The sequence below is a fragment of the Eriocheir sinensis genome, chromosome 57 (genome assembly GCF_024679095.1).
Source record: "Eriocheir sinensis breed Jianghai 21 chromosome 57, ASM2467909v1, whole genome shotgun sequence".
NCBI lineage: Eukaryota > Metazoa > Arthropoda > Malacostraca > Decapoda > Varunidae > Eriocheir > Eriocheir sinensis.
The window spans coordinates 7,239,297-7,522,911 of record NC_066565.1 but is presented as its reverse complement, the minus strand read 5'-3'; the positions used below and the strand labels follow the sequence as shown (position 1 = coordinate 7,522,911).

Genomic DNA, 283,615 nt, shown 5'->3' with positions numbered 1-283,615 from the left:
AAAACAAATTTTCAAGATTTTGGCTCCTTAAGATTTTTTTTCCATTTCATGTGTCTTGCCATTTGTATTCATTTGATTGTCATGAAATGTTCACATATGATTGTTTATACCTTGTTCACTTACTGGGCCGCCAGTGTGCTGAGCAGATGTTTCACTTGTTGCATATTGGTACATCTGTGGCCCGAATAGCCCTTTCTATAAACTTTTACAAACATGAGTATATAAACAATTTGTGGGTAAATTTGTATTTATTATGACTGCAGATGTGTTGCAATGGTACCAGGTAATAAGTTCAAAATGATAAGGTGATAAATATATAGCTATGTAAAGGCATCCAAAATACATTTAAAGTTTGGTGACATTTTGCTTCCAAATATAAGCATTTCATTATGTAACAGTAATCAACTGTAGAGGCAAATGCCCCTCATATCAAACAACGTAAAAAAAAAAAAAAAAATCCTAATAAATGAAAATCTTGCTTTCATAACAAAAAATAATGCTCCAGATCACTACTTACTAGTACTTGGAATATTAGATTATCCCAATGGTTGATTTATTATAGTGTATTTTACTGAACTGTAGAGGGAAATACCACTCCGCAAATAACGTAAAAAAAAAAAAAAAAAAATTCTGATAAATTAAAATTTTGCTCATAACAGAGAAGAAAATAATGTTCCTTATCCTGCTCTTCATCTGTTTCTAACTCGTCACTTTCCTCGGAGAGCTCATCATCTGGGTCATCTGAACTGACAAAAAACCTGAATCATCTGAATCACCAGATGAGGTATCCGATCGCCCTCCTTAAAAGACGGTCGGGTTCATTTATGTTGAAAAGGAGGGGAAAAAAACATTATTAATAGTTTTTTTATGTACAGCTCATCAAAATGTAAGATATTGTAGCGACACAAACTCGTATAATAATCATGAAAACTACACCAAATAGCAGAACAAGACTATATCGTCAGTGCGTCGCGAACTGGTACATATATGCGCCAACCCATGCCTGGTACATTGGTGCACCAATACGCGGCAGAGGGAAAAAATATTAGTGGTCCGCGATTTGGTATATATTTGTACCGTGGATTTTTACACTATACTACAGGCTATCCTCTCTTAATGGTACATAACTCCTCTCTCTGCAAAAGTCCAATGGACACTGGCGTGGTGGCCGGTGGGCGCCCTGAAAGTTCCGCGGAGCAGGCAAGAGCGCTGAGTTGCCAAACGCGATTAATGTGTTAACAGGCCTTAAAACTATCAAGCTTGCAGCTTTGGTCGCTGGATATTGTCCATTTACGTGTAGTTCTGTCTGAGTATTGTTACGAATATCGCTTCAGATTTATTTAGGTTAGTTCAAAAGACATATTTATCAATGAATATATTATTGCATTAGCTTATTATCAGTACACGCACTATTTGCCTGACCCGGTGGCCTGTGGCTTGCCTTCGGTGCACCCACCACCACCCTGATCCCTCCCACCAACTTCAGTTTCCCCGTCCTAGGGCTCAACGCATTCAGGCTAAAAATCGGGCAAACAGAGTACTAGGTTTCATCTCAAGGAGCGTGAGCAATAGGAGCGCTGAAGTCATCCTCAAACTTTACTTAGCACTAGTTAGACCTCATCTCGATTATGCAGTTCAGTTCTGGTCCCCCTATTATAGAATGGATATCAAGATGTTAGAATCTGTACAGAGGAGGATGACAAAGATGATTCAGGGGGTGAGAAACTTGCCTTATGAAGACAGGCTGAATCAGTTAAATCTACACTCTCTAGAAAGGCGAAGATTACGAGGAGACTTAATCGAAGTTTATAAATGGATGAAGTGATTTAATAAAGGGGATGTCAATAAAATTTTGAGTGTGAAAGAGCCAGGTAGGACGCGTGGCAATGGTTTTAAGTTAGACAAATTCAGATTCAACAAAGACATAGGCAAGAATTGGTTCACCAATAGAGTGGTGGACGAATGGAACAGGCTTGGGAGCCATGTTGTGGGTGCCAATACCATAGATACATTCAAGAAGAGGTTAGATAAAGCCATGGATGGTGAGGTAAGGTGGGGTTGAGTGTACAGGAGCTGCCTTGTATAGGCCAACCGGCCTCTTGCAGACTCCTTATGTTCTTATGTTCTTTTTTATTTATTTATTTATTTATTTATTTATTTTTTTTTTTCAGCACATGACTTTGTGTCCCAATGTCCACCACTGGTGTTAGTGTTGAAGTGAGGCATCGAGACAGTTGCTGTGGTCAGTACTTGTTCCGTCCCTGCTGCCGCTGACTTCAGGACTCCTTGGTGCATCCCTCGCCTTGCCTGCTCAATTGGTCACTGAGTGTGGCTTTGAAGCAACCTCGCCACCTTCTCCAGCATCTCTGAGGTTCCTCAAGGCCAGCCAACTCCTCACATCCAGAGTAGTGTTGCAGTGGAGGCTGCAAGGCGGGACAGCAGCTGGAGTGGCTGGGATCAGCAGGAGCAGACTGCTACTGGTGTGAGGTTCAGGAGTGATAAAAAACACCACCAACACAACCACCAACAACAACAACAACTGCTGGCCTCTTCATCCACAAAGGGGGAAGTTTGAATTTCAGAAGTGTGAGAAGATCTGAGAATGAGAGCAAGTTTACTGACCAAAGCCAAGAGTGTGAGAAAAGACATGCAGGGAAGGATGACCTCAACAAATACACCCACACACTCTGGTGTAAGACCTCATGAAAGTCGGGAGTGTGGCAAAAGGTTTAGTAATAGGAGTAACCCCAAACATCACACCGTTACACACACTGGTGCAAGAAACCATGAGTGTGAAGTTTGTGGGAAATGTTTCAATCAGAAGGGTCACCTCAACACACACACCCTTACACACACCAGTGCAAGAAATCATGAGTGTGAAGTTTGTGGGAAATGTTTCAATCATAAGGGTACCCTCAACACACACACCCTTACACACACTGGTGCAGGAAACCATGAGTGTGAAGTTTGTGGGAAATGTTTCAATCAGAAGGGTACCCTCAAATTACACACCCTTACACACACTGGTGAAAGAAATCATGAGTGTGAAGTTTGTGGAAAATGTTTCAGTCGGAAGGATACTCTCAAATTACACCTTGTTACACACACTGGTGAAAGAAATCATGAGTGTGAAGTTTGTGGGAAATGTTTCAGTCTGAAGGGTACCCTCAAGAAACACACCCTTACACACACTGGTGAAAGAAAGCATGAGTGTGAAGTCTGTGGGAAATGTTTCAGTCAGAAAGGTACCCTCAAATTACACACTCTTACACACACTGGTGCAAGAAATCATGAGTGTGAAGTTTGTGGGAAATGTTTCAGTCTGAAGGGTACCCTCAAATTACACACTCTTACACACACTGGTGAAAGAAATCATGAGTGTGAAGTTTGTGGGAAATGTTTCAGTCAGAAGGTTACCCTCAAATTACACACTCTTACACACACTGGTGAAAGAAATCATGAGTGTGAAGTTTGTGGGAAATGTTTCAGTCTGAAGGGTAACCTCAAGAAACACACCCTTACACACACTGGTGAAAGAAATCATGAGTGTGAAGTTTGTGGGAAATATTTTAGTCAGAAGAGTAACCTCAAATTACACACTCTTACACACACTGGTGAAAGAAAGCATGAGTGTGAAGTTTGTGGGAAATGTTTCATTCAGAAGAGTAACCTCAAATTACACACTCTTACACACACTGGTGAAAGAAAGCATGAGTGTGAAGTTTGTGGAAAATGTTTCAGTCAGAAGGGTACCCTCAAATTACACACTCTTACACACACTGGTGAAAGAAATCATGAGTGTGAAGTTTGTGGGAAATTTTTCAATCAGAAGGGTACCCTCAAGAAACACACCCTTACACACACTGGTGAAAGAAATCATGAGTGTGAAGTTTGTGGGAAATGTTTCATTCGGAAGGATAACCTCAAATTTCACCTTGTTACACACACTGATGCAAGAAGTCATGAGTGTGAAGTTTGTGGGAAAAGGTTCAAACTGAAGAGTATATTGGACAGGCACGTCTTCAGACACTCTGGTCATAAAGGGTTCAAGTGCGATGTTTGTGGGAAACGTTTCATGACTAAGGGTGAGATTGTCAGGCACATGAAGGTCCACTTCTCCTGAGGTGCTGTGCTGATTCAGTTCTGCTGTGTGTGTGAGTGCAAGTGTTTGTTGTGGTGGTGTTACAGGGCTGTGTGTAGCACAGAGAACAGAAAATATTCATCTATTGGAACAAATGGAGACTGTGACGGCATGATCTGTTATTCACTTTCCACCCCAGGCTTCATGTGGTTGGTGGGTCCTGTGAAAGGTCTGATCTTTTTGGTGACTGTGCTGGGCTGGCTGTTGTGGCCTGGGCTTATTGGTCAAGTGTGTGTGTGTTAATAGTAATAACATAGTGTATTTGGTCTTACCAGCCGCTAAGCTAAAAATGTACACATTATAAACACATTGTAAAGAACAGTAGGTAGGGGTTCAGGGATCTAACACATCAGTGGGAGGTTGGAATGATAGTGGTGGGAGGGTTGAGTGCAGTGTGGTGGTGCCGGGGAGGGGGAGGACATCCTCTTCCAGATGGTGGCAAGGTGTTAGTCCCAAGGTGTGACATTCATGTAGGTGTGAAAGAGGGGTGACGATATGATTGAGCACATGCTACTTGAGTGATGTATGTATATAAGAGAAAAGGGGATTATGGTAACAGTTGTGACTGAATGGAATAGGATGTTGGAGAGGGATGTAAAAAGGTTAAATGCATGCAATATTATTTCAGCTGAGGTCATTTTCAAAGACAATTGTTGTCATTCAGTAGATCATGTCATTCTTAATCATCAGAAATCATTTTCAAGACTCAATTCTGACCTGTCACATTGCGCAGATCTTGTCATTCTTAGTCAGTTGAGGTCATCTTGAAGCCAACAATTCTTGTTTCATAGCTCAATTCTTGTCATTTTCCCTCTTTTTGTTCCTCAGATATATTTTTCAAATTAATATCATATTTATTTCCATTTATTTCATTTTGGGAGCAGGCATTAAGGCCAGGTTATGTTAGGTTACCTTATATTTAGTTTAATTAGGTCAGATGAGGTTAGGTTACATTTAATTTGATTAGGGTAGTTAGTTTTAATTGTGTTCAATGAATGTGTAATATGCTTTAGTTATATAATGTGTACTCACCATTGCCAATGGAGCTTGGGAATAATAACACATGACTTAGTCATTCACTTTTTTTTATTGGATTAACCTGCAGTTTGAGTATTACAGCTTGATGTAGCACGTAACAGCTGATACAGGAAGGTAGTTGGTGTGGAAGAGAAATGGCTACTAACTCTGCCCTGTGCACAGGGGGTGATAAGTGGTGCCACAAAGAGATGCTCAGGGCTGAGAAATGTAAATCAAGTAGTGGTGCGTTACAGGTGCCCAGTTTGTGAAAGACGGGACAGGAAACGGAGGAAATAGGTAACTGGAACTGTGTGGCAAAGCAGAAGGAGGAAAGGACCTGCAGAAGCCACTGCCTCAACAGACTATTGGAAATGGTTTGACTATAGTAAGTCTGCTGGTCAACAGAAAAATATTCGTAATGTCGTGCCTGGCATGGGCATTCCTTAATAATGTTGGTTAATTATACCTCAAAGTAGAATTAATTGTTGATCACTTAAACCAGAGAGTAAAATTAGTAGTTCATTTACCAAGTCTAATAAGGCACCGTTATCGCACACAGGGTTATCATCTGCCAAATAATATGGGTAGCGTGACTTTAACACTATTACTTAAGGTAAATATATTTGTTTAGAGATTCTGATGATGAACTAAGGGTCAAGGGACAGGATTCAGCCATACAAGACTAAATTGTCGCTCATAACACTTAGAACTTAGTCTAATTATAAACTAACATGTAAACACAAGAAACAAGTAGCACCAACACACGAAGAAAACCTATTGTTATGCCGGACGTGTTACTTGGGTTCCGTGTCGCCGTCAGGAGACTCCGTGGGAGGGAGATATGGAAACACCTTGCACAGCTTCTGTAGTTTAATATTCTTCCTTAGTTGTACAATTCACTCTTGACTCTTCACTGACCACTAGCTTACTACTATGACTGGGACTAACTCCTCTCGCCCTCTTCTCCTATATATACCGAACAGTACAGTCTAGAACGTTACAGTATATATTAGATTATACAAGAACATGTAGCAAAAATATGTGCGAGTTGGCAACACTTCCCTCCTGGCGCCTGGCCGCGGGGCGCGGGCGGGGCCTTGCTCCCCGCCCCTCTACTCGCTCCTCCCGGAGCCTTCCGGAGTCCCATAGACCCCGGGGGAAGCTTCCAGCACAACACTATCAAGTGTTCCCACTAATATGTGGTAAAAAACCTGCTCACTCAGTCTAACATCACTCATCAACTTAATTAAGCCTTGACTACAACTACCGAGTGTTTGCGCTCCACCGTGGTTACCCCTGATAATGACACACACACCATTTGTCCTTTACCCTCTTTCCTCCTCCACACAACCCCCAGGGCATGCTGGCTTGGGGCCCGACGGCAGTCAGCCAGCCTACCATCAGACAGACTTAATTACTTCGACATCTCTGTCTGGGGCGATACCTCGTATAGGAGTCCTTAAATATAATATTATAGCCTAGGTATATTGAACACTTCTATGTATGTGAGGCCAGTTATGCTATTCGAAGCAACAAGTTGAAGAGGATGACATGGAGCCAAGAGTGCAGAATGCTGAGATACATGGGCCATGTGAGATGGACAAGTAGGGTATCAAACTAGGTGATAAGAATGTGTGGTGTGGAGGTGGTGCCCCTCTTGAAGATCTGTTAGGCAGCATGTTGGTAACCCTCCGTCACTTGTCAATGGTTGAAAACTCTCAACGTCTTGCAGTGGGAGTCAAGTCCTCTGGATCACCACGTTGTTTTGTTCTTATGCCTCCGACTGTGAGTTGTGCACATTTACATTTGAAAGTAATCTATTACTAACTGCAAGGTCTACATATATGCCTACCTATACTCAGGAAAAGAAGTTTCTAATAATTTCCTGCCTGACAACTTGACCAGGAATCTGTCTGTTGTTTCTCACAGGCTGAACTGGTACTTCTTCTGCAGCGATCCACTCAGTAGTTGTACAGGAGCATACAAGAAGTCGCAATCTTCATAGTCTTCTTGGGGTCATACTGCAAACTTCCTCCTGACTTATGTAGGCACCTGCACCTTGACTTGAGGATCCCAAAGGTCCGTTCGACAACGCATCTTGTCCTGTGAGGACTTGTATCGTTCCTCCCCAGGTGTTGTCGGGCTTTTTTTTTTTTTTTTTTTACAACAGAGGAGGCAGCTCAAGGGCACAAAAAAAGAAAACAATAATAAAAAAGCCCGCTACTCGCTGCTCCCAAAAAATAATTAAAAGACGTGGCCGAAAGAAAGATCAATTTCGGGAGTAGAGATGTCCTGATACCCTCCTCTTGAAAGAGTTCAAGTCGTAGGCAGGAGGAAATACAGATGAAGGAAGGTTGTTCCAGACTTTACCAGCGTGAGGGATGACAGAGTGAAGATGCTGGTTAACTCTTGCATAAGGGGTTTGGACAGTGTAGGGATGAGCATGAACAGAAAGTCGTGTGCAGCGTGGCCGCGGGAGGGGGGGAGGCATGCAGTTAGCAAGTTCAGAAGAGCAGTCAGCGTGGAAATATCGATAGAAGATAGAAAGAGAAGCAACATCGCGGCGGAATTTAAGAGGTAGAAGGCTATCAGTAGGAGGAAGAGAGCTGATGAGACGAAGAGCCTTAGGAACAGAGAGAGGGATAGAATCCGAAAGAGGGCAAAATGGGTACTTCCAAAACTTTATTTGACAACAAAAATAACGTTACTGGAAACGCTGTGCCGAATGGCACACGGGGCACTCATACCAGAGAAGTGAGAAGGAGCAGAGGACTGTGATACCCTCTCCTCAACAGGGCACCCGACGCACTAATACATGCCCGTGAATGAGTTGAAAAATTCGGCCAAGGTTAACCACAGTGAGCGCGAGTTTCAAAAACCCCTTAATTTTTGTGCCAAACGGCAAACGGTTTCCATTCTAGGGTTAAGCAGTATAGGATATACGTTGTCAGGTCCGGGGCTTGTATTTGTTTTAAGGGACTGGAGAGCTTTAAGGACTTCATCGGTAGTTATTACAAAGTTAGGCAATGCCTGCTCAAGAGGAGGAGAATCTTCCTCCAAGAGAGCGACCCGCTGAGGGCCACTCCATGTATTATTCCTCCAAGGATAAAACTAAGCGTAAGGAAAAGAAAATACAAGAAATAAAAGACCATAAATAAAATGCATAAAAAGACAACAACCTAGGGCATAAAAAGTCTCCAATTAGAAAGAAAAGAAGAAAAAATAGGGAAAATAGGCAAATCGGAAAATAGGAAAACCTGAATATAGTGTGAAGAAGAGAAAAAAGAAGCAGATCAGATCAAAAGAAGAAGAAAATACGGAAATAAAAGAAAAATGGGAAAAAATATGTACTAAATCAGAAGAGGAAAACAGGAAAATCTGAATCTAGGTACACAGAAAAAATAAAGAATCAAGAAGGACCTAAGAAGATGTACAAAGAGGAGATTTGATTGATTGATAGTTTATTGTTGCAGATAAACAAGAGGAGAAGGGAAAAGAAGAAAACGGAGAAATAAAAAAAAATGGGAAAATAGGTCAATCGGAAAGGATAAAATAGGAAAGTCTGAATATAGGGAGACAGAAAAGTGAAACAATCAAGAAGGACCCAAGAAGCTATAAAGGAAGGAGAAGAAGAAGAGGAGGAGGAAGCAAACAAGTCCCCTGTGATATCAAGATCAAGGTCGAGGTCCGCCGCGTGCCCTGATTCCCTGAAGTGCCCGGCAGTGTTTCTCGTGGAGGAGGAGGAGCCCCTCGGCGTGCAGGCCCCCAGGGTGAGTGTGCGGGTGGTGGAGGGCCAGGGTGTGGACGGGCTACACTTGGGACCGGACGGAGGGGAGGGCCAGGGTGTGGACGGCTACAGTTGGGACAGGCAGGAGAGGAGGGCCAGGGTGTGGACGGGCTACACTTGGGACAGGAAGGAGCGGAGGGCCAGGGTGTGGACGGGCTACACTTGGGACAGGAAGGAGGGGAGGGCCAGGGTGTGGACGGATACACTTGGGACAGGAAGGAGGGAGGGCCAGGGTGGGGACGGGCTACACTTGGGACAGGAAGGAGGGGAGGGCCAGGGTGTGGACGGGCTACACTTGGGACTGGACGGTGGGGAGGGCCAGGGTGTGGACGGGCTACACTTGGGACAGGAAGGAGGGGAGGGCCAGGGTGTGGACGGGCTACACTTGGGACAGGAAGGAGGGGAGGGCCAGGGTGTGGACGGGTACACTTGGGACAGGAAGGAGGGGAGGGCCAGGGTGTGGACAGGCTACACTTGGGACAGGAAGGAGGGGAGGGCCAGGGTGTGGACGGGCTACACTTGGGACAGGAAGGAGGGGAGGGCCAGGGTGTGGACGGGCTACACTTGGGACAGGAAGGAGGGGAGGGCCAGGGTGTGGACGGGCTACACTTGGGACAGGAAGGAGGGGAGGGCCAGGGTGTGGACAAGCTGAACTTGGGACAGGAAGGCGCGTGGAGGACCAGGGTGTGGACGGGCTGTAATTGGGACAGGAAGGAGGGGAGGGCCAGGGTGTGGACGGGCTGTCATTGGGACAGGAAGGAGCGAGGGCCAGGGTGTGGACGGGTACACCTGGGACAGGAAGGAGGGGAGGGCCAGGGTGTGGATGGGTACACTTGGGACAGGAAGGAGGGGAGGGCCAGGGTGTGTTCGGGCTGTAATTGGGACAGGAAGGGGGGGAGGGCCACGGTGTGGACGGGCTACACTTGGGACAGGAAGGAGGGGAGGGCCAGGGTGTGGACGGGCTACACTTGGGACAGGAAGGAGGGGAGGGCCAGGGTGTGGACGGGCTACACTTGGGACAGGAAGGAGGGGAGGGCCAGCGTGTGGACGGGCTACACTTGGGACAGGAAGGTTCAGGTAGATAGCGGAAGTCCTGCCTTTGGATCGGCACTTCCTGATGTGATCTTGTTACTGTGGTCTTGTGGTCTTTTTTTAGAACATGCATCTTTAAGAGGGGGGGGCCTGGGGGGGGCACAGCCCCCCCTTGGTTAGCAAGGGGGGTCATTAGCAGGTCATAAAGTTCGGTTGGAGTAGTTTAAATATGATCCCCCACAAAAATACCCCGAGTTCACGCAGATCCCCGAAGATCGTTGGGGGAAGGGAATTAATTCGACTTCTTTACTTCTAAGTACAGTAAAACCCCGATTATCCGAAAGCGGATTATCCGAAAAACCGGATTATCCGAAATTGATCTGGATAATGCAATTAAATTTTTTTTTCTATACTAAAACGTTATAAAACATCAAAAATAAATAAAAGTAACTACATATGTACTATATTAACACATTTAAAATTGATAAGAACAGTTAAAATGAATATGCTTTCTAATACGTATTGCCGAAATAGCTTGTAACGAATAGATCAATGTAATAGACAAAAAACATTAAACAAACTCTCAACAACACCACGTCCGCACCTTCGCCCAAGCAAGGACGTAGGTGCGGCGAACGAACAAACTACTGCACGACTACTCTCACACCGTACTCTCAAGACAACGACACAAACACGACTCCCCTCTCCACTCCATGCCACATTCCCCTTCCAACATACGAGTTGCGCGATAATATGAGTCATCATACTGTGTCTCCACCTGCACGATGCATCAAGGTCACACTTGCAAGCTTGCACAACCATTCACAATCGCACTCTGCAACATTCACAATTCAGATCTGCAACGCTCACAAGTATCAACATACACTGGTCCAGACAAGGAGACACACAGACAAACATACAATAAAACATTTACATCACATGTTTTAAGTGTACTACTTTGTTTAGCGTAGCGTGTGTTTGTTTGGTTTCATTGTTTACATCGTCAGTCGGCGGCAGTCGCGTCACACACTTCACACTGGGCAGTCGCATCGCGTTCTACCTGTGCTTCGACCTCACTTCTTTCTACATCACCATGCCGAAAGAAACCGGGAAAAGGAAGAAAGGCGTCCTTACCATACAGCAGAACACAATGCCGACGATCAAACTGGCGGCGATCAAAATGGCGGCCATAAATCCGGATTATCCGAAAAATCGGCTTATCCGAAAGAGGCTTCCCCCCTTCCATTTCGAATAATCGGGGTTTTACTGTACTTTTTTTTTTACTATGATATATGGAGGCGTATTATCGTATTCTGGAGGTGCGGAATCAATATCCACAATCACCTTGTATACGTACTGGGAATACGAGCCCGTGAAGCAGATTCAAAATCCGGTCAGTAAGGATTCACGTGTTCGAACAGCTCGGGCAAGAGGTTCGAGAGCCTGCACTTCCTGCACAAGCCGCAGTAGTGTTAAAGGCGTGGTGTTGGATGGATCCCAGCTAGCCGGTGGTTTTACTTGTGTCAGTGATAAACAATGAAGATACACTGTGTTTGGTGCCACGGACTCTACTTGGAGGACAGAAACCTTGCGATGAGGTGACAACCTACTAATGAGAGGGCATGAGTGTGGTGGAGGCGGTTTATGTGAGCACAGATGGCCGCCGGTGCCACGCCAGATGGTGAGGTGAGCATCGTTTGGTGGGTTCACGACGCTTGTCTCCCAAAGCAAGCTTGGGGATCCACTGAGTGCATGGTTTTCATATGGGAAACACTAAATTCATCGCAAACGCTTATTTTAGTGGTGGTGGGAGGAAAAATTCCCTAAATTTAGGGAATTTCCCTAGATCTAAGGAGTTTTTACCCCCCCCCCACTAAAAAATACGCGAATGAGACGGATTTCGTGTCCCCCACCCGAAACCCCACATTCCCACCAGGTCCCCAGGCTTGTATGGGGGGGAGGGGGGAGTATGGGCAAACACTAGAATTTTACCCAGGAAGGAGGGGAGGGCCAGGGTGTGGATGGGCTACACTTGGGACAGGAAGGAGGGGAGGGCCAGGGTGTGGACGGGCTACACTTGGGACAGGAAGGAGGGGAGGGCCAGGGTGTGGATGGGCTACACTTGGGACAGGAAGGAGGGGCTCGAGGGCCAGGGTGTGGACGGGCTACACTTGGGACAGGAAGGAGGCGAGGGGAGGGCCAGGGTGTGGACAAGCTGAACTTGGGACAGGAAGGCGCGTGGAGGACCAGGGTGTGGACGGGCTGTAATTGGGACAGGAAGGAGGGGAGGGCCAGGGTGTGGACGGGCTGTCATTGGGACAGGAAGGAGCGAGGGCCAGGGTGTGGACGGGTACACCTGGGACAGGAAGGAGGGGAGGGCCAGGGTGTGGATGGGTACACTTGGGACAGGAAGGAGGGGAGGGCCAGGGTGTGTTCGGGCTGTAATTGGGACAGGAAGGGGGGGAGGGCCACGGTGTGGACGGGCTACACTTGGGACAGGAAGGAGCGGAGGTCCAGGGTGTGGACGGGCTGTACTTGGGACAGGAAGGAGGGGAGGGCCAGGGTGCGGACGGGTACACTTGGGACAGGAAGGAGCGGAGGGCCAGGGTGTGGACGGGTCACGTGTGTGTAGGGTTGCCACCCTGACCTCAGGAAAATACCAACATCTTACTCTCCAATACGGAACTAACTGTAATTTAAGTTACGGGTCTTGTCTTGTTGCAGTGTAGGTGATGTTCACTTTGGGCGACTTGGGAGTCCCCCGCCCCAACACTATGCCCTACTCCTAGGGCCGCTTTCACTTTATTTGTTTTGATCGTTACCAATGGTGGTGATCAACGCATAGTTTTCCACGTGAAACTGGCCTATGGGGTAGTGGTAGAGGAGGTGAGAGGTGTTGAGAGTGTGTGGTAAGGTGCGGGGCTGGGCTCACCCCGCACCCGCCACTACCCCATAGGCCAGTTTTACGTGGAAATACTATAGCGGCAATTTGTAACGATAAAAACAAACAAAATGACTGTGAAAGCGGCCCCTAATGTGCCTCAGCTGGTCAGGGAGGGAGCTACTCTGCCCCCTTGGAGTAGTCGCGTGTAGGACAGGGGGCTCATCAGGGATCCCCTGCAGAAACAGGTCAAATTTTCTCCTGAAGGTCTCCATGCTGCAGTTTGAGGTGTCCTTGATATCCCTAGGCAGGCAGTTGAATAGTCTTGGTCCCTCGTTGGTAAAGCTGGCAGCATATATGGACCTAAGACATTGACTGACTGTTTCAATGGATGTCCTGGGGCAGGTGCGGCCAAATTGGGGGGGTGTCTGGCGTGTTATCCTCCTTCAGTTTGTGGTGATGGGTTAGGCACTTGCTTCTTCAGTGTTAATTATGTAGTACTATCTCTTCGTCTTTGGAGGAGTAGAGTTGCCAGGTCTTGAGCCTGTCCCAGTAACTCAGATTTACATTGAGTTCAGCTTCCTTGTGAAGACCCTTTGTGTCTGTTCCAGTCGCTTAATATTGTACATTTTGTGGGGACCACAGATGGCACAGGTATTCCATTTTCGACAACACCAGGGACTTACAGAGCGGGAGGAGGTGTTCGGGTTCCCTCGTCTTGAAGGTGCAGAGTATCCATCCTGTCATCCTGCTGGCCGTCCTTGTGATGTCAATGTGCTCAGTGGGTGAAAAGTCATTACTAACTAGTACCCCCAGGTCATGTACGGAGCTCTTCTCTGCAATTTCTTGACCTTTCACCTGGTACTGTGATCTTGAGGTGGCCATTTTCCCCATATCTTATTAATTCAAATTTATTTTTATTCAAAGACATGTTGTTGTCCTAACCTAACCTAACCCAGCCCTAAAATTTCTGTGGCCTGTCATGACTGACAGCCGCTGCCCACTGCTGGTGGAGGAAGGGGGAGGGACATTGCGTCGCCTTCTTTACACATACGTATTTTAAGACAACCCATAACAAATACATCATTTTTCTGTTGGTATCCAAGGCGGTGGCTGAGTGGTTAGCGTGCCGGTCCAGTATTCACTGCGTCGTGGATGATTTGGGTTCGAATCCGCCGCTACCACCTGGGATTTTTCAGTCACCGCCGAGTGGCCCAAGACCACCCACATGCTGTCCTGAAGACCACCCATCAACGTGGACTCTACAGGAACTGTCAAAGGGAAATCAAGAATGAGCTTCCAGGCGCAGCATGAGCCAAGAATAGACGGCGCCAGTATAAACACTTGCCTGCACCACGTCGGGCTTGGGCCAACCACCACTGTTCCTATGGCTATTTATTACCCACAAAAAATGGAAATGTGTACATTTCAGGATAAATAAAAGTACGATGAAAGAGAAGGTTTTTGCCTTAGGCCAGTATTTATGTTATGACTACAGTACCCTCTCGAGTTTCATGCTCGCTTCATTCCGAAGGTGTAGCGCTAAACTCGAGGGTCGCGAAACTCAAGGTATTGAAAACACTGAAAAAGCGCTTATTTCTTCCGACCCGTGGAGATTTAAAAAAAAATTTTTTATGTGGCTTTTGGCGCCGGTAAACTATCCATCTGAGCCTAATGGTCGGCCCCGAGCCTGTCATGGCGCAGGCAACTGTTTATAGTGGTGCCATTATAATTGGGTCATGCTGCCCCCCGGAGCTCACTTTTTTTCCTCCTGTACTCCCTTGTTATCTCAAAATACGTACCTTGGAAAAAGAAAGAAAACAGAAAGAGAGGACAGGTCATTTTAAAGCCACAGATGAAGCCGTACGATTGGCTGAGCTCTGAAAACATGCTTGTGATTCGCTGGGAGTCTAATGACGTCATCGCCGGCGCTCACCCAATCAGCGGCCTCACTGCCTTATTAACCCGTAGGCTTCGGCTATGGGAAAGCTGAGAAGTGCCCGAGAAACGACAAAATAACTCTGTATTTTGAGACTAAGAAAAGAGCATGGAACGTACATCAGAGTACTCCTCTCATAACCATAAAACCGTTACAAATATTTACTTTTACTCAAACTCCATTCTTTTTGGGTGATGTCTGTTACAAAATAAAGAGTCTCGTGATGCGTGGCAGCTAGCCGAGAGTCGCTTGTTGTGTACTACAGAGAATTTGCCAAGCGATCACTGTATGGATAGCTAATTCTGTATGCCACGACCTTACAGCACCACCTATGACAAAAAAGCCCACCTCAAGATCACCCACCCACCACATTGACCTAGGGCATTCATGGTGGGTTGCACTATGCCATCACCGCCTACAATTAGCTCGAATTAGGCGTTTTATGGCGAGCCCTTTTTAGGGTCCACCGTACCACAGCCACGACTCGTGAAAGCCTAAAAAAGGGTCTGCCCACGTTTTTGGGTTAAGGAGGGCGCCCGGGGGGGTCCCTCCTGGGCACACAGTATGCCCTATGGCTTTGAAATTTTAGTATGTTGTTTGTTGGTATAAGTGTATGACATTCTGTGAATTTTGTGAAATTTTGCAGAATGTGTAGAGGAGACTCAAACAAAGCATAAAATCTTATTTTTGTTTCACAGACTTTAGTTGAAAAAAATATACCATAGAAACTTTGTGTATAGATCTACATTTCTCATTTTGTAATTTTTTTCATTTTTTGTTCTGGCTTAAAAAAATTGAAATTCATTTTCACTAATAATTTCCTCCACTTTCTCTTCCGTTTTCTTTTTACATTTAAAAAAATGTACAAAATGAGAAAAATTGCCGTTTAGTTGTAGATTATATTGATACCTTACAAAAGACTGTCAGACGTTTTGTCGATTTTGTGAAATTTTTTTTGTGTAAAAAACAAATTTAAGATTTTGGCTCCTTAAGATTTTTTTTTCCATTTCATGTGTCTTGCCATTTGTATTCATTTGATTGTCATGAAATGTTCACATATGATTGTTTATACCTTGTTCACTTACTGGGCCGCCAGTGTGCTGAGCAGATGTTTCACTTGTTGCATATTGGTACATCTGTGGCCCGAATAGCCCTTTCTATAAACTTTTACAAACATGAGTATATAAACAATTTGTGGGTAAATTTGTATTTATTATGACTGCAGATGTGTTGCAATGGTACCAGGTAATAAGTTCAAAATGATAAGGTAATAAATATATAGCTATGTAAAGGCATCCAAAATACATTTAAAGTTTGGTGACATTTTGCTTCCAAATATAAGCATTTCATTATGTAACAGTAATCAACTGTAGAGGCAAATGCCCCTCATATCAAACGTAAAAAATAAAAAATAAAATCCTAATACATGAAAATCTTGCTTTCATAACAAAAAAATAATGCTCCAGATCACTACTTACTAGTACTTGGAATATTAGATTATCCCAATGGTTGATTTATTATAGTGTATTTTACTGAACTGTAGAGGGAAATACCACTCCGCAAATAACGTAAAAAAAAAAAAAAAAATCCTGATAAATTAAAATTTTGTTCATAACAGAGAAGAAAATAATGTTCCCCATCCTGCTCTTCATCTGTTTCTAACTCGTCACTTTCCTCGGAGAGCTCATCATCTGGGTCATCTGAATTGACAAAAAACCTGAATCATCTGAATCACCAGATGAGGTATCCGATCGCCCTCCTTAAAAGACGGTCGGGTTCATTTATGTTGAAAAGGAGGGGAAAAAAACATTATTAATAGTTTTTTTATGTACAGCTCATCAAAATGTAAGATATTGTATCGACACAAACTCGTATAATAATCATAAAAACTAAACCAAATAGCAGAACAAGACTATATCGTCAGTGCGTCGCGAACTGGTACATATATGCGCCAACCCATGCCTGGTACATTGGTGCACCAATACGCGGCAGAGGGAAAAAATATTAGTGGTCCACGATTTGGTATATATTTGTACCGTGGATTTTTACACTATACTACAGGCTATCCTCTCTTAATGGTACATAACTCCTCTCTCTGCAAAAGTCCAACGGACACTGGCGTGGTGGGCGCCGTGAAAGTTCCGCGGAGCAGGCAAGAGCGCTGAGTTGCCAAACGCGATTAATGTGTTAACAGGCCTTAAAACTATCAAGCTTGCAACTTTGGTCGCTGGATATTGTCCATTTACGTGTAGTTCTGTCTTAGTATTGTTACGAATATCGCTTCAGATTTATTTAGGTTAGTTCAAAAGACATATTTATCAATGAATATATTATTGCATTAGCTTATTATCAGTACACGCACTATTTGCCTGACCCGGTGGCCTGTGGCTTGCCTTCGGTGCACCCACCACCACCCTGATCCCTCCCACCAACTTCAGTTTCCCCGTCCTAGGGCTCAACGCATTCAGGCTAAAAATCGGGCAAACAGAGTACTAGTTTTCATCTCAAGGAGCGTGAGCAATAGGAGCGCTGAAGTCGTCCTCAAACTTTACTTAGCACTAGTTAGACCTCATCTCGATTATGCAGTTCAGTTCTGGTCCCCCTATTATAGAATGGATATCAAGATGTTAGAATCTGTACGGAGGAGGATGACAAAGATGATTCAGGGGGTGAGAAACTTGCCTTATGGAGACAGGCTGAAGCAGTTAAATCTACACTCTCTAGAAAGGCGAAGGTTGCGGAGACTTGATCGAAGTTTATAAATGGATTAAGGGATTTAATAAAGGGGATGTCAATAAAATTTTGAGTGTGAAAGAGCCAGGTAGGACACGTGGCAATGGTTTTAAGTTATACAAATTCAGATTCAACAAAGACATAGGCAAGAATTGGTTCACCAATAGAGTGGTGGACGAATGGAACAGGCTTGGGAGCCATGTTGTGGGTGCCAATACCATAGATACATTCAAGAAGAGGTTAGATAAAGCCATGGATGGTGAGGTAAGGTGGGGTTGAGTGTACAGGAGCTGCCTTGTATAGGCCAACCGGCCTCTTGCAGACTCCTTATGTTCTTATGTTCTTTTTTATTTATTTATTTATTTATTTTTTTTTTTTTCAGCACATGACTTTGTGTCCCAATGTCCACCACTGGTGTTAGTGTTGAAGTGAGGCATCGAGACAGTTGCTGTGGTCAGTACTTGTTCCGTCCCTGCTGCCGCTGACTTCAGGACTCCTTGGTGCATCCCTCGCCTTGCCTGCTCAATTGGTCACTGAGTGTGGCTTTGAAGCAACCTCGCCACCTTCTCCAGCATCTCTGAGGTTCCTCAAGGCCAGCCAACTCCTCACATCCAGAGTAGTGTTGCAGTGGAGGCTGCAAGGCGGGACAGCAGCTGGAGTGGCTGGGATCAGCAGGAGCAGACTGCTACTGGTGTGAGGTTCAGGAGTGATAAAAAACACCACCAACACAACCACCAACAACAACAACAACTGCTGGCCTCTTCATCCACAAAGGGGGAAGTTTGAATTTCAGAAGTGTGAGAAGATCTGAGAATGAGAGCAAGTTTACTGACCAAAGCCAAGAGTGTGAGAAAAGACATGCAGGGAAGGATGACCTCAACAAATACACCCACACACTCTGGTGTAAGACCTCATGAAAGTCGGGAGTGTGGCAAAAGGTTTAGTAATAGGAGTAACCCCAAACATCACACCGTTACACACACTGGTGCAAGAAACCATGAGTGTGAAGTTTGTGGGAAATGTTTCAATCAGAAGGGTCACCTCAACACACACACCCTTACACACACCAGTGCAAGAAATCATGAGTGTGAAGTTTGTGGGAAATGTTTCAATCATAAGGGTACCCTCAACACACACACCCTTACACACACTGGTGCAGGAAACCATGAGTGTGAAGTTTGTGGGAAATGTTTCAATCAGAAGGGTACCCTCAAATTACACACCCTTACACACACTGGTGAAAGAAATCATGAGTGTGAAGTTTGTGGAAAATGTTTCAGTCGGAAGGATACTCTCAAATTACACCTTGTTACACACACTGGTGAAAGAAATCATGAGTGTGAAGTTTGTGGGAAATGTTTCAGTCTGAAGGGTACCCTCAAGAAACACACCCTTACACACACTGGTGAAAGAAAGCATGAGTGTGAAGTCTGTGGGAAATGTTTCAGTCAGAAAGGTACCCTCAAATTACACACTCTTACACACACTGGTGCAAGAAATCATGAGTGTGAAGTTTGTGGGAAATGTTTCAGTCTGAAGGGTACCCTCAAATTACACACTCTTACACACACTGGTGAAAGAAATCATGAGTGTGAAGTTTGTGGGAAATGTTTCAGTCAGAAGGTTACCCTCAAATTACACACTCTTACACACACTGGTGAAAGAAATCATGAGTGTGAAGTTTGTGGGAAATGTTTCAGTCTGAAGGGTACCCTCAATTTACACACTCTTACACACACTGGTGAAAGAAATCATGAGTGTGAAGTTTGTGGGAAATATTTTAGTCAGAAGAGTAACCTCAAATTACACACTCTTACACACACTGGTGAAAGAAAGCATGAGTGTGAAGTTTGTGGGAAATGTTTCATTCAGAAGAGTAACCTCAAATTACACTCTTACACACACTGGTGAAAGAAAGCATGAGTGTGAAGTTTGTGGAAAATGTTTCAGTCAGAAGGGTACCCTCAAATTACACACTCTTACACACACTGGTGAAAGAAATCATGAGTGTGAAGTTTGTGGAAATTTTTCAATCAGAAGGTACCCTCAAGAAACACACCCTTACACACACTGGTGAAAGAAATCATGAGTGTGAAGTTTGTGGGAAATGTTTCATTCGGAAGGATAACCTCAAATTTCACCTTGTTACACACACTGATGCAAGAAGTCATGAGTGTGAAGTTTGTGGGAAAAGGTTCAAACTGAAGAGTATATTGGACAGGCACGTCTTCAGACACTCTGGTCATAAAGGGTTCAAGTGCGATGTTTGTGGGAAACGTTTCATGACTAAGGGTGAGATTGTCAGGCACATGAAGGTCCACTTCTCCTGAGGTGCTGTGCTGATTCAGTTCTGCTGTGTGTGTGAGTGCAAGTGTTTGTTGTGGTGGTGTTACAGGGCTGTGTGTAGCACAGAGAACAGAAAATATTCATCTATTGGAACAAATGGAGACTGTGACGGCATGATCTGTTATTCACTTTCCACCCCAGGCTTCATGTGGTTGGTGGGTCCTGTGAAAGGTCTGATCTTTTTGGTGACTGTGCTGGGCTGGCTGTTGTGGCCTGGGCTTATTGGTCAAGTGTGTGTGTTAATAGTAATAACATAGTGTATTTGGTCTTACCAGCCGCTAAGCTAAAAATGTACACATTATAAACACATTGTAAAGAACAGTAGGTAGGGGTTCAGGGATCTAACACATCAGTGGGAGGTTGGAATGATAGTGGTGGGAGGGTTGAGTGCAGTGTGGTGGTGCCGGGGAGGGGGAGGACATCCTCTTCCAGATGGTGGCAAGGTGTTAGTCCCAAGGTGTGACATTCATGTAGGTGTGAAAGAGGGGTGACGATATGATTGAGCACATGCTACTTGAGTGATGTATGTATATAAGAGAAAAGGGATTATGGTAACAGTTGTGACTGAATGGAATAGGATGTTGGAGAGGGATGTAAAAGGTTAAATGCATGCAATATTATTTCAGCTGAGGTCATTTTCAAAGACAATTGTTGTCATTCAGTAGATCATGTCATTCTTAATCATCAGAAATCATTTTCAAGACTCAATTCTGACCTGTCACATTGCGCAGATCTTGTCATTCTTAGTCAGTTGAGGTCATCTTGAAGCCAACAATTCTTGTTTCATAGCTCAATTCTTGTCATTTTCCCTCTTTTTGTTCCTCAGATATATTTTTCAAATTAATATCATATTTATTTCCATTTATTTCATTTTGGGAGCAGGCATTAAGGCCAGGTTATGTTAGGTTACCTTATATTTAGTTTAATTAGGTCAGATGAGGTTAGGTTACATTTAATTTGATTAGGGTAGTTAGTTTTAATTGTGTTCAATGAATGTGTAATATGCTTTAGTTATATAATGTGTACTCACCATTGCCAATGGAGCTTGGGAATAATAACACATGACTTAGTCATTCACTTTTTTTTATTGGATTAACCTGCAGTTTGAGTATTACAGCTTGATGTAGCACGTAACAGCTGATACAGGAAGGTAGTTGGTGTGGAAGAGAAATGGCTACTAACTCTGCCCTGTGCACAGGGGGTGATAAGTGGTGCCACAAAGAGATGCTCAGGGCTGAGAAATGTAAATCAAGTAGTGGTGCGTTACAGGTGCCCAGTTTGTGAAAGACGGGACAGGAAACGGAGGAAATAGGTAACTGGAACTGTGTGGCAAAGCAGAAGGGAGGAAAGGACCTGCAGAAGCCACTGCCTCAACAGACTATTGGAAATGGTTTGACTATAGTAAGTCTGCTGGTCAACAGAAAAATATTCGTAATGTCGTGCCTGGCATGGGCATTCCTTAATAATGTTGGTTAATTATACCTCAAAGTAGAATTAATTGTTGATCACTTAAACCAGAGAGTAAAATTAGTAGTTCATTTACCAAGTCTAATAAGGCACCGTTATCGCACACAGGGTTATCATCTGCCAAATAATATGGGTAGCGTGACTTTAACACTATTACTTAAGGTAAATATATTTGTTTAGAGATTCTGATGATGAACTAAGGGTCAAGGGACAGGATTCAGCCATACAAGACTAAATTGTCGCTCATAACACTTAGAACTTAGTCTAATTATAAACTAACATGTAAACACAAGAAACAAGTAGCACCAACACACGAAGAAAACCTATTGTTATGCCGGACGTGTTACTTGGGTTCCGTGTCGCCGTCAGGAGACTCCGTGGGAGGGAGATATGGAAACACCTTGCACAGCTTCTGTAGTTTAATATTCTTCCTTAGTTGTACAATTCACTCTTGACTCTTCACTGACCACTAGCTTACTACTATGACTGGGACTAACTCCTCTCGCCCTCTTCTCCTATATATACCGAACAGTACAGTCTAGAACGTTACAGTATATATTAGATTATACAAGAACATGTAGCAAAAATATGTGCGAGTTGGCAACACTTCCCTCCTGGCGCCTGGCCGCGGGGCGCGGGCGGGGCCTTGCTCCCCGCCCTCTACTGCTCCTCCTGGAGCCTTCCGAGTCCCATAGACCCAGGGAAGCTTCCAGCACAACACTATCAAGTGTTCCCACTAATATGTGGTAAAAACCTGCTCACTCGGTCTTAACACCACTCATGAACTTAATTAAGCCTTGACTACAACTAGTGAGTGTTTGCGCTCCACCGTGGTTACCCCTGAGAATGACACACACCATTTGTCCTTTCCCATCTTTCCTTCTCCACACACAACCCCAGGGCATGCTGGCTTGGGCCCGACTGCAGTCAGCCAGCCTACCATCAGACAGACTTAATTACTTCGACATCTCTGTCTGGGGCGATACCTCGTATAGGAGTCCTTAAATATAATATTATAGCCTAGGTATATTGAACACTTCTATGTATGTGAGGCCAGTTATGCTATTCGAAGCAACAAGTTGAAGAGGATGACATGGAGCCAAGAGTGCAGAATGCTGAGATACATGGGCCATGTGAGATGGACAAGTAGGGTATCAAACTAGGTGATAAGAATGTGTGGTGTGGAGGTGGTGCCCCTCTTGAAGATCTGTTAGGCAGCATGTTGGTAACCCTCCGTCACTTGTCAATGGTTGAAAACTCTCAACGTCTTGCAGTGGGAGTCAAGTCCTCTGGATCACCACGTTGTTTTGTTCTTATGCCTCCGACTGTGAGTTGTGCACATTTACATTTGAAAGTAATCTATTACTAACTGCAAGGTCTACATATATGCCTACCTATACTCAGGAAAAGAAGTTTCTAATAATTTCCTGCCTGACAACTTGACCAGGAATCTGTCTGTTGTTTCTCACAGGCTGAACTGGTACTTCTTCTGCAGCGATCCACTCAGTAGTTGTACAGGAGCATACAAGAAGTCGCAATCTTCATAGTCTTCTTGGGGTCATACTGCAAACTTCCTCCTGACTTATGTAGGCACCTGCACCTTGACTTGAGGATCCCAAAGGTCCGTTCGACAACGCATCTTGTCCTGTGAGGACTTGTATCGTTCCTCCCCAGGTGTTGTCGGGCTTTTTTTTTTTTTTTTTTACAACAGAGGAGGCAGCTCAAGGGCACAAAAAAAGAAAACAATAATAAAAAGCCCGCTACTCGCTGCTCCCAAAAATAATTAAAAGACGTGGCCGAAAGAAAGATCAATTTCGGGAGAGATGTCCTGATACCCTCCTCTTGAAAGAGTTCAAGTCGTAGGCAGGAGGAAATACAGATGAAGGAAGGTTGTTCCAGACTTTACCAGCGTGAGGGATGACAGAGTGAAGATGCTGGTTAACTCTTGCATAAGGGGTTTGGACAGTGTAGGGATGAGCATGAACAGAAAGTCGTGTGCAGCGTGGCCGCGGGAGGGGGGGAGGCATGCAGTTAGCAAGTTCAGAAGAGCAGTCAGCGTGGAAATATCGATAGAAGATAGAAAGAGAAGCAACATCGCGGCGGAATTTAAGAGGTAGAAGGCTATCAGTAGGAGGAAGAGAGCTGATGAGACGAAGAGCCTTAGGAACAGAGAGAGGGATAGAATCGAAAGAGGGCAAAATGGGTACTTCCAAAACTTTATTTGACAACAAAAATAACGTTACTGGAAACGCTGTGCCGAATGGCACACGGGGCACTCATACCAGAGAAGTGAGAAGGAGCAGAGGACTGTGATACCCTCTCCTCAACAGGGCACCCGACGCACTAATACATGCCCGTGAATGAGTTGAAAAATTCGGCCAAGGTTAACCACAGTGAGCGCGAGTTTCAAAAACCCCTTAATTTTTGTGCCAAACGGCAAACGGTTTCCATTCTAGGGTTAAGCAGTATAGGATATACGTTGTCAGGTCCGGGGCTTGTATTTGTTTTAAGGGACTGGAGAGCTTTAAGGACTTCATCGGTAGTTATTACAAAGTTAGGCAATGCCTGCTCAAGAGGAGGAGAATCTTCCTCCAAGAGAGCGACCCGCTGAGGGCCACTCCATGTATTATTCCTCCAAGGATAAAACTAAGCGTAAGGAAAAGAAAATACAAGAAATAAAAGACCATAAATAAAATGCATAAAAAGACAACAACCTAGGGCATAAAAAGTCTCCAATTAGAAAGAAAGAAGAAAAAATAGGAAAATAGGCAAATCGGAAAATAGGAAAACCTGAATATAGTGTGAAGAAGAAAAAGAAGCAGATCAGATCAAAAGAAGAAGAAAATACGGAAATAAAAGAAAAATGGGAAAAAATATGTACTAAATCAGAAGAGGAAAACAGGAAAATCTGAATCTAGGTACACAGAAAAAATAAAGAATCAAGAAGGACCTAAGAAGATGTACAAAGAGGAGATTTGATTGATTGATAGTTTATTGTTGCAGATAAACAAGAGGAGAAGGGAAAAGAAGAAAACGGAGAAATAAAAAAAAATGGGAAAATAGGTCAATCGGAAAGGATAAAATAGGAAAGTCTGAATATAGGGAGACAGAAAAGTGAAACAATCAAGAAGGACCCAAGAAGCTATAAAGGAAGGAGAAGAAGAAGAGGAGGAGGAAGCAAACAAGTCCCCTGTGATATCAAGATCAAGGTCGAGGTCCGCCGCGTGCCCTGATTCCCTGAAGTGCCCGGCAGTGTTTCTCGTGGAGGAGGAGGAGCCCCTCGGCGTGCAGGCCCCCAGGGTGAGTGTGCGGGTGGTGGAGGGCCAGGGTGTGGACGGGCTACACTTGGGACAGGAAGGAGGGGAGGGCCAGGGTGTGGACGGGCTACACTTGGGACAGGAAGGAGGGGAGGGCCAGGGTGTGGACGGGCTACACTTGGGACAGGAAGGAGGGGAGGGCCAGGGTGTGGACGGGCTACACTTGGGACAGGAAGGAGGGGAGGGCCAGGGTGTGGACGGGCTACACTTGGGACAGGAAGGAGGGAGGGCCAGGGTGTGGACGGGCTACACTTGGGACAGGAAGGAGGGAGGGCCAGGGTGTGGACAGGCTACACTTGGGACAGGAAGGAGGGAGGCCAGGGTGTGGACAGGCTACACTTGGGACAGGAAGGAGGGAGGGCCAGGGTGTGGACAGGCTACACTTGGGACAGGAAGGAGGGAGGGCCAGGGTGTGGACAGGCTACACTTGGGACAGGAAGGAGGGAGGGCCAGGGTGTGGACGGGCTACACTTGGGACAGGAAGGAGGGGAGGGCCCGGGTGTGGACGGGCTACACTAGGGACAGTAAGGAGGGAGGGCCAGGGTGTGGACGGGCTACACCTGGGACAGGAAGGAGGGAGGGCCAGGGTGTGGACAGGCTACACTTGGGGCAGGAAGGAGGCGAGGGGAGGGCCAGGGTGTGGACAAGCTGAACTTGGGACAGGAAGGCGCGTGGAGGACCAGGGTGTGGACGGGCTGAAATTGGGACAGGAAGGAGGGGAGGGCCAGGGTGTGGACGGGCTCTCATTGGGACAGGAAGGAGCGAGGGCCAGGGTGTGGACAGGGTACACCTGGGACAGGAAGGAGGGAGGGCCAGGGTGTGGATGGGTACACTTGGGACAGGAAGGAGGGGAGGGCCAGGGTGTGTTCGGGCTGTAATTGGGACAGGAAGGGGGGGAGGGCCACGGTGTGGACGGGCTACACTTGGGACAGGAAGGAGGGGAGGGCCAGGGTGTGGACGGGCTACACTTGGGACAGGAAGGAGGGGAGGGCCAGGGTGTGGACGGGCTACACTTGGGACAGGAAGGAGGGGAGGGCCAGCGTGTGGACGGGCTACACTTGGGACAGGAAGGTTCAGGTAGATAGCGGAAGTCCTGCCTTTGGATCGGCACTTCCTGATGTGATCTTGTTACTGTGGTCTTGTGGTCTTTTTTTAGAACATGCATCTTTAAGAGGGGGGGTCATTAGCAGGTCATAAAGTTCGGTTGGAGTAGTTTAAATATGATCCCCCACAAAAATACCCCGAGTTCACGCAGATCCCCGAAGATCGTTGGGGGAAGGGAATTAATTCGACTTCTTTACTTCTAAGTACAGTAAAACCCCGATTATCCGAAAGCGGATTATCCGAAAAACCGGATTATCCGAAATTGATCTGGATAATGCAATTAAATTTTTTTTTCTATACTAAAACGTTATAAAACATCAAAAATAAATAAAAGTAACTACATATGTACTATATTAACACATTTAAAATTGATAAGAACAGTTAAAATGAATATGCTTTCTAATACGTATTGCCGAAATAGCTTGTAACGAATAGATCAATGTAATAGACAAAAAACATTAAACAAACTCTCAACAACACCACGTCCGCACCTTCGCCCCAGCAAGGACGTAGGTGCGGCGAACGAACAAACTACTGCACGACTACTCACACCGTACTCTCAAGACAACGACACAAACACGACTCCCCTCTCCACTCCATGCCACATTCCCCTTCCAACATACGAGTTGCGCGATAATATGAGTCATCATACTGTGTCTCCACCTGCACGATGCATCAAGGTCACACTTGCAAGCTTGCACAACCATTCACAATCGCACTCTGCAACATTCACAATTCAGATCTGCAACGCTCACAAGTATCAACATACACTGGTCCAGACAAGGAGACACACAGACAAACATACAATAAAACATTTACATCACATGTTTTAAGTGTACTACTTTGTTTAGCGTAGCGTGTTTGTTTGGTTTCATTGTTTACATCGTCAGTCGGCGGCAGTCGCGTCACACACTTCACACTGGGCAGTCGCATCGCGTTCTACCTGTGCTTCGACCTCACTTCTTTCTACATCACCATGCCGAAAGAAACCGGGAAAAGGAAGAAAGTCGTCCTTACCATACAGCAGAACACAATGCCGACGATCAAACTGGCGGCGATCAAAATGGCGGCCATAAATCCGGATTATCCGAAAAATCGGCTTATCCGAAAGAGGCTTCCCCCCTTCCATTTCGAATAATCGGGGTTTTACTGTACTTTTTTTTTTACTATGATATATGGAGGCGTATTATCGTATTCTGGAGGTGCGGAATCAATATCCACAATCACCTTGTATACGTACTGGGAATACGAGCCCGTGAAGCAGATTCAAAATCCGGTCAGTAAGGATTCACGTGTTCGAACAGCTCGGGCAAGAGGTTCGAGAGCCTGCACTTCCTGCACAAGCCGCAGTAGTGTTAAAGGCGTGGTGTTGGATGGATCCCAGCTAGCCGGTGGTTTTACTTGTGTCAGTGATAAACAATGAAGATACACTGTGTTTGGTGCCACGGACTCTACTTGGAGGACAGAAACCTTGCGATGAGGTGACAACCTACTAATGAGAGGGCATGAGTGTGGTGGAGGCGGTTTATGTGAGCACAGATGGCCGCCGGTGCCACGCCAGATGGTGAGGTGAGCATCGTTTGGTGGGTTCACGACGCTTGTCTCCCAAAGCAAGCTTGGGGATCCACTGAGTGCATGGTTTTCATATGGGAAACACTAAATTCATCGCAAACGCTTATTTTAGTGGTGGTGGGAGGAAAAATTCCCTAAATTTAGGGAATTTCCCTAGATCTAGGGATTTTTTATCGCCCCCCCACTAAAAAATACGCGAATGAGACGGATTTCGTGTCCCCACCTGAAACCCCACATTCCCACCAGGTCCCCAGGCTTGTATGGGGGAGGGGGAGTATGGGCAAACACTTGAATTTTCCCCGGGAAGGTGGGGAGGGCCAGGGTGTGGATGGGCTACACTTGGGACAGGAAGGAGGGGAGGGCCAGGGTGTGGACGGGCTACACTTGGGACAGGAAGGAGGGGAGGGCCAGGGTGTGGATGGGCTACACTTGGGACAGCAAGGAGGGCTGAGGCCAGGGTGTGGACGGGCTACACTTGGGACAGGAAGGAGGCGAGGGAGGGCCAGGGTGTGGACAAGCTGAACTTGGGACAGGAAGGCGTGGAGGACCAGGGTGTGGACGGGCTGTACTGGGACAGGAAGGAGGGGAGGGCCAGGGTGTGGACGGGCTGTAATTGGGACAGGAAGGAGCGAGGGCCAGGGTGTGGACGGGTACACCTGGGACAGGAAGGAGGGGAGGGCCAGGGTGTGGATGGGTAAACTTGGGACAGGAAGGAGGGGAGGGCCAGGGTGTGTTCGGGCTGTAATTGGGACAGGAAGGCGGGGAGGGCCAGGGTGTGGACGGGCTACACTTGGGACAGGAAGGAGCGGAGGTCCAGGGTGTGGACGGGCTGTACTTGGGACAGGAAGGAGGGGAGGGCCAGGGTGCGGACGGGTACACTTGGGACAGGAAGGAGCGGAGGGCCAGGTGTGGACGGTCACGTGTGTAGGGTTGCCACCCTGACCTCAGGAAAATACCAACATCTTACTCCAATACGGAACTAACTGTAATTTAAGTTACGGGTCTTGTCTTGTTGCAGTGTAGGTGATGTTCACTTTGGGCGACTTGGGAGTCCCCGCCCCAACACTATGCCTACTCCTAGGGCGCTTTCACTTTATTTGTTTTGATCGTTACCAATGGTGGTGATCAACGCATAGTTTTCCACGTGAAACTGGCCTATGGGGTAGTGGTAGAGGAGGTGAGAGGTGTTGAGAGTGTGGTAAGGAGCGGGGCTGGGCTCACCCCGCACCCGCCACTACCCCATAGGCCAGTTTTACGTGGAAATACTATAGCGGCAATTTGTAACGATAAAAACAAACAAAATGACTGTGAAAGCGGCCCCTAATGTGCCTCAGCTGGTCAGGGAGGGAGCTACTCTGCCCCCTTAGAGTAGTCGTGTAGGACAGGTGGCTCATCAGGGATCCCCTGCAGAAACAGGTCAAATTTTCTCCTGAAGGTCTCCATGCTGCAGTTTGAGGTGTCCTTGATATCCCTAGGCAGGCAGTTGAATAGTCTTGGTCCCTCGTTGGTAAAGCTGGCAGCATATATGGACCTAAGACATTGACTGACTGTTTCAATGGATGTCCTGGGGCAGGTGCGGCCAAATTGGGGGGGTGTCTGGCGTGTTATCCCTCCTTCAGTTTGTGGTGATGGGTTAGGCACTTGCTTCTTCAGTGTTAATTATGTAGTACTATCTCTTCGTCTTTGGAGGGAGTAGAGTTGCCAGGTCTTGAGCCTGTCCCAGTAACTCAGATTTACATTGAGTTCAGCTTCCTTGTGAAGACCCTTTGTGTCTGTTCCAGTCGCTTAATATTGTACATTTTGTGTGGGGACCACAGATGGCACAGGTATTCCATTTTCGACAACACCAGGGACTTACAGAGCGGGAGGAGGTGTTCGGGTTCCCTCGTCTTGAAGGTGCAGAGTATCCATCCTGTCATCCTGCTGGCCGTCCTTGTGATGTCAATGTGCTCAGTGGGTGAAAAGTCATTACTAACTAGTACCCCCAGGTCATGTACGGAGCTCTTCTCTGCAATTTCTTGACCTTTCACCTGGTACTGTGATCTTGAGGTGGCCATTTTCCCATATCTTATTAATTCAAATTTATTTTTATTCAAAGACATGTTGTTGTCCTAACCTAACCTAACCCAGCCCTAAAATTTCTGTGGCCTGTCATGACTGACAGCCGCTGCCCACTGCTGGTGGAGGAAGGGGGAGGGACATTGCGTCGCCTTCTTTACACATACGTATTTTAAGACAACCCATAACAAATACATCATTTTTCTGTTGGTATCCAAGGCGGTGGCTGAGTGGTTAGCGTGCCGGTCCAGTATTCACTGCGTCGTGGATGATTTGGGTTCGAATCCGCTACCACCTGGGATTTTCAGTCACCGCCGAGTGGCCCAAGACCACCCACATGCTGTCCTGAAGACCACCCATCAACGTGGACTCTACAGGAACTGTCAAAGGGAAATCAAGAATGAGCTTCCAGGCGCAGCATGAGCCAAGAATAGACGGCGCCAGTATAAACACTTGCCTGCACCACGTCGGGCTTGGGCCAACCACCACTGTTCCTATGGCTATTTATTACCCACAAAAAATGGAAATGTGTACATTTCAGGATAAATAAAAGTACGATGAAAGAGAAGGTTTTTGCCTTAGGCCAGTATTTATGTTATGACTACAGTACCCTCTCGAGTTTCATGCTCGCTTCATTCCGAAGGTGTAGCGCTAAACTCGAGGGTCGCGAAACTCAAGGTATTGAAAACACTGAAAAAGCGCTTATTTCTTCCGACCCGTGGAGATTTAAAAAAAAATTTTTTATGTGGCTTTTGGCGCCGGTAAACTATCCATCTGAGCCTAATGGTCGGCCCCGAGCCTGTCATGGCGCAGGCAACTGTTTATAGTGGTGCCATTATAATTGGGTCATGCTGCCCCCCGGAGCTCACTTTTTTTCCTCCTGTACTCCCTTGTTATCTCAAAATACGTACCTTGGAAAAAGAAAGAAAACAGAAAGAGAGGACAGGTCATTTTAAAGCCACAGATGAAGCCGTACGATTGGCTGAGCTCTGAAAACATGCTTGTGATTCGCTGGGAGTCTAATGACGTCATCGCCGGCGCTCACCCAATCAGCGGCCTCACTGCCTTATTAACCCGTAGGCTTCGGCTATGGGAAAGCTGAGAAGTGCCCGAGAAACGACAAAATAACTCTGTATTTTGAGACTAAGAAAAGAGCATGGAACGTACATCAGAGTACTCCTCTCATAACCATAAAACCGTTACAAATATTTACTTTTACTCAAACTCCATTCTTTTTGGGTGATGTCTGTTACAAAATAAAGAGTCTCGTGATGCGTGGCAGCTAGCCGAGAGTCGCTTGTTGTGTACTACAGAGAATTTGCCAAGCGATCACTGTATGGATAGCTAATTCTGTATGCCACGACCTTACAGCACCACCTATGACAAAAAAGCCCACCTCAAGATCACCCACCCACCACATTGACCTAGGGCATTCATGGTGGGTTGCACTATGCCATCACCGCCTACAATTAGCTCGAATTAGGCGTTTTATGGCGAGCCCTTTTTAGGGTCCACCGTACCACAGCCACGACTCGTGAAAGCCTAAAAAAGGGTCTGCCCACGTTTTTGGGTTAAGGAGTGCGCCCGGGGTCCCTCCTGGGCACACAGTATGCCCTATGGCTTTGAAATTTTAGTATGTTGTTTGTTGGTATAAGTGTATGACATTCTGTGAATTTTGTGAAATTTTGCAGAATGTGTAGAGGAGACTCAAACAAAGCATAAAATCTTATTTTTGTTTCACAGACTTTAGTTGAAAAAAATATACCATAGAAACTTTGTGTATAGATCTACATTTCTCATTTTGTAATTTTTTTCATTTTTTGTTCTGGCTTAAAAAAATTGAAATTCATTTTCACTAATAATTTTCTCCACTTTTTCCGTTTTCTTTTTACATTTAAAAAAATGTACAAAATGAGAAAAATTGCCGTTTAGTTGTAGATTATATTGATACCTTACAAAAGACTGTCAGACGTTTTGTCGATTTTGTGAAATTTTTTTTGTGTAAAAAACAAATTTAAGATTTTGGCTCCTTAAGATTTTTTTTTCCATTTCATGTGTCTTGCCATTTGTATTCATTTGATTGTCATGAAATGTTCACATATGATTGTTTATACCTTGTTCACTTACTGGGCCGCCAGTGTGCTGAGCAGATGTTTCACTTGTTGCATATTGGTACATCTGTGGCCCGAATAGCCCTTTCTATAAACTTTTACAAACATGAGTATATAAACAATTTGTGGGTAAATTTGTATTTATTATGACTGCAGATGTGTTGCAATGGTACCAGGTAATAAGTTCAAAATGATAAGGTAATAAATATATAGCTATGTAAAGGCATCCAAAATACATTTAAAGTTTGGTGACATTTTGCTTCCAAATATAAGCATTTCATTATGTAACAGTAATCAACTGTAGAGGCAAATGCCCCTCATATCAAACGTAAAAAAAAAAAAATAAATAAATAAAATCCTAATACATGAAAATCTTGCTTTCATAACAAAAAAATAATGCTCCAGATCACTACTTACTAGTACTTGGAATATTAGATTATCCCAATGGTTGATTTATTATAGTGTATTTTACTGAACTGTAGAGGGAAATACCACTCCGCAAATAACGTAAAAAAAAAAAATTCCTGATAAATTAAAATTTTGTTCATAACAGAGAAGAAAATAATGTTCCCCATCCTGCTCTTCATCTGTTTCTAACTCGTCACTTTCCTCGGAGAGCTCATCATCTGGGTCATCTGAATTGACAAAAAACCTGAATCATCTGAATCACCAGATGAGGTATCCGATCGCCCTCCTTAAAAGACGGTCGGGTTCATTTATGTTGAAAAGGAGGGGAAAAAAACATTATTAATAGTTTTTTTATGTACAGCTCATCAAAATGTAAGATATTGTATCGACACAAACTCGTATAATAATCATAAAAACTAAACCAAATAGCAGAACAAGACTATATCGTCAGTGCGTCGCGAACTGGTACATATATGCGCCAACCCATGCCTGGTACATTGGTGCACCAATACGCGGCAGAGGGAAAAAATATTAGTGGTCCACGATTTGGTATATATTTGTACCGTGGATTTTTACACTATACTACAGGCTATCCTCTCTTAATGGTACATAACTCCTCTCTCTGCAAAAGTCCAACGGACACTGGCGTGGTGGGCGCCGTGAAAGTTCCGCGGAGCAGGCAAGAGCGCTGAGTTGCCAAACGCGATTAATGTGTTAACAGGCCTTAAAACTATCAAGCTTGCAACTTTGGTCGCTGGATATTGTCCATTTACGTGTAGTTCTGTCTTAGTATTGTTACGAATATCGCTTCAGATTTATTTAGGTTAGTTCAAAAGACATATTTATCAATGAATATATTATTGCATTAGCTTATTATCAGTACACGCACTATTTGCCTGACCCGGTGGCCTGTGGCTTGCCTTCGGTGCACCCACCACCACCCTGATCCCTCCCACCAACTTCAGTTTCCCCGTCCTAGGGCTCAACGCATTCAGGCTAAAAATCGGGCAAACAGAGTACTAGTTTTCATCTCAAGGAGCGTGAGCAATAGGAGCGCTGAAGTCGTCCTCAAACTTTACTTAGCACTAGTTAGACCTCATCTCGATTATGCAGTTCAGTTCTGGTCCCCCTATTATAGAATGGATATCAAGATGTTAGAATCTGTACGGAGGAGGATGACAAAGATGATTCAGGGGGTGAGAAACTTGCCTTATGGAGACAGGCTGAAGCAGTTAAATCTACACTCTCTAGAAAGGCGAAGGTTGCGAGGAGACTTGATCGAAGTTTATAAATGGATTAAGGGATTTAATAAAGGGGATGTCAATAAAATTTTGAGTGTGAAAGAGCCAGGTAGGACACGTGGCAATGGTTTTAAGTTATACAAATTCAGATTCAACAAAGACATAGGCAAGAATTGGTTCACCAATAGAGTGGTGGACGAATGGAACAGGCTTGGGAGCCATGTTGTGGGTGCCAATACCATAGATACATTCAAGAAGAGGTTAGATAAAGCCATGGATGGTGAGGTAAGGTGGGGTTGAGTGTACAGGAGCTGCCTTGTATAGGCCAACCGGCCTCTTGCAGACTCCTTATGTTCTTATGTTCTTTTTTATTTATTTATTTATTTATTTATTTTTTTTTTTTTTCAGCACATGACTTTGTGTCCCAATGTCCACCACTGGTGTTAGTGTTGAAGTGAGGCATCGAGACAGTTGCTGTGGTCAGTACTTGTTCCGTCCCTGCTGCCGCTGACTTCAGGACTCCTTGGTGCATCCCTCGCCTTGCCTGCTCAATTGGTCACTGAGTGTGGCTTTGAAGCAACCTCGCCACCTTCTCCAGCATCTCTGAGGTTCCTCAAGGCCAGCCAACTCCTCACATCCAGAGTAGTGTTGCAGTGGAGGCTGCAAGGCGGGACAGCAGCTGGAGTGGCTGGGATCAGCAGGAGCAGACTGCTACTGGTGTGAGGTTCAGGAGTGATAAAAAACACCACCAACACAACCACCACCAACAACAACAACTGCTGGCCTCTTCATCCACAAAGGGGGAAGTTTGAATTTCAGAAGTGTGAGAAGATCTGAGAATGAGAGCAAGTTTACTGACCAAAGCCAAGAGTGTGAGAAAAGACATGCAGGGAAGGATGACCTCAACAAATACACCCACACACTCTGGTGTAAGACCTCATGAAAGTCGGGAGTGTGGCAAAAGGTTTAGTAATAGGAGTAACCCCAAACATCACACCGTTACACACACTGGTGCAAGAAACCATGAGTGTGAAGTTTGTGGGAAATGTTTCAATCAGAAGGGTCACTCAACACACACACCTTACACACACACCAGTGCAAGAAATCATGAGTGTGAAGTTTGTGGGAAATGTTTCAATCATAAGGGTGCCCTCAACACACACACCCTTACACACACTGGTGCAGGAAACAATGAGTGTGAAGTTTGTGGGAAATGTTTCAATCAGAAGGGTACCCTCAAATTACACACCCTTACACACACTGGTGAAAGAAATCATGAGTGTGAAGTTTGTGGAAAATGTTTCAGTCGGAAGGATACTCTCAAATTACACCTTGTTACACACACTGGTGAAAGAAATCATGAGTGTGAAGTTTGTGGGAAATGTTTCAGTCTGAAGGGTACCTCAAGAAACACACCCTTACACACACTGGTGAAAGAAAGCATGAGTGTGAAGTCTGTGGGAAATGTTTCAGTCAGAAAGGTACCCTCAAATTACACACTCTTACACACACTGGTGCAAGAAATCATGAGTGTGAAGTTTGTGGGAAATGTTTCAGTCTGAAGGGTAACCTCAAATTACACACTCTTACACACACTGGTGAAAGAAATCATGAGTGTGAAGTTTGTGGGAAATGTTTCAGTCAGAAGGTTACCTCAAATTACACCGTGTTACACACACTGGTGAAAGAAATCATGAGTGTGAAGTTTGTGGGAAATGTTTCAGTCTGAAGGGTAACCTCAAGAAACACACCCTTACACACACTGGTGAAAGAAATCATGAGTGTGAAGTTTGTGGGAAATATTTTAGTCAGAAGAGTAACCTCAAATTACACACTCTTACACACACTGGTGAAAGAAAGCATGAGTGTGAAGTTTGTGGGAAATGTTTCATTCAGAAGAGTAACCTCAAATTACACACTCTTACACACACTGGTGAAAGAAATCATGAGTGTGAAGTTTGTGGAAAATGTTTCAGTCAGAAGGGTACCCTCAAATTACACACTCTTACACACACTGGTGAAAGAAATCATGAGTGTGAAGTTTGTGGGAAATTTTTCAGTCAGAAGGGTACCCTCAAGAAACACACCCTTACACACACTGGTGAAAGAAATCATGAGTGTGAAGTTTGTGGGAAATGTTTCATTCGGAAGGATAACCTCAAATTTCACCTTGTTACACACACTGATGCAAGAAGTCATGAGTGTGAAGTTTGTGGGAAAAGGTTCAAACTGAAGAGTATATTGGACAGGCACGTCTTCAGACACTCTGGTCATAAAGGGTTCAAGTGCGATGTTTGTGGGAAACGTTTCATGACTAAGGGTGAGATTGTCAGGCACATGAAGGTCCACTTCTCCTGAGGTGCTGTGCTGATTCAGTTCTGCTGTGTGTGTGAGTGCAAGTGTTTGTTGTGGTGGTGTTACAGGGCTGTGTGTAGCACAGAGAACAGAAAATATTCATCTATTGGAACAAATGGAGACTGTGACGGCATGATCTGTTATTCACTTTCCACCCCAGGCTTCATGTGGTTGGTGGGTCCTGTGAAAGGTCTGATCTTTTTGGTGACTGTGCTGGGCTGGCTGTTGTGGCCTGGGCTTATTGGTCAAGTGTGTGTGTTAATAGTAATAACATAGTGTATTTGGTCTTACCAGCCGCTAAGCTAAAATGTACACATTATAAACACATTGTAAAGAACAGTAGGTAGGGTTCAGGGATCTAACACATCAGTGGGAGGTTGGAATGATAGTGGTGGGAGGGTTGAGTGCAGTGTGGTGGTGCCGGGGAGGGGGAGGACATCCTCTTCCAGATGGTGGCAAGGTGTTAGTCCCAAGGTGTGACATTCATGTAGGTGTGAAAGAGGGGTGACGATATGATTGAGCACATGCTACTTGAGTGATGTATGTATATAAGAGAGAAAAGGGGATTATGGTAACAGTTGTGACTGAATGGAATAGGATGTTGAGAGGGATGTAAAAAGATTAAATGCATGCAATATTATTTCAGCTGAGGTCATTTTCAAAGACAATTGTTGTCATTCAGTAGATCATGTCATTCTTAATCATCAGAAATCATTTTCAAGACTCAATTCTGACCTGTCACATTGCGTAGATCTTGTCATTCTTAGTCAGTTGAGGTCATCTTGAAGCCAACAATTCTTGTTTCATAGTTTAATTCTTGTCATTTTCCCTCTTTTTGTTCCTCAGATATATTTTTCAAATTAATATCATGTTTATTTCCATTTATTTCATTTTGGGAGCAGGCATTAAGGCCAGGTTATGTTAGGTTACCTTATATTTAGTTTAATTAGGTCAGATGAGGTTAGGTTACATTTAATTTGATTAGGGTAGTTAGTTTTAATTGTGTTCAATGAATGTGTAATATGCTTCAGTTATATAATGTGTACTCGCCATTGCCAATGGAGCTTGGGAATAATAACACATGACTTAGTCATTCACTTTTTTTTATTGGATTAACCTGCAGTTTGAGTATTACAGCTTGATGTAGCACGTAACAGCTGATACAGCACAACAAATAAGTAATTACTGAGAAATCATCTATACAAGAAGGTAGTTGGTGTGGAAGAGAAATGGCTACTAACTCTGCCCTGTGCACAGGGGGTGATAAGTGGTGCCACAAAGAGATGCTCAGGGCTGAGAAATGTAAATCAAGTAGTGGTGCGTTACAGGTGCCCAGTTTGTGAAAGACGGGACAGGAAACGGAGGAAATAGGTAACTGGAACTGTGTGGCAAAGCAGAAGGGAGGAAAGGACCTGCAGAAGCCACTGCCTCAACAGACTATTGGAAATGGTTTGACTATAGTAAGTCTGCTGGTCAACAGAAAAATATTCGTAATGTCGTGCCTGGCATGGGCACTCCTTAATAATGTTGGTTAATTATACCTCAAAGTAGAATTAATTGTTGATCACTTAAACCAGAGAGTAAAATTAGTAGTTCATTTACCAAGTCTAATAAGGCACCGTTATCGCACACAGGATTATCATCTGCCAAATAATATGGGTAGCGTGACTTTAACACTATTACTTAAGGTAAATATATTTGTTTAGAGATTCTGATGATGAACTAAGGGTCAAGGGACAGGATTCAGCCATACAAGACTAAATTGTCGCTCATAACACTTAGAACTTAGTCTAATTATAAACTAACATGTAAACACAAGAAACAAGTAGCACCAACACACGAAGAAAACCTATTGTTATGCCGGACGTGTTACTTGGGTTCCGTGTCGCCGTCAGGAGACTCCGTGGGAGGGAGATATGGAAACACCTTGCACAGCTTCTGTAGTTTAATATTCTTCCTTAGTTGTACAATTCACTCTTGACTCTTCACTGACCACTAGCTTACTATGACTGGGACTAACTCCTCTCGCCCTCTTCTCCTATATATACCGAACAGTACAGTCTAGAACGTTACAGTATATATTAGATTATACAAGAACATGTAGCAAAAATATGTGCGAGTTGGCAACACTTCCCGCCTGGCGCCTGGTCAGGGGCGGGCGGGGCCTTGCTCCCCGCCCCTCTACTCGCTCCTCCCGGAGCCTTCCGGAGTCCCATAGACCCCGGGGGAAGCTTCCAGCACAACACTATCAAGTGTTCCCACTAATATGTGGTAAAAAACCTGCTCACTCAGTCTAACATCACTCATCAACTTAATTAAGCCTTGACTACAACTACCGAGTGTTTGCGCTCCACCGTGGTTACCCCTGATAATGACACACACCCCATTTGTCCTTTACCCTCTTTCCTCCTCCCGCACACAACCCCCAGGGCATGCTGGCTTGGGGCCCGACGGCAGTCAGCCAGCCTACCATCAGACAGACTTAATTACTTCGACATCTCTGTCTGGTACGATACCTCGTATAGGAGTCCTTAAATATAATATTATAGCCTAGGTATATTGAACACTTCTATGTATGTGAGGCCAGTTATGGTATTCGAAGCAACAAGTTGAAGAGGATGACATGGAGCCAAGAGTGCAGAATGCTGAGATACATGGGCCATGTGAGATGGACAAGTAGGGTATCAAACTAGGTGATAAGAATGTGTGGTGTGGAGGTGGTGCCCCTCTTGAAGATCTGTTAGGCAGCATGTTGGTAACCCTCCGTCACTTGTCAATGGTTGAAAACTCTCAGAGTCTTGCAGTGGGAGTCGAGTCCTCTGGATCACCACGTACACACGCTGACCACTCCCACCGGTGCGCCATACGCAATCTGCAGGTGTAAGCTGATATTAATTACATATTAATAATAATCGCCATATAAATTATGATTGTTGAAGTTAGTGGAGAAGTTATTTAAGTTTCCCATGAAAGTACAGTTTCTTTAATTACTCCTCCACATATTTTTATAAATCCAGAAGTTTAAGCTGAAATTACTGAATCCATTATTTTCCTTTATTATAATTAATTTCATTTAGTTTCTGTAAATCAAGTTTTGTATTCTTAGTTGAACTGAGATAGGTATATATTTGCCTTTCTCGGGTTTTGTTTGTACAAGTTCCTGTCGTTGAAAATAAACACGATTCAGCAAGAAGAGCGAGACCAAGCCGCCACCAGCCTGTCTCTACCCTCCGTTCACCTCCAGATCTTAGCCACGGTGTTGATAATTCCAACATTTGGTGCCCAGACCCGGGAAGTGGAGCCTTCAAGACTTTCCTGTGAGTATCGTGGCTAAGATAACCTGTCAGAATGGGGGAAGGGAGGGAAGAGGCAACAAAGAAAAGGGCGGCTGCCCGAGGCAGCCCGTATCCTCGACAACTATTAATACTAAACTTGGTATTAACTTTCGACTTTGGTATTAACTTCACTCTCAAAGTGTATCCTCAACAACTATTAGCCTAATACCTAATCTTAACTTTGGTATTAACTTGAGAGTGCTGGCGTTACAAAGGCAAAACTCCCGACCGACTACTACTACTCCTCGTCCAGCCCGCCTCCGCAATTTAGAGTTTGATAGGGCGCTTTGGAACTGTATAACGATGGTGAACTTGTCAAGACATACATATTAGACCGTGCAGGAATGGAGTATGTGACTGATTTGGTGAGAAGAGAGCTACAAGATCCAGTTCAAAGGGAGCATTCCCTCACCCCGGGGTTGAAAGTGATTTTGACTTAAAGGTACTTGGCTACAGGAAAAATGCTGCAGTGTTCAAGTGATGAGTTAGGGGGTAAGCCAGAGTAGTGTAAGCAGGGTGATTGTGGAAACTCTGGCCGCCCTCAATGACCCGTAGGTAGTCGGGAGGTTTATCCAGTCTCCCCTTGATAGGGTGGAGATCCGTGTAAAGCAAGCAGAATTCTACCAACTTGCCGGTGTTGTGGGAGTGATAGACTGTACCCATGTGAAAATAATGGCACCAAAGGAAAACGATGTAGTTTATGTCAACAGAAAAAAAAAAATAAACATAGCTTGAACATACAATTAGTGTTTGATGCCTTTGTTATTGATTAAAATGTGAAATATTCGAGTTAAGGAAAACAAAACATGGGAAAAAAAACTTTTATTTGCAGCAGAAAGGTACACACATGCAAATGAAAAAGATGACATTAAAATTGCATTAAAATGTCATTTAGAATATGATTTATAATTATTGCTGCTGGTTATTCATATTGAGATAATGGTGGTAAGAAAGCTTGTTACAGACGTCTGCCAGTGTGAGGGAGGAGGAACGAAAGGTCGAGGTGACCACATCGCGAACATCATGACTTATGAGTGAAGTAAAACGAGGTTACTTGGTTTCTGTTTACAAAGTTCCAAGTGGAAAAACAACTTTATTGTGAATTCAGTGTATACTTTTCTGGAGTATTGTGTTTACTGAGTGAATTGGTGACCGATCTGTTGCTATTTGTGTCTTGCTTGAAGATATTCATCATTGGATTCAAAGCTATGGTATTAATGTGCAATAGTCATCATAACAAAATACGTAGTAATTAATTATATATGTCAACCTATTTATTTTCATGAGATCATGGTATGACCACTGAAAAACATAGCTTTTTATCTTGGCTCCATTACAAATTCAGTATATAATTACTCTATTAGTGGAATCTAGTTTTCAGCATCTTTTATTATTATGCCAATATTCCAGAGCTGGGACTACCGATTGACATTTGGGATCGGTACTACCGGCGGTAGATTACTGCTACCGATACCGATCATTCGGTATTTTGAAGAAACTACCGAATACCGCTACCGATCGCATGATTGGCAGTCAATCGGTATCGGTAGATTGATAAGCGAGCGCGGGACTTTTTTGTTAAGACTTAAGAGAAGACGACCCCGGCAAAATGAAACGGACAAGTTTCAACACGTTCGAGCGCATCTATGGGAAGCAGTTAGCAGGAAATTCCAGGTATTACTTTGACGTCATCACGCTTAGCCAATCACCGGCCGTTCTGGGCGTTCTCAGCCAATCAGAGGCAGCCACGACCTAGCAGATTCTCGCTCCCGCCAAAAGTTTTGGCGGAGCCCCTCTGTTTGGCCTGCCGACGCGAGTAGCCTACACCTACGCTCTAGCTCCTACGCTCTCGACAACGTGCTCAGCCTCATCGCCTAGTGTTTTAAGTGGCAGTGTTTTTAAGTCCACCCGCCGCGGCAGCAGCACTTAATCGTTTTGTGCTTTTAACTTTTCAAGTGATTTTCCTTTTTTAAACTTTATTTTACCTCAAGAAGGGCGCCGACACCGACCTGGAGTAGGAGGCTCAAGACTGCTTCAGTTGTAATTTTTTTTTGTGTTGGGAAGAAATTTATTTTGTGAAAGTTAATAAATAATGCTGTATTGTCTAGTTTGTTTAAATTTAACTTTTTTTCAGTTTGATGTTTATTTTTTGAGGGAGAAATTCATTTATTAAATAAGTTATGTATTTTTGAACTTAAAAAAGGTATTAAAAGACTCTAATTTACTTCTATTCTTAAGTTAACCGAAATAAGAGAGAAATAACTTAAAAAGTGTGTTATGGGCCTTTAAAAGCATTTTTTTATTATATAATTATAGAGTTTTTTAATCTACCAATACCGAATCTATACCGATCGGTAGATTTCTGAAAAATCTACCGATCTACCGATACCGATTGGACGCGGCTCGCTACCGACTACCGATACCGGTGGTAGATTTTTTCTACAGAATCCCAGCTCTGCATATTCTAATCACTCAGCTTGCAAACATGCTTAGGTTTATGTTTTCAGCTTGGGTCGGACTTATGTGAACACTTTACCAAGTGACCTAAGATTACTCAATGCTCGCAAAGCTATGGTATTAACGTGCAATGGTCATCATACCAAAATACGTAGTAATTAATTATATATGTCAACCTAATTATTTTCATGAGATCATGGTATGACCGCTGAAAACATAGCTTTTTTTTTATCTTGGCTCCATTACAAATTCAGTATATAATTATTCATATATTCAATAAAGTAGTGGAATCCAGTTTTCAGCATCTTTTATTATTATGCCAATATTCTAAACACTCAGCTTGCAAACACGCTTAGGTTTATGTTGTCAGCTTGGGTCGGACTTAGGTGAACACTTTACCAAGTGACCTAAGATTACTCAATGCTACCATATAGGTATACTACATCTTTGATTGTGAGTTCATCAGAGAGCACTGGAGAGCAGCATGAGTCTAATTAGGTGCTAATGAATATCCTGCCTGCATCAGACTACATAAAATGCAAATATGATCGGTGCCTAAAGGTGTTATAAGCTAATGCTCATCTCTGTGACATTGGCCCTTGAGCCTGTGGTGGGAGGGAGCCCATTACCCCGGAACACAGGGCCAGTTTGACATCCGGGTTACCACAGTTTCCCCAGGTAGTCATTTATCGACCAGCCCGAGAGGGAGGATGATCAGCTGGGTGAGCTGCACGCCGACTGCCCGGGCCGGGATTCGAACCTGGGCCCGTGTAGAAGCCAGGCATGCTGACCACTAGACCACGGAGGTGTATTGGAGCCCAATCTCAAGTGAACCCACTCACAATGGCACAATTTTTTTTCTGGTAAATTTTGTGCTTTGAATGAATTTGCTAACCATTTCTGTCGAAAAACAGCACAGATTATTTTTCACCCCTTCCACCCTAACCTCAGTAATAAAAAAAAAAAGTGAAAATCATAGCCTTGAGGCAGTAATATTCAGCCCCAGCATCAAAAAATTATACTGCTGCCCTATGAAAGGCATCTCTTAACTCCGATGAAGTAGGTGGTGACTGTGGTGGAGCAGCTTCATTGTCATCCCTTGCAGTGGCAGGTGTCATTAGGCCAGCAGATGATGAACCAGTGGCTGGTGTCATAGGGCCAGCAGATGATGAAGCAGTGGCAGGTGTCATTGGCCAGCAGATGATGAGCAGTGGCTGGTGTCATAGGGCCAGCAGATATTGAAGCAGTGGCTGTTGCCGGAGCAGCTAATGGTATCTTTTCCACAAGTAATGAACAATGTGCTGGGATGGTCTCTAGCAATACTAATAAAGTGTGTATCTACAAAGAATATGAATTTAAGGGTGATTAATAAATTGTTTTAATGAGAATATAAAAGTTTTTGCTAAAAACATACAGGCCAGTCAATATTTCACTGCTGCTTGACTGTTGCTGCTGTCCTATCCCTAGCACATCATGTCAATGCTGAGTGGCTCTGGTACCCCTTCAAATACATGAGACGAGCAGCCTATGATGTCATACACCAGTTTATCTACCACAGTTAATGTCATAGTTATATAGGCAGGCGCCTGCGTATCTGTGGTGCCACACGTATGGGGCACTCAGGTGTTGGGGGAATTGTCATTGTTATGAAGGGGCAGGGGTAAACAAGTGTATGCTGTGAGGCCTTGGTGTGGAAGTTCCCTGTCTGAACTGTGCAACTAATCCCCCATACAGTGAGGGCCTTTTTACCTCAGGGGCTGTGCAGCTGAGAGAGTGGTGTACATGAGTGTGAGTGTGTGAGTAAGTGTGCCTGTCTTGGCTAAAACCTTCACTGGGGAAGACAACCAAGGTATTTAGATAGATTGATAGTCATTGACAGTTTAACATTAAATAAAAATTTATATCTAATATGCAGTTCACTGCTATGAACTTATTAACTTTAAGCTGAAATAAAGGCATTGTGGCCAGTATAGCTGCATTCTGTGAGCACATAAAAAACTAACTAATATAAGTTTTACATTTAAAGACATAACAACCAAAAAAATTACCAGTCTGCCGCTGCTCATTCTTGCACTTGGCAATGCAAGGCTTTGATTTTTGTTGTACGTTGTACCAACGCCTCTCACAGTCATCCTGCGTACGGGGTCCACTCCCAGGGAAGGCACTGTCAGGGTATAAATGTGAAGCAAGTTTCTTAATCGTTTCACTATGGCATGCTTTTTATTTCCCATACCTTCTCCAATAACATTTAATACATGCTGTGATGGAAAGCTAAATCAGTACCAGTTTTTTATTTACATGCATCAAAAGACATTAACTTTTTAGTTGTTATGAACATGGCCATATATACTACTTTTCTTTACCTACTTTTCTAAAATGCTTTTCTCTAAGTAGGATGATATTACACAATACAGCTATACAAAAAAAATCAGAGCATTAATCTTAATTCCATTCTTTTGAGTACTTTTAACCTAACATTATATCACCAGAAACTGTTTGACCAATGCTATCAAAATAATATTTTAATCTTACTTTACCATTCTCATCAAATCTACCTATTACGATATAGTCTTAACATAAAATACTTGTAAAAGTGTTGAGAGTCTGGCATGCCCAACCCAACCCCCCCCCCAAAAAAAAAAAATCTCAATAAGGAATAAATAAAATAACAGGTAAATATGACTTGACTCTCTTATACTAACCCCCTTTCCACCCTAACAAACTTGGGGACCTACCATGTTAGGTTAGGACGTGTTAGGTTGGACAGGTTTAGCAGGAGTTGGTTTAGTTATGTTAGATTGTTGAGGGAGTGGGGGTTGCAGCAGAAATGGTCATGATGATGCTATTCACATGGAGCAGTAGGAAAAAGTATGTCCTGTTTGGAAACTCTGTGGTTGTGTTTGTATACAAAAATACCCATTTCACGAGGTTACGTTAGTTTGCAAGTTACTTGAATCATGGATATGTGAATATGTAACAAAAAAAATAAAAGCGTTAACCTTAATTTCATTATCTTGAGTACATTCCAATCTAACATTGTATCACCATAATCTGTTTGACCAATGCTATAAATATACTATTTTAATCTTACTTTACCATTTTCACAAAACCTACCTATTCCCATATAGTCTTGACATAAAGTACTTGTAAAAGTGTCAATAGTCTGGCATGCCTAGCACCCCCCCCCCCCCCCCAATAAAAAAAATAATAAACAAATAAAAATAAATAAAGAATGAAAACAGGGCAAATATGCCTTAACTATCTATACCAACCCCCTCTTCCCCCCCAACAAACTTGGCATGTTAAGTTAGGATGTGTTCGGTAGGACGGGGCAGGTTTGGCATGGTTAGGTTTAGTTATGTTAGGTTGTTGAGGGAGAGGGGGTTGTGGCAGAAATGGTCATAATGAAACTATTCAGATACAGAATGAAAAGGTATGTTCTGTTTGGAAGGTCAGTGGTTGTGTTATTATGCAAAAAATTAGGTTAGGTTAGTTTGTAAGCTGATTGAACCATGAATATGTGATTACCAACCTTGTTACAGCTTCTGCCACTTCAGTCCACGCTCTCTTCTTATCCTCAGGGGTGATACTCTTCCCATAACACCCTCTGATTATACGTATTTTTTCTTGAATTTGATGTAAGAAGACCGTTTCATCTGGCGACCAATTAAACTTACTCCTTTTCTGCGCTGGTTCTCCGGCCCGTAGATCATTGGGGCAGATGACGTGGTTATGGTGCGGTAATTTCAGCAGAGCAAGTCGTGACGCAGGAAGGGAGATAACGGTATTGACGAGTGACGGAGTAAAAGCAGCCTTGGAGGCTGCTTCTATCTGCCACAAAACTCAGTATTTTCTTGTGTTTGCCATTTATTATGTTTCTGTTGTACATTTATACATCTTTTCTTTATTATTCTTTTGAAATATATACTTAATTCATGTCGGATGTTTACGTTTTGCACGGAGGCGTCCTTAGCAACGAGCCCGCCATAAAGAAGAAGAAGAAGAAGATAATAGCCAGGATTTGCTAATACCTACACTCAAAGTTGACGAGGATAGCTTTTACTCTTAATAATTTGAAACTATTAACTTTGATAGTAACTTTAAGAGTAAAAGTTAATAGCTCTCAAGGATACGGGCCCAGATAACAGAAAAGCCACCAAGCAAACCAGTCGGAGGAGGAGGAATGGAAAGCAACAAAGAACATCAACCCCCAGCGATGATTGAAACCCAGCTGGAGGAGAGGCAACGAAAAAAGGAGGACGAGACAACACAGGATGCTGTAACATGGACAGGGGTGGGGACCCAAGCATGGACGAAGGTGAAGCATTGGGAGCAGTTAAAGATGAAGAAATCTGGTAAGCTATTGAAAAAACTTTGGTTGTTTGGAGACAGTGTACTGCAGGGAGTTGGGAGGGAAATACATTTCCTGTCGGACGGTTACTACAAACTTATGGACAGAACCGAAAGAGGAGCCAGCATGGAGGCAATACGCACAACAGTGAGAGACCACCTGGAAGAGATTGGGCAGGAGGACTTAGTGGTGGTGGAAGGAGGGGGAAACAAACTGGAGGAAGTGGGCGAGTGGAGAACTCTAAGAATGATAAGAGAAGTGGTAGAAATGCTAAAAGAGAAAGTTATAAACAAGCCATTGATCATCGGCCTGACAAAGAGGTGGGGAAAGGAGAGAACAAGATACGAAGAACAGAGACAGTGGATAAACAAGAAACTGATAGAGAAACAAGAGGACTGGAGCTGTGATGGCCTACAACTGTGGGAGGGAATGCCTTGGGGAGAAGTGTGGGGAAGGGACGGCATTCACCTCTCCTACCTGGGAAAAAGGTGGATGGGGTGGAACATTGTGGAATGGGCCCAGCAGAGGGAAGGAATAAGAGGAAGAGTGAGATAGGAGAAGGCGCAGAAAGGACAGATGCTATTGGCCTTCATTAATACAAGGGGTTGGAACGAAGGAAAATGGAGAACTGTATTGAAGGAAGGAGAGGAGTATGATGTCGTTGGAGTAGGAGAGACAGGTTGGCACAATAGCATCAAATGGGAAGAAGGAGGATGGACATGCATAGGAAAAGGAAGGAAGGTTGGAGAAAAGAAAGGTGGTGGCGTGGGAGTAATAATGAAGGAGAAAGAAGGCAGGAGTATGTCAGAAGTGCAGTTATGCAAAGAAATGGAAAACAGGCTGACCCATGGAAAAGGAGATATTATCACGGTAAAAATCAAGGATGTGAAAGAAGTGTGGTGGATCACAGTGGTGTATATGGGAGTGGAGGGACCAGAAAACTATGAAGAAAACAAGGAACTATTTGATCTAATGACAGAAATCGGCATGGAAATAGGCAAGGAGAAGTGGGTGATTATGGGAGATCTAAACGGACACATTGCGCTCAATAATGAGAGAACTAACATAAATGGGATGATGATCCTGGATTTTGCAGAAAATAGAAAATTAAGAATTAAAAACTGGGAACTGGAAAACACTATTACATGGAGAGACAGAGGTGCAGAGTCAGCCATAGATTACATTTTAGTGAATGAAGAAGTGATGAAAAAGAAGTGCTTGATCTGCAAAATTAAGAAATTGACATCTCAGACCATGTGCTGATAGGGGTAACCTGTGGTGAAGGGAAGAAAGAAAGGGGAGAAAAAAAGACCCGATGGAGAGAAAAGTGGAATTTATCAGAAGCTGACTGGGAGACATATAGCAGGAGACTGGATGAACAAATGCAGGGATGCAGAGAGAAAGGGGAGGCAACAATAACCCAGTGGGAACAAAGAATAAAAAGAACAATACTAAAAGAAGCAAAGAAAAATGTTGGAAACAAAAGATTCAAAGAAGGGAAGACAAGGCAAAAAGGATGGTGGGACAAAGAGGTGGAAGAAGCATGGAGCACCAGGAAAAAAGAGAACAGGAAGCAGAGAGACCTGAGCAAAATGATGACGAAGCAAGGGGAACAGTTACAGACAAAAATGGCAAGAGGCATGGGACACCTATAAGAAGGAGAAAAAGAAAACACAGATACTGATGAGTAAGAAGATAGCAATATGGGAGGAGGAGCAGGCTCAGAAACTAAACGAGATGCCTCCAAGAGAAAGAAAGAGGGATGGAAAAGACTGCGGAGGAACCTGAGAGGTAGAGAAACGAACCAGGAAGTGAAGCTGAGGATAGAGGGAAAAGAAACCAGCAATGATGAAGAGATAAGAACGGCAATAGAGGGATACTGGAGGGGCATAGTGCAGACCAACACTGAGGAAGACCAAACGGGAGATCCAACAATATACAGTGACAAAAAAGAAATGGGAGGTGTTACAATTGAACTGAAGGATGTGGAAAAAGCACTAAAAGGTATAAAGAATGGAAAAGCAGGCGGAGCGGATGGAGTGCTCAGTGAATTTATAAAATATGGAGGAGAAAGACTCAAACATATCCTGCATGAAATGTTCCAAATAATACTGGAGGAGGGTGTGATCCCACAAGACTGGAAAAGAAGCAGAGTAACACTGATTCACAAAGGAGAAGGGAAACCTAAGGAGGAAATAGAAAATTATAGGCCCATTTCAGTCATGAACATCATGGCAAAGATATTTGGAAAAATCTTGAATGAAAAGCTGAAAATGTGGGCAGAGGAATCCAAGGCGTGGGGAGAAGAACAGAGTGGATTCAGAGAAGGAAGAGGAGGGCTGGAAAATGTGTTGGTTCTTAAAGAAATAATAAACAGAAATAAGAAGCGAGGAAAAGAGCTGTACCTGATGTTTATAGATATTGAAAAGGCATATGACACAGTGGACAGAAGCAAGCTAATGAAATTGTTAAAGCACATTGGAATAGATAGCAAAGTGGCAGAGGTGATAAAGGAGATGTACAATGAAAATATGCTAAAATTCACTTTGGGAGACACCACCACGGACTGGACGGAGAACAATGTTGGAGTGAGACAGGGATGTGTGATGTCACCAACATTGTTTAACTTTTATGTAGAAGAACTCCTGGTGAAAATCAGAAAAAGGAGTAGGAGTAGGAGACAGAAAACTTGGGTGCTTAGCTTATGCAGATGACATTGTACTCATGGTAGAAAACAAGGCAGATATGGAGGAGCTACTGAGGATTACCAACGAGTATGGGAGGGAGTGGAAGATGAAATTCAGTGCCAGGAAATGTAAGGCCATAGAATTTAACAACAATGCCAATAGCCAGTGGGTCCTGGGAAACACCATAATAGAGGGAGTGGAGAAGTACACATACTTGGGATTGGAAGTCAGCAAAGAGGGAGTAGGAGGAGAGAAACAAAGGAAAATAAACGAAGGAAAAGCCAGGAGGATGGTGGGCATGATCATGAACGCAGGCAGCAGGACTATTAATAAATACGAGGTAGGCAGGAGTATGTGGAAAGGGATAGCGGTGCCATACTGCCTGTACGGGTCAGAAATAACAGAGTACAGGGAAGGTGACCTGGCAAGATTAGAAAAGGTGCAGAACACCATGGGCAGATGGGGACGTGATGCTCCTAGATGGACAGCAGTAGAGGCCTTAAGGGAGAAATGGGATGGAGTACATTTAAGGAGAGAATTATAAAGGGCAAGATGGGATTTATGACGAAAATCGAAGGACTAAGTGAAGAAAGATGGGTAAAAAAGGTGATAACAGAGGACAGAACAACATCCTCATGGAAAAAAAGAAATAGCTAGATGGAAGAGGAGAGAAAATCTTGAAAACGAGTGGAACAGAATGAGGGTTAAGGACATCAAGAAATGCATTGCCACCAATGGCCTGGAAAAATGGCAAGCAGGAGCAGCAGAAAAGTCGACTTTAAAATGGTACAAGAGAAAACAAAAGCCTGAAAGAGAAAATTGGTACCGGGGAGACTGGGGGAGTAAGCTGCTGTTCAAGGCAAGGTCTGGAACTCTAGAAGGGGAGAAGCAGAGACGAGCAGGACCCAAAACTGTAGCTTGTGTATAGGGGAGAAGGAAACAATAGAGCACCTGATAGTGGCCTGTGACAGGTATGAAGAGGAGAGGCAAAGGCTATTGGCATCAGTAGTGGAAATTATTGGGGAAGAGGAGTGGCATAGCAGATTGGAGGAGGAAGACGGAGGAGGTACTGTGTTAGGACTATATGGCAGTAAGGAGGAAGCAGTGAAATTAATACCTCACAAAAATTTTCTTGGCATGTGTTTGGAAAAAAAGATCTGAACAGTAAAAGTGGAGTGAAAAGTGTACTAGTGGAAAATAGCAAAGCACATAGGCAAATAAATCTGGAAAAGAAAAGGACAGAAAACCTAAGTTTCAGGATGAAGTGCTTAAGAAAGTGATGTATACTGAAAAGAAAAGTGTGTAGAAGTGAAAAAGAAGAAAAGAGGAACGAAAGAAGGAGGACCTAAGAAGCGATACAAAGTGGCACAGGTCAAAAGAAGAACAACAACAACAACAACACTGTGCACCGCCTTACCTGGAAGGTCCCAGACCCTCACTGCCCCTGCTGCTGCTGCTGCTGCTGCTGCTGCAGGACCGTCGAGGAGACTATTGGGCACCTGCTGCTGCTGCTGCTGCTGCAGGACCGTCGAGGAGACCATTGGGCACCTCCTGCTGCTGCTGCTGCAGGACCGTCGAGGAGACCATTGAGCACCTCCTGCTGCTGCTGCTGGACCGTCGAGGAGACCATTGAGCACCTCCTGCTGCTGCTGCTGCTGCAGGACCATCAAGGAGACCATTGAGCACCTCCTGCAGCTGCTGCTGCTGCAGGACCATCGAGGAGACCATTGAGCACCTCCTGCTGCTGCAGGACCATCGAGGAGACCATTGAGCACCTCCTGCTGCTGCTGCTGCTGCAGGACCATCGAGGAGACCATTGAGCACCTCCTGCTGCTGCTGCTGCTGCTGGACCGTCGAGGAGACCATTGAGCACCTCCTGCTGCTGCTGCTGCTGCAGGACCATCGAGGAGACCATTGAGCACCTCCTGCTGCTGCTGCTGCTGCTGGACCGTCGAGGAGACCATTGAGCACCTCCTGCTGCTGCTGCTGCTGCTGGACCGTCGAGGAGACCATTGGGCACCTCCTGCTGCTGCTGCTGCAGGACACTCGAGGAGACTATTGGGCACCTCCTGCTGCTGCTGCTGCAGGACCGTCGAGGAGACCATTGAGCACCTGCTGCTGCTGCTGCTGCTGCTGGACCGTCGAGGAGACCATTGAGCACCTCCTGCTGCTGCTGCTGCTGCAGGCCCGTCGAGTAGACCATTGAGCACCTCCTGCTGCTGCTGCTGCAGGACTGTCGAGGAGACCATTGAGCACCTCCTGCTGCTGCTGCTGCAGGACCGTCGAGGAGACCATTGAGCACCTCCTGCTGCTGCTGCTGCAGGACCGTCGAGGAGACCGTTGGGCACCTGCTGCTGCTGCTGCTGCAGGACCGTCGAGGAGACCATTGAGCACCTCCTGCTGCTGCTGCTGCAAGACCGTCGAGGAGACCATTGAGCACCTCCTGCTGCTGCTGCTGCAGGACCGTCGAGGAGACCATTGAGCACCTCCTGCTGCTGCTGCTGCAGGACCGTCGAGGAGACCATTGAGCACCTCCTGCTGCTGCTGCTGCTGCAGGACCGTCGAGGAGACCATTGAACACCTCCTGCTGCTGCTGCTGCTGCAGGACCGTCGAGGAGACCATTGAGCACCTCCTGCTGCTGCTGCTGCACTGCCCCGCCTCCACTCCCAGCCACGACACCAACTCCCTCCCTCCCTGGACGTGGCGGCCACCTTGGACCAGGCGGCGGCAGGCGTCCATCCCTCACGGCAGGAAGCAGCAGCCACCCGCCCCTCCTGTGCCTTCCTCAGGAAGACGGGGCAGCCAGTGAGGCCCTCACAGGATGACACCAGGGCTCATGTGAGCGACTACTGGCCGCTGCCCATAACAACAACAACAACAACAACACTGCCTAACAGCCCCCTAGAACACCCCAGAAGAAGAAGAGGCATGAGTACTCCAGACAAGCAGGAGCAGACTGCTGCAAGGGGCAGGAGGGTCAGAGGTAAGCAGATGAAGCAACTTGCTGCTAGCAACTCCAGCAACAAAGGAGAGAGGAAGTTTGTGTGTCTGGAGTGTGGAAAAGAATTCACCTCAAGGGAAGGCCTAAGATATCACACCCTTACACACACACTGGTGTGAAGAACTATGAATGTAAGGAATGTGGGAAAAAATTCATCCAGAAGAGTCACCTTGATACACACACCCTTACACACACTGGTGTGAAGAACTATGAATGTAAGGAATGTGGGAAAAATTCAGCCTGAAGGGTAACCTTGATAGACACACCCTTACACACACTGGTGTGCAGAACTATGAATGTAAGGAATGTGGGAAAAAATTCAGCCTGAAGGGTAACCTTGATAGACACACCCTTACACACACTGGTGTGAAGAACTATGAATGTAAGGAATGTACGAAGAAATTCAGGCATAAGTGTCATCTTGATGAACACACCCTTACACACTCAGGTATGAAGAACTATGAATGTAAGGTATGGGAAAAGTTCAGCCAGAAGGGTACCCTTGATAGACACACCTTACACACACTGGTGTAAAGAGTCATGAGTGTGAAGAGTGCGGGAAGAGGTTCAGCAGGAAGCAGGCACTCAATCAACATGTCTTCAGGCACTATGGCCTTAGAGAGTTCAAGTGTGATGTTTGTGGAAAGCTCTTTAAGACAAAGAGAGACATTGCCAGGCACATGAAGATCCACTTCTGAAGTGTGTCTGCCTACAGTAGTTATAGTGACCGAGGTAAGGAAGGGGATGGGAGGGAGAGGAAGGGAAGAGGGAGGAAGGGGAGGAAGAGGAAGGCAAGGCTGCAGTAGGGAAGGGGAGGCTAGCCCAAGAACGGGAAGGGAAGGGAAGGGAAGGCAGAGCAAGGGAAGGAAATCCCAAGGAAGGGAAGAAAAGGGGAAGGAAAGGGAGGGTAATGTGGTGTGGCTGGGTGTGGTGTGGTGTGGCAGGATTTGACTCGGCGACTATTTTTACCTCGCTGTTGGTGGTGATTGCAGAAGGACAAGCAGGACCCGGACGGTGACATCATTATGAGGCTTGAGTACGGTCTCCTGAACTCCTCGTCCCTGAGCTGATTGGGTGAGTTGAACCCATTTTTCTTTGTTCGCATGTCTCTCTGTCTCTATCTCTGGTTGTGGCTTTTAATTGATGGGTCTGTCTATGTCTGTGTGTCTGAATGTTTTATTTGCTTCTCATTTTCTCTCTCTGTCTGGCTCTCTTTGTCTTTGTCTGTCTCTGCTTTTTCTCTCATTTTCTCTCCCCTGTGTGTCTCTGTCTCTCTGATGTTTTATTTGCTTCTCATTTCTCTGTCTGTCTGTCTGTCTGTCTCTCTGTGTCTTTGTCTGTCTCTCTCTGGATTTCTGTAGCTGTGATGGTTGTTTTTCTGTTTTATTTTCTCTGTGTCTGTCTATGTCTTTGTCTGTCTCTGTTTTTCTGTGTCTGTCTGTGTCTCTGTGTCTGTCTGTGTCTCTGTGTCTGTCTGTGTCTCTGTGTCTGTCTATGTCTTTGTCTGTCTCTGTCTCTCTCTGGATTTCTGTAGCTTTTAGTGCTAATGGTTGTTTTATCTACTTCTCATTTTCTCTGTGTCTGTCTCTTTGGTAGTATTGCTTTCCTTCTCTTTCTCTACTTATCCCTGTTTCATTTTCCTCGTTCTCATTTTTGTTCTTCTGTTCTTATGTCTTATTTTTCACCGTTTTCCTTTCATTCTTCTTTTTCATTTCTCTCTTCCTCTCCTTGTCTTAGTTTTCCTTTTCATTTCTTCTTCTTCCTTTTGCTGTCTCATTTTCTCTGTGTCTGGCTCTCTGGATTTCTGTAGCTTTTATTTATTTATTTATTTTTACAACAAAGGAGACGGCTCAAGGGCAACAAAAAGTGCATAGAAAAAAAGGCCCGCTACTCACCGCTGCCATAATAGACGAAAGTAAAGAGTGGCCAAGAGAGAGGTCAATTTGTGGTGGAGAGGTGTCTTGATAATGGCTGTTTTATGTCTACTTCTCATTTGGTCTGTCTGTCTCTGTCTCTGGGTTTCTGTAGCTTGTAGTGATAGTTCTCTCTCTCTCTCTCTCTCTTCTGGAAAAACAAATTGAATAGGTAACCTGGTGCGCACTTTCTCCGCAGAGCAACCCACGTGTACCTCCCCAGTCTAATGGTGAGCCTGGCGCCGCCCCTCGTGGTCTTCCAGCCTCCTCACCAGTGCATCTTCCACTCCTCCGAGCTTGTGTATAACTTGACCAACCAGTGATGAGGTGAGTGAGGGAAGGGAACAGAAGGGAAGGGAGAGGAAAGGAAGAGAAGGTTGAGAAAGGGAAGGGAAGAGAAGGGAAGGTTAAGGAAGGGAAGAGAAGGGAAGGTCAAGGAAGGGAAGGGAAGGTCGAGGAAGGGAAGGGAAGGTCAAGGAAAGAAGGGAAGAGAAGGGAAGGTCAAGGAAGGGAAGAAATATAAGAACATAAGAACGTAGAGTTCTAAGAGGCCGGTAGGCCTGTACAAGGCAGCCTTTTGAACCTAAGCTCTCGTGTATCTAACCCCACCTAATATCGCTGTCCATGAATTTATCTAATCTATTTTTGATTAGAAGAAGAGAAGAGAAAGAAAGGGAAGGGAAGAGAGGAGAAGGGAATGGAAGGTCAAGGAAGGAAAGGGAAGGGAATGGAATGAAAGGGAAGGGAAGGGAGAGAAAGATAAGGGAAGGGAAGGGAAGGGAATGAGAATCAGAAACTTTATTTCCATTTTATACAATGGTTATTCTTTACAGGCTTAAAACTATTGATCATAGTATATAGAGTGTTCCCCCCCCCATGCGGGGACTCCGAGGCAGGGTGAAGGTGCGCCATTTTGAAATTTGGGAAAAGATGTCTACATAGTTTGTCTATTTTTGATCTGTTGTCTGTCTGGAAAGCTGGATTTTCTTATAGCCTTCTCAAACTAATGCTTCCTCTACATAGTTTGTCTATTTTTGATCTGTTGTCTGTCTGGAAAGCTGGATTACCTCACGTCATTAGAATGCAATTGATACCTTTTCTTGGCCTTTGGAAAGAGTTGATGTGAGGGGAAGTGTTGAGGATGCCCGCCTACAGTCCTTGCTGAGCAGTTTCTGTGTCTTTCAGAGCGTGTGAAGCAGTTTGCCAACCTGGTCCTGGCCCTCATGATGCTGTTCGCCAGGTACAATCACTGGATGGTGGGCGACAAGTTTGAGAGACTCGCCCCCTCACTGGTAATTATGCCCCGTTGTCATTTTTCCTTCTCTCTGTTCAGGGGCAGGACCTAGTGTTTTTTATGCCTTTTTTGTTTTATTGCCCTTGAACCCTAAAAGATAAAACTACATGACCTCCCCTAACTTAACCTATTCTCCCTTACCCTAGCCTACCTTAACCTAACTCCCCTTACCTCCCCTTCCCTCCCCACCCAGGTGTTCTTCATGCCAACCTGCCGGCTCATCGCTGAGTACCAAATCCACCGGAAGAAGATGGACAAGGCGGCGGCAGCGGCCAAGAAGTCACCCGTCGCAGCCGCTGAAGGGAAGGACGGAGGAACAGCCGCCAACTCCATCGCTGGCGGCTCCACGTCTACTCTCGTCTCCTCCTCCTCCTCCTCCTCCTCGCCCTCCTCCTCCTGCTCCTCTCAACATGGACGGTCGAAGGAGGATGTTTAGTGTGGAGGTGTTTGATTGGGGTATGTGGCTCAGTGTTTTTATTTTCATTTGTGTGTGTGTGTGTGTGTGTGTGTGTGTGTGTGTGTGTGTGTGTGTGTGTGTGTGTGTGTGTGTGTGTGTGTGTGCCACCTTCCTCCCTCCTCGCCCCAATGTTTGTCTCTAGGTGTGTGTAGGCGATAAGATGACCTTTCGACACACCTTCTTTCTTTCCTTTATTCTTTCCCTCTTTACAACGTTATTGTAAGTATACGTAACCTTAAACTAATGAAATACAAGTTACGTGAATCCTACCCTCGAGATATGTTATTTTGATCTCTGTACGTATAGGCAAGATTACGTCTCTTAAACTAACGATATATAAGTTATGTCAACCTTAACCTGCGAGATGTTTGTATAAGTAACCTCAATTCACTGGTATGTTTGTATAAGTAACCTCAATTCACTGGTATGTTTGTATAAGTAACCTCAATTCACTGGTATGTTTGTATAACTAACCTCAATTCACTGGTATGTTTGTATAAGTAACCTCAATTCATTTCATATGTCGTATATGTTACTTTGATCTGTATGTATAGGGAAGATTACATCCTTTAAAATAGCAAAATATAAGTTACGCCAACCTTGCCTTTGAGATGTTTGTATAAGTAACTTCAATTCACTCTTATGTCGTATGTTTATTTGATCTCTGTACGTCAAGGCAAGATTACGTCATTTAAACTAATGGAATATAACTTGTCAACCTTACCTACGAAATGCTTGTGGTAACTCTCGATTTACGCGAGTTTGGTTTACGCGTTTTTTTAAATAACCCGGGGTCCAAAATCCAAATAAGTGTTTAATTTACACGTTTTTTCACTTATACGTGATATTTTATGGAGTGGCCACCAGATGTCTCAAGCAACTGGACTCATACGGGGCCGTGGCCACACAGCTGAGCTCAGTTCTTCCTGCGCGCCACTTGAACAACAATACAGTACCCACGCTGCCACGCTACTCAACAATAGGGGTGGGCAGGTACCGGTACTAACGGTACCAGCTATACGGTACGGTACCGGTATCAGACTGCTCGGTACCGGTACCAATACTAGCCAGCCGCTCATGGTGTCCCTCATTTCTTCCTCACACGAGTGAGGCTGAGACTGAGTGCCTGAGTGGATATCTCGGTGATATGGATATTCTCTCTCTCTCTCTCTCTCTCTCTCTCTCTCCACTGAATGAAGTGAATAAGCATATTATTCCCACCATCACTCGTAGGTTATGACAGACAACTAGGCAAGACACAATTCACACGGTTCTGGTGACACGTGGCATGCAGCTGTTTGTTGTATGGGTGTGGTTGTGGTTTGTAAACAATGCAAATGGCGTCCGGGCTGGTATTGCGCGAAATAACTCGTACAAAACTCATGATGTACAGTTTCTGATATCATATTTACCCCATTATTCTCACTAATATCAATAATTAATAATGAACACGGATATTTTTTTCCAATATGATTTTTATGTAGCTTGTAAAACGGGATAACAGCAAGGCGTGGGCGATCCTCCACCGATTTCATTTTTGTATAGAAGTTATTTGATCGCCCTGTATTCTATGGTAACATATTATAAGACAGCTATGGACTATGATGGATTATAAACAATAATATAGGTAAGTTTGCAGTTGTTATTGGATAAGACAAAAAACAGACCCTTAAAAACACCTCAAAGAAGAAAAAAGAGTCATTAAAAATTTGTACATTCGGCGTATAACGCGCAGGGCTAAACTTTCAGGCATTTCTTGTGCGAAAAAGGTGCGCGCTATACGCTGGAAAATACGGTATTTATTTTTCGACAGAAACCTACCTCTTGTTTGATTTACATTGTTTTTTTTTTATGCGACCTCTTCACGGACGCAATATTCACAGAATCGAGAGTTACTTGTATTAGTAACTGCAATTCCTATGTCGTATGTTAATTTGATCTCTGTTCGTCGAGGCAAGATTACGGCAACCCGGCACTCACTGTTATGCTCGTTTCTCCTCTTTGTGTAGATGTAACATTACGATCCATGTTATCTTGAAGTTACTGTGTCATCCCTTTTTTACGTTGCTGCCTATTGCGCCGGTAGGCATCTTCCCGGTGGGGCCTGATGGTCGGCCCAAGGCTTCTTCCAGGTGGGGCCTGATGGTCGGCCCAGCCCGTTCAGGCGCAGGTGAGTGTTTTTATAGTGGTGCCATCTTGCATTGGCTCATGCTGCCCCCCGGAACTCGTTCTTGTTTCACTTGGATGGCTTCCTCTAGAGTCTGGGTTGATGGGTGGTCTTCAGGACAGCATGTGGGTAGTTTTAAGCCACTCGGCGGTGACCGAAAAATCCGAGGTGGTAGCGTGGGGATTCGAGCCCGCGTTGTCCATCACGCGGTGAATGTGGGCCCAGTACGCTACCAGTTCGGCCACCGCCTACCCTAAACCTAACATTACGTATATGTCACTTTGGTTACTAAGTCTTGTTAACATTACCATAGCTAACGATAACAGAAAACCTTATTCCCAATAACCGATAACTGATAATGGAAAACCTTATCGGTGATAACTGATATTCGTTAACTGGAGACACAAATATAGGCGATAACCAATACCCGATATAAATCCACAATTCCGATACTTGCTAGCGATAAGTAGGATAGGCGAAAACGATACTATATTGATATTTCAAATAAAAAACCTAGATGAATTCAAATTTTCATTATCTGTATTTTAGAAAACTTACAAAACCTGAAAACCACACGTTGACACGTACCTAAGGACGGTAATACTAGAAACGCCTGAATCAGTGTTGTGTTATTTGGCGTCCCCACCGTCAAAAGCTGGCACTTTTGTTTACAAACACCGGTCTCTCGTGAACTGCATGCTCAGACCAGCAGCGTTGACCTGTACAGTCTCATAAAGCTTTAACCATAATTAAGAGTTGCTGGAAGGCTGAATCAGACATACAGTACCACTACCACCATCCTCGCTGTTTCTACCTAGAACGACACTCTGTACGAGTTGTATTTTATATGTACAGAGTGTCGTTCTAGAAACAGCCAGGATGGTGGTACTGTATGTCTGATTCAGCCTTCCAGCAACACTTAATGTGTTAAAAAGCTTTGTGAGACTGTACAGGGCTAGGCTTACTGGTCTGAACATGCGCACTTCACGAGAGACCAGTGTTTGTAAACAAAACCGCCAGCTTTTGACGATGGGACATCAAATAACACAACACCGGGTGCCTTTAATAATACCATGGCATGCTCACAAACGAATATGGAACATCAAATTTGAGGCAGTGAATAATCATTTTTGGGGCAAAGTTAAATGATTTTTCTCTCTGATTTTTTAGTCTAACATAAAAAATAACCTAGTGTTTCAATGTTAATGATCTAAGTATGAAATCTCTTCACTGAAGATATTTCATACCCCGAAGTTTTTTCATACAACACCGGGCACCCGGGCCACGCATGCGCAGTAGGGAGGAGACTTTTTTTTTCCTGAGGCGGAAAAAAGTAGCGATTATCGCAAGTTTGGCTACAAAAGTAACGAAGATACTGATATATATTTAAATAATTAAGTAACGGATGGCTGATAACCCGATTTTGTTATCAGCGATAAAGTATCACGATAACTTATCGCGATAACACCCAGCTATGAACATTACTAGCCATTATATTTAAGTTACTGTGTCATCCCTAACATTACGTATATGTCACTTTGGTTACTAAGTCTTGTTAACATTACTAACCATTATATTTAAGTTACTGTGTCATCCCTAACATTATGTATATGTCACTTTGGTTACTAAGTCTTGTTAACATTACTAGCCATTATATTTAAGTTACTGTGTCATCCCTAACATTACGTATATGTCACTTTGGTTACTAAGTCTTGTTAACATTACTAACCATTATATTTAAGTTACTGTGTCATCCCTAACATTATGTATATGTCACTTTGGTTACTAAGTTTTGTTAACATTACGCATTCATTCACTGCGGTTAGTAAGTCTTGTTAACATTACGTATCCATTTTATTTGTTACTATGCCATTTGTAACATTACGTATACATGTCACTTTGGCTACTAAGCTTTTTTAGCGTAATATATCCATTTAATTTAAGTTACTATGTCATTTAACATTACGTATACATATCGGTGTGGGTACCATGTATCTTGTAACATTACGATCCGTGCCGCTTAATATACGTATATATTTTGTAACATTCTGATCCATGCCACTAAAATTAATATGCCATTTGTAACATGATGAATTCTGACACTTAAATTATTGTTAGTTCATCTGCAACATTACGATCCTCATCATACGTAAGTTACCATGTCCTCAGTAACATTACGTATCTATGTCACTGCTGAGTTACTGTATCTTTTTTTATACAATCATTCTACAATCTTTCTACAATCCCTGTCATGCTTAAGTCACTACGCTGTCTGTAACGCTCGGTCCTCGTCACTTACGTCACCATATCTTCCGTAACATTACAATCCCTATCACACTTGGGTTACTGTGTCATCTGTAGCAATGCGTGCTCCTGTCCCTTCGCTTGTTAAATCTTTTGTAATGTTTATTTCTGTCACTATTAACTTGCTCTGCCCTTTGTAACACTGAGACCAGGTTATGTTAGTCATTTGTTTTGTCACTTCTGTCCATCGAGAGAAGGTTATGGAAGCTACTCAAATGAATGTAATGAATGACTGGCTAACATAACCTTGTCTCAAACTAAAGAAAAACATATGTAATGAATGACTGGCTAACATAACCTTGTCTCAAACTAAAGAAAAACACATGTAATGAATGACTGGCTAACATAACCTTGTCTCAAACTAAAGAAAAACACATGTAATGAATGACTGGCTAACATAACCTTGTCTCAAACTAAAGAAAAACACATGTAATGAATGACTGGCTAACATAACCTTGTCTCAAACTAAAGAAAAACACATGTAATGAATGACTGGCTAACATAACCTTGTCTCAAACTAAAGAAAAACATGTGTAATGAATGACTGGCTAACATAACCTTGTCTCAAACTAAAGAAAAACATTTGTAATGAATGACTGGCTAACATAACCTTGTCTCAAACTAAAGAAAAACATTTGTAATGAATGACTGGCTAACATAACCTTGTCTCAAACTAAAGAAAAACATGTGTAATGAATGACTGGCTAACATAACCTTGTGTCAAACTAAAGAAAAACATGTGTAATGAATGACTGGCTAACATAACCTTGTCTCAAACTAAAGAAAAACATGTGTAATGAATGACTGGCTAACCTTGTCTCAAACTAAAGAAAAACACATGTAATGAATGACTGGCTAACATAACCTTGTGTTGATTTAAATGATAAATTTCTAGCCTATTGAAACAAATACTACATCAATCACGTGTTCTCAGGATGCAAACTAATTCTGATCAGTTAGGAATAGGCTACAACTCATTTTGACAATTTATAAGAGCAGAAATTTTTCATTGATATTGAATTTAACCTTTAATTAGGGCAAAGGGAAAGATATATAGATACATAGAATATTACTATGTAGCATATAGCAGTTGTAGCTTTTACACATGCTAATAATTTAACAATCACAGACAAAATAGTAACCTATTACTGCTTCATTAAGAGCCATTTTCAAACTTAACAACCCTACCTCATCCTGTTGAACAGTAAACCTATCTCTAACACAAACACTAGAATAATACATTCATTTAGGTTAGTAATACAGTTCTGTTTTTCAATCTACCTTTTTCAGTGCCTACCCTGCAAGCTTGGGAATGGGGTAACCTGGTTAGTTTAGGTTTGATTCTTTCAAATATTCAATCAAACAGTATGTTAGTTTAGGTTTGATTCTTTCAAATATTCAATCAAACAGTATGTTAGTTTAGGTTTGATTCTTTCAAATATTCAATCAAACAGTATGTTAGTTTAGGTTTGATTCTTTCAAATATTCAATCAAACAGTATGTTAGTTTAGGTTTGATTCTTTCAAATATTCAATCAAACAGTATGTTAGTTTAGGTTTGATTCTTTCAAATATTCAATCAAACAGTATGTTAGTTTAGGTTTGATTCTTTCAAATATTCAATCAAACAGTATGTTAGTTTAGGTTTGATTCTTTCAAATATTCAATCAAACAGTATACTATGTTAGCTATAATTCAATCTGCCCCAAACATATTAATGTGGTACTAAACAACTGTTTGATTGCAGCCTGAAGCAGGAAGACAGAAGCTTAATGAAGAAGACTGGTGAGGGCCCCCGCCATCACTGAAGAACATGGTGCTGTCACCACTGTTATCTGTGGAGAGCTTCACATGGCACCCTCCATCACTGCCCAACATCACTGAAGAACATGGTGCTGTCACCACTGTTATCTGTGGAGAGCTTCACATGGCACCCTCCATCACTGCCCAACATCACTGAAGAACATGGTGCTGTCACCACTGTTATCTGTGAAGAGCTTCACATGGCACCTCCATCACTGCCTGCCATCACTGAAGAACATGGTGCTGTCACCACTGTTATCTCTGGAGAGCTTCACATGGCACCCTCCATCACTGCCTAACATCACTGAAGAACATGGTGCTGTCACCACTGTTATCTCTGGAGAGCTTCACATGGCACCCTCCATCACTGCCCAACATCACTGAAGAACATGGTGCTGTCACCACTGTTATCTGTGGAGAGCTTCACATGGCACCCTCCATCACTGCCCAACATCACTGAAGAACATGGTGCTGTCACCACTGTTATCTCTGGAGAGCTTCACATGGCACCCTCCATCACTGCCTGCCATCACTGAAGAACATGGTGCTGTCACCACTGTTATCTCTGGAGAGCTTCACATGGCACCCTCCATCACTGCCCAACATCACTGAAGAACATGATGCTGTCACCACTGTTATCTCTGGAGAGCTTCACATGGCACCCTCCATCACTGCCCGCCATCACTGAAGAACATGGTGCTGTCACCACTGTTATCTGTGGAGAGCTTCACATGGCACCCTCCATCACTGCCCAACATCACTGAAGAACATGATGCTGTCACCACTGTTATCTGTGGAGAGCTTCACATGGCACCCTCCATCACTGCCTGCCATCACTGAAGAACATGGTGCTGTCACCACTGTTATCTGTGGAGAGCTTCACATGGCACCCTCCATCACTGCCCAACATCACTGAAGAACATGGTGCTGTCACCACTGTTATCTCTGGAGAGCTTCACATGGCACCCTCCATCACTGCCCAACATCACTGAAGAACATGATGCTGTCACCACTGTTATCTGTGGAGAGCTTCACATGGCACCCTCCATCACTGCCCAACATCACTGAAGAACATGGTGCTGTCACCACTGTTATCTCTGGAGTGCTTCACATGGCACCCTCCATCACTTCACATGGGCGAGGGTGTTTTTGACACACTCCTTAGAAGGTGAGCATCCACTTGATGAAGGGTGATCCCAATACTAGTAATCTTTCTTTTAGGAGTATGGAATTACCATTATTATTAGCATTATCTTCCCTATCAATTTTCATTTTCCTTAGATTGGTTTAGATCAATGTATATATATATATAATATATATATATATATATATATATATATATATATATATATATATATATATATATGTAAATTCGTACTAAATGAGACATACTCATTTAAAAAAAGAAGTGCTGAGGGGGCCTGCCTTGGATTAAAGATGATTTATTTAATACTATCTACATTAATATGCAACACTTGCCAATTTCTTTCTGGTGCCTTCATTGCTAGAATAGGATTGTTTTTCAGTCTCGGGAAAACAAGTTAACCCGGTAGCAGCGACAGGCCAAGTTTGTGGCTTTACCGTGTACCAGTGACGGGCCAAATTTTTGCCATGATATAAACCCCCCAAAATAGATGATTCATAAACTGATCACAAATGCGTTGATATATATTATGAAATGGTTTATGTGAGTGATGATATTTTCTCATTTTTCTCGCTTAGAGGGTCCTTTAAGAAACATGATCCCCGCAGCTACCAGGTTAACATTGTGTATGAAAGGAAGATGGATTTCCCGAGTCATGTCATTTATTGTCCTTCATATATAACTGGTAATGCAATGTCTCCTTTCTTCACAGCTGTGCGTAAAAATCTGCCACCTACAGAGATCCCCACAGCTGCTGCAACTTTGCAGCAGTTCACTTCATGTGATCCAGCACCTTCTGCTGCCACTTCATCTTTACAACCCAGTTCCTCTTCCTCTACAACCATGGACTGTGCTTCTTCTTTGGTACCTTCTGCACCATACCAAAACCCATTTGTTGGCGTTGTAGCCTCCCCTTTTTCATGGTGCCCCAAGGCAAAGGAGGAGGTTCGATGATGAATATCGGGGCTGTTGTCAAAAGCAGGAAGTTTATCATGACCTCAAACAGACCAGAAATGATCATTAGGAGCAGATAAAACACATTTCAGAGGGAGATGTTGCAGCAGCAGCAGCAGCTAGGTGCCTTCACAGAGGCTTGCTGTCATATACGTGAGGTTTTAGACGTGTGCAAAGCAAATATTCTCGGGTCTGGAGAATGTGATGCCGCATGATATCGTGGTGACATTTCTATGTAGGCACAGAAGCTCCGTGTCTCAGGGTAATAGGTTCTCACCCACCACAGACTCAAGGGCTAACGGTACTGAGATGAGTACCGGGGCCACCTACAGCTATTGCGTATGCCCCAAACTTTACAGTAGCATGAAAGGCGAGAGCAAAAGCAGAGAAAAACAGACAGATAACAGGTGCTTCAGGGAGAGTTGTGAATGATAAAGTATTGTAAGGGATGAGAATTTTTATTTATTTTTTATTATTTTTTTTAGGTGCTGCCTGTAGTTCTGGAGGGCTCTTTTGAGAAGCATCTTGGACAGTCTCATCCCAATAGTGGCACAGGCGAATTCTATTTATAGTGGCTGCCATGATGTATGACTGCTTGGCCCATGCTGCCCCCCAGTGCTCCACTTGAACGAACTCGCTGAAGTTAGGGTTGACTGCAGATCTGGGCAGCATGTGGGTAATCTTCTGCCACTCGGCGATGGCTTGAAAAATCAGCGTGTTTTTGTGGGACTCGAACCACGGGCTTACCATGCCCACACGCTGACCACTCTCATCATTGCTCACCTCTCATTAGCTTTTGAGCCTGTGATGAGAGAACTCATTACCCTGGGTACACACGGCAAGTGCAGCACCTTGGTTACCAGTTTACCTTCCCCGGGTACCTATTTATTGACCCACCTGAAAGAGATGATGAACAGCTGTGCCCAAACTGTTCAGTCGGGAATCCAGACCCAAGCCTGGATAGTCATGGCTTAAATTCACTCTCAACACTTCACCAGGGAGGAATGTAAAGTGGTGAAGAACAAATGTGATAAAGTGACAATTTACGGTATTACGTAAGATATTCATCAGAAAAAAAAAATTATTTGTTTTTTGTACAACTACGTAGAAGAGAACCCATTAATTAACCCAACACAGGTCCCATGCAACATCCGTGTTACCCACTGTTTACCTGTCCCAAGTCTCCCCAGGTACCCGTTTACCGACCATCCTGAAAGAAAGGATGAACAGCTGGGTGGGTTGCATGCTGACTGCCTGGGCCGGGATTTGGACCAAGACCTGCAGATTTGTAGTCAGGGATGCTAACCTCTGCTTTTCCATCAAACTGGTGTTCAGGTTATTATTAACATAATTTGTGTTAGCATTTAGTGTTATTTATAATATTTCCATTGATATAAGTTAATGTTTACATAATCAGTGTTGGTTTCAAGAAATGGGCACATGAAAAGGCTGTGTAAATTTTAATGAAAAAATATGTAAGTAATATCTTAGTTATTTTGATTTCCTGAATTCTATACAACGTAAGATTTTAATTATATTCTACAATAAAAGCTGTGTTCATTTCTGGGGCTGTGATGCATGAACGCCTCTCCGGAGTACAAAGGGATCCCCACGGGTCTTCAATATACAGTAGGGTGGAGCGTTTTTTCAACTTTTTGAGAGTTGATGTTTGGATAGGTGGCAAAAAACGGGGACATACATAAGAATTACCCATGCAAAATTTTAAAACTCTGGTTCAATATCTTCAGGTTACCCCAAGCGATTGAATTTTGAAAAAAAGTGATAAAAAAGGGGTTCAGTAAATTTTTTTAATGTACAATAAATATCCATTGCTGTGATTTTGGATGACTTTTATTTTAAAGAAAAATGGTTTTTATGCAACTTTTGTTCAATAAAAATTTATGTACAAGGTCATCTTCAGGTTACCCTCTTCAAGTAAAATTTTAGAAAAATAGAAAAAAAAGGAAAAAAATAGCTTTTTTATTTACCTCTTTGGCGATTTATTTTCTACTATTTAGCTTTTGGATAGCCTTAAAATGAAAGAATACAGTATTTTCTAGCTTTTATATTCAATAATTTTTCTCTGAAAAGCCATTTTCAGTTCGCCCCGGTGAGTTGAAATACAGTGAAAATATATTATAATTTTGGCTATATTCAGATTATAACTGTATGGCTCTCAGTTTATTTTTTTTATATAACCACTTGTTATATAAAAGAAAATAATTCAGAACTCACCACGAGGAGGTGGCCATACGTCGAGCTCCGCCCTACCCTTCCCAACCGCCCTTCCATTGAAGTGTAAGACTATTATAGTTACATATTACATATTACTTTTGTAGTTTGAAGTCTTTTTTTGTTTCAAAGGCAGGAAGCCTTTTCCTCCCTTCCATTTTGGCACGAATGAAGCCATGTCTTTCTTCTCCTATCACTGAAGAGGATGCCTCAGTCACAAGCTTTATCGCCCTCTCCACTGCTTGCGTGTGGCAGGGGAATGAGGGGATGCAGGAGGGTTTTTCCTTGTTTGTGATGATGAGGCGTTGCAGCTCCTCGTCTGGGATCTTCTTTGTAGCAGGAGGTTCTGTTACAGGGGTATTCTGCCAATCAACCATTTCGTAGTAATGAGATGCATTTAGGTTGAGAGATGGAAATGAGAACCGCCTAAGTTCTTCAGAGAATGCAGATCTGGCTTTCAGGATTCTTCTGAGGCCAAGTTCACGTATGGTTGGTGAGTCATCATGAATCATGGCCAAGAGAACATTTTCAGGGTGACCAAAGTAGCAGTTATTCTTGATCACGCTATCAATAATTTGTCTGTACTTTGGCTCCATGTACCTGGACAGAATTACAAGTTTATGAAAATGGATGGATCCATAAAAAATGGAGGGTTTGCATTTTATTGAGAACCAAACTGGAATGTAAACTCTTATTATGTAGTTAACTATGGTCATAAGCTCACTTGATGGTTCATTTTCTGACACATAAAGCCAGGATACGATTGGCAGTGGTTAACCAGCGTGCATGGTGTATTTTCCTGGATTGAGACGTGCAACATCATCTGGGCAGTGACCTGAAGTTACAGCCGTGTAGATTTTCAGCAGATACTTTTGATCTGTGCTCAAATCGGAAGTTGTTACAACCAGTTCTTCACCTTGAATTTGCTCAAATTCAACAATTGGTAACTTCTCACAATCATTAAGTTTACTTCCAATCGGACCTTTAAAGGAAGCAGGACCAGTGGTTTTACCATCTATATTATTTATGAGGTGCCTCAGTGGTAATTCATTGCAATGTAGCAGACATACGATCCATTGAAGAGGTTTCTTCATGTTCTCCTCAAGAAGTCTTACTACTCCCCATTTGAATCCGGTATTGACGGCTGTGCAGCAGCCCACTGCAACAACTGCACTCATATCAGTTCCGTTATCTTTGAAAAACTGAGAATGGTTGATGCAATATCTCTTGCAGATCCTGATGGTGGAGTTATATGACCAAGAAAATTAGAGTTTGGTTCTTCAATTAGTGAAATATGCTCTTCTTTGATATATGTGATGTAAGTTTTACCGGAATCCCACTCCTTAACTTTGGTAAGGTCCTTCCTTCCATCAAAGAAAACACTCTGAAGCTTTTCTGTGTCACTGACAGTCGCTCCTTCAGATAACTGTGATCTTTTTCTTTTCCTAGCTCTCCTAATTTTGTGTCTGTCGATAACATAATGATCTTTGTTGGTTTCATCCATGACTCCGGCTTCTTCTAAAGCTGATGAAACCAAAACGGCAGCAGCTCTGTCAGATACACCCATTTTATCACACATGAGGGCAACATTTTCGACTGGCAAACGTGATGGTTGATTATTATGATTAATTATTCTTCTGATAGTGCTTTTGCTGGGCTCATAGTCTGATGCTGCAGAGGATGTAGTACTCTCACTTTCTGAATGAGAACAGGATTCGGTTATAATTTCAGAGCATACTTGTCCACTTGTTGACGGTTCTGATGCAAATGATTCTTCCTTCAACGAGCGAGTTAATCTTTTATTTAATTTTGCTGTAACTGGACGATCCACACTTCCCATTATCATCTTTCTGCTCGTTCTCTGATCTGTCAAAAACTCACGCTCTATTGCTGGAACTTTCTTGTCCATCACACAATGACAGTTGTTAAAATCTCTGCATTTGCAGTAACATATATCTATTATGATGTTTGCTCCAGACTTAAAATGATCAAGTTTGTTTTTAGTGCATTGATTCTTTCTGAAGGATTTTAATATTTTACCATAACTATCATAGAAACTTTTGAATACAGCTTCAATTCGCCTTCGAGAAACTGTTGGAATTGAAGCTTTGTCCCAAGCATAGGTTAGGTTAGGTTAGGTGAGGTTAGGTTAGGTTAGGTTAGGTTAGGTTTTTTTTAGGTTAGGTTAGGTTAGGTTAGGTTAGGTTGGGGTTAGGTTAGGTTAGGTTAGGTTAGGGGTTCATGCATGTACTGTATTGGACTTCGGAAAAACGCCACCGGGGCGACCTGAAAATGGCTTTTCAGGGGAAAAATTATTGAATATAAAAGCTAGAAAATACTGTATTCTTTCATTTTAATGCTATCCAAAAGCTAAATAGTAGAAAATAAATCGCCAAAGAGGTAAATAAAAAAGCAAATTTTTTTCCTTTTTTCTATTTTTTCCAAAAATTCACTTGAAGAGGGTAACCTGAAGATGACCTCATACAGAAATTTTTATTGAACAAAAGTTGCATAAAAACCATTTTTCTTTAAAATAAAAGCCATCCAAAATCACAGCAATGGATATTTATTGTACATTAAAAAATTTACTGAACCCCTTTTTTATCACTTTTTTTCAAAATTCAATCGCTTGGGGTAACCTGAAGATATTGAACCAGAGTTTTAAAATTTTGCATGGGTAATTCTTATGTATGTCCCCGTTTTTTGCCATCTATCCAAACATCAACTCTCAAAAAGTTGAAAAAACGCTCCACCCTAATATACAGGTCTGCCTCCTGGCGGCCACCTCTCTCCTCTCTCCCAGTGAGTCGCTCTGTGAAGGTGCCATCGTTGCACTCTGCAATAAAGATGGTGTTCAAACCTTGTGTCATCCACTCACCGCCATTACTAGTCCACTGCAGGACAAAGGCCTGTCCAGCATTCTCAGCCTCTACACGTCTGATGTTGATGTCTATAGTATTCCATCCTGCATGATCTTTACCTGGTCTTCTGTCTGGCCAAATTCATAATGTGCTGTGGATATAAATAATATTACTAAGTGAAAACACACACACACACACACACAAATATTGAAATCATTTACATATGTATGACTACCTGACATTAGGGGGGAACTGCCCCCATCATCCTACCCTCCAAGATTGCTATTTTATTTTTTTGTGTGCTAAAGTTGGTTAAGATTAATGTAATTAATGTGCTCTGCAAACCAGTTTTCTAAACTGTTTTCACAAGTCTTTTCCTAACTTTCAGTTGTCTTGGAATGGATATAAAGTTTCCAAGTAAAATTTCATCTAGAAGTATGGGAGGACGGCTGCCTGCGGCTCTGCAGACACTGAGCCCATCACATTCTCACTCTTGTTAAACACATCAAACCCTATCAGATAAACAGTAAAACCTAAAATAAAGCAATGCATGTTGATGTAGCAACTCTTACTAGTGAGGGAAGTTATCGGGAAAAAAATAAAATAAAAGGCACACTATTGTTCTTAACAGATACCATAAACTGCCAAGTGTTAGGTGTACACATTATATAAGAGAGAGAGAGAGAGAGAAAGCAAAAATGTTCCTTAAAGCCAAAATTCATTATGTCGCTGTCTCCTAAAAGCGTGGGTTTGCTGTAACAGATAGGAATTTGATCATAAATTCAGCCGTCGTAAAGCACGGGGACACTTGCGCACACACACACACACACACACACACACATATACACACACACACAGACACATACAGTTACCTAACTCAATCTGCACTACCATTTTTTTCTATTCCTATTTTGAGGGAAAAAATATATATCTTTGACACCAGGAAATCCAGCACATATTATAAGGCTTTAAGGAAACTCTATGAGGAACATAACAAGGAGAATCATGACACGGAGGGGCAGTGGCTGAGCGGTTAGCGTGCCAGAGCCGCGTTCAGGAGGTCCCAGGTTCATGCCCCACCCACCACCACAAGATGGGATATTTCAGTCAGCGCCGAGTGGCCACGGACTACCCCCATGCTGCCCTCAAGACCTCCTGCCAACCCAGACTCTGGAGTCTCGCTCTGAATGGGATCACAGGTGAGCTCCGGGGCACAGCAAGCAAGACGGCACCACTATAAACACTTGCCTGCACCGTGATGGGCTGGGACCGACCATCAGGACCCATCAAGAAAGCCTACCGGCATAGCTGGGCGTTATCGCGATAAGTTATCGCGATACTTTATCACTGATAACAAAATCGGATTATCGACCATCCGCTACTTATTTAACCCGGTAGCAGCGGGGATCATGTTTCTTAATGGTCCCTCTAAGTGAGAAAAATGAGAAAAAATCATCACTCATGCAAACCATTTCATTATGTATATCAAAGCATTTGTGATCAGTTTATGTATCATCTATTTTGGGGGGGTTATATCATGGCACAAATTTGGCCCGTCAATGCTACACGGTAAAGCCACAAATTTGGCCCGTCGCTGCTACACGGTTAAATATATATCGGTATCTTCGTTACTTTTGTAACCAAACTAGCGATAATCGCTACTTTTTTTCCCGCCTCTCAGAAAAAAACGTTGTCTCCTCCCTACTGCGCATGCGTGGCCCGGTGTTGTATGAAAAAACTTCAGGGTATGAAATATCTTCAGTGATGAGATTTCATACTTAGATCATGAAAATTAAAACACTTGGGTATTTTTTTATGCTACTCAAAAATCAATATATCATAGAGAAAAATCATTTAACTTTGACCCCAAAATGATTATTCACTGCCTCAAATTTGATATTCCATATTCGTTTGTGACCATGCCATGATACTGAAGGCACCCGGTGTTGTGTTATTTGGTGTCTCATCGTCAAAAGCTGGCGCTTTTGTTTACAAACACTGGTCTCGTGAACTGCGCATGCTCAGACCATTATGTAGATTTGTACAGTCTCACAATGCTTTTTAACACATTAAGAGTTGTTGAAAGCTGAATCAAACATACATCCTCGCTGTTTCTAGAATGACGTACACTCTGTACATATAAATACAACTCGTACAGAGTGTCGTTCTAGAAACAGCGAGGATGGTGGTAGTGGTACTATATGTCTGATTCAGCCTTCCAGCAACTCTTAATTACGGTTTAAAAGCTTTGTGAGACTGTTCAGGTCTACGCTTGCTGGTCTGAGCATGCACCGTTCACGAGAGACCAGTGTTTGTAAATAATTTTTGACGGTGGAGACGCCAAATAACACAACACCGGTTCAGGCATTTCTAGTATTACCGTCCATATGTATGTGTCAACGTGTGGTTTTAAGGCTTTGTAAGTTTCCTAAAATACAGATAATTTGAATTCATCAATGTTGTTCTATCTGAAATATCAATATAGTATCGTTTTCGCCTATCAGACTTATCGCTAGCTAGTATCGGAATTGTGGATTTATATCGGGTATCGGTTATCGCCTATATTTGTGTCTCTAGTTAATGAATATCGGTTATCGCCGTTAAGGTTTTTCATTATCAGTTATCGGTTATCGGGAATAAGGTTTTCTGTTATCGTGCCCAGCTATGCCTACCGGTACCATAGACTAGAAAATAATAATAAAGAAATAAATCGGTCAACACACACACACACTCACCTCAGCAAGTTCCCCTTGCAGCTGGGTTGGGGGAGGCGTGGGTGTGTTCCCAGCACCAGCGGCCGCCCGGTAGGCTGAGGGGAGCTGCATCATCATGAGGATGGCTGCTGCCTGAGACCTTCATGGGACAGCTGGGAACAAAACCTGCCAAGAGAAGATCAGTTAGCAGACAGCCACCATTCATCTGCCTGTTAGTAATGTGGGTAACACACACACACACACACACACACACACACACACACACACACACACACACACACGAGGGGGAAAAAAGGGAGAAGGGAAGAAAGGTTTAACCTATTAAATCTCAAGGGTCTTTTCTTTTAGTATTTTTTGGTAGTTTTCATTAAATTACATTCATCTGGTTAAAGAAAGATGCAACATAATGGTCTTAGCTTTTATTTTCCTTTAATAAGCTTGAAATCAGCTGTCCTCAAAATAGGACACTGGGACAATATCATATCAACTGGGAAAATAAGGAAAGAAAACTATTACTATGTAATATTCTTTTTCATATATATGGAGCATGAAAAATACTCTATTATTCTTTTTGACAACACGCAGTTTACTATTATAATGAAAACTAAAAGTAAAAATGTACCTGTTATAGTAACAGTTCTGCCATGTGTATATCAATAGTAAAATCCAATACAAAACAAAAATACTTGTGCAGTGCTGCAACGCCTTCCTTTGGCACCGTCTTTCCTTCTCCCGCTTTGCAATGACATGGGCCTTTCCATCATAGCGAGCATCAACCATTGTTGTGGACGGGCTAGGGGCACAGCTTTTCCTTCCCAGTCTTCCATTTGCATCACCCAGCTTCAAGTGTGGAACACAAATCTCTCTTCTGAAGGTTATCAAATCAAGCTGATCCTTTCCTTCATGCAGGAATTTATGAATTTTCACCTACAGAAATGCTTTCTTCAAATATACCAAATTGCTGAAATGATCACAGAATTTCCTTTTTTTTCTGGTGGGTTTATCTTTCTATACAGCACATTCCTCAGTGACATCTTTGTCCACATGAACCTCTAGTGTACCTGGTACATCTTGAACAGATATTTCACCAATTACATCACCACTGACATCCTCTTCGTCAGTCAGTTCATCTGCATCTGGTGGTCCAATAATCACATCGCCCTTTTCAAACTCTCCCTCGGCGCCCTTTTCACACAACAAGGCATGTGCTTCATCTATTGTCAGTGCAGAATAGGTAGCTTTCACCATCTGCAATACAGCAGCTCAATGCAGCACTCAAGTGAGCAATACCTAAGTCAACAAGTATACAATATAAAAGAGTAAGCACACACACACACACACACACACACACACATACACAGCCCGGTAGCCCAGGGGTAGAGCGTCTGGCTCACAACCAGAAGGATCAGGGTTCAATTCCCCGGCCGGGTGAAGGTAAGTTGGATTTGTCTTCTTTCACGTGTAGCCCCTGTTCACCTAGCAGTGAGTAGGTACGCGACGTCAGGCAAGGAGTTGTGACCTCGTTGTCGCGGTGTGTTGTGTGTGAGTGGTCTCAGTCCTACCCAAAGATCGGTACTACGAGCTCTGTGCTCTTCCGCAGGGGAACGGCTGGCTGTCTCGAGAGAGACCCGCAGCAGACCAAGAGGTGAATTACACACACACACACACGCACACATATTTTTTTTATATATCATATCATGTGCCTTATTACCAACATCTGCGGCTGATTAGACAAGCATCCTGCGGTGGTCTGCGTAGGAACTGGGATTCAGTCCGCTCTACAGCATGCACCATCCTGAACGTGTTGTGACACGCGCTGCCACGATATCGTCCCAGTGTCCTCTTTTGAGGACAGACATTTTGTAATATCAATAATTATTTTTCTACTTAAGATAATTTATTGGGGTATTATGAGAATAATATTGCATCTTCTTGAGAATAAAACACAGCAAAATAATAGTTCATCTCATGAATGAGAAAGTCAGCACAGCCTAGTCAATGCAGTGCATTTTGAGGCAGAAATGTTCACCAGTTTCAGAGTCAAACTACAGTCAGATAAAGATGTCATTAAACCTTAAGCTTTTCTTTATGTACGTCAGGAAGGAATCATTATTCTGTGCTGTAACTTATATATGTTTTCATAACATGGGAAAATTATGTGTTATCAGGTGTCCTCAAATGAGGACATTGGGATAAAATGGGTTAAGGATTGCATACACAAACATAGATGGTCTTGTATAAAAATAAAAAACTAATGATTATTGAAGGGAGAGTGATCCAGATATGATATGTAGAGTTGAAACAAACCTTGCAAAATAACTGGAACTTGTGCTGGAGGGAAAGAGCAAGTACAACATTGGGAGAAAAGATAGGAAAGAAGGAAAGGGAGGAGTGATGACAATGACAAAACAAAACTTGAAAGCGACTGAAGTGAGACATGGAAATGGTAAGTGCGGAGGTGATGGCTGTGCAGGTAGTGGTACAGGGTGGAGAGAAGAATAACATAATAACAGCCTATGTCCCCCTAAAGCCAAAAGTTGGAATGAAGTAAGATACAACACTATGCTGGAAGAAACAGTACGGGCACTGACAGACCAAATAAAGAATAGTAGAAAGGTAATATTTATATATTTATTATAATAATAAATGAAGTTATGGATGAGAATGGAAAGATGCTGAAAGACGGGGAAGCTGAGAAAGAGAGATGGAGAGAATATTTCAAAAACTTAATGAATTTTGAGGATGGACGTCCAGCAGCTGTAACAGCAGCAGTTTTGAGTAGAGGTAGAGGAGGAGTATATAAAGAAAGAAGTATAACATATGAAGAAGTAAATCAGGCAATAAAATGATTAAAAAACGAAAAGGCAGCAGGAATTGATGGAATCACAGCAGAAATGTTGAAGTGTGGAGGAGATGAAGTCGTGAAATAGATGGTCAAGATATTTGAAGTAGCATGGGAGGGGGGAGGGGGGGTGCCAGCAGACTGGATGAAAGCCATCATTGTCCCAGTTTACAAGGGGAAGGGCAGGAGAGGGGAATGTGGGAGCTATAGAGGTGTAAGTCTCCTGAGTATACCCGGAAAGGTATATGGAAAAGTCATAATAGAGAGGGTGCAAAGACTTACAGAAGAGAAAATCAGTGAAGAGCAAGGGAAGGGAATGTGTGGATCAGATATTTGCCTTCAGGATGGTAGTAGAAAAAATAATAGCAAAAGGAAAGAAACTATACGCTGCCTTCATGGATTTGGAAAAAGCTTATGACAGAGTCGATTGGATTGCATTGTTTTAAAGATTTATGGTGTGGGAGGAAAACTGCTTAGTGCAATAAAGTCTTTCTATGAGGATGCATCTGCATGTGTCAAAATTACTGGAGAAACAAGTGAACATTTTGAGATAAAAGTGGGCTTAAGACAAGGGTGCGTCATGTCACCATGGTTATTCAATATTTATATGGACGGTGTTATTAGAGAAATTAAGGGCAAAGTTGGAGAATTTGGAGTAAGACTGTTCGATGGGGGAAGGAAGTGGGTACTGAATTCGATACTGTTTGCTGATGACACGGTGCTCATTGCAGAAAATGAAAGTGACCTACAAAATTTGGTCAGTGTTTTTGATAGTGTCTGTAATAGGAGAAAGCTGAAAGTAAATGTCAACAAAAGTAAAGTGATGGTTTGTGAGTGAAGTAGAAGTGAGGTTGTAGATTTTTTATGCCCACAGAGAGTGGGAATTGAATGTGAAAAAGAATGCAAAATAATTTTGAATGGTGAAGAAATGGAGGAGGTCAATGAGTTTAAGTACCTTGGATCAGTTATGTGTAAGCATGGTGGTATGGAGGGAGAGATAAGAGAAAGGGCATTGCAAGGAAGAAGGGTGGTAGGGTCTTTGGGACGAATCATGAATGGCAGAAGTGTGAGCATGGAGGTAAAGAGGGATTTGAGAAATACAATAATAGTACCAACCCTCACATATGCAAGTGAAACATGGGCCTGGAATGAAAGTCAGAGGTCTAGAGTGCAGGCAGTGGAAATGAGTTATTTGAGGAGTGCTTGTGGTGTGAGTAGAATGGATGGAATGAGTAATGAAAGTGTGTACGAGCATTTTGGAATGTGTCACAGGGGTGAAGGGAAGAAGTGTGGAGTGATGGAAGAAGTGAAGTGACAGACCTTAAAGTGGTTTGGCCACATGGAGCGAATGGAGGAGAGTAAGATGACCAGAAGGGTGTATGTGAGTGAGATAGAGGGAGGGAATGTTAGAGGACGACCTCCAGTGAAATGGAGGATAGGGTGCAAGAGTACATTAGGAGAGGGGAAAAGATCTTTGAGAAACTTTGAGCAGACAAGGAAGGAGTGTCTGGATAGAGAAAGTTGGAAGCTCTTCTGCCGTGGCCATCCCTGGTGGGAGCCCTAGAGCAGGCGTCGATGAAATGAATGAATGAATGAATGAATAATATTAGCGGGAGATTTCAATTGCAAAGAGGTGAATTGGGAAGACTATGCAAAGGAGGGTGAAGAAAATACCTGGGGAAGTAAACTATTGAAGCTGGCAACAGATAACCTGTTGACGCAGTGGGTCAAAGGAAAAACAAGGCTGAGAGGGGATGACCAACCATCAAGACTAGACCTAATTTTCACAAAAAATGTTGAGCTAGATGAAGAAGTCAGTCATGAGTGCCCCTTGGGAAAGAGCGACCATGAGCTATTAGAGATGAAAACTTTGGAAGGATGTGAACATCGAGATGAGGCATATAAGGAAAAAAGGAAAAACTACGCAAAGGCAGATTACGTTGGACTCAAGACTTTCTTCGCTGGGGTAGACTAGAGTGATATGAAGAGGAGTACTAACATTCAAAAGAAATATGACCTTTTTATGAATATCTACAACAAAGGAGTAGAGATAGATGTTCCATACCATACAGTAAAAGCTAAAGGAGAGAAAACATGGTTTGGGAGGAGGTGTGAAACAGAAAAACAAAACAGAAGTAAGGCATGGAGGAATTTAAAGAAAAGACCAAATAAGAATAACAGAGACATATATAAAAAAGAAAGAAATGAATATGTGAAAATAAGGAGAAGAGGAAGCTAATTTTGAAAAAAGAATACAGTACCCTCTCAAATTTCCCGCTTGCTTCGTTCCGAAGGTATGGCGCTAAACTCGAGGTATTGAAATACATGAAAAAGCGCTTATTGGCTCTGGCCCAGGGAAAAAAATACTTTTTTTTTACTTGACTCCTTTGTTATCACAATCCAGCTTTCCAGACAGACAACAGATCAAAAATAGACAAACTATGTAGAGGAAGCATTAGTTTGAGAAGGCTATAAGAAAATCCAGCTTTCCAGACAGACAACAGATCAAAAATAGGCAAACTATGTAGAGGAAGCATTAGTTTGAGAAGGCTATAAGAAAATCCAGCTTTCCAGACAGACAACAGATCAAAAATAGACAAACTATGTAGACATCTTTTCCCAAAATCAAGACACCTCTCCACCACAAATTGACCTCTCTCTTGGCCACGCTGTACTTTCGTCTATTATGGCAGCGGTGAGTAGCGGGCCTTTTTTTTCTATGCACTTTTTGTTTCCCTTGATCCGTCTCCTTTGTTGTAAAAATAAATAAATAAATAAAAGCTACAGAAATCCAGAGCCAGACACAGAGAAAATGAGACAGCAAAAGGAAGAAGAAGAAATGAAAAGGGAAAACTAAGACAAGGAGAGGAAGAGAGAAATGAAAAAGGAAAAGAATGAAAGGAAAACGGTGAAAAAATAAGACATAAGAACAGAAAGAGAACAAAAAATGAGAACGGAGGAAAATGAAACAGGGATAAGTAGAGAAAGAGAAGGAAAGCAATACTACCAAAGAGACAGACACAGAGAAAATGAGAAGTAGATAAAACAACCATTAGCACTAAAAGCTACAGAAATCCAGAGAGAGACAGAGACAGACAAAGACAGACACAGAGACACAAACAGAGACAGACAAAGACATAGACAGACCCATCAATTAAAAGCCACAACCAGAGATAGAGACAGAGAGACATGCGAACAAAGAAAAAACAGGGTCGCCAACTCACCAATCAGCACCAGGGACGAGGAGTTCAGGAGACCGTACTCAAGCCTCATAATGATGTCACCGTCCGGGTCCTGCTTGTCCTTCTGCAAACACCACCAACAGCGAGGTAAAAAGTCGCCGAGTCAAATCCTGCCACACCACACCACGCCACACCATACCCAGTCACACCACACATCACACCACACCATACCCAGCCACACACACACACACACACCATCCCCAGCCGCACCACACACCACACCCCGGTTGGCAAAAACCAATGTTTTTTTTTTAAAAAAACAAAAAACATGTTTTTTTTGGTATAAACTTTTTTTTTGTTTTGTTTTGTTTAAACCATGTTTTTTTTGTTGTTGTTTTTATTCTTTTCAGTATGTTTATTCCAGTAATTCCATCCGTACATACATATATGAGTTTTAAAATGAATTATAGATAGATTTAGAGATGGATTTAGCAAACTATTCATTTGATCTTCATACAATCTGTAAAAGAGGCAAAATGCAGCTTCTCTAATATGCTTTTTAATTGCAATGTTAAAGAGTAATGAAAGACCTCTTCTAATTTTACAGTTGCATGCTACAAAAACACTTGTAAGAGAGAGAGAGAGAGAGAGAGAGAGAGAGAGAGAGAGAGAGAGAGAGGGTGGGGGGGTGCTTTCCTGTTTTTTTTTTAAACAATTTATCTGCTGTTTAGTGAAGTGGCAAATATATATCTATATCTATATCTATATATATATCTATATATATATATATATATATATATATATATATATATATATATATATATATATATAAATATATATACGTATATATATAGGTAGGTAGGAAGACACCTACCGAACGGGCGCAAGCCACTCCCGGTGAGGTATATATGGGAGGTGAGAAGGGAGCTGAAGCCCTCCAAAGACCCTTCCCATGTCCTCACTAACCGTTTCACTATTGTCTCATCAACACCGGAGAGTAGTTCAGCATGCTCTCTAAAGACAGATCCTCTCTTTATCCACACCACACTACATTCACACAACATATACACCTTCTCCCAAAATTAAAATTTCAAATGGCGCACCTACACCAAGCCTTGGAGTCCCGCCTGGGGACCACAAATTCCCCCAGGGAGGACTCCCATTCTGGCTGCCGACCCGAGAGGTGTCTTGATAACTCCTCGAACCTCTTTCTTCTCAATTTCTGCAACATTCACGGTCTTCGCTCTAATTTTCATTCTGTGGAACATCATCTCTCCTCCTCTAAACCTCACCTTCTCTTCCTTACCGAAACACAGGTTTCTGAGGCTACTGACAGCAATCTCTACTCTGTTCCCTCCTACTATCTCTATCCTAAATTTCAATCCAAAGCTGGATGTTGCGCCTACGTGCGCAACGACATCACGTGTTCTCGTGCCCACAACCTTGACTCTTCTGAATTTTCCACCATCTGGCTAAGACTTCATTGTCATTCTATTACTAAATACATCTGTGCTGTTTATCTCTCACCTAACTCTACCAACTATGTAAAATTCTTTGACTATTTGAATTCTAAAGTGGAGCACATCTTGACCCACTCTCCCTTCGCTGAAATCTCCATCCTAGGAGATTTCAATGTTCACCACCAGCTTTGGCTTTCATCCTCTTTCACTGACCATCCTGGTGAACAAGCCTACAACTTTGCTATCCTCAACGACCTAGAGCAGTTGGTCCAGCACCCTACACGTATTCCCGACTGTCTTGGAGATCGGCCCAACATTCTAGACCTCTTCCTTACCTTAAACCCTTCTGCTTATTCTGTCAAACTGTCCTCTCCGTTGGGCTCCGTTGGGCTCCTCCGATCACAATCTTATTTCTGCATCCTGCCCTATCACTCCTGTACACCCTCTGGACCCACCGAAGAGGCGATGCTTCTGGCATTTTGCTTCAGCTCAGTGGGACGACCTGAGGATGTACTTTTCCGATTTCCCGTGGAATGATTATTGCTTCCAGGATAGAGACCCCTCTGTGTGTGCTCAGCGCATCACAGAGGTGATTGTCTCTGGAATGGAGGCATACATTCCTCGTTCCTTCTCTACTCCTCACGCAAAAAAGTCTTGGTTTAATCACGCTTGTTCTCGTGCTGTCAATGATAGAGAGGTAGCTCACAAAAGGTACCAGAGCCTTCAAACTAATGCTAATTATGAACTTTACATTTCTGCCCGAAATCGTGCCAAATCTATTCTCCGACTAACCAAAAATTCTTTCATTAATAGAAAATGTCAAAACCTTGCTTTCTCTAACTCTTCCCGTGACCTCTGGCATTTAGCAAAAAACATCTCCTCCAACTTCACTTCTTCATCTTTCCCTCCACTCCTCAGTCCTGACGGCAACACTGCCGTCTCATCTATCTCTAAGGCTGAACTCTTCTCTCAAACTTTTTCTCCAAACTCCACTCTGGACGATTCTGGGCATATTCCTCCTACTCATCCCCCCTCTGACTCCTTTATGCCTGTTATAAAGATTCTTCAAAATGATGTTTTCTATGCCCTCTCTGGCCTCAATCCTCAGAAGGCTTATGGACCTGATGGAGTGCCTCCTATTGTCCTTAAAAACTGTGCCTCCGTGCTGTCACCCTGCCTGGTCAAACTCTTTCACCTCTGCCTGTCAACATCTACCTTTCCTTCTTGCTGGAAGTATGCCTTCATACAGCCTGTACCTAAGAAGGGTGACCGCTCCAATCCCTCAAACTACCATCCTATAGCTTTACTTTCTTGTCTATCTAAAGCTTTTGAATCAATCCTTAACCGGAAGATTCAAAAGCACCTTTCCACTTCTGACCTTCTATCTGATCGCCAGTATGGGTTCCGCAAGGGGCGTTCTACTGGTGATCTCCTAGCCTTCTTAACTGACTCTTGGTCATCCTCTCTTAGCCGTTTCAGTGAAACTTTTGCTATTGCGCTGGACATATCAAAAGCTTTTGATAGGGTCTGGCACAAATCTTTGCTTTCTAAACTACCCTCCTACGGTTTCTATCCTTCTCTCTGTACCTTTATCTCCAGTTTCCTTTCTGACCGTTCTATTTCTGCCGTGGTAGACGGTCACTGTTCTTCCCCTAAATCTATTAACAGTGGTGTCCCACAGGGTTCTGTCCTATCTCCCACTCTTTTTCTGTTGTTCATTGATGATCTTCTTTCCAAAACAAACTGTCCTATCCATTCCTACGCCGATGATTCCACTCTGCATTACTCAACTTCTTTTAATAGAAGACCCACCCTTCAGGAACTTAACTACTCAAGGCTGGAGGCTGCAGAACGCTTAGCCTCAGACCTTACTATTATTTCCGATTGGGGCAAGAAGAACCTGGTGTCCTTCAACGCCTCAAAACACAGTTTCTCCACCTATCCACTCGACACAATCTTCCAAACAACTATCCCCTATTCTTTGACAACACCCAGCTATCACCTTCCTCAACACTAAACATCCTCGGTCTATCCTTAACTCAAAATATTAACTGGAAACTTCATATCTCATCTCTTACTAAAACAGCTACCTCGAGGCTGGGCGTTCTGTACCGTCTCCGCCAGTTCTTCTCCCCTGCACAGTTGCTGTCCATATACAGGGGCCTTGTCCACCCTCGTATGGAGTATGCATCTCATGTGTGGGGGGGCTCCACTCACACAGCTCTTCTGGACAGAGTGGAGGCTAAGGCTCTTCGTCTCATCAGCTCTCCTCCTCATACTGATAGTCTTCTACCTCTTAAATTCCGCCGCAACATTGCCTCTCTTTCTATCTTCTATCAATATTTCCACGCTGACTGCTCTTCTGAACTTGCTAACTGCATGCCTCCCACCCTCCCGCGGCCCCGCTGCACTCGACTTTCTACTCATGCTCATCCCTATACTGTCCAAACCCCTTATGCAAGAGTTAACCAGCATCTTCACTCTTTCATCCCTCACGCTGGTAAACTCTGGAACAATCTTCCTTCATCTGTATTTCCTCCTGCCTACGACTTGAACTCTTTCAAGAGGAGGTATCAGGACACCTCTCCTCCCGTATTTGATCCTCCTTTCGGCCACCTCTTTTATTTCTTTTTTAGGAGCAGCGAGTAGCGGGCTTTTTTTTTTTTTTGTGTGTGTGTGTGTGTGTGTGCCCTTGAGCTGCTTCCTTTTTAAAAAAAATATATATATATATATATATATATATATATAATTATATATAGATAAATATATATATATATATATATATATATATATATAGTGTTACGATTGTGCTGTAAGTGAATGATTGTATGTGTAATGTGATGAAAATTGTAGCATGATGCAACATTAGCTCAGCATGGTGCAACTCTACTTGTTGGGACAAGAGAGACAGAGGGGAGCCCGGGGCCACCGGCCACCGGGCAGGAAGTGCTGAGTCGGCTGTTGCGAGCAAGGGTGGCTGAGGGCAGTTGAGAAGACGCTGTCTGGGCTTGAGAGTGTTGAGCTGCTCCGCATGAGCTGTGTGCATCCGGTGTGCATGTCTGCCGTGCCCCTGTACTGTGCCTGATTACCTAACTGTTCTGTGCCCTTGAAAGTTGCTGTACTGTGTGAGGAACCTGTCATTAAACTAGAACTTAGTGTTGAACGTGTATCCTTTGTGCCCTGCCTCGTTCCCTCCCCTCGGGTGTTCTGTGGGCCAGTGAGGATCGGCGCCTGGTGGCTGTTCTGGGATCACGCCTGCCTGCCCGTGGATGGTGTGTGGTATATATATATATATATATATATATATATATATATATATATATATATATATATATATATATATATATATATATATATATATATATATATATATATATATATATATATATATATATATATATATATATATATATATATATATATATATATATAATATACCAAAATTATGTTTTCAGTTACTCTTGAGTTACAGCATTTAACTGGAGATTTGAGTTTACCAACTGACGTTTTCTTCAGGTGTTAGTAAAATGACTGTGCATAATAAAAATAATAAAACCACATATAATTAAAACCACAATTCCTTATGAATCTAAAAAAGAATCACAAAAAAAAACTGGTTTTATTGATGTTTTTTTTGGTTTAAAACAGGGGTGTCAATCTCATGGCCTGTGGATAGTCATAAATGGCTCATGTATCACGGTAGTTTCAATGTATTTTTCTAGCCTTGTTGGCCCCCATGACGGCACTTCAGAGCATGAATTGGCCCTCCAAGGGTTTTGAGTTTGACACCCCTGGTTTAAACCGCCAACCCTGCTGTACATAATTAAAATCTTACATATAGTTAAAACCACAATACTGATCAAACTAACAAAGATACACACAAAAGAAAAAAAAAAGTTTTATTAGTTGGTTTAAACCACTGGTTTTTATTGGTTTAAACCATTTGGTTTAAACTGCCAACCCTGCCCCACACCACACCATACCCAGCCACACCACACACCACACCATACCCAGCTGCACCACACCACACCATACCCAGCCACACCACACACCACACCATACCCAGCTGCACCACACGCCGCACCACACACCACACCACACACCACACCACACCATACCCAGCCGCACCACACACTACACCACACCAAACCCAGCCCAGCCGCACCACACCCAGCCTCACCACACACCACACCATACCCAGCCCCACCACACCACACCACACCCAGCCGCACCACACACCACACCCAGCCTCACCACACACCACACCACACCCAGCCCCACCACACACCACACCATACCCAGCCGCACCACACACCACACCATACCCAGCCTCACCACACACCACACCATACCCAGCCCCACCACACACCACACCATACCCAGCCGCACCACACACCACACCATACCCAGCCTCACCACACACCACACCACACCCAACCCCACCACACACCACACCATACCCAGCCGCACCACACACCACACCATACCCAGCCACACCACACACCACACCCAGTCACACCACACACCATACCCAGCCACACCATACACCATACCTAGCCACACCACACCACACCCAGCCACACCACATTACTCTCCCTTTCCTTCCCTTTTCCTTCCTTGGGATTTCCTTCCCTTGCTCTGCCTTCCCTTCCCTTCCTCTGCCTTTCCTTCCCTTCCCGTTCTTGGGCTATCCTCCCCTTCCCTACTGCAGCCTTGCCTTCCTCTTCCTCCCCTTCCTCTCTTCCCTTCCTCTCCCTCCCATCCCCTTCCTTACCTTGGTCACTATAACTACTGTAGGCAGACACACTTCAGAAGTGGATCTTTATGTGCCTGGCAATGTCATCCCTTGTCTTAAAGAGCTTTCCACAAACATCACACTTGAACTCTCTAAGGCCATAGTGCCTGAAGACATGTCGATTGAGTGCCTGCTTCACACTGAACCTCTTCCCGCACTCTTCACACTCATGACTTTTTACACCAGTGTGTGTAAGGGTGTGTGCATCAAGGTGACACTTCCGGTTGAATTTTTTCCCACATTCCTTACATTCATAGTTCTTCACACCAGTGTGTGTAAGGGTGTGTCTATCAAGGATACCCTTCCGGTTGAATTTTTTCCCACATTCCTTACATTCACAGTTCTTCACACCAGTGTGTGTAAGGGTGTGTGTATCAAGGTTACCCTTCCGTTGAATTGTTTCCCACATTCCTTCCATTCATAGTTCGTCCCACCAGTGGGTGAAAGGGAGTGTCGGTCAAGGGGACTCTTCGGGATGAATGGTGTCCCACAGTCCTGACAGTCCTAGTTCTTCACACCAGTGTGGGTAAGGGTGTGTGTATCAAGGGTACTCTTCTGATGAATTGTTTCACATTCCTTACATCCATAGTTCTTCACACCAGTGTGTGTAAGGGTGTGAGAATCAAGGGTACTCTTCTGGATGAATTGTTTACCACAATCATTACATACAAAGTTCTTCACACAAGTTTGTGTAAGGTGTGTCTATCTAGGTGACTCTTCTGGTTGAATTGTTTCCCACATTCCTTACATTCATAGTTCTTCACACCAGTGTGTGTAAGGGTGTGATATCTGAGGCCATGCCTTGTGGTTAATTCTTTTCCACACTCCAGACACACAAACTTCCTCTCTCCTTTGTTGCTGGAGTTGCCAGCAGTGTTGCTTCATCCAGACCACTGACCCTCCTGCCCCTGCAGCAGTCTGCTCCTGCTTGTCCTGGCCACTCATGCTGCTGTCCAGCCCTGCAGGTGAGGCGGCCCCAACCTTTGCGGAAGCTGGAGTGTGTTGCTGTTGTCCTCGTTCTTTCCTTGTTCTCTTTTCCTCCACACACCGGCGGCCTAGGGTCCGTGGTCGTGGTCGAGGGTGGACGCCCGTGAGAGCTCTGTAAAAGTGAAGGAATTCTCCAATAGTAATATTGCCAGAAGAATGAATCGTTCAAGAATAATCCGTCTAGTAAGCAGGCGGCCACAAAACCAAGGATACTGTTGATCTGGCAAAACAAGCCTTGCGGCTGGGGGCGGGATGATCAGCTGACAGGGCAGACGATAGCGACGCAGATAAACAAACAGACACATGCCCAGTCTGTAAGGTTAAGGTTGGTGAGGAAGACAAGGCTCTAGGCTGTGAACTATGTGAAATGTGGCACCACATAAAGTGTGAGGAGGTCACTGAGGCAGTGTATAATTTCCTGAGCAGCAATCAAGTAAGTAAGATTCACTGGTATTGTACCAAATGCGATATTGTTGCGGGGAAATTGTTCAAACAAGTAACCAACACATCCAAGAGACAGGATAAAGTAGAAAGACGTATGGATGCCCTGGAAACTAAAACCACTGAGGCCTTAGAGGAGATCAAGAGTCAAGAATCTGAAGGAGGAAATTAGAGATGATATCAGGTCTCAAGTGAACAGTGAGTTCAAATCTAGGATTGATGAAGTCAAGCAGAAAGTTGGGGAGGAAGTCAAGAGTGTGATTAATGAAGCAGTGGAAAGCAAAACAGTTGATATAACAGTTGACACGAGGAACAAAGTGAGTGCAGAGGTGAAGGAAGATTTGGCAAAATCCTACAGGGATGTCTTGAAGACAGTGGCATCAAAGGTTTGCAGTGGGTCTAGTACTGAAGGAGCTACTGCTTTTGGGCCTCAATGCTCATAATGGTAAAGAACTGTTGATAAAACTACCAATCAAGTAAAAAATAGATTAGACAGGAAAAACAACATTGTCTTGTATGGTATCCCAGAGAAGGTGAAAGAGGGCATGAACTTGGCAATTAGGTCTGAAAAAATTGAGCATGACAAGCTAATTTTCATAGAATTATGCAGTGAGATGGGCTTGACATGTTTGGACAGTGATATTGAGGAGATAAGACGAATTGGAAGATACAAGGGAGAAACAGAACAGAGTAGCCTACCAAGGCTCATAGTGGTGACTCTGAGAGGATCCTTGAAAGAAAGGATTATGAGAAACTTGTTCAGGCTGAAAGATGCCAAAGGTGAAATATTTAGGAAGGTTGGTGTGTCTCATGATATGACCATTGAGGAAAGGAAAAGAGAGAAGGAACTCAGAGCAAATGCCGGAAAGAAAAACGCCGAGGAGAAAGATTCGGGAAACTACTATGTAGTAAGAGGAAGTCCTGGAACCGGCATATACTGAAGGTAAAAGGTGGAGGAAGGAGATAGAGGAACCACAAGCATAATCCAAAATAAAATATGTACATCTGGGTCAAGTAAAAAGACTTTCATGTGTTACTTTGTAATGTCGATGTATTAACTAATGATAAGATAGTGGAGCTGGGAGCAAAAGTTGAAGAGTTACAGACACCCCTCATGTGATAGCTACAGGAAGTCAAACCAAAAAATCATCGTTTTGATAGAGACATTGCGGAGTATAATAACTTTGAAGGGTATGAGAGCATTGGAAAAAATCTAGCACTTGAGGATAAGGGAAGAGGACTGTTAGTATATATATATAAGGATATAGCCTATGACATTATCCAGATGAAAGAGGAAGCTTGCAAGTATATAGCAGTTAAGATCAAATGTAAAAATGAGGAACTATTGTTCACGTCTATTTATAGGAGCCCAAGCAGTGATAATGAAAATAACGAGAAAATACTGAAGTTACTACAAGAAACCAGCGAATACAGTGCAAGGCACAAAATTATTGTTGGAGATTTCAACTTGCCTAATAAATGCTATTAAGGACACCGAGCAGACCATTGCTCAGAATGTCCAAACAAACCCTAAGATATTCTGGAAGTGCGTACAGTCAAAGACTAAGTCATCAGTGGGCGAATGTGACCTTTATACGAATACTGAAAAAACAGCCAAAACACAAAGCGACGAACAAAAAGTGAGGGTGCTGGCGAACTTATAGTACTGTTTTTACCGAGGAACCTGATGGGATGACACCCAACGTTGATATTAAGAATGTTCCTCCCTTACCAGTCATAGAATTTACATGTGATGCTATAGAAAGAGTGATCGATAAAATGCAACGTCATAAGTCTCCAGGCCCAGAGGGGTTGCACCCACGGGTGATAAAAGAGGTGAAGGGAATAATTTCCGCCACTCAGGAAGATATTCAAGTTGTCGCTGCAGAGCAATGAGTTACCTGAAGACTGGAAAATCGCGAACATCACACCGATCTATCAGAAGGGCGACAGAAATGAACCAGGTAATTACAGACCTGTGAGTTTGACCTGTGTCATATGAAAAATAATGGAAACCATAATGAGAGAAAAAAATTTAGAGCATTTGAAGAATTATCAACTACTCAGCAGAAAACAATACGGATTCGACGGGCAGATCAACGGTGCTGCAGCTTATTACCGTATAGACAAAATGGACGCAGTATCTGGATGAAGGTAGCGCTGTGGATGTTGTGATATTGCCATTTTGCTAAAGCATTTGATAAAGTTCCACATTGAGACACTGAGAAAATAAAAAAGTTATAACATCAGGGGCAACATTTTAAACTGGATAGCAGCATTCTCTGGACAGAGAGAAACACAGAGTTATAGTAAATGGAGAAGAATCAGACTGGCAATGGTTACATTAGTGGAGTGCCCCAAGGCTCAGTGCTTGGACCACTGTTGCCATTATGTACATAAAATGATCTACCAGATGTAGTAAATTAACAGCGTAATTATTTTGTACGCTGACGATTGACAAAGGTCTTCAGACAAACTGGTAAGAGAGAGGACTGTGTTAGACTCCAGGAAGATCTCTACAGGATGCAACATTGGTCGGGAAGTGGTTGTTGAGTTCCACCCTGGAAAAGTGCAGTGCTATGAGGCTAGGAACATCAAATGGCTGTTCGTCGACAACTGGGACCTCTTCTTTGGCAACGACGCCCTACGCCCGTGACGGGATACACTTGACGTTCAAGGGTGTTGAGGCTCTCTAAGACTCCCTTGAGCGGCACTTGGTACCCTGAGGGATTTTTAGTATAGGTGAGGGGGAGGAGTAATAGGAGCAATGGGAGGAGTAATGGAAGAGAACATCTAGCTCATAATATAACCAGGCAGCTTAGAAGTAATTATAGGGGAGTAACAGAGGGCGGGCTAAGAATCTTCTATACTAACAGCAGGAGCCCCAGAAACAAGATAGACTTACTAAGGGGTGAAGCTTGTTCAGAAAATTTTGACATAATAGCGATCACTGAGACATGAATGGACACTGCCAATAGAAATTTTAGATCAGAATTTGAAATAACGGTTATCAGATGTTTCACAAAGACAGAAGGGGCAGAAAGGGGGGCGGAGTTGCGCTATATGTTAAAGACTCACTTAAATGTTTAGTTGACATTCAGTCAAAACTAACATGGATTCATAATCAGTTTGGGTGGACGTTTACAAAGGAAAGAAAACTAACTCTAGAGGCCACCCAGCCTTAACAGGCAGGACACGAGTATATTACTACAGGAGACTGGCAGGGCGAGTAGGAGTAGAAATGTCTGCATAATGGGGGACTTTAATTATAGGAATATAGACTGGGAAGACCTAGTGGGTGAACTGGAAGCCGAGGACTTTCTTGAAGTTATACAAGATAATTTCCTTAAGCAGGTAGTTACTGAGCCTACCAGAGGAGATAACATATTAGACTTAGTCCTAACCAATAATGGGAACTTGCTACGTGAGTTGGAGTTGGGCGGAGTTAGGAAATAGTGACCACAGAACGGTTCGTTTTAGCTTAGACTGGGCGGTAACCCGCGAACCAAACCCAGTGTTAGTGCCAGATTTCAGAAGAGCAAATTACGAGGGGCTTCGAAGACATCTTGAAAGGGTAAACTGGGATAATTTAGGGATTCATGAGGGCCAGAACTGCAGATTGGAGAGCCAGGAGAACCAGGTAGAAATGTCTTACAATAATTTAGTTAGAGTAATAGTAGAGGGGCAAGGACAGCATATACCACAGCGAACACTTAGAAAAGAAAACAATGATCCTAAGTGGATGACTCGTGGACTAAAACACGAGATTGGGTTAAAGAAGGGAATTTATCAGAAAATAAAGAATGGTGAAACACATCTCAGGGGCCGGTACGTCGAACTATCTAGATTGGTTAAGAAAAACACCAGGATAGCAAAAAGGAACTATGAGATCAAAATAGCAAATGAGGCGAAAAGTAATCCTAAGGGCTTCTTTCAGATGAATAGAACAAAAACACGGAAGAAAATTGGACCGCTGAAAACAAACACAGGGAGCTAGTAGAAAATTAAGAAAATATGAGCACATTGTTGAACGACTACTTCCTTTCAGTATTCACACAGGAGGATCGAACGACTATACCGGAAAGGGTTCAGGTGTACGAGGGCGGGGATGGCGATAAGTTGAGGGATATAATCATTACCAGGCAAGTAGTTCAGGATGAAATAGATAAGCTTAAGAAGAACAAGTCGCCAGGTCCTAACGGGATATTTCCGAGGGTATTAAAGGAATTAGGTTATGTACTCAGTGACCCACTAACCGACATCTTTAACCCCTTCGCCGGATGTTCAAAGCCCGCCTGGCTGATATCGGCGTGCTCGACGTGCGCGGAAACCTGAGCCGGCATGTATCTGCTTGTCGCCTCCGTATATTATGCTGCTGAAAGCCCTCATTACATGTATCCTGTATTTGCAAGCGGCATACGACGAGTCAACATATACCTGCTATTCATAATATAAATTGCGTCAACGTGAAATAAAGAAAGGGGAGAAACGGGGAAGGTGGAAAGAAATAGAGAAAGAAGATGATTGTGTAAATGAGGAAGAATGTCGAGAAATTATCAGCGAGAGAGAGAGAGAGGAGGGGGGTGGGCGAGACGTGATGGTGTCGGCGCCACCGTTGCCAGATTATCATACTGTAGCCTCGTATTTACCGGTTTCTGAGCCATAACTGTTGCCAAAACACACCAATAATTAACCATTCTTATGATAACTGTATATGAAGGCAATTATCGGGGTCGAGGAGGCAGATTTTTGGGTCGGAAATTGGCAGACAGGAGGCCGAGTACGACAGTCTGGCAATGTTGGTCGGCGCCTCGGTGTCTGAGAGAGAGAGAGAGAGAGAGAGAATGAGACTTCCTAATTTTAGAAACAAAGGCGGGAAGAAGGCGGTGCATACTGTAGCTCATTTTTGTGATTGGTGGGAACAAGGATGGTGGAGTGAGCAATAGGATTTCAAGGACAGCATACGGCGTCTTTACTTAGTAACCAACACAAAGTACGGGACAACTCAATAGAAGAAGAAACAGAATAGAAATATGACTCCTACGTAGGCGTCATCGTATAAGCTACTGTTGATGGCTTCATATGGCGACGCCTACGCAGGCGTCATCGCATTGAAGGTTAAGATGTTGGTAAATACTGGCTATGTGCCGAGCCTATGGAAAGTAGCTAATGTGACGCCGATTTTCAAAAGGAGGACAGGTCAGTTGCTTCAAACTATCGTAATTAGCTTAGCATCGGTTATAGGCAAGATGCTGGAGTCCATAATAGCCAGGAACATTCGGGAGCATTTAGAGAAACGTAGCTTAATTCACGACTCGCAGCATGGGTTCACAAAAGGTAGGTCATGCCTCACCAATCTCTTGTCCTTCTACAATAAAGTATTTGAGGCGGTTGACAGAGATGAAAATTATGATGTAATCTATCTTGATTTTAGTAAAGCGTTTGACAAAGTTCCTCACCAACGACTGTTGCTTAAATTACAGGCTCACGGAGTAGAGGGTAAAGTTTTGAACTAGGTCAAGGCGTGGCTTAGCAATAGGATGCAAAGAGTGCAAATCAATGGTAAAAGATCTGACTGGGGATGTGTTACGAGTGGGGTCCCACAAGGTTCGGTATTAGGTCCACTTTTGTTTATTATTTATATCAATGACTTAGATACAGGAATTAGTAGTGATGTTAGTAAATTTGCAGATGATACCAAGATTGGTAGAGTAATTGAGTCGGATCAGGACGCTAGTATTCTCCAGGGTGAACTCAACAGATTGTATGACTGGGTGGATAAATGGCAGATGGAGTTCAATGTAGGGAAGTGCAGTATTCTGAGTGTAGGTAGGAACAACCCCTCACATAACTATTGTTTAAATGACACTCTCAAAAGCAGGTCTGGGTGCGAGAGGGATTTAGGGGTCTTAGTGAGCTCTGATCTCTGTCCAAGGGCACAATGCATTCAAGCTAGAAATCGAGCAAATAGGGTACTGGGATTTATTTCAAGGAGCGTAAGCAACAAAAGCCCCGAAGTCTTCCTCAAACTATATTTAGCATTAGTTAGACCTCATCTTGACTATGCGGTTCAGTTCTGGTCACCTTACTATAGAATGGATATCAAAATGTTAGAATTGGTGCAGAGGAGGATGACTAAGATGATTCAGGGGTTGAGAAACTTGCCATACGAGGAAAGACTCAAACAGTTAAACTTGCATTCTCTAGAAAGGCGAAGGGTGCATGGAGACATGATCGAGGTTTATAAATGGATGAAGGGCTTTAATAAAGGAGACATTCATAAGGTTTTGTTGGTAAGAGAACCGGGTAGGACACGAAGTAATGGGTTTAAACTGGATAAATTCAGATTCAACAGGGACACAGGCAAAAATTGGTTTACAAACAGGGTGCTGGATGAGTGGAATAGGCTTAGCAGTCACGTGGTGAGTGCCAATACAATTGTCACATTCAAAAATAGACTAGATAAATTCATGGACAGCGATATTAGGTGGGGTTAGATACACGGGAGCTTAGGGTCAAAGGAGCTGCCTCTACAGAATGGACATCAACTTGCTAGAATCAGTTCAGAGGAGGATGACCAAGATGATTCAGGGGCTGAGGAACCTCCCATATCAAAATAGGCTGAAACATCTAAACTTACATTCACTAGAGAGCCGAAGAGTGCGGGGAGATCTGATAGAAGTATTCAAATGGGTCAAGGGTTACAACAAAGGCGATATAAGTAAAGTACTGAGAATTAGCCAGCAGGATAGAACTCGCAGTAATGGATTTAAATTAGAAAAGTATAGATTTAGGAGATATAGGCAAGCATTGGTTTAGTAATAGGGTGGTGGGGGAATGGAATAGACTCAGCAATCACATAGTTTGTGCAGGGACGATAGCTTGTTTTAAGAGTAGACTGGATAGCTACATGGACGAGGACGACAGATGGCAGTGAGGTGTGGGTGCAGTCGGGTGACGGGGTACTGGATGCGTGCCTAGTACTGCCGGTGTTGTGCGAAATAACTTGACCGACAAATAATTAGTAACATCGGTATCTGCTCATGCGCGGCTAGAACTCGTGAGTATTTCGCACGTAGACGTGCGAAATACTTATCAACCTGCGAAATTATTATAAATAGCTCAGTTCGTGCTCACACTGTTCTCTTTAGGTTTATAAAGCAACAACAAGTGTGTAGGGTAATAATAAAGTTTGTGAGATATAAATAAAAGCCTCCTCAAGCAAGATACATCATAATGAGCCTCTAAATTATGATCGTCAATGCACTGATAGGTATTTTTTCTTATGTGGCTTCCTGACCTGCCATTGCAGGCCACACATTCATCACAAGATAGCTTTAGGTGATCATGGAATCAGAAAGTTTGTTCATACAATCTTCAGTATTATAATAATTAATCAACTCGTGCGTATTTCGCACGTATAGGACCTGCGAAATTATTATAGCTCAGCTCGTGCTCACAGTCATGCAGTGATAGATATCCTTCTTCTTGTGGCTTCCTGACCTGCCATTACAGGCCACATGCATCACAAGATAGCTGTGATGTACCTGAGTTTGTTCCTACAGTCTTCAGTAATTTAATAACATAATTTTACTATAGGACTTGCGAAATTATTATAGCTCAGCTCGTGCTCGCAGTCATGCACTGGAAGATATTCTTCCTCTTGTGGCTTCATGACCTGCCATTACAGGCCACATGCATCACAAGATAGCTTTATGTGATCATGGAATCTGAGTTTGTTCATACAATCTTCAGTAAAGCAATTAATTGAGCATTTTCACACCATCCCTTGCGACTTTATTTCTAGTTTCCCCCTTTAGCAATGACGTGATACTCTTCCAATCACCTGCTGAAGGACATTGTCAGCATACCAATTCTTTTTATGATTTACCTTTTGCCATAATTTTTTCAATCCTGTCACCACCACCATTAACCCTGTCTTTACATAGTATGTGTTATGGATCACTGTTCATTCTCTCCATACCTCCCATTTTCTTTGCATCCTTGCCATAACTTCTGACTCATTTCGTGTCTGTATTTTCACTTGACTGAATCAGCTTAGTTTTAACCCTTACTTTTTATTAATTGTTCATACAGATTAGTTGGTTTCTTCATGATGCAGCTTGCTTTTCCTGTTTAGCTTAGCTTTATTTCCTGTTAACTGTCTACTGTAAGAATTGTTAATGTTCATCATTATGAGGTAATTAAGAGAAGCAAGGGTGGGATAAACTATCCTAGTATGTAAAGGAAAATGAGACAAAAAAGTGAAGGTGAAAGTGACATTATGTTTATTGAGGGTGTTTAACAAGGGTATAGGAAATTCCTGATTAAAAGAAAAAAAATCTGAGAAGCAAAGTTAAGAGGAACAGGTTGAGTTGAGGACATATGCTAAGTGCATATTGTGTCATTACTGCAACCCTAGAGACAATGGAGGAGACACAGGGCAAGTGTGCCAGAACTTACCTTCCTCAGGTATCAACCACTCCACAAAGAAAAGTTGGAAAGCTGGGAAGGCTGGTGATGACTGCCTCAGGGCTGGGACCAAGCCTAAAGGCTGGATTCTTAGCTACAAGTTTTTTTCTATGCACAAAGAAGGTTCCAATGGGGAATGTGAGTACATTCATATATTTGAATATGACAGCTGAAAAATACAAGCAAATGAGGAAAGAGTGTGTGGCATTTATGGGCCTGGAAGATCAGGAGGTCCTAGATGTAGGAAACTGCATATAATCTAACATAAATAAATGAAAAAAAGCATCAGATCAGAAAATTAGCATATTGATGTTTTTTTTTTTTTTTAATATAACATCTGTATCATTATATGCAATGTACAACAATGTCCTGAGTTCCAGGCCAATAAATGACACACACACACACACACACACTTTCCTCATTAACTTGTATTTTGCAGGTGGTATCCTTAAATTTCTGAATGTAAACATATTCCAGCAGCACTTATGTGGTGTAAGGATGAACCATATAGCCAAGGATCTATGCCTTGAGTTCATTTTCTAGAACACAGTAAAGAAAAAAAAACAAGATCAGGTAAAAAAGTTGTTCCAATGTAGGTCATGATTATTATGCCTCTATGCTAGAGACGACCTGTAAAGTGCTGGGCACACATATAGGGCTTAACTCGGTAGCTGCAGGGACCATGTTTCTTAAAGGCGCCTTTAAGCAAAAAAAAGAAAAATTGAGAAATAATCATCACTCGCGCAAACCATTTCATAATATGTATCAACGCATTTGTGATCAGTTTATGCAGCATCTATTTTGGGGGGTTTATATCATGGAAAAAATTTGTCCCATCACTGGTATACAGTAAAACCACAAATTTGGCCCATCACTGCTACAGTTTTTTTATCTTTTTTTTTACAGCATAAAAAAATAAAAATAATGAAAAAAAAAAAGCCCACTACTCACTGCTCCTAAAAAGAGTACAGTGGAGTGGCCAAAAGAGAGGTCAATTTCGGGATAAGAGGGGTCCTGATATCCTCCTCTTGAAAGAGTTCTAGTCGTAGGCAGGAGGGAATACAGATGAAGGACGATTGTTCCAGAGTTTACCAGCGTGAGGGATGAAAGAGTGAAGATGCTGATTTAACTCTTGCATAAGGAGTTTGGACAGTATAGGAATGAGCTTGAGTAGAAAGTCGTGTGTGGCGAGGCCACAGGAGGGGGGGAGGCATGCAGTTTGCAAGTTCAGGAAAGCAGTCAGCATGAAAATATCGATAGAAGATAGAGAGACAGCATGGTTATGGAATTTAAGAGGTAGAAGATTATCAGTAAGAGGAGGAGAGCAGATGAGATGAAGAGCCTTAGACTCCACTCTGTCCAGAAGAGCTGTATGAGTGAGATGCAAGTGAGATGCATACTCCATACGAGGGCAGACAAGGCCCCTGTATACGAAAGCAACTGTGCGGGGAAGAAGAACTGGCGGAGACGATACAGAACGCCCAACCTCGAGGAGGCTGATTTAGTGAGAGAGGAGATGTGAAGTTTCCAGTTAAGATTTTGAGTTAAGGATAGACCGAGGATATTTAGTGTTGAAGAAGGTGACAGCTGAGTGTTGTCGAAGAACAGGGGATAAGTGTTTGGAAGATTGTGTCGAGTTGATAGGTGGAGAAATTGAGTTTTTGAGGCATTGAAGGACACAAGGTTCCTCTTACTCCAATATGGAATTGATAGCAAGGTCATCAGTGTATGAGTGGATAGGACAGCTTGTTATGAAAAGATCATTGATGAATAACAGGAAGATAGTGGGTGATAGGACAGAGCCCTGTGGAACACCACTGTTGATAGGTTTAGGGGAAGAACAGTGACTGTCTACCACTGCAGAGAAAGAACGGCCGTAAATGAAACTGGAGATAAAGGAACAGAGAGAAGGACAGCATCCAAGAGAGGGCAGTTTAGAAAGCAAAGACTTGTGGGGGGCATGCTGAATGCTGATTGGTCATTAATCTAGGTAAAATATAAGGTTTGGAGCATATGCTATGAATGTAGAATGTATTATTGCTCATATTTGTCAAGCCAGCCAGTGAGTGTGCTGGGTACAACACTGCTGCCCCAAGACACAGGCTCACAGAGACATCAGAACTACCACACTTGTCTTAGGATGCTGTATTTTTTTATTGATTTTACTTCAGCTAAATACAGAAAGATCTGAACTATTTTCAGCTAACAAAAACCCAGTTAACTAACAGATAGTAACTTTCTGAAAGAGTAAACTATCACCACAAAATATCCATTTATTGTTACTACACTGCTACCAGCATAACCTAAAACTCATAATGTCCGTCGGTATTATATTGGCTTTGGTTTGTAAGGTGATAGATACATTCAGTTGATAAAAGCCTGTCATGATGTGCCTCTAAAGTTTGCTTGTCCAGGCATAGATAAGTACTAGTAACAACCTCTTATACATAATAGTTTCTCCTTATTTTTATCACTATTCTGTATACCTCTCTTCTAGCATATGCTACAAAAAAGGAAAATCATTTCAGTAGCAGGCACAAAAAAACACAAGCTAACAAAGTAATATACAAATAATGTACTGTAGTGCGGCAACTATGCCTGATGAATGAGCCTCCCATAACCCACTTATCCAGTGGGGTACCACTTTTGCCAACTCGGTAGGGAGTGGCTCTCTTGTCACGCTGGTTGCGGGTTCAATCCCAGCCCAGGCAGCCTGCGAATACCCTCTCCTGGTCTTGATTAATTTCTCGTGTGTTGTTTGATACAAGCAGAGGTTGTGCAGGAAAATAGAGGAAATATAAAATATGCTCTCGGGGTATGACAGTACAAACCTGTGTATGCACTCACAGCCCTTCACAGGGATCACTTATTACTCTTATTTGTTGAGGTCTTCAGCTTCAGTACTGACCAACAAATGCCTTGTAAACATGATAAGATACAGTGACTAATAATTCAGTCACCCAACAATGTAAGCTCCATATCAGACCCAATGTGGAGGGCCATCCAAGAACCTTGGCTTTCACTTTTCCTTTATTTTTCCAAATACCAAGAGGCATAATTGCTATTATGACATTTACTATATATAGAGGCAACAATTGAGAGGCCTTCTACTATCAATATACACCTTAAAGTAATAGTAAAAACTTGTAACTAGTGCAATATAGTGAGAAATAACACATCTGTATGATCGAGAATAGTTGTGAAATTGCTTTTTTCTCTTATCTCACTCAATTTCCTTGTTCATGAATACTGGCGTTCCTTTCCTTTATTCACCCTAATTTTCAGCCTTTCTTTTATCATAGAAACAGCCTATAACACCTCAAAAGCCTGTGAAATAGGCCAGTGAAACGAACTTGTGACCGAGCCTCTTCTTTATCTCTTTCTCTTAATATCCAGCATCAGAGTAATCCCATAACACATTAACAATAACTTGATACTCTCTGTTGATATGAAAACCTACAGATGATAATATTCTAGCTAAAATCCATTAACTAAAGCTGTGAAACAAATTACTTACCTTCTGGTTTCGACTTATTTCGCAGATCTGTTGTTGTCAGGCCGCGCATGCGCAGATACCGATGTTACTAATTATTTGTCGGTCAACTTATTTCGCACAACACCGGTATAACGAGGATCAAGCCTCTACCTGTAACCCCTGTAACTACACCTCACCCATCGTGAGTAGTGGGGGGGATTCTGGAGCTGCCCTGTGTAGGCCACCCGGCCTCTTGCAGTTTCCCTATGTTCTTATGTTCTTATGAGTGGAGGGCGGCCTGTCTTGTGCAGGACAGCTTACCTACTTCTGCTGCATGAGAAGGTTAAGACTTCCCGGCGGCGGTGGTGGAGGTGTTGTCCTGGCAGTGTTGGGGCTGAGGGTGTCGCTGGCCAGCAGGTCCCCAGCGCTGGCCCGTGGGTGTGGAGCCTTCGTCGTCTTCTTCTTCTGGGGTGTTTTAGGGGGCTGGTTGGGCAGGGCCAGAAGGGATGCTGCTCGGGCCTCGGCGCGTGCTGTTGTTGTCACCTGGCAGTGTTGCCAACTGGAACTTTCCGCTACACGCACGAGCCTCAAACACGCTACATTGGACCACAAACGATACAAATTGTAAATATATTTCCACATCAGACGAAATAATGTTATCTGCTGGTTACTGTATAGCCAGGTACCCAAGGCATCTTTTCTCGTGAATAATAACTTATTAGATTCTAATCAGTTTGGCTTCCGTACGTAAGGCTCACTCAGTTGATGATCAGCTCCTAACATATGATGACGCCACCTGCTGGCTTGATCAGGGGCATATGGTCGACCTTATACTATTTGACTTTAGTAAATCATAACATTATGATCAGTAAGCTCTCCCACATCGGTATAGGGAATCCCTTACTCTCTTGGATACACGGATTTCTGAACGGTAGAGTATTGAGGTTGTGGTTGGGGGTTCTGAGAGTGATTCTACGCATGTAACTAGTGGAGTTCCCCAAGGGTCTGTCCTTGGACCAACCCTTTTTCTCATTTATATTAACTTTGTGGCTCACGGTCTGACCTGTAAATACAAAATTTTCGCTGATGATCTGAAAATATACCAAAGATAAATAAGACTAACCTTCTCTTACATTGTTAGATCTTGCTTCTGTGCAGAGAGATGTAGACCTACTGGTGTCACGTGCGGAATCGTGGGGCTCAGGCTCAACTCGGACAAGACCCGTGTTCTTAGGTTCTGCCGAGGATCTGCTCCAAATCTTGGCCCGTACTCCGGCTACTATATTAGAGGAAATCCTTTACAGTTTGTGCAGTCTGCATCAGATTTAGGGGTTCAAGTTGATACTTCATTGAAGTTTCATCTCCACATACGCTCTCTTGCAAATAAAGCTGCAGGAATTTCGTCGAATTTACTTAAGAGCACAGTTAACCGTGAGCCTGAGTTTATGAAATCTCTTCTCACCTCTCATATCGATCCGTCCTGTGCAGGAATTTTGTTCAGTTGTATGGCACAGGGTATGTAGGTGATACTGACATGCTTGAGAGGGTCCAGCGACGATGGACCAAGGAGATTGTTGGACTTTCGCATCTTGACTATGCCTCCCGACTGGATGCCTTGGGTCTCTTCTCTGTGCATGGCAGAATGCTTAGAGCTGACATAGTCAAGGTCTGGAAGATTCTCAATGGCCTCTCTCCTGTGCAATCCTCTGAGTTATTTTCCCTCCAGACATCATCTAGGACCCGTGGAAATTCACACAGATTATTTCTACCCCACAGCAACACAGAAATACGTAGGCGATACTTCTCAGTCCGAGTGATTGCTTTGTGGAATAGCCTGCCAGACACAGTTATCCTGTCAACATCCTTAACTGTATTTAAGAGAAAACTAGCAGAGTACCTTGGTCAAAGGCTATACGAATTTTAACCCCTACGTACTGTTGTGCTGGAAGCTTCCCCCGGCGTCCATGGGCCTCTAGAAGGCTCCGGGAGGAGCGAGCAGGGGGGCGGGGAGCAAGGCGAGCCGTCCGCGCCCTGCGGGGCGCGGCCAGACGCCAGGCGGGAAGTGTTGCCAACTCGCATATATTTTTGCTACATGTTCTTGTATGATCTAAAATATACTGTAACATTCTAGACTTTACTGTTCTGGATATATATAGGAGAAGAGGGCGAGAGAGTCCCAGTCCGAGTCATAGTAAGCTAGTGGCCAGTGAAGAGTCAAGAGTGAAGTGTACTACTAAGGAAGAATATTAAACTACAGAAGTTGTGCAGTGTTTACATATCTCCCTTCCACGGAGTCTTGCGACGGCGACACGGAACCCAAGTAATACGTCCGGCTTAACAATAGTTTCAGTGTTAAGAGTAATTACACAAATATGTATTCTGCTGGTGTGTAGGCACTTGTGGGGTTCCCTTCTCGTGGAACCCGTCTAGGTAAGATGTCTAGCTAGGTAAGGCAACACGAATCTGGCAGTGCAGTGTATAAGGGTAAGGCTGGGGGGTTGTCATCTCCTACGTACAATACACACACTTGTTTTGGCAGCACAATGCATTACACTCTCTGGACACATGCACTCTACCATCCATATGGAAGAGGTCCTTGATTGTGCCAATCTTTAAGAAGGGGATTAGACATGATCCTTTAAATTATAGACCAGTATCGCTGTCATCAGTCTGTGTGAAATCTCTTGAGCGTATATTATGTAAATTTATTTTTGATTATGCCACAAGTAATAACATTTTGTGTAATGAGCAGTTTGGTTTTCGTCCAGGCAGATCCACAGAGGACCAGCTGCTGCGGACATACAATGATGTTACTTGTGCCATGGACCAGGGTAAAAATGTTGATCTCATTCTTTTTGGCTTTTCTAAGGCCTTCGACACTGTATGTCATGACATTTTGTTGGATAAGCTTAGGAAATTGGCTATTACAGGCAAGCTTTTGGGCTGGATAAGGGAGTTTTTAAAATCTCGGGTTATGAATGTTGTAGTCGATCGTCAGTTGAGTCGTCCTTACGATGTGGTCAGTGGAGTGCCCCAGGGTTCAGTTCTTGGTCCACTTCTATTTCTTCTATATATTAACTTTCTTACTCATGACATAAGTTCCCATACAAAAATTGTGCTGATGACCTTAAATTGTATATTTCAATTGAGACTAACTGTGTGCATACTGCTCACCAAAACATGGCTTCTTGTCAAAGAGATATTGATAATCTTTACAAAGTTGCATTGTCTTGGGGTTTATCCATGAACATTAATAAATGTGTAGTTGTCAAATTCCAGAGGCGGACCGTGGACTTGTCGGGTTTACCGGACTCTGGTATGTATTATCTAAATGGCATTCCTATTCCAGTTAAAGATTCTGCAATGGACCTTGGGGTTAATGTCGATTTTCCTTGAAATTTCACCAGCACGTACGTCGTCCAGAAAGCAGGTGGCATGGCTCAAAATCTACTTCAATCTACAGTTAACCGCGATGCTACCTTTCTTGTCCCTGTTTATGTGACGCACATTCGGCCTTTACTTGAATATTGTTCAGCTGTGTGGAATCTGGGATATATTACTGATCTCAACTCACTTGAGTCAGTGCAGAGACGTTGGACCAGGAACATTAGAGGTATGAAGCATCTAAGTTATTCCCAGAGACTGAAGGCTTTGGACTTGTACTCTGTCCATGGTCGGCTGCTACGACATGACATGGTGAAGTATTGGCAAATATTTCACGGTTTCTGTGCTATTGCCCCCGAGGATATGTTTGTCAGTCCACCTCTAGGCACCACAAGAGTCCATCAATATAAGGTTGCACACATAAGAACTGAATTAGAGATCCGCAAGAGGTTCTTCAACGTCAGAGGTATTTCGCTGTGGAACTCTCTTCCCCAGCATGTTGTTGTTGTTGTTGTTGTTGTTTTTGGGCCGCGGCGATCTAGTCGCTCACATGAGCCCTGGTGTCGTCCTGTGAGGGCTTCACAGGCGCGTCAGCTGCCCCGTCTTCCTAAAGAAGGCGCAGGCGAGGCGGATGACAGCTTCCTGCCGTGATGGGTGGACGCCTGCCGCCGCCAGCAGCGTGGGCAGGTCAAAGGTGGGCACGTCCAGGGCGCGGAGTTGGTGTCGGAGCAACACTCACTGGGAGTGGTGGCGCGGGCAGTGCAGCAGGAGGTGCCCAATGGTGTCCTCGACGGTCCTGCACCAGGGGCAGTGAGGGTCGGGGACGAGGCGCAGGCGGTGGAGGTGAGCGCCGAGGCGTGTGTGGCCCAGGCGGAGGCGCGTCAAGGCCACGTCTAGAACGCGGGACGTTTTCCTCACCCACGGGCCGGCTGTGGGGAGGAGTTGGTGCAGTATTGGCCCATGGAGGTGATGCGGAGGGTGTTGGCGAGCTTGTCGTCCCAGGAGGCGCGGCAGGTGCGGGAGATAAGGCGTTTGGCCGTGGAGAGCGGGAGGGGGACCAGCATGTTGTTTCAGCTAATTCACTATCGGCATTCAAAGCATCCCTTGCTGCTCATCTCGGTGACAGACTTTTTACATGTTAGTTTGTTCATTTACATATTATTAATTGATTATTTACTTTGCTGCACATGATGCACAATTCCTGCTCTGTCTATAGCACATGTATTTGTATGTACGGAGGTTACTGAACTAGTCGGGCTGGCGCATCAGCAGAGTGCGGCTTCCTTTTGGGCCCTGTGTCTACCGGGTTCTGGGAAGCCCACCAGGTGAGAGAACACGGGTGTGTGTCATAGGTAAGATTGGGGTTGAATTATGGGCAAGACAGACGGCCCCTGACCACTGGAAGGCCCCCATGACGGCAACACACCTGCCCTGACGGCCCCATGCACACGACTGCCCTGGCAGCCCCACACCTGCCCTGACGGCCCCAATCCTGCCCTGATGGCCCCACACCTGCCCTGACGGCCCCAATCCTGCCCTGATGGCCCCACACCTGCCCTGATGGTCCCACACCTGCCCTGACGATCGCACACCTGCCCTGATGGCCCCATACTTGCCCTGATGGCCCCACACCTGCCCTGACGATCACACACCTGCCCTGATGGCCCCACACTTGCTCTGATGCCCCACACCTGCCCTGATGGCCCCACACCTGCCCTAACGGCCCCACACCTGCCCTGACGATCGCACACCTGCCCTGACGATTGCACACCTGCCCTGACGATCGTATATTTGCCCTGATGGCCCCACACCTGCCCTGATGGCCCCACACCTGCCCTGATGGCCCCACACCTGCTCTGATGGCCCCACACCTGCCCTGACGATCGCACACCTACCCTAACGATCGCACACTTACCCTGACGATCGTATACTTGCCCTGATGGCCCCACACCTGCCCTGACGATCGCACACCTGCCCTAACGATCGCACACTTACCCTGACGATCGTATACTTGCCCTGACGGCCCAACACCTGCCCTGACAGTCGGCCCACACCTGCCATGACGGCCCCACACTTGCCCTGATGCCCCCACACTTGCCCTGACGGTCGCACACCTGCCCTGATGGCCCCACACCTGCCATGACAGTCCCACACCTGCCATAACGGCTCAACACCTGCCCTGACAGTCCCACACCTGCCATGACCGCCCCGCACCTGCCCGGACAGTCCCACACCTGCCATGACGGCCCTACGGGCAACACCTGCCCTGACAGTCCCACGCCTGCCGTGACGGCCCAACACCTGCCCTGACAGTCCCACACCTGGCGTGACGGCCCCACACCTGACCTGACAGTCCCACACCTGCCGTGACGGCCCAACACCTGCCCTGACAGTCCCACACCTGCCGTGATGGCCCCACACCTGACCTGACAGTCCCACACCTGCCGTGACGGCCCAACACCTGCCCTGACAGTCCCACACCTGCCGTGACGGCCTAACACCTGCCCTGACAGTCCCACACCTGCCATGACAGCCCCACACCTGCCCTGACAGTCCCACACCTACCATGATGGCCCAACACCTGCCTTGACAGTCCCACACCTGTTATGACAGCCCCACACCTGCCATGACAGTCCTACACCTGCCATGATGGCCCAACACCTGCTCTGACAGTCCCACACCCGCCATGACAATAGCGTACCTGCCCTGAGAGCCCCACACCTGTCCTGACAATAATCCTTGATGGTCCCATACCTGCCCTGCCAACCCTACACCTGCTCTGATGACCCCACACCTGTACTGATGACCCCACATATCATTGCCCTATTTCGTGACAATCTATCGTCTGGTGCAGTGGTTCCCAATCTGGGGGGCATGCCTCCTTGGGGGGCGTGAGCTAGGTAAAGAGAGGGCGTGATTCCATCTGCCAAAAATTGCAGTTTTGCAAGAAATAAACACACACACACACACACACACACACATGAAGGAGTAACAAATGATGTGGGGCGTGAGGATTTCTTATAAATCAATAGGGGGCATCATGTGAAAAGTTTGGGAGCCACTGGTCTAGTGTCTTTATTTCCTTGGCATTGGCTTATGTGTCTCTATTCAGGGGAAGGGACAGTTAGTTCACGTATTATTTCCCCATTTCGTAACATAATCTATCACCTTGCGTCCATTTCTTTCCCAGTAGTTCTTTGTATTTTTCCAGCAGTTTGTCATTTTCTTTTCAGTTCCTGTCCAAGAGATTTTGCCATAATTCAGAGGAAGGAGGAAGCACGCTGGTCTGTTGTGTTTCATCTCGTAATGTCCTTTTCGTAATTTCCAGCAGCAGCTTCCAATTATGTTTTCACTTTGTGTCACTTTGTATCTTCCAGAGGTTTGCGATTATGCTGTTACTTACTGTCTGGAAATGCTGCCTTCGTTGTGAGGATGGAAGAAGTAGCTACATATTATCCTCTGTATTAGTATAGCTACACACTATTATTCCATGATGTAATCTATTGCAATGTATCTTTGTGTACTTTCCAGCAGCCTGCAATCATGCCTTTCCTTCCTGTATTAATTGTGAGGATGGAAGAAGTAGCTACATATCATCCTCTGTATATACTATTAGAAGTAGCTACACTATTATCCCATATTGTAATCTATTGCAATGTATCTTTTTGTACTTTCCAGCAGCCTGCAATCATGCCCTTCCTTCCTGTATTAATTGTGAGGATGGAAGAAGTAGCTACATATCATCCTCAGTATGTACTATTAGAGGCAGGTACATACTTTCCATACTGTAATCTATCGTAATGTATTGTATTGTATTTTCCAGCAGCCTGCAATCATGCCCTTCCTTCCTGTCTTGATCTTCCAACACTCAGTTCTAAGCACACAAGCACATGTTATCTTATTCCACCCCTTTGTTCTTCCTCCCTTCCTCAGTATCTAACCTTTCCTTGTTGGTTTCCATGAATAAATTTTTCCTTATTGTGTATGTCTTCCTAATGTAACTATTGGTCTATGTTTTTGTTTGTTTGTTCTAGTCCACACACACACACACACACACACACACACACACATGCATACAGACACACCAGAATTGGTTTGGGAATTCTATTTTCTCATCAGCTTCCTGTCTACCCCTGTCTGCCTGTAGCACCAGTAGGCCCTCTTGGACGGCCCCAGCCCATTGGCGGAACAGGCGAATTTTATTTATAGTGGCTGCCGTGATGTGACTCCTGCTTCATTTACTGCCCTCAGCTGTTTATTTTACCATAAAAAAAAATGTAGGCATACATTCAGGGGAGGCAGTGGCTGAGTGGTTAGCGTGCCAGCCTCGCATTCGGTGCGTTGTCCATGATGGTTCGAATCCGCCGCTAACCACCTGGGATTTTTCAGTCACCGCCAAGTGGCCTAAGACTACCCACATGCTGTCCTGAAGACCACCTATCAACCCAGACTCTAGAAGAAGCTCTGCAGCACAAGTGGAATCAAGAATGAGCTCCGGGGGGCAGCATGAGCCAATAATAATAATGGCACCACTATAAACAATTGCCTGCGCCATGACGGGCTAGGGCCGACCATCAGGCTCATATGGATTAGCCTACCGGCGCTGTAGGCCACATGTAAGAAAAAAACAAAAAAAACTTCAAAATGTCGTATGTATATATTTCTTAACCCGTCCGCTGCAATTGGCACGGCTTTTGCCTTCACTGGTAACCTGGTAACATAATTATACTCCCAGGCCTTTCTCTGCCTCTGTGGTTGATAGTGGAGTGTTTCCCATGTGGTACTGGTGTGGTGGATATCCCTTCACTGGTAGCCTGGTAACATACACTCCCAGGCCTTTCTCTGCCTCTGTGGTGGATAGTGGAGTGTTTCCCATGTGGTATTGGTGTGCTGGATATCCCTTCACTGGTAGCCTGGTAACATACACTCCCAGGCCTTTCTCTGCCTCTATGGTGGATAGTGGAGTGTTTCCTATGTGGTATTGGTGTGCTGGATATCCCTTCACTGGTAGCCTGGTAACATACACTCCAAGGTCTTTCTCTGCCTCTGTGGTGGATAGTGGAGTGTTTCCCATGTGGTATTGGTGTGCTGGATATCCCTTCACTGGTAGCCTGGTAACATACACTCCCAGGCCTTTCTCTGCCTCTGTGGTGGATAGTGGAGTGTTTCCCATGTGGTATTGGTGTGCTGGATATCCCTTCACTGGTAGCCTGGTACCATAATTATACTCCCAGGCCTTTCTCTGCCTCTGTGGTGGATAGTGGAGTGTTACCCATGTGGTATTGGTGTGCTGGATATCCCTTCACTGGTAGCCTGGTAACATATAATCCCAGGTCTTTCTCTGCCTCTGTGGTGGATAGTGGAGTGTTTCCCATGTGGTATTGGTGTGCTGGATATCCCTTCACTGGTAGCCTGGTAACATACACTCCCAGGTCTTTCTCTGCCTCTGTGGTGGATAGTGGAGTGTTTCCCATGTGGTATTGGTGTGCTGGATATCCCTTCACTGGTAGCCTGGTAACATACACTCCCAGGTCTTTCTCTGCCTCTGTGGTGGATAGTGGAGTGTTACCCATGTGGTATTGGTGTGCTGGATATCCCTTCACTGGTAGCCTGGTAACATACACTCCCAGGTCTTTCTCTGCCTCTGTGGTGGATATTGGAGTGTTTCCCATGTGGTATTGGTGTGCTGGATATCCCTTCACTGGTAGCCTGGTAACATACACTCCCAGGTCTTTCTCTGCCTCTGTGGTGGATAGTGGAGTGTTACCCATGTGGTATTGGTGTGCTGGATATCCAGTCACTGGTAGCCTGGTATCATACACTCCCAGGTCTTTCTCTGCCTCTGTGGTGGATAGTGGAGTGTTACCCATGTGGTATTGGTGTGCTGGATATCCATTCACTGGTAGCCTGGTAACATACACTCCCAGGTCTTTCTCTGCCTCTGTGGTGGATAGTGGAGTGTTTCTCATGTGGTATTGGTGTGCTGGATATCCCTTCACTGGTAGCCTGGTAACATACACTCCCAGGTCTTTCTCTGCCTCTGTGGTGGATAGTGGAGTGTTTCCCATGTGGTATTGGTGTGCTGGATATTCCTTTAGTGGTAGCTTGGTAACATACACTCCCAGGTCTTTCTCTGCCTCTGTGGTGGATATTGGAGTGTTTCCCATGTGGTATTGGTGTGCTGGATATCCCTTCACTGGTAGTCTGGTAGCATACACTCCCAGGTCTTTCTCTGCCTCTGTGGTGGATAGTGGAGTGTTACCCATGTGGTATTGGTGTGCTGGATATCCATTCACTGGTAGCCTGGTAACATACACTCCCAGGTCTTTCTCTGCCTCTGTGGTGGATATTGGCGTGTTTCCCATGTGGTATTGGTGTGCTGGATATTCTTTCAGTGGTAGCCTGGTAACATACACTCCCAGGTCTTTCTCTGCCTCTGTGGTGGATAGTGGAATGTTTCCCATGTGGATTTGGTGTGCTGGATATCCCTTCACTGGTAGCCTGGTAACATACACTCCAAGGTCTTTCTCTGCCTCTGTGGTGGATAGTGGAGTGTTTCCCATGTGGTATTGGTGTGCTGGATATCCCTTCACTGGTAGCCTGGTAACATACACTCCACGGTCTTTTTCTGCCTCTGTGGTGGATAGTGAAGTGTGTCCCATGTGGTATTGGTGAGCTGGATATCCCTTCACTGGTAGCCTGGTAACATACACTCCCAGGTCTTTCTCTACTTCTGTGGTGGATATTGGAGTGTTTCCCATGTGGTATTGGTGTGCTGGATATCCCTTCACTGGTAGCCTGGTAACATACACTCCCAGGTCTTTCTCTGCCTCTGTGGTGGATAGTGGAGTGTTTCCCATGTAGTATTGGTGAGCTGGATATCCCTTCACAGGTAGCCTGGTAACATATAATCCCAGGTCTTTCTCTGCCTCTGTGGTGGATAGTGGAGTGTTTCCCATGTGGTATTGGTATGTTGGATATCCCTTCACTGGTAGCCTGGTAACATACACTCCCAGGTCTTTCTCTGCCTCTGTGGTGGATATTGGAGTGTTTCCCATGTGGTATTGGTGTGCTGGATATCCCTTCAGTGGCAGCCTGGTAACATACACTCCCAGGTCTTTCTCTGCCTCTGTGGTGGATAGTGGAGCGTTTCCCATGTGGTATTGGTGTGCTGGATATCCCTTCACTGGTAGCCTGGCAACATACACTCCCAGGTCTTTCTCTGCCTCTGTGGTGGATATTGGTGTGTTTCCCATGTGGTATTGGTGTGTTGGATATCCCTTCAGTGGTAGCCTGGTAACATACACTCCCAGGTCTTTCTCTGCCTCTGTGGTGGATAGTGGAGTGTTTCTCATGTGGTATTGGTGTGCTGGATATCCCTTCAGTGGTAGCCTGGTAACATACACTCCCAGGTCTTTCTCTGCCTCTGTGGTGGATAGTGGAGTGTTTCCCATGCGGTATTGGTGTGCTGGATATCCCTTCACTGGTAGCCTGGTAACATACACTCCCAGGTCTTTCTCTGCCTCTGTGGTGGATAGTGGAGTGTTTCCCATGTGGTATTGGTGTGCTGGATATCCCTTCACTGGTAGCCTGGTAACATACACTCCCAGGTCTTTCTCTGCCTCTGTGGTGGATAGTGGAGTGTTTCCCATGTGGTATTGGTGTGCTGGATATCCCCTCCCAAGGTTCAGAACTTTACATTTTTCCTCATTGCATTGTAGCAGCCACTTTTTGTTCCACTCCTATATCTTTTTGATGTCTTCTTGTAGGAAATCCACAGTCAAGGGGTTAAAAATAGGCCTTTCTGACAAACTGTTGCAATTTTTATAACACTCTTACTTCCCTTATAAGATTATATTACGTTGTTTGTCTGTCCACAACACAAGTCCTATAGCAATACTTCCTCTCCACAACACAAGTCCTACAGCAATACTTCCTCTCCACAACACAAGTCCTACAGCAATACTTCCTCTCCACAACACAAGTCCTACAGCAATACTTCCTCTCCACAACACAAGTCCTACAGCAATACTTCCTCTCCACAACACAAGTCCTACAGCAATACTTCCTCTCCACAACACAAGTCCTACAGCAATACTTCCTCTCCACAACACAAGTCCTACAGCAATACTTCCTCTATACAACACAAGTCCTACAGCAATACTTCCTCCCCACAACACAAGTCCTATAGCAATATTCCTCTCCACAACACAAGTCCTACAGCAATACTTCTTCTCCACAACACAAGTCCTACAACAATACAAGGATCGTAATGTTACGTCTACGTAAAGACGAGAAATAAGCAAACAGTGAGTGCTGGGCTGACGTAACCTTGCCTCGACGTACAGAGATCAAAGTGTGAATTGAAGTTACTTATACAAACATCTCGTAAGTAAGGTTGACAAATTATATTCCATCAGTTTAAATGACATAATCTTCCCTATACATACAGATCAAGGTAACATATGAAATGAAATGAGGTTACTTATACAAACATCTCGTAGGTAAGGTTGGCGTAACTTATATTTTGCTAGTTTAAATGACATAATCTTCTCTATACGTACAGGTCAAAGTAACATACGACATACGAGTTAATTGAGGTTACTCATACAAACATCTCAAAGGTAAGGTTGGTGTACCTTATATTTTGCTAGTTTAAAGGATGTAATCTTCACTATACATAGAGATCACAGTAACATACAACATATGAAATGAATTGAGGTTACTTATACAAACATACCATATATGTGAATTGAGGTTACTTATACAAACATCTCAAAGGTAAGGTTGGTGAACCTTATATTTTGCTAGTTTAAAGGATGTAATCTTCACTATACATAGAGATCACAGTAACATACAACATATGAAATGAATTGAGGTTACTTATACAAACATACCAGTGAATTGAGGTTACTTATACAAACATACCAGTGAATTGAGGTTACTTATACAAACATACCAGTGAATTGAGGTTACTTATACAAACATACCAGTGAATTGAGGTTACTTATACAAACATACCAGTGAATTGAGGTTACTTATACAAACATACCAGTGAATTGAGGTTACTTATACAAACATGCCAGTGAATTGAGGTTACTTATACAAACACCTCGCAGGTTAAGGTTGACATAACTTATATATCGTTAGTTTAAGAGACGTAATCTTGCCTATACGTACAGAGATCAAAATAACATATCTCGAGGGTAGGGTTCACGTAACTTGTATTTCATTAGTTTAAGGTTACGTATACTTACAATAACGTTGTAAAGAGGGAAAGAATAAAGGAAAGAAAGAAGGTGTGTTGAAAGGTCATCTTATCGCCTACAAACACCTAGAGACAAACATTGGGGTGAGGGAGGGAGGGAAGGGTAGCACACACACACACACACACACACACACACACACACACACACACACAAATGAAATTATAAACACCAACCCACATACCCCAATCAAACACCTCCACACTAAACATCCTTTTTTGACCGTCCATGTTGAGAGAGGAGGAGGAGGCGGAGGAGGAGGAGACGAGAGTAGACGTGGAGCCGCCAGCGATGGAGTTGGCAGCTGTTCCTCCGTCCTTCCCTTCGGCGGCTGCGGCGGGTGACCTCTTGGCTAGGGTAAGGGAGGATAGGTTAAGTTAGGAGACATTAGGTAAGGCTAGGTGAGGTTAAGTTAGGGGAGGTTATGTAGTTTTATCTTTTAGGGTTCAAGGGCAATAAAACAAAAAAGGCATAAAAAACACTAGGTCCTGCCCCTGACCAGAGAGAAGGAAAAATGACAACGGGGCATAATTACCAGTGAGGGGGCGAGTCTCTCAAACTTGTCGCCCACCATCCAGTGATTGTACCTGGCGAACAGCATCATGAGGGCCAGGACCAGGTTGGCAAACTGCTTCACACGCTCTGAAAGACACAGAAACTGCTCAGCAAGGACTGTAGGCGGGCATCCTCAACACTTCCCCTCACATCAACTCTTTCCAAAGGCCAAGAAAAGGTATCAATTGCATTCTAATGACATGAGGTAATCCAGCTTTCCAGACAGACAACAGATTGAAAATAGACAAACTATGTAGAGGAAGCATTAGTTTGAGAAGGCTATAAGAAAATCCAGCTTTCCAGACAGAGCAACAGATCAAAAATAGACAAACTATGTAGAGGAAGCATTAGTTTGAGAAGGCTATAAGAAAATCCAGCTTTCCAGACAGACAACAGATCAAAAATAGACAAACTATGTAGAGGAAGCATTAGTTTGAGAAGGCTATAAGAAAATCCAGCTTTCCAGACAGACAACAGATCAAAAATAGACAAACTATGTAGACATCTTTTCCAAAATTTCAAAATGGCGCACCTTCACCCTGCCTCGGAGTCCCCGCCTGGGGGGGGGACCACTCTATATACTATGATCAATAGTTTTAAGCCTGTAAAGAATAACCATTGTATAAAATGGAAATAAAGTTTCTGATTCTGATTCCTCTCCCTTCCCTTCCCTATCCTTTCCTTTCCCTTTCCATCCCTTCCGTTCCCTTCCTTGACCTTCCGTTCCCTTCTCCTCTCTTCAATTTCCTTTCCTCTCTCTTCCCTTTCTTTCCCTTCCCTTTCCTTCCTTGACCTTCCCTTCTGTTCCTTGACCTTCCCTTCTCTTCCCTTCCCTTCCTTGACCTTCCCTTCTCTTCCCTTCCCTTTCTCAGCCTTCCCTTCCTTTCCTCTCCCTTCCCTTCCGTTCCCTTCCCTCACTCACCTCAGCACTGCTCTTCAGAGGGTTGGTCAAGTTATACACAAGCTCGGAGGAGTGGAAGATGCACTGGTGAGGAGGCTGGAAGACCACGAGGGGCGGCGCCAGGCTCACCATTAGGCTGGGGAGGTACACGTGTTCCCCCTTGTTGCTTGCTGTCACCTCAAGCCGGTTGATCTTGCCTATGATGACCGAACTGTTATTGCTGGAAAGTGAGGTTAAGACAAGATTACAAGTGAAGTTTGAGGATGGAAGACTTGAACAGAGCTTGAGAACTTTGACACAGCTGAACCAATCGCATCTTAACGCACATTCTCCTCCCATCCCCCTCGGACTCACCCATCCAGGAACGCCACCTCGGTCTGCATGTCCACTTTGCACACCTCCTCCTCGCACCCCTTGGCTATGCTCACCACCGTCTCCGCGCTGTTGAGAGAGAGAGAGAGAGAGAGAGAGAGAGAGAGAGAGAGAGAACTATCACTACAAGCTACAGAAACCCAGAGACAGAGACAGACAGAGACCAAATGAGAAGTAGACATAAAACAGCCATTATCAAGACACCTCTCCACCACAAATTGACCTCTCTCTTGGCCACTCTTTACTTTCGTCTATTATGGCAGCGGTGAGTAGCGGGCCTTTTTTTTCTATGCACTTTTTGTTGCCCTTGAGCCGTCTCCTTTGTTGTAAAAATAAATAAATAAAAAGCTACAGAAATCCAGAGAGAGACAGAGACAGACAAAGACACATAGAGACAGACACACAGACAGAGAGAGAAAATGAGAAGCAAATAAAACATCAAGAGAGACAGACACACAGGGAGAGAAAATGAGAGAAAAACAGAGACAAAGACATAGAGAGACCCAGACAGAGAGAGAGAAAATGAGAAGCAAATAAAACATCCAGAGACACAGACATAGACAGACCCATCAATTAAAAGCCACAACCAGAGATAGAGACAGAGAGACATGCGAACAAAGAAAAAACAGGGTCGCCAACTCACCAATCAGCTCCAGGGACGAGGAGTTCAGGAGACCGTACTCAAGCCTCATAATGATGTCACCGTCCGGGTCCTGCTTGTCCTTCTGCAAACACCACCAACAGCGAGGTAAAAAAAGTCGCCGAGTCAAATCCTACCACACCACACCACACCACACCCAGCCACACCACACACCACACCACACCATACCCAGCCACACCACACACCACACCACACCATACCCAGCCACACCACACACCACACCAAACCCAGCTGCACCACACACCACACCCAGCCGCACGACACACCACACCACACCATACCCAGCCGCACCACACACCACACCACACCATACCCAGCCGCACCACACACCACACCACACCAAACCCAGCCGCACCACACACCACACCACACCATACCCAGCCACACCACACACCACACCACACCATACCCAGCCGCACCACACACCACACCACACCACACCATACCCAGCCCACACACACACCACCACACCGCACCACACCACACCACACCACACCATACCCAGCCCCACCACACACCACACCAAACCCCGCCCCACACCACACCACACCCAGACCCACCACACACCACACCAGACCAAACCCCGCCCCACCACACCACACCCAGCCCCACCACACACCACACCATACCCAGCCACACCACACACCACACCCAGTCACACCACACACCATACCCAGCCACACCACACCACACCCAGCCACACCACATTACTCTCCCTTTTCCTTCCTTGGGATTTCCTTCCCTTGCTCTGCCTTCCCTTTCCTTCCCTTCCCGTTCTTGGGCTAGCCTTCCCTTCCCTACTGCAGCCTTGCCTTCCTCTCTCTTCCCTTCCTCTCCCTCCCATCCCCTTCCCTACCTTGGTCACTATAACTACTGTAGGCAGACACACTTCAGAAGTGGATCTTCATGTGCCTGGCAATGTCTCTCTTTGTCTTAAAGAGCTTTCCACAAACATCACACTTGAACTCTCTAAGGCCATAGTGCCTGAAGACATGTCGATTGAGTGCCTGCTTCACACTGAACCTCTTCCCGCACTCTTCACACTCATGACTTTTTACACCAGTGTGTGTAAGGGTGTGTGTATCAAGGTGACTCTTCAGGATGAATAGTTTCCCACATTCCTTACATTCATAGTTCTTCACACCAGTGTGTGTAAGGGTGTGTCTATCAAGGGTACTCTTCTGGATGAATAGTTTCCCACATTCCTTACATTCATAGTTCTTCACACCAGTGTGTGTAAGGGTGTGTCTATCAAGGGTACTCTTCCGGATGAATTTTTTCCCACATTCCTTACATTCATAGTTCTTCACACCAGTGTGTGTAAGGGTGTGTGTATCAAGGTGACCCTTCAGGGTGAATAGTTTCCCACATTCCTTACATTCATAGTTCTTCACACCAGTGTGTGTAAGGGTGTGTCTATCAAGGTGACCCTTCAGGGTGAATAGTTTCCCACATTCCTTACATTCATAGTTCTTCACACCAGTGTGTGTAAGGGTGTGTCTATCAAGGGTACTCTTCTGGATGAATAGTTTCCCACATTCCTTACATTCATACTTCTTCACACCAGTGTGTGTAAAGGTGTGATATCTGAGGCCTCCCCTTGTGATTAATTCTTTTCCACACTCCAGACACACAAACTTCCTCTCTCCTTTGTTGCTGGAGTTGCCAGCAGCAAGTTGCTTCATCTGGTGACCACTGACCCTCCTGCCCCCTGCAGCAGTCTGCTCCTGCTTGTCCTGGCCACTCATGCTGCTGTCCAGCCCTGCAGATGAGGCGGCCCCAACCTTTGCGGCGGCTGAGTGTGTTGTTGTTGTCCTCATTCTTTCCTTGTTCTCTTTTCCTCCACACACCGGAGGCCTAGGGTCCGTGGTCGTGGTCGAGGGTGGACGTGCCCGTGAGAGCTCTGTAAAAGTGAAGGAATTCTCCAATAGTAATATTGCCAGAAGAATGAATCATTCCAAGAATAATCCATCTAGTAAGCAGGCGGGCACAAAAACCAAGGATATTGTTGGATCTGGCAAAACAAGCCTTGCGGCTGGGGGCGGGGATGATCAGCTGACAGGGGCAGACGATAGCGACGCAGATAAACAAACACACATGCCCAGTCTGTAAGGTTAAGGTTGGTGAGGAAGACAAGGCTCTAGGCTGTGAACTATGTGAAATGTGGCACCACATAAAGTGTGAGGAGGTCACTGAGGCAGTGTATAATTTCCTGAGCAGCAATCAAGTAAGTAAGATTCACTGGTATTGTACCAAATGCGATATTGTTGCGGGGAAATTGTTCAAACAAGTAACCAACACATCCAAGAGACAGGATAAAGTAGAAAGACGTATGGATGCCCTGGAAACTAAAACCACTGAGGCCTTAGAGGAGATCAAGAGTGATGTCAAGAGTCTGAAGGAGGAAATTAGAGATGATATCAGGTCTGAAGTGAACACTGAGTTCAAATCTAGGATTGATGAAGTCAAGCAGAAAGTTGGGGAGGAAGTCAAGAGTGTGATTAATGAAGCAGTGGAAAGCAAAACAGTTGATATAACAGTCGACACGAGGAACAAAGCAGGGCGGATCCAGAAAATCAATTTTGGGGAGCCCGCTGGTAAAATTTCATAAGTTAGCGACAGCCTCAAACAGTGAAGACCAATGGATAGTGATGGCGGTTCTTTGCTTAAAATCCGCAGCTCCCGAGCAATCAATGTATATGTGACAAATGAATTTTTCTTGTATCTATATATGAAGTGCAATCAATATTAAGCTGGCAAGCAATAACAAGAAACAATTCAAATTGCACATCCGACCCGTAAAAAGGCAGATCTGAACAGGTAGAAATCATCACCATACGATCACTCGAAGAAAACTAAATGTTTATTTCGCTATGTAAGCAGCAAGGGTGATCATAATACAGGTCATATATAAATTACAAACCTGACCTTTACAAAAAAGAGCTAATATGTGAAATTAGACGCAGGTGAAGATAAAAAGGAATTCTTATAGGGCTTCTTTTACATGGGATTGAGGTAACACATTTGCAAAGATTGGCTGATCTAAAGAAATATATTTACAAATTCCCAAGTATTCAACAAGTGCCTCACCAAGCAAAGAGTAGTCGGCGGTTTTTTTCGCCGAATTTGCTTATCAATCTCTCGACTGAAATGGGGATATCATGGTGGACACAGAGGAGGGCAAGCCTGTTCAGGCGCTCTTGGCCGACGGTACTCCTCAGATGCTGGTGCTGGCGTGTGCCTGGGCTTCTTTGATCGTTTGGAAGACCGGAACAGATAATCCCCAGCTCTGCTTCTGCTTTCACGAGTGTCAGGGATTCAATGTCGAGCTCGTGAGCTTCGCCACTTGAAGCACAACCGCACGCAACATCCGTTTCTGGGCCTTTGAGGAGTTGCTTGAGCTGAAGTGCGACAGGCACTGTGTCGTCACCGAACCGACTCTTCAACTCAGCCAAGATGTGGTCCACGAACGGAATGTACACCGCCCGGCGGTAGTACTCCTCAGTATTCTCGCACGGAACATTTGATCGCTGGGTCTGTCGTCCACAGAGTCGTGGCACAGGGATGGTGTCATGCGATGACCCCACCTCGACCAAAAGTTCTTCCACTTTCGTGAACACGTCGTGAAAATGATTCTCCGCATCTGCTCTGAACTTGGCAAAAATGGTCTTGATGCCACGGCATCGGCTGACACCAGGTCGCCATCTTTCCTCTGAAGTTTGGCTCTCGAGTATGTGCCAATATACACTCCACTACAACCAGTCCAACGAGAAAGCAGGAAACACGTATGGCGATGAGAAGGAGCCCAGCGGTGGCGTCAAGTTCCTCCTCGAGAAAAACAGCGATGACAGGCAGAAATTCAACGAAAACCATCATTCTGTCATGCCTCTCAATCCACCTGGTGGGGCACAGGGGAACAAGCGTTTCGCGCTTGGCCGAGGTAACCTTGACAACCTCTGTGAACCGGAGAGAGCGCATATTTGAAGGATGAACGAAGTTGTACACCTGGGTCAGTGTTGTACACCTGGGTCAGTGTTGTACACCTGGGTCAGGTTGTACACCTGGCTCAGTGTTGTACACCTGGGTCAGTGTTGTACACCTGGGTCAGTGTTGTACACCTGGGTCAGGTTGTACACCTGGGTCAGTGTTGTACACCTGGGTCAGGTTGTACACCTGGGTCAGTATTGTACACCTGGGTCAGGTTGTACACCTGGGTCAGTGTTATACACCTGGGTCAGGTTGTACACCTGGGTCAGGTTGTACACCTGGGTCAGTGTTGTACACCTGGGTCAGTGTTGTACACCTGGGTCAGTGTTGTACACCTGGGTCAGGTTGTACACCTGGGTCAGTGTTGTACACCTGGGTCAGGTTGTACACCTGGGTCAGTGTTGAACACCTGGGTCAGTGTTGTACACCTGGGTCAGTGTTGTACACCTGGGTCAGTGTTGTACACCTGGGTCAGTGTTGTACACCTGGGTCAGGTTGTACACCTGGGTCAGTGTTGTACACCTGGGTCAGTGTTGTACACCTGGGTCAGTGTTGTACACCTGGGTCAGGTTGTACACCTGGGTCAGTGTTTGAAGAGCGATCTTCACTTCCTTGACGTCACACGCCTTCGTCAGTACAAGATTCTGCCGGTGGCTAAAGCAGTGGATTGGCTTGGCCAGGGTGTACTTCTTCATGAGTACTGCGGCACACCCTTTGAATGTTCCCACCATGGCACTTGCTCCATCGAAACAAAGTCCCCTGCACTTGGCCATGTTCAATCCGAGGTCTTCAACGGTGCACAAAAGGAGCCAGGCTAAACCTTTACCGGTGAGGTCATGGGCACGCACAAAGGCAAGGAAGTCTTCCCTTATTTCCTCTTCCAAGTGCCGAATGATGATAGTGGCCTGCACTAAAATTCACTTTCTGCTTGCATGTGAGGAATGAGGTCACAAAGATTTTTCCTAGGCTTTTAAATCTTACTCTATAATATTCAATATATGATTCCGGAACTTAAATACTGAAAATAAATAAAGAAAATCCTGAGTTCTCCAGAAATGCAACAGAAAGGTACCAGTTTTCGTTTTGACTCTCTCAGAAAGTGGACATTTTAGCAGATGGGGGGTCGTCCAACACGCCCCGCCCCTCCCCCCCCCCCCTAGGTACGGCGTACTACGGCCCTGTACGAGTATATAGATTGTTAGATGAGTGCGGGGCCATAAGAGCGCGGTGCCCATTGTGCCCAGGCCCTGCAGGAGTGAAAAATTACATCAGACACCGAAAAAATTTAAATCTTGCCTGAGCATCCCGTCCACCTCCGCATAGTAAAGCCCAAGGAACCACAGAGGAGGAATTTTTTTTAAAGTTTGGAGGACAGCGTCCAGAGCTATCTAGCGGCGGCCGGCTTCGCTCCCCAGCTCTCTAGCTTCTTAGGGGTATCTTAAATATATTTTATGTTTTCTCAATTCATGGGTATTTCAAATATTTTAGTTATCCTAATATTTTTTTTGGGGGGGCCCGGGTCATCTGGCTCCCCACCCCCATATCCGTGCCTGCATATGCCTACAGCCGACGACACATTCTGTATTATACAGTAGAGCCCCATTTAGCGAGAGAATTAGGTGGATGAACGCGGTCGCGCTAACTGAATTCGCTAATTGAATAAAGTAACCAATATGAAAAAAGTTATTTGGTGCAGACGTGGGTCTGACTTTTGGGTTTGATAATTACTCAAAATACGCAGTCATCAGTTATCGAGACAAACTGGTAAGAGAGAGGACTGTGTTAGACTGCAGGAAGATCTCTACAGGATGCAACATTGGTCGGGGAAGTGGTTGTTGGAGTTCCACCCTGAAAAGTGCAGTGCTTTGAGGCTAGGAACATCAAATGAAGAAAAGGTCACATGCAACATGAGGGAGGAGCTAAGGGACTACTTAGATCATCAAAATTAAAACACTAGGTTATTTTTTATGTTACTCAAAAAGGAATATATTAAATAGAAAATTCATTTAACTATGCCCCTAGAATGATTATTCACTGCCTCAAATTTGATATTCCATATTCGTTTGTGAGCATGCCATGGTATTGAAGGCACCCGGTGTTGTGTTATTTGGTGTCCCATCGTCAAAAGCTGGCGCTTTTGTTTACAAACACTGGTCTCTCGTGAACTGCGCATGCTCCGACCAGTAAGTGTAGACCTGTACAGTCTCACAAAGCTTTTTAACACATTAAGAGTTGCTGGAAAGCTAAATTAAACATAGATCACCACCATCTCGCTGTTTCAAGAACGACACTCTGTACATATAAATACAACTAGTACAGATCGAGTGTCGTTCTAGAAACAGCGAGGATGGTGGTAGTGGTACTGTATATCTGATTCAGCCTTCCAGCAACTCTTAATTACGGTTTAAAGCTTTGTGAGACTGTACAAATTCACGCTGCTGGTCTGAGCATGCAGTTCACGGCGACCAGTGTTTGTAAACAAAGCGCCAGCTTTAACGGTGACGCCAAATAACACAACACCGTTTCAACGTTCTAGTATTACCGTCCATATGTACGTGTCAACGTGTGGTTTTCAGGTTTTGTAAGTTTTCTAAAATACGGATAACGAAAATTTGAATTCACCTATGTTTTTTATTTGAAATATCAATATAGTATCGTTTTCGCCTATCGGACTTATCACAAGCTAGTATCGGAATTGTGGATTTATATCGGGTATCGGTTATCGACTATATTTGTGTCTCCATTTAACGAATATCGGTTATCACCGTTAAGGTTTTTCATTATCAGTTATCGGTTATAAGGTTTTCTGTTATCGTGCCCAGCTATGGTAGTGATGTTAGTAAATTTGCAGATGATACCAAGATTGGTAGAGTAATTGAGTCGGATCAGGACGCTAGTATTCTCCAGGGTGAACTCAACAGATTGTATGACTGGGTGGATAAATGGCAGATGGAGTTCAATGTAGGGAAGTGCAGTATTCTGACGGTCGGTAGGAACAACCCCTCACATAACTATTGCTTAAATGACACTCTCAAAAGCAGGTCTGGGTGCGAGAGGGATTTAGGGGTCTTAGTGAGCTCTGATCTCCGTCCAAGGGCACAATGCATTCAAGCTAGATATCGAGCAAATAGGGTACTGGGATTTATTTCAAGGAGCGTAAGCAACAAAAGCCCCGAAGTCTTCCTCAAACTATATTTAGCATTAGTTAGACCTCATCTTGACTATGCGGTTCAGTTCTGGTCACCTTACTATAGAATGGATATCAAAATGTTAGAATCGGTGCAGAGGAGGATGGCTAAGATGATTCAGGGGTTGAGAAACTTGCCATACAAGGGAAGACTCAAACAGTTAAACTTGCATTCTCTAGAAAGGCGAAGGGTGCATGGAGACATGATCGAGGTTTATAAATGGATGAAGGGCTTTAATAAAGGAGACATTCATAAGGTTTTGTTGGTAAGAGAACCGGGTAGGACACGAAGTAATGGGTTTAAACTGGATAAATTCAGATTCAACAGGGACACAGGCAAAAATTGGTTTACAAACAGGGTGCTGGATGAGTGGAATAGGCTAAGCAGTCACGTGGTGAGTGCCAATACAATTGTCACATTCAAAAATAGACTAGATAAATTCATGGACAGCGATATTAGGTGGGGTTAGATACACGGGACCTTAGGGTCAAAGGAGCTGCCTCTACAGAATGGACATCAACTTGCTAGACTCAGTTCAGAGGAGGATGACCAAGATGATTCAGGGGCTGAGGAACCTCCCATATCAAAATAGGCTGAAACATCTAAACTTACATTCACTAGAGAGCCGAAGAGTGCGGGAAGATCTGATAGAAGTATTCAAATGGGTCAAGGGTTACAACAAAGGCGATATAAGTAAAGTACTGAGAATTAGCCAGCAGGATAGAACTCGCAGCAATGGATTTAAATTAGAAAAGTATAGATTTAGGAGATATAGGCAAGCATTGGTTTAGTAATAGGGTGGTGGGGGAATAGAATAGACTCAGCAATCACATAGTTAGTGCAGGGACGATAGCTTGTTTTAAGAGTAGACTGGATAGGGTAAAGATTCGTATTAGGTCCGTGCCAGTATCTCATAATCTACTTTAAGAAACCTCAGTATCTCTTCATATATCTTTTCTACAAACCTTCAACAGTCATGGAAACGCTTTGAAAATCCAATTTAAGGACTTTTTTTTTACTCTTGAAAATAGGGGATAATGTTTACGGAAGCGCGTCGCCTCCTGGTGCTGGCATGGCGACGCTCCAGCCGCCGCAGCCGTAAAATAGCTCGCAGAGGGTTTAGGGCCGGGGAGGATATTTAAACTACTCCAACCAAACGGTAAATCTTAAGAATCACCACTCCACCCCCTCCACCACCCCAGCCCCCCCAATCCCCCAAGACAAGCCTGGGGAACTGTGGGGAACCGGGGTATTGGGGGGGGGGAGCCCATATCACTGAAAAATGGCCTTCCAAAATTTCCCTAGAAAAATCCCTAAATCAGGAAAAATTCCCATGTCTCGAAAGTAAGGAGATTCCCTACCGTATAGTCACATGCGTGGGGTAATCGCTAACCTAGCATACCATCGGTAACCACCACAAAACAGCCCTGAGCCATGACTCAAGGTCATCCGGGACTAGGGCTGAACAGGCCCGGGCTATACCCGGCCCTCAGCACGGCAGCCGTTGGGCTGCGTGTTCTAAAAAAAAAAATAACCACGCGTGGTGGACCTGGTCTCACATGCGTGGGCTAGTCGCTAACCAAGCATACCATCGCTAACCAAGCGTACCATCGCTAACCAAGCGTACCATCGCTAACCAAGCGTACCATCGCTAACCAAGCATACCAACGCTAACCAAGCGCACCGTTGCTAACCAAGCGTACCGTCGCTAACCAAACGTTTGTAGAAAAAAAATATATGAAGACCTAGTGATGCTTCATACGGCAGGTAATGAATGCGAGCTATTTTGCGGCGGCGGCGTTAGCTCGATTAATCCCTTTAGGGAGCTGTGGTTTTGGTGGTCGTTAGCTCGATTAATCCCTGTAGGGAACAGTGGTTTTGGTGGACGGCCAAATCACTGAAAAATGGGCTTTCAAAATGTCCCTACAAAAATCCCCAAAATCGGGAAAAATCCCTAATCTCTAAAGAAAGGAAATTCCCTAACGTATACTCTTTTAATCTATTCCTATAGGCTATATAACGTAGCAGCCGCCGCAGCGGGTCTGTTGACGAGTGTAGGGTGTGCAATTGGATGGTCAGCGTAGTTGAACCCCCACCCCACCACCCCAATCGTAGTCGAGCAACTCTTGGGAAATGTCATGTTTCATAATTACATATGGTACAATACTGATGGTTAACCCGTCCACTTCTTGTAAGTTGATGCTAGATAATTTTTACCGAGTAGTTTAAGGTACAAAATAAAACAGATTTGTGACAGCTGTCATCCAGATCGAACTGACGCTCCTGCTGTTAATTGACGCGGGAGTGACTTACCGACTGCTACGTATGACCCTGGCCTCCATTTTACTCAAACTCCACTAAAAGTATCTCGCATTGAACAATATCCGTTTGTTTTCTGACACGTGCTTGTCACACCATGTGACACATGACACGCCCGTGTCTTTGTTGGACCCGGTACTGGGATAGTAATCGGTCCTTTTGTCAACCTACATGCACACCAATAAAGAGGTTAAATACTCAGTTAACACTTACCGAAAGGTAAAGTAGACTGATATTTTGAGGGAGTGAGTGTCGGGCCTTCCATCCATTATGGCGGCTTGAAAACAACTGACTTCAGGAACCCACCGTTAGGTGCTGCCGCTGATACCCTCGGTAGTAATATTTTACGAATGTATTAGAAAATACAAATAGCTGCGGCATTAGTTGCTTTAATATAGAGAAAAAATAACGTAAAACTCTTAAAAGACCGTTTTTGTCCGAAATTGTTATAATCCATGCGCATTTTGGATATTACTGACTTAGGAACTAGTTTGTAGGGTGCACTGCAAGGCAGGTATGAGGCTCAGTCTGTGTATAGAGGCGGTTGTGAAACAATAACAATGGACTTAGAAAATCCAAGCCACCTAACTCTATAATTAAAGAGGCTTGCCCCCCTGGCCCCTCCCCAAGGTAAAACGTATACGAAAATGCATTATAATGATAATTCTTTCACGTGCTAAATTACTACGAATATTGGTTTGTAGTGGTTATTCTTAAGTTTTGCCGAAAAGATATATGAAGAGATACTGATGTTTCATAAGGTAGGTAATGAGATACTGGCACGGACCTAAAACGAATCTTAACCCTGGATAGCTACATGGACGAGGACGACAGGTGGCAGTGAGGTGTGGGTGCAGTAGGGTGACGGGGTACTGGATGCGTGCCTAGTACCGCCGGTATAACGAGGATCAAGCCTCTACCTGTAACCCCTGTAACTACACCTCACCCATCGTGAGTAGTGGGGGGGATTCTGGAGCTGCCCTGTGTAGGCCACCCGGCCTCTTGCAGTTTCCCTATGTTCTTATGTTCTTATGAGTGGAGGGCGGCCTGTCTTGTGCAGGACAGCTTACCTACTTCTGCTGCATGAGAAGGTTAAGACTTCCCGGCGGCGGTGGTGGAGGTGTTGTCCTGGCAGTGTTGGGGCTGAGGGTGTCGCTGGCCAGCAGGTCCCCAGCGCTGGCCCGTGGGTGTGGAGCCTTCGTCGTCTTCTTCTTCTGGGGTGTTTTAGGGGGCTGGTTGGGCAGGGCCAGAAGGGATGCTGCTCGGGCCTCGGCGCGTGTTGTTGTTGTCACCTGGCAGTGTTGCCAACTGGAACTTTCCGCTACACGCACGAGCCTCAAACACGCTACATTGGACCACAAACGATACAAATTGTAAATATATTTCCACATCAGACGTAATAATGTTATCTGCTGGTTACTGTATAGCCAGGTACCCAAGGCAACACGAATCTGGCAGTGCAGTGCATTATACGGGTATAAGGGTACGTAAGGTTGGGGGGTTCGTCATTTCCTGCGTACAATACACACACATGTTTTGGCAGCACAATGCCTTACACGGGTGTGTGTCATAGGTAAGGTTGGGGCGCAATTATGGGCAAGACAGACGGCCCCTGACCACAGGAAGGCACCATGACGGCAACACACCTGCCCTGACGGCCCCATGCACACGCCTGCCCTGGCAGCCCCACACCTGCCCTGACAGTCCCACACCTGCCATGACGGCCCCACACCTGCCCTGATGCCCCCACACCTGCGCTGACGATCGCACACCTGCCCCGATGGCCCCACACCTGCCCTGACAGTCGCACACCTGCCATGACCGCCCAACACGTACCTGCCCTGACAGTCACACACCTGCCATGACGGCCCCACACCTGCCTGGACAGTCCCACACCTGCCATGACGGCCCTACACGGCCACACCTGCCCTCACGATCGCACACTTGCCCTGACGGCCCAACACCTGCCCTGACAGTTCCACACCTGCCGTGACGGCCCAACACCTGCCCTGACAGTCCCACACCTGCCATGACGGCCCCACACCTGCCCTGACTGTCCCACACCTGCCATGACGGCCCAACACCTGCCCTGACAGTCCCACACCTGCCATGATGCCCCCACACCCGCCCTGACTGTCCCACACCTGCCATGACGGCCAAATACCTGCCCTGACAGTCCCACACCTGCCGTGATGTACGGCCCCACACCTGCCTTGACAACCCACACCTGCATTGACGTATGGCCCCACATATCTGCCCTCACAGAGCAAGTATTGAAGCTGGCCAGCGCGTCCGGCACCCAGACCAGGATATAGTAAGTTTGGAACTGGAGTCACAGGCCTGAAGGGGCCTCTTCCAGAAGTCATCTGTGAGTATCTGTGAGTATGACGGCCCCACACCTGCCGTGACGATCCAACACCTCCCATGATGGGCCCACACCTACCGTGACGACCCCAAACCTGCACTGATGACACAACACCAGCCCTGACACACCCACACTTGCCTTGACGAGACCACACCTGCCCTGACAGCCCCAAACCTGCTCTGACAATCCCACACCTGCCCTGAAATCCTCACACCTGCTTTGAAAGCCCCACACCTGCCCTGACGATCCAACACCTTCCATGATGGCCCCACACCTACCCTGACGACCCCAAACCTGCACTGATGACACCACACCTGCCCTGACAGCCCCACACCTGGCCTGACAATCCCACACCTGCCCTGACATCCTCACACCTGCCCTGAAAATCCCACACCTGCCATGACAGCCCCACACCTGTCCTGACAATAATCCTTGATGGGCCCACACCTGCCCTGCCAACCCTACACCTGCTCTGATGACCCCACACCTGTACTGATGACCCCACATATCATTGCCCTATTTCGTGACAATCTATCGTCTGGTGCAGTGGTTCCCAATCTGGGGGGCGTGAGCTAAGTAAAGAGAGGGCGTGATTCCATCTACCAAAAATTCCAGTTTTGCAAGAAATAAACACACACACACACACACACACACACGAAGGAGTAACAAATGATGTGGGGCGTGAGGATTTCTTATAAATCAATAGGGGGCATCATGTGAAAAGTTTGGGAGCCACTGGTCTAGTGTCTTTATTTTTTTGGCATTACCTTATGTGTCTCTATTCAGGGGAAGGGACAGTTAGCTCATGTATTATTTTCCCATTTCATAACATAATCTATCACCTTGCATCCATTTCTTTCCCAGTAGTTCTTTGTATTTTTCCAACAGTTTGTCATTTTCTTTTCAGTTCCTGTCCAAGAGATTTTGCCATAATTCAGAGGAAGGAGGAAGCACGCTGGTCTGTTGTGTTTCATCTCGTAATGTCCTTTTCGTAATTTCCAGCAGCAGCTTCCAATTATGTTTTCACTTTGTGCCACTTTGTATCTTCCAGAGGTTTGCGATTATGCTGTTACTTACTGTCTGGAAATGCTGCCTTCGTTGTGAGGATGGAAGAAGTAGCTACATATTATCCTCTGTATTAGTATAGCTACACACTATTATTCCATGATGTAATCTATTGCAATGTATCTTTTTGTACTTTCCAGCAGCCTGCAATCATGCCTTTCCTTCCTATATTAATTGTGAGGATGGAAGAAGTAGCTACATATCATCCTCTGTATATACTATTAGAGGCAGGTACATACTTTCCATACTGTAATCTATCATAATGTATTGTATTGTATTTTCCAGCAGCCTGCAATCATGCCCTTCCTTCCTGTATTAATTGTGAGGATGGAAGAAGTAGCTACATATCATCCTCAGTATGTACTATTAGAGGCAGGTACATACTTTCCATACTGTAATCTATCGTAATGTATTGTATTGTATTTTCCAGCAGCCTGCAATCATGCCCTTCCTTCCTGTCTTGATCTTCCAACACTCAGTTCTAAGCACACAAGCACATGTTATCTTATTCCACCCCTTTGTTCTTCCTCCCTTCCTCAGTATCTAACCTTTCCTTGTTGGTTTCCATGAATAAGTTTTTTTCCTTTTTGAGTATGTCTTCCTAATGTAACTATTGGTCTATGTTTTTTGTTTGTTTGTTCTAGTCCACACACACACACACACACACACACACACACACACACACACACACACACACACACATGCATAAAGACACACACCAGAATTGGTTTGGGAATTCTATTTTCTCATCAGCTTCCTGTCTATCCCGTCTGCCTGTAGAACCAGTAGGCCCTCTTGGACGGCCCCAGCCCATTAGCGGAACGGGCGAACTTTATTTATAGTGGCTGCCGTGATGTGACTCCTGCTTCATTTACTGCCCTCAGCTGTTTCCTTTACCATAAAAAAAAATGTAGGCATACATTCAGGGGAGGCAGTGGCTGAGTGGTTAGCGTGCCAGCCTCGCATTCGGTGCGTTGTCCATGATGGTTCGAATCCGCCGCTAACCACATGGGATTTTTCAGTCACCGCCAAGTGGCCTAAGACTACCCACATGCTGTCCTGAAGACCACCTATCAACCCGGACGGTAGAAGAAACTCTGCAGCACAAGTGGAATCAAGAATGAGCTCCGGGGGGCAGCATGAGCCAATAATAATAATGGCACCACTATAAACAATTGCCTGCGCCATGACGGGCTAGGGCCGACCATCAGGCTCATATGGATTAGCCTACCGGCGCTGTAGGCCACATGTAAAAAAAAAAAAAAAAAAAAAAAAAAAAAATTTTGATTTTGCCTTCACTGGTAGCCTGGTAACATAATTATACTCCCAGGCCTTTCTCTGCCTCTGTTGTGGATAGTGGAGTGTTTCCCATATGGTACTGGTGTGCTGGATATCCCTTCACTGGTAGCCTGGTAACATACACTCCCAGGCCTTTCTCTGCCTCTGTGGTGGATAGTGGAGTGTTTCCCATGTGGTACTGGTGTGCTGGATATCCCTTCACTGGTAGCCTGGTAACATACACTCCTAGGACTTTCTCTGCCTCTATGGTGGATAGTGGAGTGTTTCCCATGTGGTATTGGTGTGCTGGATATCCCTTCACCAGTAGCCTGGTAACATACACTCCAAGGCCTTTCTCTGCCTGTATGGTGGATAGTGGAGTGTTTCCCATGTGGTATTGGTGTGCTGTATATCCCTTCACTGGTAGCCTGGTAACATAATTATACTCCCAGGCCTTTCTCTGCCTCTGTGGTAGATAGTGGAGTGTTTCCCATGTGGTATTGGTGTGCTGGATATCCCTTCACTGGTAGCCTGGTGACATATAATCCCAGGTCTTTCTCTGCCTCTGTGGTGGATAGTGGAGTGTTTCCCATGTAGTATTGGTATGTTGGGTATCCCTTCACTGGTAGCCTGGTAACATACACTCCAAGGTCTTTCTCTGCCTCTGTGGTGGATTGTCGAGTGTTACCCATGTGGTATTGGTGTGCTGGATATCCCTTCACTGGTAGCCTGGTAACATACACTCCCAGGTCTTTCTCTGCCTCTGTGGTGGATTGTCGAGTGTTACCCATGTGGTATTGGTGTGCTGGATATCCCTTCACTGGTAGCCTGGTAACATACACTCCCAGGTCTTTCTCTGCCTCTGTGGTGGATAGTGGAGTGTTTCCTATGTGGTATTTGTGTGCTGGAGATCCCTTCACTGGTAGCCTGGTAACATACACTCCCAGGTCTTTATCTGCCTCTGTGGTGGATATTGGCGTGTTTCCCATGTGGTATTGGTGTGCTAGATATTCCTTTAGTGGTAGCTCGGTAACATACTCTCCCAGGTCTTTCTCTGCCTCTGTGGTGGATATTGGAGTGTTTCCCATGTGGTATTGGTGTGCTGGATATCCCTTCACTGGTAGCCTGGTAACATACACTCCAAGGTCTTTCTCTGCCTCTGTGGTGGATAGTGAAGTGTGTCCCATGTGGTATCAGTGTGCTGGATATCCCTTCACTGGTAGCCTGGTAACATACACTCCCAGGTCTTTCTCTACTTCTGTGGTGGATATTGGAGTGTTTCCCATGTGGTATTGGTGTGCTGGATATCCCTTCACTGGTAGCCTGGTAAAATATAATCCCAGGTCTTTCTCTGCCTCTGTGGTGGATAGTGGAGTGTTTCCTATGTGGTGTTGGTATGTTGGATATCCCTTCACTGGTAGCCTGGTAACATACACTCCCAGGTCTTTCTCTGCCTCTGTTGTGGATATTGGAGTGTTTCCCATGTGGTATTGGTGTGCTGGATATCCCTTCACTGGTAGCCTCATAACACACACTCCCAGGTCTTTCTCTGCCTCTGTGGTGGATATTGGCGTGTTTCCCATGTGGTATTGGTGTGCTGGATATCCCTTCACTGGTAGCCTGGTAACATACACTCCAAGGTCTTTCTTTGCCTCTGTGGTGGATAGTGAAGTGTTTCCCATGTGGTATCGGTGTGCTGGATATCCCTTCACTGGTAGCCTGGTAACATACACTCCCAGGTCTTTCTCTGCCTCTGTGGTGGAAAGTGGAGTGTTTCCCATGTGGTACTGGTGTGCTGGATATCCCTTCACTGGTAGCCTGGTAACATAATTATACTCCCAGGCCTTTCTCTGCCTCTGTGGTGGATTGTGGAGTGTTTCCCATGTGGTATTGGTGTGCTGGATATCCCTTCACTGGTAGCCTGGTAACATATAATCCCAGGTCTTTCTCTGCCTCTGTGGTGGATAGTGGAGTGTTACCCATGTGGTATTGGTGTGCTGGATATCCATTCACTGGTAGCCTGGTAACATACACTCCCAGGTCTTTCTCTACCTCTGTGGTGGATAGTGGCGTGTTTCCCATGTGGTATTGGTGTGCTGGATATTCCTTCAGTGGTAGCCTGGTAACATACACTCCCATGTCTTTCTCTGCCTCTGTGGTGGATAGTAGAGTGTTTCCCATGTGGTATTGGTGTGCTGGATATTCCTTCACTGGTAGCCTGGTAACATACACTCCAAGGTCTTTCTCTGCCTCTGTGGTGGATAGTGAAGTGTGTCCCATGTGGTATCAGTGTGCTGGATATCCCTTCACTGGTAGCCTGGTAACATACACTCCCAGGTCTTTCTCTACTTCTGTGGTGGATATTGGAGTGTTTCCCATGTGGTATTGGTGTGCTGGATATCCCTTCACTGGTAGCCTGGTTACATATAATCCCAGGTCTTTCTCTGCCTCTGTGGTGGATAGTGGAGTGTTTCCCATGTGGTATTGGTATGTTGGATATCCCTTCACTGGTAGCCTGGTAACTTACACTCCCAGGTCTTTCTCTGCCTCTGTGGTGGATAGTGGAGTGTTTCCCATGTGGTATTGGTGTGCTGGATATCCCTTCAGTGGTAGCCTGGTAACATACACTCCCAGGTCTTTCTCTGCCTCTGTGGTGGATAGTGGTGCGTTTCCCATGTGGTATTGGTATGCTGGATATCCCTTCACTGGTAGCCTGGCAACATACACTCCCAGGTCTTTCTCTGCCTCTGTGGTGGATATTGGTGTGTTTCCCATGTGGTATTGGTGTGCTGGATATCCCTTCAGTGGTAGCCTGGTAACATACACTCCCAGGTCTTTCTCTGCCTCTGTGGTGGATAGTGGAGTGGTTCCCATGTGGTATTGGTGTGCTGGATATCCCTTCAGTGGTAGCCTGGTAACATACACTCCCAGGTCTTTCTCTGCCTCTGTGGTGGATAGTGGAGTGTTTCCCATGTGGTATTGGTGTGCTGAATATCCCTTCACTGGTAGCCTGGTAACATACACTCCCAGGTCTTTCTCTCCCTCTGTGGTGGATAGTGGAGTGGTTCCCATGTGGTATTGGTGTGCTGGATATCCCTTCAGTGGTAGCCTGGTAACATACACTCCCAGGTCTTTCTCTGCCTCTGTGGTGGATAGTGGAGTGTTTCCCATGTGGTATTGGTGTGCTGGATATCCCTTCACTGGTAGCCTGGTAACATACACTCCCAGGTCTTTCTCTCCCTCTGTGGTGGATAGTGGAGTGTTTCCCATGCGGTATTGGTGTGCTGGATATCCCCTCCCAAGGTTCAGGACTTTACATTTTTCATCTTTGCATTGTAGCAGCCACTTTTTGTTCCACTCCTAAAGCTTGGTGATGTCTTCTTGTAGGAAATCCACAGTCAAGGGGTTAAAAATAGGCCTTTCTGACAAACTGTTGCAATTTTTATAACACTCTTACTTCCCTTATCAGATTATATTATGTTGTTTGTCTGTCCACAACACAAGTCCTATAGCAATACTTCCTCTCCACAACACAAGTCCTACAGTAATACTTCCTCTCCACAACACAAGTCCTACAGCAATACTTCCTCTCCGCAACACAAGTCCTACAGCAATACTTCCTCTCCACAACACAAGTCCTACAGCAATACTTCCTCTCCACAACACAAGTCCTACAGCAATACTTCCTCTCCACAACACAAGTCCTACAGCAATACTTCCTCTCCACAACACAAGTCCTACAGCAATACTTCCTCTCCACAACACAAGTCCTACAACAATACTTCCTCTCCACAACACAAGTCCTATAGCAATACTTCCTCTCCACAACACAAGTCCTACAGCAATACTTCCTCTCTGCAACACTAGTCCTACTGCAATACTTCCTCTCCACAACACAAGTCCTACAGCTATACTTCCTCTCCACAACACAAGTCCTACAGCAATACTTCCTCTCCACAACACAAGTCCTACAGCAATACTTCCTCTCTGCAACACAAGTCCTACAGCAATACTTCCTCTCCACAACACAAGTCCTATAGCAATACTTCCTCTCCACAACATAAGTCCTACAGCAATACTTCCTCTCCACAACACAAGTCCTATAGCAATACTTCCTCTCCACAACACAAGTCCTACAGCAATACTTCCTCTCCACAACACAAGTCCTATAGCAATACTCCCTCTCCGCAACACAAGTCCTACAGCAATACTTCCTCTCCACAACACAAGTCCTATAGCAATACTTCCTCTCCACAACACAAGTCCTACAACAATATAAGGATCGTAATGTTACGTCTACGTAAAGACGAGAAATAAGCAAACAGTGAGTGCTGGGCTGACGTAACCTTGCCTCGACGTACAGAGATCAAAGTGTGAATTGAAGTTACTTATAGAAACATCTCGTAAGTAAGGTTGACAAATTATATTCCATCAGTTTAAATGACATAATCTTCCCTATACATACAGATCAAGGTAACATATGAAATGAAATGAGGTTACTTATAATATACCAGTGAATTGAGGTTACTTATACAAATATACCAGTGAATTGTGGTTACTTAGACAAACATACCAGTGAACTGAGGTTACTTATACAAACATACCAGTGTATTGAGGTTACTTATACAAACATACCAGTGAATTGAGGTTACTTATACAAACATACCAGTGAATTGAGGTTACTTATACAAACATACCAGTGAATTGAGGTTACTTATACAAACATACCAGTGAAATGAGATTACTTATACAAACACCTCGCAGGTTAAGGTTGACATAACTTATATATCGTTAGTTTAAGAGACGTAATCTTGCCTATACGTACAGAGATCAAAATAACATATCTCGAGGGTAGGGTTCACGTAACTTGTATTTCATTAGTTTAAGGTTACGTATACTTACAATAACGTTGTAAAGAGGGAAAGAATAAAGGAAAGAAAGAAGGTGTGTTGAAAGGTCATCTTATCGCCTACAAACACCTAGAGACAAACATTGGGGTGAGGGAGGGAGGGAAGGGTAGCACACACACACACACACACACACACACACACACACACACACACACACACACACACACACACACAAATGAAATTATAAACACCAACCCACATACCCCAATCAAACACCTCCACACTAAACATCCTTTTTCGACCGTCCATGTTGAGAGAGGAGGAGGAGGAGGAGGAGACGAGAGTAGACGTGGAGCCGCCAGCGATGGAGTTGGCGGCTGTTCCTCCGTCCTTCCCTTCGGCGGCTGCGGCGGGTGACTTCTTGGCTAGGGTAAGGGAGGATAGGTTAAGTTAGGAGATGTTAGGTAAGGCTTTCCAGACAGACAACAGATCAAAAATAGACAAACTATGTAGACATCTTTTCCCAAATTTCAAAATGGCGCACCTTCATCCTGCCTCAGAGTCCCCGCCTTGGGGGGGGGGGGGTCCACTCTATATACTATGATCAATAGTTTTAAGCCTGTAAAGAATAACCATTGTATAAAATGGAAATAAAGTTTCTGATTCTGATTCCTCTCCCTTCCCTTATCTTTCTCTCCCTTCCCTTCCCTTTCATTCCACTCCCTTCCCTTTCCTTCCTTGACCTTCCATTCCCTTCTCCTCTCTTCCCTTTCCTTTCCTCTCTCTTCCCTTCCCTTTCTTTCTCTTCTCTTCTTCTAATCAAAAATAGATTAGATAAATTCATGGACAGCGATATTAGGTGGGGTTAGATACACGAGAGCTTAGGTTCAAAGGAGCTGCCTTGTACAGGCCTACCGGCCTCTTGGAGACTCCTACGTTCTTATGTTCTTATGTTCTTCCATTCCTTGACCTTCCCTTCTCTTCCCTTCCCTTCCTTGACCTTCCCTTCCCTTCCTTGACCTTCCCTTCTCTTCCCTTCCTTAACCTTCCCTTCCCTTTCTTAACCTTCTCTTCCTTTTCTCTCCCTTCCCTTCTGTTCCCTTCCCTCACTCACCTCATCACTGGTTGGTCAAGTTATACACAAGCTCGGAGGAGCGGAAGATGCACTGGTGAGGAGGCTGGAAGACCACGAGGGGCGGCGCCAGGCTCACCATTGGACTGGGGAGGTACACGTGGGTTGCTCTGCGGAGAAAGTGCGCACCAGGTTACCTATTCAATTTGTTTTTCCAGAAGAGAGAGAGAGAGAGAGAGAGAGAGAGAGAGAGAGAGAGAGAGAGAGTGTCACCTGTCCTCAGAGGCTGACCTCATACTCTCATCAGAAGAAATTTTGGGGCCGTTAAGATGGTTGAAGAAAGAGAACTATCACAACAAGCTACAGAAACCCAGAGATAGAGACAGACAGAGACCAAATGAGAAGTAGACATAAAACAGCCATTATCAAGACACCTCTCCACCACAAATTGACCTCTCTCTTGGCCACTCTTTACTTTCGTCTATTATGGCAGCGGTGAGTAGCGGGCCTTTTTTTTCTATGCACTTTTTGTTGCCCTTGAGCCGTCTCCTTTGTTGTAAAAATAAATAAATAAATAAAAGCTACAGAAATCCAGAGAGCCAGACACAGAGAAAATGAGACAGCAAAAGGAAGAAGAAGAAATGAAAAGGGAAAACTAAGACAAGGAGAGGAAGAGAGAAATGAAAAACGAAAAGAATGAAAGGAAAACGGTGAAAAAATAAGACATAAGAACAGAAAGAGAACAAAAAATGAGAACGGAGGAAAATGAAACAGGGATAAGTAGAGAAAGAGAAGGAAAGCAATACTACCAAAGAGACAGACACAGAGAAAATGAGAAGTAGATAAAACAACCATTAGCACTAAAAGCTACAGAAATCCAGAGAGATAGAGACAGACAAAGAAAGACACAGAGACGCAAACAGAGACAGACACAGAGAAAATAAAAACAGAAAAAAACAACCATCACGAAAAGCTACAGAAATCCAGAGAGAGACAGAGACAGACAAAGACACAGAGAGACAGACAGACAGACAGACAGAGAAAATGAGAAGCAAATAAAACATCCAGAGAGACAGAGACACACAGGGAGAGAAAATGAGAGAAAAACAGAGACAGACAAAGACAAAGAGAGACCCAGACAGAGAGAGAGAAAATGAGAAGCAAATAAAACATCCAGAGACACAGACATAGACAGACCCATCAATTAAAAGCCACAACCAGAGATAGAGACAGAGAGACATGCGAACAAAGAAAAAACAGGGTCGCCAACTCACCAATCAGCTCCAGGGACGAGGAGTTCAGGAGACCGTACTCAAGCCTCATAATGATGTCACCGTCCGGGTCCTGCTTGTCCTTCTGCAAACACCACCAACAGCGAGGTAAAAAAAAGTCGCCGAGTCAAATCCTCCCACACCACACCACACCCAGCCGCACCACACACCACACCACACCATACCCAGCCACACCACACACCACACCACACCATACCCAATCACACCACACACCACACCATACCCAATCACACCACATACCACACCAAACCGAGCTGCACCACACACCACACCCAGCCGCACGACACACCACACCACACCATACCCAGCCGCACCACACACCACACCACACCATACCCAGCCGCACCACACACCACACCATACCCAGCCCCAACACACACCACACCCAGTCACACCACACACCATACCCAGCCACACCATACACCATACCCAGCCACACCACACCACACCCTGCCACACCACATTACTCTCCCTTTTCCTTCCTTGGGATTTCCTTCCCTTCCTCTTCCTCCCCTTCCTCTCCCTCCCATCCCCTTCCCTACCTTGGTCACTATAACTACTGTAGACTGACACACTTCAGAAGTGGATCTTCATGTGCCTGGCAATGTCTCTCTTTGTCTTAAAGAGCTTTCCACAAACATCACACTTGAACTCTCTAAGGCCATAGTGCCTGAAGACATGTCGATTGAGTGCCTGCTTCACACTGAACCTCTTCCCGCACTCTTCACACTCATGGCTTTTTACACCAGTGTGTGTAAGGGTGTGTGTATCAAGGTGACTCTTCCGGATGAATTTTTTCCCACATTCCTTACATTCATAGTTCTTCACACCAGTGTGTGTAAGGGTGTGTCTATCAAGGGTACTCTTCAGGATGAATTTTTTCCCACATTCCTTACATTCATAGTTCTTCACACCAGTGTGTGTAAGGGTGTGTGTATCAAGGTTACCCTTCAGGATGAATTTTTTCCCACATTCCTTACATTCATAGTTCTTCACACCAGTGTGTGTAAGGGTGTGTCTATCAAGGTTACCCTTCAGGATGAATTTTTTCCCACATTCCTTACATTCAAAATTCTTCACACCAGTGTGTGTAAGGGTGTGTCTATCAAGGTTACCCTTCAGGGTGAATTTTTTCCCACATTCCTTACATTCATAGTTCTTCACACCAGTGTGTGTAAGGGTGTGTGTATCAAGGGTACTCTTCTGGATGAATTTTTTCCCACATTCCTTACATTCATAGTTTTTCACACCAGTGTGTGTAAGGGTGTGTCTATCAAGGTGACTCTTCAGGATGAATTTTTTCCCACATTTCTTACATTCATAGTTCTTCACACCAGTGTGTGTAAGGGTGTGTGTATCAAGGCTACCCTTCCGGTTGAATTTTTTTCCACATTCCTTACATTCATAGTTCTTCACACCAGTGTGTGTAAGGGTGTGTCTATCAAGGTGACTCTTCTGGATGAATTGTTTCCCACATCCCTTACATTCATAGTTCTTCACACCAGTGTGTGTAAGGGTGTGATATCTGAGGCCATGCCTTGTGGTTAATTCTTTTCCACACTCCAGACACACAAACTTCCTCTCTCCTTTGTTGCTGGAGTTGCCAGCAGCAAGTTGCTTCATCTGGTGACCACTGACCCTCCTGCCCCCTGCAGCAGTCTGCTCCTGCTTGTCCTGGCCACTCATGCTGCTGTCCAGCCCTGCAGGTGAGGCGGCCCCAACCTTTGCGGAAGCTGAGTGTGTTGCTGTTGTCCTCGTTCTTTCCTTGTTGTCTTTTCCTCCACACACCGGCGGCCTAGGGTCCATGGTCGTGGTCGAGGGTGGACGTGCCCGTGAGAGCTCTGTAAAAGTGAAGGAATTCTCCAATAGTAATATTGCCATAAGAATGAATCGTTCGAAGAATAATCCGTCTAGTAAGCAGGCGGCCACAAAAACCAAGGATACTGTTGGATCTGGCAAAACAAGCCTTGCGGCTGGGGGCGGGGATGATCAGCTGACAGGGGCAGACGATAGCGACGCAGATAAACAAACAGACACATGCCCAGTCTGTAAGGTTAAGGTTGGTGAGGAAGACAAGGCTCTAGGCTGTGAACTATGTGAAATGTGGCACCACATAAAGTGTGAGGAGGTCACTGAGGCAGTGTATAATTTCCTGAGCAGCAATCAAGTAAGTAAGATTCACTGGTATTGTACCAAATGCGATATTGTTGCGGGGAAATTGTTCAAACAAGTAACCAACACATCCAAGAGACAGGATAAAGTAGAAAGACGTATGGATGCCCTGGAAACTAAAACCACCGAGGCCTTAGAGGAGATCAACAGTGATGTCAAGAATCTGAAGGAGGAAATTAGAGATGATATCAGGTCTCAAGTGAAGGAATGAAGGAAGATTGTTCCAGAGTTTACCAGCGTGAGGGATGAAAGAGTGAAGATGCTGGTTAACTCTTGAATAATGGGTTTGGACAGTATAGGGATGAGCATGAGTAGAAAGTCTTGTGCAGCGGGGCCGCGGGAGGAGGGGAGGCATGCAGTTAGCAAGTTCAGAAGAGCAGTCAGCATGAAAATATCGATAGAAGATAGAGAGCCAACATGGCGGCGGAATTTGAGAGGTAGAAGACTATCAGTATGAGGAGGAGAGCTGATGAGACGAAGAGCCTTTGATTCCACTCTGTCAAGGAGAAGCTTACCTACTTCTGCTGCATGAGAAGGTTAAGACTTCCCGGCGGCGGTGGTGGAGGTGTTGTCCTGGCAGTGTTGGGGCTGAGGGTGTCGCTGGCCAGCAGGTCCCCAGCGCTGGCCCGTGGGTGTGGAGCCTTCGTCGTCTTCTTCTTCTGGGGTGTTTTAGGGGGCTGGTTGGGCAGGGCCAGAAGGGATGCTGCTCGGGCCTCGGCGTGTGCTGTTGCTTTCACCTGGCAGACAGTTTAGGGGTGGGCAGGTACCGGTACTAACGGTACCAGCTAAACGGTACGGTACCGGTACCAGATTGTTCGGATTTATTTATTGGATTTATAGATAATTCTTCATGTCCGATTTTTTTTAGGTTGCAACTAAATATTGTTATTGTTATTAGACTATGATCGAGTACATCCATAATAACTATACATGCTATTTTTTTATCGAAAAAATAAATATTCACTTCATTCAGAGAGAGAGAGAGAGAGAGAGAGAGAGAGAGAGAGAGAGAGAGAGAGAGAGATCACTACTCAGTGAGTGGATATCTCGGTGATGTGGGTACTTGATCATAGTCTAATAACAATAACAATATTTATTAGCAACCTAAAAAAGAAAACGAATCTGATATGAAGAATTATCCAGTAACTCCAATAAATAAATCAAATGATAAAATAATGGAAACGGGAGCTGTGATGGAAACGGAAAGCATGACAAAATGGTGGGAACTTGGGGGGACGGTCAGCGAGGCAGTGACTCAGCGTTCAGAAGCTGTGCAAAGTGTTTACATATCTCCCTCCCACGGAGTCTCCTGACGGCGACACGGAACCCAAGTAACACGTCCGGCATAACAATATATTTCGTCCGATGCGGAAATGTACTTTACAAAAAAACTATTGCAACGGTTTTGGGTCCAATTTAGCGCGTTTGAGGAGCAGTTGGCAACACTGCCGGGACAACAACAACACCGTGCACCGCCTTGCCTGGAAGGTCCCCGACCCTCACTGCCCCTGCTGCTGCTGCTGCTGCTGCTGCAGGACCGTCGAGGAGACTATTGGGCACCTCCTGCTGCTGCTGCTGCAGGACCGTCGAGGAGACTATTGGGCACCTCCTGCTGCTGCTGCTGCAGGACCGTCGAGGAGACCATTGAGCACCTCCTGCTGCTGCTGCTGCAGGACCGTCGAGGAGACTATTGGGCACCTCCTGCTGCTGCTGCTGCAGGACCGTCGAGGAGACCATTGAGCACCTCCTGCTGCTGCTGCTGCAGGACCGTCGAGGAGACTATTGGGCACCTCCTGCTGCTGCTGCTGCAGGACCGTCGAGGAGACCATTGGGCACCTCCTGCTGCTGCTGCTGCAGGACCGTCGAGGAGACCATTGGGCACCTCCTGCTGCTGCTGCTGCAGGACCGTCGAGGAGACTATTGGGCACCTCCTGCTGCTGCTGCTGCAGGACCGTCGAGGAGACCATTGGGCACCTCCTGCTGCTGCTGCAGGACCGTCGAGGAGACCATTGGGCACCTCCTGCTGCTGGTGCTGCAGGACCGTTGAGGAGACTATTGGGCACCTGCTGCTGCTGCTGCAGGACCGTCGAGGAGACCATTGGGCACCTCCTGCTGCTGCTGCTGCAGGACCGTCGAGGAGACCATTGAGCACCTCCTGCTGCTGCTGCTGCAGGACCGTCGAGGAGACCATTCGGCACCTGCTGCTGCTGCTGCTGCAGGACCGTCGAGGAGACCATTGAGCACCTCCTGCTGCTGCTGCTGCAGGACCGTCGAGGAGACCATTGAGCACCTGCTGCTGCTGCTGCAGGACCGTCGAGGAAACCATTGAGCACCTCCTGCTGCTGCTGCTGCAGGACTGTCGAGGAGACCATTGAGCACCTCCTGCTGCTGCTGCTGCAGGACCATCGAGGTGACCACTGAGCACCTCTTGCTGCTGCTGCTGCAGGACCGTTGAGGAGACCATTGAGCACCTCCTGCTGCTGCTGCTGCTGCAGGACCGTCGAGGAGACCATTGAACACCTGCTGCTGCTGATGCAGGACCGTCGAGGAGACCATTGAGCACCTCCTGCTGCTGCTGCTGCACTGCCCCGCCTCCACTCCCAGCCACGACACCAACTCCCTCCCTCCCTGGACATGGCGGCCACCTTGGACCAGGCGGCGGTAGGCGTCCACCCCTCACGGCAGGAAGCAGCAGCCACTCGCCCCAGTGAGGCCCTCACAGGATGACACCAGGGCTCATGTGAGCGACTACTGGCCGCTGCCCATAACAACAACAACAACACTGCCTAACAGCCCCCTAGAACACCCCAGAAGAAGAAGAAGAGGCATGAGTACTCCAGACAAGCAGGAGCAGACTGCTGCAGGGGCCAGGAGGGTCAGAGGTAAGCAGATGAAGCAACTTGCTGCTAGCAACTCCAGCAACAAAGGAGAGAGGAAGTTTGTGTGTCTGGAGTGTGGAAAAGAATTCACCTCAAGGGAAGGCCTAAGATATCACACCCTTACACACACTGGTGTGAAGAACTATGAATGTAAGGAATGTGGGAAAAAATTCATCCAGAAGAGTCACCTTGATACACACACCCTTACACACACTGGTGTGAAGAACTATGAATGTATGGAATGTGGGAAAAAATTCATCCAGAAGAGTACCCTTGATACACACACCCTTACACACACTGGTGTGAAGAACTATGAATGTAAGGAATGTGGGAAAAAATTCAGCCTGAAGGGTAACCTTGATAGACACACCCTTACACACACTGGTGTGCAGAACTATGAATGTAAGGAATGTGGGAAAAAATTCAGCCTGAAGGGTAACCTTGATAGACACACCCTTACACACACTGGTGTGAAGAACTATGAATGTAAGGAATGTATGAAGAAATTCAGGCATAAGTGTCATCTTGATGAATACACCCTTACACACTCAGGTATGAAGAACTATGAATGTAAGGTATGTGGGAAAAAGTTCAGCCAGAAGGGTACCCTTAATACACACACCCTTACACACACTGGTGTTAAGAACTATGAATATAAGGAATGTGGGAAAAAAATCATCCGGAAGGGTTACCTTGATGAACACACACACTGGTGTAAAGAGTCATGAGTGTGAAGAGTGCGGGAAGAGGTTCAGCAGGAAGCAGGCACTCAATCAACATGTCTTCAGGCACTATGGCCTTAGAGAGTTCAAGTGTGATGTTTGTGGAAAGTTCTTTAAGACAAAGGCAGACATTGCCAAGCACATGAAGATCCTATTCTGAAGTGTGTCTGCCTACAGTAGTTATAGTGACCAGGGTGTTAGCAGCAGCTGAGCCTGATAGGGCAAGGGAAGTGAAGGAGAGGTAAAAGTGATCTTGTAAGACAAGGAAGAAAGAAGGCTTGCCTGTGAAGTGATAAAAGGAGAGGAGCCACAGCAAGAAGAGGAAGGGAAATACTGATGGCTGACTTTCCACAGCTGTGGCAGCTGCACCTGGGCCTGGAGCCTGGTTGAGTCTCACAGCTACAGTGAATTACTTACTCCTCTGTGAGGTGAGGGGCAAGAGAATGTCACCTAACACTAAAATAGCTGGAACATGTATTTATAAACCATTGCTGCAGCAAAAGAATCAATGCCTTTCAGTGGTGTGCTTCACCCAAGAGTACCACTGATGCAAGTGCTAATTATGACCATGTTCTCACGTTTACTCAATGTAATCCAAAGGCTTGGATTATGTCACTGTCATGTCATGTCTGGGTAAAGGTTTCATTAATCTCCTCCTCATCTCATTCCTCCACTACTCATCTCATTCTTCCACCTCTCATCTCATTCTTTCACTATTCATCTCATTCTCCACTTCTGAGGCTCATCTCATTCTTCCACTACTCATTTTATTCTTCCACTACTCATCTCATTCTTCCACTCGTCTCATTCTTCCACTACTCATTTAATTCTTCCACTACTTGTCTCATTCTTCCACTTCTCATCTCATTCTTTCACTTCTCATCTCATTCTTCCACTACTCATTTCACTCTTCCACTACTCGTCTCATTCTTCCACTTCTCATCTCATTCTTTCACTACTCATCTCATTCTTCCAATACTCATCTCATTCTTCCAATACTCATTCTTCCACTATTCATTTTATTCTTTCACTATTCATTTCATTCTTCCACTATTCATCTCATTCTTCCACTAGTCATCTCATTCTTCCACTGTTCATCTCATTCTTCCACTACTCATTTCATTCTTCCACTACTCATCTCATTCTTCTACTTCTCATCTCATTCTTCCACTACTCATTTAATTCTTCCACTATTTATTCTTCCACTGTTAATTTCATTCTTCCACTACTTATTTTATTCTTCCACTATTCATCTCATTCTTCCACTACTCATCTCATTTTTCCTTTACTCATCTCATTCTTCCATTTTTCATCTCATTCTGTATCTCATTCTCATCTCGTTCTGTATCGTCTCCATCAGTTCTTCTCCCCCGCACAGTTGCTAGCCATATACAGGGGCCTTGTCCACCCTCGTATGGAGTATGCATTTCATGTGTGGGGGGCTCCACTCTAACAGCTCTTCTGGACAGAGTGGAGTCTACCAGCCGTACCATTAACCCTTTCAATATGATGACGCCTACGTAGGCGTCATGAAGCCCCAGTAGCATATACGATGACGCCTACGTAGGCGTCATATTTCTATTGTTTCTTCTTCTATTGAGTTGTCCCGTACTTTGTGTTGGGGATGGGGAGTGACGTCAGCACCCCTTGGTTTCCTCCTCTCTCCACGCACACAGCCAGGGGGTCCACATCCACCCGACATTATCGCTTCTCTGCCCCTTGCTACCATCCCGTCAAGCAAGGGGCCGTTAGAAAAGTGCTCGAGCCCCATCGGAGCTATAGGAAATGACTACCTAGCTCCTTGAGTTGATCAAGGAGGCGTGTTGACACGGCAACACGGCAAGGGTTAAAAATCATGATACAATCCTAAAGTCTTAAACAAAACTTTAAATCATTTATTTAAAAAAAACTTTTGCAGATTCATATTAGATCAAATACATTTTATTATAATTCCTGGATCATTTATCACTATATTAATGAGAGAAATGCAGAATTGACGCATAAAATATGTGAAGGGGCTCACGAGGATGTACCTATCTCGACCCCTTGCCAGATTCCAACAATTTCGCCCGTCAACACCTTTCCTTCGCTTACGGTGAGGGCCCCTCGAAGATTATGGTATGAGAAATTGGCTGAAGAGCTTCTATAGTCGAGGAGGCTGCCTTCTGGTACGGCCGTAAGGCTCTTTCTCTCATCAGCTCTCCTCCTCTTACTGATAGTCTTCTGCCTCTTAAATTCCATCGCCATGTTGCCTCTCTTTTTATCTTCTATCGATATTTTCACACTGACTGCTCTTCTGAACTTGCTAACTGCATGCCTCCCCCCCTCCCGCGGCCTCGCCTCACACGACTATCTGATCAGTCTCATCCCTATACTGTCCAAACCCCTTATGCAAGAGTTAACCAGCATCTTCACTCTTTCATCCCTCACGCTGGTAAACGCTGGAACAATCTTCCTTCATCTGTATTTCCTCCTGCCTTCGACTTGAACTCTTTCAAGAGGAAGGTATCTGGACACCTCTCCTCCCAAAATTGATTTCTCTATTTGGCTAATCCTATGTACTTTATTCAGGAGCAGTGAGAAGCGGGTTTTTTTTTTTTTTTTTTTTTTTTTTTTTTTTTCCTCATTGTTTTTTTTTTTATGCCCTGAACGGTCTCCTCTGCTGTAAAAAAAAAAAAAAAAACGTTCTTCCACTACTTTTTTTCATTCTTCCACTGCTCATCTCATTCTTCCACTACTTACCTATTTCATTCATCCACCTATGATCTCATTCTTCCATTACTCATCTCATTTTTCCACTACTCATCTCATTCTTCCACATCTCATCTCATTCTTCCACTACTAAACTCATTATTCCACTTCTCATCTGATTCTTCCACTTCTCATCTCATTCTTCCACTGCTCATCTCATTCTTCCACTTCTCATCTCATTCTTCCACTACTCATCTCATTCTTCCACTTCTCATCTCATTCTTCCACTTCTCATCTCATTCTTCCACTTCTCATCTCATTCTTCCACTACTCATCTCATTCTTCCACTACTCATCTCATTCTTCCACTTCTCATCTCATTCTTCCACTTCTCATCTCATTCTTCCACTACTCATCTCATTCTTCCACTTATCATCTCATTCTTCCACTTGTCATCTCATTCTTCCACTTCATCTCATTCTTCCACTTCTCATCTCATTCTTCCACTACTCATCTCATTCTTCCACTTCTCATCTCATTCTTCCACTTCTCATCTCATTCTTCTACTACTCATCTCATTCTTCCACTTCTCATCTCATTCTTCCACTTCTCATCTCATTCTTCCACTACTCATCTCATTCTTCCACTTCTCATCTCATTCTTCCACTACTCATCTCATTCTTCCACTTCTCATCTCATTCTTCCACTTCTCATCTCATTTTTCTACTACTCATCTCATTCTTCCACTTCTCATCTTATTCTTCCACTTCTCATCTCATTTTTTCACTACTCATCTCATTCTTCCACTACTCATCTCATTCTTCCACTATTCATCTCATTCTTCCACTACTCATCATTTATTCCTTTTCTTCCTTCCTTCCTTTCCTTCTTCAGCTCCCTCGCCTCCTTCCCTCCCTGTCCTCCTTCCATAGGATCTGCACGGTCTGAAGATCTATGTAAGTCTGCTAATGATGATGATGATAATAATATCACGTTAATATGGCAGGTGGTTTTTGTTTCCTTGACGTCACTTTGGGTCATTGGGGACGCATATGCCTTGTTGCTAGTCACTAATAATGGCTCAAGGACACACTACTACCCTCCATGTAATATATAATAGTAAGCCGAGGCCAAGTCCCTGTGTCCGAGTCCCCTCCTTTGTGAACAATCCTGCTTGTTAATTATACCTTCCTGTGAGTTACCTGTGTGCTTGTTAACCTGTATTTGTTACCTGTTGCCTTTCTTTTCACTGGTTAATGGTTACTTTGTTTTCCCTGTCCCTCCCTCATTAGTAATTCCCTATAGTTAAGTTGTATTCCTGTCCCTTGCTAATGATATCTTGCAGTTTTAAGTCTTACCTAATTTTGTCTTTGCATCATTAACCCGGTAGCAGCGACGGGCCAAATTTGTGGCTTTACCGTGTAGCAGCGACTGGCCAAATTTGTGCCCTAAAATAAATGATACATAATCTGATCACGAATGCTTTGATATATGTTATTAAATGGTTTGTGTGAGGGGTGATTTTTTCTCATTTTCTTGCTTGGAGGGACCATTAAGAAACATGATCCCTGCTGCTTCCAGGTTAAGTCATACTCAGTGTTCCATCTTTTGAAACTTTTCAGATTTTTTCTTTAAAGCAGAGTGTTTTTGGCATACAGGTCTTGTAGCATATTCCATAGATCTGTTGTCTGTCTGGAAAGATGGATTTTCTTATAGCCTTCTCAAACTAATGCTTCCTCTACATAGTTTGTCTATTTTTGATCTGTTGTCTGTCTGGAAAGATGGATTTTCTTATAGCCTTCTCAAACTAATGCTTCCTCTACATAGTTTGTCTATTTTCAATCTGTTGCTCTGTCTGGAAAGCTGGATTATCTCACGTCATTAGAATGCAATTGATACCTTTTCTTGGCCTTTGGAAAGAGTTGATGTGAGGGGAAGTGTTGAGGATGCCCGCCTACAGTCCTTGCTGAGCAGTTTCTTCCAATTTCCTTAACTTCATCTTCCAATTTCATCTCATCTTCCAATTACCCATCCCATTCCTTCCACTCTCATCCTATCTTCCACTTCATCCCATTCTTCTCTACTACTCCATCCCATTCTTCCACTTCCCCATCCTTACTTCCTTCCATCTCCTTAATCCTTACTTCCTTTTCTTACCACCATCCCATCTTCCACCACTCCATCCCATTCTTCCACTTTATCTCATTCTTCCACCACCATCCCATTCCTTCCACTTCTCATCCTCATTCTCCACTACTCATCTCATTCTTCCACCACCATCCTATCTCTTCCACTTCCCATCCTCATTCTTCCACTCTCATCTCATTCCTCCACTAATTCCATTCTCCAATTTTCATCCTATCTCTTCCACTTTTCATCTCATCTCTTCACTACTTCCTTCTCATTCTCCACTTCTCATCCTTATCTCCACTTCTCATCTCACCTTCCACCATCATCCCCATTCTTCCACTTCATCCTCATTCTTCCACTTCTCATCTCATTTTTTCTACTACTCATCTCATTCTTTCCACTTCTCATCTTATTCTTCCACTTCTCATCTCATTTTTCACTACCATTCCATTCTTCCACTACTCATCTCATTCTTCCACTATTCATCTCATTCTTCCACTACTCATCATTTATTCCTTTCTTCCTTCCTTCCTTCCTTCCTTCTTCAGCTCCCTTGCCTCCTTCCCTCCTGTCCTCCTTCCAGATCTAAAGGTCCGAAGACCATGTGTAAGTCTGCTAATGATGATGATGATAATAATATCACGTTATTATGGCAGGTGGTTTCACTCTTTTGACGTCACTTCTTTGGGTCATTGGGGACGATACGTCGGTTGCTAGTCACTAATAATTTATTTTAAGGACACACTATCACCTCCATGTAATATATAATAGTAAAGTCGGTGCTGTCCCTGTGTCCCAGTCCCTCCTTGGTGAAAACAATCCTGCTTGTTAACTATAATTCTTCCTGTGAGTTACCCAGTGCTTGTTAACCTGTATTTGTTACCTGTTGCCTTTCTTTTCACTCGGTTACTTTGTTTTCCCTGTCCCCCTCATTAGTAATTCCTATAGTTGTTGTATTCCTGTCCTCACAATGATATCTTTGCAGTTTTAAGTCTTACCTAATTTTTGCCTTTGCATCATTAACTCCTTAGTAGCGTTACGGGCCAAATTTGTGGCTTTTACCGCGGTAGCAGCGACTGGCCAAATTTGAAAATTTAAAATAAATGATACATAATCTGATCACGAATGCTTTGATATATGTTATTAAATGGTTTTGTGGAGATTTTTTCTCATTTTCTTGCTTGAGGGGACCATTAAGAAACATGATCCTGGGTTGCTTCCAGGTTAGCTCATACTTTGTGTTCCATCTTTTGAAACTTTTCAGATTTTTTTTTCTTTAGCAGAGTGTTTTGGTATTACAGGTCTTGTAGCATATTCCATAGATCTGTTGTCTGTCTGAAAGATGGATTTCCTCTATAGCCTTCCTCAAACTAATGCTTCCTCATATATTGGTCTATTTTTGATCTGTTGTCTGTCTGGAAAGCTGGATTTTCTTATAGCCTTCTCTAAAACTAATGCTTCCTGTGTTAGTTTGTCTATTTTGATCTGTTGTCTGGTCTGAAAGATGGATTTTCTATAGCCTTCTCAAACTAATGCTTCCTCATAGTTTGTCTATTTTCAATCTGTTGCTCTGTCTGGTGTTGATTATCTCACGTCATTAGAATGCAATTGATACCTTTCTTGGCCTTTTGGAAGAGCTGATGAGGGGAAGGTTGAGGATGCCCACAGTCCTGCTTGAGCAGTTTCTGTGTCTTCAGAGTGTGTGAAGTAGTTTCACAACCTGGTCCTGGGTCTCTTCAAGGGATGCTGTTCGCCAGGTGCACAATCACTTTCGGATGGTGGGCGACAAGTTTGAGAGACCTGCCCTCACTGGTAATTATGCCCCTGGGTTACTTTTCCTTCCTCTCTGTCTTAGCAGGACCCAGTGTTTTTGTGCCTTGGTTTTGGTCATGTCTTGAAACCCCTAAAAAGATAAACTCATAACCTCCTAATCCAACTTAATCTCCCTAACCTAACCTTGCCTAACCTCCCTAACCTCACCACCTAATCCAACCTAACCTCCCTTAACCTAACCTAACTTCCCCAACTCATCTTAAGTTCCCTAACCAAACCTTTTACCTAACCTCCCTAACCTAACCTTTAAACAACCCTGTCTAACCCAACCTCCCAAACTTAACCTTACCTAACCCAACCACCCCTAACTTAACCTTACCTAACCTCCCAATCTCAACCTTAACTGACCTAACCTCCCCTAATTTAACCTTTACCTAACCTACCTTAACTTAACTCACTTCCACCTAACCTCCTAACTTAACCTAATCTCTCACCTCCCCATCCTCCCTCCCCTCCCCCAGGTGTTCTTCTTCATGCTAACCTGCCGGCTCATCGCTGAGTACCAAATCCACGTGGAAGGAGAAGATGGATAAGGCGGTGGCAGTAGTGGCCAAGAGTCACCTGCCACAGCCGCTGAAGGGAAGGATCGGAGTGAACAGCCGAACCCATCGCTGGCGGCTCCACGCCTTCTCTCGGCCTCCTCTCCTCAGCTGCCTCCGCCTCCTCCTTCTCCTCCCTCGCCCTCCTCCTGCTCCTCTCAACATGATCGGGTCAAGAAGGATGTTTAGTGAGGTACTTGTGATTTGGGTATGTGTTCAGTGTTTTTATTTAATTATTATTTATTTATTTATTATTTTTTGTGTAAAAAGTGTGGCTTGTTACCTGCCTCCCTCCCTCGCCCCAATATTTGTCTCTCTTTTGGTGTTTGTAGGCAATAAGATGACCTTTCCAATAATAATTTTTATTCTTCCCTCTTACTTGTTTTTTATTGTAAGTATATGTAACTTAAACTAACGAAATATAAGTTACTTGAACCCTACTCTCGAGATAAAGTTACTTCGATCTCTGCACGATTGTAAAGTAACTATCAAGTTACAACCTTAATACGTGTATAAGTAACCTCAATTTCACTGGTATGTTTGTATAAGTAACCTCAATTTCACTGGTATGTTATAAGTAACTATTCATTTCACTGTATGAACACTAAAGATTACATCATAAACTGGTATGCACCAACCCTATTTGAGATGTTTGTATAAGTAACCAATTCTCGTATGTCGTATGTTACGATCTGTTATGTCAAAGGAAGATTACATCTATTTAAACTAATGCAACATATATTTATCCCAACCTGTTTGTATAAGTAACTCAATTTTACAGAGATGTCTAATATTGAACAAGTAGACAGGAATACTCATATTAGTCTTTATAGAGTAAACTTACGATCGAATATAAGTTCGTGTGATTAACAACGTAAGATAAAGTTGTTAAGTTTAAACCATTATATTTAAGTATACTGTGTCAATTAATGTTCATAAGGAAGATTATAAGTACATTAGCATTTGTACATGTATATGTTAAGTTAATGTGAATATAACATGTACGTATATGTCACTTAAGAACAATCAAACAGTATGTTAGTTTAGTTTGATTCTTCAAATATTCAATCAAACAACAGTATAAGTTAGTTTAGGTTTGATTCCTTTTTCAACATTCAATCAAACAGTATAAGTTAGTTTAGGTTTGATTCTTTCTAAATATTCAATCAAACAGTATAAAGTTAGTTTAGGTTTGATTCCTTTCTCAAATATTCACAATCAAACAAAGTATGTTAGTTTAGGTTTCGATTCTTTCCAAATATTCAATCAAAATAGCATGTTATTAGGTTTGATTTCTTTCTCAAATATTCAATCGCCAGTATGTTATTGAAGTTTTAATTTCAAATATTCAATCAAACAGTATGTTAGTTAGGGTTTGATTCTTTCAAATATTCAATCAAACAGTATGTTAAAGAAGTTTAGGTTTGATTCTTTTCTAAATATTCAATCAAAACAGTATGTTAGTTTAGGCTTGATTCTTTCAAATATTCAATCAAACAGTATGTTAGTTTAGGCTTGATTTTCTCAAATATTCAATCAAACAGTATAAGTTAGTTTAGGTTGGATTCTTTCAAATATTCAATCAAACAAAGTTTAGGTTTGGATTCTTTCAAATATTCAATCAAACAGTATGTTGAAGTTAGGTTTGATTCTTTCTCAAATATTCAATCTAAAACAGTATTGTTAGTTTGGATTCTTTCAAATTATTCAATCAAACAGGTATGTTAGTTTAGGTTTAATTCTTTCAAATATTCAATCAAATAGTATGTTAGTTTAGGGCTTGATTCTTCTAAATATTAACGAACAGTATGTTAGTTTAGGTTTGATTTTTCTCAAGGTCTAATCAAACAGTATGTTAGCTTAGTTGATTTTCAAATATTCAATCAAACAGTATACTTTAGGTTTGGATTCTTTCAAATATTCAATCAAACAGTATAAAAAGTTAGTTTAGGTTTGATTCTTTTCAAATATTCAAATCAAACAGTATGTTAGTTTAGGTTTGATTCTTTCAAATATTCAATCAAATAGTATGTTAGTTTAGGTTTGATTCTTTCAAATATTCAATCAAACAGTATGTTAGTTTAGGTTTGATTCTTTCAATATTCAATCAAACAGTATACTTATGTTAATAGTATAATTCAATCTGTCCAAAACATATTAATGTGGTATTAACAAATGGTTGATTGAAGCTTGAAGCAGGAAGACAGAAGCTTAATGAAGAAGACTGGTGAGAGGCCCGCCATCACTGAAGAACATGGTGCTGTCACCACTGTTATCTGTGGAGAGCTTCACATGGCACCTCCATCACTGCCCGCCATCACTGGGAAGAACATGATGCTGTCAACAACACTGTTAGTTAATCTGTGGAGAGCTCTACACGCACCTCCATCACTGCCCGGGGCCATCACTGAAGAACATGGTGCTGTCACCACTGTTATCTGTGGAGAGCTCACATATAACCTCCATCACTGCCCGCCATCACTGAAGAACATGATGCTGTCACCACTCGTTATCTGTGGAGAGCCTGGTTCACATGGCACCTCCATCACTGCCTGCAACAACACTGAAGAACATGGAAAAGCTGTCACCACTGTTATCTGTGGAGAGCTTACATGGCACCCTCCATCACTGCCTGCCATCACTGGAAGAAGTCATGGTGCTGTCACCACTGTTATCTGTGGAGAGCTTCACATGGCAACTCTCTCCATCACTGCTCGCCTGCCATCACTGAAGAACATGATGCTGTCACCACTGTTATCTGTGGAGAGCTCACATGGCACCTCCCATCACTGCCTGCCATCACTGAAGAACATGATGCTGTCACCACTGTTATCCTCTGAGAGCTTCACATGGCACCCTCCATCACTGCCCAACATCACTGAAGAACATGGTGCTGTCACCACTGTTATCTCTGGAGAGCTTCACATGGCACCCTCCATCACTGCCCAACATCACTGAAGAACATGATGCTGTCACCACTGTTATCTGTGGAGAGCTTCACATGGCACCCTCCATCACTGCCCGCCATCACTGAAGAACATGATGCTGTCACCACTGTTATCTGTGGAGAGCTTCACATGGCACCCTCCATCACTGCCCAACATCACTGAAGAACATGGTGCTGTCACCACTGTTATCTCTGGAGAGCTTCACATGGCACCCTCCATCACTGCCCAACATCATTGAAGAACATGATGCTGTCACCACTGTTATCTGTTGAGAGATTAACATGTCACACTCCATCACTTCACATGTTAGAGTGTTTTTTTTAAACACTCCTTAGAAGGTGAGCATCCACTTGATGAAGGGTGATCCCAATACTAGTAATCTTTCTTTTAGCAGTATGGAATTACCATTATTATTACCATTATCCTCCCTAGCAATTTTCATTTTCCTTAGATTGGTCTAGATCAATATATATATATATATATATATATATATATATATATATATATATATATATATATATATATATATATATATATATATATATATATATATATATATATATATATTTCAATTGTACTAAATGAGACATACTCATTTAAAAGAAGCGCTGAGGGGCCCACTGATTAAAGATGATTTATTTAATATTATCTACATTAATATGCAACACTTGCCAATTTATTTATGGTGCCTTCATAGCTAGATTAGGATTATTTTTCAGTCTCGGAAAACAAGTTAACCCGGTAGCAGCGACAGGCCAAATTTGTGGCTTTACCGTGTACCAGTGACGGGCCAAATTTTGCCATGATATAAACCCCCAAAATAGATGATTCATAAACTGATCACAAATGCGTTGATATATATTATGAAATGGTTTATGGGAGGATGATATTTTCTATTTTTTCGCATTAGGAGGGTCTAAGAAACATGATCCCAAGAGCTACCAGGTTAACATTGTGTATGAAAGGAAGATGGATTTCCGAGTCATGTCATTTATTGTCCTTCATATATAACTGGTAATGCAATGTCTCCTTCTTCACAGCTGTAGAAAAACTGCCACCTACAGAGATCTCCTACAGCTGCTGCACTTGCAGCAGTTCACTTCATGTGATCCAGCACCTTCTGCTGCCACTTCATCTTTACAACCCAGTTCCTCTTCCTCACAACCATGGACTGTGCTTCTTCTTTGGTACCTTCTGCACCATACCAAAACCCATTTGTTACGTTGTAGCCCCCTTTTTCATGGTGCCCCAAGGCAAGGAGGAGGTTCGATGATGAATATCGGGCTGTTGTCAAAAGCAGGAAGTTTATCATGACTCAACAGACCAGAAATGATCATTAGGAGCAGATAAAACACATTTCAGAGGGAGATGTTGCAGCAGCAGCAGCAGCTAGGGTGCCTTCACAGAGGCTTGCTGTCATATACGTGAGGTTTTAGACGCAAAGCAAATATTCTCGGTCTGGAGAATGTGATGCCGATGATATCGTGGGTGACATTTCTATGTAGGCACAGAAGCTCCGTGTCTCAGGGTAATAGGTTCTCACCCACCACAGACTCAAGGGCTAACGGTACTGAGATGAGTACCGGGCCACCTACAGCTATTAGCAGTATGCCCCAAACTTTACAGTAGCACAGTGAAGAGCAAAAAGCAGAGAAAACAGACAGATAACAGGTGCTTCAGGAGAGTTGTGAATGATAAAGTATTGTAAGGGATGAGAATTTTATTTATTTTTATTTATTTATTTATTGTTTTTTTTAGGTGCTGCTCTCAGTTTGAGGAGCATCTTGGACAGTCTCATCGCAATAGTGGCACAGGCGAATTCTATTTATAGTGGCTGCCATGATGTATGACTGCTTGGCCCATGCTGCCCCCAGTGCTCCACTTGAACGAACTCGCTGGAAGTTAGGGATCACTGCGGATCTGGGCAGCATGTGGGTAATCTTCTGCCACTCGGGCGATGGCTTGAAAAATCAGCGTGTTTTGTGGGACTCGAACCACGGCTTACCATGCCCACACGCTGACCACTGCATCATTGCTCACCTCTCATTAGCTTTTGAGCCTGTGATGAGAGAACTCATTACCCTGGGTACACACGTGCAAGTGCAGCACCTGGTTACCAGTTTACCTCCCGGTACCTATTTATTGACCCACCTGAAAGAGATGATGAACAGCTGCCCAAACTGTTCAGTCGGGAATCCAGACCCAAGCCTGGATAGTCATGGCTTAAATTCACTCTCAACACTTCACCAGGAGGCATGCAGTGGTCAAGAACAAAATTGATAAAGAGACAATTTATGGTATTACTTAAGATGTGCATCAGAAAGAATAATATATTTGTTTTTACAACTAGAAGAGAACCCATTAATTAACCCAACACAGGTCCCATGCAACATCCGTGTTACCCACTGTTTACCTGTCCCAAGTCTCCCCAGGTACCTGCCACCGACCATCCTGAAAGAAAGGATGAACAGCTGGGTTGCATGCTGACTGCCTGGGCCGGATTTGGACCAAGGCCTGCAGATTTGTAGTCAGGATGCTAACCTCTGCTTTTCCATCAAACTGGTGTTCAGGTTATTATTAACATAATGTGTATTAGCATTTAGTGTTATTTATAATATTTCCATTGATATAAGTTAATGTTTACATAATCAGTGTTGGTTTCAAGAAATGGGTACATGAAAAGGCTGTGTAAATTTTAATGAAAAATATATAAGTAATATCTAGTTATTTTGATTTCCTGAATTCTATACAACATAAGATTTTTAATTATATTCTACAATAAAAGCTGTGTTCATTTCTGGGGCTGTGATGGCGAACGCCTCCGAGTACAAAGAGATCCCCACGGTCTTCAATATACAGGTCTGCCTCCTGGCTGCCACCTCTCTCTCTCTCCCAGTGAGTCGCTCTGTGAAGGTGTCTATAGGCTGCCATCGTTGCACTCTGCAATAAAGATGGTGTTCAAACCTTGTGTCATCCACTCACCGCCATTACTAGTCCACTGCAGGACAAAGGCCTGTCCAGCATTCTCAGCCTCTACACGCCTGATGTTGATGTTCATAGTATTCCATCCTGTATGATCTTTACCTGGTCTTATGTCTGGCTAAATTCGTAATGTGCTGTGGATATAAATAATATTACTAAGTGAAAATACACACACACACACACACACACATTCAAATCATGTACATATGTATAACTACCTGACGCTATGGGGGAACTGCCCCCATCATCCTACCCTCCAAGTATTGCTATTTCTTTTTTTGTGTGTGTGCTAAAGTTGGTTAAGATTAATGTAATTAATGTGCTCTGCAAACTGGTTTTCTAAACCATTTTCACAAGTCTTTTCCTAACTTTCAGTTGTCTTGGAATGGATATAAAGTTTCCAAGTAAAAATTTCATCTAGAAGTATGGGAGGACTGCTGCTCAAGTGCTCTGCAGACACTGAGCCTATCAAATTCTCACTCTTGTTAATCACATCAAACCCTATCAGATACACAGTAAAACCTAAAATAAAGCAATGCATGTTGATGTAGCAACTCTTAGTGAGGAAGTTATCGGAAAAAATAAAATAAAAGGCACACTATTGTTCTTAACAGATACCATAAACTGCCAAGTGTTAGGTGTACACATTATATAAGAGAGAGAGAGAGAAAGCAAAAATGTTCCTTAAAGCCAAAATTCATTATGTCGCTGTCTCCTAAAAGCATGGGTTTGCTGTAGCAGATAGGAATTTGATCATAAATTCAGCCATCGAAGCAATGGGACACACAGACACACACACACACACACACACATATATATGCACACACACACACACACACACATATACACACACACACATACAGTTACCTATCTCAATATGCACTGCCATTTTTCTATTCCTATTTTGAGGGAAAAATATATATCTTTGACACCAGGAACCAGCACATATTATAAGGCTTTAAGGAAACTCTATGAGAACATAACAAGGAGAATCATGACATGGAGGGGCAGTGGCTGAGCGGTTAGCATACCAGCCAGCATTCAGGAGGTCCCAGGTTCGCGCCCACCCACCACCACAAGATGGGATATTTCAGTTAGCGCCGAGTGGCCACGGACTACCCCCCATGCTGCCCTCAAGACCTCCTGCCAATCCAGACTCTGAGTCTCGCCTGAATGGGATCACAGGTGAGCCCGGGGCACAGCAAGCAAGACAGCGCCACTATAAACAATTGTCTGCACCGTGATGGGCTGGGACCGACCATCAGGACTCATCACGAAAGCCACCGCATAGCTGGTGTTATCGTGATAAGTTATCGCGATATTTTATCGCTGATAACAAAATCGGATTATCGACCATCCGCTATTTATTTAAATATATATCGATATCACATTTTTGTAACCAAACTAGCGATAATCGCTACTTTTTTTTACGCCTCAGAAAAAAAACGTCTCCCTACTGCGCATGCGCGGCCCGTGTTGTATGAAAATCTGGGTATGAAATCTTTTCGTGATGAGATTTCATACTTAGATCATGAAAATTAAAACACTAGGTTATTTTTTTATGCTACTAAAAATCAATATATCAGAGAAAAATCATTTAACTTTGCCCCAAAATGATTATTCACTGCCTCAAATTTGATATTCCATATTCGTTTGTGACCATGCCATGATACTGAAGGCACCAAAAGTTGTGTTATTTGGTGTCCCATCATCAAAGTTGGTGGTGTTGTGTTATTTGGTGTCCCATCGTCAAAGTTGGCGCTTTTATAAATGATTGGTCTCTCAGGAAGGCATGCTCAGACCACGTAGACCTGTACAGTCTCACAATGCTTTTTAATTAGTTGTTGAAAGCTGAATCAACATATAGTAATACTTTATCCTCACTGTTTCTAGAATGACGCACACTCTGTACATATAAATACAACTCATACAGAGTGTCGTTTCAGAAACAGCGAGGATGCGGTAGTGGTACTATATGTCTGATTCAGCCTTCCAGCAACTCTTAATTGCAGCTTATGCTTTGTGAGACTATACAGGTTCACGCTTGCTGGTCTGAGCATGCACCGCTCACGAGACCAGTGTTTGTAAACAATTTTGACGGTGGAAACGCAATAACACAACACTAGTTCGGCATTTCTAGTATTACCGTCCATATGTACGTGTCAACGTGGTTTTAAGGTTTTGTAAGTTTCCTAAAATACAGATAATGAAAATTTGAATTCATCAATGTTGTTCTATCTGAAATATCAATATAGTATCGTTTTCGCTTATCGGACTTATCGCTAGCTAGTACAGGAATTGTGGATTTATATCGGGTATCAGTTATCACCTATATTTGTGTCTCTAGTTAACGAATATCGGTTATCGCCATGACGTTTTCATTATCAGTTATCGAATAAGGTTTTCGTTATCGCGTCCAGCTATGCCTACCGGTACAATAGACTAGAAAATAATAATAAAGAAATAAATCGGTCAACACACACACACACTCACATCAGCAAGATCCCCTTGCAGCTGGGTTGGGGGAGGCGGGGGTTTGTTCCCTGCACCAGCGGCCGCCCGGTAGGCTGAGGGGAGCTGCGTCAGCATGAGGATGGCTGCTGCCTGAGACCTTCATGGGACAGCTGGGAACAAAACCTGCCAAGAGAAGATCAGTTAGCAGACAGCCACCATTCATCTGCCTGTTAGTAATGTGGGTACACACAAACACACACACACACACACACACACACACACACACACACACACACACACGAGGGGAAAAAGGAGAAGGAAGAAAGGTTTAACCTATTAAATCTCAAGGGTCTTTTCTTTAGTATTTTTGGTAGTTTTATTAAATTACATTCATCTGGTTAAAGAAAGATGCAACATAATGGTCTTAGCGTTTATTTTCCTTTAATAAGCTTGAAATCAGCTGTCCTCAAAAGAGGACACTGGGACAATATCATATCAACTGGGAAAATAAGGAAAGAAACTATTACTATGTAATATTCTTTTTCATATATATGGAGCATGAAAATACTCTATTATTCTTTTGACAACACGCAGTTTACTATTATAATGAAAACTAAAAGTAAAATGTACCTGTTATAGTAACAGTTCTGCCATGTGTATATCAATAGTAAAATCCAATACAAAACAAAAATACTTGTGCAGTGCTGCAACGCCTTCCTTTGGCACCTGCCTTTTCCTTCTCCCGCTTGGTAATGACATGGGCCTTTCCATCATAGCGAGCATCAACCATTGTTGTGGACGGGCTAGGGCACAGCTTTTCCTTCCCAGTCTTCCATTTGCATCACCCAGCTTCAAGTGTGGAACACAAATCTCTCTTCTGAAGGTTATCAAATCAAGCTGATCCTTTCCTTCATGCAGGAATTTATGAATTTTCACCTACAGAAATGCTTTCTTCAAATATACCAAATTGCTGAAATGATCACAGAATTTCCTTTTTTTTCTGGTGGGTTTATCTTTCTATACAGCACATTCCTCAGTGACATCTTTGTCCACATGAACCTCTAGTGTACCTGGTACATCTTGAACAGATATTTCACCAATTACATCACCACTGACATCCTCTTCATCAGTCAGTTCATCTGCATCTGGTGGTCCAATAATCACATCGCCCTTTTCAAACTCTCCCTCGGCGCCCTTTTCACACAACAAGGCATGTGCTTCATCTATTGTCAGTGCAGAATAGGTAGCTTTCACCATCTGCAATACAGCAGCTCAATGCAGCACTCAAGTGAGCAATACCTAAGTCAACAAGTATACGATATAAAAGAGTAAACACACACACACACACACACACACACGCACGGCCCGGTAGCTCAGGGGTAGAGCGTCTGGCTCACAACCAGAAGGACCAGGGTTCAAGTCCCCGGCCGGGTGAAGGTAAGTTGTGTTTATCTTCTTTCACGTGTAGCCTCTGTTCACCTGGCAGTGAGTAGGTCCGCGCCGTCAGGCAAGGAGTTGTGACCTCGTTGTCGCGGTGTGTTGTGTGTGATTGGTCTCAGTCCTACCCAAAGATCGGTACTACGAGCTCTGTGCTCTTCCGTAGGGGAACGGCTGGCTCCCGAGAGAGAGACCCGCAGGATACCAAGAGGTGAATGACACACACACACACACATATTTTTTATATATCATATCATGTGCCTTATTACCAACATCTGCGGCTGATTAGACAAGCATCCTGGTGGTCTGCGAGGAACTGGGATTCAGTCCGCTCTACAGCATGCACCATCCTGAACGTGTTGTGACACGCGCTGCCACGATATCGTCCCAGTGTCCTCTTTTGAGGACAGACATTTTGTAATATCAATAATTATTTTCTACTTAAGATAATTTATTGGGGTATTATGAGAATAATATTGCATCTTCTTGAGAATAAAACACAGCAAAATAATAGTTCATCTCAGGAATGAGAAAGTCAGCACAGCCTAGTCAATGCAGTGCATTTTGAGGCAGAAATGTTCACCAGTTTCAGAGTCAAACTACAGTCAGATAAAGATGTCATTAAACCTTAAGCTTTTCTTTATGTACGTCAGGAAGGAATCATTATTCTGTGCTGTAACTTATATATGTTTTCATAACATGGGAAAATTATGTTATCAGGTGTCCTCAAATGAGGACATTGGGATAAAATGGGTTAAGGATTGCATACACAAACATAGATGGTCTTGTATAAAAATAAAAAACTAATGATTATTGAAGGGAGAGTGATCCAGATATGATATGTAGAGTTGAAACAAACCTTGCAAAATAACTGGAACTTGTGCTGGAGGGAAAGAGCAAGTACATTGGGAGAAAAGATAGGAAAGAAGGAAAGGGAGGAGGAGTGATGACAATGACAAAACAAAACTTGAAAGCGACTGAAGTGAGACATGGAAATGGTACGTGTGGAGGTGATGGCTGTGCAGGTAGTGGTACAGGGTGGAGAGAAGAATAACATAATAACAGCCTATGTCCCCCTAAAGCCAAAAGTTGGAATGAAGTAAGATACAACACTATGCTGGAAGAAACAGTAATGGGCACTGACAGACAAAATAAAGAATAGTAGAAAGCTAATATTTATATATTTATTATAATAATAAATGAAGTTATGGATGAGAATGGAAAGATGCTGAAAGACGGGGAAGCTGAGAAAGAGAGATGGAGAGAATATTTCAAAAACTTAATGAATTTTGAGGATGGACGTCCAGCAGCTGTAACAGCAGCAGTTTTGAGTAGAGGTAGAGGAGGAGTATATAAAGAAAGAAGTATAACATATGAAGAAGTAAATCAGGCAATAAAATGATTAAAAAACGAAAAGGCAGCAGGAATTGATGGAATCACAGCAGAAATGTTGAAGTGTGGAGGAGATGAAGTTGTGAAATAGATGGTCAAGATATTTGAAGTAGCATGGGAAGGGGAGGGGGGTGCCACCAGACATGAAAAAAGCCATCATAGTCCCAGTTTACAAGGGGAAGGGCAGGAGAGGGGAATGTGGGAGCTATAGAGGTGTAAGTCTCCTGAGTATACCCGGAAAGGTATATGGAAAAGTCATAATAGAGAGGGTGCAAGGACTTGCAGAAGAGAAAATCAGTGAAGAGCAAGGAGGCTTCAGGAAGGGAAGGGGATGTGTGGATCAGATATTTGCCTTCAGGATGGTAGTAGAAAAAATAATAGCAAAAGGAAAGAAACTATACGCTGCCTTCATGGATTTGGAAAAAGCTTATGACAGAGTCGATTGGATTGCATTGTTTTAAAGATTTATGGTGTGGGAGGAAAACTGCTTAGTGCAATAAAGTCTTTCTATGAGGATGCATCTGCATGTGTCAAAATTACTGGAGAAACAAGTGAACATTTTGAGATAAAAGTGGGCTTAAGACAAGGGTGTCACCATGGTTATTCAATATTTATATGGACGGTGTTATTAGAGAAATGATGGGCAAAGTTGGAGAATTTGGAGTATGACTGTTCGATGGGGGAAGGAAGTGGGTACTGAATTCGATACTGTTTGCTGATGACACGGTGCTCATTGCTGAAAATGAAAGTGACCTACAAAATTTGGTCAGTGTTTTTGATAGTGTCTGTAATAGGAGAAAGCTGAAAGTAAATGTCAACAAAAGTAAAGTGATGGTTTGTGAGCGAAGCAGAAGTGAGGTTGTAGATTTTGTATGCCCATAGAGAGTGGGAATTGAATGTGAATAAGAATGCAAAATAATTTTAAATGGTGAAGAAATGGAGGAGGTCAATGAGTTTAAGTACCTTGGATCAGTTGTGTAAGCATGGTGGTACACAGGGAGGGATAAGAGAAGGGGCATTGCAAGGAAGAAGGGTGGTAGGGTCTTTGGGATGAATCATGAATGGCAGAAGTGTGAGCATGGAGGTAAAGAGGGATATGAGAAATACAATAATAGTACCAACCCTCACATATGCAAGTGAAACATGGGCCTGGAATGAAAGTCAGAGGTCTAGAGTGCAGGCAGTGGAAATGAGTTATTTGAGGAGTGCTTGTGGTGTGAGTAGAATGGATGGAATGAGTAATGAAAGTGTGTACGAGCATTTTGGAATGTATCACAGGGGTGAAGGGAAGAAGTGTGGAGTGGTGGAAGAAGTGAAGCGACAGACCTTAAAGTGGTTTGGCCACATGGAGTGAATGGAGGAGAGTAAGATGACCAGAAGGGTGTATGTGAGTGAGATAGAGGGAGGGAATGCTAGAGGACGACCTCCAGTGAAATGGAGGGATAGGGTGCAAGAGTACGTTAGGGAGAGGGGTGAAAGATCTTTGAGAAACTTTGAGCAGGCAAGGAAGGAGTGTCTGGATAGAGAAAGTTGGAAGCTCTTCTGCCGTGGCCATCCCCTGGTGGGAGCTCCTAGGAGCAGGCGTCGATGAAATGAATGAATGAATGAATAATAGAAGGGAGATTTCAATTGCAAAGAGGTGAATTGGGAAGACTATGCAAAGGAGGGTGAAGAAAATACCTGGGGAAGTAAACTATTGAAGCTGGCAACAGATAACCTGTTGACGCAGGGTCAAAGGAAAACAAGGCTGAGAGGGATGACCAACCATCAAGACTAGACCTAATTTTCACAAAAAATGTTGAGCTAGATGAAGAAGTCAGTCATGAGTGCCCCTTGGGAAAGAGCGACCATGAGCTATTAGAGATGAAAACTTTGGAAGGATGTGAACACCGAGATGAGGCATATAAGGAAAAAAGGAAAAACTACGCAAAGGCAGATTACGTTGGACTCAAGACTTTCTTCCCTGGGGTAGACTAGAGTGATATGAAGAGGAGTACTAACATTCAAAAGAAATATGACCTTTTTATGAATATCTACAACAAAGGAGTAGAGATAGATGTTCCATACTATACAGTAAAAGCTAAAGGAGAGAAAACATGGTTTGGGAGGAGGTGTGAAACAGAAAAACAAAACAGAAGTAAGGCATGGAGGAATTTAAAGAAAAGACCAAATAAGGATAACAGAGACATATATAAAAAAGAAAGAAATGAATATGTGAAAATAAGGAGAAGAGGAAGCTAATTTTGAAAAAAGAATACAGTACCCTCTCAAATTTCCCGCTTGCTTCGTTCCGAAGGTATGGCGCTAAACTCGAGGTATTGAAATACATGAAAAAGCGCTTATTGGCTCTGGCCCATGGAAAAAAAATACTTTTTTTTTACTTGACTCCCTTGTTATCACAATCCAGCTTTCCAGACAGACAACAGATCAAAAATAGACAAACTATGTAGAGGAAGCATTAGTTTGAGAAGGCTATAAGAAAATCCAGCTTCCAGACAGACAACATATCAAAATTAGACAACCTATGTAGAGGAAGCATTACTTTGAGAAGGCTATAAGAAAATCCAGCTTTCCAGACAGACAACAGATCAAAAATAGACAAACTATGTAGACATCTTTTCCCAAAATCAAGACACCTCTCCACCACAAATTGACCTCTCTCTTGGCCACTCTTTACTTTCGTCTATTATGGCAGCGGTGAGTAGCGGGCCTTTTTTTTCTATGCACTTTTTGTTGCCCTTGAGCCGTCTCCTTTGTTGTAAAAATAAATAAATAAATAAAAGCTACAGAAATCCAGAGCCAGACACAGAGAAAATGAGACAGCAAAAGGAAGAAGAAGAAATGAAAAGGGAAAACTAAGACAAGGAGAGGAAGAGAGAAATGAAAAAGGAAAAGAATGAAAGGAAAACGGTGAAAAAATAAGACATAAGAACAGAAAGAGAACAAAAAATGAGAACGGAGGAAAATGAAACAGGGATAAGTAGAGAAAGAGAAGGAAAGCAATACTACCAAAGAGACAGACACAGAGAAAATGAGAAGTAGATAAAACAACCATTAGCACTAAAGCTACAGAAATCCAGAGAGAGACAGAGACAGACATAGACAGACACAGAGACACAAACAGAGACAGACAAAGACATAGACACAGAGACACAAACAGAGACAGACAAAGACATAGACAGACACAGAGAAAATAAAAACAGAAATAAACAACCATCACAAAAAGCTACAGAAATCCAGAGAGAGACAGAGACAGACAAAGACACAGAGAGACAGACAGACAGACAGACAGAGAAAATGAGAAGCAAATAAAACATCCAGAGAGACGGAGACACAGGGAGAGAAAATGAGAAAAACAGAGACAGACAAAGACACAGAGAGACCCAGACAGAGAGAGAAAATGAGAAGCAAATAAAACAACCAGAGACACAGACATAGACAGACCCATCAATTAAAAGCCACAACCAGAGATAGAGACAGAGAGACATGCGAACAAAGAAAAAACAGGGTCGCCAACTCACCAATCAGCTCCAGGGACGAGGAGTTCAGGAGACCGTACTCAAGCCTCATAATGATGTCACCGTCCGGGTCCTGCTTGTCCTTCTGCAAACACCACCAACAGCGAGGTAAAAAAAGTCGCCGAGTCAAATCCTGCCACACCACACCACACCATACCCAGCCACACCACACCACACCACACCCAGCCGCACCACACACCACACCACACCACACCACACCACACACCACACCAAACCCAGCTGCACCACACACCACACCCAGCCGCACGACACACCACACCACACCATACCCAGCCACACCACACACCACACCACACCATACCCAGCCGCACCACACACCACACCACACCAAACCCAGCTGCACCACACACCACACCAACACACACCACACCCAGCCTCACCACACCACCACACCACACCACACACCACACCACACCATACCCAGCCCCACCACACCACACCACACCCAGCCGCACCACACACCACACCACACCACACCATACCCAGCCCCACCACACCACACCACACCCAGCCACACCACACACCACACCCAGCCTCACCACACACCACACCACACCATACCACACCCAGCCCCACCACACACCATACCATACCCAGCCGCACCACACACCACACCATACCCAGCCACACCACAAACCACACCCAGTCACACCACACACCATACACCATACCCAGCCACACCACACCACACCCAGCCACACCACATTACTCTCCCTTTTCCTTCCTTGGGATTTCCTTCCCTTGCTCTGCCTTCCCTTTCCTTCCCTTCCCGTTCTTGGGCTAGCCTTCCCTTCCCTACTGCAGCCTTCCCTTCCTCTTCCTCCCCTTCCTCTCCCTCCCATCCCCTTCCCTACCTTGGTCACTATAACTACTGTAGACTGACACACTTCAGAAGTGGATCTTCATGTGCTTGGCAATGTCTCTCTTTGTCTTAAAGAGCTTTCCACAAACATCACACTTGAACTCTCTAAGGCCATAGTGCCTGAAGACATGTCGATTGAGTGCCTGCTTCACACTGAACCTCTTCCCGCACTCTTCACACTCATGACTTTTTACACCAGTGTGTGTAAGGGTGTGTGTATCAAGGTGACTCTTCCGGATGAATTTTTTCCCACATTCCTTACATTCATAGTTCTTCACACCAGTGTGTGTAAGGGTGTGTGTATCAAGGTGACTCTTCCGGATGAATTTTTTCCCACATTCCTTACATTCATAGTTCTTCACACCAGTGTGTGTAAGGGTGTGTCTATCAAGGGTACTCTTCTGGATGAATTTTTTCCCACATTCCTTACATTCATAGTTCTTCACACCAGTGTGTGTAAGGGTGTGTCTATCAAGGTTACCCTTCCGGTTGAATTTTTTCCCACATTCCTTACATTCATAGTTCTTCACACCAGTGTGTGTAAGGGTGTGTGTATCAAGGCTACCCTTCCGGTTGAATTTTTTCCCACATTCCTTACATTCATAGTTCTTCACACCAGTGTGTGAAAGGGTGTGTGTATCAAGGTGACTCTTCTGGATGAATTGTTTCCCACATTCCTTACATTCATAGTTCTTCACACCAGTGTGTGTAAGGGTGTGATATCTGAGGCCTTGCCTTGTGGTTAATTCTTTTCCACACTCCAGACACACAAACTTCCTCTCTCCTTTGTTGCTGTAGTTGCCAGCAGCCAGTTGCTTCATCTGGTGACCACTGACCCTCCTGCCCCCTGCAGCAGTCTGCTCCTGCTTGTCCTGGCCACTCATGCTGCTGTCCAGCCCTGCAGATGAGGCGGCCCCAACCTTTGCGGAAGCTGAGTGTGTTGTTGTTGTCCTCGTTCTTTCCTTGTTCTCTTTTCCTCCACACACCGGCAGCCTAGGGTCCATGGTCGTGGTCGAGGGTGGACGTGCCCGTGAGAGCTCTGTAAAAGTGAAGGAATTCTCCAATAGTAATATTGCCAGAAGAATGAATCGTTCGAAGAATAATCCGTCTAGTAAGCAGGCGGCCACAAAAACCAAGGATACTGTTGGATCTGGCAAAACAAGCCTTGCGGCTGGGGGCAGGGATGATCAGCTGACAGGGGCAGACGATAGCGACGCAGATAAACAAACAGACACATGCCCAGTCTGTAAGGTTAAGGTTGGTGAGGAAGACAAGGCTCTAGGCTGTGAACTATGTGAAATGTGGCACCACATAAAGTGTGAGGAGGTCACTGAGGCAGTGTATAATTTCCTGAGCAGCAATCAAGTAAGTAAGATTCACTGGTATTGTACCAAATGCGATATTGTTATGGGAAATTGTTCAAACAAGTAACCAACACATCCAAGAGACAGGATAAAGTAGAAAGACGTATGGATGCCCTGGAAACTAAAACCACTGAGGCCTTAGAGGAGATCAAGAGTGATGTCAAGAATCTGAAGGAGGAAATTAGAGATGATATCAGGTCTCAAGTGAACAGTGAGTTCAAATCTAGGATTGATGAAGTCAAGCAGAAAGTTGGGGAGGAAGTCAAGAGTGTGATTAATGAAGCAGTGGAAAGCAAAACAGTTGATATAACAGTTGACACGAGGAACAAAGCAGGCGGATCCAGAAAATCAATTTGGGGGGGCCCGCTGGTAAAATTTCATAAGTTAGCTACAGCCTCAAACAGTGAAGACCAATGGTTAGTGATGGCGGTTCTTTGCTTAAAATCCGCAGCTCCCGAGCAATCAACGTATATGTGACAAATGAATTTTTCTTGTATCTATATATGAAGTGCAATCAATATTAAGCTGGCAAGCAATAACAAGAAACAATTCAAATTGCACATCCGACCCGTAAAAAGGCAGATCTGAACAGGTAGAAATCATCACCATACGATCACTCGAAGAAAACTAAATGTTTATTTCGCTATGTAAGCAGCAAGGGTGATCATAATACAGGTCATATATAAATTACAAACCTGACCTTTACAAAAAAGAGCTAATATGTGAAATTAGACGCAGCTGAAGATAAAAAGGAATTCTTATAGGGCTTCTTTTACACGGGATTGAGGTAACACATTTGCAAAGATTGGCTGATCTAAAGAAATATATTTACAAATTCCCAAGTATTCAACAAGTGCCTCACCAAGCAAAGAGTAGTCGGCGGTTTTTTTCGCCGAATTTGCTTATCAATCTCTCGACTGAAATGGGGATATCATGGTGGACACAGAGGAGGGAAGCCTGTTCAGGCGCTCTTGGCCGACAGTACTCCTCAGATAGGTTTTCAGCCTTTTCAATGCTGAGAAAGACCTCTCGGCCTCCGCGTTGGAGACTGGAAGCGTCAACAGAGTTTTCAAGAGAATGGCGAGATTGGGGAACATGCTGATGCTGGCGTGTGCCTGGGCTTCTTTGATAGTTTGGAAGACCGGAACAGATAATGCCCAGCGCTCCGCTTCCACCTTCACGAGTGTCAGGGATTCAATGTCGAGCTCGTAGAGCTTTGCCACTTGAAGCACAACCGCATGCAACATCCGTTTCAGGGCCTTTGAGGAGTTGCTTGAGCTGAAGTGCGACAGGAACTGTGTCGTCACCGAACTTGGCTGAGGCCAAGACGTGGTCCACGAACGGAACGTACACCGCCCGGTGGTAGTACTCCTCAGCATTCTCGCACGGAACATTTGATCACTGGGTTTGTCGTCCACAGAGTCGTGGCACAGGGATGGTGATCATGGTTTCATGCAATGACCCCACCTCGACCAAAAGCTCTTCCGCTTTCATGTACATCGTGAAAATGATTCTCCGCATCTGCTCTGAACTTGGCAAAAATGGTCTCGATGCCACGGCATCGGCTGACACCAGGTCGCCATCTTTTCTCTGAAGTTTGGCTCGGCTCGAGAGTATGTGCCAATATACACTCCACTACAACCAGTCCAACGAGAAAGCAGGAAACACGTATGGCGATGAGAAGGAGCCCAGCGGTGGCGTCAAGTTCCTCCTCGAGAAAAACAGCGATGACAGGCAGAAATTCAACGAAAACCATCATTCTGTCATGCCTCTCAATCCACCTGGTGGGGCACAGGGGAACAAGCTTTTCGCGCTTGGCCGAGGTAACCTTGACAACCTCTGTGAAGCGGAGAGAGCGCTTATTTGAAGAATGAACGAAGTTGTATACCTCGGTCAGTGTTGTACACCTGGGTCAGTGTTGTACACCTGGGTCAGTGTTGTACACCTGGGTCAGTGTTGTACACCTGGGTCAGTGTTGTACACCTGGGTCAGGTTGTACACCTGGGTCAGTGTTGTACACCTGGGTCAGTGTTGTACACCTGGGTCAGGTTGTACACCTGGGTCAGTGTTGTACACCTGGGTCAGTGTTGTACACCTGGGTCAGTGTAGTACACCTGGGTCAGTGTTGTACACCTGGGTCAGTGTTGTACACCTGGGTCAGGTTGTACACCTGGGTCAGTGTTGTACACCTGGGTCAGTGTTGTACACCTGGGTCAGGTTGTACACCTGGGTCAGTGTTGTACACCTGGGTCAGTGTTGTACACCTGGGTCAGTGTAGTACACCTGGGTCAGTGTTGTACACCTGGGTCAGTGTTGTACACCTGGGTCAGTGTTGTACACCTGGGTCAGTGTTGTACACCTGGGTCAGTGTAGTACACCTGGGTCAGTGTTGTACACCTGGGTCAGTGTTGTACACCTGGGTCAGGTTGTACACCTGGGTCAGTGTTGTACACCTGGGTCAGGTTGTACACCTGGGTCAGTGTTGTACACCTGGGTCAGGTTGTACACCTGGATCAGGTTGTACACCTGGGTCAGTGTTGTACACCTGGGTCAGTGTTGTACACCTGGGTCAGGTTGTACACCTGGGTCAGGTTGTACACCTGGGTCAGTGTTGTACACCTGGGTCAGTGTTGTACACCTGGGTCAGTGTTGTACACCTGGGTCAGGTTGTACACCTGGGTCAGTGTTGTACACCTGGGTCAGTGTTGTACACCTGGGTCAGTGTTGTACACCTGGGTCAGGTTGTACACCTGGGTCAGTGTTTGAAGAGCGATCTTCACTTCCTTGACGTCACACGCCTTCGTCAGTACAAGATTCTGCCGGTGGCTAAAGCAGTGGATTGGCTTGGCCAGGGTGTACTTCTTCATGAGTACTGCGGCACACCCTTTGAATGTTCCCACCATGGCACTTACTCCATCGAAACCAAGTCCCCTGCACTTGGCCATGTTCAATCCGAGGTCTTCAACGGTGCACAAAAGGAGCCAGGCTAAACCTTTACCAGTGAGGTCATGAGCACGCACAAAGGCAAGGAAGTCTTCCCTTATTTCCTCTTCCAAGTGCCGAATGATGATAGTGGCCTGCACTAAAATTCACTTTCTGCTTGCATGTGAGGAATGAGGTCACAAAGATTTTTTCCTAGGCCTTTAAATCTTGCTCTATAATATTCAATATATGATTCCAGAACTTAAATACTGAAAATAAATAAAGAAAATCCTGAGTTCTCCAGAAATGCAACAGAAAGGTACCAGTTTTCGTTTTGACTCTCTCAGAAAGTGGACATTTTAGCAGATGGGGGGGGGTCGTCCAACACCCCCAGCCCCTCCCCCCCCTAGGAACGGCGTACTACGGCCCTGTACGAGTATATAGATTGTTAGATGAGTGCGGGGCCATAAAAGCACATTGCCCATTGTGCCCTGGCCCTGCAGGAGTGAAAAATTACATCAGACACCGAAAAAATTTAAATCTTGCCTGAGCATCCCGTCCACCTCCGCATAGTAAAGCCCAAGGAACCATAGAGGAGGAATTTTTTAAAGTTTGGGGGACAGCCAGAGCTATCTAGCGGCGGCGGCTTCGGCTCCCCAGCTCTCTAGCTTTTAGGGGTATCTTATAAATATTTTATGTTTTCTCAATTCATGGGTATTAAAAATATTTTAGTTATACTAATATTTTTGGGGGACCTGGGTCATCTGGCTCCCCACCCCATATCCGTGCCTGCATATGCCTACAGCCGACGACACATTCTGTATTATACAGTAGAGCCCCATTTAGCGCGAGAATTAGGTGGATGAACGCGGTCGCGCTAACTGAATTCGCGCTAATTGAATAAAGTAACCAATATGAAAAAAGTTATTTGGTGCAGACGTGGGTCTGACTTTTGGGTTTGATAATTACTCAAAATACGCAGTCATCAGTTATCGAGACAAACTGGTAAAAGAGAGGACTGTGTTAGACTGCAGGAAGATCTCTACAGGATGCAACATTGGTCGGGGAAGTGGTTGTTGGAGTTCCACCCTGAAAAGTGCAGTGCTATGAGGCTAGGAACATCAAATGAAGAAAAGGTCACATGCAACATGAGGGAGGAGCTAAGGGACATCACAGTGGAAGAGGACCTGGGAGTTTGGACTGATTGCGAGCTGAAGTTTAAAGAACACCGTGCAAGGAAAATCAATAAGGATAACGGATTGGTCGGACTGATCCGACGTACATTTGTGACACTGGATGAGTCAGAACTCAAGTTATTGTTTATTGCCTTAGTTCGACCACACCTAGAGTATGCAAACCAAGCCTGGTCCCCGAGCAAGAAGATGGACATTGAGGCAGTGGAGGCAGTTCAAAGAAGAGCCACCAAATTGGTACCAACCTTGAAGAACTTGTCATATCCAGAACCACTACAGAAATTAGGCCTCCCAACCCTGTCATACAGACGATCAAGAGGTGATATGATAGAATTGTTCAAGATCATGAATGGAGTGTACGACAGTGACATATGCAGCGGCCTCTTCATGGATCAAAATTATCAAGCTACACGGGACATAGTAAGAAGATATATAAACAACGTGCCAGGTTAGATATAAGAAAATATTCATTCTGTAATAGACTGGTGGATATCTGGAACGGCCTCCCTGAAGCAGTAGTGAGTGCACCATCAGTTAAAACCTTTGAAAATAGGTTGGATAAGGCATGGAGATCACAGAGACAAAAACTTGAGCACATGGTAGCCATTGATATTGGGCACGGGTCCAGACAACTCGACCACGGAGACCACCCGAACGGAGACACAGAGACCGGAGACACAGGCTTTTTTAGCCTATTCCGAATTCTCCTGTGAGTTTCTGTGACCGTCGGGTTCTTGTTGTTGGTGATAGTCAGGTTCGTTATGTTGACAGGTATTTTGCTCCAAGGATAAGAACAGGACGAGGGTGTTTCCCAGGGCAGGGGTGGGCCATATATCAGACAGGATTGAGGCGTGTATGGCAAGCGAGGATCGAACCCCATTGTCTTTCTCAGCTGTGGCAGAAACGGTTTCTCGTGGTGCTGCGAGGACCTTCTCAGGTGTTTTAGAGAATTGTTAGGCAGGATACGTGACGCTGGTGGGTCGCCAGTAGTGTGTGGCGTCCTGCCATGGCGATGGATGGCTGTCCAGGGCGATAGCAGTGAACAGCAGACTTGCTGAGCACTGCGAGCGCAATGGGTGGCTGTTCGTCGACAATTGGGACCTCTTCTTTGGCAACGACGCCTCACGCCCGTGACAGGATACACTTGACGTTCAAGGGTGTTGAGGCTCTCAGACTCCCTTGAGCGAGCACTTGGAACCCTGAGGGATTTTTTAGTATAGGCGAGGGGGGAAGGAGTAATGGGAGCAATGGGAGGAGTAATGGAAGAGGACATCTAGCTCATAATATAACCAGGCAGCTTAGAAGTAATTATAGGGGAGTAACAGAGGGCGGGCTAAGAATCTTCTATACTAACAGCAGGAGCCTCAGAAACAAGATAGACTTACTAAGGGGTGAAGCTTGTTCAGAAAATTTTGACATAATAGCGATCACTGAGACATGGATAGACACTGCCAATAGAAATTTTAGATCAGAATTTGAAATAACAGGTTATCAGATGTTTCACAAAGACAGAAGTGGCAGAAAGGCGGAGTTGCTATATGTTAAAGACTCACTTAAATGTTTAGTTGACAATTCAGTCAAAGCTAACATGGATTCAGAATCAGTTTGGGTGGACGTTTACAAAGGGAAAGAAAAACTAACTCTAGGAGTTATGTACAGGCCACTCAGCCTTAACAGGCAGGACACGAGTATATTTCTACAGGAGATTGGCAGGGCGAGTAGGAGTAGAAATGTTCATGTAATGGGGGACTTTATTTATAGGAATATAGACGGGAAGACCTAGTGGGTGACCTGGAAGCCGAGGACTTTCTTGAAGTTATACAAGATAATTTCCTTAACCCGTAAGCTGCGGACTGAGATTCTGAGTGCGTCGCCTAGTGCGGCTATATCAGCGAGAGATTGACCTTCAATAAATGATATCTAAGTTACATAAACGTGTCATAAATATTACAATAGCTCGAAATGTGTTGTATCCTGCATATTTCTTAGATTTTTCTATCACAAAAATGTTTTTCTGGCAGTATCTGAAGCACAAGGAAACTTTTGGCGCCTGTTTGAAAAGCCCGCCCAGAAGGCTTACAGCAGCTATCGCTCAGCCGCCCATAAGGCGTACAGCAGTTTGCGGGTTAAGCAGGTAGTTACTGAGCCTACCAGAGGAGATAACATATTAGACTTAGTCCTAAGCAATAATGGGAACTTGCTACGTGAGTTGGAGGTGGGCGGAGAGTTAGGAAATAGTGACCACAGAACGGTTCGCTTTTAGCTTAGACTGGGCGGTAACCATAGCTGGGCGTTATCGCGATACTTTATCGCAGATAACAAAATCGGATTATCGACCATCCGCTACTTATTTAAATATATATCGGTATCTTCGTTACTTTTGTAACCAAACTAGCTATAATCGCTACTTTTTTTCAGCCTCTCAGAAAAAACGTTGTCTCCTCCCTACTGCGCATGCGGCCGGTGTTGTATGAAAAAACTTCGTGGTATGAAATATCTTCGGTGATGAGAGTTCATACTTAGATCATGAAAATTAAAACACTAGGTTATTTTTTTATGCTACTCAAAAATCAATATATCATAGAGAAAAATCATTTAACTTTGCCCCAAAAATGATTATTCACTGCCTCAAATTTGATATTCCAAATTCGTTTGTGACCATGCCATGGTATTGAAGGCACCCGGTGTTGTGTTATTTGGTGTCCCATCGTCAAAAGCTGGCGCTTTTGTTTACAAACACTGGTCGAGATCTGACTGCGCATGCTCAGACCATTGTTTAGACCTGTACAGTCTCACAATGTTTTTAACCATTAAGAGTTGTTGAAAGCTGAATCAACCATAAAGTACCACCATCCTCGCTGTTTCTAGAACGACGTACACTCTGTACATATAAATACAACTCGTACAGAGTGCCGTTCTAGTAACAGCGAGGACGGTGGTAGTGGTACTGTATGTCTGATTCAGCCTTCCAGCAACTCCTTACTACGGTTTAAAAGCTTTGTGAGACTGTACAGGTCTACGCTTGCTGGTCTGAGCATGCACCGTTCATGAGAGACCAGTGTTTGTAAACAATTTTTGACGGTGGGGACGCCAAATAACACAACACCGGTTCAGGCATTTCTAGTATTACCGTCCATATGTACGTGTCAACGTGTGGTTTTAAGGTTCTGTAAGTTTCCTAAAATACAGATAACGAAAATTTGAATTCATCAATGTTCTATCTGAAATATCAATATAGTATCGTTTTTGCCTATCGGACTTATCGCTAGCTAGTATCGGAATTGTGGATTTATATCGGGTATCGGTTATCGCCTATATTTGTGTCTCTAGTTAACGAATATCGGTTATCGCCGTTAAGGTTTTTCATTATCAGTTATCGGGAATAAGGTTTTCTGTTATCGTGCCCAGCTATGGCGGTAACCAGCGAACCAAACCCAGTGTTAGTGCCAGATTTCAGAAGAGCAAATTACAAGGGGCTTCGAAGACATCTTTAAAGGGTAAAGTGGGATAATTTAGGAATTCATGAGGGCCAGAACTGCAGATTGGAGAGCCAGGAGAACCAGGTAGAAATGTCTTACAATAATTTAGTTAGAGTAATAGTAGAGGGGCAATGACAGCATATACCACAGTGAACACTTAGAAAAGAAAACAATGATCCTAAGTGGATGACTCGTGGACTAAAACACGAGATCCATTTATCGAATATCGGTTATCACCGTTAAGGTTTTTCATTATCAGTTATCGGTTATCAGGAATAAGGTTTTCTGTTATCGTGCCCAGCTATGGTAGTGATGTTAGTAAATTTGCAGATGATACCAAGATTGGTAGAGTAATTGAGTCGGATCAGGACGCTAGTATTCTCCAGGGTGAACTCAACAGATTGTATGACTGGGTGGATAAATGGCAGATGGAGTTCAATGTAGGGAAGTGCAGTATTCTGAGTGTAGGTAGGAACAACCCCTCACATAACTATTGCTTAAATGACACTCTCAAAAGCAGGTCTGGAGTGCGAGAGGGATTTAGGGTCTTAGTGAGCTCTTATCTCCGTCCAAGGGCACAATGCATTCAAGCTAGAAATATAGAAAATAGGGTACTGGGATTTATTTCAAGGATAGTAAGCAACAGAAGCCCAAGTCTTCCTCAAACTATATTTAGAATTAGTTAGACCTCATCTTGACTATGCGGTTCAGTTCTGGTCACCTTACTATAGAATGGATATCAAATTGTTAGAATCGGTGCAGAGGAGGATGACTAAGATGATTCAGGGGTTGAGAAACTTGCCACATGAGGGAAGACTCAAACAGTTAAACTTGCATTCTCTAGAAAGGCGAAGGGTGCATGGAGACATGATCGAGGTTTATAAATGGATGAAGGGCTTTAATAAAGGAGACATTCATAAGGTTTTGTTGGTAAGAGAACCGGTAGGACACGAAGTAATGGGTTTAAACTGGATAAATTCAGATTCAACAGGGACACAGGCAAAATTGGTTTACAAACAGGGTGGTGGATGAGTGGAATAGGCTTACCAGTCACGTGGTGAGTGCCAATACAATTGTCACATTCAAAAATAGACTAGATAAATTCATGGACAGCAATATTAGGTGGGGTTAGATACACGGGAGCTTAGGGTCAAAGGAGCTGCCTCTACAGAATGGACATCAACTTGCTAGAATCAGTTCAGAGGAGGATGACCAAGATGATTCAGGGGCTGAGGAACCTCCCATATCAAAATAGGCTGAAACATCTAAACTTACATTCACTAGAGAGCCAAAGAGTGCGGGGAGATCTGATAGAAGTATTCAAATGGGTCAAGGGTTACAACAAAGGCGATATAAGTAAAGTACTGAGAATTAGCCAGCAGGATAGAACTCGCAGTAATGGATTTAAATTAGAAAAGTATAGATTTAGGAGATATAGGCAAGCATTGGTTTAGTAATAGGGTGGTGGGGGAATGGAATAGACTCAGCAATCACATAGTTAGTGCAGGGACGATAGCTTGTTTTAAGAGTAGACTGGATAGGGTAAAGATTCAGATAGGTCCGTGCCAGTATCTCATAATCTACTTTAAGAAACCTCAGTATCTGTTCATATATCTTTTCTACAAACATTCAACAGTCATGGAAACGCTTTGAAAATCCAATTCAAGGACTTTTTTTTTTACTCTTGAAAATAGGGGATAATGTTTACAGGCGCGTCGCCTCCTGGTGCTGGCAGCGTGTCGCCCAGCCGCCGCAGCCGTAAAATAGCTCGTAGAGGGTTTAGGGTCGGGGAGCATATTTAAACTAGGTAAATCTTAAGAATCACCACTCCTGTTGAAGGTTTGTAGAAAAGATATATGAAGAGATACTGAGGTTTCTTAAAGTAGATTATGAGATACTGGCACGGACCTGATACGAATCGGTAAATCTTAAGAATCACCACTCCACCCCCTCCACCATTTCAGCCCCCCAATCCCCAAGACAAGCCTGGGGAACTGTGGGGAACCGGGGTATTGGGGGAGCCCATATCACTGAAAAATGGCCTTCCAAAATTTCCCTAGAAAAATCCCTATATCAGGAAAAATTCCCTAGTCTCGAAAGTAAGGAAAATCCCTACCGTATACTGTATACTCACATGCGTGGGCTAATCGCTAACCAATCATACCATCGCTAACCACCCCAAAACAGCCCTGAACCATGACTCAAGGTCATCCGGGACTCGGGCTGAACAGGCCCAGGATATACCCGGCCCTCAGCACGGCAGCCGTTGGGCTGCGTGTTCTAAAAAAAATTAAAAAAAACACGCGTGGTGGACCTGGTCTCACATGCGTGGGCTAGTCGCTAACCAAGCATACCATCGCTAACCAAGCGTACCATCGCTAACCAAGCGTACCATCGCTAACCAAGCGTACCATCGCTAACCAAGCGTACCATCGCTAACCAAGCATACCAACGCTAACCAAGCGTACCGTTGCTAACCAAGCACACCGTTGCTAACCAAGCGTACCGTCGCTAACCAAACGTTTGTAGAAAAAAAATATATGAAGACCTAGTGATGCTTCATACGGCAGGTAATGAATGCAAGCTATTTTGCGGCGGCAGCATTAGCTCGATTAATCCCTTTAGGGAGCTGTGGTTTTGGTGGTCGTTAGCTCGATTAATCCCTGTAGGGAACAGTGGTTTTGGTGGTGGACGGCCAAATCACTGAAAAATGGGCTTTCAAAATGTCCCTACAAAAATCCCCAAAATCGGGAAAAACCCCTAGTCTCTAAAGAAAGGAAATTCCCTAACGTATACTTTTTTAATCTATTCCTATATAACGTAGCAGCCGCCGCAGCGGGTCTGTTGACGAGTGTAGGGCGTGCAATTGGATGGTCAGCGTAGTTGAACCCCCACCCCACCACCCCAATCGTAGTCGAGCAACTCTTGGGAAATGTCATGTTTCATAATTACATATGGTACAATACTGATGGTTAACCCGTCCACTTCTTGTAAGTTGATGCTAGATAATTTTTACCGAGTAGTTTAAGGTACAAAATAAAACAGATTTGTGACAGCTGTCATCCAGATCGAACTGACGCTCCTGCTGTTAATTGACGCGGGAGTGACTTACCGACTGCTACGTATGACCCTGGCCTCCATTTTACTCAAACTCCACTAAAAGTATCTCGCATTGAACAATATCCGTTTGTTTTCTGACACGTGCTTGTCACACCATATGTGACACATGACACGCCCGTGTCTTTGTTGGACCCGTACTGGGATAGTAATCGGTCCTTTGTCAACCTACATGCACACCAATAAAGAGGTTAAATACTCAGTTAACACTTACCGAAAGGTAAAGTAGACGGATATTTTGAGGGAGTGAGTGTCGGGCCTTCCATCCATTATGGCGGCTTGAAAACAACTGACTTCAGGAACCCACCGTTAGGTGCCGCCGCTGATACCCTCGCTTAGTAATATTTTACGAATGTATTAGAAAATACAAATAGCTGCGGCATTAGTTGCTTTAATATAGAGAAAAAAATAACGTAAAACTCTTAAAAGACCATTTTTTGTCCGAAATTGTTATAATCCATGCATTTTGGATATTACTGACTTAGGAACTAGTTTGTAGGGTGCACTGCAAGGCAGGTATGAGGCTCAGTCTGTGTATAGAGGCGGTTGTGAAACAATAACAATGGACTTAGAAAATCCAAGCCACCTAACTCTATAATTAAAGAGGCTTGTCCCCCTGGCCCCTCCCCAAGGTAAAACGTATACGAAAATGCATTATAATGATAATTCTTTCACGTGCTAAATTACTACGAATATTGGTTTGTAGTGGTTATTCTTAAGTTTTGCCGAAAGGATATATGAAGAGATACTGATGTTTCATAAGGTAGGTAATGAGATACTGGCACGGACCTAAAACGAATCTTAACCCTGGATAGCTACATGGACGAGGACGACAGCTTGCAGTGAGTGGTGGGTGCAGAAGGGTGACGGGGTCCAGGATGCGTGCCTAGTAACGCCGGAATAACGAGGATCAAGCCTCTACCTGTAACCCCTGTAACTACACCTCGCCCATCGTGAGTAGTGGGGGATTCTGGAGCTGCCCTGTAGGCCACCCGGCCTCTTGCAGTTGCCATATGTTCTTATGTTCTTATGAGTGGAGGGCGGCCTGTCTTGTGCAGGACAGCTTACCTACTTCTGCTGCATGAGAAGGTTAAGACTTCCCGGCGGCGGTGGTGGAGGTGTTGTCCTGGCAGTGTTGGGGCTGAGGGTGTCGCTGGCCAGCAGGTCCCCAGCGCTGGCCCGTGGGTGTGGAGCCTTCGTCGTCTTCTTCTTCTGGGGTGTTTTAGGGGGCTGGTTGGGCAGGGCCAGAAGGGATGCTGCTCGGGCCTCGGCGCGTGCTGTTGTTGTCACCTGGCAGTGTTGCCAACTGGAACTTTCCGCTACACGCACGAGCCTCAAACACGCTACATTGGACCACAAACGATACAACTTGTAAATATATTTCCACATCAGACGAAATAATGTTATCTGCTGGTTACTGTATAGCCAGGTACCCAAGGCAACACGAATCTGGAAGTGCAGTGCATTATACGGGTATAAGGGTACGTAAGGTTGGGGGGGTCGTCATTTCCTGCGTACAATACACACACATGTTTTGGCAGCACAATGCCTTACACGGGTGTGTGTCATAGGTAAGGTTGGGGCGGAATTATGGGCAAGACAGACGGCCCCTGACCACAGGAAGGCCCCATGACGGCAACACACCTGCCCTGACGGCCCCATGCACACGCCTGCCCTGGCAGCCCCACACCTGCCCTGACAGTCCCACACCTGCCATGACGGCCCAATACCTGCCCTGACAGTCCCACACCTGCCATGACGGCCCCACACCTGCCATGGCAGTCCCACACCTGCCGTGACGGCCCAACACCTGCCCTGACAGTCCCACACCTGCCGTGACGGCCCAACACCTGCCCTGACAGTCCCACGCCTGCCCTGACAGTCCCATACCTGCCATGATGGCCCAACACCTGCCCTGACAGTCCCACACCTGCCATGATGGCCCCACACCTGCCATGACAGTCCCACACCTGCCATGACAGTCCCACACCTGCCATGATCGCTCACCACCTGCCATGATGGCCCAACACCTGCTCTAACAGTCCCACACCAGCAATGATGGCCCCACACCTGCTCTAACAGTCCCACACCAGCAATGATGGCCCCACACCTGCCATGACAATCGCGCGCACCTGCCCTGACAACCTCGATCACACCTGCCCTGACAGTCCCACACCTGCCATGACGGCCCCACACCTGCCCTGACGATCCCACACTTGCCCTGATCGACAGCCCCACACCTGCCTTGACAGTCCCACACCTGCCCTGACAGTCCCACACCTGCCTTGACAGCCCCACACCTGCCGTGATGTACGGCCCCACACCTGCCTTGACAACCCCACACCTGCATTGACGTATGGCCCCACATATCTGCCCTCACAGTCCCACACCTGCCATGACGGCCCCACACCTGCCGTGACGATCCAACACCTCCCATGATGGGCCCACACCTACCGTGACGACCCCAAACCTGCACTGATGACACAACACCAGCCCTGACACACCCACACTTGCCTTGACGAGACCACACCTGCCCTGACAGCCCCAAACCTGCTCTGACAATCCCACACCTGCCCTGAAATCCTCACACCTGCTTTGAAAGCCCCACACCTGCCCTGACGATCCAACACCTTCCATGATGGCCCCACACCTACCCTGACGACCCCAAACCTGCACTGATGACACCACACCTGCCCTGACAGCCCCACACCTGGCCTGACAATCCCACACCTGCCCTGACATCCTCACACCTGCCCTGAAAATCCCACACCTGCCATGACAGCCCCACACCTGTCCTGACAATAATCCTTGATGGGCCCACACCTGCCCTGCCAACCCTACACCTGCTCTGATGACCCCACACCTGTACTGATGACCCCACATATCATTGCCCTATTTCGTGACAATCTATCGTCTGGTGCAGTGGTTCCCAATCTGGGGGGCATGCCTCCTTGGGGGGCGTGAGCTAGGTAAAGAGAGGGCGTGATTCCATCTGCCAAAAATTGCAGTTTTGCAAGAAATAAACACACACACACACACACACACACACGAAGGAGTAACAAATGATGTGGGGCGTGAGGATTTCTTATAAATCAATAGGGGGCATCATGTGAAAAGTTTGGGAGCCACTGGTCTAGTGTCTTTATTTTTTTGGCATTAGCTTATGTGTCTCTATTCAGGGGAAGGGACAGTTAGTTCATGTATTATTTTCCCATTTCATAACATAATCTATCACCTTGCATCCATTTCTTTCCCAGTAGTTCTTTGTATTTTTCCAACAGTTTGTCATTTTCTTTTCAGTTCCTGTCCAAGAGATTTTGCCATAATTCAGAGGAAGGAGGAAGCACGCTGGTCTGTTGTGTTTCATCTCGTAATGTCCTTTTCGTAATTTCCAGCAGCAGCTTCCAATTATGTTTTCACTTTGTGTCACTTTGTATCTTCCAGAGGTTTGCGATTATGCTGTTACTTACTGTCTGGAAATGCTGCCTTCGTTGTGAGGATGAAAGAAGTAGCTACATATTATCCTCTGTATTAGTATAGCTACACACTATTATTCCATGATGTAATCTATTGCAATGTATCTTTTTGTACTTTCCAGCAGCCTGCAATCATGCCCTTCCTTCCTGTATTAATTGTGAGGATGGAAGAAGTAGCTACATATCATCCTCTGTATATACTATTAGAAGTAGCTACACTATTATCCCATATTGTAATCTATTGCAATGTATCTTTTTGTACTTTCCAGCAGTCTGCAATCATGCCTTTCCTTCCTGTATTAATTGTGAGGATGGAAGAAGTAGCTACATATCATCCTCAGTATGTACTATTAGAGGCAGGTACATACTTTCCATACTGTAATCTGTCGTAATGTATTGTATTGTATTTTCCAGCAGCCTGCAATCATGCCCTTCCTTCCTGTATTAATTGTGAGGATGGAAGAAGTAGCTACATATCATCCTCAGTATGTACTATTAGAGGCAGGTACATACTTTCCATACTGTAATCTATCGTAATGTATTGTATTGTATTTTCCAGCAGCCTGCAATCATGCCCTTCCTTCCTGTCTTGATCTTCCAACACTCAGTTCTAAGCACACAAGCACATGTTATCTTATTCCACCCCTTTGTTCTTCCTCCCTTCCTCAGTATCTAACCTTTCCTTGTTGGTTTCCATGAATAAGTTTTTTCCTTATTGAGTATATCTTCCTAATGTAACTATTGGTCTATGTTTTTTGTTTGTTTGTTCTACTCCACACACACACACACACACACACATGCATACAGACACACACCAGAATTGGTTTGGGAATTCTATTTTCTCATCAGCTTCCTGTCTATCCCCTGTCTGCCTGTAGCACCAGTAGGCCCTCTTGGACGGCCCCAGCCCATTAGCGGAACAGGCGAATTTTATTTATAGTGGCTGCCGTGATGTGACTCCTGCTTCATTTACTGCCCTCAGCAGTTTCCTTTACCATAAAAAAAAATGTAGGCATGCATTCAGGGGAGGCAGTGCCTGAGTGGTTAGCGTGCCGGCCTCGAATTCGGTGCGTTGTTCATGATGTGGGTTCGAATCCGCCGCTAACCACCTTGGATTTTTCAATCACCGCCGAGTGGCCTAAGACTACCCACATGCTGTCCTGAAGACCACCTATCAACCCGGACTCTAGAAGAAGCTCTGCAGCACAAGTGGATTCAAGAATGAGCTCCGGGGGGCAGCATGAGCCAATAATAATAATGGCGCCACCATAAACAATTGCCTTCGCCATGACGGGCTTGGCCAACCAATCAGCCACATATGGTTTAGCCTACCGGCGCTGTAGGCCACATGTAAAAAAAAAAAAAAAAAAAAAAAAAAATCTAACTCTTCAAAATGCTATTTGTATATATATTTCTTAACTCGTCCGCTGCAATTGGCACGTATTTTGCCCTCACTGGTAGCCTGGTAACATAATTATACTCCCAGGCCTTTCTCTGCCTCTGTGGTGGATAGTGGAGTGTTTCCCATGTGGTATTGGTGTGCTGGATATCCTTTCACTGGTAGCCTGGTAACATACACTCCCAGGCCTTTCTCTGCCTCTGTGGTGGATAGTGGAGTGTTTCCCATGTGGTACTGGTGTGCTGGATATCCCTTCACTGGTAGCCTGGTAACATACACTCCCAGGTCTTTCTCTGCCTCTGTGGTGGATAGTGGAGTGTTTCCCATGTGGTATTGGTGTGCTGGATATCCCTTCACTGGTATCCTGGTAACATAAACTCCCAGGTCTTTCTCTGCCTCTGTGGTGGATAGTGGAGTGTTTCCCATGTGGTATTGGTGTGCTGGATATCCCTTCACTGGTAGCCTGGTAATATACACTCCTAGGTCTTTCTCTGCCTCTGTGATGGATAGTGGAGTGTTTCCCATTTGGTATTGGTGTGCTGGATATCCCTTCACTGGGAGCCTGGTAACATAAACTCCCAGGTCTTTCTCTGCCTCTGTGGTGGATAGTGGAATGTTTCGCATGTGGTATTGGTGTGCTGGATATCCCTTCACTGATAGCCTGGTAACATCCCAGGCCTTTCTCTGCCTCTGTGGTGGATAGTGGAGTGTTTCGCATGTGGTATTGGTGTGCTGGATATCCCTTCACTGGTAGCCTGGTAACATACACTCCCAGGTCTTTCTCTGCCTCTGTGGTGGATAGTGGAGTGTTCCCATGTGGTATTGGTGTGCTGGATATCCCTTCACTGGTAGCCTGGTAACATACACTCCCAGGACTTTCTCTGCCTCTGTGGTGGATAGTGGAGTGTTTCCCATGTTGTATTGGTGTGCTGGATATCCTTTCACTGGTAGCCTGGTAACATACACTCTCAGGTCTTTCTCTGCCTCTGTGGCGGATATTGGCGTGTTTCCCATGTGGTATTGGTGTGCTGGATATCCTTCACTGGTAACCTGGTAACATACACTCCCAGGTCTTTCTCTGCCTCTGTGGTGGATAGTGGAGTGTTTCCCATGTGGTATTGGTGTGCTGGATATCCCTTCACTGGTAACCTGGTAACATACACTCCCAGGTCTTTCCCTGCCTCTGTGGTGGATAGTGGAGTGTTTCCCATGTGGTATTGGTGTGCTGGATATCCCTTCCCAAGGTGCAGAACTTTACATTTTTCATCATTGCATTGTAGCAGCCACTATTTATTCCACTCCTACAGCTTGGTGATGTCTTCTTGTAGGAAATCCACGGTCAAGGGGTTAAAATAGGCCTTTCTGACAAACTGTTGCAATTTTATAACACTCTTACTTCCGTTATAAGATTATATTATGTTGTTTGTCTGTCCACAACACAAGTCCTACAGCAATACTTCCTCTCCACAACACAAGTCCTATAGCAATACTTCCTCTCCACAACACAAGTCCTACAGCAATACTTCCTCTCCACAACACAAGTCCTATAGCAATACTTCCTCTCCACAACACAAGTCCTACAGCAATACTTCCTCTCCACAACACAAGGCCTACAGCAATACTTCCTCTCCACAACACAAGTCCTACAGCAATACTTCCTCTCCACAACACAAGTCCTATAGCAATACTTCCTCTCCACAACACAAGTCCTACAGCAATACTTCCTCTCCACAACACAAATCCTACAGCAATACAAGGATCGTAATGTTACGTCTACGTAAAGACGAGAAATAAGCAAACAGTGAGTGCTGGGCTGACGTAACCTTGCCTCGACGTACAGAGATCAAAGTGTGAATTGAAGTTACTTATACAATCATCTCATAGGTAAGGTTGACAAATTATATTCCATCAGTTTAAATGACGTAATCTTCCCTATACATACAGATCAAGGTAACATATGAAATGAGGTTACTTATACAAACATCTCGTAGGTAAGGTTGGCGTAACTTATATTTTGCTAGTTTAAATGACATAATCTTCTCTATACGTACAGGTCAAAGTAACATACGACATACGAGTTAATTGAGGTTACTCATAAAAACATCTCAAAGGTAAGGTTGGTGTACCTTATATTTTGCTAGTTTAAAGGATTTAATCTTCGCTATACATAGAGATCACCAGGGACGTGCACAGGTAGGTTGCCCAGGTTGTCTGAGCAACTGCCGTTTTGCCCTTCTCGGCTGATGTTGCCCTTCTGAAAAATAGTGTTACGAATGTGTGTATTTTTTCCTAATATTATTTCCTCCAGGGACGTTATTATAGTCCCCGTTTTCTATTTTTACCCTCCCTCCCCTAGTGCTGTTGCAAAAGTAACCAATGATATTTCCACTTCCAACAAAACATTATTACACTGAAATTACCTATTTAAATATAAGTATTCATCAATCTAAAATTATTTTAACTATTTTCTCACATTTGAAAACTTACAATATTAGCTATCTAGCTAGTTAATTCATTCCCGAAAAAACGTACTTGAAGCGTCCCTCGCGGCGTCACAGTCACTTCCCCCGCGACCGTCGCGACGCCTTCACACACGTCCCCTCGCAGGTAAAACTCCCCCATATTCACTGTATTTTGTATAGTTAATAACCTTCGATAACATGTGCTGCTATAACAACTAGTGAGTTAAGGATCCCTAGAAGGCTGTGATAACTATGAATCCCATATTATACAGTTGACCGGGTGAAGTGAGCCTCACTTCACCTCTAAATCTGCTACATTAGATGATGAAGCTCAGACCTTGGAGGAGTACTACAGGGGAAGACTGTACTACACGTTTTTGGACAGACTGAGACAAGAACTTGAAAAACGATTCTATGGAGAAGGGAAGACTCGAGAAATAGTGATGTCATTGCAGAGACTCACTGATCCAGAAAAGTGGGTGGATGTCAGTGGCAGCCAAGGCGAAGACACAGCACGCACACTTTGTGCCTTCTATGGGCTTCAGGGTGAAGAGGCCAATCTGCAAACTGAACTCAGGGTCTTTCATGCAGCTTACAAGTGTCAGAAGACAGTGACAGCCATGCTGGAAGTGTTCAAGGAAAACAACGCAGACATCATTTTCCCCACCCTATTCAAGCTGACCAAAATCTATGCCACTCTGCCAGTCTCCACAGCAACAGTGGAAAGGTCCTTCTCGAAGCTTAAGCTAGTTAAAACCAGGCTCAGAAATCAGTGTGGTCAAGAGCGGCTGTCTGACCTCCTCCTCCTGGCCATAGAGAAGGACATAGAAATAAACAAACACGAGGTCCTGAAGATTTTTGTTGACATGACTCCCAATAGACGCCTCCTCTTTTGAACGTTTGCACTGTCAGCATATCCCTTATGTAAATATGTATATGGAAGTAAGCAAGTTTATTTTTTTCAATTTACCTAGAAATAGTGAGCTCAAGTGCTGAATTTTTGTTTTTGCTTATTTGTAATATTCTAATAAAGACAGTGTGCATAAAGTGCAAAGCCTGTTAGGGTGTTTTGTTGTTGTTGTTGTTGCAGTTTGTGTGTGTGGGGGGGGGGTTGCCCTTTTTTCAGGTTTGAGCAACTGCCCTCTAAAATTCCTGTGCACGTCCCTGATCACAGTAACATACGACATATGAAATGAATTGAGGTTACTTATACAAACATACCAGTGAATTGAGGTTACTTATACAAATATCTCAAAGGTAAGGTTGGCGTAACTTATATTTTGCTAGTTTAAAGGATATAATCTTCCCTATACATACAGAGATCACTGTAACATACAACATATGAAATGAATTGAGGTTACTTAAACAAACATACCAGTGAATTGAGGTTACTTATACAAATATCTCAAAGGTAAGGTTGGCGTAACTTATATTTTGCTAGTTTAAAGGATGTAATCTTCCCCATACATACAGAGATCACTGTAACATACAACATATGAAATGAATTGAGGTTACTTAAACAAACATACCAGTGAATTGAGGTTACTTATACAAACATACCAGTGAATTGAGGTTACTTATACAAACATCTCGCAGGTTAAGGTTGACATACCTTATATATCGTTAGTTTAAGAGACGTAATCTTGCCTATACGTACAGAGATCAAAATAACATATCTCGAGGGTAGGGTTCACGTAACTTGTATTTCATTAGTTTAAGGTTACGTATACTTACAATAACGTTGTAAAGAGGGAAAGAATAAAGGAAAGAAAGGTGTGTTGAAAGGTCATCTTATCGCCTACAAACACCTAGAGAGACAAACATTGGGGTGAGGGAGGGAGGGAAGGGTAGCACACACACACACACACACACACACACACACACACACACAAATGAAATTATAAACACCAACCCACATACCCCAATCAAACACCTCCACACTAAACATCCTTTTTCGACCGTCCATGTTGAGAGAGGAGGAGGAGGAGGAGGAGGAGACGAGAGTAGACGTGGAGCCGCCAGCGATGGAGTTGGCGGCTGTTCCTCCGTCCTTCCCTTCGGCGGCTGCGGCGGGTGACTTCTTGGCTAGGGTAAGGGAGGATAGGTTAAGTTAGGAGACATTAGGTAAGGCTAGGTGAGGTTAAGTTAGGGGAGGTTATGTAGTTTTATCTTTTAGGGTTCAAGGGCAATAAAACAAAAAAGACATAAAAAACACTAGGTCCTGCCCCTGAACAGAGAGAAGGAAAAATGACAACGGGGCATAATTACCAGTGAGGGGGCGAGTCTCTCAAACTTGTCGCCCACCATCCAGTGATTGTACCTGGTGAACAGCATCATGAGGGCCAGGACCAGGTTGGCAAACTGCTTCACACGCTCTGAAAGACACAGAAAGTGCTCAGCAAGGACTGTAGGCGGGCATCCTCAACACTTCCCCTCACATCAACTCTTTCCAAAGGCCAAGAAAAGGTATCAATTGCATTCTAATGATGTGAGGTAATCCAGCTTTCCAGACAGAGCAACAGATCAAAAATAGACAAACTATGTAGAGGAAGCATTAGTTTGAGAAGGCTATAAGAAAATCCAGCTTTCCAGACAGAGCAACAGATCAAAAATAGACAAACTATGTAGAGGAAGCATTAGTTTGAGAAGGCTATAAGAAAATCCAGCTTTCCAGACAGACAACAGATCAAAAATAGACAAACTATGTAGAGGAAGCATTAGTTTGAGAAGGCTATAAGAAAATCCAGCTTTCCAGACAGACAACAGATCAAAAATAGACAAACTATGTAGAGGAAGCATTAGTTTGAGAAGGCTATAAGAAAATCCAGCTTTCCAGACAGACAACAGATCAAAAATAGACAAACTATGTAGACATCTTTTCCCAAATTTCAAAATGGCGCACCTTCACCCTGCCTCGGAGTCCCCGCCTGGGGGGGGGGGAACCACTCTATATACTATGATCAATAGTTTTAAGCCTGTAAAGAATAACCATTGTATAAAATGGAAATAAAGTTTCTGATTCTGATTCCTCTCCCTTCCCTATCCTTTCCCCTTTCCATTCCCTTTCCTTCCTTGACCTTTCCTTCCCTTTCCTTTCCTATCTCTTCCCTTCCCTTCCTTGACCTTTCCTTCCCTTCCCTTCCCTTCCTTGACCTTCCCTTCCCTTCTCTTCCCCTCCCTTTCTCAGCCTTCCCTTCCTTTCCTCTCCCTTCCCTTCCCTCACTCACCTCAGCACTGCTCTTCAGAGGGTTGGTCAAGTTATACACAAGCTCGGAGGAGTGGAAGATGCACTGGTGAGGAGGCTGGAAGACCACGAGGGGCGGCGCCAGGCTCACCATTAGGCTGGGGAGGTACACGTGTTCCCCCTTGTTGCTTGCTGTCACCTCAAGCCGGTTGATCTTGCCTATGATGACCGAACTGTTATTGTTGGAAAGTGAGGTTAAGATAAGATTACAAGTGAAGTTTGAGGACTTGAAAAGAACTTGAAAACTTTGACGCAGCTTAACTAATCGCATCTTAACACACATTCGCATCCCATCCCCCTCAGAGCGAACTGTTATTGCTGGAAAGTGAGGTTAAGACAAGAGTTACAAGTGAAGTTTGAGGACTTGAACAGAGCTTGAGAACTTTGACGCAGCTTAACTGATCACACATTAGCATTCCATCCCCCTCAGAGCAAACTGTTATTGCTGGAAAGTGAGGTTAAGACAAGATTACAAGTGAAGTTTGAGGACTTGAACAGAGCTTGAGAACTTTGACGCAGCTTAACTGATCACACATTCGCATCCCATCCCCCTCAGAGCGAACTGTTATTGCTGGAAAGTGAGGTTAAGACAAGATTACAAGTGAAGTTTGAGGACTTGAACAGAGCTTGAGAACTTTGACGCAGCTGAACCAATCGCATCTTAACGCACATTCTCCTCCCATCCCCCTCGGACTCACCCATCCAGGAACGCCACCTCGGTCTGCATGTCCACTTTGCACACCTCCTCCTCGCACCCCTTGGCTATGCTCACCACCGTCTCCGCGCTGTTGAGAGCGTACGGGTTGAGAGAGAGAGAGAGAGAGAGAGAGAGAGAGAGAGAGAGAGAGAGAGAGAGAGAGAGAGAGAGAGAGAGAGAGAGAGAGAGAGAGAGAGAGAGAGAGAGAGAGAGAACTATCACTACAAGCTACAGAAACCCAGAGACAGAGACAGACAGAGACCAAATGAGAAGTAGACATAAAACAGCCATTATCAAGACACCTCTCCACCACAAATTGACCTCTCTCTTGGCCACTCTTTACTTTCGTCTATTATGGCAGCGGTGAGTAGCGGGCCTTTTTTTTTCTATGCACTTTTTGTTGCCCTTGAGCCGTCTCCTTTGTTGTAAAAATAAATAAATAAATAAAAGCTACAGAAATCCAGAGAGCCAGACACACAGAGAAAATGAGACAGCAGAAGGAAGAAGAAGAAATGAAAAGGGAAAACTAAGACAAGGAGAGGAAGAGAGAAATGAAAAAGGAAAAGAATGAAAGGAAAACGGTGAAAAAATAAGACATAAGAACAGAAAGAGAACAAAAAATGAGAACGGAGGAAAATGAAACAGGGATAAGTAGAGAAAGAGAAGGAAAGCAATACTACCAAAGAGACAGACACAGAGAAAATGAGAAGTAGATAAAACAACCATTAGCACTAAAAGCTACAGAAATCCAGAGAGACAGAGACAAACAGAGACAGACAAAGACATAGACAGACACAGAGACACAGACAGACACAGAAAATAAGAGAAGCAGAAAAAAACATTACAATAAGCTACAGAAATCCAGAGACAGAGAAAAACAGAGACAGACAAAGACATAGAGAGACCCAGACAGACAGACAGAGAGACAGAGAGAAAAACAGAGAGAGACAAAGACATAGAGAGACCCAGACAGACTGAGAGAAAATGAGAAGCGAATAAAACATGAGAGAAAAACAGAGACAGACAAAGACATAGAGAGACCCAGACAGACAGACAGAGAAAATGAGAAGCAAATAAAACAACCAGAGAGACAGAGAGAGAAAATGAGAGACAGACATAGACAGACCCATCAATTAAAAGCCACAACCAGAGATAGAGACAGAGAGACATGCGAACAAAGAAAAATGGGTCGCCAACTCACCAATCAGCTCCAGGGACGAGGAGTTCAGGAGACCGTACTCAAGCCTCATAATGATGTCACCGTCCGGGTCCTGCTTGTCCTTCTGCAAACACCACCAACAGCGAGGTAAAAAGTCGCCGAGTCAAATCCTGCCACACCACACCACACCATACCCAGCCACACCACACCACACCACACCATACCCAACCACACCACACACCACACCACACCATACCCAGCCACACCACATCCAGCCACACCACACCCAGCCACATCACACACCATACCCAGCCACACCACACCACACCGTACCCAGCTGCACCACACACCATACCCAGCCACACCATACCATACCCAGCTGCACCACACACCACACCATACCCAGCCGTACCACACACCACACCATACCCAGCCGCACCACACACCACACCACACCATACCATACCCATCTGCACCACACACCACACTATACCATACCCATCCGCATAACACCACACCATACCCAGCCACACCACATTACCCTCCCTCTCCTTCCCTTCCCTTTTCCTTCCTTGCTCTGCCTTCCCTTCCCTTTTCCTTCCTTGCTCTGCCTTCCCTTCCCTTTTCCTTCGATTCCCTTCCTTGCCTTTTCTTCCCTTCCCTACTGCAGCCTTGCCTTCCTCTCTCTTCCCTTCCTCTCCCTCCCATCCCCTTCCCTACCCTGGTCACTATAACTACTGTAGGCAGACACACTTCAGAAGTGGATCTTCATGTGCCTGGCAATGTCTCTCTTTGTCTTAAAGAGCTTTCCACAAACATCACACTTGAACTCTCTAAGGCCATAGTGCCTGAAGACGTGTTCATTGAGTGCCTGCTTCACACTGAACCTCTTCCCGCACTCTTCACACTCATGACTTTTTACACCAGTGTGTGTAAGGGTGTGTGTATCAAGGGTACTCTTCAGGCTGAATTTTTTCCCACATTCCTTACATTCATAGTTCTTCACACCAGTGTGTGTAAGGGTGTGTCTATCAAGGGTACTCTTCCGGATGAATTTTTCCCCACATTCCTTACATTCATAGTTCTTCACACCAGTGTGTGTAAGGGTGTGTGTATCAAGGTGACTCTTCTGGATGAATAGTTTCCCACATTCCTTACATTCATAGTTCTTCACACCAGTGTGTGTAAGGGTGTGTGTATCAAGGTGACCCTTCAGGGTGAATAGTTTCCCACATTCCTTACATTCATAGTTCTTCACACCAGTGTGTTTAAGGGTGTGTCTATCAAGGGTACTCTTCTGGATGAATAGTTTCCCACATTCCTTACATTCATAGTTCTTCACACCAGTGTGTGTAAAGGTGTGATATCTGAGGCCTCCCCTTGTGGTGAATTCTTTTCCACACTCCAGACACACAAACTTCCTCTCTCCTTTGTTGATGGAGTTGCCAGCAGCAAGTTGCTTCATCTGGTGACCACTGACCCTCCTGCCCCCTGCAGCAGTCTGCTCCTGCTTGTCCTGGCCACTCATGCTGCTGTCCAGCCCTGCAGGTGAGGCGGCCCCAACCTTTGCGGAAGCTGAGTGTGTTGTTGTTGTCCTCGTTCTTTCCTTGTTCTCTTTTCCTCCACACACCGGCGGCCTAGGGTCCGTGGTCGTGGTCGAGGGTGGACGTGCCCGTGAGAGCTCTGTAAAAGTGAAGGAATTCTCCAATAGTAATATTGCCAGAAGAATGAATCGTTCGAAGAATAATCCGTCTAGTAAGCAGGCAGGTACAAAAACCAAGGATACTGTTGGATCTGGCAAAACAAGCCTTGCGGCTGGGGGCGAGGATGATCAGCTGACAGGGGCAGACGATAGCGACGCAGATAAACAAACAGACACATGCCCAGTCTGTAAGGTTAAGGTTGGTGAGGAAGACAAGGCTCTAGGCTGTGAACTATGTGAAATGTGGCACCACATAAAGTGTGAGGAGGTCACTGAGGCAGTGTATAATTTCCTGAGCAGCAATCAAGTAAGTAAGATTCACTGGTATTGTACCAAATGCGATATTGTTGCGGGGAAATTGTTCAAACAAGTAACCAACACATCCAAGAGACAGGATAAAGTAGAAAGACGTATGGATGCCCTGGAAACTAAAACCACTGAGGCCTTAGAGGAGATCAAGAGTGATGTCAAGAGTCTGAAGGAGGAAATTAGAGATGATATCAGGTCTCAAGTGAACAGTGAGTTCAAATCTAGGATTGATGAAGTCAAGCAGAAAGTTGGGGAGGAAGTCAAGAGTGTGATTAATGAAGCAGTGGAAAGCAAAACAGTTGATATAACAGTCGACACGAGGAACAAAGCAGGGCGGATCCAGAAAATCAATTTTGGGGAGCCCGCTGGTAAAATTTCATAAGTTAGCGACAGCCTCAAACAGTGAAGACCAATGGATAGTGATGGCGGTTCTTTGCTTAAAATCCGCAGCTCCCGAGCAATCAACGTATATGTGACAAATGAATTTTTCTTGTATCTATATATGAAGTGCAATCAATATTAAGCTGGCAAGCAATAACAAGAAACAATTCAAATTGCACATCCGACCCGTAAAAAGGCAGATCTGAACAGGTAGAAATCATCACCATACGATCACTCGAAGAAAACTAAATGTTTATTTCGATATGTAAGCAGCAAGGGTGATCATAATACAGGTCATATATAAATTACAAACCTGACCTTTACAAAAAAGAGCTAATATGTGAAATTAGACGCAGCTGAAGATAAAAAGGAATTCTTATAGGGCTTCTTTTACATGGGATTGAGGTAACACATTTGCAAAGATTGGCTGATCTAAAGAAATATATTTACAAATTCCCAAGTATTCAACAAGTGCCTCACCAAGCAAAGAGTAGTCGGGGGCTTTTTTCGCCGAATTTGCTTCTCACTCTCTCGACTGAAATGGGGATATCATGGTGGACACAGAGGAGGGCAAGCCCGTTCAGGCGCTCTTGGCTGACAGTACTCCTCAGATAGGTTTTCAGCCTTTTCAATGCTGAGAAAGACCTCTCGGCCTCCACGTTGGAGACTGGAAGCGTCAACAGAGTTTTCAAGAGAATGGCGAGATTGGGGAACATGCTGATGCTGGCGTGTGCCTGGGCTTCTTTGATAGTTTGGAAGACGGGAACAGATAATCCCCAGCGCTCCGCTTCCACCTTCACGAGTGTCAGGGATTCAATGTCGAGCTCGTAGAGCTTTGCCACTTGAAGCACAACCGCATGCAACATCCGTTTCAAGGCCTTTGAGGAGTTGCTTGAGCTGAAGTGCGACAGGAACTGTGTCATCACCGAACTTGGCTGAGGCCAAGACGTGGTCCACGAACGGAACGTACACCGCCCGGTGGTAGTACTCCTCAGCATTCTCCCACGGAACATTTGATCACTGGGTTTGTCGTCCACAGAGTCGTGGCACAGGGATGGTGTCATGCGATGACCCCACCTCGACCAAAAGCTCTTCCGCTTTCATGAACACGTCGTGAAAATGATTCTCCGCATCTGCTCTGAACTTGGCAAAAATGGTCTCGATGCCACGGCATCGGCTGACACTAGGTCGCCATCTTTTCTCTGAAGTTTGGCTCGGCTCGAGAGTATGTGCCAATATACACTCCACTACAACCAGTCCAACAAGAAAGCAGGAAACATGTATGGCGATGAGAAGGAGCCCAGCGGTGGCGTCAAGTTCCTCCTCAAGAAAAACAGCGATGACAGGCAGAAATTCAACGAAAACCATCATTCTGTCATGCCTCTCAATCCACCTGGTGGGGCACAGGGGAACAAGCTTTTCGCGCTTGGCCGAGGTAAGCTTGACAACCTCTGTGAAGCGGAGAGAGCGCACACTCAAAGAATGAACGAATTTGTACATCTGGGTCAGTGTTGTACACCTGGGTCAGGTTGTACACCTGGGTCAGTGTTGTACACCTGGGTCAGGTTGTACACTTGGGTCAGTGTTGTACACCTGGGTCAGTGTTGTACACCTGGGTCAGGTTGTACACCTGGGTCAGTGTTGTACACCTGGGTCAGTGTTGTACACCTGGGTCAGGTTGTACACCTGGGTCAGTGTTGTACACCTGGGTCAGTGTTGTACACCTGGGTCAGTGTTGTACACCTGGGTCAGTGTTGTACACCTGGGTCAGTGTTGTACACCTGGGTCAGGTTGTACACCTGGGTCAGTGTTGTACACCTGGGTCAGTGTTGTACACCTGGATCAGGTTGTACACCTGGGTCAGTGTTGTACACCTGGGTCAGGTTGTACACCTGGGTCAGGTTGTATACCTGGGTCAGGTTGTACACCTGGGTCAGGTTGTACACCTGGGTCAGTGTTGTACACCTGGGTCAGGTTGTACACCTGGGTCAGGTTGTACACCTGGGTCAGTGTTTGAAGAGCGATCTTCACTTCCTTGACGTCACACGCCTTCGTCAGTACAAGATTCTGCCGGTGGCTAAAGCAGTGGATTGGCTTGGCCAGGGTGTACTTCTTCATGAGTACTGCGGCACACCCTTTGAATGTTCCCACCATGGCACTTGCTCCATCGAAACCAAGTCCCCTGCACTTGGCCATGTTCAATCCGAGGTCTTCAACGGTGCACAAAAGGAGCCAGGCTAAACCTTTACCGGTGAGGTCATGAGCACGCACAAAGGCAAGGAAGTCTTCCCTTATTTCCTCTTCCAAGTGCTGAATGATGATAGTGGCCTGCACTAAAATTCACTTTCTGCTTGCATGTGAGGAATGAGGTCACAAAGATTTTTTCCTAGGCCTTTAAATCTTACTCTATAATATTCAATATATGATTCCGGAACTTAAATACTGAAAATAAATAAAGAAAATCCTGAGTTCTCCAGAAATGCAACAGAAAGGTACCAGTTTTCGTTTTGACTCTCTCAGAAAGTGGACATTTTAGCAGATGGGGTCGTCCAACACCCCCAGCCCCTCCCCCCCCTTGGAACGGCGTACTACGGCCCTGTACGAGTATGTAGATTGTTAGATGAGTGCGGGGCCATAAAAGCACATTGCCCATTGTGCCCTGGCCCTGCAGGAGTGAAAAATTACATCAGACACCGAAAAAATGTAAATCTTGCCTGAGCATCCTGTCCACCTCCGCATAGTAAAGCCCAAGGAACCATAGAGGAGGAATTTTTTTAAGTTTGGAGGACAGCGTCCAGAGCTATCTAGCGGCGGCCGGCTTCGCTCCCCAGCTCTCTAGCTTTTTAGGGGTATCTTAGATATATTTTATGTTTTCTCAATTCATGGGTATTTCAAATATTTTAGTTATCCTAATATTTTTTTGGGGGGGCCCGGGTCATCTGGCTCCCCACCCCCATATCCGTGCCTGCATATGCCTACAGCCGACGACACATTCTGTATTATACAGTAGAGCCCCATTTAGCGCGAGAATTAGGTGGATGAACGCGGTCGCGCTAACTGAATTTGCGCTAATTGAATAAAGTAACCAATATGAAAAAAGTTATTTGGTGCAGACGTGGGTCTGACTTTTGGGTTTGATAATTACTCAAAATACGCAGTCATCAGTTATCGAGACAAACTGGTAAAAGAGAGGACTGTGTTAGACTGCAGGAAGATCTCTACAGGATGCAACATTGGTCGGGGATGTGGTTGTTGGAGTTCCACCCTGAAAAGTGCAGTGCTATGAGGCTAGGAACATCAAATGAAGAAAAGGTCACATGCAACATGAGGGAGGAGCTAAGGGACATCACAGTGGAAGAGGACCTGGGAGTTTGGACTGATTGCGAGCTGAAGTTTAAAGAACACCGTGCAAGGAAAATCAATAAGGCTAAAGGATTGGTCGGACTGATCCGACGTACATTTGTGACACTGGATGAGTCAGAACTCAAGTTATTGTTTATTGCCTTAGTTCGACCACACCTAGAGTATGCAAACCAAGCCTGGTCCCCGAGCAAGAAGATGGACATTGAGGCAGTGGAGGCAGTTCAAAGAAGAGCCACCAAATTCGTACCAACCTTGAAGAACTTGTCATATCCAGAACAACTACAGAAATTAGGCCTCCCAACCCTGTCATACAGACGATCAAGAGGTGATATGATAGAATTGTTCAAGATCATGAATGGAGTGTACGACAGTGACATATGCAGCGGCCTCTTCATGGATCAAAATTATCAAGCTACACGGGGACATAGTAAGAAGATATATAAACAACGTGCCAGGTTAGATATAAGAAAATATTCATTCTGTAATAGAGTGGTGGATATCTGGAACGGCCTCCCTGAAGCAGTAGTGAGTGCACCATCAGTTAAAACCTTTGAAAATAGGTTGGATAAGGCATGGAGATCACAGAGACAAAAACTTGACCACATGGTAGCCATTGATATTGGGCACGGGTCCAGACAACTCGACCACGGAGACCACCCGAACGGAGACGCAGAGACCGGAGACACAGGCTTTGTTAGCCTCTTCCGGAATTCTCCTGTGAGTTTCTGTGACCGTCGGGTTCTTGTTGTTGGTGATAGTCAGGTTCGTTATGTTGACAGGTATTTTTGCTCCAAGGATAAGAACAGGACGAGGGTGTGTTTCCCAGGGGCAGGGGTGGGCCATATATCAGACAGGACTGAGGCGTGTATGGCAAGCGAGGGATCGAACCCCATTGTCTTTCTCAGCTGTGGCAGAAACGGTTTCTCGTGTGCCAAGCGAGGACCTTCTCAGGTGTTTTAGAGAATTGTTAGGCAGGATACGTGACGCTGGTGGGTCGCCAGTAGTGTGTGGCGTCCTGCCAAGGAGGGGCGTTGGCGATGGATGGCTGTCCAGGGCGATAGCAGTGAACAGCAGACTTGCTGAGCACTGCGAGCGCAATGGGTGGCTGTTCGTCGACAATTGGGACCTCTTTTTTGGCAACGACGCCCTCTACGCCCGTGACAGGATACACTTGACGTTCAAGGGTGTTGAGGCTCTCTCAGACTCCCTTGAGCGAGCACTTGGAACCCTGAGGGATTTTTTAGTATAGGCGAGGGGGGAAGGAGTAATGGGAGCAATGGGAGGAGTAATGGAAGAGGACATCTAGCTCATAATATAACCAGGCAGCTTAGAAGTAATTATAGGGGAGTAACAGAGGGCGGGCTAAGAATCTTCTATACTAACAGCAGGAGCCTCAGAAACAAGATAGACTTACTAAGGGGTGAAGCTTGTTCAGAAAATTTTGACATAATAGCGATCACTGAGACATGGATAGACACTGCCAATAGAAATTTTAGATCAGAATTTGAAATAACAGGTTATCAGATGTTTCACAAAGACAGAAGGGGCAGAAAGGGAGCGGAGTTGCGCTATATGTTAAAGACTCACTTAAATGTTTAGTTGACAATTTAGTCAAAGCTAACATGGATTCAGAATCAGTTTGGGTGGACGTTTACAAAGGGAAAGAAAAACTAACTCTAGGAGTTATGTACAGGCCACTCAGCCTTAACAGGCAGGACACGAGTATATTTCTACAGGAGATTGGCAGGGCGAGTAGGAGTAGAAATGTCTGCGTAATGGGGGACTTTATTTATAGGAGTATAGACTGGGAAGACCTAGTGGGTGACCTGGAAGCCGAGGACTTTCTTGAAGTTATACAAGATAATTTCCTTAAGCAGGTAGTTACTGAGCCTACCAGAGGAGATAACATATTAGACTTAGTCCTAACTAATAATGGGAACTTGCTACGTGAGTTGGAGGTGGGCGGAGAGTTAGGAAATAGTGACCACAGAACGGTTCGTTTTAGCTTAGACTGGGCGGTAACCATAGCTGGGCGTTATCGCGATACTTTATCGCAGATAACAAAATCGGATTATCGACCATCCGCTACTTATTTAAATATATATCGGTATCTTCGTTACTTTTGTAACCAAACTAGCTATAATCGCTACTTTTTTTCAGCCTCTCAGAAAAAAACGTTGTCTCCTCCCTACTGCGCATGCGTGGCCCGGTGTTGTATGAAAAAACTTCGGGGTATGAAATATCTTCGGTGATGAGAGTTCATACTTAGATCATGAAAATTAAAACACTAGGTTATTTTTTTATGCTACTCAAAAATCAATATATCATAGAGAAAAATCATTTAACTTTGCCCCAAAAATGATTATTCACTGCCTCAAATTTGATATTCCAAATTCGTTTGTGACCATGCCATGGTATTGAAGGCACCCGGTGTTGTGTTATTTGGTGTCCCATCGTCAAAAGCTGGCGCTTTTGTTTACAAACACTGGTGGAGATCTCGTGAACTGCGCATGCTCAGACCATTAAGTTTAGACCTGTACAATCTCACAATGTTTTTTTAACCCATTAAGAGTTGTTGGAAAGCTGAATCAAACATACAGTACCACCATCCTCGCTGTTTCTAGAACGACGTACACTCTGTACATATAAATACAACTCGTACAGAGTGCCGTTCTAGTAACAGCGAGGACGGTGGTAGTGGTACTATATGTCTGATTCAGCCTTCCAGCAACTCTTTATTACGGTTTAAAAGCTTTGTGAGACTGTACAGGTCTACGCTTGGTCTGAGCATGGACCGTTCATGAGAGACCAGTGTTTGTAAACAATTTTTGACGGTGGGGACGCCAAATAACACAACACCGGTTCAGGCATTTCTAGTATATTACCGTCCATATGTACGTGTCAACGTGTGGTTTTAAGGTTCTGTAAGTTTCCTAAAATACAGATAACGAAAATTTGAATTCATCAATGTTCTATCTGAAATATCAATATAGTATCGTTTTTGCCTATCGGACTTATCGCTAGCTAGTATCGGAATTGTGGATTTATATCGGTTATCGGTTATCGCCTATATTTGTGTCTCTAGTTAACAAATATCGGTTATCGCCGTTAAGGTTTTTCATTATCAGTTATCGGGAATAAGGTTTTCTGTTATCGTGCCCAGCTATGGCGGTAACCAGCGAACCAAACCCAGTGTTAGTGCCAGATTTCAGAAGAGCAAATTACAAGGGGCTTCGAAGACATCTTGAAAGGGTAAACTGGGATAATTTAGGAATTCATGAGGCCAGAACTGCAGATTGGAGAGCCAGGAGAACCAGGTAGAAATGTCTTACAATAATTTAGTTAGAGTAATAGTAGAGGGGCAATGACAGCATATACCACAGTGAACACTTAGAAAAGAAAACAATGATCTTAAGTGGATGACTCGTGGACTAAAACACGAGATCCATTTATCGAATATCGGTTATCACCGTTAAGGTTTTTCATTATCAGTTATCGGTTATCGGGAATAAGGTTTTCTGTTATCGTGCCCAGCTATGGTAGTGATGTTAGTAAATTTGCAGATGATACCAAGATTGGTAGAGTAATTGAGTCGGATCAGGACGCTAGTATTCTCCAGGGTGAACTCAACAGATTGTATGACTGGGTGGATAAATGGCATATGGAGTTCAATGTAGGGAAGTGCAGTATTCTGAGTGTAGGTTGGAGCAACCCCTCACATAACTATTGCTTAAATGACACTCTCAAAAGCAGGTCTGGGTGCGAGAGGGATTTAGGGGTCTTAGTGAGCTCTGATCTCCGTCCAAGGGCACAATGCATTCAAGCTAGAAATCGAGCAAATAGGGTACTGGGATTTATTTCAAGGAGCGAAGGCAACAAAAGCCCCGAAGTCTTCCTCAAACTATATTTAGCATTAGTTAGACCTCATCTTGACTATGCGGTTCAGTTCTGGCCACCTTACTATAGAATGGATATCAAAATGTTAGAATCGGTGCAGAGGAGGATGACTAAGATGATTCAGGGGTTGAGAAACTTGCCATTCGCTATTTCTTGCATACCACACCTTTTCCAGAAAACTCTTCATGGCTTCTATAATTCTATCATTTGCTTCATCACTCAGTCCCAGCAGCAGCAGCATCCATTCCCTCTCTGTTCCTGCAATCCTCCCATTCACATCCCAGCCCATCTCACTCAGTGCCTCACTCAGACCGTCACCTTTCACTGCACTGTCTATCTCTCTCTTCCACTTTCTCGCATCCCATTCTAGATCCTCACTGTTGCTGTCAGTCATTTTCCATTCAAAGAAACGCCTCCCTTCCTCTCTGCTCACCCACCTGACTCGCATACCACTGTCACCAACCATTCTCATGCAGTTCTTAATCCATTTGCTCTCATGCACACTCCACAAGTAAACCTTCCGTGCCAGCCTCGCGTCATCCATTCGTTCCAGTCTGACTTTGTATCTAAGGGTAGCCTTCCTAAATCTTTCCCTAAGGTGCTCCACCCCATATATCACCCCTCAAAGCTTCCACCGCCGCATACCTTGGTGCATTCAAAGCTAACGTGTCACCTGGCAGCGTTGCCAACTGGAACTTTATAATTCCGCTACACACACGAACCTCAAACACGCTACATTGGACCACAAACGAATCGTTTGTGGTCCAATGTATCGTTTGAAACGATACAACTTGTAAATATATTTCCACATCAGACGAAATAATGTTATCTGCTGGTTACTGTATAGCCAGGTACCCAAGGCAACACGAATCTGGCAGTGCAGTGCATTATACGGGTATAAGGGTACGTAAGGTTGGGGGGGTCGTCATTTCCTGCGTACAATACACACACATGTTTTGGCAGCACAATGCCTTACACGGGTGTGTGTCATAGGTAAGGTTGGGGCGGAATTATGGGCAAGACAGACGGCCCCTGACCACAGGAAGGTACCATGACGGCAACACACCTGCCCTGACGGCCCCATGCACACGCCTGCCCTGGCAGCCCCACACCTGCCCTGATGGCCCCACACCTGCCCTGATGGCCCCACACCTGCCCTGATGGCCCCACACCTGCCCTGACGATCACACACCTGCCCTGATGGCCCCACACTTGCCCTGATGGCCCCACACCTGCCCTGATGGCCCCACACTTCCCCTGATGGCCCCACACCTGCCCTGACAGTCACACACCTGCCATGACCGCCCAACACCTGCCCTGACAGTCACACACCTGCCCTGACGATCACACCTGCCCTGATGGCCTAACACTTGCCCTGATGGCCCCACACCTGCCCTGACGATCACACACCTGCCCTGATGGCCCCACACTTCCCCTGATGGCCCCACACCTGCCCTGACGGCCCCACACCTGCCCTGACGATTGCACACTTGCCCTGACGATCGTATACTTGCCCTGACGATTGTATACTTGCCCTGATGGCCCCACACCTAGCTGCCCTGACGATCGCACACTTGCCCTGACGGCCCAACACCTGCCCTGACAGTCCCACACCTGCCATGACGGCCCCACACTTGCCCTGATGCCCCCACACCTGCCCTGACGATCACACACCTGCCCTGATGGCCCCACACTTCCCCTGATGGCCCCACACCTGCCCTGACGGCCCCACACCTGCCCTGACGATTGCACACTTGCCCTGACGATCGTATACTTGCCCTGACGATTGTATACTTGCCCTGATGGCCCCACACCTGCCCTGACGATCTCACACCTGCCGTGATGTCCCCACACCTAGCTGCCCTGACGATCGCACACCTGCCCCGATGGCCCCACACCTGCCCTGACAGTCACACACCTGCCATGACCGCCCAACACGTACCTGCCCTGACAGTCACACACCTGCCATGACGGCCCCACACCTGCCTGGACAGTCCCACACCTGCCATGACGGCCCTACACGGCCACACCTGCCCTCACGATCGCACACTTGCCCTGACGGCCCAACACCTGCCCTGACAGTCCCACACCTGCCGTGACGGCCCAACACCTGCCCTGACAGTCCCACACCTGCCATGACGGCCCCACACCTGCCCTGACTGTCCCACACCTGCCATGATGGCCCAACACCTGCCATGATGGCCCCACACCTGCCCTGACTGTCCCACACCTGCCATGACGGCCCAATACCTGCCCTGACAGTCCCACACCTGCCATGACGGCCCCACACCTGCCATGACAGTCCCACACCTGCCGTGACGGCCCAACACCTGCCCTGACAGTCCCACACCTGCCGTGATGGCCCAACACCTGGCCTGACAGTCCCACGCCTGCCCTGACAGTCCCACACCTGCCATGATGTCCCAACACCTGCACTGACAGTCCCACACCTGCCATGATGGCCCCACACCTGCCATGACAGTCCCACACCTGCCATGATCGCTCACCACCTGCCATGATGGCCCAACACCTGCTCTAACAGTCCCACACCAGCAATGATGGCCCCACACCTGCCATGACAATCGAGCGCACCTCCACTGACAACCTCGATCACACATGCCCAGACAGTCCCACACCTGCCATGACGGCCCATACCTGCCCTGACGATCCCACACTTGCCCTGACCGACAGCCCCACACCTGCCTTGACAGTCCCACACCTGCCCTGACAGTCCCACACCTGCCTTGACAGCCCCACACCTGCCGTGATGTACGGCCCCACACCTGCATTGACGTATGGCCCCACATCTGCCCTCACAGTCCCACACCTGCCATGACGGCCCCACACCTGCCGTGACGATCCAACACCTCCCATGATGGGCCCACACCTACCGTGACAACCCCAAACCTGCACTGACGACACAACACCAGCCCTGACACACCCACACTTGCCTTGACGAGACCACACCTGCCCTGACAGCCCCAAACCTGCTCTGACAATCCCACACCTGCCCTGACATTGTCACACCTGCTTTGAAAGCCCCACACCTGCCCTGACGATCCAACACCTTCCATGATGGCCCCACACCTACCCTGACGACCCTAAACCTGCACTGATGACACCACACCTGCCCTGACAGCCCCACACCTGGCCTGACAAGCCCACACCAGCCCTGACATCCTCACACCTGCCCTGAAAGCCCCACACCTGCCATGACAGCCCCACACCTGTCCTGACAATAATCCTTGATGGGCCCACGCCTGCCCTGCCAACCCTATACCTGCTCTGATGACCCCACACCTGTACTGATGACCCCACATATCATTGCCCTATTTCGTGACAATCTATCGTCTGGTGCAGTGGTTCCCAATCTGGGGGGCATGCCTCCTTGGGGGGCGTGAGCTAGGTAAAGAGAGGGCGTGATTCCATCTGCCAAAAATTGCAGTTTTGCAAGAAATAAACACACACACACACATGAAGGAGTAACAAATGATGTGGGGTGTGAGGATTTCTTATAAATCAATAGGGGGCATCATGTGAAAAGTTTGGGAGCCACTGGTCTAGTGTCTTTATTTCCTTGGCATTGGCTTATGTGTGTCTATTCAGGGGAAGGGACAGTTAGTTCACGTATTATTTCCCCATTTCGTAACATAATCTATCACCTTGCCATTTCTTTCCCAGTAGTTCTTTGTATTTTCCAGCAGTTTGTCATTTTCTTTTCTGTTCCTGTCCAAGAGATTTTGCCATAATTCAGAGGAAGGAGGAAGCACGCTGGTCTGTTGTGTTTCATCTCGTAATGTCCTTTTCGTAATTTCCAGCAGCAGCTTCCAATTATGTTTTCACTTTGTGTCACTTTGTATCTTTCAGAGGTTTGCGATTATGCTGTTACTTACTGTCTGGAAATGCTGCCTTCGTTGTGAGGATGGAAGAAGTAGCTACATATTATCCTCTGTATTAGTATAGCTACACACTATTATTCCATGATGTAATCTATTGCAATGTATCTTTTTGTACTTTCCAGCAGCCTGCAATCATGCCTTTCCTTCCTGTATTAATTGTGAGGATGGAAGAAGTAGCTACATATCATCCTCTGTATATACTATTAGAAGTAGCTACACTATTATCCCATATTGTAATCTATTGCAATGTATCTTTTTGTACTTTCCAGCAGCCTGCAATCATGCCTTTCCTTCCTGTATTAATTGTGAGGATGGAAGAAGTAGCTACATATCATCCTCTGTATATACTATTAGAAGTAACTACACTATTATTCCATATTGTAATCTATTGCAATGTATCTTTTTGTACTTTCCAGCAGCCTGCAATCATGCCCTTCCTTCCTGTATTAATTGTGAGGATGGAAGAAGTAGCTACATAATACTCTGTATGTACTATTAGAGGTAGGTACATACTTTCCATACTGTAATCTATCGTAATGTATTGTATTGTATTTTCCAGCAGCCTGCAATCATGCCCTTCCTTCCTGTCTTGATCTTCCAACACTCAGTTCTAAGCACACAAGCACAGTTATCTTATTCCACCCCTTTGTTCTTCCTCCCTTCCTCAGTATCTAACCTTTCCTTGTTGGTTTCCATGAATAAGTTTTTTCCTTATTGAGTATGTCTTCCTAATGTAACTATTGGTCTATGTTTTTTGTTTGTTTGTTCTAGTCCACACACACACACACACACACACACACACACACATGCATACAGACACACACCAGAATTGGTTTGGGAATTCTATTTTCTCATCAGCTTCCTGTCTACCCCTGTCTGCCTGTAGAACCAGAAGGCCCTCTTGGACGGCCCCAGCCCATTAGCGGAACGGGCGAATTTTATTTATAGTGGCTGCCGTGATGTGACTCCTGCTTCATTTACTGCCCTCAGCTGTTTATTTTACCATAGAAAAAAATGTAGGCATACATTCAGGGGAGGCAGTGGCTGAGTGGTTAGCGTGCCAGCCTCGCATTCGGTGCGTTGTCCATGATGGTTCGAATCCGCCGCTAACCACCTGGGATTTTTCAGTCACCGCCAAGTGGCCTAAGACTACCCACATGCTGTCCTGAAGACCACCTATCAACCCAGACTCTAGAAGAAGCTCTGCAGCACAAGTGGAATCAAGAATGAGCTCCGGGGGGCAGCATGAGCCAATAATAATAATGGCACCACTATAAACAATTGCCTGCGCCATGACGGGCTAGGGCCGACCATCAGGCTCACATGGATTAGCCTACCGGCGCTGTAGGCCACATGTAAGAAAAAAAAAAAAAAAAACTTCAAAATGTCGTATGTATATATTTCTTAACCCGTCCGCTGCAATTGGCACGGCTTTTGCCTTCACTGGTAACCTGGTAACATAATTATACTCCCAGGCCTTTCTCTGCCTCTGTGGTTGATAGTGGAGTGTTTCCCATGTGGTACTGGCATGGTGGATATCCCTTCACTGGTAGCCTTATAACATACACTCCCAGGCCTTTCTCTGCCTCTGTGGTGGATAGTGGAGTGTTTCCCATGTGGTATTGGTGTGCTGGATATCCCTTCGCTGGTAGCCTGGTAACATACACTCCTAGGCCTTTCTCTGCCTCTATGGTGGATAGTGGAGTGTTTCCCATGTGGTATTGGTGTGCTGGATATCCCTTCACTGGTAGCCTGGTAACATACACTCCCAGGCCATTCTCTGCCTCTGTGGTGGATAGTGGAGTGTTTCCCATGTGGTATTGGTGTGCTGGATATCCCTTCACTGGTAGCCTGGTACCATAATTATACTCCCAGGCCTTTCTCTGCCTCTGTGGTGGATAGTGGAGTGTTACCCATGTGGTATTGGTGTGCTGGATATCCCTTCACTGGTAGCCTGGTAACATATAATCCCAGGTCTTTCTCTGCCTCTGTGGTGGATAGTGGAGTGTTTCCCATGTGGTATTGGTATGTTGGATATCCATTCACTGGTAGCCTGGTAACATACACTTCCAGGTCTTTCTCTGCCTCTGTGGTGGATAGTCGAGTGTTACCCATGTGGTATTGGTGTGCTGGATATCCATTCACTGGTAGCCTGGTAACATACACTCCCAGGTCTTTCTCTGCCTCTGTGGTGGATAGTGGAGTGTTTCCTATGTGGTATTTGTGTGCTGGATATCCCCTCACTGGTAGCCTGGTAACATACACTCCCAGGTCTTTATCTGCCTCTGTGGTGGATATTGGCGTGTTTCCCATGTGGTATTGGTGTGCTGGATATCCCTTCACTGGTAGCCTGGTAACATACACTCCCAGGTCTTTCTCTGCCTCTGTGGTGGATATTGGCGTGTTTCCCATGTGGTATTGGTGTGCTGGATATCCCTTCACTGGTAGCCTGGTAACATACACTCCCAGGTCTTTCTCTGCCTCTGTGGTGGATAGTGGAGTGTTACCAATGTGGTATTGGTGTGCTGGATATCCATTCACTGGTAGCCTGGTAACATACACTCCCAGGTCTTTCTCTGCCTCTGTGGTGGATAGTGGAGTGTTTCTCATGTGGTATTGGTGTGCTGGATATCCCTTCACTGGTAGCCTGGTAACATACACTCCCAGGCCTTTCTCTGCCTCTGTGGTGGATAGTGGAGTGTTTCCCATGTGGTATTGGTGTGCTGGATATTCCTTTAGTGGTAGCTTGGTAACATACACTCCCAGGTCTTTCTCTGCCTCTGTGGTGGATATTGGAGTGTTTCCCATGTGGTATTGGTGTGCTAGATATCCCTTCACTGGTAGTCTGGTAGCATACACTCCCAGGTCTTTCTCTGCCTCTGTGGTGGATAGTGGAGTGTTACCCATGTGGTATTGGTGTGCTGGATATCCATTCACTGGTAGCCTGGTAACATACACTCCCAGGTCTTTCTCTGCCTCTGTGGTGGATATTGGCGTGTTTCCCATGTGGTATTGGTGTGCTGGATATTCTTTCAGTGGTAGCCTGGTAACATACACTCCCAGGTCTTTCTCTGCCTCTGTGGTGGATAGTGGAGTGTTTCCCATGTGGATTTGGTGTGCTGGATATCCCTTCACTGGTAGCCTGGTAACATACACTCCAAGGTCTTTCTCTGCCTCTGTGGTGGATAGTGGAGTGTTTCCCATGTGGATTTGGTGTGCTGGATATCCCTTCACTGGTAGCCTGGTAACATACACTCCACGGTCTTTTCTGCCTCTGTGGTGGATAGTGAAGTGTTTCCCATGTGGTATTGGTGAGCTGGATATCCCTTCACTGGTAGCCTGGTAACATACACTCCCAGGTCTTTCTCTACTTCTGTGGTGGATATTGGAGTGTTTCCCATGTGGTATTGGTGTGCTGGATATCCCTTCACTGGTAGCCTGGTAACATACACTCCCAGGTCTTTCTCTGCCTCTGTGGTGGATAGTGGAGTGTTTCCCATGTAGTATTGGTGAGCTGGATATCCCTTCACAGGTAGCCTGGTAACATATAATCCCAGGTCTTTCTCTGCCTCTGTGGTGGATAGTGGAGTGTTTCCCATGTGGTATTGGTATGTTGGATATCCCTTCACTGGTAGCCTGGTAACATACACTCCCAGGTCTTTCTCTGCCTCTGTGGTGGATATTGGAGTGTTTCCCATGTGGTATTGGTGTGCTGGATATCCCTTCAGTGGCAGCCTGGTAACATACACTCCCAGGTCTTTCTCTGCCTCTGTGGTGGATAGTAGAGCGTTTCCCATGTGGTATTGGTGTGCTGGATATCCCTTCACTGGTAGCCTCGCAACATACACTCCCAGGTCTTTCTCTGCCTCTGTGGTGGATATTGGTGTGTTTCCCATGTGGTATTGGTGTGTTGGATATCCCTTCAGTGGTAGCCTGGTAACATACACTCCCAGGTCTTTCTCTGCCTCTGTGGTGGATAGTGGAGTGTTTCTCATGTGGTATTGGTGTGCTGGATATCCCTTCAGTGTTAGCCTGGTAACATACACTCCCAGGTCTTTCTCTGCCTCTGTGGTGGATAGTGGAGTGTTTCCCATGCGGTATTGGTGTGCTGGATATCCCTTCACTGGTAGCCTGGTAACATACACTCCCAGGTCTTTCTCTGCCTCTGTGGTGGATAGTGGAGTGTTTCCCATGTGGTATTGGTGTGCTGGATATCCCTTCACTGGTAGCCTGGTAACATACACTCCCAGGTCTTTCTCTCCCTCTGTGGTGGATAGTGGAGTGTTTCCCATGTGGTATTGGTGTGCTGGATATCCCCTCCCAAGGTTCAGAACTTTACATTTTTCCTCATTGCATTGTAGCAGCCACTTTTTGTTCCACTCCTATATCTTTTTGATGTCTTCTTGTAGGAAATCCATAGTGAAGGGGTTAAAAATAGGCCTTTCTGACAAACTGTTGCAATTTTTATAACACTCTTACTTCCCTTATAAGATTATATTACGTTGTTTGTCTGTCCACAACACAAGTCCTATAGCAATACTTCCTCTCCACAACACAAGTCCTACAGCAATACTTCCTCTCCACAACACAAGTCCTACAATACTTCCTCTCCACAACACAAGTCCTACAGCAATACTTCCTCTCCACAACACAAGTCCTACAGCAATACTTCCTCTCCACAACACAAGTCCTACAGCAATACTTCCTCTCCACAACACAAGTCCTACAGCAATACTTCCTCTCCACAACACAAGTCCTACAGCAATACTTCCTCTATACAACACAAGTCCTACAGCAATACTTCCTCCCCACAACACAAGTCCTATAGCAATATTCCTCTCCACAACACAAGTCCTACAGCAATACTTCTTCTCCACAACACAAGTCCTACAACAATACAAGGATCGTAATGTTACGTCTACGTAAAGACGAGAAATAAGCAAACAGTGAGTGCTGGGCTGACGTAACCTTGCCTCGACGTACAGAGATCAAAGTGTGAATTGAAGTTACTTATACAAACATCTCGTAAGTAAGGTTGACAAATTATATTCCATCAGTTTAAATGACATAATCTTCCCTATACATACAGATCAAGGTAACATATGAAATGAAATGAGGTTACTTATACAAACATCTCGTAGGTAAGGTTGGCGTAACTTATATTGTGGTAGTTTAAATGACATAATCTTCTGTATACGTACAGGTCAAAGTAACATACGACATACGAGTTAATTGAGGTTACTTATACAAACATACCAGTGAATTGAGGTTACTTATACAAACATACCAGTGAATTGAGGTTACTTATACAAACATACCAGTGAATTGAGGTTACTTAAACAAACATACCAGTGAATTGAGGTTACTTATACAAACATACCAGTGAATTGAGGTTACTTATACAAACATGCCAGTGAATTGAGGTTACTTATACAAACACCTCGCAGGTTAAGGTTGACATAACTTATATATCGTTAGTTTAAGAGACGTAATCTTGCCTATACGTACAGAGATCAAAATAACATATCTCGAGGGTAGGGTTCACGTAACTTGTATTTCATTAGTTTAAGGTTACGTATACTTACAATAACATCGTAAAGAGGGAAAGAATAAAGGAAAGAAAGAAGGTGTGTTGAAAGGTCATCTTATCGCCTACAAACACCTAGAGACAAACATTGGGGTGAGGGAGGGAGGGAAGGGTAGCACACACACACACACACACACACACACACACACACACACACACACACACACAAATGAAATTATAAACACCAACCCACATACCCCAATCAAACACCTCCACACTAAACATCCTTTTTCGACCGTCCATGTTGAGAGAGGAGGAGGAGGCGGAGGAGGAGGAGACGAGAGTAGACGTGGAGCCGCCAGCGATGGAGTTGGCGGCTGTTCCTCCGTCCTTCCCTTCGGCGGCTGCGGCGGGTGACTTCTTGGCTAGGGTAAGGGAGGATAGGTTAAGTTAGGAGACATTAGGTAAGGCTAGGTGAGGTTAAGTTAGGGGAGGTCATGTAGTTTTATCTTTTAGGGTTCAAGGGCAATAAAACAAAAAAGGCATAAAAAACACTAGGTCCTGCCCCTGACCAGAGAGAAGGAAAAATGACAACGGGGCATAATTACCAGTGAGGGGGCGAGTCTCTCAAACTTGTCGCCCACCATCCAGTGATTGTACCTGGCGAACAGCATCATGAGAGCCAGGACCAGGTTGGCAAACTGCTTCACACACTCTGAAAGACACAGAAACTGCTCAGCAAGGACTGTAGGCGGGCATCCTCAACACTTCCCCTCACATCAACTCTTTCCAAAGGCCAAGAAAAGGTATCAATTGCATTCTAATGACGTGAGGTAATCCAGCTTTCCAGACAGACAACAGATCAAAAATAGACAAACTATGTAGAGGAAGCATTAGTTTGAGAAGGCTATAAGAAAATCCAGCTTTCCAGACAGACAACAGATCAAAAATAGACAAACTATGTAGAGGAAGCATTAGTTTGAGAAGGCTATAAGAAAATCCAGCTTTCCAGACAGACAACAGATCAAAAATAGACAAACTATGTAGAGGAAGCATTAGTTTGAGAAGGCTATAAGAAAATCCAGCTTTCCAGACAGACAACAGATCAAAAATAGACAAACTATGTAGACATCTTTTCCAAAATTTCAAAATGGCGCACCTTCACCCTGCCTCGGAGTCCCCGCCTGGGGGGGGGGGGACCACTCTATATACTATGATCAATAGTTTTAAGCCTGTAAAGAATAACCATTGTATAAAATGGAAATAAAGTTTCTGATTCTGATTCCTCTCCCTTCCCTTCCCTATCCTTTCCTTTCCCTTTCCATCCCTTCCGTTCCCTTCCTTGACCTTCCGTTCCCTTCTCCTCTCTTCAATTTCCTCTCTCTTCCCTTTCTTTCCCTTCCCTTTCCTTCCTTGACCTTCCCTTCTGTTCCTTGACCTTCCCTTCTCTTCCCTTCCCTTCCTTGACCTTCCCTTCTCTTCCCTTCCCTTCCTTGACCTTCCCTTCTCTTCCCTTCCCTTTCTCAGCCTTCCCTTCCTTTCCTCTCCCTTCCCTTCCGTTCCCTTCCCTCACTCACCTCAGCACTGCTCTTCAGAGGGTTGGTCAAGTTATACACAAGCTCGGAGGAGTGGAAGATGCACTGGTGAGGAGGCTGGAAGACCACGAGGGGCGGCGCCAGGCTCACCATTAGGCTGGGGAGGTACACGTGTTCCCCCTTGTTGCTTGCTGTCACCTCAAGCCGGTTGATCTTGCCTATGATGACCGAACTGTTATTGCTGGAAAGTGAGGTTAAGATAAGATTACAAGTGAAGTTTGAGGACTTGAACAGAGCTTGAGAACTTTGACACAGCTTAACTGATCGCATCTTAACACACATTCGCATCCCATCCCCCTCGGACCAAACTGTTATTCCTGGAAAGTGAGGTTAAGACAAGAGAAAGTTTGAGGATGGAAGACTTGAACAGAGCTTCAGAACTTTGACGCAGCTTAACTGATGGCATCTTAACACACATTAGCATTCCATCCCCCTCAGACTGAACTGTTATTGCTGGAAAGTGAGGTTAAGACAAGATTACAAGTGAAGTTTGAGGATGGAAGACTTGAACAGAGCTTGAGAACTTTGACACAGCTGAACCAATCGCATCTTAACACACATTCTCCTCCCATCCCCCTCGGACTCACCCATCCAGGAACGCCACCTCGGTCTGCATGTCCACTTTGCACACCTCCTCCTTGCACCCCTTGGCTATGCTCACCACCATCTCCGCGCTGTTGAGAGCGTACGGGTTGAGAGAGAGAGAGAGAGAGAGAGAGAGAGAGAGAGAGAGAGAGAGAGAGAGAGAGAACTATCACTACAAGCTACAGAAACCCAGAGACAGAGACAGACAGAGACCAAATGAGAAGTAGACATAAAACAGCCATTATCAAGACACCTCTCCACCACAAATTGACCTCTCTCTTGGCCACTCTTTACTTTCGTCTATTATGGCAGCGGTGAGTAGCGGGCCTTTTTTCTATGCACTTTTGTTGCCCTTGAGCCGTCTCCTTTGTAGTAAAAATAAATAAAAGCTACAGAAATCCAGAGAGAGACAGAGACAGACAAAGACACAGAGACAGACACACAGACAGAGAGAGAAAATGAGAAGCAAATAAAACATCCAGAGAGACAGAGACACACAGGGAGGAAAATGAGAGAAAACAGAGACAAAGACATAGAGACACAGACAGAGAGAGAGAAAATGAGAAGCAAATTAATAAAACAACCAGACACACAGACATAGACAGACCCATCAATTAAAAGCCACAACCAGAGATAGAGACAGAGAGACATGCGAACAAAGAAAAAACAGGGTCGCCAACTCACCAATCAGCTCCAGGGACGAGGAGTTCAGGAGACCGTACTCAAGCCTCATAATGATGTCACCGTCCGGGTCCTGCTTGTCCTTCTGCAAACACCACCAACAGCGAGGTAAAAAGTCCCAGTCAAATCCTACCACACCACCACACCACACCACACCACACCCAGCCACACCACACCATACCCAGCTGCACCACACACCACACCACACCATACCCAGCCACACCACACACCACACCAAACCCAGCTGCACCACACACCACACCCAGCCGCACGACACACCACACCACACCATACCCAGCCGCACCACACACCACACCACCCCACACCACCCCCCACCACACACCACACCCCACCACACCACACCATACCCAGCCACACCACACACCACCCCACACCACACCCAGCCACACCACACACCACACCACACACCACACCCAGCCATACCACACACCACACCCAGCCACACCACACACCACACCACACCCAGCCACACCACACACCACACCCAGCCACACCACACACCACACCACACCAAACCACACTCAGCCCCACCACACACCACACCATACCCAGCCACACCACACACCACACCATACCCAGCCACACCACACACCATACCCAGCCACACCACACCACACCCAGCCACACCACATTACTCTCCCTTTTCCTTCCTTGGGATTTCCTTCCCTTGCTCTGCCTTCCCTTTCCTTCCCTTCCCATTCTTGGGTTAGCCTTCCCTTCCTCTTCCTCCCCTTCCTCTCCCTCCCATCCCCTTCCCTACCTTGGTCACTATAACTACTGTAGGCAGACACACTTCAGAAGTGGATCTTCATGTGCCTGGCAATGTCTCTCTTTGTCTTAAAGAGCTTTCCACAAACATCACACTTGAACTCTCTAAGGCCATAGTGCCTGAAGACATGTCGATTGAGTGCCTGCTTCACACTGAACCTCTTCCCGCACTCTTCACACTCATGACTTTTTACACCAGTGTGTGTAAGGGTGTGTGTATCAAGGTGACTCTTCAGGATGAATTTTTTCCCACATTCCTTACATTCATAGTTCTTCACACCAGTGTGTGTAAGGGTGTGTCTATCAAGGTGACTCTTCCGGATGAATTTTTTCCCACATTCCTTACATTCATAGTTCTTCACACCAGTGTGTGTAAGGGTGTGTCTATCAAGGTCACTCTTCTGGATGAATTTTTTCCCACATTCCTTACATTCATAGTTCTTCACACCAGTGTGTGTAAGGGTGTGTGTATCAAGGTGACTCTTCAGGATGAATTTTTTCCCACATTCCTTACATTCATAGTTCTTCACACCAGTGTGTGTAAGGGTGTGTCTATCAAGGCTACCCTTCCGGTTGAATTTTTTTCCACATTCCTTACATTCATAGTTCTTCACACCAGTGTGTGTAAGGGTGTGATATCTGAGGCCATGCCATGTGGTTAATTCTTTTCCACACTCCAGACACACAAACTTCCTCTCTCCTTTGTTGCTGGAGTTGCCAGCAGCCAGTTGCTTCATCTGGTGACCACTGACCCTCCTGCCCCCTGCTGCAGTCTGCTCCTGCTTGTCCTGGCCACTCATGCTGCTGTCCAGCCCTGCAGGTGAGGCGGCCCCAACCTTTGCGGAAGCTGAGTGTGTTGCTGTTGTCCTCGTTCTTTCCTTGTTCTCTTTTCCTCCACACACCGGCAGCCTAGGGTCCGTGGTCGTGGTCAAGGGTGGACGTGCCCGTGAGAGCTCTGTAAAAGTGAAGGAATTCTCCAATAGTAATATTGCCAGAAGAATGAATCGTTCGAAGAATAATCCGTCTAGTAAGAAGGCGGGCACAAAAAGCAAGGATACTGTTGGATCTGGCAAAACAAGCCTTGCGGCTGGGGGCGGGGATGATCAGCTGACAGGGGCAGACGATAGCGACGCAGATAAACAAACAGACACATGCCCAGTCTGTAAGGTTAAGGTTGGTGAGGAAGACAAGGCTCTAGACTGTGAACTATGTGAAATGTGGCACCACATAAAGTGTGAGGAGGTCACTGAGGCAGTGTATAATTTCCTGAGCAGCAATCAAGTAAGTAAGATTCACTGGTATTGTACCAAATGCGATATTGTTGCGGGGAAATTGTTCAAACAAGTAACCAACACATCCAAGAGACAGGATAAAGTAGAAAGACGTATGGATGCCCTGGAAACTAAAACCACTGAGGCCTTAGAGGAGATCAAGAGTGATGTCAAGAATCTGAAGGAGGAAATTAGAGATGATATCAGGTCTCAAGTGAACAGTGAGTTCAAATCTAGGATTGATGAAGTCAAGCAGAAAGTTGGGGAGGAAGTCAAGAGTGTGATTAATGAAGCAGTGGAAAGCAAAACAGTTGATATAACAGTCGACACGAGGAACAAAGCAGGGCGGATCCAGAAAATCAATTTTGGGGAGCCCGCTGGTAAAATTTCATAAGTTAGCGACAGCCTCAAACAGTGAAGACCAATGGATAGTGATGGCGGTTCTTTGCTTAAAATCCGCAGCTCCCGAGCAATCAACGTATATGTGACAAATGAATTTTTCTTGTATCTATATATGAAGTGCAATCAATATTAAGCTGGCAAGCAATAACAAGAAACAATTCAAATTGCACATCCGACCCGTAAAAAGGCAGATCTGAACAGGTAGAAATCATCACCATACGATCACTCGAAGAAAACTAAATGTTTATTTCGCTATGTAAGCAGCAAGGGTGATCATAATACAGGTCATATATAAATTACAAACCTTACCTTTACAAAAAAGAGCTATTATGTGAAATTAGACGCAGCTGAAGATAAAAAGGAATTCTTATAGGGCTTCTTTTACATGGGATTGAGGTAACACATTTGCAAAGATTTGCTGATCTAAAGAAATATATTTACAAATTCCCAAGTATTCAACAAGTGCCTCACTAAGCAAAGAGTATTCGGAGGTTTTTTTCGCCGAATTTGCTTCTCAATCTCTCGATTGAAATGGGGATATCATAGTGGACACAGATGAGGGCAAGTCCGTTCAGGCGCTCTTGGCCGACGGTACTCCTCAGATGCTGGTGCTGGCGTGTGCCTGGGCTTCTTTGATCGTTTGGAAGACCGGAACAGATAATCCCCAGCGCTCCGCTTCTGCCTTCACGAGTGTCAGGGATTCAATGTCGAGCTCGTAGAGCTTCGCCACTTGAAGCACAACCGCACGCAACATCCGTTTCTGGGCCTTTGAGGAGTTGCTTGAGCTGAAGTGCGACAGGCACTGTGTCGTCACCGAACTGACTCTTCAACTCAGCCAAGATGTGGTCCACGAACGGAATGTACACCGCCCGGCGGTAGTACTCCTCAGCATTCTCGCACGGAACATTTGATCGCTGGGTCTGTCGTCCACAGAGTCGTGGCACAGGGATGGTGTCATGCGATGACCCCACCTCGACCAAAAGTTCTTCCGCTTTCGTGAACACGTCGTGAAAATGATTCTCCGCATCTGCTCTGAACTTGGCAAAAATGGTCTTGATGCCACGGCATCGGCTGACACCAGGTCGCCATCTTTCCTCTGATGTTTGGCTCGGCTCGAGAGTATGTGCCAATATACACTCCACTACAACCAGTCCAACGAGAAAGCAGGAAACACGTATGGCGATGAGAAGGAGCCCAGCGGTGGCGTCAAGTTCCTCCTCGAGAAAAACAGCGATGACAGGCAGAAATTCAACGAAAACCATCATTCTGTCATGCCTCTCAATCCACCTGGTGGGGCACAGGGGAACAAGCTTTTCGCGCTTGGCCGAGGTAACCTTGACAACCTCTGTGAAGCGGAGAGAGCGCATATTTGAAGGATGAACGAAGTTGTACACCTGGGTCAGTGTTGTACACCTGGGTCAGTGTTGTACACCTGGGTCAGTGTTGTACACCTGGGTCAGGTTGTACACCTGGGTCAGTGTTGTACACCTGGGTCAGGTTGTACACCTGGGTCAGTGTTGTACACCTGGGTCAGTGTTGTACACCTGGGTCAGTATTGTACACCTGGGTCAGTGTTGTACACCTGGGTCAGGTTGTACACCTGGGTCAGTGTTGTACACCTGGGTCAGTGTTGTACACCTGGGTCAGTGTTGTACACCTGGGTCAGGTTGTACACCTGGGTCAGTGTTGTACACCTGGGTCAGTGTTGTAACCCTGGGCCAGTGTTGTACACCTGGGTCAGTGTTGTACACCTGGGTCAGGTTGTACACCTGGGTCAGGTTGTACACCTGGGTCAGTGTTGTACACCTGGGTCAGTGTTGTACACCTGGGTCAGTGTTGTACACCTGGGTCAGTGTTGTACACCTGGGTCAGTGTTGTACACCTGGGTCAGTGTTGTACACCTGGGTCAGTGTTGTACACCTGGGTCAGTGTTGTACACCTGGGTCAGGTTGTACACCTGGGTCAGTGTTGTACACCTGGGTCAGGTTGTACACCTGGGTCAGTGTTGTACACCTGGGTCAGTGTTGTACACCTGGGTCAGGTTGTACACCTGGGTCAGTGTTTGAAGAGCGATCTTCACTTCCTTGACGTCACACGCCTTCGTCAGTACAAGATTCTGTCGGTGGCTAAAGCAGTGGATTGGCTTGGCCAGGGTGTACTTCTTCATGAGTACTGCGGCACACCCTTTGAATGTTCCCACCATGGCACTTGCTCCATCGAAACCAAGTCCCCTGCACTTGGCCATGTTCAATCCGAGGTCTTCAACGGTGCGCAAAAGGAGCCAGGCTAAACCTTTACCGGTGAGGTCATGAGCACGCACAAAGGCAAGGAAGTCTTCCCTTATTTCCTCTTCCAAGTGCCGAATGATGATAGTGGCCTGCACTAAAATTCACTTTCTGCTTGCATGTGAGGAATGAGGTCACAAAGATTTTTTCCTAGGCCTTTAAATCTTACTCTATAATATTCAATATATGATTCCGGAACTTAAATACTGAAAATAAATAAAGAAAATCCTGAGTTCTCCAGAAATGCAACAGAAAGGTACCAGTTTTCGTTTTGACTCTCTCAGAAAGTGTACATTTTAGCAGATGGGGGGGTCGTCCAACACTCCCAGCCCCTCCCCCCCCCCTAGGTACGGCGTACTACGGCCCTGTACGAGTATATAGATTGTTAGATGAGTGCGGGGCCATAAGAGCGCGGTGCCCATTGTGCCCTGGCCCTGCAGGAGTGAAAAATTACATCAGACACCGAAAAAATTTAAATCTTGCCTGAGCATCCCGTCCACCTCCGCATAGTAAAGCCCAAGGAACCACAGAGGAGGAATTTTTTAAAGTTTGGAGGACAGCGTCCAGAGCTATCTAGCGGCGGCCGGCTTCGCTCCCCAGCTCTCTAGCTTCTTAGGGGTATCTTAAATATATTTTATGTTTTCTCAATTCATGGGTATTTCAAATATTTTAGTTATCCTAATATTTTTTGGGGGGGGGCCCGGGTCATCTGGCTCCCCACCCCCATATCCGTGCCTGCATATGCCTACAGCCGACGACACATTCTGTATTATACAGTAGAGCCCCATTTAGCGCGAGAATTAGGTGGATGAACGCGGTCGCGCTAACTGAATTCGCGCTAATTGAATAAAGTAACCAATATGAAAAAAGTTATTTGGTGCAGACGTGGGTCTGACTTTTGGGTTTGATAATTACTCAAAATACGCAGTCATCAGTTATCGAGACAAACTGGTAAGAGAGAGGACTGTGTTAGACTGCAGGAAGATCTCTACAGGATGCAACATTGGTCGGGGAAGTGGTTGTTGGAGTTCCACCCTGAAAAGTGCAGTGCTTTGAGGCTAGGAACATCAAATGAAGAAAAGGTCACATGCAACATGAGGGAGGAGCTAAGGGACTACTTAGATCATCAAAATTAAAACACTAGGTTATTTTTTATGTTACTCAAAAAAGGAATTTATTAAAGAGAAAAATCATTTAACTTTGCCCCCAGAATGATTATTCACTGCCTCAAATTTGATATTCCATATTCGTTTGTGAGCATGCCATGGTATTGAAGGCACCCGGTGTTGTGTTATTTGGTGTCCCATCGTCAAAAGCTGGCGCTTTTGTTTACAAACACTGGTCTCTCGTGAACTGCGCATGCTCCGACCAGTAAGTGTAGACCTGTACAGTCTCACAAAGCTTTTTAACACATTAAGAGTTGCTGGAAAGCTGAATTAAACATAGATCACCACCATCCTCGCTGTTTCTAGAGCGACACTCTGTACATATAAATACAACTCGTACAGATCGAGTGTCGTTCTAGAAACAGCGAGGATGGTGGTAGCGGTACTGTATGTCTGATTCAGCCTTCCAGCAACTCTTAATTACGGTTTAAAGCTTTGTGAGACTGTACAGGTCTACGCTTGCTGGTCTGAGCATGCGCAGTTCACGAGCGACCAGTGTTTGTAAACAAAAGCGCCAGCTTTTGACGGTGGGGACGCCAAATAACACAACACCGGTTCAACGTTCTAGTATTACCGTCCATATGTACGTGTCAACGTGTGGTTTTCAGGTTTTGTAAGTTTTCTAAAATACGGATAATGAAAATTTGAATTCATCTATGTTTTTTATTTGAAATATCAATATAGTATCGTTTTCGCCTATCGGACTTATCACAAGCTAGTATCGGAATTGTGGATTTATATCGGGTATCGGTTATCGACTATATTTGTGTCTCCATTTAACGAATATCGGTTATCACCGTTAAGGTTTTTCATTATCAGTTATCGGTTATCGGGAATAAGGTTTTCTGTTATCGTGCCCAGCTATGGTAGTGATGTTAGTAAATTTGCAGATGATACCAAGATTGGTAGAGTAATTGAGTCGGATCAGGACGCTAGTATTCTCCAGGGTGAACTCAACAGATTGTATGACTGGGTGGATAAATGGCAGATGGAGTTCAATGTAGGGAAGTGCAGTATTCTGACTGTAGGGTAGAACAACCCCTCACATAACTATTGCTTAAATGACACTCTCAAAAAGCAGGCAGGTTTTTGGGTGAGAGTGCGAGGGATTTAGGGAGCTGAGCTCTGATCTCCGTCCGGGCACAATGGGCATTCAAGCTAGATATCGAGCTAATAGGGTACTGGGATTTATTTCATTTCAAGCGTAAGCAACAAAGCCCAGTCTTCCTCAAACTATATTTAGCATTAGTTAGACCTCATCTTGACTATGCGGTTCAGTTATAGAATGGATATCAAAATGTTATGCAGAGGAGGATGACTAAGATGATTCAGGGTTGAAAGACTCAAACAGTTAAACTTGCATTCTCTAGAAAGGCGAAGGGTGCGTGGAGACATGATCGAGGTTTATAAATGGATGAAGGGCTTTAATAAGGGAGACATTCATAAGGTTTTGTTGGTAAGAGAACCGAGTAGGACACGAAGTAATGGGTTTAAACTGGATAAATTCAGATTCAACAGGGACACAGGCAAAAATTGGTTTACAAACAGGGTGCTGGATGAGTGGAATAGGCTTAGCAGTCACGTGGTGAGTGCCAATACAATTGTCACATTCAGAAATAGACTAGATAAATTCATGGACAGCGATATTAGGTGGGGTTAGATACACGGGACCTTAGGGTCAAAGGAGCTGCCTCTACAGAATGGACATCAACTTGCTAGAATCAGTTCAGAGGAGGATGACCAAGATGATTCAGGGGCTGAGGAACCTCCCATATCAAAATAGGCTGAAACATCTAAACTTACATTCACTAGAGAGCCGAAGAGTGCGGGGAGATCTGATAGAAGTATTCAAATGGGTCAAGGGTTACAACAAAGGCGATATAAGTAAAGTACTGAGAATTAGCCAGCAGGATAGAACTCGCAGTAATGGATTTAAATTAGAAAAGTATAGATTTAGGAAATATAGGCAAGCATTGGTTTAGTAATAGGGTGGTGGGGGAATAGAATAGACTCAGCAATCACATAGTTAGTGCAGGGACGATAGCTTGTTTTAAGAGTAGACTGGATAGGGTAAAGATTCGTATTAGGTCCGTGCCAGTATCTCATAATCTACTTTAAGAAACCTCAGTATCTCTTCATATATCTTTTCTACAAACCTTCAACAGTCATGGAAACGCTTTGAAAATCCAATTTAAGGACTTTTTTTTTACTCTTGAAAATAGGGGATAATGTTTACGGAAGCGCGTCGCCTCCTGGTGCTGGCCGCGGCGACGCTCCAGCCGCCGCAGCCGTAAAATAGCTCGCAGAGGGTTTAGGGTCGGGGAGCATATTTAAACTACTCCAACCAAACGGTAAATCTTAAGAATCACCACTCCACCCCCTCCACCACCCCAGCCCCCCCAATCCCCCAAGACAAGCCTGGGGAACTGTGGGATTGGGGGGGGGGAAGCCCATATCACTGAAAAATGGCCTTCCAAAATTTCCCTAGAAAAATCCCTAAATCAGGAAAAATTCCCAAGTCTCGAAAGTAAGGAAAATCCCTACCGTATACTGTATACTCACATGCGTGGGCTAATCGCTAACCAATCATACCATCGCTAACCACCCCAAAACAGCCTTGAGCCATGACTCAAGGTCATCCAGGACTCGGGCTGAACAGGCCCAGGCTATACCCGGCCCTCAGCACGGCAGCCGTTGGGCTGCGTGTTCTAAAAAAAATAAAATAACCACGCGTGGTGGACCTGGTCTCACATGCGTGGGCTAGTTGCTAACCAAGCATACCATCGCTAACCAAGCGTACCATCGCTAACCAAGCGTACCATCGCTAACCAAGCGTACCATCGCTAACCAAGCGTACCATCGCTAACCAAGCATACCAACGCTAACCAAGCGCACCGTTGCTAACCAAGCGTACCGTCGCTAACCAAACGTTTGTAGAAAAAAAATATATGAAGACCTAGTGATGCTTCATACGGCAGGTAATGAATGCGAGCTATTTTGCGGCGGCGGCATTAGCTCGATTAATCCCTTTAGGGAGCTGTGGTTTTGGTGGTCGTTAGCTCGATTAATCCCTGTAGGGAACAGTGGTTTTGGTGGTGGACGGCCAAATCACTGAAAAATGGGCTTTCAAAATGTCCCTACAAAAATCCCCAAAATCGGGAAAAATCCCTAGTCTCTAAAGAAAGGAAATTCCCTAACGTATACTCTTTTAATCTATTCCTATATAACGTAGCAGCCGCCGCAGCGGGTCTGTTGACGAGTGTAGGGCGTGCAATTGGATGGTCAGCGTAGTTGAACCCCCACCCCACCACCCCAATCGTAGTCGAGCAACTCTTGGGAAATGTCATGTTTCATAATTACATATGGTACAATACTGATGGTTAACCCGTCCACTTCTTGTAAGTTGATGCTAGATAATTTTTACCGAGTAGTTTAAGGTACAAAATAAAACAGATTTGTGACAGCTGTCATCCAGATCGAACTGACGCTCCTGCTGTTAATTGACGCGGGAGTGACCTACCGACTGCTACGTATGACCCTGGCCTCCATTTTACTCAAACTCCACTAAAAGTATCTCGCATTGAACAATATCCGTTTGTTTTCTGACACGTGCTTGTCACACCATGTGACACATGACACGCCCGTCACCCGTGTCTTTGTTGGACCCGGTACTGGGATAGTAATCGGTCCTTTTGTCAACCTACATGCACACCAATAAAGAGGTTAAATACTCAGTTAACACTTACCGAAAGGTAAAGTAGACTGATATTTTGAGGGAGTGAGTGTCGGGCCTTCCATCCATTATGGCGGCTTGAAAACAACTGACTTCAGGAACCCACCGTTAGGTGCCGCCGCTGATACCCTCGCTTAGTAATATTTTACGAATGTATTAGAAAATACAAATAGCTGCGGCATTAGTTGCTTTAATATAGAGAAAAAAATAACGTAAAACTCTTAAAAGACCGTTTTTTTGTCCGAAATTGTTATAATCCATGCGCATTTTGGATATTACTGACTTAGGAACTAGTTTGTAGGGTGCACTGCAAGGCAGGTATGAGGCTCAGTCTGTGTATAGAGGCGGTTGTGAAACAATAACAATGGACTTAGAAAATCCAAGCCACCTAACTCTATAATTAAAGAGGCTTGCCCCCCTGGCCCCTCCCCAAGGTAAAACGTATACGAAAATGCATTATAATGATAATTCTTTCACGTGCTAAATTACAACGAATATTGGTTTGTAGTGGTTATTCTTAAGTTTTGCCGAAAAGATATATGAAGAGATACTGATGTTTCATAAGGTAGGTAATGAGATACTGGCACGGACCTAAAACGAATCTTAACCCTGGATAGCTACATGGACGAGGACGACAGGTGGCAGTGAGGTGTGGGTGCAGTAGGGTGACGGGGTACTGGATGCGTGCCTAGTACCGCCGGTATAACGAGGATCAAGCCTCTACCTGTAACCCCTGTAACTACACCTCACCCATCGTGAGTAGTGGGGGGGAGTCTGGAGCTGCCCTGTGTAGGCCACCCGGCCTCTTGCAGTTTCCCTATGTTCTTATGTTCTTATGAGTGGAGGGCGGCCTGTCTTGTGCAGGACAGCTTACCTACTTCTGCTGCATGAGAAGGTTAAGACTTCCCGGCGGCGGTGGTGGAGGTGTTGTCCTGGCAGTGTTGGGGCTGAGGGTGTCGCTGGCCAGCAGGTCCCCAGCGCTGGCCCGTGGGTGTGGAGCCTTCGTCGTCTTCTTCTTCTGGGGTGTTTTAGGGGGCTGGTTGGGCAGGGCCAGAAGGGATGCTGCTCGGGCCTCGGCGCGTGCTGTTGTTGTCACCTGGCAGTGTTGCCAACTGGAACTTTCCGCTACACGCACGAGCCTCAAACACGCTACATTGGACCACAAACGATACAAATTGTAAATATATTTCCACATCAGACGAAATAATGTTATCTGCTGGTTACTGTATAGCCAGGTACCCAAGGCATCTTTTCTCGTGAATAATAACTTATTAGATTCTAATCAGTTTGGCTTCCGAGCAGGGGGGCGGGGAGCAAGGCGAGCCGTCCGCGCCCCGCGGGGCGCGGACGGCTCGCCAGGCGGGAAGTGTTGCCAACTCGCATATATTTTTGCTACATATTCTTGTATGATCTAAAATATACTGTAACATTCTAGACTGTACTGTTCCGGATATATATAGGAGAAGAGGGCGAGAGAGTCCCAGTCCGAGTCATAGTAAGCTAGTGGCCAGTGAAGAGTCAAGAGTGAAGTGTACTACTAAGGAAGAATATTAAACTACAGAAGTTGTGCAAAGTGTTTACATATCTCCCTCCCACGGAGTCTTGCGACGGCGACACGGAACCCAAGTAATACGTCCGGCATAACAATAGTTTCAGTGTTAAGAGTAATTACACAAATATGTATTCTGCTGGCGTGTAGGCACTTGTGGGGTTCCCTTCTCGTGGAACCCGTCTAGGTAAGATGTCTAGGTAGGTAAGGCAACACGAATCTGGCAGTGCAGTGTATAAGGGTAAGGCTGGGGGGTTGTCATCTCCTACGTACAATACACACACTTGTTTTGGCAGCACAATGCATTACACTCTCTGGACACATGCACTCTACCATCCATATGGAAGAGGTCCTTGATTGTGCCAATCTTTAAGAAGGGGATTAGACATGATCCTTTAAATTATAGACCAGTATCGCTGTCATCAGTCTGTGTGAAATCTCTTGAGCGTATATTATGTAAATTTATTTTTGATTATGCCACAAGTAATAACATTTTGTGTAATGAGCAGTTTGGTTTTCGTCCAGGCAGATCCACAGAGGACCAGCTGCTGCGGACATACAATGATGTTACTTGTGCCATGGACCAGGGTAAAAATGTTGATCTCATTCTTTTTGGCTTTTCTAAGGCCTTCGACACTGTATGTCATGACATTTTGTTGGATAAGCTTAGGAAATTGGCTATTACATGCAATCTTTTTTTCTGGATAAGTGAGTTTTTAAAATCTCGGGTTATGAATGTTGTAGTCGATCGTCAGTTGAGTCGTCCTTACGATGTGGTCAGTGGAGTGCCCCAGGGTTCAGTTCTTGGTCCACTTCTATTTCTTCTATATATTAACTTTCTTACTCATGACATTAGTTCCCATACAAAAATTTTTGCTGATGACCTTAAATTGTATATTTCAATTGAGACTAACTGTGTGCATACTGCTCACCAAAACATGGCTTCTTGTCAAAGAGATATTGATAATCTTTACAAAGCTGCATTGTCTTGGGGTTTATCCATGAACATTAATAAATGTGTAGTTGTCAAATTCCAGAGGCGGACCGTGGACTTGTCGGGTTTACCGGCCTCTGGTATGTATTATCTAAATGGCATTCCTATTCCAGTTAAAGATTCTGCAATGGACCTTGGGGTTAATGTCGATTCTTCCTTGAAATTTCACCAGCACGTACGTCGTCCAGAAAGCAGGTGGCATGGCTCAAAATCTACTTCAATCTACAGTTAACCGCGATGCTACCTTTCTTGTCCCTATTTATGTGACGCACATTCGGCCTTTACTTGAATATTGTTCAGCTGTGTGGAATCTGGGATATATTACTGATCTCAACTCACTTGAGTCAGTGCAGAGACGTTGGACCAGGAACATTAGAGGTATGAAGCATCTAAGTTATTCCCAGAGACTGAAGGCTTTGGACATGTATTCTGTCCATGGTCGGCTGCTACGACATGACATGGTGAAGTATTGGCAAATATTTCACGGTTTCTGTGCTATTGCCCCCGAGGATATGTTGTCAGTCCACCTCTAGGCACCACAAGAGGCCATCAATATAAGGTTGCACACATAAGAACTGAATTAGAGATCCGCAAGAGGTTCTTCAACGTCAGAGGTATTTCGCTGTGGAACTCTCTTCCCCAGCATGTTGTTGTTGTTTTAGGGCCGCGGCGATCTAGTCGCTCACATGAGCCCTGGTGTCGTCCTGTGAGGGCTTCACAGGCGCGTCAGCTGCCCCGTCTTCCTAAAGAAGGCGCAGGTGAGGCGGATGACAGCTTCCTGCCGTGATGGGTGGACGCCTGCCGCCGCCAGCAGCGTGGGCAGGTCAAAGGTGGGCACGTCCAGGGCGCGGAGTTGGTGTCGGAGCAACACTCGCTGGGAGTGGTGGCGCGGGCAGTGCAGCAGGAGGTGCCCAATGGTGTCCTCGACGGTCCTGCACCAGGGGCAGTGAGGGTCGGGGACGAGGCGCAGGCGGTGGGGGTGAGCGCCGAGGCGTGTGTGGCCCAGGCGGAGGCGCGTCAAGGCCACGTCTAGAACGCGGGACGTTTTCCTCACCCACGGGCCGGCTGTGGGGAGGAGTTGGTGCGGTATTGGCCCATGGAGGTGATGCGGAGGGTGTTGGCGAGCTTGTCGTCCCAGGAGGCGCGGCAGGTGCGGGAGATAAGGCGTTTGGCCGTGGAGAGCGGGAGGGGGACCAGCATGTTGTTTCAGCTAATTCACTATCGGCATTCAAAGCATCCCTTGCTGCTCATCTCGGTGACAGACTTTTTACATGTTAGTTTGTTCATTTACATATTATTAATTGATTATTTACTTTGCTGCACATGATGCACAATTCCTGCTCTGTCTATAGCACATGTATTTGTATGTACGGAGGTTACTGAACTAGTCGGGCTGGCGCATCAGCAGAGTGCGGCTTCCTTTTGGGCCCTGTGTCTACCGGGTTCTGGGAAGCCCACCAGGTGAGAGAACCAGGTGAGAGAACACGGGTGTGTGTCATAGGTAAGATTGGGGTTGAATTATGGGCAAGACAGACGGCCCCTGACCACAGGAAGGCCCCCATGACGGCAACACACCTGCCCTGACGGCCCCATGCACACGACTGCCATGGCAGCCCCACACCTGCCCTGATGGCCCCACACCTGCCCTGACGATCGCACACCTGCCCTGATGGCCCCATACTTGCCCTGATGGCCCCATACTTGCCCTGATGGCCCCACACCTGCTCTGACGATCACACACCTGCCCTGATGCCCCCACACTTGCTCTGATGCCCCACACCTGCCCTGACGATCACACCTGCCCTGACGATCGCACACCTGCCCTGACGATCGTATATTTGCCCTGATGGCCCCACACCTGCCCTGATGGCCCCACACCTGCTCTGATGGCCCCATACCTGCCCTGACGGCCCCATACCTGCCCTGACGGCCCCACACCTGCCCTGACGATCGCACACCTGCCCTAACGATCGCACACTTACCCTGACGATCGTATACTTGCCTTGACGGCCCAACACCTGCCCTGACAGTCGGCCCACACCTGCCATGACGGCCTCACACTTGCCCTGATGCCCCCACACTTCCCCTGACGGTCGCACACCTGCCCTGATGGCCCCACACCTGCCATGACAGTCCCACACCTGCCATAACGGCTCAACACCTGCCCTGACATTCCCACACCTGCCATGTCCGCCCCGCACCTGCCCGGACAGTCCCACACCTGCCATGACGGCCCTACGGGCAACACCTGCCCTGACAGTCCCACGCCCGCCGTGACGGCCCAACACCTGCCCTGACAGTCCCACACCTGCCGTGACGGCCCCACACCTGACCTGACAGTCCCACACCTGGCGTGACGGCCCCACACCTGACCTGACAGTCCCACACCTGCCGTGACGGCCCCACACCTGACCTGACAGTCCCACACCTGCCGTGACGGCCCAACACCTGCCCTGACAGTCCCACACCTGGCGTGACGGCCCCACACCTGACATGACAGGCCCACACCTGCCGTGACGGCCCAACACCTGCCCTGACAGTCCCACACCTGGCGTGACGGCCCCACACCTGACCTGACAGTCCCACACCTGGCGTGACGGCCCCACACCTGACCTGACAGTCCCACACCTGCCGTGACGGCCCAACACCTGCCCTGACAGTCCCACACCTGGCGTGACGGCCCAACACCTGCCCTGACAGTCCCACACCTGCCGTGACGGCCCCACACCTGACCTGACAGTCCCACACCTGCCGTGACGGCCCAACACCTGCCCTGACAGTCACACACCTGCCGTGACGGCCTAACACCTGCCCTGACAGTCCCACACCTGCTGTGACAGCCCAACACCTGCCCTGACAGTCCCACACCTGCCATGATGGCCTAACACCTACCCTGACAGTCCCACACCTGCCATGACAGCCCCACACCTGCCCTGACAGTCCCACACCTACCATGATGGCCCAGCACCTGCCTTGACAGTCCCACACCTGCCATGACAGCCCCACACCTGCCATGACAGTCCCACACCTGCCATGATGGCCCAACACCTGCTCTGACAGTCCCACACCCGCCATGACAATAGCGTACCTGCCCTGACATCCTCACACCTGCCCTGAGAGCCCCACACCTGTCCTGACAATAATCCTTGATGGTCCCATACCTGCCCTGCCAACCCTACACCTGCTCTGATGACCCCACACCTGCACTGATGACCCCACATATCATTGCCCTATTTCGTGACAATCTATCATCTGGTGCAGTGGTTCCCAATCTGGGGGGCATGCCTCCTTGGGGGGCGTGAGCTAGGTAAAGAGAGGGCGTGATTCCATCTGCCAAAAATTGCAGTTTTGCAATAAATAAACACACACACACACACACACACACACGAAGGAGTAACAAATGATGGGGGGCGTGAGGATTTCTTATAAATCAATAGGGGGCATCATGTAAAAAGTTTGGGAGCCACTGGTCTAGTGTCTTTATTTCCTTGGCATTGGCTTATGTGTGTCTATTCAGGGGAAGGGACAGTTAGTTCACGCATTATTTCCCCATTTCGTAACATAATCTATCACCTTGCGTCCATTTCTTTCCCAGTAGTGTTTTGTATTTTTCCAGCAGTTTGTCATTTTCTTTTCTGTTCCTGTCCAAGAGATTTTGCCATAATTCAGAGGAAGGAGGAAGCACGCTGGTCTGTTGTGTTTCATCTCGTAATGTCCTTTTCGTAATTTCCAGCAGCAGCTTCCAATTATGTTTTCACTTTGTGTCACTTTGTATCTTTCAGAGGTTTGCGATTATGCTGTTACTTACTGTCTGGAAATGCTGCCTTCGTTGTGAGGATGGAAGAAGTAGCTACATATTATCCTCTGTATTAGTATAGCTACACACTATTATTCCATGATGTAATCTATTGCAATGTATCTTTTTGTACTTTCCAGCAGCCTGCAATCATGCCTTTCCTTCCTGTATTAATTGTGAGGATGGAAGAAGTAGCTACATATCATCCTCTGTATATACTATTAGAAGTAGCTACACTATTATCCCATATTGTAATCTATTGCAATGTATCTTTTTGTACTTTCCAGCAGCCTGCAATCATGCCCTTCCTTCCTGTATTAATTGTGAGGATGGAAGAAGTAGCTACATATCATCCTCAGTATGTACTATTAGAGGTAGGTACATACTTTCCATACTGTAATCTATCGTAATGTATTGTATTGTATTTTCCAGCAGCCTGCAATCATGCCCTTCCTTCCTGTCTTGATCTTCCAACACTCAGTTCTAAGCACACAAGCATATGTTATCTTATTCCACCCCTTTGTTCTTCCTCCCTTCCTCAGTATCTAACCTTTCCTTGTTGGTTTCCATGAATAAGTTTTTTCCTTTTTGAGTATGTCTTCCTAATGTAACTATTGGTCTATGTTTTTGTTTGTTTGTTCTAGTCCACACACACACACACACACACACACACACACACACATGCATACAGACACACACCAGAATTGGTTTGGGAATTCTATTTTCTCATCAGCTTCCTGTCTATCCCCTGTCTGCCTGTAGCACCAGTAGGCCCTCTTGGACGGCCCCAGCCCATTAGCGGAACAGGCGAATTTTATTTATAGTGGCTGCCGTGATGTGACTCCTGCTTCATTTACTGCCCTCAGCTGTTTCCTTTACCATAAAAAAAATGTAGGCATGCATTCAGGGGAGGCGGTGGCTGAGTTGTTAGCGTGCCAGCCTCGCATTCTTTGCGTTGTCCATGATGTGGGTTCGAATCCGCCGCTAACCACCTGGGATTTTTCAGTCACCGCCGAGTGGCCTAAGACTACCCACATGCTGTCCTGAAGACCACCTATCAACCCGGACTCTAGAAGAAGCTCTGCAGCACAAGTGGAATCAAGAATGAGCTCCGGGGGGCAGCATGAGCCAATAATAATAATGGCACCACTATAAACAATTGCCTGTGCCATGACGGGCTAGGGCCGACCATCAGGCTCATATGGATTAGCCTACCGGCGCTGTAGGCCACATGTAAAAAAAAAAAAAAAAAAAAAAAAAAAAATCTAACTCTTCAAAATGCTATATGTATATATATTTCTTAACTCGTCCGCTGCAATTGGCACGGATTTTGCCTTCACTGGTAACCTGGCAACATAATTATACTCCCAGGTCTTTCTCTGCCTCTGTGGTGGATAGTGGAGTGTTTCCCATTTGGTATTGGTGAGCTGGATATCCCTTCACTGGTAGCCTGGTAACATACACTCCCAGGCCTTTCTCTGCCTCTCTGGTGGATAGTGGAGTGTTTCGCATGTGGTATTGGTGTGCTGGATATCCCTTCACTGGTAGCCTGGTCACTGGTAGCCTGGTAACATACACTCCCAGGTCTTTCTCTGCCTCTGTGGTGGATAGTGGAGTGTTCCTATGTGGTATTGGTGTGCTGGATATCCCTTCACTGGTAGCCTGGTAACATACACTCCCAGGACTTTCTCTGCCTCTGTGGTGGAGAGTGGAGTGTTTCCCATGTGGTATTGGTGTGCTGGATATCCTTTCACTGGTAGCCTGGTAACATACACTCTCAGGTCTTTCTCTGCCTCTGTGGCGGATATTGGCGTGTTTCCCATGTGGTATTGGTGTGCTGCATATCCCTTCACTGGTAACCTGGTAACATACACTCCCAGGTCTTTCTCTGCCTCTGTGGTGGATAGTGGAGTGTTTCCCATGTGGTATTGGTGTGCTGTATATCCCTTCACTGGTAGCCTGGTAACATACACTCCCAGGTCTTTCTCTGCCTCTGTGGTGGATAGTGGAGTGTTCCCATGTGCTATTGGTGTGCTGGATATCCCTTCACTGGTAGCCTGGTAACATACACTCCCAGGTCTTTCCCTGCCTCTGTGGTGGATAGTGGAGTGTTCCCATGTGGTATTGGTGTGCTGGATATCCCTTCCCAAGGTGCAGAACTTTACATTTTTCATCATTGCATTGTAGCAGCCACTATTTATTCCACTCCTACAGCTTGGTGATGTCTTCTTGTAGGAAATCCACAGTCAAGGGGTTAAAAATAGGCCTTTCTGACAAACTGTTGCAATTTTTATAACACTCTTACTTCCCTTATAAGATTATATTACGTTGTTTGTCTGTCCACAACACAAGTCCTACAGCAATACTTCCTCTCCACAACACAAGTCCTACAGCAATACTTCCTCTCCACAACACAAGTCCTACAGCAATACTTCCTCTCCACAACACAAGTCCTACAACAATACTTCCTCTCCACAACACAAGTCCTATAGCAATACTTCCTCTTTGCAACACAAGTCCTACAGCAATACTTCCTCTTTGCAACACAAGTCCTACAGCAATACTTCCTCTCCACAGCACAAGTCCTATAGCAATACTTCCCCTCCACAACACAAGTCCTACAGCAATACTTCCTCTCCACAACACAAGTCCTATAGCAATACTTCCTCTCCACAACACAAGTCCTACAGCAATACTTCCTCTCCACAACACAAGTCCTATAGCAATACTTCCTCTCCGCAACACAAGTCCTACAGCAATACTTCCTCTCCACAACACAAGTCCTATAGCAATACTTCCTCTCCACAACACAAGTCCTACAGCAATACTTCCTCTCCACAACACAAGTCCTACAGCAATACTTCCTCTCCACAACACAAGTCCTACAACAATATAAGGATCGTAATGTTACGTCTACGTAAAGACGAGAAATAAGCAAACAGTGAGTGCTGGGCTGACGTAACCTTGCCTCGACGTACAGAGATCAAAGTGTGAATTGAAGTTACTTATACAAACATCTCGTAAGTAAGGTTGACAAATTATATTCCATCAGTTTAAATGACATAATCTTCCCTATACATACAGATCAAGGTAACATATGAAATGAAATGAGGTTACTTATACAAACATCTCGTAGGTAAGGTTGGCGTAACTTATATTTTGCTAGTTTAAATGACATAATCTTCTCTATACATACAGGTCAAAGTAACATACGACATACGAGTTAATTGAGGTTACTCATACAAACATCTCAAAGGTAAGGTTGGTGTACCTTATATTTTGCTAGTTTAAAGGATGTAATCTTCACTATACATAGAGATCACAGTAACATACAACATATGAAATGAATTGAGGTTACTTATACAAACATACCAGTGAATTGAGGTTACTTATACAAACATACCAGTGAATTGAGGTTACTTATACAAACATACCAGTGAATTGAGGTTACTTATACAAACATACCAGTGAATTGAGGTTACTTATACAAACATACCAGTGAATTGAGGTTACTTATACAAACATACCAGTGAATTGAGGTTACTTATACAAACATACCAGTGAATTGAGGTTACTTATACAAACATGCCAGTGAATTGAGGTTACTTATACAAACACCTCGCAGGTTAAGGTTGACATAACTTATATATCGTTAGTTTAAGAGACGTAATCTTGCCTATACGTACAGAGATCAAAATAACATATCTCGAGGGTAGGGTTCACGTAACTTGTATTTCATTAGTTTAAGGTTACGTATACTTACAATAACGTTGTAAAGAGGGAAAGAATAAAGAAAGGAAAGAAAGAAGGTGTGTTGAAAGGTCATCTTATCGCCTACAAACACCTAGAGACAAACATTGGGGTGAGGGAGGGAGGGAAGGGTAACACACACACACACACACACACACACACACACACACACACACACAAATGAAATTATAAACACCAACCCACATACCCCAATCAAACACCTCCACACTAAACATCCTTTTTCGACCGTCCATGTTGAGAGAGGAGGCGGAGGCGGAGACGAGTAGACGTGGAGCCGCCAGCGATGGAGTTGGCGGCTGTTCCTCCGTCCTTCCCTTCGGCGGCTGCGGCGGGTGACTTCTTGGCTAGGGTAAGGGAGGATAGGTTAAGTTAGGAGACATTAGGTAAGGCTAGGTGAGGTTAAGTTAGGGGAGGTCATGTAGTTTTATCTTTTAGGGTTCAAGGGCAATAAAACAAAAAAGGCATAAAAAACACTAGGTCCTGCCCCTGACCAGAGAAGGAAAAATGACAACGGGGCATAATTACCAGTGAGGGGGCGAGTCTCTCAAACTTGTCGCCCACCATCCAGTGATTGTACCTGGCGAACAGCATCATGAGGGCCAGGACCAGGTTGGCAAACTGCTTCACACACTCTGAAAGACACAGAAACTGCTCAGCAAGGACTGTAGGCGGGCATCCTCAACACTTCCCCTCACATCAACTCTTTCCAAAGGCCAAGAAAAGGTATCAATTGCATTCTAATGACATGAGGTAATCCAGCTTTCCAGACAGACAACAGATTGAAAATAGACAAACTATGTAGAGGAAGCATTAGTTTGAGAAGGCTATAAGAAAATCCAGCTTTCCAGACAGAGCAACAGATCAAAAATAGACAAACTATGTAGACATCTTTTCCAAAATTTCAAAATGGCGCACCTTCACCCTGCCTCGGAGTCCCCGCCTGGGGGGGGGGACCACTCTATATACTATGATCAATAGTTTTAAGCCTGTAAAGAATAACCATTGTATAAAATGGAAATAAAGTTTCTGATTCTGATTCCTCTCCCTTCCCTTCCCTATCCTTTCCTTTCCCTTTCCATCCCTTCCGTTCCCTTCCTTGACCTTCCGTTCCCTTCTCTCTTCAATTTCCTTTCCTCTCTCTTCCCTTTCCTTCCTTGACCTTCCCTTCTGTTCCTTGACCTTCCCTTCTCTTCCCTTCCTTGACCTTCCCTAATCTTCCCTTCCCTTTCTCAGCCTTCCCTTCCTTTCCTCTCCCTTCCCTTCTGTTCCCTTCCCTCACTCACCTCAGCACTGCTCTTCAGAGGGTTGGTCAAGTTATACACAAGCTCGGAGGAGTGGAAGATGCACTGGTGAGGAGGCTGGAAGACCACGAGGGGCGGCGCCAGGCTCACCATTAGGCTGGGGAGGTACACGTGTTCCCCCTTGTTGCTTGCTGTCACCTCAAGCCGGTTGATCTTGCCTATGATGACCGAACTGTTATTGCTGGAAAGTGAGGTTAAGACAAGATTACAAATGAAGTTTAAGGACTTGAACAGAGCTTCAGAACTTTGACGCAGCTGAACTGATCGCATCTTAACACACATTCACATCCCATCCCCCTCAGAGCGAACTGTTATTGCTGGAAAGTGAGGTTAAGATAAGATTACAAGTGAAGTTTGAGGACTTGAACAGAGCTTGAGAACTTTGACACAGCTTAACTGATCGCATCTTAACACACATTCGCATCCCATCCCCCTCGGACCAAACTGTTATTCCTGGAAAGTGAGGTTAAGACAAGAGAAAGTTTGAGGATGGAAGACTTGAACAGAGCTTCAGAACTTTGACGCAGCTTAACTGATGGCATCTTAACACACATTAGCATTCCATCCCCCTCAGACTGAACTGTTATTGCTGGAAAGTGAGGTTAAGACAAGATTACAAGTGAAGTTTGAGGATGGAAGACTTGAACAGAGCTTGAGAACTTTGACACAGCTGAACCAATCGCATCTTAACACACATTCTCCTCCCATCCCCCTCGGACTCACCCATCCAGGAACGCCACCTCGGTCTGCATGTCCACTTTGCACACCTCCTCCTCGCACCCCTTGGCTATGCTCACCACCATCTCCGCGCTGTTGAGAGAGAGAGAGAGAGAGAGAGAGAGAGAGAGAGAGAGAGAGAGAGAGAGAGAGAGAGAGAGAGAACTATCACTACAAGCTACAGAAACCCAGAGACAGAGAGAGACAGAGACCAAATGAGAAGTAGACATAAAACAGCCATTATCAAGACACCTCTCCACCACAAATTGACCTCTCTCTTGGCCACTCTTTACTTTCGTCTATTATGGCAGCGGTGAGTAGCGGGCCTTTTTTTTCTATGCACTTTTTGTTGCCCTTGAGCCGTCTCCTTTGTTGTAAAAATAAATAAATAAATAAAAGCTACAGAAATCCAGAGAGCCAGACACAGAGAAAATGAGACAGCAAAAGGAAGAAGAAGAAATGAAAAGGGAAAACTAAGACAAGGAGAGGAAGAGAGAAATGAAAAAGGAAAAGAATGAAAGGAAAACGGTGAAAAAATAAGACATAAGAACAGAAAGAGAACAAAAAATGAGAACGGAGGAAAATGAAACAGGGATAAGTAGAGAAAGAGAAGGAAAGCAATACTACCAAAGAGACAGACACAGAGAAAATGAGAAGTAGATAAAACAACCATTAGCACTAAAGCTACAGAAATCCAGAGAGAGACAGAGACAGACAAAGACAGACACAGAGACACAAACAGAGACAGACAAAGACATAGACAGACACAGAGAAAATAAAAACAGAAATAAACAACCATCACAAAAAGCTACAGAAATCCAGAGAGAGACAGAGACAGACAAAGACACAGAGAGACAGACAGACAGACAGACAGAGAAAATGAGAAGCAAATAAAACATCCAGAGAGACAGAGACACACAGGGAGAGAAAATGAGAGAAAAACAGAGACAGACAAAGACACAGAGAGACCCAGACAGAGAGAGAAAATGAGAAGCAAATAAAACAACCAGAGACACAGACATAGACAGACCCATCAATTAAAAGCCACAACCAGAGATAGAGACAGAGAGACATGCGAACAAAGAAAAAACAGGGTCGCCAACTCACCAATCAGCTCCAGGGACGAGGAGTTCAGGAGACCGTACTCAAGCCTCATAATGATGTCACCGTCCGGGTCCTGCTTGTCCTTCTGCAAACACCACCAACAGCGAGGTAAAAAAAGTCGCCGAGTCAAATCCTGCCACACCACACCACACCCAGCCACACCACACACCACACCACACCATACCCAGCTGCACCACACACCACACCACACCATACCCAGCTGCACCACACACCACACCACACCATACCCAGCCACACCACACCATACCCAGCCGCACCACACACCACACCACACCATACCCAGCTGCACCACACACCACACCACACCATACCCAGCCACACCACACCATACCCAGCCGCACCACACACCACACCACACCATACCCAGCCACACCACACACCACACCAAACCCAGCTGCACCACACACCACACCCAGCCGCACGACACACCACACCACACCACACACCACACCAAACCCAACTGCACCACACACCAAACCCAGCCGCACCACACACCACACCACACCAAACCCAGCCGCACCACACACCACACCACACCATACCCAGCCACACCACACACCACACCACACCATACCCAGCCGCACCACACACCACACCACACCACACCACACCATACCCAGCCCCACCACACCACACCACACCCAGCCGCACCACACACCACACCACACCATACCACACCCAGCCACACCACACCATACCCAGCCGCACCACACACCACACCATACCCAGCCACACCACAAACCACACCCAGTCACACCACACACCATACACCATACCCAGCCACACCACACCACACCCAGCCACACCACATTACTCTCCCTTTTCCTTCCTTGGGATTTCCTTCCCTTGCTCTGCCTTCCCTTTCCTTCCCTTCCCGTTCTTGGGCTAGCCTTCCCTTCCCTACTGCAGCCTTCCCTTCCTCTTCCTCCCCTTCCTCTCTCTTCCCTTCCTCTCCCTCCCATCCCCTTCCCTACCTTGGTCACTATAACTACTGTAGGCAGACACACTTCAGAAGTGGATCTTCATGTGCTTGGCAATGTCATCCCTTGTCTTAAAGAGCTTTCCACAAACATCACACTTGAACTCTCTAAGGCCATAGTGCCTGAAGACATGTCGATTGAGTGCCTGCTTCACACTGAACCTCTTCCCGCACTCTTCACACTCATGACTTTTTACACCAGTGTGTGTAAGGGTGTGTCTGTCAAGTTGACTCTTCAGGATGAATTTTTTCCCACATTCCTTACATTCATAGTTCTTCACACCAGTGTGTGTAAGGGTGTGTCTATCAAGGTCACTCTTCTGGATGAATTTTTTCCCACATTCCTTACATTCATAGTTCTTCACACCAGTGTGTGTAAGGGTGTGTGTATCAAGGTTACCCTTCCGGTTGAATTTTTTCCCACATTCCTTACATTCATAGTTCTTCACACCAGTGTGTGAAAGGGTGTGTGTATCAAGGTGACTCTTCTGGATGAATTGTTTCCCACATTCCTTACATTCATAGTTCTTCACACCAGTGTGTGTAAGGGTGTGATATCTGAGGCCTTGCCTTGTGGTTAATTCTTTTCCACACTCCAGACACACAAACTTCCTCTCTCCTTTGTTGCTGGAGTTGCCAGCAGCCAGTTGCTTCATCTGGTGACCACTGACCCTCCTGCCCCCTGCAGCAGTCTGCTCCTGCTTGTCCTGGCCACTCATGCTGCTGTCCAGCCCTGCAGATGAGGCGGCCCCAACCTTTGCGGAAGCTGAGTGTGTTGCTATTGTCCTCGTTCTTTCCTTGTTCTCTTTTCCTCTACACACCGGCAGCCTAGGGTCCGTGGTCGTGGTCGAGGGTAGACGTGCCCGTGAGAGCTCTGTAAAAGTGAAGGAATTCTCCAATAGTAATATTGCCAGAAGAATGAATCGTTCGAAGAATAATCCGTCTAGTAAGCAGGCGGGCACAAAAACCAAGGATACTGTTGGATCTGGCAAAACAAGCCTTGCGGCTGGGGGCGGGATGATCAGCTGACAGGGGCAGACGATAGCGACGCAGATAAACAAACAGACACATGCCCAGTCTGTAAGGTTAAGGTTGGTGAGGAAGACAAGGCTCTAGGCTGTGAACTATGTGAAATGTGGCACCACATAAAGTGTGAGGAGGTCACTGAGGCAGTGTATAATTTCCTGAGCAGCAATCAAGTAAGTAAGATTCACTGGTATTGTACCAAATGTTATATTGTTGCGGTGAAATTGTTCAAACAAGTAACCAACACATCCAAGAGACAGGATAAAGTAGAAAGACGTATGGATGCCCTGGAAACTAAAACCACTGAGGCCTTAGAGGAGATCAAGAGTGATGTCAAGAATCTGAAGGAGGAAATTAGAGATGATATCAGGTCTCAAGTGAACAGTGAGTTCAAATCTAGGATTGATGAAGTCAAGCAGAAAGTTGGGGAGGAAGTCAAGAGTGTGATTAATGAAGCAGTGGAAAGCAAAACAGTTGATATAACAGTTGACACGAGGAACAAAGCAGGGCGGATCCAGAAAATCAATTTTGGGGAGCCCGCTGGTAAAATTTCATAAGTTAGCGACAGCCTCAAACAGTGAAGACCAATGGATAGTGATGGCGGTTCTTTGCTTAAAATCCGCAGCTCCCGAGCAATCAACGTATATGTGACAAATGAATTTTTCTTGTATCTATATATGAAGTGCAATCAATATTAAGCTGGCAAGCAATAACAAGAAACAATTCAAATTGCACATCCGACCCGTAAAAAGGCAGATCTGAACAGGTAGAAATCATCACCATACGATCACTCGAAGAAAACTAAATGTTTATTTCGATATGTAAGCAGCAAGGGTGATCATAATACAGGTCATATATAAATTACAAACCTGACCTTTACAAAAAAGAGCTATTATGTGAAATTAGACGCAGCTGAAGATAAAAAGGAATTCTTATAGGGCTTCTTTTACATGGGATTGAGGTAACACATTTGCAAAGATTGGCTGATCTAAAGAAATATATTTACAAATTCCCAAGTATTCAACAAGTGCCTCACCAAGCAAAGAGTAGTCGGCGGTTTTTTTCGCCGAATTTGCTTATCAATCTCTCGACTGAAATGGGGATATCATGGTGGACACAGAGGAGGGCAAGCCTGTTCAGGCGCTCTTGGCCGACGGTACTCCTCAGATGCTGGTGCTGGCGTGTGCCTGGGCTTCTTTGATCGTTTGGAAGACCGGAACAGATAATCCCCAGCGCTCCGCTTCTACCTTCACGAGTGTCAGGGATTCAATGTTGAGTTCGTAGAGCTTCGCCACTTGAAGCACAACCGCACGCAACATCCGTTTCTGGGCCTTTGAGGAGTTGCTTGAGCTGAAGTGCGACAGGCACTGTGTCGTCACCGAACCGACTCTTCAACTCAGCCAAGATGTGGTCCATGAATGGAATGTACACCGCCCGGCGGTAGTACTCCTCAGCATTCTCGCACGGAACATTTGATCGCTGGGTCTGTCGTCCACAGAGTCGTGGCACAGGGATGGTGTCATGCGATGACCCCACCTCGACCAAAAGCTCTTCCGCTTTCGTGAACACGTCGTGAAAATGATTCTCCGCATCTGCTCTGAACTTGGCAAAAATGGTCTCGATGCCACGGCATCGGCTGACACCAGGTCGCCATCTTTCCTCTGAAGTTTGGCTCGGCTCGAGAGTATGTGCCAATATACACTCCACTACAACCAGTCCAACGAGAAAGCAGGAAACACGTATGGCGATGAGAAGGAGCCCAGCGGTGGCGTCAAGTTCCTCCTCGAGAAAAACAGCGATGACAGGCAGAAATTCAACGAAAACCATCATTCTGTCATGCCTCTCAATCCACCTGGTGGGGCACAGGGGAACAAGCGTTTCGCACTTGGCCGAGGTAACCTTGACAACCTCTGTGAAGCGGAGAGAGCGCACATTCAAAGAATGAACGAAGCTGTACACCTGGGTCAGGTTGTACACCTGGGTCAGTGTTGTACACCTGGGTCAGGTTGTACACCTGGGTCAGTGTTGTACACCTGGGTCAGGTTGTACACCTGGGTCAGTGTTGTACACCTGGGTCAGTGTTGTACACCTGGGTCAGTGTTGTACACCTGGGTCAGTGTTGTACACCTGGGTCAGTGTTGTACACCTGGGTCAGTGTTGTACACCTGGGTCAGTGTTGTACACCTGGGTCAGTGTTGTACACCTGGGTCAGGTTGTACACCTGGGTCAGTGTTGTACACCTGGGTCAGGTTGTACACCTGGATCAGTGTTGTACATCTGGGTCAGGTTGTACACCTGGGTCAGGTTGTACACCTGGGTCAGGTTGTACACCTGGGTCAGTGTTGTACACCTGGGTCAGGTTGTACACCTGGGTCAGGTTGTACACCTGGGTCAGTGTTGTACACCTGGGTCAGGTTGTACACCTGGGTCAGTGTTGTACACCTGGGTCAGGTTGTACACCTGGGTCAGTGTTGTACACCTGGGTCAGGTTGTACACCTGGGTCAGTGTTGTACACCTGGGTCAGTGTTGTACACCTGGGTCAGGTTGTACACCTGGGTCAGTGTTGTACACCTGGGTCAGGTTGTACACCTGGGTCAGGTTGTACACCTGGGTCAGGTTGTACACCTGGGTCAGGTTGTACACCTGGGTCAGTGTTGTACACCTGGGTCAGGTTGTACACCTGGGTCAGTGTTGTACACCTGGGTCAGTGTTGTACACCTGGGTCAGGTTGTACACCTGGGTCAGGTTGTACACCTGGGTCAGGTTGTACACCTGGGTCAGTGTTGTACACCTGGGTCAGGTTGTACACCTGGGTCAGGTTGTACACCTGGGTCAGTGTTGTACACCTGGGTCAGGTTGTACACCTGGGTCAGTGTTGTACACCTGGGTCAGTGTTGTACACCTGGGTCAGTGTTTGAAGAGCGATCTTCACTTCCTGGACGTCACACGCCTTCGTCAGTACAAGATTCTGTCGGTGGCTAAAGCAGTGGATTGGCTTGGCCAGGGTGTACTTCTTCATGAGTACTGCGGCACACCCTTTGAATGTTCCCACCATGGCACTTGCTCCATCGAAACCAAGTCCCTGCACTTGGCCATGTTCAATCCGAGGTCTTCAACAGTGCACAAAAGGAGCCAGGCTAAACCTTTACCGGTGAGGTCATGAGCACGCACAAAGGCAAGGAAGTCTTCCCTTATTTCCTCTTCCAAGTGCCGAATGATGATAGTGGCCTGCACTAAAATTCACTTTCTGCTTGCATGTGAGGAATGAGGTCACAAAGATTTTTTCCTAGGCCTTTAAATCTTGCTCTATAATATTCAATATATGATTCCGGAACTTAAATACTGAAAATAAATAAAGAAAATCCTGAGTTCTCCAGAAATGCAACAGAAAGGTACCAGTTTTCGTTTTGACTCTCTCAGAAAGTGGACATTTTAGCAGATGGGGGGGGGGGGGGTTCGTCCACCAACCCAGCCCCTCCCCCTAGGAACGGCGTACTACGGCCCTGTACGAGAGTATATAGATTGTTAGATGAGTGGGGCCATAAGAGCGCGGTGCCCATTGTGCCCTGGCCCTGCAGGAGTGAAAAATTACATCAGACACCGAAAAAATTTAAATCTTGCCTGAGCATCCCGTCCACCTCCGCATAGTAAAGCCCAAGGAACCATAGAGGAGGAATTTTTTTAAGTTTGGAGGACAGCGTCCAGAGCTATCTAGCGGCGGCCGGCTTCGCCCCAGCTCTCTAGCTTTTTAGGGGTATCTTAGATATATTTTATGTTTTCTCAATTCATGGGTATTTCAAATATTTTAGTTATCCTAATATTTTTTTGGGGGGGGCCCGGGTCATCTGGCTCCCCACCCCCATATCCGTGCCTGCATATGCCTACAGCCGACGACACATTCTGTATTATACAGTAGAGCCCCATTTAGCGCGAGAATTAGGTGGATGAACGCGGTCGCGCTAATTGAATAAAGTAACCAATATGAAAAAAGTTATTTGGTGCAGACGTGGGTCTGACTTTTGGGTTTGATAATTACTCAAAATACGCAGTCATCAGTTATCGAGACAAACTGGTAAGAGAGAGGACTGTGTTAGACTGCAGGAAGATCTCTACAGGATGCAACATTGGTCGGGGAAGTGGTTGTTGGAGTTCCACCCTGAAAAGTGCAGTGCTATGAGGCTAGGAACATCAAATGAAGAAAAGGTCACATGCAACATGAGGGAGGAGCTAAGGGACATCACAGTGGAAGAGGACCTGGGAGTTTGGACTGATTGCGAGCTGAAGTTTAAAGAACACCGTGCAAGGAAAATCAATAAGGCTAACGGATTGGTCGGACTGATCCGACGTACATTTGTGACACTGGATGAGTCAGAACTCAAGTTATTGTTTATTGCCTTAGTTCGACCACACCTAGAGTATGCAAACCAAGCCTGGTCCCCGAGCAAGAAGATGGACATTGAGGCAGTGGAGGCAGTTCAAAGAAGAGCCACCAAATTGGTACCAACCTTGAAGAACTTGTCATATCCAGAACCACTACAGAAATTAGGCCTCCCAACCCTGTCATACAGACGATCAAGAGGTGATATGATAGAATTGTTCAAGATCATGAATGGAGTGTACGACAGTGACATATGCAGCGGCCTCTTCATGGATCAAAATTATCAAGCTACACGGGGACATAGTAAGAAGATATATAAACAACGTGCCAGGTTAGATATAAGAAAATATTCATTCTGTAATAGAGTGGTGGATATCTGGAACGGCCTCCCTGAAGCAGTAGTGAGTGCACCATCAGTTAAAACCTTTGAAAATAGGTTGGATAAGGCATGGAGATCACAGAGACAAAAACTTGAGCACATGGTAGCCATTGATATTGGGCACGGGTCCAGACAACTCGACCACGGAGACCACCCGAACGGAGACACAGAGACCGGAGACACAGGCTTTGTTAGCCTCTTCTGGATTTCTTCTGTGAGTTTCTGTGACCGTCGGGTTCTTGTTGTTGGTGATAGTCAGGTTCGTTATGTTGACAGGTATTTTTGCTCCAAGGATAAGAACAGGACGAGGGTGTGTTTCCCAGGGGCAGGGGTGGGCCATATATCAGACAGGACTGAGGCGTGTATGGCAAGCGAGGGATCGAACCCCATTGTCTTTCTCAGCTGTGGCGGAAACGGTTTCTCGTGTGCCAAGCGAGGACCTTCTCAGGCGTTTTAGAGAATTGTTAGGCAGGATACGTGACGCTGGTCACATGCACATGCCAGTAGTGTGTGGCGTCCTGCCAAGGAGGGGCGTTGGCGATGGATGGCTGTCCAGGGCGATAGCAGTGAACAGAAGACTTGCTGAGCACTGCGAGCACAATGGGTGGCTGTTCGTCGACAATTGGGACCTCTTTTTTGGCAACGACGCCCTCTACGCCCGTGACAGGATACACTTGACGTTCAAGGGTGTTGAGGCTCTCTCAGACTCCCTTGAGCGAGCACTTGGTACCCTGAGGGATTTTTCAGTATAGGCGAGGGGGGAAGGAGTAATGGGAGCAATGGGAGGAGTAATGGAAGAGGACATCTAGCTCATAATATAACCAGGCAGCTTAGAAGTAATTATAGGGGAGTAACAGAGGGCGGGCTAAGAATCTTCTATACTAACAGCAGGAGCCTCAGAAACAAGATAGACTTACTAAGGGGTGAAGCTTGTTCAGAAAATTTTGACATAATAGCGATCACTGAGACATGGATAGACACTGCCAATAGAAATTTTAGATCAGAATTTGAAATAACGGGTTATCAGATATTTCACAAAGACAGAAGTGGCAGAAAGGAGGCGGAGTTGCGCTATATGTTAAAGACTCACTTAAATGTTTAGTTGACATTCAGTCAAAACTAACATGGATTCAGAATCAGTTTGGGTGGACGTTTACAAAGGGAAAGAAAAACTAACTCTAGGAGTTATGCACAGGCCACCCAGCCTTAACAGGCAGGACACGAGTATATTTCTACAGGAGATTGGCAGGGCGAGTAGGAGTAGAAATGTCTGCGTAATGGGGGACTTTATTTATAGGAATATAGACTGGGAAGACCTAGTGGGTGACCTGGAAGCCGAGGACTTTCTTGAAGTTATACAAGATAATTTCCTTAAGCAGGTAGTTACTGAGCCTACCAGAGGAGATAACATATTAGACTTAGTCCTAACCAATAATGGGAACTTGCTACGTGAGTTGGAGGTGGGCGGAGAGTTAGGAAATAGTGACCACAGAACGGTTCGTTTTAGCTGGGCGTTATCGCGATACTTTATCGCTGATAACAAAATCGGATTATCGACCATCCGCTACTTATTTAAATATATATCGGTATCTTCGTTACTTTTGTAACCAAACTAGCTATAATCGTTACTTTTTTTCCGCCTCTCAGAAAAAAACGTTGTCTCCTCCCTACTGCGCATGCGTGGCCCGGTGTTGTATGAAAAAACTTCGGGGTATGAAATATCTTCGGTGATGAGAGTTCATACTTAGATCATGAAAATTAAAACACTAAGTTATTTTTTTATGCTACTGAAAAATCAATATATCATAGAGAAAAATCATTTAACTTTGCCCCAAAAATGATTATTCACTGCCTCAAATTTGATATTCCATATTCGTTTGTGACCATGCCATGGTATTGAAGGCACCTGGTGTTGTGTTATTTGGTGTCCCATCGTCAAAAGCTGGCGCTTTTGTTTACAAACACTGGTCGAGATCGTGAACTGCGCATGCTCAGACCATTAAGTTTAGACCTGTACAGTCTCACAATGTTTTTTTTAACCCATTAAGAGTTGTTGGAAAGCTGAATCAAACATACAGTACCACCATCCTCGCTGTTTCTAGAACGACGTACACTCTGTACATATAAATACAACTCGTACAGAGTGCCGTTCTAGTAACAGCGAGGACGGTGGTAGTGGTACTATATGTCTGATTCAGCCTTCCAGCAACTCTTTATTACGGTTTAAAAGCTTTGTGAGACTGTACAGGTCTACGCTTGCTGGTCTGAGCATGCACCGTTCATGAGAGACCAGTGTTTGTAAACAATTTTTGACGGTGGAGACGCCAAATAACACAACACCGGTTCAGGCATTTCTAGTATTACCGTCCATATGTACGTGTCAACGTGTGGTTTTAAGGTTCTGTAAGTTTCCTAAAATACAGATAACGAAAATTTGAATTCATCAATGTTCTATCTGAAATATCAATATAGTATCGTTTTTGCCTATCGGACTTATCGCTAGCTAGTATCGGAATTGTGGATTTATATCGGGTATCGGTTATCGGTTATCGCCTATATTTGTGTCTCTAGTTAACAAATATCGGTTATCGCCGTTAAGGTTTTTCATTATCAGTTATCGGGAATAAGGTTTTCTGTTATCGTGCCCAGCTATGGCGGTAACCAGCAAACCAAACCCAGTGTTTGTGCCAGATTTCAGAAGAGCAAATTACAAGGGGCTTCGAAGACATCTTGAAAGGGTAAACTGGGATAATTTAGGAATTCATGAGGGCCAGAACTGCAGATTGGAGAGCCAGGAGAACCAGGTAGAAATGTCTTACAATAATTTAGTTAGAGTAATAGTAGAGGGGCAAGGACAGCATATACCACAGTGAACACTTAGAAAAGAAAACAATGATCTTAAGTGGATGACTCGTGGACTAAAACACGAGATTGGGTTAAAGAAGGGAATTTATCAGAAAATAAAGAATGGTGAAACACATCTCAGGGGCCGGTACGTCGAACTATCTAGATTAGTTAAGAAAAACACCAGGATGGCAAAAAGGAACTATGAGATCAAAGTACCAAATGAGGCGGAAAGTAATCCTAAGGGCTTCTTTCAGATGTATAGAACAAAAAAACGGGAGAAAATTGGACCGCTGAAAACAAACAGGGGAGCTAGTAGAAAATTACGAAAATATGAGCACATTGTTGAACGACTACTTCCTTTCAGTATTCACACAGGAGGATCGAACGACTATACCGGAAAGGGTTCAGGTGTACGAGGGCGGGGATGGCGATAAGTTGAGGGATATAATCATTACCAGGCAAGTAGTTCAGGATGAGATAGATAAGCTTAAGAAGAACAAGTCGCCAGGTCCTAACGGGATATTTCCGAGGGTATTAAAGGAATTAGGTGATGTACTCAGTGACCCACTAACCGACATCTTTAAGATGTCGGTAAATACTGGCTATGTGCCGAGCCTATGGAACGTAGCTAATGTGACGCCGATTTTTAAAAAGGGGGACAAGTCAGTTGCTTCAAACTATCGCCCAATTAGCTTAACATCAGTTATAGGCGGTTGCCGGTCAACTGAACCAGTGCCACTTGCACCAGTACCACATGCACCAGTACCACATGCACCAGTGCCAACTGAACCAGTGGTCAACTGAACCAGTGGTCAACTGAACCAGTTGTCAAGTGAACCAGTGGTCATTTGAACCAGTGGTCATTTGAACCAGTAACCATCTGAACCAGTGTAAACTGAACCAGTACTACTTGAACCAGTACTATTTCAACCAGTGACCATCTGAACCAGTGGTCATCTGAACCAGTGCTACTTGAACCAGTGCAAACTGAACCAGTACTACTACTTGAACCAGTACTATTTCAACCAGTGACCATCTGAACCAGTGGTCATCTGAACCAGTGCAACTTGAACCAGTGCAAACTGAACCAGTAGTACTTGAACCAGTACTAATTCAACCAGTGACCATCTGAACCAGTGGTCATCTGAACCAGTGCAACTTGAACCAGTGCAAACTGAACCAGTAGTACTTGAACCAGTACTATTTCAGCCAGTGACCGTGTAATACAATTTAACCCTTTTTCGAAGGCCGATGGTACTGTACTCCGTTGTGTAACCCTTTCATTACAGGTGTAACTCGTTTATGTTAGCATCCTCCCTGGGCTTAAACCACGCATACTGAATTAAAACAACAAATTATCCTAGGCTTTGCATTGAATTAAAACAAGAAATAAGCCTAGGCTTTGTACTGAATTAAAGCAAAAAATAATCCTAGGCTTTGTACTGAATTAAAGCAAAAAATAATCCTAGGCTTTGTATTGAATTAAAACAAGAAATAACCCTAGGCTTTGTACTGAATTAAAACAAGAAATAACCCTAGGCTTTGTACTTAATTAAAGCAAGAAATAATCCTAGGCTTTGTACTGAATTAAAGCAAAAAATAATCCTAGGCTTTGTACTGAATTAAAACAAGAAATAACCCTAGGCTTTGTACTGAATTAAAACAAGAAATAATCCTAGGCTTTGTACTGAATTAAAGCAAAAAATAATCCTAGGCTTTGTACTGAATTAAAACAAGAAATAACCCTAGGCTTTGTACTGAATTAAAACAAGAAATAATCCTAGGCTTTGTACTGAATTAAAGCAAAAAATAATCCTAGGCTTTGTACTGAATTAAAACAAGAAATAACCCTAGGCTTTGTACTGAATTAAAGCAAAAAATAATCCTAGGCTTTGTATTGAATTAAAGCAAAAAATAATCCTAGGCTTTGTACTGAATTAAAGCAAAAAATAATCCTAGGCTTTGTATTGAATTAAAGCAAAAAATAATCCTAGGCTTTGTACTGAATTAAAACAAGAAATAATCCTAGGCTTTGTATTGAATTAAAGCAAAAAATAATCCTAGGCTTTGTACTGAATTAAAACAAGAAATAATCCTAGGCTTTGTACTGAATTAAAGCAAAAAATAATCCTAGGCTTTGTACTGAATTAAAACAAGAAATAATCCTAGGCTTTGTACTGAATTAAAACAAGAAATAATCCTAGGCTTTGTACTGAATTAAAACAAGAAATAATCCTAGGCTTTGTACTGAATTAAAACAAGAAATAATCCTAGGCTTTGTACTGAATTAAAACAAGAAATAATCCTAGGCTTTGTACTGAATTAAAACAAGAAATAATCCTAGGCTTTGTACTGAATTAAAACAAGAAATAATCCTAGGCTTTGTACTGAATTAAAGCAAAAAATAATCCTAGGCTTTGTATTGAATTAAAACAAAAAATAACCCTAGGCTTTGTACTGAATTAAAGCAAAAAATAATCCTAGGCTTTGTACTGAATTAAAGCAAAAAATAAGCCTAGGCTTTGTACTGAATTAAAACAAGAAATAATCCTAGGCTTTGTACTTAATTAAAGCAGGAAATAATCCTAGGCTTTGTACTGAATTAAAACAAGAAATAATCCTAGGCTTTGTACTGAATTAAAGCAAAAAATAATCCTAGGCTTTGCATTGAATTAAAACAAGAAATAACCCTAGGCTTTGTACTGAATTAAAGCAAAAAATAACCCTAGGCTTTGTATTGAATTAAAACAAGAAATAAGCCTAGGCTTTGTACTGAATTAAAACAAGAAATAACCCTAGGTTAGTACTTATTTAAAGTAACTTGTCGGCTTCTTCACCATAAGATCTAACTTTAACTGCTAGTCTGTTTGCTAAAAGTACATATGTATTTCTTGGCCTCTCAAGATTGACAGCTTGGGCATTTTGCATTGTTAGCCTATGAACTGCAATGTCTTTTCTGATACCATTCATGAAAGACCACATTGTTGGATGAGAGCACATAAAAAGTGACTTGAGCGAATTATGAAACCCTTCCGTGCAATCATACATGACAATGTCTGCATAATCATTAGGTATCTCAAAGTTTCGAGACTGAGGAGGTGGTTGGATGTTCTCTTTTTGGCGTGTTCGTCTAATACGTCGTTCAATGGCAGATTTAACTGGCATTCTTGCCAAGACATCATCGTGTACGGGCCCATCTGAACCTTTTTTTTCGGGAAGTGTGCCAATTTTTTAACACACGTCCTGGCAATCCTGCCTGCGGCCCCAGGGCGCCGCCAGTGGCCATGCCGCCCACCAGGCCCAGTAGGGGTTAGACTTCACTGAGAGTGGGTGCTTTCACGTTGCACCTACTCAGTTAACCGTACTTTTTTTTGTAGTTATAATACTGTATATCTTCAAATAATTTTATGTGAAATGGCTCTAGATATTTCACAGTCCTTGAGAGGTGGAGAATTGCTAGTGCATCATGGTTTTGAGTATATTCTTCGGACAAAAGAGCCTTGGATGGATGCTGAAAAAAGTATTGGAGGTGCAGGAAATATAAGACTTTCAAATGTAAATCATCAATAATAACGAATGGCTCAAATATTATAAAAGAACCCTCTGACCACACCCATTCTGGAGACTCTATTCAAACTGACGTTCATGTTGCCCTTGCAAAAATGAAACAAGATGCAAAAAACACTCGTGCCACCACAAGGACAATTCTCGCCGACCATCTCGTTCCCTTAAACGATGATGTCTTGGCAAGAATGCCAGTTAAATCTGCCATTGAACGACGTATTAGACGAACACGCCAAAAAGAGGAGAACATCCAACCACCTCCTCAGTCTCGAAACTTTGAGATACCTAATGATTATGCAGACATTGTCATGTATGATTCTGGAGTCGATGATCCTCAAAGAATGTTAGCCTTTGGGAGACATGATTTGGTAAATTGCCTTCAGAGTGAGTTATGGATTGGGGATGGAACATTTGAGACTACCCCATTGATTTTCTTTCAGTTGTATACTATTCACGCCAAGATAGGAAACTCCTATCCCCCTTGTATATATTTTCTCTTGCCAAACAAAACAGCTGAAACATACACACGTATGATTGAAATTTTAAAAATGTTGCATCCAGGTCTCAACCCTTCTACTATCTTACTTGATTTTGAGTTGGCGGCAATAAATGCTTTCAAAATTGAGTTTCCTCTAGCAAGAGTATCTGGATGTTTCTTTCATTTAAATCAGTCTGTGATAAGAAAGGTAAATGAATTGGGATTGAAGGTCAGGTATGAAACAGACCGTGATTTTGCAATGACTGTCAAGTCCCTTCCAGCACTTGCTTTTGTACCAATTGATGAAGTACCTGAGGTCTTTGAAGAGTTGGGAGCTGCTTTTCCAGATGAGGCTGAATGCAATGACCTAATTGCATATTTTGAATCTACATACGTACGTGGACCTCGAGTAGGAGGAAGGGCAAGAAACCCAAGATTTGAACCACAGCTATGGAATCATTACGAGGATGCCCAAATATGTGCACCAAAACCACTAATTGCACGGAAGGGTTTCATAATTCGCTCAAGTCACTTTTTATGTGCTCTCATCCAACAATGTGGTCTTTCATGAATGGTATCAGAAAAGACATTGCAGTTCATAGGCTAACAATGCAAAATGCCCAAGCTGTCAATCTTGAGAGGCCAAGAAATAGATATGTACTTTTAGCAAACAGACTAGCAGTTAAAGTTAGATCTTATGGTGAAGAAGCCGACAAGTTACGATATTTGAGAGCAATTGCCCACATGCAAGTTGTTGGGTAGAAAATAAGATTTAGTGCTGTGCAACTATATACAGTACTTACCTTGTTAACATAGAGTAACCAAACGTTATACTGCATTTTATTTATATTTCTTCAACTTTATTTTTCTTCAAGATCTGAATATAATTAGTTTACTCACAATTCAGAGTATTTTTTATTCCATAAAATATGTGCGAGTTCAGCAGAATTTGTTGTGACTCAACTGTATTTTTATTTCCTTCGGAAACCTACATTAAAATGGTCACACTTCATTTACAAACACAAAGTGAAAAATATTTCACAAAAAGTAATAAATAAAAATAAATAAAACAAGAAAAGGAAATATAAAAACTGTTATAAGCTAGGAAAAGAAAAAAAAAACTAAAAGAAAAAAGTAAAAAAAAAATAAATAAAAATATAATATAAAACTAAAAAAAAAAAAAAGGTCCGCGACAGCATCCCGACTCCACGTGTCGCAGGACTGGGACCAGCTCAAAATAAAAATGGCTTTGCATAAGCGCGTGGTTTAAGCTGGTGCAGGGAGGATGCTAACATAAACGAGTTACACCTGTAATGAAAGGGTTACACAACGGAGCACAGTACCATCGGCCTTCGAAAAAGGGTTAAATTGTATTACACGGTCACTGGCTGAAATAGTACAAATTCAGTACAAATCCTAGGATTATTTCCTGCTTTAATTAAGTACAAAGCCTAGGGTTATTTCTTGTTTTAATTCAGTACAAAGCCTAGGATTATTTTTTGCTTTAATTCAGTACAAAGCCTAGGATTATTTTTTGCTTTAATTCAGTACAAAGCCTAGGATTATTTCTTGTTTTAATTCAATACAAAGCCTAGGGTTATTTTTTGCTTTAATTCAGTACAAAGCCTAGGGTTATTTCTTGTTTTAATTCAGTACAAAGCCTAGGATTATTTCTTGTTTTAATTCAGTACAAAGCCTAGGATTATTTTTTGCTTTAATTCAGTACAAAGCCTAGGATTATTTCTTGTTTTAATTCAGTACAAAGCCTAGGATTATTTCTTGTTTTAATTCAGTACAAAGCCTAGGATTATTTTTTGCTTTAATTCAGTACAAAGCCTAGGATTATTTCTTGCTTTAATTCAGTACAAAGCCTAGGGTTATTTCTTGTTTTAATTCAGTACAAAGCCTAGGGTTATTTCTTGTTTTAATTCAGTACAAAGCCTAGGATTATTTTTTGCTTTAATTCAGTACAAAGCCTAGGCTTATTTTTTGCTTTAATTAAGTACAAAGCCTAGGGTTATTTCTTGTTTTAATTCAATGCAAAGCCTAGGATAATTTGTTGTTTTAATTCAGTATGCGTGGTTTAAGCCCAGGGAGGATGCTAACATAAACGAGTTACACCTGTAATGAAAGGGTTACACAACGGAGTACAGTACCATCGGCCTTCGAAAAAGGGTTAAATTGTATTACACGGTCACTGGCTGAAATAGTACTGGTTCAAGTACTACTGGTTCAGTTTGCACTGGTTCAAGTTGCACTGGTTCAGATGACCACTGGTTCAGATGGTCACTGGTTGAATTAGTACTGGTTCAAGTAGTAGTACTGGTTCAGTTTGCACTGGTTCAAGTAGCACTGGTTCAGATGACCACTGGTTCAGATGGTCACTGGTTGAAATAGTACTGGTTCAAGTAGTACTGGTTCAGTTTACACTGGTTCAGATGGTTACTGGTTCAAATGACCACTGGTTCAAATGACCACTGGTTCACTTGACTACTGGTTCAGTTGACCACTGGTTCAGTTGACCACTGGTTCAGATGACCACTGGTTCAGATGGTCACTGGTTGAAATAGTACTGGTTCAAGTAGTACTGGTTCAGTTTGCACTGGTTCAAGTTGCACTGGTTCGGATGGTCGCTGGTTCAAATGGTTACTGGTTCAGTTGACCACTGGTTCAGTAGACCACTGGTTCAGTTGTCTACTGGTTCAGTTGTCTACTGGTTCAGTTGGCACTGGTGCATGTGGTACTGGTGCAAGTAGCACTGGTTCAGTTGACATGGAACCGTTATAGGCAAGAAGCTGGAGTCCATAATAGCCAGGAACATTCGGGAGCATTTAGAGAAACGTAGCTTAATTCACAACTTGCAGCATGGGTTCACAAAAGGTAGGTCATGCCTCACCAATCTCTTGTCCTTCTACAATAAAGTATTTGAGGCAGTTGACAGAGATGAAAATTATGATGTAATCTATCTTGATTTTAGTAAAGTGTTTGACAAAGTTCCTCACCAACGACTGTTGCTTAACTTACAGGCTCACGGAGTAGAGGGTAAAGTTTTGAACTGGGTCAAGGCGTGGCTTAGCAATAGGAAGCAAAGAGTGCAAATCAATGGTAAAAGATCTGACTGGGGATGTGTTACGAGTGGGGTCCCACAAGGTTTGGTATTAGGTCCACTTTTGTTTATTATTTATATCAATGACTTAGATACAGGAATTAGTAGTGATCATAGGTGGGCGTTATCGCGATAAGTTATCTCGATACTTTATCACTGATAACAAAGTCGGGTTATCGGCCATCCGCTACTTATTTAAATATATATCGGTATCTTCGTTACTTTTGTAAGCAAACTAGCAATAATCGCTACTTTTTTCCGCCTCAGAAAAAAAAAACGTTGTCTCCCTACTGTGCATGCGTGGCCCGGTGTTGTATGAAAAAACTTCGGAACATGAAATATCTTCGGTGAAGAGATTTCATACTTAGATCATCAAAATTAAAACACTAGGTTATTTTTTATGTTACTCAAAAAAGGAATATATTAAAGAGAAAAATCATTTAACTTTGCCCCCAGAATGATTATTCACTGCCTCAAATTTGATATTCCATATTCGTTTGTGAGCATGCCATGGTATTGAAGGCACCCGGTGTTGTGTTATTTGGTGTCCCATCGTCAAAATCTGGCGCTTTTGTTTACAAACACTGGTCTCTCGTGAACTGCGCATGCTCCGACCAGTAAGTGTAGACCTGTACAGTCTCACAAAGCTTTTTAACACATTAAGAGTTGCTGGAAAGCTGAATTAAACATAGATCACCACCATCCTCGCTGTTTCTAGAACGACACTCTGTACATATAAATACAACTCGTACAGATCGAGTGTCGTTCTAGAAACAGCGAGGATGGTGGTAGTGGTACTGTATGTCTGATTCAGCCTTCCAGCAACTCTTAATTACGGTTTAAAGCTTTGTGAGACTGTACAGGTCTACGCTTGCTGGTCTGAGCATGCGCAGTTCACTTTAACCAGTGTTTGTAAACAAAAGCGCCTTTTTTGACGGTGGGGACGCCAAATAACACAACACCAGTTCGCGTTCTAGTATTACCGTCCATATGTACGTGTCAACGTGTGGTTTTCAGGTTTTGTAAGTTTTCTAAAATACGGATAATGAAAATTTGAATTCATCTATGTTTTTTATTTGAAATATCAATATAGTATCGTTTTCGCCTATCGGACTTATCACAAGCTAGTATCGGAATTGTGGATTTATATCGGGTATCGGTTATCGCCTATATTTGTGTCTCCATTTATCGAATATCGGTTATCACCGTTAAGGTTTTTCATTATCAGTTATCGGTTATCGGGAATAAGGTTTTCTGTTATCGTGCCCAGCTATGGTAGTGATGTTAGTAAATTTGCAGATGATACCAAGATTGGTAGAGTAATTGAGTCGGATCAGGACGCTAGTATTCTCCAGGGTGAACTCAACAGATTGTATGACTGGGTGGATAAATGGCAGATGGAGTTCAATGTAGGGAAGTGCAGTATTCTGAGTGTAGGTAGGAACAACCCCTCACATAACTATTGTTTAAATGACACTCTCAAAAGCAGGTCTGGGTGCGAGAGGGATTTAGGGGTCTTAGTGAGCTCTGATCTCTGTCCAAGGGCACAATGCATTCAAGCTAGAAATCGAGCAAATAGGGTACTGGGATTTATTTCAAGGAGCGTAAGCAACAAAAGCCCCAAGTCTTCCTCAAACTATATTTAGCATTAGTTAGACCTCATCTTGACTATGCGGTTCAGTTCTGGTCACCTTACTATAGAATGGATATCAAAATGTTAGAATTGGTGCAGAGGAGGATGACTAAGATGATTCAGGGGTTGAGAAACTTGCCATACGAGGGAAGACTCAAACAGTTAAACTTGCATTCTCTAGAAAGGCGAAGGGTGCATGGAGACATGATCGAGGTTTATAAATGGATGAAGGGCTTTAATAAAGGAGACATTCATAAGGTTTTGTTGGTAAGAGAACCGGGTAGGACACGAAGTAATGGGTTTAAACTGGATAAATTCAGATTCAACAGGGACACAGGCAAAAATTGGTTTACAAACAGGGTGCTGGATGAGTGGAATAGGCTTAGCAGTCACGTGGTGAGTGCCAATACAATTGTCACATTCAAAAATAGACTAGGTAAATTCATGGACAGCGATATTAGGTGGGGTTAGATACACGGGAGCTTAGGGTCAAAGGAGCTGCCTCTACAGAATGGACATCAACTTGCTAGAATCAGTTCAGAGGAGGATGACCAAGATGATTCAGGGGCTGAGGAACCTCCCATATCAAAATAGGCTGAAACATCTAAACTTACATTCACTAGAGAGCCGAAGAGTGCGGGGAGATCTGATAGAAGTATTCAAATGGGTCAAGGGTTACAACAAAGGCGATATAAGTAAAGTACTGAGAATTACCCAGCAGGATAGAACTCGCAGTAATGGATTTAAATTAGAAAAGTATAGATTTAGGAAATATAGGCAAGCATTGGTTTAGTAATAGGGTGGTGGGGGAATAGAATAGACTCAGCAATCACATAGTTAGTGCAGGGACGATAGCTTGTTTTAAGAGTAGACTGGATAGGGTAAAGATTCGTATTAGGTCCGTGCCAGTATCTCATAATCTACTTTAAGAAACCTCAGTATCTCTTCATATATCTTTTCTACAAACCTTCAACAGTCATGGAAACGCTTTGAAAATCCAATTTAAGGACTTTTTTTTACTCTTGAAAATAGGGGATAATGTTTACGGAAGCGCGTCGCCTCCTGGTGCTGGCCTTGGCGACGCTCCAGCCGCCAGCCGTAAAATAGCTCGCAGAGGGTTTAGGGTCAGGGAGCATATTTAAACTACTCCAACCAAACGGTAAATCTTAAGAATCACCACTCCACCCCCTCCACCACCCCAGCCCCCCCAATCCCCCAAGACAAGCCTGGGGAACTGTGGGGAACCGGGGCCTTCCAAAATTTCCCTAGAAAAATCCCTAAATCAGGAAAAATTCCCTAGTCTCGAAAGTAAGGAAAATCCCTACCGTATACTGTATACTCACATGCGTGGGCTAATCGCTAACCAATCATACCATCGCTAACCACCCCAAAACAGCCCTGAGCCATGACTCAAGGTCATCCAGGACTCGGGCTGATCAGGCCCAGGCTATACCTGGCCCTCAGCACAGCAGCCGTTGGGCTGCGTGTTCTAAAAAAAAAAAAATAACCACGCGTGGTGGACCTGGTCTCACATGCGTGGGCTAGTCGCTAACCAAGCATACCATCGCTAACCAAGCGTACCATCGCTAACCAAGCGTACCATCGCTAACCAAGCGTACCATCGCTAACCAAGCGTACCATCGCTAACCAAGCGTACCATCGCTAACCAAGCATACCAACGCTAACCAAGCGTACCGTTGCTAACCAAGCGTATCGCTAACCAAACGTTTGTAGAAAAAAAATATATGAAGACCTAGTGATGCTTCATACGGCAGGTAATGAATGCGAGCTATTTTGCGGCGGCGGCGTTAGCTCGATTAATCCCTTTAGGGAGCTGTGGTTTTGGTGGTCGTTAGCTCGATTAATCCCTGTAGGGAACAGTGGTTTTGGTGGTGGACGGCCAAATCACTGAAAAATGGGCTTTCAAAATGTCCCTACAAAATCCCCAAAATCGGGAAAAATCCTAGTCTCTAAAGAAAGGAAATTCCTAACGTATACTCTTTTAATCTATTCCTATATAGCGTAGCAGCCGCGCAGCGGTCTGTTGACGAGTGTAGGGCGTGCAATTGGATGGTCAGCGTAGTTGAACCCCACCACCCCAATCGTAGTCGAGCAACTCTTGGGAAATGTCATGTTTCATAATTACATATGGTACAATACTGACGGTTAACCCGTCCACTTCTTGTAAGTTGATGCTAGATAATTTTTACCGAGTAGTTTAAGGTACAAAATAAAACAGATTTGTGACAGCTGTCATCCAGATCGAACTGACGCTCCTGCTGTTAACTGACGCGGGAGTGACCTACCGACTGCTACGTATGACCCTGGCCTCCATTTTACTCAAATTCCACTATAAGTATCTCGCACTGAACAATATTCGTTTGTTTTCTGACACGTGCTTGTCACACCATATGTGACACATGACACGCCCGTGTCTTTGTTGGACCCGGTACTGGGATAGTAATCGATCCTTTTGTCATCCTACATGCACACCAATAAAGAGGTTAAATACTCAGTTAACACTTACCGAAAGGTAAAGTAGACGGATATTTTGAGGGAGTGAGTGTCGGGCCTTCCATCCATTATGGCGGCTTGAAAACAACTGACTTCAGGAACCCACCGTTAGGTGCCGCCGCTGATACCCTCGCTTAGTAATATTTTACGAATGTATTAGAAAATACAAATAGCTGCGGCATTAGTTGCTTTAATATAGAGAAAAAAATAACGTAAAACTCTTAAAAGACCGTTTTTTTGTCCGAAATTGTTATAATCCATGCGCATTTTGGATATTACTGACTTAGGAACTAGTTTGTAGGGTGCACTGCAAGGCAGGTATGAGGCTCAGTCTGTGTATAGAGGCGGTTGTGAAACAATAACAATGGACTTAGAAAATCCAAGCCACCTAACTCTATAATTAAAGAGGCTTGCCCCCCTGGCCCCTCCCAAGGTAAAACGATACGAAAATGCATTATAATGATAATTCTTTCACGTGCTAAATTACTACGAATATTGGTTTGTAGTGGTTATTCTTAAGTTTTGCCGAAAAGATATATGAAGAGATACTGATGTTTCATAAGGTAGGTAATGAGATACTGGCACGGACCTAAAACGAATCTTAACCCTGGATAGCTACATGGACGAGGACGACAGGTGGCAGTGAGGTGTGGGTGCAGTAGGGTGACGGGGTACTGGATGCGTGCCTAGTACCGCCGGTATAACGAGGATCAAGCCTCTACCTGTAACCCCTGTAACTACACCTCACCCATCGTGAGTAGTGGGGGGGATTCTGGAGCTGCCCTGTGTAGGCCACCCGGCCTCTTGCAGTTTCCCTATGTTCTTATGTTCTTATGAGTGGAGGGCGGCCTGTCTTGTGCAGGACAGCTTACCTACTTCTGCTGCATGAGAAGGTTAAGACTTCCCGGCGGCGGTGGTGGAGGTGTTGTCCTGGCAGTGTTGGGGCTGAGGGTGTCGCTGGCCAGCAGGTCCCCAGCGCTGGCCCGTGGGTGTGGAGCCTTCGTCGTCTTCTTCTTCTGGGGTGTTTTAGGGGGCTGGTTGGGCAGGGCCAGAAGGGATGCGGCGTGTGCTCTCTTGCTCTTGCTCTTGCTGTACAGGTGACCCATTGGAGAGTCAGGCCTTCGCTTCTTCTTCTTCTTCGTGGGTGTTTTATGTATTTCCCGAAACAAGTCTTTCATCTTCTCATTATCCGCTTTATAAAAGTTAAGTTTCCATGTACAGTCCTCTTGCTCCCTTGGTCTTGAACCTGCGGTGATGTTGAAACACAGAAAGGCATGCTTAATCCTAGCTAGTGGTGCAAGGTATTTTACTTCACTGATTTCGTTTGCTGTCTTGGTAAACACAAGGTCAAGTCTGGATGGATGGTCTGTGTCCCTTAAATGTGTCCATTCCTCTGTGTTCTGCGTCCAAAAGTTATCGTTCACTGCTTCCAAGAAGTTCGTCGCTTGTCCCGCACCCTGAGTACCCTCGATCCATAACTCTGTTCTCCTCCCAGTTAATATTTCCATAGTTAAAGTCTCCACATACTAATATTTGACTATTTACAGAATAAACTTCACTTAACCTTATGAGATCACATATGAGATCATTGTTTTCCGCTGTTGAAGAAGGAGATCTATAAATAGTTCCCAGTACTGGGATATATTTCAAGGAGCGTAAGCAAGAAGCCCCGTAGTCTTCCTCAAACTATATTTAGCATTAGTTAGACCTCATCTTGACTATGCGGTTCAGTTCTGGTCACCTTACTATAGAATGGATATCAAAATGTTAGAATCGGTGCAGAGGAGGATGACTAAGATGATTCAGGGGTTGAGAAACTTGCCATACGAGGAAAGACTCAAATAGTTAAACTTGCATTCTCTAGAAAGGCGAAGGGTGCATGGAGACATGATCGAGGTTTATAAATGGATGAAGGGCTTTAATAAGGGAGATATTCATAAGGTTTTGTTGGTAAGAGAACCGGGTAGGACACGAAGTAATGGGTTTAAACTGGATAAATTCAGATTCAACAGGGACAGGCAAAAATTGGTTTACAAACAGGGTGCTGGATTAATGGAATAGGCTTAGCAGTCATGTGGTGAGTGCCAATACAATTGTCACATTCAAAAATAGACTAGATAAATTCATGGACAGCGATATTAGGTGGGGTTAGATACACGGGAGCTTAGGGTCAAAGGAGCTGCCTCGTACAGGCCTACCGGCCTCTTGTAGACTCCTGCGTTCTTATGTTCTTATGTACTAAGTTTTTGCCCTCCTTGCTTTTTAATTTAACTCACACCAAACTGATTCTTGAGCATTGTGGTCAACAAGACTGGTTACTGAACTTAAATCTATGGGCAGGTAATTTTTCACTAGTATTGCCACTCCTCCTCCCGGGGCATTCTGTACAGCTCTGTCCTTCCTTACGACCGTGTACTGCTGATCTGTGTATTGAAAATCTACGTAGACCCTCACTGTTCCTGTCAGTCACCTTCCATTCAAAGAAACGCCTCCCTTCCTCTCTGCTCACCCACTTGACTCGCATACCACTGTCACCAACCATTCTCATGCAGTTCTTAATCCACTTGCTCTCATGCACACTCCACAAGTAAACCTTCCGTGCCAGTCTTGCGTCATGATCTTGATCTTGATCTTGATGTCACAGGTGGCTCGGGATTTCTCCCCAGCCAGGCCTGTGAAAAGAAAACAAAAAACATGCGGAAAGTCTATGTTCTCGGGGCAAGATATCATTCCCTATATCTTTCACGCCACATGCCCTCCAAGAACTCTTTCACTGCCTCAATCACTCGTCCACTCGTCTCTCCACTGAGCCCCAGCAGCATGCAGCACCATCCACTCCCTTGCCGTCCTCGCGTTCACTCCACGTCCCATCTCGCTCAAAAACACATGCATCATCTTCGTTCTCTCCCTGTCATACTTCTTGCATTCCAGCACTACATGCTGCACAGTCTCGTCCACACCCCAGTCACACATCTGGCACACTTTGCTGCGGGACTCAGACCATCTATAGTTCCTTGCATTCACATCCAGACACTGCGCTCTAGCACGGAAAAGAAGATCACCTCCCAGGCTTCCCTCATACCACACCTCACACTTTGGGGCCTCTTTCTCCCTATACCAGTCGAGAGTTTCCTTTCTTTCCATCTCATTCTTCCACTTGCTCAATCCCTCATCTTTAACTGCCATATCTATCACATTCTTCCACTTTCTTACATCCCACTCAAACCCCTCTCCATTTCTGTTTGTTACTCTCCATTCAAACACATTTTGCCTATCCTCAAAGGGTCGGTACACCCACCTACTTAGCATAACATTCCTGTCTATCATTCGCCCACATTTATTCGCCCATTTGCCATCTCTTATACTCCACAAGTATACTTTTCTTGCTAATCTTGCATCCTCCATTTGTTCCAGTCTCACTTTATATCTCAAGGTTGCCTTTACTAGTCTTTCCCTAAACGTGCTCCATCCCATGTCACCCCTAAGAGCCTCTACTGCTGCAAACCTTGGTGCATTCAGTGCCATTCTTGCTACCCTATTCTGCCCCACCTCCAATTTTTGTATCTCACTGTCATTCTATGTCATCACATCCATTCCATACATAATGCTCGGGACAGCCACACTCTTCCAAACCTCACGGATGACATCATACTTGCTCGCTCTCATCCTCGCTGCACTCCCTAAACGGCCTACCCACTGGTTTGTCAAACTTATCTTTACATTCTTGGCCCTGCCGCATCCATTTACCTCCATCCACACCCCTAGGTACTTGTATTCTTCGGTCTGTTCCAACTCATTCCCTTCCAGTCTCCAAGTTGTTTCTCTCTCATCCTCTGACCTATTGACTATCATAATCTTGCTCTTCTCACTACTAAATCTAACACCAAAATCTCTTCCATAGCCCCCTACCACATCTAACATTCTTTGTAAGTCTCCCGCAGAGTCACTCAAAATCACAACATCGTCCGCATACAACAACACACACAACTTGTCCTCTCCAACTTTCACTCCCGCATTCATTCTTCTCATCCTAACTGCCAGCTCCTCTGTATACAGGCTAAATAATGTTGGTGACAGAATGCAACCCTGCCTCACTCCTCTCTCGCTCTTCACCCAGTCTGTCTCTAGGCTCCCTAACCTGTATTTAGCTCTTGTGCCTGCATACATACTCCTAATTATGTTCACAAACTTATCACTCAATCCAATCTGCTCCAGCACCCTACACAACATACTCCTATTAACCCTGTCGTAGCTTTCTCTATGTCTAGAAAACCTAAGTACAACTTTTCTCCTGCTCTCTTTTTCCTTTCAATCAGTTCATTCACCACAAACATATTATCTTCAGCTCTCCTGTCAACCCGGAAACCATTCTGTTCCTCACCTAATACCCTATTCCTCTCAATCCATTTACACAACCTTTCATTCAGCACTGCACAAAAAACTTTCCCTACTGTGTTTACAAGGGAGATTGGTCTGTAATTCTTAAGCTCCTGTCTACTCTTGTGTCCACCCTTATGTATCAAAGTCACCTTACATTCATTCCACTTGCTCGGCACTCTCTCTTCCTCCCACACCTGGTTAAATAAGTCAGTCATTCTGTCAATAACACTCTCACCACCATTCTTATAAAGCTCGTACGGGATATCATCTGGTCCTGCTGCTTTTCCATCCTTCTGTCTCTTAATACACCTCTCAACTTCCTCCCTACTGATCCTTTCATTCAGCTCAGTTGCATCTTTCCTCTCCATGGTCACACCCGCTTCTCTCACGTTCATTTCTTCACCCACTCCTCCTATATTCTCCCAAAACTCCTTGACTGCCTCCCTCATTTTCTCTTCATCTGTAATTGTTACACCATCCACCTTCAGTCTTTCTACATTTCCACTGTCACTCATCCATTCACCTGTACAGCAAGAGCAAGAGCAGGAGCTGCTGCTGGGACTGAGTGATGAAGCAAATGATAGAATTATAGAAGCCATGAAGAGTTTTCTGGAAAAGATGTGGTGTGCAAGAAATAGGGAATTGGAAGATTTGTAATGGATACTGCTTGTGTTGTTTTATTTTTACAGGGTGTGCCGATACGAAGGCCTGACTCTCCAACTTGCTCTTGCTCTTGCTGTACAGGTGACCCGTTGGAGAGTCTGGCCTTCGACGTAATAATAAAAAATAAAAAACACAACACAAGTATCCATTATCAATTCCTTTCTATATTTTCTGCACACCACATTCTTCCAGAAAACTCTTCATGTCTTCTATAATTCTCTCATTTGCTTCAGCATTCAGTCCCAGCAGCAGCAGCATCCATTCCCTCTATGTTCTTGCAATCCTCCTATTCACATCCCAGCCCACCTCACTCAGTGCCACCCTCATCATCTCCATCCTTTCTCTCAGGTACCTCCTACACACCAGTATCAAATGCACGACAGTTTCATCCACACCCCTGTCACACATCTGACACACTTTGCTGCGGGACTCAGACCACCTGTAGTTTCTTGCATTCACATTCATACACTGCGTGAGCTTGGAAGAAGATCACCACCCAGGCTTCCATCATACCAGCTGACACACTGCGGGGCTTCCTTTTCCCTGTACCACTCCAAAGTAGTCTTTCGCTCCATCACATGCTTCCACCTCCTCAGACCGTCACCTTTCACTGCACTGTCTATCTCTTTCTTCCACTTTCTCACATTCCATTCTAGACCCTCACTATTTCTGTCAGTCACCTTCCATTCAAAGAAACGCCTCCCTTCCTCTCTGCTCACCCACCTGACTCGCATACCACTGTCACCAATTCATTCTCATGCAGTTTTTAATCCATTTGCTCTCATGCACACTCCACAAGTAGACCTTCCGTGCCAATCTCGCGTCATCCATTCGTTCCAGTCTGACTTTGTATCTAAGGGTAGCCTTCCTAAATCTTTCCCTAAAGGTACTCCACCCCATATCACCCCTCAATGCTTCCACCGCTGCATACCTTGGTGCATTCAAAGCTAACCTACCGATCCTATTTTGCCCTACTTCCAGTTTATCCATTTCCAACTCACTCCATGTAATCACCTCCATCCCATACATCACACTCGGCACTGCTACACTCTTCCACACCTCTCTCAGCACATCATACTTACATGCTCTCATTCTTGCCGCACTTCTCAGACGGCCCACCCATTGATTAACTAGGCTAATCTTCTCATTCTTTGTCCTTTCACATCCTCTCGGACTCATCCATACACCCAGGTACTTGTATGCATCTGTTTGCCCTAGCTCTGTGTCTCCTAGCCTCCAGGTCCTATTTCTCTCATCTTCTGCCCCATTCACAACCATTATCTGACTTTTCTCACTACTATATTTCACTCCAAAATCTCTCCCATACTCATTCACCACATCTAATAGTTCCTGCAGTTCCTCCGCTGACTCACTCATGACTACCACATCATCTGCATATAGAAGCACACTTACCCTGTCTTCTCCCACTTTTACTCCTGCATTCTTTCTCCTCATCCTGGCTGCCAGCTCCTCAGTGTACAGACTGAAGAGAGTTGGAGACAGGATGCAGCCCTGCCTAACACCTCTTTCACTCCTCACCCACTCTGTCTCTAATGCTCCTAACCTATACCTGGCTCTCGTATCCACATACATGCTCCTAATGATTCGCACTATCTTATCACTCAAACCTACTTTCTCCAGTACCTTGCACATCACCTCCCTGTTCACTCTATCATACGCTTTCTCAATATCAAGAAACCCAAGATACAACGGACTTCCATTCTTCCTTTTCCTCTCTATCATCTCATTTACCACATACATACTGTCCTCTGCCCTCCTGTCTGTGCGAAAACCATTCTGCTCCTCACCCAGCACTCTCTTTCAATCCACTTACACAGCCTTTCATTCAACACAGCACAGAAAATCTTTCCCACCGTATTCGCCAGGGATATCGGCCTATAATTCCTCAGCTCTTTCTTACTCTTATGTCCTCCCTTGTCACCTGTACAGCAAGAGCAAGAGCAAGGCCCTGCGCGACTCCCACCAATCCAGCGTCACCAGATTGTCGTACTCAGAACAATACTGCATATTCCAGTTTCTGGCCCAACATTACCGCAAGGAAGCCTCAGTAATCGACGATTTCAACAAGTAGTATAAATAAATATCGTTAGCTGTGTGGATGCGACTGTTTTGGGGTCTGAAACCAGGAAATGCAGTGTGCTAAGTACGATAGTATGATGAGGACGTTGGCGCCAAATCCCAATGTTTACAAACAAACCCTTGAGTGGCGGGGCGGCGAGGAGGATAATAGTTACGGCCTGAACAGACCCCTAAAGCACCCCAGAGGAAGAACAGGAAGATAATTAAAGGTCGTAAAGGAAGGAAGATCAAGGAGTGACGACCTTAGAAGCGATACGTAGCGCCAGGGGCCTCAAAAAGGACCTTGACTGACTCGTAAGGCCTAAACAGCCCCTAAAACACCGCAGAGGAAGAAAAGATAATTAAAGGTCGTAAAGGAAGGAGATCAAGAAGTGACGGCCTCAGAAGCGCTACAAAGCTCCAGGGGTCTCCAGAAGAAGAATAAATGACCTTGACTAACTCGTAAGAATTAATTATGGCCTGACCAGCCCCCTAAAACATCCCAGAAGAACAAGATAATTAAAGGCTATAAAGGAAGGAGTGACGCCCTCAGAAGCGATATATAACCCCAAGACCCCGATCTCCCCCCACCATGGCCGAGAACAGGACTTTGGCGCAGAAGAGTGAGATGATGCGGTTCTTTAAGCTGTACGGACTGAACTTGCGGAGGTAAAGGTTATTAGTTTTGTTCTTCTTTTTCTTCATCAACAGTTCCCTTTTTCTTCTTCTCCACTTCCTCCTTCTTCTCATTCTTCTCTGCCTCCTCCTTTTTCTTCTCCTTTTTATTATTCCTCTTCTGCTTCTTATCCTTTTTCTTAATCTTCACTTCTTTTCCTCTTTTTTTTCTTCTTCTTGTTCTTCTCCTCTTTCTCCTTATTAATGTTCCCCTTTGCTTCTTCTTAATCTTCTTCTTCTTCATTTTGTCTTTTTCTCCTTCTTTTTCTTTGTATTCTTCTCTTTCTTCTTTTCTTGTCCTTCTTATTCCTCCTCCTCCTTCTTCCTCTTCTTCTCTTCCTTCCTTATTATTATTTTTTTATTGTTATCTTCTCCATCTCCTTCTTATTCCTCCTCTTCCTCCTTTTTCTCCTTCTTCTTCCTCTTCTCTTTCTTCTTTATTACTATTTCATTTTATTGTTATCATATGAGACAAAGTCGGCATAGAGGGAGGAGTGCAGACATTAGGTTAGAGTTAGTTTGGTTAGATTCGCCAAGTTTATTTTTGCCCAGCGCACGTCGTCTTAACCTAACCTAACATCACATTAACAAGGAGAGGAACATTAAGACACTTCACCGGACACTGACCTCTCTGGTGGCCACTCCTCTATACTTCTTTATACAGGAGCAGTGATCAGCAGGATTTTTTGTTCCTCTTTATTTTCTGCCCTTGGTCTGCTGCCGTCACTGCAACGAAAACTGAGAAAGAGCACTCGGAACTGACCTCTCTTTCCGCCACTCTTTACCCTGTGTGGGAACATAGACTAGCGTTTTTTTTTTTTTTTTTTTTTTTTTGTAAAACTAGGGAACAACTACTCCCCCTCCACCACCCCAGCCCCCCTACCCCCCAACACAAGCCTGGGGACCTGTGGAGAACTGGGGTTGTTGGGGGGGAAGGCAAAATCACTGAAAAATGGGTTTCCAAAATATCCCTAGAATAATCCCTAAATTAGGGAAAATTCCCTCTTCTCGAAAGTAAGGAAAATCCCTAATGTATACTCTCACATGCGTGGGCTAATCGCTAACCAAGCGTACCGTCACTAACCCCCACATGTATGATGCACTTGAAATCGGTTCTTTAGGGTGGGTGAGCATATTTAAACTACTTTAACCGAACTTTACATAACCTAACTTCAAACCCCCTGCTGACCAAGGGGGGCTGCACCCCCCCTGGACCCTCCCCCTCTTAAAGTACCCCAACCGAACTTTGCGACCTGGCAACTAACTGGGGTGCTTCGCCCCCTCGACCCCACTCACATGTATGATGCGCTCGATTAATCCCTGTAGGGAACCGTGGTTTTGGTGGTGGAAGGCTAAATCACTGAAAAATGGGCTTCCAAAATGTCCCTACAAAAATCCCTAAAATAGGGAAAATTCTCTAGTCTCTAAAGTAAGGAAAGTCCCTAACGTACACTCTTGTAATCAATTCCAATATAACCTAGCAGCCGCCGCAGCGGGTCTGTTGACGAGTGTTGGGCGTGTAATTGGATGGTCAGCGTAGTAGATCCCCCACCCGCCCACCGCCGCTGCCCCAATCCATAGTCGAGTAATTTGGTAAATGTCATGTTTTATAATTACAAGTGGTACAGTACTGACGGTTAACCCATCCACTTCTTGTAAGATGATGCTAGATCATTGTTACCAAGTACTTTGGGGTACAAAATAAAACATTTGTGACAGCTGTCATCCAGCACTGACGCTCCTGCTGTTAACTGAGCCGGGAGTGACCTACCGACTGCTACATATCAACTATATATGCTATATATCATATGATATATGCTATATATCAACTATAAGTATCGCACGTTGAACAATATCCGTTTGTTTTCTGACACGTGCTTGTCATAGCTTCATGCGACCGTGAATCACAAAGCGCACGTGACACGCCCGTGTCACTGTTGGACCCGGTAATGGGATAGTAGTCGGTCCTTTTGTCAACCTACATGCATACCAATAAAGAGGTTAAATACTCAGTTAACACTTACCGAGAGGTGAAGTAGACTGATGTTTTGAGGGAGTGAGTGTCGGGCCTTCCATCCATTATGGCGGCTTGAAAACAACTGACTTCAGGAACCTGCCTATAGGTGCCACCACTGATACACCCTCGCGTAGTAAAATTTCACGAATGTGTTCCTTTAAAATTAGAAAATACAAATACTTGCGCCATTATTTACTTTAATATAGAAAAGAAAATAACGTAGAACTCTTAAAGATCGTTTCTTGTCCGAAATCGTTAGGATCTATGGGCGTTCTGGAAATCACTGACTTAGGAACTAGTTTCTGTGGTGTAGTGTAAGGCAGCTATGAGGCTCAGTCTGCCCAGGAAGCTGTCGAGTCAAACAACAACACTGGACTTTGAAATGTTCAAGGCACCCCCACATAATCAAGCCGTTTACGCAGTAAATTGGTACGACCAGTAACTAAAACCTTCACAGATGTGAAGCAAAAGAAGTATCCTATGCAGTACCCATGCTATTTTTTCACTATATTAGAAGCAGTTGTTGGCTAGATTAACCTTTTTTTCTACTCTTCCTTTGTAAAAAAAAACTTCCTTGACCTCACTTTGCACTTTCCTTTTCAAAATTGCTCTCTCTTCTGGCCTCCTGCTTTTTCTTTTGTTGGAGGAGCGTCGGGCGGGCTATTTTTTTTGTTCTTTAATGATTTTTTACCCTTAAGTTGCCTCCCTGTTAAAAACAACAACAAAGAAAAAGGATTCCTGTAACTCACTCCGCTCTTTCCTTTCCAAAATTGGCCATCTTCTGGCCTCTTGTTTCCTTACTTTTGTCAGAGGAGTGTCTGGTAAGCTATTTTTATGTTCTTTTATGTTTTTTTGCCCTTAACCCTTATACCCCGTCAGGCATGATCATGGCTTTTATGTTAGTCTCCGTCACGCCACGATCGATCATTTTATGACACACTGTTTATGCTTGAGGCTATGCGTCATACATCAAGCCCTGTCATTGGCCCTTTTTTCCAACATGCTGGATGCCTGGCCAATCACGTCCCAGCTTTTACAAGGATTTGTTATGTTGTATTCGGGCTCCAGATTTTCCCGCAGTGAGTACAAGGTCGCGATGTGTGGTGTATTTTATCATTTTTTTTACCCATTTCTAGGCAAGATAGCAGATATATATGTATTTCCATGAGTAAATAAGTATTTCAGGCACATGATATGATACATGACAATACGTGAGAATTGTTTTTTTGTCTTCTTATTGACCTAGATAAGGGTGATGTCAGATGACGAGTGTGAGGTGATACTGGAGGTTTACCATTTAGAGGATTACATAAGCTCCATTTGTTCATTTATCATTATACCAAAGCAAAGACCAACCTCTAAGCCTTCAGATGATATATAATTGTCCCAGCATTTGTTACAATAATTTGAATGAACACTAAGGTAAGCAAGGGAACACCTACTAACATTACTCACCCGTTTTTATGTACGTACGTAACTTAAAACCGTCCACTCATTTTATCACGGGGTATAAGGGTTAAGTTGCCTCCCTTCTTGTAAAAAAACAAAAACAAAAAATGGACTTCTGGTAACTCACTCCGCTCTTTCCTTTCCGAAATTAATCTTTTTCCTGACCTCTCGTTCATTTTTCTCTTGTTGGGGCAGCGTCTAGCAAGCTTTATTTTCTTATTTATTATTGCCCTTGACCTGCTTCCTTTACCGTAGCTAAACAAAACAACAAAAGGACTCCCGTAACTCCGCTCTTTCCTGCCTCTCCCAAACAGCGACGTGGCAAGCTACCTGTGTCAGCTGCTGGAGCCTCTGCCGCAGGAGGAGCACACGCAGTGGGTGGAGGCGGTCATCGAGGCACTGCAGAAGCTCCCCATCACCTCCGACCAGATCACCAAGGAGGCAATCTACAGGGCAGCCGAGGCAGGTTTTGTTGAGCTGGTCAGGGCAGGGCAGAGGGAATGCCACCCACTCACTCACTCACTCATTCTACCACTTGCTCACTCACTCACTCTACTGGTACCACTTATTTACTTACTCACCCACTCACTCACTCACTCACTCATTCTACCACTTGCTCACTCACTCACTCACTCTACTGGTACCACTTATTTACTCACTCACCCACTCACTCACTCACTCATTCTACCACTTGCTCACTCACTCACTCTACTGGTACCACTTATTTACTCACCCACTCACTCACTCACTCACTCATTCTACCACTTGCTCACTCACTCACTCTACTGGTACCACTTATTTACTCACTCACTCACTCACTCACTCACTCTATCACTTACTCATTCACTCACTCACTCATTCATTCACTCTATCACTTACTCACTCACTCACTCCACCTCCTCCACTCACTCTACCACTTATTCACCCACTCACTCACCTACTCATTGATTCACTATCACTTATTCATTCATTCACTCACTCACTCATTCACTCTATCACTTACTCATTCACTCATTCATTCACTCTATCACTTACTCACTCACTCACTCATTCATTCACTCTATCACTTACTCATTCATTCACTCACTCACTCATTCACTCTATCACTCACTCACTCACTCACTCACTCACTCACTCATTCATTCACTCCATCACTTACTCATTCATTCACTCACTCACTCATTCACTCTATCACTCACTCACTCACTCACTCACTCACTCATTCATTCACTCTATCACTTATTCATTCACTCACTCACTCATTCATTCACTCACTCAGTCATTCACTCTATCACTTACTCATTTACTCACTCACTTCCTCATTCATTCACTCTATCACTTACTCATTCACTCACTCACTCATTCATTCACTCTATCACTTACTCATTCACTCATCCACTCACTCATTCATTCACTCTATCACTTACTCATTCACTCTATCACTTACTCATTCACTCACTCACTCATTCATTCACTCTATCACTCACTCATTCACTCACTCACTCATTCATTCACTCTATCACCTACTCATTCACTCACTCACTCATTCACTCACTCATTTATTCACTCTATCACTTACTCATTCACTCCACTCATCATCACTCACTCATTCATTCACTCTATCACTCATTCATTCACTCTAATCACTCATTCATTCACTCTATCACTCATTCACTCACTTACTCATTCATTCACTCTATCACTCACTCATTCACTCACTCATTCATTCACTCTATCACTAACTCATTCACTCACTCACTCATTCATCCTCCTCCATTCACTCACTCACTCATTCACTCATTCCTCACTCATTCATTCCACTCCTCATTCATTCACTCATCACCTCACTCTCACCTCATTCATTCACTCTATCACTCATTCACTCACTCATTCGCTCATTCACTCTATCACTCACTCATTCCACTCACTCCACTCATTCACTCATTCACTCACTCCACTCACTCCTCACTCCACCACTCACTCATTCACTCCTCATTCACTCACTCATTCCATCACTCTCATTCACTCACTCACTCATTCATTCACTCTCACTCACTCATTCACTCACTCATTCATTCACTCTATCACTCACTCATTCGCTCACTCACTCATTCATTCACTATCACTCACTCACTCACTCATTCATTCACTCTATCACTCACTCATTCGCTCACTCACTCACTCATTCATTCACTCTATCACTCACTCACTCACTCATTCATTCACTCTATCACTCACTCATTCACTCACTCACCCACTCATTCATTCACTCTATCACTTACTCATTCACTCAAATGCTCACTCACTCACTCACTGGAAAACATGTTGTCAGTGTTCTCAGGGTCTTCTGCCCCTCACATCAGGTGTTTCCGAAGGCCAAAAAGGAGCTCAGCCGTGTTCTCATGAGTGTTCTTTCAGGTTTACGGTACAGAAGAAGGGACTTTTTTTATTTATTATTTATTATTTATGTCTACGCCTATAGCGCCGATAGGCTTGTTTGAGGGGCCTGGATGGTAGTCGGCCCCAGCCCGTATTGGTGCAGGCAGGTGTTTATAGTGGCGCCATCTTAACCCTTGACTCAGTTCTACAAGAAGACATCACCAAGCTACAGGAGTGGAACAAAAAGTGGCTGCTACAATTCAGTTAAGAAAAATGTAAAGTCCTGCACCTTGGGAGGGGATATCCAGCATACCAATACCACATGGGAAACACTCCACTATCCACCACCAGGGTTGGTGATTTTTTTGATTTTTTTAAAAAAATCAAAAAAATCAAAAAATCATTGATTTTTTTTATTTATTTGATTTTTTTGATTTTTTTATTAAAAATAAAAATATATATATATATATATATATATATATATATATATATATATATATATATATCTATATATATATATATATATATATTTATATATCTATATATATATATATCCTGAGTGATTTGAAAATCTCCATAGGTTACTTTAAGTTTGAGTTTAGGGCGTGTAAGTGTGAGCACAGTCAAGGATCCTGATACATACGTGTTCAATACTTGTTTGTAGTTGGTACAGGACCAGGTTTAGGACAGAGTTGCCTGAAGTTGTTTTCATGACAGCATTTTATATTATTACCACACAGAAGAATATCTACTTTTATTCTGTTACTGTTTGGTTGCTAACCTTGGTTATTATTATGATACATTGAATCCCAAGTTAGTAAAGACTAAAGGAGGCTGATTTTTACCTAGTAAAAAACATATGGCAAGTTGGCAACATTAGAGCAAGAGAACTCCCTAAGCTCAGTACAGTACATGTATTTTCCACCAGTTGGTCAGTCACAGTCAGTGCTAGCAAAAGATTTAGAAATTGGTAACATTAAAGAACATATTGTGAAGATTGTTAAATACTGGAACAACCACAGCCTCAGCAGCATACAAAGCACATGGGAGGTTCAACCCTCATCGTGCCTCAAGACGACGGTGGAATACACTGTCTGATTGCTTAGAAGGTTACCTAAACAACTGGCCAATATTAGTATCTGTGTGTGATGGTGAAAAAAACCAACTGGATCCAGTTATTATAAGGAAGGTGATGGACACATACATAAAAGATCTGCAGAAGATATGCTGAAAATTCTGAAGCTCATTGCCATAGCACTTGATAAAGTTCAGAGGGACAGATGTGACATAGGAGAAGCTACTGAGGTGTGGAAAGATTTACAGAATAAGCTTGCAGAGGAATCAGTTCGGTCAGGTGATAGTGCTGTCATTGAAGATCATTTCATGAAACTAATGAAACTAGCCCTCACCCTGTTCACTATTTAGCAAATATACTACATCCAGCTTACAAGGGAAAAAAACTAACTATGGAGGAGGAAAACATGGGAATGAATTGGATCAATGAAAATTGCCCTTCAGCACTCTCTCTTATAATGATATATAAGGCAAAACTTCCTCCATTTCAGCCATACATGTTTTCTGCTCATTCATAATGCTGGACCACTTGCATGGTGGCTTTTTGGGCAAGATTGTTGAAGACAAAAATTATTTTTCTGATTTGGTTAGGAAATTATTTACAACAACAGCCTCAAGTTCTGGGATTTTTTCTTCATTTCGTCTTGTTCATTCTAAGCTTAGAAATAGGTTAGGGATAGAGAAAGCTGCAAAACTCGTTTTCATTTACAAAAACCATAACTAGGGTCATCACAGAAAGCCTCTGAGTGAATAAACTTAATGTAGGATTACTTTAATTTTTTTTCGTTATTTTATTTTATTTTATTTATTTTTTATTTAATTTATTTATTTATTTACTGGTATATACCATGAAGGGAATAAATGAATAATAGGTTGTTTTACTTTACCATCCTTGGAGCACATCATTTAACTTATGGAATACTTTTTAGTAAAAAAATCAAAAAAATCAAAAAAATCAAAAAAATCATGATTTTTTTAGTAAAAAAATCAATGATTTAATCATTTGATTAAATCAATTTGATTTAATCATTGCCAACCCTGTCCACCACAGAGGCAGAGAAAGACCTGGGAGTGTATGTGACCAGGCTACCAGTGAAGGGATATCCAGCACACCAATACCACATGGGAAACACTCCACTATCCACCACAGAGGCAGAGAAAGACCTGGGAGTGTATGTTACCAGGCTACCAGTGAAGGGATATCCAGCACACCAGTACCACATGGGAAACACTCCACTATCCACCACAGAGGCAGAGAAAGACCTGGGAGTGTATGTTACCAGGCTACCAGTGAAGGGATATCCAGCACACCAATACCACATGGGAAACACTCCACTATCCACCACAGAGGCAGAGAAAGACCTGGGAGTGTATGTGACCAGGCTACCAGTGAAGGGATATCCAGCACACCAATACCACATGGGAAACACTCCACTATCCACCACAGAGGCAGAGAAAGACCTGGGGGTGTATGTTACCAGGCTACCAGTGAAGGGATATCCAGCACACCAGTACCACATGGGAAACACTCCACTATCCACCACAGAGGCAGAGAAAGACATAACATAAGAACATAAGAACGCAGGATAACATAAGAACATAAGAACGCAGGAGTCTGCAAGAGGCCGGTAGGCCTGTACGAGGCAGCTCCTTTGACCCTAAGCTCCCGTGTATCTAACCCCACCTAATATCGCTGTCCATGAATTTATCTAGTCTATTTTTGAATGTGACAATTGTATTGGCACTCACCTAATGACTGCTAAGCCTATTCCACTCATCCACCACCCTGTTAGTAAACCAATTTTTGCCTGTGTCCCTGTTGAATCTGAATTTATCCAGTTTAAACCCATTACTTCGTGTCCTACCCGGTTCTCTTACCAACAAAACCTTATGAATGTCTCCCTTATTAAAGCCCTTCATCCATTTATAAACCTCGATCATGTCTCCACGCACCCTTCGCCTTTCTAGAGAATGCAAGTTTAACTGTTTGAGTCTTTCCTCGTATGGCAAGTTTCTCAGCCCCTGAATCATCTTAGTCATCCTCCTCTGCACCGATTCTAACATTTTGATATCCATTCTATAGTAAGGTGACCAGAACTGAACCGCATAGTCAAGATGAGGTCTAACTAATGCTAAATATAGTTTGAGGAAGACTTGGGGGTTTCTGTTGCTTACGCTCCTTGAAATAAATCCCAGTACCCTATTAGCTCGATTTCTAGCTTGAATGCATTGTGCCCTTGGACGGAGATCAGAGCTCACTAAGTCCCCTAAATCCTCCTCGCACCCAGACCTACTTATGAGAGTGTCATTTAAGCAATAGTTATGTGAGGGGTTGTTCCTACCTACACTCAGAATACTGCACTTCCCTACATTGAACTCCATCTGCCATTTATCCGCCCAGTCATATAATCTGTTGAGTTCACCTTGGAGAATACTAGCGTCCTGATCCGACTCAATTACTCTACCGATCTTGGTATCATCTGTAAATTTACTAACATCACTACTAATTCCTGTGTCTAAGTCATTGATATAAATAATAAACAAAAGTGGACCTAATACCGAACCTGGGAGTGTATGTTACCAGGCTACCAGTGATGGCGAAATCCATGCCAATTGCAGCGGATGGGTTAAAACTACTACCTCTGGAAATGCCCAAAACTCCTATGAAAGCCTTGTCAAATATGCGTCCTGTACTACTTCTACTACTACTTATATTACTACTACTACTCGTTACCTGCTTTGCCTCAATGATAATAATAATAAAAGAAAAATAATAATAATAATGTTAACACTTATTTGCAGGACGCGGGGAATGTGCAAAACGTCAACCCCGACAGCGCCCTGGAGGTGATCGACGTCTTCAAGATTCCCCGCCTGACCTACGACGTGGACAAGAGGAAGTTCATCATTGAGCGGCCGGGCGCTGGACCTGCAGGAAGGCGCGGACAAAGCGGCTTATTCAGAAACAGGTGACGGTCTCTCGATTATATTCGTATACTTAATTATTCACTTTATATTACTAGTTTATTTATTTATTTATCTCTTTATTTAGTTACGGGGCATGTGGAATGGGAGGACAGGGTGGAGCACAAGGAGGTGGATTCTGTTTTAAAAGGGTCCGATTCTGTTTCAAAAAGGTAAAAGAGGTCTGGATTCTGTTTTAAAAGGTTTGGTTTTTGTTTCAAATGGTTTGGATTCTGTTTCAAAAGGGTCATATTCTGTTTAAAAAGTATTAGATTCTGTGGTCACCTGTGGGACAGTTGGACAAACCTATATTTTTGTGGTATTCTTCTGTGTGTTATGAAGTAATCTGTTGACACTCTCTGTTAAAAATCATGAAATCACTAACATCACGATTGACTTTTCAATGCCTATTGAACGTAAACCGCTGCCGCCGCCGCAAAATAGCTCGCAGAGAGGTTCAACTTGCTTACTGTTTCCATATTTCCCTCAGCGCTCACAAAGATCACAAGCGGAGAGACTAGAACAAAACCAGGCAAATTAACACTTTTAATGCTGTGTATTCCCACAGCGCGCATGCGTGGTGGACAGCAGAATGACTAATTTCCTCGGGGAGATATTTCTCGCAACACTGGCCAGTGTAGTGGACCTTCTTCTTTTGACCTGTAATGCTTTGTATCGCATCTTTGGTCCTCCTCCCCCACACTTTTATACTTCACAACATGCACTTAGGGCCGCTTTCAGTGTCATTTTGTTAGTTGTGATCGTTACCAATGGCGGCGATCGCCAGTATAGTATTTCCACGTGAAACTGGCCGACTGGGTAGTGGCGGCTGTGGGGTTAGCCTGGCCCCGCACTTACCACACACTCTCAACATCTCTCTCTTCGTCTGCAGCCGCCACTACCCATCGGCCAGTTTCACGTAAAATACTAAGCGGTGATCGCCGCCATTGGTAACGATCAAAACAAACAAAGTGACTCTCAAAGCAGTCCTTAGTTACTTAACAGTGCACACTTATACACTTCACCCTGAACTTAGGTGTTTTTCTGTCCTTTTCTTTCCCTTATTTTGCTTTTCTTTGCCCTTTTGCTATTTTTCACTATTACTTTTCACCGTCGCTGCCGTGCATTACAGGTCAAAAGAAGAAGAAGAAGAAGGAAAGGAAAACATCACTGGGAGATCTACAGTTTTCATAGACTCAAAAAAAATGTTTTTTGGACTGTGGTTCCACAGCACGGGGTGTTCTCTTATCTTGTTAATCAAGTAGTAAGCAAAGCAGCTCTGCCAGGCCATTTTACGAGTCTGTTGGTGGGCCATCTTCCACTGCTCCTCACTCCTCAGCCACTGCCGTCGGCTGTTTGTTTACATGCAGCCGTTCGGTACCTACGTACCCACACTCGTACTCACAACCGTTTTCCATTCATAAGGACAACCAACAACTCGCTCCTGGTTGGGTGTACGGGCAACCGCGGTTGCCCATAGTCCCAATGGTTGGACACCGCTTTTTAACCCGTAAACTGCGCCAGACATCTCAAGATGCTGTGAGTTAGACTGCGCCAGACATCTCAAGATGCTGTGAGTTAGACTGCGCCAGACATCTCAAGATGCTGTGAGTTAGACTGCGCCAGACATCTCAAGATGCTGTGAGTTAGACTGCGCCAGACATCTTAAGATGACACATGTTCCAAGGTGAATATTTATATTTCCCGCGATGCCAAAGTATATTCCAATGAACCTCGTGTGGCAACATCATCCCTTCTTCGCACCAAGTAGTCGCCATCGTCATATTAGTTGCTCTTTAGGAGCCATGGAGAGTAGAATTATGTCATCTGCTGATGCCAACCAGTCTCATATAGCTCCTGCGGTCATGACCGAGGGGGAGGCATGGGAGGGGGTAAAGAGAAAGATTGTAGTAGACAAATTTGAAAGAGACAGTGATTCAGATTGCATTCAACATGGAAACATGGAAATGCAGGCAACAGAAAGCCTATTGGCTCATTACGAGGTCGCCCGCTTGGGTGATTTAATCTGCTCGACCGCCACTTGGGGCTTGGTGAGCAGATGAAAGCACCTCGATATTGAGGAGCAGATGGAAGCCCCTCGTTATTCAGTTTACTCCCGACGCAGCGAAATGACGGTCGATTCTATATTTGAAGGAGTTGATGGTATTCGCATTTACTACTTCTGAGGGAAGATTGTTCCAGTGGCGGATGACTCGGTTTGAAAAGAAACTCCTTCCAATGTCTGTGTTACATCGACTCGACTGAATGGGTAAACCGTTATTTCTAGTTCTTGAGTTGGTTTGCAGTTCAAAGAATTTGGAGTAATCGACATTATTGAACTTTTTTAGATACTTGAAGACTTGAATCATATCCCCTCGTAGGCGTCTTTTCTCCAATGTAAAGAGATTGAGTCGCTTGAGTCGTTCCTTGTACGGTTGAGCCCTGAAGGTTGGAATCATCTTTGTGGCGCGTCGCTGAATCCTTTCCAGTAGAGCAATGTCCTTTCTGTAATTTGGAGACCAGAACTGCACTGCATACTCGAGGTGCGGTCTTACCATGGAATTATACAAGGATAGCATCATGTCTGGTGTTTTACACTCGAAGTTCCTCGCTATGAACCCGAGCATAATGTTGGCCTTGTTGTATGCTTTTTTACAGTGATTCGCGTGTTTCAGGTCACTGCTGATAGTGACTCCAAGATCCTTTTCCTCCTGCATCGCTTGCAGAGGTCTCCCATTCATGATGTATGTGTGGTTACTATTTTGGGACCCAATGTGCATGACTTTGCATTTGTCAACATTAAAAGACATTTGTCATTTTTCCGAGCATTCGATAATGTGATTGAGGTCTTTCTGAATGATTTCGCAGTCGGTCTTTGTGAGGGCATCTCCACCCACCTTGGTGTCATCTGCAAATTTCGATATTGTGGATTTCAGTCCTGATTCTAGGTCATTGATATATATGATAAAGAGAATGGGTCCCAGCACTGACCCCTGAGGCACTCCACTAGTGACTGGTAGCCAATCGGAAGGCTGTCCGCTGAGTAGTACTCGTTGTTTTCTGTCGGTGAGCCAATCTCTTATCCACGCGATCAGATTGGCTCCGATGCCCTTGAGTGCAGTTTCTTAAGGAGTCGCTCGTGCGGTACCTTGTCGAAAGCTTTCTGAAAGTCCAGGTATATAACATCACTGGGGATGTGGGCATCCCAGTTCTTATATATACCTTGGAAGAAGTCTAATAAATTCGTTAGGCAGGATCGCTTGTTTCTGAAGCCATACTGGGTGTCGGAGATTATATTATTGTTTTCTAGAAACTTAACAAGTTTATCTCTAATAATCTTTTCGAGTATTTTTCCTGCCACTGATGTCAAACTTATGAGCCTGTAGTTTAATGCAACGCTTTTGTCTCCTTTTTTGAAAATCGGTGTTACGTTCGCCATCTTCCAGTCTTCCGGGACCTTGTTTAGTTGAACTGACCGGTTGAATATGTGAGTGGTTGAAGTATTTGTTGTTTAAGCTCTTTTAATAACCGCGGGGACAAACTGTTGGGTCCCATTGACTTGTTCGTGTCGAGTTTGTCCAAGTACTTTTTTACTTCTTGGTCGCATATTGAGTCAATTTCCAGAGGCGTGATCTCACTCGGCGGGTCAGGACCCTCGGGAATGGTTTCGATGTCCTCGACTGTGAATACGGATGCGAAGTTACTATTGAGGATTCTGGCCATCTGTTTATTGTCCTGAGTTACAGATCCAGTCTCGTCTGTCAGGGGACCAATATTGGATTATACTTTCTTTTTCGATCTTATGTACGTGAAGAATTTCTTGGAGTTAGTTTTGATTTCGCGCGCTATTTGCTTGTCATCGTTGCGTTTGCTACTCCGAATAAGGCTGCGACAAGCTCTGAGGCTGTTGTGGTACTGTGTGCTGGCTTCGGCCGTAGCATTCTCTTTCATCAAATTATAATTCCTTTTTTTAGGTTTACTGCCCTTTTTATTTCTCTGGTCATCCACGGTGGATCTACGGCCCCATTTACTCGCCTGGATTTCGTAGGCACTGTAGCCTTCTCTACTTGCAACAGCTTATCTTTGAAGACGTTCCACGCGTTGTCGATTGTATTGTCGGTGATGCCAAGTTGGTTCCAGGTCGTAGGGGGAAGCAGTGCACGGGCTAAGTTGAAATTTCCTTTTTTGTAATCTGGTATCACTGACGGATTATCTACGAGTTTGTGACATATATTGATATTAAAACGGATTAAGTGGTGATCACACCCATTAAGTTTCTCACCAACTGTACAGTCGTGAATGAGGTCGGGGTCGCTTACTAATACCAGATCCAGCAGATTGTTTTCTCTTGTTGGTTGAGTTACAACTTGAGTGAGGAACGAATCCTCCACCATTTCTAAAAGCCTGTTACCCTCTTGATCTCCAGTCATCAGTCCCCAGTCAATGTTAGGGCAATTAAAGTCCCCAATTATAATTGCTTCCTTGCTTTGTGTTAGAGAGTGAATCTCTTCGTAGAGGGCAGTGTCATCGGCTGCCTGTTGTTTCGGAGGCCTGTATACGTTTGCAAGTGTTAGTTTCTTGTTATTTGCGGTTATTTTCACGTAGACAGAATCGTATTTCTCTGCGTCCTGTTTGTCTATTTTTATGGCAGGGAGTGTACTTTTTACGTAGCAGACTACTCCTCCTCCTTTCTTGTGCTTTCGACTTTTGTGGAAGCTTTTGTACCCAGGGAATGACAGTTTGGATTCTAGATGAGTAGAGTTGGCCCAAGTCTCTGTGATGGCTACCACATCTGGTTTCTCTGTTGCAATATACGCCCTAATTTCGTCCTTTTTGGGTATTAAACTACGTGCATTTGTGTACATGATAGAAATGTGGCCGTGACGAGCTGTACCAGTTCGCTTGTCGGAGGCGTCGTTAGTTACACAGTTTCTTGTGAGTCGCACTGACGCTACGGGTTGGTTGATCAAGGGCTGCCTTTGCCCACCATCAGATTCGTTGGTCTGAGGAAGCGTGGCAAGCGTGAGCGTGTTGGTGGTAGCGAGTGTTCTCAAGTGCTAATAGGATAGAGAAACTCAATATCCGTTAGGGTTACTTTATTGGACAAAAATACATCAAGTCATTGAGACAAATACAACACAAGGAAAAGGTGTTTGTGTGGGTATGCGTTTGTGTGAATGTTGTTTGTGTAGGTTAACATTTAAGTGTTGGTGTATGTGTACAACAATGTGTAACGGTGGACAACAAAAGGACATAGACGGACAGTCAAAGGCAAACGAGTACAAGAAAGATAAACATTGAAGACACGACGCAGACAGAGACAAGTAGAGGAAAACGACAATGGGGTTATGAGAGAAGACTCAGCTGAGTGAGGGAGGGGTGTCAGCTGGGACGGGAGAGGAGGGGGAGGCAGAGGGAGAACAGGAGCCTCAGAGACGCGAGACAACGCGTACTCCATTCGTCTGGTCTGATGGATCAGATTTTGTGCCAGACATTCATAACTTTGACAAGAATATTGCTGGTGTGACTAATGACTGGCCTCTTGATCATGATGCGCAAGAGGTTGATTATCGAAATTGACAAAGTGATGTTTCCTGTGATATATTTTGTTTGTTGTAACTGGAATGAATAATTAGTGGCAAGAGAATGTTCAGACGTGACTGTGCCGTGTGTCATCTTCCCTCTGCCACCGTCCTGTCTACCCCGTCACTGCCAGCGCTCCCGAGGTCGCCTCATATCCCCAACCTTTATCCCGCCATCATTGCCACATTAACTGAATTATTATTATTTTTTTTGCACTATTTGGTGCTCAACATGTCTCTCTTGGGTGTTGTAATACTAAAAATTGTTTTCCAGCAGGTTAATTTTTTGCCATTTACTGCGCACCCAGGAGCTATTCCCGAATCTCAGTTGTGCAGTTTATGTGTTAAGGCAGCACGCATGACGCCGACGGTAGGTAGACGTGACCCAAACATGTCAAAGCAACGTGAAACTCGTGGCAGTAATTCGCGAAAGTCGTGATGGTAAGAATTTAGGGCTGAGCGCTAGACTCGAGGATCGCGAAACTCAGATAGCATGAAACTCAAGAGGGTACTGTAGTTGGATTGTTTTAAAAAGGTCATATTTCACTTTAAAAGGTCTGGATTCTGTTTCAAAAAGGGTTGGATTCTGTCTGATATATGTGCTGACTATGCTACAAAGGGTTCAGTTCTCTTCTAAAAGGATTGAATTTCACTAAAATACTTTGGATTCTGTGTGAAGGTGTGTCAAGGGTATCAAACAAGGAGGTGGTGAGGATGTGTTGAGTGTGCTGAGGAGGCAGAGGTTGAGCTGGCCCGGGCACATCAAGAGGAGGGAGGAGGAGGGCCATGTACTCACACCACCAGAAAAAAACACTATTATATCAGCACCAATTTGAATATCGCGCAGATCTTCCCGTAACAATATTCGGCCTGTTTTGAAGGTGGCCACACACTTCTATTCTGTGGCTCTGTGACGATGATTATATAATGTCACCCTCATAGCTGGCCGTTATCGCGATAAGTTATCGCTGATAACAAAATCGGGTTATCGGCCATCCGCTACTTATTTAAATATATATTGGTATCTTCGTTACTTTTGTAACCAAGCTAGCGATAATCGCTACTTTTTTCCGCCTCTCAGAAATAAAAAAATGTTGTCTCCTCCCTACTGCGCATGCGTTGCCCGGGCGCCCGGTGTTGTATGAAAAAACTTCGGGGTATGAAATATCTTTGGTGAAGAGATTTCATACTTAGATCATCAACATTAAAACATTAGGTTATTTTTTTTTATGTTAGACTCAAAAATCAAAGAAACTCTGCCCCAAAAATGATTATTCACTGCCTCAAGTTTGATATTCCATATTCGCTTGTGAGCATGCCATGGTATTGAAGGCACCCGGTGTTGTGTTATTTGGTGTCCCATCGTCAAAAGCTGGCACTTTTGTTTACAAACACTGGTGTCTCGTGAACTGCGCATGTTCAGACCAGTAAGTGTAGCCCTGTACAGTCTCACAAAGCTTTTTAACCGTAATTAAGAGTTGCTGGAAGGCTGAATCAGGCATGCATGACCACCATCCTCGCTATTTCTAGAACGGCACTCTAGCTGTACATATAAATACAACTCGTACAGAGTGTCGTTCTAGAAACAGTGAGGATGGTGGTAGTGGTACTGTATGTCTGATTCAGCCTTCCAGCAACTCTTTTTTTATGGTTAAAAAGCTTTGTGCGAGTGTACAGGTCTACACTTGCTGGTTTGAGCATGCGCCGTTCACGAGAGACCAGTGTTTGTAAACACGTTTAGCTTTGACGGGAACGCCAAATAACACAACACTGGTTCAGGCATTCTTAGTATTACCGTCCATAGGTACGTGTCAACGTGTGGTTTTCAGGTTTTGTAAGTTTTCTAAAATACAGATAATGAAAATTTGAATTCATCTTTGTTTTTTATTTGAAATATCAATATAGTATCGTTTTCGCCTATCGGACTTATCGCCAGTTAGTATCGGAATTGTGGATTTATATCGGGTATCGGTTATTGGTGGATGAACGCGGTCGCGCTAACTGAATTCGCGCTAATTGAATAAAGTAACCAATATGAAAAAAATTATTTGGTGCACACGTGGGTCTGACTTTTGGGTTTGATAATTACTCAAAATGATCACTCACATTAAAAAAACAACCCTACGATTGGCTGAGCTCTGAAAACACGCTAGTGATTCGCTGGGAGACCGATGACGTCATCGCCGGCTCATCCGGTCAGCGGCCTCGCTGCCTTGAGGCAGTATCACACTTGGACAACCGGCAAATCCAAATTTTCCGGGTGTGCGCATCATGGCGACTTGTGCCACGCATCATGGCGGCTTGGTGCAATTTTCAAAATTCAGTCGTGGTGGCTGCTCGAGCTAACTGAGGCTTCGTGCTCATTAATTTTTTTTCTTGGTAGATGGTGGCTCGTGCTAATTGCGGTTCGCTAATTGATCTTGGCGCTAAGTGGGGCTCTACTGTATTTGTGTCTCCCGTTAACGAATTTCGGTTATCCCCGCTTAGGGTTTTCATTATCAGTTATCTGTTATAGGTAATAAGGTTATCTGTTATCGTGCCCAGATATGTTCCACATCATAAGATAATCGCCTAAGTCATTTTCCAGCAATTTCCAGGTTTTTTGTCTACATCAATTTTTTCATAAAAACATGTGATGCCCATTTTTGTATAGTTGCCTCCGTCATTCAGGGTTTGAGTGTTTTAGAATTGGCCTTTTCATTTCTGCCTAAATTTTAACCCAGCAGCAGCGACGGGCCCAATTTGTGGCTTTACCGTGTAGCAGCGACGGCCCAAATTTGTGGCTTTACCATGTAGCAGCGACTGGCCAAATTTGTGGCTTTACCGTGTAGCAGCGACGGCCCAAATTTGTGGCTTTACCGTGTAGCAGTGACGGGCCAAATTTGTGGCTTTACCGTGTAGCAGCGACGGGCCAAATTTGTGGCTTTACCGTGTAGCAGCGATGGGCCAAATTTGTGGCTTTACCGTGTAGCAGCGATGGGCCAAATTTGTGGCTTTACCGTGTAGCAGCGACGGGCCAAATTTGTGGCTTTACCGTAGCAGCGCAGCCAAATTTGTGCCATATAAACCCCCCAAAATAGATCATACATAAACTGATCACAAATGCTTTGATATATATTATGAAATGGTTTGTGTGAGTGATGATTTTTCTCATTTTTCTCACTTAGAGGGACCATTAAGAAACATGATCCTCACTGCTACCGGGCTAAACCAAATGAGATGATGACGGTTCTTTTCTGACTTCCTAAAAAGTAGAAAATAAAGACTTAGGCGGTTTCTTTACGAAGGTGATGATAATAGCCAGAGTGGTTGTTAACCCTCAGAGTACGGGTGGCGATATATTTCTCTGGATGGTTGGCACCTTGAAAATTTAGACATTTAAAAGAGGTGGAAATGGTGTCTTTCTCCTTTGCAGTAACTGTATATTCATCTAGTATATATGGTGCTGTAATAACACTTCTCTCCTAATAATGATACAAAATTTATGACATGAAAATATTGCGCATTTTCTCATGGCCGTGATGCGTCTCGTGGAAGCACCCCACACACACACACTCTCTCTCTCTCTCTCTCTCTCTCACTACTTGCCCCTCCCTGCTCTGTCAGTGTCACAACCATAGCAGTCATCCGAGTCACTGTCACTCTGATTCACCCGCACTCTGCTTCCACCCGGAGCGGAGGAACTGCTTGATGCGTCACGAGACATGACGGATGTATTCCGAACAAGAGTGGAAAATAATCTGTGGCCTTCGGTAGGCTGCGCGCTGGAGACGAATGAGAGTGTGTACGGATGCCAGATGCCTCCACCATTCTTCTGAGTCAAGAACTGGCGGCATATTTGAAGCGTAGGGAGCGGAGAGTGTGATGATTATATATGATCCCGCACGGGTGTGTGGTAGTGCACTTATATATACGATCGCCGTAATGTAAAGGTTAAGAGTGGTTTGCATGCCCCAGGTACAACATCATCCACCAGCGCACCATCCAACACGAGTTATTCAAGCAGCCGGTGTACGCCGACGCAGACCTGGCCGCCAGAACCTACTCCCTGAAGAAGGTGTGTGTTGACCTGTTGTGGCTCCTTACTCCTTCACCCCTCCCTGTGTTGACCTGTTGTGGCTCCTTACTCCTTCACCCCTCCATGTGTTGACCTGTTGTGGCTCCTTACTCCTTCACCCCTCCCTGTGTTGACCTGTTGTGGCTCCTTACTCCTTCACCCCTCCCTGTGTTGACCTGTTGTGGCTCCTTACTCCTTCACCCCTCCATGTGTTGACCTGTTGTGGCTCCTTACTCCTTCACCCCTCCATGTGTTGACCTGTGGCTCCCTCCTTCACCCCTCCATGTGTTGACCTGTGGCTCCCTCCTTCACCCCTCCATGTGTTGACCTGTGGCTCCCTCCTTCACCCCTCCATGTGTTGACCTGTGGCTCCCTCCTTCACCCCTCCATGTGTTGACCTGTGGCTCCCTCCTTCACCCCTCCATGTGATGACCTGTGGCTCCCTCCTTCACCCCTCCATTAGAAGCTGACCTCTTCTTGCCTAATTCTTTGTTCTGTTGTTTGAGCAGCGTCTGGTCAGCCTCTTGGTCACTGTTTCTGTATTTCCCATTGCTATAAAAAAATGAGTTATATTACAGCTTAGGTGAGGAGTGGGAGAGGGAGTTTAATGTTAAGAAATGCAAAGTTCTTGAATCGGTCATGAATGGCAGTATTATTTTTTTCTCGATATATATTTACACGCCTCCCCAGTGCAGAGGTTAGCGTCCCTGACTACAATTCTATGGGCCTGACGGGTGTATTACAAGACATTTTGCCGCCCAAGAACACATATTTGGCAAGGCTTTCCTAGGAGTTGTGGGCATTTCCAGGAGTAGTTGTATGACCCTGGTGGTAGTCTGACCCTTCCTCTGTACCGTGAACCTAAAGAAACACATATTTGACAAGGCTTTCCTAAGAGTTGTGGGCATTTCCAGGAGTAGTTGTATGACCCTGGTGGTAGTGTGACCTTTCCTTTGTACCGTGAACCTAAAGAAACACATATTTGACAAGGCTTTCCTAGGAGTTGTGGGCATTTCCAGGAGTAGTTGTATGACCCTGGTGGTAGTGTGACCCTTCCTCTGTACCGTGAACCTAAAGAAACACATATTGGACAAGGCTTTCCTAGGAGTTGTGGGCATTTCCAGGAGTAGTTGTATGACCCTGGTGGTAGTGTGACCCTTCCTCTGTACTGTGAACCTAAAGAAACACATATTGGACAAGGCTTTCCTAGGAGTTGTGGGCATTTCCAGGAGTAGTTGTATGACCGGGTGGTAGCGTGACCCTTCCTCTGTACTGTGAACCTAAAGAAACGCTCATTAGAACCTGACTGACCCCTCTTTGACCTTTAGAAACAGCTGATGTGAAAAGTCAATGTTTACTCACTCACTCATTCATTCATTCATTCATTCATTCACTCACTCACTCACTCACTCACCCATTCACTCATTAACTCACTCCCTCAAGCACTCACTCACTCACTCACCTGGGCAGTTGGTGTGCATTCCAGCCAGCTATTCAATTTTCCTTTTGTGCTGTTTGGTCAATGAGTCAGTGAGTAATGAGTTCTCCATGTAGGTGGAGTTCCTATTGGGCGCCAGCTGTCGGCAGAAGAAGGTGCTGGTGCTGGGCCTTCTGACGTCACTGAAGGAAGGGAAATACCACCTGGAGGACGACACCGGACACATCGAACTGGACCTCTCCAACGCAAGCTTCCACTCAGGTACGCAAACAAGGCACTCGACACGCCCCCCATAGCTTCCTACTCTCTTCTTTTCATCCTCCCTTGCTTTCATCTTTCCCCTACGTCCTTCCTTTGTTCTCTGTGTTCTCTCCTTCCTTCACACACTCAACACGCCCTCCGCCCCTTCCTTCTCTCCTCTCCTTCCTGCTCTGTTCTTTTATCTCCTTGCTTCCATCTTTTTCTTGCTTGCTTCCTTCTTTCTTTCCTTTCTTCTCTTACTTCCTTCGTCTTTCCTTCTCATCACCTTCTTGTTCGACGCTCTGTATTCCCAAGGCTTTCGTAGGAGTTTGAGACATTTCCAGGAGTAGTTCTGTGACCCTGGTGGTAGTCTGACCCTTCTTCTGTACCATGAACCTAAAACAACACTCATGAAAACCCAATTAGTCACCCGTTTGGCCTGTGGAAATAGTTGATGTGAGAGGTGGAGTGTATCAACCTGTCCGCTGCGATTGGCACGGATTTTGCCCTCACTGGTAGCCTGGTAACATACACTCCCAGGTCATTCTCTGCCTCTGTGGTGGATAGTGGAGTGCTCCCATGTGGTATTGGTGTGCTGGATATCCCTTCACTGGTAGCCTGGTAACATACACTCCCAGGTCTTTCTCTGCCTCTGTGGTGGATAGTGGAGTGTTACCCATGTGGTATTGGTGTGCTGGATATCCCTTCACTGGTAGCCTGGTAACATACACTCCCAGGTCTTTCTCTGCCTCTGTGGTGGATAGTGGAGTGCTCCCATGTGGTATTGGTGGGCTGGATATCCCTTCACTGGTAGCCTGGTAACATACACTCCCAGGCCTTTCTCTGCCTCTGTGGTGGATAGTGGAGTGTTTCCCATGTGGTATTGGTGTGCTGGATATCCCTTCACTGGTAGCCTGGTAACATACACTCCCAGGTCTTTCTCTGCCTCTGTGGTGGATAGTGGAGTGTTTCCCATGTGGTATTGGTGTGCTGGATATCCCTTCACTGGTAGCCTGGTAACATACACTCCCAGGTCTTTCTCTGCCTCTGTGGTGGATAGTGAAGTGTTTCCCATGTGGTATTGGTGTGCTGGATATCCACTCCCAAGGTGCAGGACTTTACATTTTTCTTCATTGAATTGTAGCAGCCACTCTTTGAACATAATAACCTAACAACTGTACCTTGGTGATGTCCTCTGGTAGGGAAGCCACAGTGAAGGGGTTAATCTGTGTTGCCTGTCCATCCAGCAGTGAACATAATTACCTAACAACTGTACCTTGGTGATGTCCTCTGGTAGGGAAGCCACAGTCACGGGGTTAAGCGTCACTCCCTCCCCCGCAGGCCTGTTCACCGTCAACTGCTTTGTGCTGGTGGAGGGCTGCTACGAGGACAATGTGTTGCATGCGGAGGCCGTGGAAGAGCTGCCCGCCCGTGTAAGGTGATGCCAGGTGTGTGTGTGTGTGTGTGTGTGTGTGTGTGTGTGTGTGTGTGTGTGTGTGTGTGTACTTCCTGTTTGGGGGTGGACAGGTTATGAGTCTCCACGGTGAGGTAACGGTGTCACACTTTTGTTTTCCTCTTATTCTTTGTTTTTCTTTGTTTTGCTTTTCATCTTTTTCTTTCTTCTTTCCTTGTTTCTTTTTCTTCATTTAATCTACTTTTTTCTTCTTTCTTTTTCTTTGTTTATCTTTATTTTATCATTTCTTTCTTTTCTTCTTTCTTTTACTTTATCACTCTTCCTTTCTTCCTTCCTTCTTTATTTTTCTCTAGTTAATATATTTCTTTCTTTCCTTTTTCTTTCTTTCATTCCTTTTCTTTCTTTGTCTCTCTTTCCTTCCACTCCTGACGATCTTTTACTCTCTCCTCCTCCTCCTCCTCCTCCTCCTCCTCCTACTACTACTACTACTACTACTACTACTACTACCACCCACCCCAATACAACAGGGAGCGGATGAGCATGAAGAACGAGAACTACTTCGGCGGCTCAGCTCGGAAGAACGTAAAGACCGACCCGCAGCTACACCAGTTGGAGAAGGAGAACGGCGAGGCGATGTTTGTGGTGCTCTCGGACGTGTGGCTCGACAAGTTGGAGGTGAGGTGCGGGAGACAGGAGGGAGATTTTTCGGGGGGTCAGATGTCGTTGGTTATTTGGGTTTCCTGGTTGACTGGTTGGGGGTAGAGGGGTGGGGATAGTGTGGTTTGGTGGGGGAATGGTTATAGCTTGTGTGGTAGGAATGGTGGTTGTGGTGGTGGAGGGGAAAATAGGAAAATATGGGAAAATGTATGTGAGGGAGGTTAGACAATGACGAAGGTTAATGTGTTTTGGGGGTCAGATGTCGTTTGTTTTTTGGGTTTCCTGGTTGACTGGTTGAGGGTAGAGGGGTGGGGATAGTGT

At 44.6% G+C, this 283,615-nt stretch overlaps 4 long non-coding RNA genes and 1 pseudogene across 19 annotated transcripts; 4 read left to right on the top strand and 1 right to left on the bottom strand.

The window, feature by feature from the left end:
• The first annotated feature begins 20,477 nt into the window (after positions 1 to 20,477).
• On the top strand, positions 20,478 to 36,602 carry LOC126984770 (uncharacterized). The gene is made up of 2 exons (XR_007737668.1): positions 20,478 to 20,821; positions 36,475 to 36,602. It is a non-coding gene; the product is annotated as an uncharacterized LOC126984770 (long non-coding RNA).
• Positions 36,603 to 53,369: 16,767 nt separating this feature from the next.
• LOC126984768 (uncharacterized) lies at positions 53,370 to 61,361 on the top strand. Its single transcript, XR_007737651.1, has 4 exons — positions 53,370 to 53,581; positions 54,440 to 54,546; positions 54,742 to 55,004; positions 61,223 to 61,361. It is a non-coding gene; the product is annotated as an uncharacterized LOC126984768 (long non-coding RNA).
• Positions 58,436 to 62,552, bottom strand: LOC126984769 (uncharacterized). 16 transcript variants are annotated; one of them, XR_007737658.1, is made up of 4 exons: positions 61,789 to 62,552; positions 60,290 to 61,485; positions 60,139 to 60,242; positions 58,436 to 60,086 (listed from the first exon to the last, which is right to left on the bottom strand). It is a non-coding gene; the product is annotated as an uncharacterized LOC126984769 (long non-coding RNA). The 16 variants fall into 16 exon arrangements; XR_007737662.1 differs by having other exon boundaries at positions 60,139 to 60,289; positions 60,337 to 61,485; XR_007737660.1 differs by having other exon boundaries at positions 58,436 to 60,034; positions 60,290 to 61,334; positions 61,486 to 62,551.
• A 44,472-nt stretch (positions 62,553 to 107,024) lies between these two features.
• Positions 107,025 to 227,993, top strand: LOC126984767 (uncharacterized). Its single transcript, XR_007737650.1, has 7 exons — positions 107,025 to 107,039; positions 107,733 to 108,942; positions 108,979 to 109,316; positions 130,795 to 130,887; positions 182,894 to 182,955; positions 205,272 to 205,457; positions 227,640 to 227,993. It is a non-coding gene; the product is annotated as an uncharacterized LOC126984767 (long non-coding RNA).
• A 31,700-nt stretch (positions 227,994 to 259,693) lies between these two features.
• Positions 259,694 to 283,615, top strand: part of LOC126984349 (DNA polymerase epsilon subunit 2-like) — a 40,127-nt pseudogene continuing 16,205 nt past the window's right edge.